Genomic DNA, 288,358 nt, shown 5'->3' with positions numbered 1-288,358 from the left:
CCTTTATATTACTGAAGAGTATTTTACTGCATGGATGGTCCATATTTTGTTTATCCATCCGTCAAATGATAGATTGTTTTCAGTTTGACGTTCATGTGAATAACAGTACTATAAACATGTGTCTACCTATCTTTGTGTAGACATAGTTTTTAATTTTCCTAGGATAAATACTAAGGAGTGAAATTACTGTTTATATTTGTTAAACTTATAAGACACCCAAACTGTTTTTTGCAATGGGATGTGCCACTTTACATTCCCACCAATAATGTGTGAAAGTTCCAATTTCTACACATCTTATCAATACTTGAATTTATCAATCTTTTTATTTTAGTCTTTCTAATGGATTAGTGGTATCTTACTATGGTTTTAATTTATATTACCCTAATTACTAATAGCATCCTTTTATGTGGCTGTTAGATATTTATGTATCTGCTTTGGTAAAATGTCTGTTCATGCATTTTATCCATTTCTAAATTGAGTTGTTTGACTTCCGTAGAATTTTAAGTGTGCTTTATAAAATCTGGATATAAATCCTTTACCATATATATGATTTGCTAATATTTTTCTTCCATCTGTGACTTATATTTTCCTTTTCTTAATGGAGCAAATTCTGAGAAGTGAAAGATTTTTAAATTTGATTAATTCCATTTTATCAATTTTTTTCCTTTTGATTATCTTTTTGATGTCTTAGCTAAGAAATCTTAGCCTAAATGAAGGTCACGAAGATTTTTCTCCCATATTTTTCCTAGAAGTTATATAGTTTTAGTTTTACCTTTTGTCTATTATTTACTTTTTGTTAATTTTGGCATATTGGAGCTGTAATGTAGCTCAGTGATAGAGTACTTGCTAGCACCCAAGAGGTCTTAGATTCAATCCTGGTATAGCCAAAAAATAAATAAATAAGGAGGAGGAGGAGGAGGACAAGAAGGAGACAATGATGACAACTGACCATTGCTGCCGAAGTCTAGCTGGGCACAAAATCACAAGCCACTCACAGCCTTGTAGATTCAAACAGCAATTCTTTATTCCCGAACTCACACCGCCACTCTACAAGCACGTTCTATTTCTTCCTATTATTTTTCTGATGAGGGTCAGTTATGAAGCATCTTGTTGTTGTTCCCTTTATATGTGAATGGTTCTATTTTGCAGTTTTCAGGATATTCTCTCTGGTTGTCAGTAGTTTGTCTATGATGTGTCAGAGTATGAATCTCTGTGTTTATTCTATTTGGAATTTATTGACTTTTTGAATATGTAGATTCATGTTTTTCATTAAATTTGTTAAGTTTCGCCCATTATTTCTTTGAATATCTTTGCCCCTAAATTTTACTTTCTTTCTGGGCATTTCATTACATCTATGTTGGCACTATTGATTTTTGTCTCACAAGTCTCCGAGCCTCTGATCATCTTCTGTCTCTTCTCTCTTTCATTTTGGTCATTTGAGAAACCAAAACACTGTTCGTTTTAGATAATATATTAGTCATGAGGGAACGATTTGCATGTCCTTGTATTCAGGGTTCTCCTTTGACTTGCAAGATCCCAAACTTCTCCCTCTAGCTTCCTTTTCCCTTCACTCTCTATGCTTGAACAGGTGCCTCTTCCTTTCCTCTTATTCTTCTCTGCCCTGAGAATGGTGCCACTCTGATGTCACCTCACTATACTTGTACCTTATGCTGCATTTTCTTTCCTAGGGGGTGATTTTGAGTCTGTGTTAGGCCTCCTTTCTTTGATTTTCCTTACAGCTTTTCCTGATCTAATCCCACTCCTGTAACTCTATGCAAAGACTTTCAGTGAGCTCAAGAGACATCTCTTATAGAACTTGGGCTTTACCTTTCTATTTACAGAAGTCTACTGTCTTCTTGTTATGTTGAGGCATTGGATTTATGTGATCTTATTTGTTGTTGATCTTATTGAATTTGTCTTAGCTTTGTGGATATATGAAGAGATTAAATTTAGGCAACAGCCATTATCTTTGGTTACCTCTCAAGTTCCCTTCCACATATATCTTGGCAAGTCATTTAGGTGAGCTTTGTGAGTCATGTTTGTGAGCTTTGTATAAGAATAGAGGATAAGAAAGAAGAGAGTTTCAGCAAGAGAAACAATAAGAGAGTTAAATAGGGAGCCTACATCCTGGGAACAAATTTTTACCCCTCACACTTCAGATAGAGCCCTAATATCCAGAATATACAAAGAACTCAAAAATTAAACAATAAGATAACAAATAACCCAATCAACAAATGGGCCAAGGACCTGAACAGACACTTCTCAGAGGAGGACATACAATCAATCAATAAGTACATGAAAAAATGCTCACCATCTCTAGCAGTCAGAGAAATGCAAATCAAAACCACCCTAAGATACCATCTCACTCCAGTAAGATTGGCAGCCATTATAAAGTCAAACAACAATAAGTGTTGGCGAGGTTGTGGGGAAAAGGGTACACTTGTACACTGCTGGTGGGACTGCAAATTGGTGAGGCCAATTTGGAAAGCAGTATGGAGATTCCTGGGAAAGCTGGGAATGGAACCACCATTTGACCCAGCTATCGCCCTTCTCAGACTATTCCCTGAGGATCTTAAAAGAGCATACTATAGGGATACTGCCACATCAATGATCATAGCGGCACAATTCACAATAGCTAGACTGTGGAACCAACCTAGATGCCCTTCAATAGATGAATGGATAAAAAAAAATGTGGCATCTATACACAATAGAGTATTACGCAGCACTAAAAAATGACAAAATCATAGAATTTGCAGGGAAATGGATGGCATTAGAGCAGATTATGCTAAGCGAAGCTAGCCAATCCTTAAAAAACAAATGCCAGATGTCTTCTTTGATATAAAGAGAGCAACTAAGAACAGAACAGGGAGGAAGAGCATGAGGAAAAGATTAACATTAAACAAAGATGAGTGAGGGGAGAGAAAGGGAGAGAGAAGGGAAAGCATATGGAAATGGTAGGAGACCCTCAATGTTACACAAAATTACATATAAGAGGTTGTGAGGAGAAAGGGCAGGGGGGAAACAAGGGAGAGAATTGAACAACAGCAGATGAGGTAGAGAGGGAAGATGGGAGGGGAGGGGAGGGGGGATAGTAGGGGATAGGAAAGGTAGCAGAATACAACAGTCACTAATATGCCATTATGTAAAAATGTGAGTGTGTAACCGATGTGATTCTGCAATTTGTATTTGGGGCAAAAATGGGAGTTCATAACCCAATTGAGTCAAATGTATGAAAGATGATATATCACAAGCTTTGAAATGTTTTGAACAACCAATAAAAAATAAATAAAAATTTAAAAATAAATAAATAAATAAAATGATACCGGTAAAAAAAAAAAAAGAGAGAGAGTTTGTTTAGAATGTACCAATTGTTAAAAAATTTATTTATTTATTTTTATGTGGTGGTGAGGATTGAACCCATTGCTTCACCTGTGCTAGGCAAGCACTCTACCACTGAGCTACATTCTAGCCCTGATCCCCTGTACCAATTTTGAGGTGATTCTGCCCATTCATGAAGAAATGTTCATCAAGTAGTAAAATAGTTAGTTGGCTTGGACCACAGGTAAGAGATTAGGAATTGCTGCTTTTAAAAACTCTTTAAAAAATAAAACCTCAGAGTCCTGGTAAGCTAGAATTAGAGCCAAAAATTCTTTTATGGAATTCCTGCCTAGGTCTAACTCTTGCTTACATTTTGAACTCATCTTCCATGTAAAGGTTTATAAAGTAAATAATATTGAGAGGTTACCAGGTGAAGTATTGTGTTCTGCAGCTTTATTTTATTGTAAATAGCAGTTTGGTTGATATGACGAAAGATCTAATTAAATTGAGGAATCAGTCCTTATGGAACCTCTTGGGGTAAAAAGGAAAAGAATAAATAGATCAAATAGCTTCCTGGAGAAGAATGAGAAAACAAAGCATATAAGCCAAGCAGGTGACACAAACCTGTAGTCCCAGTTACTCAAGAGGCTGAGGCAGAATGATCATAAATTCAAGGCCATCCTCAGCAACTTAAGACCCTGTTTCAAAATAAAAAATTAAGAGGGCTTGGGATGTAAGCTCAGGGTAGCCCAGTACCACAAATTTAAAAGAAAGAAAGAGAAGGGGGGAGGGACAAGAAAGAAAAGATTGCTACACTAAAGCTTCACAATTATCCTTGTGTCATATTCATAGTTTCCTCATATTCCATGGTAACGTCATGCTTATCAAATAGGTCAGTCATAAATTTATGAAGTTCTGTATCAATAACCAATAACTTTCTAAAGCAGATTTGTAGTTTCTCCTATTCTCTTTCGACCGCTTACTATTAGACCAAAGGCAATACATGCATATTTTTATTTAAATACCTTTAAGATAATAATATCTAAGTAAAAATATAGTATAATTAATAGGGTTTTTAGAATTTAATCCATGATGTATTTACCATGTATTTCTTATGTGTGTGTTCGCCTGAATTTTCTCCTTTCAGAGGGAATAGAATATACTTTTTAAAAAATTGTAAAATAGTATGTTAGTAATCATTTACCCAAACACTTTTCCCTACTGTATATTTTCATGGTAGCAAATGAGAGTAGATGATTGAGATAATCTATGGATAGAAAAGACAATATGATAGAATTTTAAAAAATGTATATTCATTTGAAACAGAAATTTTACAGGTGTTTAGTTCTTTAAGATGATATTAATATCAAGACCTAGATAAAATGGTGCATTTTTGTGAAGGAACTGAGAGACACAGTGTAAGTTGTGATTCAAATTGTGATCTTTGAAACCTGATTGGCTGGGCTCTAATTTTACATTAGCTTCCTGTGCTTCAGTTTTCTCATCTGCATAAGTGGATAAAATAACACTCACTTTGTAGAATGTTTGTGCAGATTATATGTAGACAGAACAATGCTTTTTCAGTGCTATTATAATAATTACTATTAGATTATATTAACAAGATTTGGCAGGATAAAGGGGTGAGATTTTTTCAGATTCACTAAGCTTTTTATATTTTTCATATTGGGGCTTATTTATTTAATGATACTGGCTTTATTTGTCATTTAAAGTTTAATTCAGTCACAAACATAATAAAAAATGGATGATGCAGGATAGAAAAATTGTTAAACACAGTGTTTCTCTAGAAATCACTATGAATACGAAAGCACTCAGAAAGAATCCGTCTACCTCCTTTTTTGTGCAATATCATTATTTTCTTTATAATCCTAAGGACTAACTAATCCTTAGTCCCCCATTCATATAAAAGCTTACAGCAATAAATAATGGATGCCCTGGAAAGATTTTGTTATTTTTTAAAGCTGCTTTGTTAGCAGCTCACATTGTCTCTTTCATTCTCTCCACCAGGTGGAAGTCTAGCACTTTGTACCGTGTCTAGTCACCTAAGTCTTCCTAGTCACTGAGGCATTCCTGTAAGTTAGGAAGGAGAAGGTAAACACCAGATTGGAGTATGAAATATTCCTTCAGCTGGATTTTACAGCATTATATTGTAATCATTTACTTGAAGACAATGAAAACGATAGACTGGACAAGTTTCCTTCCCACAAATTTATGTAATTTAACTGACCCATTATCAGAAATAATTCTCAAAATATTTGTGATAGCTGCAAGAACTACACAGGACCAAACTAACAAAACAGCATCCAGGTGCTCTCTTTAGCAGCACATGTACAAATGACATCCAAGTATTTTTAAACGGGTTTAAATTAATCAATGAAAATCTTTGGCATGCCAGGAAAATTGTTTTTTTAACTGTAGGAATGTTGTCCTTTATAACCTGATTAAGGTTAGTCAATCTTATTTTCCAGGTGCAACATTTTACTGCAGTTCCATCAATATAATAATATAAGTGACTTTGACTGTAATGGAAAAGTATGAAAAATTAGCTAAGATTGGAGAAGGGTCTTATGGAGTTGTGTTCAAGTGCAGAAACAAATCCTCTGGACAAGTAGTTGCTATTAAAAAATTCGTGGAATCTGAAGATGATCCTGTTGTTAAGAAAATAGCACTGAGAGAAATTCGCTTGTTGAAGGTAGGTTAACTCTCTCATACTATTCAAGGCATTAGGTGAAACATGTATGCTAAACATTTTAAAAGTATTATTTCTTTTCCACTGGACTCAAATTCCTTTGCATCAGCAACTTTGGGAAATAAGTAGATCATCACCTTGAACTTTAACCATTCTGATGTTTATCTGATACATATTAGCACAGCTGTAAGTGGTTAAAATATTGAAGTACTTCCATTCTAGTGGGTAAACATCCACACCACCTAAGACTCCTTATCCTACTATGACTCCTCCCCCTAGCCCTTCTCTGGACATTGCCCCCGAATACTTTCCCAACAAACCAGCCACTAAAAGAGCACCTCCTGGCACAGAGGGGCCCATGGGACTGCACTAGTGCCCCTTAGGTATCAGTGTTGCTTGGTCCCCGCCTGTATTGCCCTGGTCCTTAGATATACTAAATATCACTCCCAGCAGTACATACACTTTACATAAAGGATTTTGTCATTATTGTTTTTACTCTGATAGAATTTGACATGTAAGATTCATAAGTTTTCAGTGTTAAGATTTTTCCTATCCTAAAAATCTTCTGTTCGGGGAACTAGAAAGGCAGAACAGTGCTTCTCTGTTATGTAGAAGGAATCCCTTAGGGATCTTGTTGAAATGGGGGATAGGGATCCAGGAGGGGGCCTGAGACTGCCTTTCTAATGAGCTCCCAGACAACAGAGAGGCTGCTGGTTGGTGGGCATTGGCAATAAGACCAGTGGTTACACATTAAGTAACAAGACCCTGTGATTTCAAGAACAACTAGCCTTGACTTTTGAACTGTTTTGTTTTGAACAAAACAGAAACCCAGTTTAAAAAGGGGAGATAATAATTACATTATCCCTCCTTCCAAATATCACTTGCATCAGGTTTCCCCAACGAATTCCTCATAGTGTTTTGTTTAAAATATAATTTGAAATACACAGTTGTCAAAACAACCATGATGAAGGAAAAAAAAAAAAAAAAAAAGGTTCACTCTTGCCACTTAGCCAGCAGAGGGCAGTGGTGAGCCAGCCAGGTCTAGCACCCAATTCTGGGCCAGGCTGCAGGGTGGGTCTGAACCAGGCAGTGTTGTTTTCCATTAAAAATAATGCTTTTACTCTTCTCCCTCTTCCTCCAAAGTCTTTTTTTTTAAATTATTATTTGTTTTAATTAGTTAAACATGACAGTACAATGACCTTGATATATCATGCCCCCCAAAGTCTAAATAAGGTCAATGCTCAGCTGGTACCTTCTGAGTTACAAGTGCCCCAATTTGAGAATGTGCATTAAGGTGAAAGCCAGATTTCATCTCAGCTTGGTCTCAGAATGTGCTTTTTCCTGCCTCTGGTATGTTGCACCGAGGCATGCCTTGAACTCATTTCCATGGTAAATGAGCCTTACTTTCTTCCCATACTCCTGGTATTTAAATTTTATTTTCCTTGTTCTCCTTTCTACCTGATGTTTTTTTGCGTTTTGTTGTTGTTGTTTGTGGTGCTGGGGATTGAACCCAGGGCCTTGTGCATGCTAGGCAAGCACTCTACCAACTGAGCTATGTCCCCAGCCCTCTACCTGTTTTACTTTGGGCAAATCACTGTTTATTGGGGTTATTAACTTCCTTTGCAAAGGATATATAAATTGCTGACCTACCCAGAGACAAGAGATTTGACCAGGTTCAACTTGGCCATCGCATAAAGCCATCTCATCTGTGAACCCCTTGCCTGCCTGTCAGGGAAAGTGCTTCACTTCCATTCTGTGGTTTTACTGCAATACAAATCAGCTGGCTCATCTGTGAGGTGTGGCTCCACTGTTTTTGGACCTTCTGCTCTTTTAGGCACTGGAGCTCATAGAGAGCAAAAATATGCTCTAGGCACATTTTTAATGTCTAAGGTATTCTCATTTTGCAGATTGTTGAGCAGAAAACACACAATTGTAGGGTTATTTTATTTTATTCTATTCATTTTTAGTCAAGCCATACTTATAGATACTGACATAAAGGCTTATAATGTAAGACATACTTAGGAATCTCTACTGGGCCTGCAAAATATTAATTGAGCTTCTACTATATGCAAAATATCTTTTTCTCTTGTTCTGGGTAAATGCTATAGGGTTTGGAAAGTTGATTTGGAAGGAAGATAAATGACAAGAAAGAAAAATGACAAGGAAGATAAATGCACAAAATATTTTTTATTTTATGCTTATATTTTAACATATGCTTTATTTGCTATCACTAGAGGGGGTCAAACAGTTTAGTTTAGTTACCATCAATTACAGTTACATTAGACAAATTCTTATATTTCTTTCTACTTTAAGTTTCTGTTATTCTAAGAGCAATTTCTTTTGAAGGATCTATAATAATTTCTGAACAAGAGATGCACACAAAAATAATTAGAAAGGCCTTGTGTTCTTAACATTGAAAGGGGTCTGGAGAGAAACAGTTCCTAGAAACCCATCACTAAACTTTGTATTTCAATTCCTTTGCAGCAATTAAAACATTCAAACCTTGTGAACCTCATTGAGGTGTTCAGGAGAAAAAGGAAAATGCATTTAGTTTTTGAATACTGTGATCATACACTTTTAAATGAGCTGGAAAGAAACCCAAATGGGTAAGTACTCTAGAAATTGAAGTTCTATATGGCCATGTTTCATTCTATGTGGAATTAATTATGGCAATTTCAAATCCCAGCCACTCTTACCCCTCCTACATAAATGCATCTGGCTATCCCTCTCCACTCTCAGGATATGCTCAAAGGGCAATCAGATATCAACCTAGAGGAAATCCTCAGCACCACATAAAAATACATAAAATAATGGTATTGTGTCCATCTACAACTAAAAAAAAAAACAAAAAAAAAAAACCTAAGGTACATAAAGGATTTTATTTAAATGAACATAGTTTGTAGATAAAAATATTCATTACTTTAAAAATATTGCCTCCCCAATTTATCTATTTAAATTCTAATCAGAATTCTAATGGGATTTTTTTGAAACTTAAAGAAGTTAGACCAAATCAAGAAATATTTTAAAAAGAAGAAAAAAGAGAATATTAACAGTCTAATTAAATCACAGTTGTTTTAGAGATTTCCTTTGACAAAAAAGCGGCATAAGCAAAACCCAAAAAGAAATGCCAAATTGGTTAAACTTCCATAATTAACAAATTTCATATATGAAAAGATTAATGCCCAATTAGAAAAAAGTATATATACATTCAAAAATGATTTAGTGAATATTGTGGACCTGTCAGATAAAACTAGAAACAAACCAAAAAAGTAGCTTAATCTTGAGGAGCTTCCATTCTAGTAGACATGGAAAAGGAAATATGTTTTAAAAGGAGGAGGAGATGACCATCACATCCCCCCCCCTCAAAAAAAAAAAAAAGTTTACTCTCCCTATCAATCAAAGAAATTAAAATGTTTATGGTGAAGGATCATTTCTCACCTATTAATTTGGCAAAGATTCTTCAAAAATCATTATACTCAGTATTATCTACAATTAGGAAGGGCTGGGGTTGTGGCTCAGCGGTAGAGCACTCACCTAGCACATTAGAGGCTCTGGGTTCCATCCTCAGCCCACATATAAATAAATAAAATAAAGATATTGTGTCCAACTGCAACTAAAAAATAAATATTAACAAAAAATTAGGGAACCAGGCTTTCTCATTCACAGTTCAAGAGAGTGTAATTGGGAGAACAATTTGGCAGTGTGTATGAACATTTTTTAAACTGTTTTTATCCTTCAATCAAGAAATTCCGTTTAGAGAAAAACACAGTAAGCAAATATTCAGATAGGGACAAATAAGAATATTCAATATATCATTATGTATAATAAAAATCGGCCCTGAGTTTTCTAATAAAGAATTGATGGGGAGGGGGCCCATGGCTCAGTGGCAGAGCACATGCCCCACATGTGTGAGGCACTGGGTTCCATCCTTAGCACCACATAAAAATAAACAAAATAAAGGCATTCTATTCCATCTACAACTACAGAAAAAATTATGTTAAAGAATTGATTTGGGCTGGGGATGTGGCTCAAGTGGTAGCGCGCTCGCCTGGCATGCATGCGGCCTGGGTTCGATTCTCAGCACCATGTACAAGCAAAGATGTTGTGTCTGCTGATAACTAAAAAATAAATATTAAAAAAAAAAGAATTGATTAGGAAAAAAGACAATGGGGAGATTCCATGAAAATAGATGGGAGATCAATAGAGCAGAGGAGGCGGATTGAAGAAGAGGGAGTGGCGGGGGCAGGAAAAGGGAGGAACAATGGAATGAAATTGGCCAAATCATGCTATGTCCATGTGTAAATAGACCACAGTGAATTTCACCTTTATGTATTATCTATAGAGCACTAATTAAAGAAACCTATAAATAAATAAAAGGAAGACCACTAGAGTAAGGGAGGGGAACAGGGAGGGAAGGAAAAGGGGAAGCTGGAGGCTGCAGTGGGGCAGATCATATTCCATGCAAGTATGATTATGTCAAAATGAACCCTAATAGTATGTAGAACTATGATGCACTAATGAAGACATGGAAAAAATTGGTTATAGATGGGGGTGGAACTCAGTGGCACAGTGCTTTCCTAACATACATAAGACCCTGAGTTCAACCTCCAACACTAAAAAAAAAAAGAGTAGGGGGAATTAGTTACATGCGTTTTGGTATATTCATACAGTGGTACACTATTCATCTGGCATATGAGAAAGAATGCTGCATGCCAATCATAGTGGCACATGCTTGCAATCTCAGGAGGATTACTGTGGAGGCTGAAGCAGGAAGATCACAGGTTTGAGGCCAGCCTTAACAACATCGAAAGACCTATCTGGGGAGGGCGCTGGGGTTGTGACTCAGAGGTAGAGCGCTTGCCTGCCATGCATGAGGCACCAGGTTTGATCCTCAGCACCACATAAAAATAAAATAAAGATATTGTGTCCACCTTGAAAAAAAGAAAGAAAAAAAGAAAGAACTATCTCAAAAAAAAAAAAAAAAGGCAAAAAAGAATGATGTTGAAGAATAGTTGGTGTCTTGGGGAAATGTTCATGAGTTGGTCTATGAGAAATGAGTTAATAGAGCAGAATAGAATGGTAAGCGTAATTGGAAGTTAACTTTGAGTTTTCTCAATATTCTAGTAAATGCATTTATATTCTTTAAAATAAAATTGTAAAATAGTTAAAAGGTGAATTAATTCACAGTTCACTTTTGTTGGAGCTGGTAACAGGCCTGGCACATTCAGGAAATAGCAGAAACTAACAGGACTTGGCTGGAAAATTTGTGTGGATGTAGGCAGGAGATGAAGTTGGGGGGGTTAATAAAAGTGAAATCATCAAAAGCCCATGGACCCCTAATAACAAGATTGTCATTTATTCCAAGAGAATGGGGGTTTACTGAGAACCCAGTTCATCTTGGGTAATGATAATGAAATAAAGTTAAAAAAATTATAACAAACTAAAACAAATTCAGGGAGTTCTGAGGTGGGCATTAGATCTCTGCGGAGGGGCTAAGAGAGCCGTCTCTGGGCTGTGCAGGCTGAATTCCCGCTGCCTTTACTTACTCGTTTGGATGTTTCATTTTCACTTTAAGGCTTTCATTATTGCATTTAGTATTGTTTTCACACTCACCCAAAACATGATATTTAAACATGGAATCCATTGATTTCTTCTGGAGGTTTTATTTCTCTCCAAAACACTTTGGAAAAGGCTGTGTGTGCTGAGTGATGTCACAGCGTGGTCTTCCTGGACTGAGCGCTGTGCAGCTCAACTCCTTTGGTAACTGTCTTCTCTCTGCAAGATCAGTGTTCGTTGTGCGCAGTCGTTACTTCATAGAGATGTTGCTTTGCCAATCGTGAGGCCTACCTTCTTGGAATCTGAGCTCACTGACCACTGTGACACTTCCAGACACTTCTCTTCTTCCAGTGAGAAGCCTATAAACACCCCTGCCATAGCAACAGCGCAGGGCTTCCCTATCAAGTTCATCCATGCTTGATTCCACATAACTGACACTAGAAATGCGGATTGTAATAGCTTCTGAATGTTAGCCCCTGCCTTATTCCCCAGGTTCCCTGCTCCTGTATTCTCTTAGATCCTACCCAGCGTCCCATTCCTACACGGATAAGGCTGTGGGTTATCCTTGCCAGTCCCTCCCTAAAACTGTAATTCATTTGCCTTTGTCTCTACCACTGTCAGCCTAATGTAAGTCACCAGATCTCACCTGGATTACTGAATCAGCCTCCTAATTAATCTCCCTGTATCCACTTTGCCCCTGGAAATTCATTCACCAACCTGGATTACATTTTTGCTTGATTCCCCTCAGTGGCTTTGAATTTAGAGTAAAATACAAATTCCTTACCAAGCTCTAGGTCTGTGAGGCCTGCAGGACTTGAGAAACCTGAGCACATTCTTACTCATGCTCCAGCCAAGTTGGCCTCCTTGCTTGCCCCAGGCTCCCTCTTCTGCCTCCGAGGCCTCTTTTGTCTTCGAGCAGGAGTCTCAGCCTCATTTATTGGCCTCATCTTTCAGATTCTCATCTCCTGGGCCCATGTGAGTGTTTAAGCCCAGATATTTAGAGGAAAGACTTCTCAAATCACTTATGGAATGACATTTCCCTTTCATGTGGGAAAACCCAGAAGCAGCAATAATTTACCCAAAGTTATAAAACGAGGAGGCAGCACAGCTGGGATTTGAACTCTGGCAGCCTCTCCCAGGGCTCAAAATGGCTATACTCTCCTTTCTACCGCCTATCAAAATATTTAAATAATGTTGCTAAGGCTTGGCCATAGGTAAAGTGGGGAGAAGGATAAAGTTATATCAGAATTCATTGGAGGAAACAGCACTAGACATTTCAAGTGGAAAGGGGTTTAATACTGAGAATTCAGTGCTTTCAGAATAATAAATAGGAAAACTGGAGTCAAGGATATGCCACCATAATTGTGATCCAAGATAAGGAAATTGCTCTGAGAAAAACACCTTCCTACATTGGTTTCTCCAAATATACTTCAGCCTCATGTGAAGGTATCTTGTCATTAGTGCCGTAATTGAGGTACACACAGGCTGTCTCCTAACCCTATGAAACCAGCTACCTCTGCATAAATTCAAAAGTGACCTAAATATATGATTTAACTATCCAAATATGGGGAAATATTAAGTCTGTGTGAGGGATATAATTGAAGTATTATATAATTATGAAGGTTTTTTTAATTTAGAAAAATCCTTACAGTAGACAGTTTTCTTTTGAAACCCTTGTGTTTCCAGTTTTTTGAACTATGCAAACAACAACCCCATCTGCATCAACAGGGTTGAAAAACAGACAATACACTGAGAAAAATATGTGCTGCATATATAATAGACTTATCTACACTGGGTCTTTGTAAATGAATAAGAAAAGAGTAAACAGAGCAGTCCAAAAAGTGATAGAGGCCATGAAATGGAAATACACAAAAGAACTGTGGTATCCAATAATCATAGGAAATTTATTCATCACTAAAAATTAATGAAAGGCAAATAAAAACCAAAATGAAATATCATTTTATTTTAACCACAGATTGGCAAACATAACATTGGCAAAACTAAACGTTGGCAAGACCATGAGGCAATGGGGACTTATCTGCGCAGATGTTTGGTGGGAGTTTAAATGGGTATAACCTTCCTTAGAGAGAGGGTAGCTTGGCAGTGTGTAAATGTGAAGGCATCATCACGGGACAGGGATGTGAGTCATGGAAAGACACCAACAGAAAAGTTAAAGTGAATGCAATTGCTAGAATTTGTAGAGATGGTTACATGAAGTAGACAGGTTTCCCAGGTCCCCAAGCCCCCCATGGAAATTACGCTTGCCCGTAATATCTTCCAGTGTTTTCTACACAGAGCAATGATCACTGCCAGCCTCCCATTCTCATGGGATCTTTCCTCTCCCTGGCCTCTCTGGCTGTAAACCACCCCACTTACCAGATGCTCGGCCATTGCACCACGGATCCAGCATGTGCTTGAGTGTGTATCACCAAATGAGCTGACTGAATTCAAAGTCCCTCTTCCAAATTTACCTTTTTCCCTGCAAAGCCAGGTGTCAGGTCTGCCTGAAGTTCTTCTCTACATGTGCCTATGATTAGTTCCAGAAATGCCATATTTTGGAATTTACTTTAAGAAGATAATTGTACAACTGCAACAAGATGGATGATTACAGATGTTCATGGAAGTGCTTCTAGAAATAAAAATTGGCTCAACCTAACTGCTCATCAATGGGGAATAAGTACATTATGATACATAAAATGAGTCCTCCTCAGGCACTAAAATATATGTGCACATGTTAAGATTTGTACCTCATTTCTGAAAGAAGCCAGGCAGTGGGGGTAGAATTGCAGATGATAAATGGGTAATTAGGCAGGTGTCAGAAGACTTTGTGAATGTACTTTAAAATTTTTGAACCATTTGAATGTATTTATTTAAAATTAAAGTTAAAAAGTAAATGCAGGCTGAATATGGTGGTGTACACCTGTAATTCGAGCAACTCAGGAGGCTGAGGCAGGAGGATCACAAGTTTGAGGTCAGCCTCAGCAACTTAGCAAAGCCCTAAACAACTTAGCAAAAACCTATCTCAAGATAAAAAAATAAAACAGACTGGGGATGTAGCTTAGTGGAAAGCACCCCTGGGTTCAATTCCCAGGACCAGGAAAAAAAAAAGAGTAAATGCAGCGAGAGTCAGCCACTGTAAGTTATGGCAACTATTTTCATGTAACAGATTAGAGTTGTACATTTTCATGATAAGCATGTATCATTTGACAGATGTAAAAATTTCAAACTACAAAAGAAAATTATTCATTCCATTTCTACTTCCAGCCTTTGCTTCTGGAACCCCATGCCTGGTGTTCTCATTTCCTTTTTAATTCTTTCCCCCAGAGTTGCTGATGGAGTGATCAAAAGTGTATTATGGCAGACACTTCAAGCTCTTAATTTCTGTCATAAACATAATGTAAGTAACATTTTCTAACATATTTATTAATATCTTCTTGATGACTCTTTTCTTCTAAACATCTCAGGGATCTATCCCAAGATCTAAAGATGGAGGGAAAGAACCAAAACAGCAAAACGAGTGAAAGTTACAGATCTGAGGAAAAGGGATTCGATATTCATGGCCCTTTTCCAATTTCTCTAAGAATCATGTGACTAATTTCTCATGAATTAAAAGTTTGCATAAACTTCATGTTTCATTTTGCTGTAATACTAATGGTTCCCATGATTATTTTTAAATTGAGTTTTAAAATAATTTGTCAGGGTGTCAGCAATGTCACCCACCATGGCTCTCAATTTTGTTCTTATTATTTCTCTTAAGTCTTTCATCAACACTTCCCCATCCCCTACCTTTTTTTAAAATTTAATTTTCCATGCCATTAATTTTTTAGAACCATAGTTTTCAGACTTGAGCAGGTATCAGAATGACCTGGAAAGCTGTGGTAGGCCTGAGAATGTGCACTTGTAACATTTCCCCAGATGATACTGAAGCAGCAGGTATGAGAACCCACTTTGGATACTGCTGTGTTATAGAAATAATTTTGGCCACCTGTTTCCTACATACAATTTAATTTGTTCTTTCCCCCTGTATTTTCTATATATGGGTATTTTTATCTAGAGCCTTGTCATATTTGGGCTCTGTCTTTTTTAGACAAGAATATCACATTTGTGGTATGGTACACTTCTTTCTTTCTTTCTTTTATTATTATTATTGTTGTTGTTGTTGTTGTTGTTGTTATTTTAGTTGTAGAAGGACGCATTACCTTTATTTATTTATTTATTTTTATGTGGTGCTGAGGATCGATCCCAGTGCCTCACACATGCTAGGCAAGGGCTCTCCCACTGAGCCCCAGCCCCAGCCCGTGGTACACTTCTTATTGCATCATCATGAGGCACATAGTGGCTGGTTGTCCAGCTTCTGACAATGTTCATATTGATCAGTGGGCTCCTGAGTTATGAGTTTGATCCATTCCATTGGCATTTGCCCTGTCAGCCTTTTCACCTGATGGTTTAGCATCCAGTGAAGATTGTTGCCTGCATCTAGTATTTCATTAATGTTAAGAGATGTTAATTTTCCAATTCTGTTGTTCCTTCTGCATTATCATTGATTTATGAAAAATAACTTACCCTTATGTACTCTGGCTATTGTAAAATACAGCAAGATGGTTATGTGATGATTTCCTTTATGTGTCAATATTCAGAGTGATGAGTAAATACCTCAGCAACCTCCAATGATGGACCGTGACAGGCTTTCAGGGGAAGGTTATGGGGCATCATTATAAACATGAATTTTTATATAATTGGTGTTTGTGATCCTTTGTAGTCATTGTTCTCTTAAATGCTCAAATTTTCCCATCTCAGGCCATTGGGCCCTTACTCAAATTGGATCCTGTGCTAGAATGATAGCTTATAGAAGGTATCTCTAGATCTTTTGAGTAAATGCCTAGACAAAGAGAGTGCTAAGGCACCATATGGTCAGTTTTGATGCCAGCAGAATGTCTACCATAGTAGCCGAGGATTGCTGAAAAAGAAAATACAAGATCATGGAATTAAATGTCAGTACTTAGGGAAGCTTTCTTTAGTTTTAAGAAAATCAGTGACGTTTTCATTAGAATCAACCAAAAACCTTCTATTGGTGTAGAGAGATGTGTTCACAACATACAGAAACCTGTTTTTCATGATGCAAATTGTGCTTTCAAATTTTTCATAAACATGTCACTGAATTGCCAGGCACAGTGGGCACAGCTTTAATCCCAGCAAGTCAGGAGGCTGAGGCAAGAGGATCACAAGTTCAGAGTCAGTCTCAGCAATTTAGAGAGACCCACAATAACATAGTAAGATCCTGTTGCAAAACAAAAATTTTAAAAGGGACTGAGGATGTAGCTTAGTTGTAAAGCATCCCTGGGTTTAATCCTCAGTACAAATAAAATAAAATACTGAATTGAATCCATATTTTTGTTGCTTTCTACTGTGCTATAGGAGATATCAAGTTCACCTAAGGTTGCAGCAGGAACTTTGTGGGTAGCTAAAATGTTTTTTTTTTTTTAATAATATTCACTATAAGTGGTTGTGCTATATCCCCCTATATAACTTGACACTTTCCTGTGACCTAGAGTAATGCAACATGTGAGGCTGATTTGTCTTTGTCTCTTTAGTGCTTAGCATTGACCTTTTATATAAAAGGTACTCAATGAATACTTGTTAAATAAATGGATGGATGAATTAGTCGTTCATTCAGTCTGATTGTCACTCACTATTGCCAGAGGACCCAAACATTATTATAGCTTAATGAGACTGCCATAGTTTCTCTGCTTGGAATAATACATTCTACATCTTAAGCTTTAAACTATTGAAAACTTCCCATTGATAATCCATGATCTCTTTTAAAAATGGATAGTTTTTAGACAAAACTTTCCTCCTACAAGATGAAAATTACTTCTGAACTTATGGATTTTCTTATGCAATGGTAAGCCTTTGTGTATCTATCTTTTCCTTTTTAACTGTTAACTAAAATGCATGCAAAAGAAAAACTCTTGAAATCTAGAGTTCAAAGCCAGCCTCAGCAAAAAGCAAGGTGCTAAGCAACTCAACAAAGACCCTTTCTCTAAATAAAATACAAAATAGAAAAGAGAAAGAAAAACTCTTAAGTCATATATAAGCTGTTACCATAATACACCTAAAAACCTTTATAGTCTTTATTTTTAGAGGCACTCTAATGATGCTCTCAAAATTACAGAAAAGGCAGTTTGACCCAGTAATATTGCTTTCACTCCTAAGGAGTGCACCTTATTATCTCCAGAGTTGTGATCCTTAGCAAGACAATGGAGGTTAAAGTAGTAAGGGATTGAGGCCTTGCCACTTAATGGCTCATAGGGATTGCTGGAGAGCTTGTCAGAAATGCAGAATCTCAGGCCCACTCCAATCTTCTGACTCAGAATATGCATTTTAACAAGAGCTCCAGATGATTGGTGTGCATATTAAATTTTGAGAAGTGCTGGATTTGAGAAAATACATATTTTGTTCTGTTTTACTTTCTAATACTGCCAATGTGAGATAGCTGACGTGATGATCCATTTAACTTCATTGTGAATCCATAGATCTTATATCTAATTCACTGGTTAGAGAAGAAGAGCTTTATTTCATGATAGCAAAACCACAGTGATATCTGAGACATGGAGGTGCCCAACTGCAGCATCCATCAGCATCTTGCTGATACCCATGGTGGGTCAGCAAGGAGGCATCTGTTTTCTCTCTCATGGCTAATAACCATCCACCCCCACAGCCTGGTCATAGAGAACCACCTTCTCAGCTTATAGAAAATTATTTATTGCTCAATCTGGCATATAAGAAGTAGTTACTGGAATGGAGTTGAATGTCAGGTTTAAAATAACATTTTTTTTCCTCTTTTTTGCCAGCTTGTGAACCAACAATAATTCCACCTGAGTATATAAAGGGCTGGGGATATAGCTCAGTTGGTAGAGTGCTTGCCTCACATGCACAAGGCTGTGGGTTCAATCCTCAGCAACACACACACAAAATATGCCTATGAAACCCAAGTTTGGGCTGGGGATGTGGCTCAAGCGGTAGCGCACTTGCCTGGCATGCGTGCGGCCCGGGTTCGATCCTCAGCACCACATACAAAGAAAGATGTTGTGTCCGCCAAAAACTAAAAAATAAATATTAAAATTCTCTCTCTCTCTTAAAAAAAAAAAAAGAAACCCAAGTTTATTAAAATTCTTCCGTTAAAGAAACTTGTATGTTTCTTCTTGTTTGGTGGGAAATAAGCTGATTGCAAGAGGTACTGCACAAAAGCTGGCTGAAGAGAGCTTGTACAGTGTGGCTTTGCAGTAGAGAAGGCGAAAGCTGTGTGTCTGAATGTTTCTGTCCTCCATGCTCTGATTCTTACTGTTTCAATCATATTTATTTATTTTTCTTTCTTCAATATTCTTATCTTTTTATCAGTAGCTTCTCTTACCTATGGCTATATAAATAAATGTTTCTGTTTCTTTGGGACACACTAATATTTTGTTTGCCTTTTATATTTTTGGATTAAAAAATACTTGCTATAAATTTCAACATGGTCTGCATTAGATCCAAAAAAATATGTAAATAGGCCAACAAACAAATATCAATATAAGTACATTTACTTTGTAATGTCACACATACTCTAGAAACTCCAGAATTCTATATAAAGTCATTTGAGGGATATATCTGTTCTATAAATCACCAACTATTTTAAGTATTGCTGACTCAGAAAGTTAGTCTCGGCCTGTAATCCCAGCAACTCAGGGGCTGAGGCAGGAGGATCACAAGAGGCTAGCCTCAGCAATTTATTGAGACCTTGCCTCAAAATAAAATTTAAAAAGGCTGGGGATGTAGTTTAGAGGTAGAGCAACACTGGGTTCAATCCCCAATATCACCAATAATGTATTTTTTTTTAAGATTAATACCTAAGGTCTTAGGAGATCTAAAATGTTTCTTCTAACTTCTAGAAGTACACATTATGAAACAGTTGTCAGTAATGGAGATTACAAATAAACAAGCTTCTTTTACCACTGCCATTTTTAAAAAATTTTTTTTCAGTTGTAGATGGATACAATGCCTTTATTTTATTTATTTACTTATTTTTTTATGTGGTGCTGAGGATCGAATCCAGTGCCTCATGTGCGAGGTAGGCACTCTACCACTGAGCCACAACCTCAGGTCCACCACTGCCATTTTTGTGACCTAAGATGAATTTAAGCTTTAGCTTTTTCTCTTTCTAGGTAGTGGTTATTGAAGCAAAATGATTTCAGAATTGTCAATTTGACACAAATACCTAAAGAGACTGGCAGCATGGCAGAGAAGTGAGGCAGACACAGTTGATTGTAGCACTTATTCAGTGGACTGTCAGTGGCCACCAACAATCACAGGACTATTGCAAGGATGAAATGATTCCTGTGGAAGTGCTTTGAAAAATACAGAGCTCTGGATGGGGGCCAAGTGGTAGAAGAGTGGTATCATTTTTACCTCTTTTTTTTGGGGGGGGGGAATAAATGATCTAAAAAGATAGAAGTTCTGAAGAGTAGGGCCACAGTTGTTTCTGTTTTGCTTTGCTTTGTTTTTTTGGATCTGGAGATTGAACCCAGGGATGCTTAACCACCGAGCCATATCCCCAAAACCCCTTCCTAAAATATTTTATTTAGAGACAGGTTCTAAGTTGCTTAGGGCCTTGCTAAATTGCTGAGGCTGACCTCGAATTTGAAATCCTCCTGCCTCAGGCTCCCAAGTCACTGGGATTATAGGCGTGTGCCACAGTACCTCTGCAACGTGGAAGACCTCTCCTGGGTTCATGATGTGTGCACTCGCTTGTTTGCCCACCTCCAAGTCCCCAGCTTAGCTTTCTCATGTTCAGCAGGAAGCATCATGGTGACACAGCAAATTTGTAAGGTCGCTACATATTTAAAAATAACAGCAGAGCTTCTCCAAGGTGAGAATGACTCACAAGAGGGGTCCTCCTATCCTCCTGGGAGGGACTCCCCCTGCACTGTGCCAACATCTCATGAGGGCCGCCCCATCATTCCTGGTCAGCTCATTGCAGAGAAAGTTGGGATCTCTGATCTAAGTAGGCGGCTACATCACAGTTCACCCAGGGTAGTTCTGGTCTGCGCCTGTTCTCCTGGCATGGTTATTTACAGAGCTCCCTTTACACTTGCAAGTGTCCTGATTTGGATTAAAAACAACAACAACAACCAAAAAAAAAAAAAAAAAAACAATACTCTCACTCAAATTTTAAAAAGTGAATTTTTAAAATAATAATTTAAATGCCTTTTCATTTTCTCAAATCCACAATAATTATTCAACCTCTTTTGTGTTTCTCAAGTGGCCACAGGTCTTACTATAGGTCCATGGAATCTAGTTTCAGTTAGGGTCTTACCTAGTGCAGTTTTAATAGACGCAATAAAAAGTGAAAGAAATAATTGTATAGTATTCACTTCTTGCCCCCCCCCAAAAAAATAGATACAGTTTTCATATACAACTGTAATTTAAATTTCTTCAGTAAGGTAGCAACATTTGGATATTCTTTTTCTTTTAAATGATAAGATTTTAAGTAAAAGAATTTAAGTTCTTTTAGAAAAATGAAGGGAATCTTTGTTTTTATATCATAGGCTACTTGTTCGTCAATATACTAGTAGTGGTCATTATGATGGCCCAGAAAAATAATCAACTATTGTCTTCCAGTGTATTCACCGAGATGTAAAACCTGAAAACATTCTCATAACCAAGCAAGGAATAATCAAGATCTGTGACTTTGGGTTTGCACGAATTCTGAGTAAGTAGCGATTTTTTTTTAACCTACTTTATCCAACTCAGATGATTATAAACTGATAGAATTTAAATTCTTGCTTGAGATATTGGATGGATGCTAAGTGTGTTATGTTGTTTTTCCGAAAAGAAAAATCTCACTTTAGCCTTTTAGTCAGTATAAGATTTGGCATTTCAACTCTACTCCATTCAGCTAGAAGTTATTGGATGACTTTTACACGTGCTTTGCCCCACAGGAGTAGAAAAGAATTATAAGTGCATTTCTGCTCTTCATACTCTTATGATCTGAAGTTAAAAAAAAAAAAAAACAGAATAATACAAGATGGCTGTCAATAAAGAACTAAAATGAAGGTGCAGACAGTTCCCTGGAGGGAAATGTTAATGTGGGCTAAAGTGGTTGGAAAAAAACTTCTTGTAGCTGGTGAGAGACTGGAAGTGTCAACTGAAAAGAGAGAGGATGCAGAGACAGTGCTAAGAAAAAAGAAATCATCCCAGGCAGACAGGAAGTGAAGGGAAAGGGGACAAATAATTAATTCTCCCCAAATCTGTAATTTTGCACACACACACACACACACACACACACACAAAGTGTTAGCAACTTATACCTTGCAGTATGGGTATATGCATAATCAGAATCCTGATAGGACACAGATACAGGTGACCTGACAATGCATTTGGAAGGGTTGGGCAAAAACTGTTAAAAAGATTTTCTGAGGTTGCTGTGCTTTGTGGTATAAAATAATGGGACCCTAATGATAACTGGACAATTCATCCTTGTGCCATGTGGTTAAAAGGACGAACACTGGGAAATGGAGCTATGATCTCTGCACATAGTATATAGTACATCCAAATCATGAAATACTCGGCAGTCATTAGAAGTGATGTTTTCAGAGTAAATGAAAAAGAAAATCTAACTGATGTGTACAGTATGATTTCAACTGCACAGAAAATAATGACAGGAATACATATGACCCACAATTCAGGAAATTAAGGGAATAAGTCTTCTGATATTTCCCATAAATGCAGTGTTCGGTTTGTTTGTTTCCCTGGAAATCCATTCTATACTACAAAAATATCCAATTTGGTCACAAAAAATATATATGCCATTACAAACATTAAATACATAAAAGAGCCAGGTACAGTGGCACATGCCTGCAATCCCAGTGGCTTGGGAGGCTGGAGGCAAAAGGATCAGGAGTTCAAAGCCAGCCTCAGCAAAAGTGAGGTGCTAAGCAACTCGGTGAGACCCTGTCTCTAAATGAAATACAAAAAAATAAGCTGGGGCTGTGGCTCAGTGGATGAGGGCCCCTAAGTTCAATCCTTAGTACCAAAAACAAACAAACAAACAAAAACCATAAAAGAAATATTTCATATTAAAGTTACCTTATAAATGGTTCTTTGTGGGATTTTTTTCTTCCTAAATGGGCAGTTTTGCTGAAAATATGTACATATTTGATTTTTCTCATGAACCTGCATTCTTGCCTTTTTCTGAGTCCTCCTATAGCAAACATCCATCTCTGAATGAAGAATCTTAGAATTGAATTAAATATTAAGGTCATTTGTCTCAGAAATTTTGATTGCATGAACACATCCAAAAGTCTCTGAAAATTGCACACTGTTGACAGTCCCAACAATTATGACTTCTGGTATGTTGTTATAAACAAAGTGGTAGTATAAGACACTGCTAACTTGTTCACATTGACTAAAATTCCCATAAGATATGAGCTCAGGCACTGGTTACAGCTCAAGCTGTTATCAGTATGGGTTTGGATCACTGCTGGGGTCATTGTTGGTCATTTATAATGAGAAAGGTGAAGAAGGGTGTCCATAATATTATGTGCTAAAATACTAATACTTGACTAAATAGACTAAACCACATAAAAATTTAAGCTCTTGCCAGACTTGATGGTGCATGCCTGTAATCCCAGGGATTTGGAAGTCTGAGGCAAGAGGATCACAAGTTCATGACCAACTTCACAACTTTAGTGAGAATTCTGTCTCAAAATAAAATGGACTAGGGTTGTAACTCAGTGATAAAGCATCCCTGGGTTCAATCCCCAAGTACCTAAAAAAAAAAAAAATTTTAAGCTTTTACTGGATATATTCACATGCGAAAGAATGAAGTGGGCCCTTTACCTTAAACCATATACAAAAATCAACTCAAAATGAATCACTAACCTGTATATAAAAGCTTAAACTATAAAACTCTTAGAAGAAAACAGGGGAAAGGCTTCATGAACTCAGATTTATCTGACAGGGATTTCTTGGATGTGATACCAAAAGTATAGAAGCAAAAAATTAGATAAATAAGTTGGACTTCATCAAAATCAAAAACTTTTGTGCCTCAGAGGATGCTATAAATAGTGAAAATGCAACCCATGTAAAGGGAGAACATATTTGAAAATTTATATCTGACAATTCATATCTAGAATATGAATATGTAGAATTCCTGTAACTCAACAACAAAAAACTTATTTTAGAATGGGCAAAAGACTTGAATAGATATTTCTTCAAAGAAGATATACAAATGACTAATAAGCACTACCATTAATCATCAGGGAAATGTAACTAAAAAACACAATGAGGTATTATTTTACACTCTTTAGGGTGACTGTTATAAAACAACACACACACACACACACAACAGAGTAAGTGTGGGTGAGGATTACCTTATGATCCAACAATTCCACTTAGTTATGTAGCCAAAAGTATTGAAAATAGGAATTTGAAGAGATGCTTGTACACCAATGTTCACAGCAGCATTATTTACAGTAGTGAAAAGGTGAAGACAATCCAAATGTCCATCAAGGATGAGTGGATCAACAGATGGTGACATACACAAATAATGGAATGTTATTCAGCCCTGAATGAAATTCTGAAATAAGCTACCATGTGGATACATGTTGAAAACATTATGCTATATGAAGTAAGCTAGATGCAAAAGGACATGCGCTGTCTGAGTCTCCTCATGTGGGGTACCAACAATAGTCAAATTCATGGAGACAGAAAACAGAATAGTGGTTATCAGGGATTGGGAAGAGGTAAATGGGGAGTTATTGTTTAGGTACAGGTTTCAGATTGTGCTGATGCACGAGTTCAGGATATGGAGAGCAGTGGTGGTTACCCAACAAACTGGAAATGTACTTAATGCCACCAAACTCACTTAAAAATGGTTGAAATGGTAAATTTTATGTACATTTTACCACAAAACAAATATAAACTCCAGATAGATAAATAATAGAATATAGATATACAGAGATAAAATTTTTAACTCAAGAGAAAGAATATTTCAATATTATAGTTAAAGTTGATATAAAAAGCTTATGTTAGCTGAGATATATCTCAGTTGGTAGAGTGCTTGTCTGGTATGCACAAGACCCTGGGTTCAAAATATATATTATATATATGTAAATTGACAAAAAATAAACCACTGAATTTCTTTTTTTTTTTTAATTTATTTTTGGTACTAAGGATTGAACTCAGGGGCACTCAACCACTGAGCCACATCCCCAGCCCTATTTTTTTTTTATTTTTTATTTTGAGACAGGGTCTCACTGAGTTGCTTAGCACCTCACTGTTGCTGAGGCTGGCTTTGAACTCGAAATCCTCCTGTCTCAGCCTCCCAAGCCACTGGGATTACAGGCGTTGCCATCATAGTTGGCAAACCACTGAAGTTCTGAGAAGAAAAATTAACAAGATATTAGTAGACAATTCACAAGAGGAGGAAAAAGTTAATAAATATGAATAATCTTCCTCCACACTGATGTCAAAGGAATGCATGTTAAAATACTACTCTTCACCAATGAAGCTGATAAAGTTTTATAAACATTAACTATGAAGATTGTTGCTAGTGGGAACAGTTTGGAACAAATCGTTGGAAGAGCAATGTGTTAATATCAAAAACTTTTCACTCTGAACCTTTAATTCCACTTTTAGGAATCTCTCACAGCGCAGGATATTATCTACCCAAAGTACATCATGATGTTCATTGTAGGACTAGGTATTAACAAGAAAAAATTAAAAGGCAACTGACTTTTCAGATACAAGGAAAGGACTAAAGAATGTATCTGACTTAACACCACATATTAAAATTTATTTTGAAGAATTTTAATGACACAAGAATATGCTTTGGCTTGTGATGTGGAGCCAGGTGAAGAAGAATAATGCAAAACTACTAACATTCTCTCCCAATTGCATGTGTGTGTTTGGGTGTGCAATATCAAGACAAGACCAAAATATAATATGGTTTCTCTGGGTGGTAGGGGATTTTATTTGTTTGTTTATTTACATTTCTCAAGTGTTCTACAAAGAATATGAAATATAAATCATGTTAATATTTCTCAAGATGGTAATTCTTTAAACTAATTTTTAAAAAATAATCCTAAACTGGGCATGGTATCGCATGCCTGTGACAATCCCAATGACATGGAAGGTTTAGGCAGGAGGGTTGTAAATTCAAGGCCAAGGCTTAGGCAGGAGGATTGCAATTTAGCAAGGCCCTAAGCAACTCAGGGAGACCCAGTGTTAACTTAAAAAATAAAAAGGGTTGGGTATGTGGCTCAGTAGTTAAGCACCCCTGGGTTCAATTCCTAGTACCAAAAAACAAAGAAAAGAAATAATCCTAAATACAGAAAAAGCTTGGGAGAGATTTTTCAATCTGTGATTATTTATAATGGTAAAATATCAGAAAATTTGGGAAAGATGAAGTAAATCATGACATATGCACTTGGTAAACTATCAGGCAGTCATTGAACTCAAGTTCATAAAGTTTATCACAGCATAGTAAATATGTGGAATGGAGTGAAAAGCAGAACACAAAATTATATACATATGTAGATACACACACATACATATATATCAAAACTACTAAAAATTATGTTATCACAAAAAAGAAGGGAAAAAATAAGATACATCAAAAGATTAATACAAGGTATCTTTGTATGATAAAACTTATTTTATTTTTCTTCTTTTTGTTTATCATATTTTTCATATTCTTATATGACTTTGATAAGAGAAAGGAGTTTCAAAAATGTACAACACCTAACTTAACCTGTGAAAATAAGAATTTTCAGTGGTTGTTATTTTCTATTTCCAAATGTCCTAAATAGTATTTATTAATCATTCAGAAATTTCTATAATTTTATGAAAGAGCAATAGGTGAGTGCTGTGAGGGCTGTTCTTCAGTGACACCTGCAGCTGTCTTTTGTGGCAGTCTTGCTGGCCTGAGGCCTCTCCTAAGAGAATTGCACATGACCTCATCTCTGTAAGCTGGTCATCTTGCCAGTTTTTCCCATTATGCATTTGTAGAGTTCCTATATGAACTGATATGTGACTCTTGCCAGTTAAAGCCCATGGTATTATTTTACCAAATTCCCTTCAACCTCAAAGGAGAAAACTGGGGTTCCTGGACCTTTAGGGTCTTGTAGCAATTATGGAATTGGCTTTTACCCACTTGGGAGGCAAGTGCCTTGGCCCTAGGAAGTCCACACCTGGGGCAGTGGGACAGAACTGGCCAGTGAGATCGCACCTAGCTCTCTCTTCTGTCTGTCATATACTATGTGTGTGTCTCAGTTCAAGGAGTCAAACTGAAGTGTTTGTCACAAATTTGGATAAATATTAGTTTAATCCAGTTTTCCAGTACTGCATTAGTTACTTGTGGCCTCCATAAATAATCATAACCTGTGTGCTTAAAACAGAAATTTATTTCCTCAAAATCCTGGAGGCCCAAAGTTCAAAACCAAGTTGCCAGCAGGGCCCTGCTTTGAAGGCCCCTGCTTCTAAAGACTGCATTCTGGGTCTTGCAGCTACATCACTCTAGTATCTGCCTCTGACTCACCAGGGGCTGTCCCTGTAAGTCTGTGTGTTCTGATATGACCTCATTGTAACTTGATGACCTCTGTGTAGACCCTATTTCCAAATATAGTCACCATTCATTGCCACACATTTGGGACTTCAAATCTCTTTTGAGGGGACACAATTTTTTCAACAAGCAAAATGCTGATGATAATGTGTAAGCAAATAATTGTTGGTTTAGACTTGAAGTTACACCCTCCTCACCACCCGCCCTAGCCTCTTCAGCTATGATGTGGATATTGATCAGCAAAGCTTCTCTTGAAAGTTGAATTGACTGCCTCAGCGCACAGTGCGACTCTGACTCAGTGCCTTGATTCATTGACCATTAGCAGGATCAGGGCCTCTGAGTTATAAAACTTACTTGAATGTCCGACCTGCTTTAGGGAGGAGTTCACAGGTTCACATCTTTGGAGAATATGACTCACCTGATCTGCTTGATGCTCTTGCAGTTCCAGGAGACATCTACACTGATTATGTTGCCACTCGGTGGTACAGGGCTCCTGAGCTTCTCGTGGGAGACACCCAATATGATTCTTCCGTTGATGTGTGGGCTGTTGGTTGCGTTTTTGCAGAGCTCCTGACTGGTCAGCCACTCTGGCCTGGAAAATCAGATGTGGACCAGCTTTATCTGATAATCAGAACACTGGGTATGAATTGTATTTTATGACTCACGGTGTCCCTAAAGTGTTACAGTATTATTATGTTAGCATAATGATAAGAGTTTTATTGTTTCTCCAAAGTGCTACTCAGGATGGATGATGGTTATAGGTTCTGAGTTGTGGCCAAAGCCCAGTCCTTTTCTCAGTACATAGAGCTGTAGCTCCTCTCAGTGAGTTTTCAGATACTTTTCCAAGAAAAAACAACTAGCCATGGAATAAACTATACATTTACTTCCATGGTGGGATAAGGTAGGGATAAGTATATAGTCTGCTAAGCTTAATTAAGAGCTTAATTAAGAGATACTGAATCAAATGCAATTCTGTTCCCTGTAAGAAAGGTTTTCCCCATTTATGCAAGAGCAGAGGTCAGCAATTTTTTTTTTCTATCAGAGACCAGTGATAAGAATTTGGGGTTTTGTAGGCAATACAGTCTCTGTTGCAACTCTTCAAGTCTGCTCTGGTAGTGTAAAACAGCCTATCCCTGCCTTTTTTATGATTTTAACATGGTACAAAATACTATTCTTTTTTATTTATTTTTAATCCATTTAAAAATTACAAACCATTCTTAGATCTCAAGCACTGGTCCAGATTTGGCCTGAGGGCCTTAATTTGTAGACCCCTGCCCTAGATCTTTTTATTTTCTGTTTGAAGTGACTGCCAGAGTTTAAAACAATATTAAGATATCTCATTTATATGTATAGTAATCAAGAATTTACGAATTACTTTCATACATGTTATTTCTTGCTGAAACTTGTTGTGGAAATAAAACCATTTTTAATTGTGCCCATTTTGTTTTGTAAATGAGAAAAGTGAGACTCAGGGAGCCTCCATGATTGGCCTAAAGTCATATATCCAGTATAGAATAGGAATAGGACTGATGGGTTTTTTTCCCACAAGTTTTCAGAATGTGTTAGCATGCTCAGGAGTTTTCATCTACCTCTTCCTGGTTGGAAGAGAATATAACTCCAACATTAGCTGCAGCCTTGTTCCAGAAGCCTGGATACAAAGAAAGTGATACCTTTGCATCCAAATGAGTATGTATTGTTTACTCTTCCTAGGCTCTCCTGGTAGCATGGCTGCTGGATATTTCCCTGTTTGTTCCAATACATTCTCCTAGAGAATTCAGCCTGAAAATTTGGGGCAGAGTATGACCACAGGCCATACCTTAAGAGTGTATATTGTTTGATTGTTTTACTATATTCATTAGGTTGATATAAGACTGACCTGAGTTTGAATCCTGGGTCTGTCATTTACTTTATTATGTGACCTTGGACAAGTAATTAAACCTCTCTGAGCCTCATTTTCCTCATTGATACAGTGAAGATTAAAAATAGCAATACTGCTGTGATTGAATGAGATAGTATATGAAGCCCTTAGCTCCATCACCTCACCTGGTCTTTTGATAGAGGCGATATGGCAGGCCAAACCACATGCAGCAAAGAGCTTTATATGGGAGAATTGGCCTTAAGTACACAGATGTGCTTTTGCAGGGGACCATTCCTCCCATATCTAGAGAAAATACTTTGGCACCATATTTCCTCATACCTGGACCTTGAAAGCTAACCATTATTTACATGCTTTATGATTCTTTTTTACCAAAATTTTCAAGAGCTACATGGTTTGTGTTTTATAGGAAAACTAATTCCAAGACATCAGTCCATCTTTAAAAATAACCAGTTTTTCCATGGCATCAGTATACCTGAACCTGAAGACATGGTAAACTGCTCTATTTTGGATATTTTATTTTTTGTGTTGCTACTTTCTATAAAAAGGTAGTTATTTTTTTTAATATTTATGCTTTTGGCTTCTATTTTCTATACTAAATATGAACACAGATCAATGTTAAATTTAAGTTGAAATATATTTAGTGTCTTACATAATGCCTTGATCATTTTAGTCAAAGCACTGATGTTAATTTTCCCCAAAATAATTATTTCTTCATAAACAGCACGCCGTAGTCTTCCTTACTTTGAAGATATGCATGCTCAATTTTTTCAGCTTATGAAACAAAGTTCAAATCAATTTTAAAAAAAACAACTTTTTGGGGAGTTAGATATTTAGCTCACTTGCAGAACATTCACCTAGCATATGCAAGGAAGGCCCTGGATTTAGTCCTGGCCCTAAAAAAAAAAAAAAAATCTTTTTTATAATTTTTATTTTTCTATGTAAGGTCATTTTACAAAATAATCCTTGTTATACTCATTAAATTCCAAATTATCCATCATCTCTGTGCTCTTGCTATGGTCTCTGCCTTTATCTGGGAATGTATCAATAACCATTTGACTCTCTTGCCCTCTGTAGACATTGATTTCCTGTCTGTGTTACCCAAGTTCAGATTATGACCTTTAAAACTCCATATGGTCTAGAATCTGCCTAGGGAAGGAAAGGAATGTCAAGAGAGGCACGCATCCACACTCAAGCTGTGTTGGAATCAGAGCAGCATAGGGATGGGAAAACGTCTGAGAAAGTCTGAGAAGCCAGATCATGATTTATGGCATGAGTGAGCAACCTGAGGTTCAAATAGTCCCAACTATCACTAGACACCCTGTTCATTTAAAGTCAATTAGTTGGTATAATACCTTGATTTGCATACTGAATTTTTCATTTTATTTCTTAAAATCTTCAACAAATATAATACAGGGTTATGGGTTGAATTATAAAATTAAAGATTATCAAAGAATATTTATATAACATGTGTTTAAAAAATAAGATACAACAAACTCACATGAGTCTGCAGTCAAGTTAAAGACATAGAATATTACTATTGTCTTTGGAGCTTCCCCATCTCCTTTCTTTACTACTCTGAACCTTGTGTTTATCTCTTTGTTGATTTCTATAGTTTTATACATGTAGTTCAACATATTCTCATGAATGCTCAAAACATCCTTATAAGTAGATCAGGCACAGATACTAGAACATCATGGTAGGATTTCAGAAGCAGATATTTTTTAGCTTCAGATTTGAAGCTTTCCCATCTTCTTCTCTCCAAAATCACCAACACCAGTTTCAATACAGTCAGTGCAGCTTTCTTGAAATTAAGACAATAACTCTAGTTTAATGACTTTCAGAATTTTACAGCAGTATAAAACATGTAAAAACATGATTTTTTAAAAAAAAACTATATAAGGAATTATCTAACATATTAAGGGAAGTGTACTTAATGTCACTTGTAGTATTTAACATATATGAGAAATATATGTTACTTTGTTGTTATATAACATTGAAATTCTTTATTTTGTTTTCCAGGAAACTCTTGAGGAAAAGTTCTCAGATGCTTATCCTGTGGCTTTGAATTTCATGAAGGTACTTAGAATTAATTATAACTGGGCTAGGGGTATAGCTCAGTGGTAACATGTATACCTAGCATACTTATAGCCCTGGGTTTAATCCCCAGCACCAAAAATTTAATTAATTATAACTGTTATTGACTACAAATTGTAATGACTAAAGCCAATAATTCTGGGAGGGATGGACAAATAATTCCAAAGTGAAATATAGTCATTAAAAATGATAAGGAGGGCTGGGATTGTGGCTCAGCGGTAGAGCACTCGCCTAGCACGGGCAGGACCTGGGTTCAATTCTCAGGACCACATAAAAATAAAGGCATTGTGTTGTGTCCATCTACAAAAAAAAAAAAAAAAAAAAGATATTCTCTCTCTCTCTTTCTCTCTCTCTCTCTCTCTAAAAAAAAAAAAAAATGATAAGGAACATCATTATCATGGGGTAGCTCAGTTGTAATGTCCTTACCTAGCAAGTGTGAAGCCCTGGATTCTATCCCTAGCACCACCACCAAAAAAAAAAAAGATAAGGAACTATAAAATAATTTTAGCTAAAGGGACATCAGTGGCTTAAGCAGTAACAGTTCTAACATATCTACCAAAATTAGTAGCTAAGACCAGACAAAAGAGAACCAGGCAGACCTATCCCATAGAGGAGACCTACCCCATAGAGCAGACCTATCCCATACAGTAGGCCCAAGAGAGATTGTCAAACAAAGAACAAATTTTGATCCAAAGCTGAAGAAACTTACCAATGAATGACCTGTCTGTCATTTGTGTTTGACCAACAGAGGCCACACTAGCAGGTGCTAGTGACCCATCCATCATGGATGCTGAAAGTACTCTGAGGGATGGGCATGAAGATCCAGAAGTAATATCTGTCCTTAACAATCAGTGAAGTTCTGTCTGTAGCAGCGCTTTCTAAATGTGACTGCTCAGCAGAATGACCTGGGACCTTTGTAAAATACAGTTTATGTATCTAGCCTTAAGTTCACAGGAGAATCTCCATGAGTAGGACCTTGAAATTTGTTCTCTTTAAACATTCTCTTAGATGGCATGATATACAACTCAGTTTGCAATTCATCTGGTCTAGCTAGTGGGCCTTTTAGATGACCCAGAGTCAACTTTATAGATTAGTGTTTGTGCTAGGTGCTTGTCTGCTGTGGTGCTATCCAGGGTGCTGGACTTCTTCAGTCTGAGTCCTCCTGAGGCTCAGAGCCTGACGCCTCTAAGCTGACACTGCTCTTACCAGTGCTCTTACCACTGCTGCACCTGACTTCAGCTGCCAGTTGACCTGCCTCCACCCCACACTCTGCAGGTCCTGTCCTAGAAGCCCAATTCCCTGCCCTTGTTCTGGTGAGTGTTCTGACCCACCAGCAATTTAGCAACACCTCCAAGCAGTCAGACACTGCAAGCCCAACCCATTCTCAGGTGTAGGCCAGAGTCTGCCTGTAGTTGTTCCTCAAGTGAACCTGAAAACTCCACAGAGCACCACTCTAGGGGACATAAACGTTAAGGTATAGGACAAGCTCCTGATCTACATCTCCAAAGAGAAAGCACCCTGATGGCTTGCCTAAGAATTAGAAGAAGCTGGGTTTGTTACTCAACTCTTTGATTTAGACCCATTAAGTATTGATTAGGGATCCAAGAATTCTCTATGTGGTCAAGACTTGTGCTATTCCATGACCACACCCTATCTCCTAGACTCCTGCCCATGTTAGATAAAATAAAATTATCTTAAATTAATGATAATTAAGACATCTTTGAACACAAATCACTACTATTTGCAATAACAGGTAGTTTTCCCATGATACCAGATTATAACCTATGCAGGAAGGTGCTCAAGTTGGTGAAGTGTTGGCCAATGACAGTGCCAAGGATAATGGTGACATGTAGCAGCCAATCTGTGGCAGGTCTTTTGTGTTTTCTTCATTGAGTTTAAAATGAGTCCATGGCCATAATCTTTATTATTGATTACTCATTTGTCTCCATAGTCCTGACCATCCTACCACTGTTTCCGTTTGTATGATCATCAGGAACACTGTAAATGACTAGAGATTTTGTTAGAGAACTTTCTGCCAAATTTGAAAATCATTTTTGTTTTTGTTTTTGTTGTTGTTATTTATTTTGTTTTTTAAGAAAAGAATCCTGACTTGGACTTACAGTTCCAATTTCTCATATCCCATCTTTAGGACCTCTTCCAGATTGGAAGCACATCTATCAGGGTATACCTCTGAAAACTCACCATCTTCTTTGTGTAGAGAAAGTTATTAATCCAGGCAGGCAAGGACTCAGAAGTCATAGCTCCCACCCAATCAAAATCAGTGCTTCCAAAATTAATCAGCAGGACATTGTTCCAGTCCAAGCTTCTTCTTAGAATCAGAAAATGCACTTTGAAATAATCACTCAAAGTTATTTATTGAGGAAAAAACTAGATTTCAGTAGATCAAGAGCCCATATAAGAATGTGAATGAGTGCTGGGGATATAGCTCAGTTGGTAGAGCATGCACATGGCCCTGGGTTCAATCCTCAGCACCAAAGAAAGAAAGAAAGAGAAAAGAATGTGAATAAATTAAAGATATATTTGAAAGGAAAACTGGTAGGACTTAATTATGACTTACACATGTGGAGTAAGATAGAAGAGAATGACAAGGATGAGGTGCCTGACTCTGTTTCCCAGCTGTTGGCAGATCTACGCTCTATTTGAAGTCTCTTGGCAAGGATCCTTCCTGGCCTCTTGCAGCTTCTGGGAGACTCGGGCATTCCTTGGCTTGTGATGTTATAACTGCAATCTTCACCCCTGTTATTGCACAGAGGTTCATTCTCTATGTGTCAGTCTCTACGCTGTCTTTAATTTTCTTATAAGGATACCACTAATAACTGAATTGGGGGGTCTACTTACTAATTATGACCTCATCGAACTAATTACGACGGCAAAGACCTTTTTCCAAGCAAGGTCACATTCTGAGGTACAGCAAGTTAGAAATTCAACATGTATTTTGTGGGGGACACAGTTCAACCAGTAACAGTGCTCTCAAGACTAAGAGTATTATTAAGTAGACAGTTACATATGTGGCTCTGGAGTTCAGAGGACAGGTCTGGAATAGAATTATAGATGTGGAAAACTCTGATAAACCTTGTTAACTGAAATCATGGGCATTAATGAGATCAGTAGAAACTAAGAATAGGTAAGAAAGTGGGGAAGCTAGGACTGAGTCTGGAAGAATTCCATTCAACCATTATGGAGATAGTACACTAGCAATGGCCAGTTGAAAGAGAGTGGTCAAGAGATAGGAGGAAGGAAAGGAAAGGAAAAGCAAAGACCAAGAAGAGAGTTTTAAGAAGGACCTGAGCTGGGCACCGTGGCACATGCCTGTAATCCCAGCAACTCTGCAGACTGAGGCAGGAGGATTCCAAGTGAAAGGCCAGCCTCAGCAATTTAGTGAGACCAATAAAAAGGGCTAGGGATGTAGCTCAGTGGTTAAGTACCCCTGGGTTCAATCCCCAGTATCAAGAGGGCAGGGGAAAGGAGGAGGACCTGGTCAGTAGTATTTAATACTATTGAGATCAGAACTGAAAATAACTATTGGATTTATGATATAGAAATAGAGGTTATGGGAGTTAATAACAAAAGCCACTTGTGTGGAATGATGGAATCAGAAGTGGGAAGTGATGAAGAAATAGAGACTATCACAGTTTGTATTCAAAATAGTCTTTCTGTCTGGTTATAGCCCTGACAGTAATAGGATTTGAGAAGACTGCCTCCCCATAGCAGCTAGAAGTAATATATGCATGGATCATGACTTAGGGGTGACCTGCCTGGAGCAAGTCATAGTCACAGAGGGACAGGTGAGTCTGGTTATGCTGAGCAAGGACATTTCTTGAAGAGCAGGACTAATCAGATACTGCTCCAAGGGGCAGGTGACAGTGCTTAGAGACCTGTAACATTCACAGGGGTCTCAGAGATCTGAAATCAACTTGGGTTAGGAAGGAGCAGATGTGACAGGGCAGCCCATGGCTGGGGCAGCATCAGGCATGCAGTTTTCTGGATACCTGACTGCCTCAGAGCAATATTTGTTATGTCATTTCTCTCTTATGGGCATAGACAAGAAATTTCAGGTCATCAGTGCCCGGGTGTTGTAAAACTGCTCCAATTCTTTATGGATTGGAATCTGCCTTTATTCGATGGGGGAAAGCTTCATTCTCTGACCAGAGAATATCAGGGCTTCTCAGGGAAAATTGTGTCAGGATTGCCAGTGGCTCCTCTGTTGTCACAGTGCTCCCTGCTCCCAGAGGCAGAAGTGTCACAATACCTAGTTCCTAGGCCTTTACTTCTATGGTATGAAAAAACATTTCATTTCTCCATGTTTTGGGTTCTTTCCCATTACTGAGGTTCACCCTTCCTCAGCCATCTTATACCGGTGGTTCTCAGACTCCAGCATAGGGCATCAGAATAACCCTTGAGGGCTAGTCAAGTGCAGGTTACGAGGCCTCAGCTCTAGCACTTTTGCTACAGCAGGTGAGACCCTAGAATTTACTATTCTAACCAGCTCCTGGGGCCATGCTGATGTTGCTAGTTCAACACTCGAAAGACTCCTATGGTTTGCTTTCACCAGTGATGAAAAGATGTCTTAGTGGGAACATGTCATCTACACGTGGCCTTTCCCAGAGACATTGAGTATCCATACTTCTATCCTGAAGCAGCAAAAAAAAAAAAAAAAAAAAAAAGAGCAGCTCCATTTTTTGTTTGTTTTTGTGTTTGGTACCAGGGATTGAAGTACCATTTTACCACTGAGCTACATCCCCTGCTCTCTTTATTTTTTTATTTCAAGAAAGGGTCTCAATGAGTTTTCCAGGCTGGCCTTGAACTTGCAATCCTGCAGCCTCAGCCTCACAAGTAGCTAGAATTACAGTTTTGTGCCCTGCACCAGGCCAAAGAGCAGCTCCATTCACCAGTTCAAATATAATAAACACACTTGGTTTTCTAAACTAATGTTTACTCCATCAAGTTATTGTTCAGGGCTTGGGACACAGTAATAAAATAAGCCCCTCAAATATCTGCTTTGCTTTTCTATTCTTCCAAAGGGGTGTTTGAAGATGAATCCAGATGACAGGTTAACCTGTGCCCAACTCCTAGAGAGCTCCTACTTTGATTCCTTTCAAGAGGATCAAATGAAAAGAAAAGCACGTAATGAGGGAAGAAACAGAAAGCGTCAGCAGGTACCTCCATTCAAAAGTTAATGTGCTCTATTAACTTTTCCATTTTTCTACCTTTCAAAGTGAGACAAGATAGACACCAACACCTTTTCCTGTTCTGGTTAAGTTGCATTTGTTTATCTTAATAAATATTGATGATTGATGTAATAAAATCTAAAACTATGAAAATATTCAGATTGCTGTGAAATCTTATTCCAACTACACTTCTTTTCTCTTTGAGATGGGCTCTCACTATGTTGCCTAGGCTGGTCTCCAACTCCTAGGCTCAAGCAATCCTCCTGCCTCAGCCTTCCAAGTAACTGGGACTATGGGTGCACACCACTGTGCCAGCTTGCACTCAAATAATCACATAACTCGTTTACTACATTGGCAATGCTAGATCATGTACGTAAAATATAACTTTGTACAGTGAAACCCTGATTACAACAGGACTGAGTTTTACTTCCATTACAAAGAATCCAGTTCCCTTTCCGTTGCCTCCAGATGCACAATAAAAGAAATTTTACTCTTCCATTTTTCACCCATGAAGACAGCTAGATCTGCCTTTTTTAGGCTTTACCTTGAAATCAAGGACAAGCTTTGCAAGAAACAAAGGGATGAAACCAGACATCTGGGAATTAAATCCTATCTTAAAATGGGCTAATATTGCAAAACAAAATGGTGACTCTTATGACTAACCTTAATTTTGCAGCTTATTAGGTTTTTCACTTGGTCTCAGAATAACTTTGAAGTTAAAACAGAAACTTCATGAAAGTAAGTTTCTTTTGGTTAGAGGTTTTCTTTTTTCTTTACTTTATAAACCCAGCACCTAAAACAATATTTGACATATGGAAGGTATTTAATAAATACTAATTATGTATATATATATGCATAAATATATTAGTATTTATGCATATATACATATATACTAGTATTTATGCATATATACATATATATTAGTATTTATGCATACACACACACATATACAGTTTACTAATAAACTAAGATGATAATTTTCAGTTTATCAGAGATTGATCATTATCACATTTTGTGCTTACTTAATCTTCCATCTTCTATCTTTGATCTAGTTTTTGGTCATTTATCCTCTCATTAGCATGCCTTCCATAAAGGAAAAGATAGTCTCCTCCCCCCCCCGCAACCCCATCTCTTAGTAGTTAAAACAGAAATTTGTTGGGAGGAAAAAAAAGATCAAACTAATTAGTAAAATGAAATGTTAAATTATTTCTGTGTATGTAAAATATCTGGGTATCCAACTCTTTATTTCATGGGCCATTTACCCTTCACTATTAATCTTGCACAAATCAAGCCCAGTGCCTATTACACTTACATAACAAAAAAAAAAATAGAGTTTATTTAAATAAGTCTTAGGCAGCAATCTAAAATACAGTGTGAATTGTGTAAAAAAAGGTCATTGCTCCCTTAAAAATATCTCACCTATTCTGCACCACTGGCTTGGGAGGAACAGCAGTGTCACAGCCCACCCTGCCTCTTGCCCCCACCCTTATTTGTTTTTCTACCTGAGGAATTGTCATCACACTGGCCTTGAGGGGGCTGGGGGCTTGAGGTGCTGCTTTCCCTTTAAGGCTCTGGTGCACAGCCATGCCACCTTCTCCTTCACAGTCTGAGTCCAACTAATGCCAAGCAGAAACCTTGCAGAAGGGTTCCAAAGACTCGGGGACAACAGAAGGAAAAGGAACACAAAGGCAGCGTGCACTAGATAATCTCATTTAAAAGATGGCAATGTGTTCTGTACCCTTAGTAAACTGCATCTTATCCACCCACACACCGTGGGCCCGTTCAGCACCCACCATGAGACCACACTCAACAGCTCCCTCTGCTTAGGAAGGCCCAGAGAACAAGGTCAGGGGGTGGAAGAGGATGCCTTTCAGGTTCTGGTTTTCTTTCTGAGGACATTCCTAGAAATTACTATATCAGAAAAGAAACTAAAAATGACAGAAAGATTTTTTTCATTCAGTGTGATTACATCTTATAAGTTCAAATTTCTATCTAGAGTCTGGTTTCTACATCTCTGAGTGAATGACCAACATCTTCCTTACAAGTAAATAGTGTCTAAGAGGCAGTAGTAAAGAGGTTTGAAGCCCGTGCTATTTGACCAATATCCTAGCTTTTAAAAATGTGAAATGGGGAAATGACAACCCTTGGAATTATTGTTTTATAGCTGGTATAGAGCTATATTTTAAATATTGACTAAATATTCAGAAATAAGTGTATCAGAATAAAATAACAGTACATCCATGAAAATCCTGGAATAACTAATAGAACCTAACTTTCAGAGGATTGCCATTTTTGGAAAGGTAACTAAGCATGATTTTAAAATTGATGTTCTTTACATCTTTGTACCATACATATCCTTTTTGTTTTTACCACCTTTAACTCAAACTGTACCTGTAGGAATTGTTTTCAATTTACCTTCTTATTTTTGTCTTGTTCTGCTATTAGAATCAACTGTTGCCTCTCATACCAGGAAGCTACATCTCCCCCACACCTGATGGAAGAAAACAAGTCCTCCAGTTAAAATTTGATCATCTTCCAAACATTTAGGAAAATGTTCTTTCAAGTGCAAAGTAATTTAATATGTACATATTTTTGTACAAGCGAGATAGGAATTCTCAGTGTTTCAAATGCAAATGAGCCATATGAAAATTAAGATGCCTTCTAGAATTGTTTTGCTCTGATCATTGCTGATTCCTTTCCCTGTGCTTTTTACATGCCAACTTTATCTTTTAGAACATTTTCTTTAAATGTTATAAGGCCTGAAACTGCACATATGGAGGAGACATTTTCAATTTCATCAGAGCTGTCCCTCTTAGACAATTTATATTGAGAATTTGTGGACTTATACTTCAATTTATGAAAAAGATTTTCATTTATCATCCTGCTTCAACTGAACCCATAATATCTTAAAGCTTAACACATAATATCTTATCAAATCTCCTGCCTATATGTTGTTTAAGGAATGACATTTTGTTCCTGCATTTTAATTCACTCTCATTGTAACTATATCTGTTGAGCAAAACTGGTATTCGATGTTTATATTGGTGTAGGATGGGAAATTTGAAAGGTTATCTAGGTTTATTCCTTGATTCCAAAGCAGACTCTATATTTCCTCTGCCTCATGAGACATTGACAATTCTATTTTTAAAGCTAGCTAGAGAAAATTCCACACACATTCCATACATAGCAAATTATGGACAAACAACAAGGAATCACTATCCTCCTGATAATAATGCTCTTGAATTACTGCCTGCTGATTCTGATGGTACCTCATGATGCCCTATTCTTTTTTTCTGACTTAATCATCTCCATACCTAAACCAGTCCTCCTTAATGTGTTATCTGAACAGTTCATTGCCAGTATTTTGTTCCAAATATTGGCATCCATAGCTTCTACAAACTTGTACTGCCCCCAAACTGTTAAGGGCATCATAAACAGGTCCAGTTTGTAAATGCAAACAAGAGCAAGAAGGTTGTCTTTTAGTTAATTTCATTTTGTTTCTCTTATCAAAAAAAGAAAAAGAAAATGAGGTAAACACCTCAATAGGTAAGACAGAATTGTGCTGGAGTATTTTCCCAAGTGAACTTGACATGCAATCCCCCAATACAACACACACACATACACACACACACACACACATTTATAAGTTTTGAACTATCATAGTAGATGCCTTTATCTTGGAAATCTAAAATGAAGCAGAATGATTGAAAGAACTTTTAGTTTGCTAATATGGAACTCATGTAAAATAATAATACAGGGCTGTCTATCACTGTCTGGCAGAAGGCACAAAACAGTGATGTTCCCATCAATAAAAATTAAGAGTATTGGATTAACTCTTCCCTGCTCCTAGGCTGGCATTCTTGCCTAAATGTCGTCAAATTTTGCACATATACTACGTTGCAAAAATTCTTTGTGTCTGGCTCCAAGAATTAAGCATATAGTGTGATTAAGGAAACAGAATATCCTAGGTTCTTCTCTGAAGATCCATTGCACTTATAAACATGGCTGTGTAAACTTCCAGAAAATCTCATTCAGTTATTTAGGAGCATCCACTTTCCTAAGGAATTACAGCATCTAAATAAATCATTTCCTGCCCAGTAGAAGGACTTTGACAGGGGTAAATATAAGCTGTCAGGGTCTTATTACTTCATCTTGTTGTCAAGAGTGTACCTCTTCAGATTTGTGTTTCTTGCATTTTAAAATAGGATGATATCACAGGTTTAGGGAAAATCAGGAAGAAAAGATAAAAGGCAACTTTACTGACATTTCTTTTTAGCCATCATAGTTGTTTTTTTTTTAATTTAAGCCTTTTTATTACCAAACTCCTCATCTGCTCCAGCTCTCCCAAACATATACACATATTATGCATGCATGTCTACCTATAATGTGATACAGAAAGAGAGACAGAGAATGACTAGGGAGTATGTGGCTCCATTATCTATTTTGCTTTCAATTGTACGTTTAACGATGAAGTTTTGGCAGGGATTGGTGGGATAGCTGTCTTCTCTTATTTTTGCTTTCATGTAAGAATTAATTCAGGAGTCCTATATTCCCATGCCTGAGCAATGTAATACATTTTGTTGTGGTGGTTTTTTTCTGTTTAAAAAAATAATTAATTCAAACTATCATATCTCTCTGTCTCTTTTTTCCTTCAAATCTATCACTGGGTATCCCTGGGGAAGGGAGAGAAGAAAGCATCTAACCTTAGAAAATGTTCTGATACAGTCATATTGTTATATTACTGTGAAGAAAACTAATCTTCTGGTTACATTTGCCGGTGTGGTTGTCCCTAGGTGGCCCAGGCTACATAGCATTGCTGCCCAGGCCTGTATCACTCTGGGGCACAATCCTCAAGCTCTCTTCTGTTTCAAGTATCTCTCACCTCCAAACTTCACAAAATTTCCTTGCACTTCTCAGCCCAATGCAAGACAGTTGCACTTCAGGATCTGTGCCCAATTCAGGGATGACTCTGGTAAAACTCTTCAGCAAGCAGTGTTGCCCCAGGCTCTTCACATTAGCCCACTTGATTCTATGACCGTGTGTTTCCTTTAGAGGATTGTACAATTTCTGACTTACCTGGGTCTTGTCTCATTCCTTCCAATTTCAACCTTTTCATCTATCACTGTCCCAATCCTGTACCATCATGGTGAGTGATGCCACCTGAATGTCACTCTGAATGCCCCCTCTGCATGACCTCTTCTCACTTTGCAGGTTTCCTCAGACTTCATAACATGTGTATCTGGGAGACTCCAAACTACCTTTTTGCAGTGCTCTTTGCTGACCATTAAAGGCTTTGAGCCAGTCAAGGTGGTGCAGGCCTAAAATCCCAGCAACTCAAGAGGCTGAAGCTGGAGGATCACAAGTTTGAGACCAGCCTCAGCAACTTAGGGAAACCTTGTCTCAAAATAAAAAAATTAAAATAGCTCAGTGTTTAAGTGCCCCTGGATTCAATCTCCTGTTTAAAACAAAACAACAATAACAAAAAACAAAAACCCCATAGACTTTACTTACTCTTAGAGGAGTTTCATTTAAAAAAAAAAAAAAAAAAGGAAAGAAAGAAAGGACATTTAATTAAACTCTCTTAGCCCTGGAAGCCAAGGGGCATGGCCTGTCTTTAGTCTCTGATTCAGTCTTGGGGGTATATGAATGTAATCATTCCAACTTGCCCTGACCACTGAACCCTTTTAGCAGGTCACTTTTTGAAGATTAAGGAGACTGAATCACTAATAAGTTGTGATTTCAAATCCTTGGGATTGGGGAGATGATTGGGTAAAGAGTAAAAATAAGGACTGGAGTTATAGTGGTAGAGCACTTGCCTCGCAAGTGTGAGGCACTGGGTTTAATCCTAACACCATATAAAAACAAATAAAGGCATTGACAACAGTCTATATACAACTAAAAAAAATTTAAAAAGAGTAAAAATAAAGCCTTCAGATAGAGAATGCAGGATGGAAACAGATCTCCTTTCTTTTGAGCTAGATATATCACTGCAGATTTCCCCAACAAGAAGACATTAATAAATTAACTTGAAAAAAAAAAATTCTGAAGCTGTGTTTTGCTTCTTTCACATACTTGCCATAGAATTACAATTTTTCAAAAAGTTGGCACTTACTTTGTCATTTGTCACCACTAATGATTTCCACGCCTGGTTTTGGAACAACTTGAGTGGTACAGAATTCTGCACACCCCACCCCCTGCACAAGTTTTTAAAATTAGAATGTACTATCAGAAGAGAAATGATCCAAAAATGATCCATAAACAGTAATATCTTGAAAACACTGGGGAATTACTGTAAGGTATTAGTTCAATTGTAAAGACAGAAATTTCTTATGCATTTAGATATGAAGATAAACGTCACTCGTAAGTTCTGAATGTATGTATGTTTGTTCTGTATTGAAATTTTTAACTCAACAGCTTAATTCTTGTTTTACTAGACTAGAAGTCTATAAATGTGGTAGTTGAGTCAGGCGCGTTGTCACACCCTGTAATCCCTGCAGCTTGGGGGAGTAAGGGTAGGTGAGACAGGAGGATCAAAAGTTCAAAGCCAGCCTCAGCAACTTAGAGAGGCCCTAAGCAACTTATCAAGATCCTGTCTCAAAATAAAAATTTTAAAAAGGGTTGGGAATGTGGCTCAGTGGTTAAGCACCCCTGGGTTCACTCCCTGGTGCAAAAAAAAAAAAAAGTTAGAGACTAATACATTATTGAATCTGGGAATTTGGACAACCAGGTTCTTGGCCTGGCTGCAACTCTCTGTGTAGTCTTGACAGTGTGTGAAATTTTGGGGGACTTTATTTTATTATTCATAAAATAAGAGGGTAGAAAAACTAGATGATTTCTAGGCGCCTTGCATCATAAACTTCTATGATTCTCTGTAGCATATAGCATTTGTATTCTAGATATGACTCCTGTTAGAAGAGGCTCTTTAGAGGTTGTTTTTCAATAATAATATCAAGATAAAATTTTGGCATGTATGATCTAGCCAGGAAATCTCTCTCTCTCTCTCTCTCTCTCTCTCTCTCTCTCTCTCTCTCTCTCTCTCTCTCTCTCTCTCTCTCTCCCTGGCTTGCTTTCACATAAACATTCAGACTGCTATACCCTGTTACTTCCATCAAGTCAACAGTCGTTAGTTGATAGACAACCATTAAACATGGTAGCTTTTATAAACAAAAGTGGATTTTGAAGCTAACTTTCACTAGATTTTAATTAATGTAAATAAAATATGTGTGCTCTTAAAATTTGGGGTCAATATGCTCATCCTTTGATGTTTTAATCTAACTCCAGTTAGCTTAGAAATGACACATACGCTGTGAAGATGTCCATCCAGGCAAACAATGTTTAATAAATTTCTATTTTCAGCAAAAACTTTAGTAATTTCATTAGACAATAACTTAATGGAATTCTACACATGTATCTAAATTATCACGATTTTATTTTAGCAGTAGGGACTTGGGCTCAGTCAATAATTTATTTATACCTACAACTTAGTCAAGCTGAAAACTGGTAATCCCACCCAACAGGCATATAAATGTTTCATATTTTTAAAGTTATGTTTTCTATTGTGAGCACTACTTATTGACCATGTTACTAAATATTGTCACTTTGAAGATGCTGCGTGTCTACTTAGTATTGTAGAACATAACTGTATAGAAGCAGGAATATTGCAAATCAGTTGAAATTGTAACTATTTGTCAATTAGCATTTGATAATTAGCATAATGATAATTTAAATTATTAGAACCAATTTACTGCAAGTAGTTTTAGTTGTATTATTTAAATATACATAACATCATGCTATTTAAAAAACACAGCTTTAAATATTTAGAAAACTTACATATAGGATTAGATGCTTTGATGACTTCATGTTTGCATATATAGCCTGAATCTGTTCTTTAGCTCATTTTAATAAAAGCTAAAAATATATGTCTCCTAATTTCTGTTCAACTCAGCTCTTAGTCTATTGTCTAATTCTTTTTTTATTTTTAGATGGAAACAATACCTTTAATTTTTTCATGGTGCTGAGGGTCAAACCCAGTGCCTCACATGTGCCAGGCAAGCACTCCCACTGAGCCACATCCCCAGCCCTATTGTCTAATTCTTTATATTTAAGTGAGAAAAACTGCCATGTTCATATGTAAATTCTACAACTTGTTATTTAATTTCATATTGGTTGGAACAGCTCAAGAGCTGACATGCAAGCTATTCTTTGTGCCTTGAACTTGGAGTCTTACAAATGGGAAAACTAACAAAATGTTCTCCAGACTGATTAGCCAGATGCTTATCCCTGAGAACATCTTTACAACTTTACTTTGAGGCTGTAAGTTTGTTTTTTTAAAAAATTTCAATTTATCACAATATTTCTCTGACCCTTTACAATACTTAAGCTACAGGATGTGAAGTTTTCTTGCACCTTCTTTTGCAGCCTTTCCCAGTAGTTTCTGTTGTGGGTTTTAAAAAAGTAAAAAGGACTCAAGACCAAACTCAGATCAACGATCAAAAGAAAGGAAGACAATTGGTAAAATAACTAATGAGGTCACTATTTAAATATGCTTCATTTATTTTCTCTTGAACTAATATATCTGCTTTCATTATTTTTAATGGTTGCTATGTTTAAAAGAACAAAGTAGAAGGTTTTTCCAATGATGACTGCAACAGTTCCTCCCATCCCACATGCCCTTTGCAATGACACTTTGCCACTCTTTTTGTCAAGCAATGAAGTTTCTTCATCCCTCCTCACTTTGAATTCAGCCTGGCTTTGTGGCTTCCAGAGGCCCAGAGAATGCAGCAGAGGTGAGAGGCTGTGTGTTTCTGGGCTGAGCCCTTAAAAGACCTGGCAGCTTCTACTTCCTTTCTCTAGGGAGACAGCCACTATGCTGCAAAGGAGCATAGGCTGATTACCAAGACACCATGTGGAGAGAAAGGTCCCTGTGGAATAGGAAGGGGCCAGACACATGAATGGAGTCTTCCTGGACCTTCGGACTCAGTGTAGCCACCAGCCAATATAGCCGAATGAGTGTCCCTCCTCAGAATGAAGTAGAATAGATTACTGCCCAGTCATTGTTGTTTTGGATGATTTGCATATTAGTCAGCTTTATCACTATAATAAATAGCTCAGACAAATCAGTTTATAAAGAAAAAAGGTTTATTTTGACTCATTCCATGATTGATAGGACAGGTTGCATTGGGCCTGTGGCAAAGTCACACATGATGGGAACCCATGGAGTGTTATTTGTCCTGAAAAAGTCTTCATCTCCAGATCTCCTTTCCACTGTTCTTCCCTCCGCTTTTCTAATTACCCTCCTCTCTTGCCAACATCTACTTTTCTTGGATTTGAATCCCAACTCTACGTCATTAGTTTTCATCCTTCACCAAACACTCATCATTCCACACTCTGCTGTGACAAAGATCTGCTCCATTATCCAGTTTCTTTCTGGATTTTTCAATCTCTTCCATCTATTACCTGCAATTTTCAGATAAGGGAAAATCATCTTGTATTTAATCTTGTCTAATATAAGAACTCCCCGGGGCTGGGGATGTGGCTCAAGCAGTAGTGTGCTTGCCTGGCATGCGTGCGGCCCGAGTTCGATCCTCAGCACCACATACAAAGATGTTGTGTCCGCCGAAAACTAAAAAATAAATATTAAAAAAAAAAGAACTCCCCCAATAGTACCAGCACTATCTGATATAAACTAAATTTCCACATAATCCTAGATTAAATTTAAATAAATCATCCCCACAATATATTTTAACGATCAGCATCTCTCTGGATGCAATATACCCTCTTATTTCTTAAATGTAGTCCCATTTAGAAAATAAAAATCGATTTCATCAAACATTCCCTCTAAATTATGAGTTCCAAGTCATAAATCAGCTTCAAATGGATCTACTGGAAGTTCCTTTTTCATTTTCAAATCCAGTTTTCAATTGTAACCCAGGACTGCTACTGTGACTACTTCCAACCTAGAACAAAAGATCTCTGCCCCTGGCCCTGCTAATCCCTAGCTTGCTTTTCCCTTCCCATTGAGCTCTTTGTGGCTTGAAAATGAACAAAACCATAATTCTGCCCTCCTAGCTGACTAGTCTAGAAGAGATAAAAAAAAATCTTTCTGCATTCTGCATTAAATATTTAACACCTGAAAATTCATCTGGGTTCCAAAGTAAGCCCACCAGGAAAAGAGATTAGGGAGATTAAGCACCAGTCAGAATATTTACATGAATTTCTTTAAAGAAATAACAACCAGGAGCTATTTGTCATCAGTGTGCTGAAAAAAAATGGATGTGTGGGCTTCCTAGCATTACTAGGTGAGCCCACTGCCCCTCTCTTAGGCAGTTTACTTTTGTTTCAATAAATCCCCTTGTTCGCTGGGCACAGTGGCACAAGCCCATAAGCCCAGCAACTCAGGACATTGAGATGGGAGGATGGCAAATTCAAGGCCAGCCTCAGCAACTTTAGGAGACCCTATCTGAAAACATAAAAAGAGCTAGGGGGATGTAGCTCAGTGGTAAGGCACCTCTAGTTTCAATCCCCGGTTCAAAAAACCAACCAAACAAACAAAACCCTTATTTTGTAAAGAAAGAAAAACAAAAATGGAGGTATGAATGGGGGAGGGGGAGGGTGGTGGTGGTTAGGTTATTAGGTAGCCAGAGGATAGATAGCAAGAAGATATTGGTATTTCTTTAGGGAACTGGGAATAGAGGGCACCACAAGAAATGAGAAATTGAAGTGAAAATATGTCTACAGCAATCCTTGTCTGCTTGGAAAATTTACCAATGCCAGCCTTGGCCATCTTTTATTCCAAAGAAATCCATCAAAGCCATGTGGGGAAGGGGAAGGGGAAGGCCTTGGCTGTGTTCTAGAGCCAATTCTGCTACTAACTGCACAAAGTTGGGCATGATCTCTTCTCTCATTGGCCTCCCAGTCTGTAATGAGGAGTAATTAAGCCAGATGATTTTAAGGACCCTTCCAGGTAAGAGGTTTTGTGAAATGACATTAACAAACAGCTGTCATCTATCTATTGTCTATTCCCCTGTCCTCTTCCACCGTCTTTTCCTCAGGTCTGTTGCAGACTAAATGGAAAGGTGAGGACACAGAGAGGGCCTAGCTAGGAAGCATAGTTTGCCAGCTTCCTTCGCGTTTCTAATCTACTGTATTCTACTCCATTCTCCTGTTTGCTGTAGAGAGCTGTCTCCACACTGGCAAGAAAAAGCTCAGCTTTCATTTTTTTAAGCAAACCATAGATCTAGAAATGTTTTCTTTTATTCAACCCTGGGCTGGGTTGTTGTTTTGTTGTTGCTGTTGTTTGTTTTTCCTTAGTAAACACTCCAAATTCCTCATTGCCATCGGTGATGGCACACTATAAATCGACAATCTGGAACCCACTCTGATGAGGAAGAAAGCCTTTCTTGCCCAATGAGTGCACAACAGGCCCTTTGATTGATAAAACTGACAAAGAAAAACACACATGTAGAGAGAATAGCTATTAAATATGCGTGACATTCAAAGTTCAAATTTCAAATTGCACAACTAAAGATTAAAGTAAATCCTTGGCTATGATTCCAAGAAGCTCCATCTAGCAACACCGCCAGATTTCCCCGCACACTCGCAATATGTGAAAATCCCAGAACATTATTTACAGTATTTTGGATTTATATTTTAACTTTCTGACCACCAGTTCCCTTAAATGCACACAAACTCAAAAAAAAAAAAAAAAAAAAAAAAGAGTGGTTTTGTAATTGCTGCTGTTGTTTTTGGCTTTTTTTTTTTTTTCAGAATTTCTCTACCCATAAGCGGACAATAATGACCAATTTAGTACAATATTTTAGGGAATTTGACAGGATCAAGGCTAGGAAGAAGCATTAAATAATTATAGAAATCTCAAACCTTATGCAGTAAAAAGGAAAGAAATATTTGAAATCAATATTCTAAATATAGAGCAGCTGTCATGTTGAAATACAAATTATTAATGCATTATGGAGACAAATAATGGCTTTTTCCAATTCATTTTAATTTCCCCAATTTGTGCAAGTATTATGTATTTACATATACAAGCAATTACTATTTTATTTGATGAATAAATATATATTATAAACATCTGTATGCAATATACTGTGTTGAAATATATATAGGAATGGTAAAATCAAGCCATTCTACATAAGCATTACCTCACATACTATCTTTTGTGTATGTGGTGAGAACACATAATCTACTCTCAGCAATTTTCCAGGATATGGTACATTGTTATTAACTCTGGTCACCATTCTGTACAATAGATTTCTGGAACTTTTCCCTCTTATCCAACTGAAACATTGTATTCCATGACCAACACTTCCCCAACATGTATGTTCCATTACCTCTTTTCAGATGGGGCTGTAAGTTATTGGTAGAATAATAAACTAAATGGTAATAAGCCCTGATTAAATGCCAGATATTGTATGGGATGCTTTCTATGTAATCTCGCCTGTATTCTCTCAGACAACGTAAGTATCCCCATTTTACAAATGAGTATTCTCAGGTTCAGAGAGGTAGCAGAAAGCAGTAGAGCTAGCTTTAAAACTTTCAGAAATCTTCCACCAAATTTGTCTTTTATATTTGCATGTAAAGCTGGTAAGCATTAACTATCTAAAGTCAAATTCCTTTCTCAGGGGCACTTTTAAATTTTGATCAACCTTTACATCCTGGTATTTGTGATTTTTCTTATGGTAATCTTAATTAAAAATACTGCATCCTTAACTAAATGTATAGCCTCGATTGTAAAAGTGTTTGGTGGTTTTTTTTTTTTTTTTTTTTTTTGTGAGCATCTCATCAATTTGTAAATGAAATCATCTGCATATTCTTCTGTATGTGCAAGGCCTGGCTCTAATCAACGTGATGGTGTTAAAATTATCATGAAATATGAACAGTCACATGAATGCTATATAAAAAGATAATGTGGGGCTGAGAGTATGGATCACTATTTGCCTAGTATGTGCAAGGCTCTGGATTCAATCCTCAACATCACAAAAATAAATAAATAAATAAAAGATAATTGAAATTAGGGATCACTGGGTCTGGGAGTATACTTCAGTGTAGAGCTTGTGCTTAGCATGTGTGAGGCTCTGGGTTCAAATTCTAGCACCAAAAAAAAAAAAAAAAAAAAAAGGAAAAGGAAAAGAAAGACAGTCCTTTGTGAGATCATGCCAAATTTTTGATTTTATAGATAAGTAAGTTGAGACCTTGAAAATGTTAAAAAAAAAAAAACCAAAGAAATGTTAAAACAGATTAAGTAGGTGGAAAAAAAAACATGTTTTTTTATTTAACTATGTCTCCTTATTGGGTAGTGGATTTGATACCACTTTTATATATAATGATTATAAAATAACTGAAAAATAATTTTGAAAAGCAAGGATGATGAATATGTTCAGAAGTAGATAGGAATGATGGTTTATAATCAGTGGATATACTAAAAAGATAGACACCTACTGAATTGTATACCTTAGAGTGAATCTTATGGTACATGAATTAAATCTCAATAAAGCTGTTATTTTCTAAAAAGTACATCTATATTTATTTTTAATAGAATAGATGATAAAGTCAGAGAATGATAACTTCTGTATTCTGAAGTCAAAACATTAGACAATCATTGGTGAATCAGACAAACTTAATGAATCAAGAACATCAATCAATTGCCTCCATTTCTCTATTGTGGGGTATTAGGCCAAATTTAGAAGTTTCCATTGGGGCTCAAAAATTGGTTTCCAATAAGACTCTGGAATGGTTTTCCAAAGAGAATACATTTTCCTTCTGGGAAATTCTCTGAGTAAATTAGAAACCATAAACTACAGGGTCACGTTGATTTCTATTGAAAAACAGAAAGTAGGGCTGGGGCAATAGCTCAGTTAGCAGAGTTCTTGTCTTGCATGCACAAGACCCTGGGTTCAATCACCAGCAACACACACACACACACACACACACACACACACACACACACACCAGAAAGTTAAATCTGTTATTCTTTATGTATACAGGCATAAAATTCATGCAAAATGCTTTAAAATTAGCATACACAAATTGATCTAGGAATCCCCCTTCTTAAAATTTATCATAGAACACAATGAACTCAAGAAAGTTTTGAGAATTAAGTATACATTATAACATGTCATTATTCATAAAAACGAAGAGATAGAAATAACCTAAATGTCCCAAAATAAGAGAATTTAGAGGAATATTTAAACATTATGCAGTCCTTTAAAAATTGAAGTTTTATTTATTTTTAAATCTGCATAATTGTTTATATTGCAGAGAAAATAACAATATACACATAGTAACAAAATTCCAGATATTTCCCCCACAATCTCCTGTTTTAAGAGATAAGCAAAATTAAGTACTTGATGAATATTTTATATAATCATCCTATAATAGTTTCTTGAAGCTTGCTTTTGTATTTCCCAAATTCTCTGTGATGAATATGTTACAAATAATATTGGCTTTCTAGTTCCAAAAATAATACAGGATTTTTTGGTAGGCAATCTGGAAAATACAGATAAACCAAAATAAAATTTTCTAGTCACTTGTGACCTCACTATCTTGAGATAATAACTGTTGTTGTTAAAATAACATATATTTTAACATATATTTTAACAATCTTCTTCTGTGTATACATGTGTATTTTTTTTTACAGAAATAAAATTATACTGACCATATTTTTTAACTGCCCTTTGTCACTTAAATGCATTGTGAACATTTTGAAAATTACATTAATTTCCTATAATATGATCTTTTGGCTCTGCAGGACCATAATTCATATGTAGGCATTCAGTTGTTACCAGTTTTTGCTTTTATAATTGATAGATTGCACATCCATATAATAAATCTTTGTGCATGTATAATAGATAAGATACTCATCTGAATAAATAACTAAAAATGGAATTGCTGAGTCAGATAGCTTGCAACATGTTAATGCTTATGATACTTATTGCCAACACACTCTTCAAAAAGGATTTAGCAAGCTTTCTTCTCAGCAGTAGTATGAGGTACTGGTCATTTTCCACACTTTCAATAGTGCCAGATGTTATTAGTCTTGCAATTAACTTTTACTACTTTTCTCTTATTAAAAAATTATAAATCCTTATTATGGGCAAATTACAATGTGAAAATAAGAGAAGAAAACATAAATCACTATTAACCACTTATTTTCCTTCTCCCTTCCTCTCTCTGTATATTTTATGCATATGTACACATATTTTATTTGCTAAAATTAAGTCATGTGAGTAATAAGTAACACCTAATAGTATATATAAATATTACTGTATGCTAAATCCTGTGATATTGCTTTAAAGTAAATTACCTTGTTGACTCTTTACCTCTATATAATAATAGTATTCTTAGTGTTTAATGCTTCCAATTTTTCGTGTTAATGTCTCCACTTTTAAAATTTTTTTAGTTGTAGATGAACACTATACCTTTATTTAATTTATTTATTATTATGCATTGCTAAGAATCGAACCCAGTGCCTCACACATGCTAGGCAAGTGCTCTACCACTGAGCCACAACCCCAGCCCTAATGTCTCCATTTTTAAAAAAGGAAAATTGAGTAGAGAAATTAAGAAAGTGGCCCCCAGTAATATAGCTGATAGGAGGCACAGCTGAGATTTCCCTGTTTTTAGAGTCCTTGTTCTTGTTTCCATTTGGAGCCCTAAAGGGGTATTTGTTCAGTATCACAAAAATGGTCAACTTTGTTAAAAGCATAGGTCATGGTCTGTCCTCAGGAGGATTTATTATTTTTTATTTAAAAGGATGCTTATGTATAAATGATTGGATAAATAAACTTCTGTGGAGAGAGGGGCAAACCCTTCTTACAGAACAATTCCAAGTCCAGTCCTCTCCAAGAAGTGGAGTTCAGTTCTCTTCCCTTTGCATATGGGTTGGACTGAGTGACTCTCCCCCAAGAATAGAGCAGGGAAAGGGGAAAGCGTGGTGACTTCAGAGTGGGCAGATCCCGCCGTAGCCACGTGATCCAGGCCAATATTACCAATGATAAGTCATCCTGATGTTGTGTACTGGATCTGGTGTGATGAGAAGGGCACGTCACCTCTGGTACAGTCTACAAAATACCTGAGCAGTGCTCTTCAAACTGTCAGGTTATGAAAAGAAAGACCAAGAAACCATCCCAGATGAGAAGGGGGCTAAGGAGACATGATGGGGAAATGAAATGTGGGACCCCAGACTGGACATTAGGTCAGAAAAAGCACATTTGTGGAAGGATTGGTGAAATCTAAATAAAATGTGGAGTTGATAGTAGTTCCAATGTTTATTTCAGTGCTGTGGAAACATAGGATGTTATTAATTAGGCAAAACTTTATGAGGGATATACAAGAATTATCAGTATTATCTATGCAACTTTTTTGTAAGTTTCTAATTACTCCTAATTATATATATAATTTTATTTATTTACTTATTTATTTATTTTGAACCAGGGATTGAATCCAGGAGCACTTAACCACTGAGCCAGATTCCCAGCCTGTTTGGTTTATTTTTTTGCTTTGAGATAGGGTCTTACCAAGTTGCTCAGCATCTCACTAAGTTGCTGAGGCTGACCTTGAACTAGTAATCCTCCTGCTTCAGCCTCCCAGCCGCCAAGACTATAGACATGTGCCAACTCACCTGGAAAATGCTCATTTTTTAAAAGGTGATTGTTTCAACATGAAATTGTGCATGACAGAGATAGGTCCCAGCTGTGATAGGATTTTCAGACGATCAGGGAGAGCCTGAATTTGTCTTCCCTTTTCTGGTCATCACTTCCCAGTGTCCTGTCAACAATGCAGAAAGGCAGAACTCAGGAGCAGAAAGATCTCAAGGGCCGGATCCTGGGACTCCCAACTAGTTTTTTCTACGAGGTTGGTTCTATGGTTTCTGTTGGACTAAAAAATCTTCCGATATTGGCCCTTGGTGATATAGCTAACACGTGTCGTAGCTGAGATTTTGATATTAATCAGTCATGTCTCTGATGTGCTTCTAATTATTAGCAAGCAAAGGAAGCGATGGTGCACTTCCTCCCTGAGTTGACCTCAGCATGGAAAAGAAAAGCATGTTAAGATCACCAAGTACAGCCAGGTACGGTGGCCCACGCCTCAGGAGGCTGAGGCAGGAGGATCTCAAATTGGAAGCCAGCCTCAGTAACTTGGCAAGGCCCTAAGCAACTTAGCAAGACTCTATATTTCCAAATAAAATATAAATAATGGCTGGGGATATGGCTCAGTGGCTAAGTGCCCTCTGGGTTCAATTCCAAAAAACCAAAAGAAAAAAAATATCACCAAGTACCCAAAAAACAATATAACCCTGTGTGTTACCTTTTGCTGAACTATCTTCCCAATATCTCCTTAGCTCAAGAATGGTACTGTTTCCCTGGTTACAAAGGCCAAGTCATCAGGAAAAAGGGCACAATGATTGTATCATTCCATTATAATTATCATTATAATTGTACATAATGGTGGGATTTGTCCTTATGGAAGCTTTTAGAATTTGAAGCTCATATTAGTTGTTTTGCTGGATTATGCCGCATAATGACCTCAAAATTTACGTAGCTCGAAACAGCAAATATTTATTTCCTGCTCCCGTTACACGTCAGTGGCTGTGGCTTGGCTGCTGCAGCTATGCTCCAGGATGCAATTTGAGAGCAGGTCTATGTGTCTTCTCGTCCAGGGACTCAGGCTAAAGCAGTAACTCTATAGGGGATGTGCCCTTCTCAGGGCAGAGGCCAGAGGAACAAAGGGCCCACTGGAAACTTTCAGTGCCTCTGGAACGTGCTGTGCAGGAGTCGTGCACGTCACACCCATTTATAGTCCGTCTTCCAAAGTAAATCAACAGCAGCACAAGGCTAAGTGAAGTCTAGCCACAGGGAAGAAAAGACTGAATAAGACATTTTCTTGGCATTCTGAATCTTTTCTAGGAAGTGTACAGCCATAAATTCAGTTCCTTAATTTTTACAAAATTATGCTCAATTTATGGGTAGTAGTCTTTATCAAAGATTGGAGGAAAATAAAAGCTCTGGGTGCAGTGGCCCATGCTTGTAACCCAGCCACTCAGTAGGCAAAGGCAGGAAGATTCCAAGTTCAAGACAGGCCTCAACAATTTAGCAAGCTCCTATCTTAAAACAGAAAGGGCCAAGGATATAGTTCAGCAGTCAGCGACCCTGAGCTCAGTACCCAGTACTGGGAAAAAAATAATAATAACAGAAAGAAAGAAAAGGGACAAAGGAGACAAAGGCAAGGTGTTTTAGTAATGGCTCATGCAGGTGCACACACACACACACACACACACACCTTCAAATTTGAATGTTGATCGCTTATAAAAGTCCTTTCATTCCCCATCCACAGGGGTCTTTTTGCTCCCACTTCACCCCATGTCACAACCACACCTTTGTTGTCTTTCTTTCCTCCTCATCCCCCTATCTCTCCTCCTCACCCCATCACTGTCTGATTTCCTGGAATTTTGGGATTGATATTCTGGACTTTGAGCAGGAAGTGGGTGACCTGACAGAAGAAGATTAAACATGCCTGTTTCAGTTATCTTTGGCTACATAACAAACCACCCCAAAACTTAGTGGCTAAAAACAACAGCCATGTTATTATCTCTCACGATTCTTTGTGTTAGCTGGAGCTCAGCAGGATGAGCATTTCTGCTGGTCTCATTTGGGGGATCTCGTGCGGCTGCATCCAGATAGCAGTGGGGCTGACCACCCAAGATGGCTTCACCTGCATGTCCGACTAGAAGACAGGCCCAGCTGGGTGTTGGGGCGGCTGGACCTCTCTCTCCCTCACCCTCTCAGGCCCTTTGCTCCCTGCGATACCTCCATGTGATCCATCCACCTGATCTTTCCGTGTAATCCCTCCAGCAAGGTAGCAGGGCTTTTTACATGTTTGCTCAGGACTCTAAAGTACACCCAAGTAAAAACTGCCAGGCCTTCTTAAAGCCTAGGCTGAGAATTGACAGACTGTTACTGAGCCACTCCCAGAGCAGCCCAAGTTCAATGTGGCAGGGGGACTGTGCAGAAACATAAATAAAAGGAGGCACGCTGCGTGGGGCCATCTTTGGAGAAAGAGACCACCATGCTTTAGTGACAACAATTAGTAGTATTTGTGCCTTCATTAATTCTATTTATAAAGAATAATAAGAGCTAATATTGGCCATCTGGTAGTATCAAATATTAAAATTTTGATATTAAAGTAAATATTTTTGTTATTTGAGAATTTTGATGTTCGATACCTCTCATGCCCACCTTCCTCTCTCCCAAATAGATATAACATAATTTGGTTTCTTAGTTTGATACCTTTATACCTCAAATAATATAGTTTATCAGCTAGTCAACTACATATAGTTCGTGAGGTAGGAGATATCATTGCACCTAGCTGTCCCATGAACCCTTGTCTTTTCATGCTACCTGCTAACTTCTGTGTACTATCATTTGCTTCATCAAGGTTGTAATATTTATGTTCTATAATTAGACTTTTTTTTTTTTTGCCTCTCTATAGATTGATTCAAAAGTTCAAAACACAATAAGCAAGAGCTTGCATTTCACTTTTTCATCCCACAAATATTGCCGAGGACTTGCCTTGAGGTAAGCCCGCCCAGTGGAGGCACGGAGGTCATAACTTTGACACCAAATACCTCGCCTCTGTGGAGCTGACAGAACAATGTTAGAAAGATTAACCAGAATAAAACTTCAAGTACATACCAGGAAGAAAGATGGAGCAGGGAAAAGAGAGAAGGAAAGCCTGACAGAACTGAATCGAGTTCTGACCAGGCAGTGGGGCGCCGTGAACTTGGTTCCGAGAGGCGGTGGCGGCCTGGCTTTGTGAACCTTCTCAACACCACTGAGTCGGCCACTTTAAAATAGTTAAAGTCTACCAAAAATGAACCTCACCTCCATATTTTTAAAAACCATGGGAAAAAAGATAAAATTTGCAAAGAAATCTGAATGAGGCCGAAGCTCTCTGACTGTCTGGATGAGAAAGGATCCAAGCCCAAGAACAGCGAGAAAGCTGGACACAGGAAGGAGGAAGGCAGGTCGCCTGCAGAGAGGGCCAGGGGGAGAGTGACACCCGGTCAGAGGATGGCTGGGGGTCAGTCATGCAAGGTCGTGGGGCACCCCCTAAAAACTCAGACTTACAGACCCTGCTGTCAGTCCTCCTCACCTGGCACTTGCTCAGCCCCAGTGAAGTTGGCCACCTTCTTAGCCCCTCCAATAAGAATTTCTTAAATGAAGAGAGAGAGAGAGAAAGTAAAGGGAAAGTTGGTAGCAATTTTTAATCCATCACATCTTCTACAGGTGTGGGGGTAGGGAGCTAAACGGGGGAGGGGGGCCTAAGAGAACCATGGACTGCTTAGTATTATTTATTCATATCAAAATAGAATAGAATGATTACATTACATTCTTTTTTCTAAGTCTTACTTGTCAAAAAAAAGTAGGGTTTTTTTGTACTCTCCTTTGATTGATAGTTTAGATGTGTATAGAATTCTAAATTTGAAAACACTCCCTCATAATTTTGAAGGTATAGTCTAGCATCTACATGCTGGTAAGAAGTCTGAGGTCAATCTGAGTCTTGTTTCTTACAGATGGCCTGTTTTAACTGTAGTTTGCTAGTTTGTTCTACCTATTCTCTCAAAGCTTCTAAGACACTTTTCTTTATCCTTCATCCTCAGAATTTCTGCCATGCTGAATCTAGGTGTAAGTTTATTTCCCTCCCCCCTTCTTTCCTTCTGTCTTATTCCCCATCTCTTTTGCTTTCCTCTAAGATCATGTGTTTCTATCACATCTCTTCTGTTTTGAGTTTTCCTCATGAATCTGCCTATGTGAGCAGAGTTGTTAACTGATTACTTCCCTTGAGGGTAAGCAGAAGAGGAACTGGCTGGAGTTACAAAAGGCCAAAATGTGAGGCTTGGATGTGGCAAAGAACAGAGGTTCCTGCCAAAAGGCACTAGCTTACCAGCCATGGGAGTGGATCTTTCAGCCCCAGCCATGCCTTGAGGTGACCACAGCCTCAGCTGGCATCTTGACTACAGTCTGTGAAGGATTCCACCTAGCCAGGCCATTCCTGAATTCCTGACTCACAGAAATGGTATGAAGAAGAATGTCTATTATTGTTCTTAGCCACTACGTTTTGGGGTAATTTGTTACACAGAAATAGATAACTAGTATACTATGACATTACTTCTTAATGAGGATTAGTTAGCATCTAATAGATGATATAAGGCACAGCTGCTGGAAGGGAACTCTTAGAAGATTATATCAATGAGTCCAACATTAGCAGAAACAGTAAAATAGCCCTGGGATTTTTCATGAGGTGACCTCTCCATCTAGAAAGAAAACTGATGTCATTATCCATTTCTGATAAGTATTACCCTTTATTTTTATTTTAAAATATATTGACATGTATTAAATCTTTTTATCCATTTGGAACATAACCGCAGAGTGCTTGCAGGGAGTTGTGAGAGTGATAGTTGGATTTCTTGGTTTAAGATAGGGCTCAAGCCAAGAAAAGTGTAATGACTTCTGAAAACATGGCAAAAATTAATTAATTAATATAATATAAAATAGCACAGCATACATGATAAGCCCTCAATCCCTGTGGGTGTCTTGTATCATCCACAAAATGCAACTAAGTACTTTCAAAGTTCAGAAAAAGAAAAATGTCAATGCAAAGTGTAACAAGGTAGCTTTATGTGAGATTGTTCCTCAGGATATTTTGAACTTTTAGAGGAGAGACACTGGAAGAGAACTAGACTAGATTTGGTGGCAGTTCTTTGTGCCTCATCCAAGGTGTCATAAGACTAAAGAATTCAGAGGTCAAGAAATGTTCTGACATCTTACGATTTACTATTGGTTTCCACCTTCTGTGAGTGGGAATATAAATATGGTAAGAGAGGTGGAACCACTCCCCCCAGCCCCGCCCAGGCCTTACTCATACTCTCCTTATTGGAATGTACTCATACTTGGCATATCTGGGAGCGAGGAAGGGAGGCCCATGTCCTCTCTGACCAGGCAAGCATGCCCTGGCTACATCTCTTTTCTGTGGGAAAGTGGGTGTTCAGACATTGATGGACAGAAACTTTCTCGGCTACAGTGGTCACAGCAGAGACCAATGGTGTAGCCAATGGGGTGGTGAGCTCAGCAGGGGGCAGTGGTAGCAAAGGGGTCATGGGGTAGTGTGGCTGCTCGAGAAGTTGGCCAGAGCAGAAGATCACAAGCGAACCTACTCCAGATCTCTCCTGAGGCACCGACTTAGGGAATCTCAGGAAGAGCTGAGAACACTTTAAAGGGTGATAATTTCATGCAAGAAAGTTGGTGGAGATTCATCTTTGTAATTTTGATGACCGGTAGGGTCTTTCCCCCCACTTTGCTTTTATTAAAAGGCAGTGTGGTAGAGTGGAAGGAGTAAGGGCTTGGAATCAGAAGCCTGATTTTAAATCTTAATTCTACCTGCCACTTAGCAATTCAGAGGTCACAAGTCTCTCATCTGCAAATCAATGAGACCCTCCCTCCTTAGCTTTCCAAATTGTTGGGAGAGTAAAATGAAACCAGACTTTAAAGTCCTTTGAAAAATTTAAAATAGTATGCAAATATAAAGTTGCCCATAATAATAATAAACCTTCTTGGTTTATCTTGCTAAGAAATAACATAATGCAGGAATCTAAACAAACAAACGCCTACAAAATCCCTGGCTCTTTGGCACTGTTTTCTCTGTGAGAATGTGGGTTGCATTTAGTAGTTAGTAGTTCATGCTGCATCAGACCTATTTTGGGATGAGGCAAGATTTGTAGAAATACATTAATCAAGAACTAGAAGTCCAAAGGAATTGAGATATGAGCCTCAGTACTTTCCCAGGTTTTTGCCTTTTGATTATGTTGACAAATGGTACTCATCATTTAATTACATCATCTTTAGTTCTAAGAGCCTCTTTCTTTTTTTTTTTTTTTTTTTTTTTAGTTTGTTCTACTTAGTTATACATGATAATAGAAGACGTTTGGACACATTGTACACAAATAGAGCACAACTTTCTCCTTTCTCTGGCTGTACATGGTGCAGACTCACATTGGTAGTGGAATCATACATGTATATAGGGTAATAATGTCCATCTCATTCCACTGTCCTTTCCATCCTTATACTCCTCCCCTCTCTTCACTCCTCTCTACACAATCCAAAGATCCTTCGTTCTTTCCTACCACTCCCCATTATGGCAGCATCTGCTTATCAGAGAAAACATTTGGCCATTGGTTTGGGGAGTTTGGCTTATTTTGTTTAGCATAATTTTCTTGAGCTCCATCCATTTACCTGCAAATGCCATAATTTCATTCTTCTTTAAGGCTCAGTAATATTCCATTGTGTATATGTACCACATTTTCTTTATCCATTCATCTTTTGAAGGGCACCTAGATTGGTTCCATAGCTTAGCTATTGTGAATTAAGCTGCTATAAACATTGATGTGGCTGTGTCACTGTAGTATTCTAAGTCCTTTGAGTATTAACTGAGGAGTGGGATAGCTGGGTCAAATGGCGATTCCATTCCAAGTTTTCTGAGGAATCTCCATACTGCTTTCCAGAGCCTTCTTTCTTTACATCAAGTGTGAGGAGGGAATCATAGAAATGATCACTTCCACATTCATTTCCAACTTTGTCTTAGTCCATTTTCTGTTGCTATAACTGAATGCCACAGACTGCATAGTTTTTGGAGAATACACTTTTATTTGACTCACAGGTTTGGAGGTTGGGAAGGACAAAGCTTAAGAGGCCACATCTGATGGGGGCCTCTTGGAGGTGGGGACCCTCTACCACGTTCCAAAGCAGCATAGGGCATATTAAATTTCACGATGTGTTCTGGTGGGAACATTCAAACCATAGCAAGCTTTAAGTGACCATCTCTAAGAAACAGAACCTCTCTGTAAATTTGATTAAAAAGGCAAAATAATAAAGAATGCTCATAAATAAACTCTGAAAAAAATGTTTTTCTGGGAATTTATGTTCAAGTGATGCTGACATCCTGAACCTATCCCATCATGGATTCAAATTATGATCCCGCCAGCCATCAGCAAAACTGTGAGAAGGGCCCTTTGTCTCTTCAGCTTTCATTCAAACACATTCGTACTCACGTGTCCCAGGCCATTTTGTTTTCTCCCTTCATCTTAATGAAACCTGGTTCTCAGGAAAGGATCCCAGGTACTCATTCCTGTGTAAATATCTGGTGTAAATACTGTACTTCTTTTTTCATGTTTTAGAAGAAGAAAACTTTAAGCCAAAGAAACACATCTCTGTGAAACTTCAGGCATCAGTTGGCTGAGGACTTAAGTGCCTATTTCCCAAAAATCTCACCCACAGACTTGTTATAATTTTTATATATTTGCCAATTCATTAGGTGAAAAATGGTATGTTATGGTTTTAATTTGCATATCCTTAGCTGTAAGCTTTTTATTTATGTTTTGCCATTTATGTGTTATCTTTTGAATGTTGCTTATTAGTGACCTTTGGTAGCTTAATACGAAGAACAGTGGACAAGAAATCAAAAGCCCTGGGCATCAGTCCCAGTCCCAGGTGTGAACCAGCTTCCCATCACAGGCCTAGGTTTTTTCATCTGTAAAATGAGGAGGGCTGGTCCAGGTGACCAAGATATCCTCTAAGATCTCCAACTCACCACATAATAACCAGTTTTCTATATTTCTTGTTTGTGACCAACCAAAGGCTGGGAGCAGTGGTGCATGCTTGGATGTTGAGGCAGAAGGATTGAAAGTTCAAGGCCAGCCTCGGCAATTTAGCAAGCTCTTGTCTCAAAAAAAAAAAAAAAAGAAAGAATTTTAAAAACAGCTGGGTGTGTAGCTCAGTAGTAGAGTACTTGCCTAGCATGCATGAGAACCTGGGTTCTCTCCTGAGTAACGCAACGCGCACATGCACTCCGCGCACATGCACTCACACACACCCACACCCACACCAAAATTTTCTATTGCTCCTCCAGGCTTAATCAACAAATAACAATGATACATCTATAGCCGGATTTGCAACAATCAAGCCAATTTGCATCCCCGTGGACAGACCTATACCTCTTTTAGCTAATGAGTTCTTTCCTGAGGTCTTTATGTGACTCAGTTGCAATTATAGACATTTGCTTCAAAATTGCCTTTTTAAGATATTATCTACTATATTTTCCTTAAGTGTGAGAATAAGGGTACATTAAATTATATCTGCATTGTTTGAATACCATATACAACCCTAAGCAGTGACAGTATTAAAACCAACACCAGTCACTTACCTGATAAAATCCATGCACATCAATGAAAGTGGGGGCTGAAATACCACAATTCTGGTTAAAAATAATGCCCTAAAATCTTATTTCAGAGATGGGCAGATAGGAGTTACTATACCTGTTTTAAAAATATCATCATGGACTCTTCCCAGCTATGAAGTAGATAAGGGAATTTTAGAGGCAAATATTCCAAAACATTTAATTATTCCAATAGATGCATGTGGAGCTTCACATGTACTATTCTTGGCAGATTGTTTCTTCCTTATTTTGAAAAATTGTTGGGAAAATATACTATGCTTGTGTTACGGTTTGAAAGTAGAATGTCCCCTAAAGTCCCATATGCTCAGAGTTGGGGCTATGGGGAAGTGAGTAGATCATGAGGTCTCTGACCTCATCTGTGGATTAATCCATTGATACCTGGATGGACTCCTGGGAGTTGGGACCTAGTTGGAGGAAGTAGGTCACTGGGGGCGTCCCCTGGAAGGGTGATCTTCTCCTCTACCTGTTTCCCCTACCTTCCCAGTGGCCAAGAGCTGAGCAGCTTTCCTCTACTATGCTCTTCCACCATGATGTTTCTGCAGTGGAGCCAACTGACCATGGACTGAGACTCTGAAACTGTGAGCCAAAATATATCTTTCTATTCTAAGTTGTTCTTATCAGGGATTTCGGTCACAGTGATGAAAAGCTGACTGACACAGCTTGCCTGTTTTCAACAAACTAGTCTAAAATGAAACAACCAAATTGAGGAATGACGTTGAAAATAAGAAAGTTAAATTATAATTCACACTAAACTCTAAAGAGCTGTTATCAATACAGTAGCCACTGGCTACATGTGAACTTTTGAGATATGGCCAGTCTGAATAAAATGTGCTTAGGTGACCTGGGAGTGTAACTCAGTGGTAGAACACCTTCTTGGCATTCATGAGAAAACACACACACACAGCGCTTAGGTGTAAAATGAGCCCTGAATTTCAAAGACAAACTATGGTGGTTGGGGGGGGGGGGGATAAAGAATGTGAACTATTTCATTTGAAACTTTTTAAATAACTTACATGTTGAAAAAAGAAACAATTTTGGATTGGATTAAGAAAGTTTTGAGTATATACTCCTAATATATCCACATTAACTAAATTACATATATGTGCCAGTAAGCTGAAACATTATGTACATTAAAAAAACATTTACTTTAGTTGTTATTGATACAAAAATTTTGCTCTTATTAAAAAGGTCATTATTAACAATAGCAAAATAATTAGTGATAGCGATATAATTGAATACATCACAACTGAAATTTTTTAAAAAATTGGTAGATGAACAGCATGGCATGCCTGTATTTTATTTGTTTATTTTTATGTGGTTCTGAGGATCAAACCCTGTGACTCATATATGCTAGGCAAAGCTCTACCACTGACCCACAGCCCCAGCCCCACAACTGAAAATTTTAATTTAGTACTTTGTAATGAAACAATCAAAGGTCAGGTTTCATGTTCAGTTGTTTTCAATATGTTCTTTCTTTTTTACCTCCACTATAATGCATAATAGTGTACATAATAATGAAATCTGTTATTATAGATTCGTACATGCACAATATAACAATATAATTTGGCCAATATCACTCCACAACACCTCTCCCTCCCTTCCCTCCTCCTACCCCTAGCTTTTTTCCTGATCTTCCCTTGCTTTTCCTGAAATCATTCCCCACTTTTCTCTTCTTTTTTTCCTAACTTTCACAAATGAGAGAAAACATATGACTCTTGATCTTCTGTGTTTGACTTTCAACATATTCTTTTAAAGATTGTAAAAGCTGAAAAATAACTTCAAAAATATTTGTAGTATTGATGAAGATTACTAAATATTATGATTTAGTTTCTCACTTTTCAATCCTACCTAACAATTATATGTTTTGTTGAAATTTGATTAGTGAAATTTTTCATTTTCTATGTGGTTCTGAGGATTGAACCTAGTGTGGTGTCTCCTGCATGCTAAGCAGGTGCTCTACCACTAGCTACAACCCAGCCCTGAGCCAGTTATTCAAGTCTTAGATCTGTAACAAGTTTGTATAAAATGAAACTCTTGGTAGGAGAAATGGTGGACACCTATAATCCCAACAACTCAGGAGGCTGGGGCAGGAGGATCACAAGTTTGAGGTCAACCTCAGCAACTTAGTGAGACCTCGTCTCAAAATAAAAAAGGAGTGACGATGTAACTCAATGGTAAAGCACCCTGAGTTAAATGTTCAGTACTGCAAAATAAATGTTGGAAAATTCTGTTTGTAATTTTTTTGCCTGTGCAGATACAAGGTGTTTTTGTTTTTAAGATATAATTCTATTGTTTGAGGTTTCTAAGAGATTACAAAATAATGGAAACATGTCCAAGCATACTTTTCCAAAATAAATTCCCCAAAGTATAGCTTTCTTTCAAAAAGCAGTCATTACATCACCTACTGTTAAGATATCACCTATGTCTTAAAAACTTGGTTTGATTAGAAACAGATCTGCCAACTGGCTTACAATTACTAAAACAGAAGCAGATCTGCCAACTGGCTTATAATTACTAAAAGCCTCTTACCATTATGTAAAGGTCAACATATTTGTAATTCTTGTCCTTTTTTTAAAAGACATAATTCTTTTTTTTTTTTTTTTGGTGTGTGTGTGTGTGTATGTGTGTGTGTGTGTGTGTGTGTATGTGTGTGTGGTGCTGGAACCCAGGGCCTTGTGCATGCAAGGCAAGCCCTCTACCAACTGAGCTATATCCCCAGCCCCTATATCCCCAGCCCCTAAAAGACAGAATTCTTCATTAAGTTTGATGATTCCTTTAAGGACTTTCCCTCAAGATAACCAGGAAACATTTGTTTCCATGGCTATTGCTATGTATGAATGTTTCTACCCCACCCCAAATTCATATACTGAAACCCAATCCCCACTGCAATACTATGAATAGGTGGGACCTTTAGGAGGTTTCCCGTGATGAAGGTAGACCTCTCATAAATGTGATTAGTGCCCTTTATAAAAAGTCTTTGGGGAGGTTGTTCACCTCTTCTGCCACATGAGGATAGAAGCACAAAGGCACCATCTATGAAGCAGAGATTCAGTCCTCACTAAACATCAAATCTGCTGCTGACTTGATCTTGAACTTCACAGTCTCCAGGACTGAAAATATTAATTTCTGTTGTTTGTAAGTTACCCAGTCTAAAGTATTTTGTTATAGCATCCCAAACAGAAAATCACCTATAATTGGCAAGTTTCTTGGTTGAAAACAATGGTTTGAACAGAAACAATATCGATGACTAAAAAAATAATTAGAAAGACTATAGAAACAGATTGTTCATATATGAATACACAACCAATGTAACTCCACACTATGTACAAACACAAGAATGGGAAGTTATACCCCATGTATGTATAATATGTCAAAATGACTCTAATGTCATGTATATCTAAAAAGAAAAAAAGAAAAGAAAAGAAAGAAACAGATGATTAGGGAAACTTCTAGAGATCTAACTCAGAACTGATTCCAAGGGACCTACCACCTGTACCTGCTGGATCTAGGACTTTGCTGTTTTTGCCACCATTCTTGACAGTAAAATGGATGTTTCACATCCCGCCCCTTCACCATGATATTCAGACCCAAATTAAAGTCTCTCCCACAGGTGAGCCTCACACATGGAACCCAACTCCAAAGTGTACCCTGGCTCAAAGGAATCTGGGAAATGTAGTTTTTCACATTCTATACTGAATATAGGATTTGCATTTTAGAAAACTATTAAAATGTAGAGAGGATGTTCTAAAGAATTTGGCTAACCCAAAGGAAAGGCTGTTCCCCACGGACTTCTCACCTCATTATAAAATATTGTAAATATTCCACTAAATGTACTTTAGGTTCACCTGGACTACAGTACTCCACAAATACTCCAACATGTTCAAAGCCAAAAAAAAATAAATAAATAAAAGGAAGCCCCACTCTCAGTTATTCATGTCATGTATTCTGCTTCTTAGATGTGGCTGAGTGAGGCTACAAATATTGAGCTGCATGTTAAATATTAAGATACTTTTCTTTCTGATTTTAAAGATGCAAAAAATCAATAGAAGTTCTGATATTTTATCTCAATGAAATCTTCTTGTGTACGCTCCCTGGAACATGTTTCTCCCTTTGGAAATGGTTTTTCCAGGCTAGTGAACCTCAAAAACTATTTGGCTTTTCTGGAACATAACAAATAGGAAAAATATGGACAATAAACTTTTCTAAAATTAAGTGGACTCAAAGGCTCTCCTTCGCTGGGAATGGTGGCACACGCCTGTAATCTGAGCCGCTCAGGAGGCTGAAGCAAGGAATATCACAAGTTTAAAGCCAGTCTCAGTGATATAACAAGACCCTGTCTCAAAATAAAAACCAAAAAAGGCTGGGGATGTGACTCAGTGGTTAAGCATCCCTGGGGTCAATCCATGATACCAAAAAAAAAATTTTAAATAAAAGTCTATCCATTATTTTTGGATTATTCTTCCTTTTTAAAAAACTAAAATGTCTTTTTTTGAAATAACAGAAATAGGGCATTGTAGTTTTAATTAAGCTCTTTCGTGACAATAATAACAAAATATAATCAGTCAATCCCTCCAAACTATTTTAAAATTGAACCCCTCTGTGAAGATAAAAAATATTGTAATTTGCTGTTTCAAAGTCCTTTTGCAATGTGATCAAGGAAATGTGCTGGAATATTCTCAACATCCTTAGTTATTAGTAAAATACAAATCAAAAAGCACAATGAAGGCTGGGGTTATAGCTCAGTGGTAGAGCACTTGCCTCACATGTGTGAGGCACTGGGTTCAATCCTCGGCACCACCTAAAAATAAATAAAGAAAGATATTGTGTCCATCTACAACTAAAAAAAAATATTTTTTTTTAAAAAGCATAATAAGATATCACTTCATATATGCATTCAATGGTTAAATTCCAAAAAATGGAAAATTGGGTTGCTGGTGCTGCTCAATGGTAAGAGCACTAGCATGCAAGAGACCCTGGCTTTGATCCCCAATACTGCAATAAGTAAAATGAAAAAAAAAAAAAAAAAGTGTTGACTAAGAAATGGGAAAATTGGAATATTCATTCTTTGCAGCCATTGTGGAAAACTTTGGTGGTTCCTAAAAAAGTTAAAACATGGAGTTGTCACATGGCTATCAACTTCCCCCTAGGTATACATCCAGAAGTATTCATGGTGAGGGGCAGGGTGTGAAGGACTCCGATATGTATATTAATGTATATAGCAGTAGTATACTAATGTATATAGCATGTATACTAATGTATATAGCAGTAGTATTCACAATAGTGAAAGGTGGAAACAACCCAAATGTGCATCGAGGATGAATGGATAAACAAAAGGTAGTATATATAAATAATAGAGGTTTATTTAAAAGGAAGGCAACTGTGACATATGCTGTAACGTGAGTGGACTTTGTAAACATTATGCTAAGTGGAAAGATGCCAGATACAAAGGGACAAATAATGTGTGGTTCCACTTATATGAGGCACTTAGGATAGTCAAATTCATAGAGATTAGACAGTAGAGTAGTTGTTACTAAGGACTGGGGGGTATACACAAGGAGATGGAAAATTACTATTCGGGTACAGAGTTTCCATTTGGGACAAAAAATAAGTTCTGGGAATGGATAACAGTGATGATTGCACAACACTGTGAAAGTACTTACTGTTACAAAACTATATATTTAAAATGATTGAAGGGTAAATTTTACATATGTTTTACCACAATAAAAAGAAAAAAAAAATGAACAAACTATTGGTACATGCAATAACATGGATGAGAGATTTTCCATAGAAATTAGGTTGAATGAAATACTCCAGGACACAAAAAGAATGTATAATTTCATTTATGTAAATTCAAAATAGGTAGATCTATTATTAAATAAAATTGTAGAAGCCCACTGATTTAGACTGAGCCCCTGCACCAGTCCCCCACAGACCAAATCAAAATGGAGTCACTCATGTTAAAGTTCTGCATCACCAAACCAAAACTAATTTGTTTATCTGACTTTCCCAGAAACCAAGAGAGAAAGAAAGAATAGTCAAATCCCTGAACAGACCAGTTTTAGCAGGGTAAGGAAGTTCCATCTGTTTTAACCCAATAAAGAAAGTAACTTTGAAATAACCAGTCTGCTTTTTGTTCCTGGTTTCCGCTTTCTTCAGTCCTTTTCTGTCTACGGTGACTAATTCCTTCACTCAGCTCTTTGAAGCGTCCTTTCCAAATTTTTAGAAGAGAAGCTGAACTCGTGCATGAATTGCAAAACAAGCCAACAGGATTATTTAAATGAATTCATTGTAATTTTCATTTGACACTATCAAACCTATAGTGATAGAAATCAAAACAGGGGTTTCCTGGAGTTAGGCTGGGATGAGTAAGTTTAATTGGAAATGGGCACCAGGGAATTTTCTCAAGTGATGAAAATGTTCTGTATCTTGATTGGAGCAGTGATTATAGTTAGTGGTGTATGTGATTATCAAAATTTATGTAATTGTACACCTCATATCTGTTCATTATGTGCTATGTAAAGTATATGCCAATTAAAATCAGAGACAAAGCAATATGATGAAAAAAAAGTAAAATTTCAAAATTAAACTTATATAAAAAATTTAAAGTAGAGGTATTTTAAAAATGGTGCCATAAAATGCTGCTTCAAGAATTTAGGTTTTTCCTCCGAACTCAGGGGTTTACACCTGTAATCCTAGTAGCTCAGGAGGCTGAAGCAGGAGGATCACAAGTTCAAAGCCAGCCTCAGCAACTCATATAGACCCTGTCTCTAAATAAAATATTTTAAAAAGGGCTGGAGATTTGGCTCAAAGGTTAAGTGCCCCTGGGTTCAATCTCTGGTACCAAAAAATATAAAAATCAATTTAAGTTTTTCTGAGTAGTCAAAATTCAGCTCTTTGCTGCTCAGTGAATGTCAACATGAAAAGTCCACAACTCTAAAGAAGAATTTAAACTAATTTTTCAGAGTTGGGGATGTGGCTCAGTGAGGTAGCTATTTGCCTAGCATGCTAGATCCCTTGGGTTCAACTGCCAGTACTGGGTGGGGGGGGGGGAGCATTTTTTTCTTCTTTTGTTGTTTGTTTGCTTTTAGCTATCAAGATAGTCAACATTAGCTGGCACATGCCTGTAATCCCAGAAACCCAGGAGACTGAGACAGGAAGATTGAAAGTTCGAGGCCAGCTTCTACAATTTAGTGAGACCTTGTCTCACAGTTAAAAAAAAAAAAAAAAGAAAGAAAGAAAGAAAAAGAAAAAGGGCTGGGGGTGTAGTTCAGTGGTATAGAGCACTCTGGGGTTTAACTCCAGTACCAAAAAAAAAAAGCCCACTAAAAATGTATTAATAACAACAACATTAATCAGCTTAGAAACTGAACCAGGAAAGAGCTTTAATCAAACTCCAAAGTATTGCTTTCCCAAGTATCTCCCTTATAGATCTTGAGAATTTCCTAATTTTAGAAAAACGATCCCTCCACGCTAGTTTTTCTGCATGACATTCTGTTCAGTGAAGATTTAGTTTTGAGAAAAACAAATTTGGCAACAAAAATATCCTTGTTGGTTTTCTGGTGGAAAAAGCCCAAACAAAGGATTAAATCATCAATGCAAACTAACATGCAAATCCCAACCAAGCCTTCTGGGAACCACACCCAGCTTCCTGGATAGTGGGGCAGAGCCTGGGGAAATATGGCAGCCCCAGCCAACCCAAGGAAGGGGAAGATGGATGGGGAGGGAATTTCACATTTGTCCAACCCCTTCTCAGTGCCACACACTGTTTTAAGGAGGTTTACTATAATTGTGTCACCGAATGAATATAATGAATATGAAAAAGGGATTCAAAGAGAGGTCAGAAAGTTTCTTGCCTATCTTTACACACCAAGTACAAAACCATATCTTAGCAGACGCTGACAATGATAGATTCCAGGAAGGACTGGGTGGAGGTGGCTGCCAAGAACAGTCACCTCCTAGGAACTCTAGCACCTTCCCCTTCCCCTTCCCTAACAGGTGGCTGGGTTTTTGCAAGACTTGGCGAACTAAACAGCCAGTAAACTAAAGCATGTGTTTAAATTTGGAGAAAGGGCCTGCTGTTTCATGATTATTTTTTAATTAGCTATTTTCTGGGGTTTGATTAAATTTGGAAATAATTGCATCTTAGGAACTATTTCAGAACCTCAGATTGTAAACCTAGGGCTGCCTCAGGAATCTGGGGATGGGTTGTCACCCTGTGACCAATTGCCAGTCCTGAAAACAAGCATCCTTTGTCTACAGAAGAGGTTGTGGCCATGCAAATTTTTCTAGTTCTCTGCCTGGAAAGAGAATTCCATCTGGCTGACTTCTCTTTTTTTCTTTATTTTTTTTTGTATGAAATATGCAAAACATAAATGCACGAGCCACTAGAGCAGCAGATTATGTCGCCTGAATATTGCAGATAAAATTGAAACATGACTAGAAGTTAAAATCTGCCCCAAGGAAAAAGCATGTAAAAAGCATGATTGTTTGCATGATGATATAATGAAAGTTTTAATAAATCCAGAATGGGAAATCAAATAGTTATGGGGGGAAAGAAAACTGCCAGTTTGAAAAATACTGTCAAAAGTAAACTGTATGAAAGATAGTCTAATGATCTAGAATATTTAAAACTGGGTTGAGAACTCATTTTGTAAATCTAAGGTGGTTTCACATATATGTGTATTGTTAAGATATGTCTAACTGGGGCTGGGGATATAGCTCAGTTAGTAGAGTGCTTGCCTTGCATGTCCAAGGCCCTGGGTTCAATCCCCAGCACCACAAAAACGAAATAAAAGAGATGTCTAACGGTTTCTATTGGTCACTTTGCAATTTTCCAAGCATTTTCATACCCATTGTTCTATATGACACAATGAGGCAAGTGGGAAAGCTATTATTAGGCCTATTTTACAAATGAAACTGAAGCTTAGAACCTTTTCCCTCAAGACCCTACATGAGCTTTAGTTGGAACCCACACACAGGTCTTGACATTCAAAATTCTTGGGCTCTTTCCACAGTATCCCACTGTTTATATGCTTTTCCTGAAAATATTATGAAGCTAAATAAGTTAATCATAGAGCAAACTCCTTAGTTAATTATATTTACAAGTACAAACTTAGAAAGGTGTTACAATGTGGTGGGTAAGACCATGGAATTTACAGCCACTACTTTGTTATATGACCTGGAATAAGCTACTAAATGTAACCATGCCTCAGTTTACTTATCTGTGTGACAGAAATAATAAGAGCATTTATCTCAGAGGGGTTTTGAAAGCCAAAAATAAATTAATACATGTTAAGTACTTTTGTACAGTGCTTGGTTCATAGTAATCATTTTACAAGTGCAAAGTATCATTGTCTTCGCAAAATGATTTTTATGTTCAGGTTACTCTAATAAACATTGAGATATTTTAAGTAGTTAATGTGTGTGTTGTATTACATAGCTTCTAAAACTATACATGTTAATGACTGAAACTAAATATCTCACCACACTGTCTCTAGTTCGCTCTTGCCAATTATGAATAAGCATCTGTTATCTCTATCAGGGATCAGATCTCAGAGTTGTATTAATTAACCTAAAGTCATAACAAAACACTGCAACTCATACCAACCCTGAATCACCCTAATCTAAGAATCAAGAGGACTTCAATATAATTGTGACAGACTTTTGCTGTTGGTCAAACACATCCCTTGCTCAAATAGATTTATTCTTTATTTATTTAAGTTTTTGCAGACTTTCTTTTCACCCTCAAAAATCAGTATAAACGCAGGCAAGTAAACAGTTCAGAATCACGAAATATTCTTGTATTATAGAGCAAGGATGCTCAGCAACTCTGAGCAGCTTGAAGGGAGTTCCTTTGAATTTCCAAAGTATGAATTCATAGTGATGGAAGCCAACAGGGGGTAAAGAGAAAGGGAGGGCAAAGTGAAGGAAAGCTTCTCTGTACAGAAGAATGCCCCCCAATAATTGTTCAATAGATGATGGAAACTCACCATTTTGCAATGCCCAAGTTATAGTTAGTTCAAGCAAGGATTATTTAAACCAGTGGTTCTCAAAAATCAATGTGCATCAGAATCACCTAGAGGCTTGTTAAAAACAGATTCCTGGAGGCTGGGTTTGTGGCTCAGTGGTAGAGCGCTTGCCTAGCATGTGTGAAGCACTAGGTTCAGTTCTCAGCACCACATGTGAATAAATGAATAAAATAAAGGTCCATTAATGAGAAAAAAAAAAGATCAGATTATCAGATGCCACCCCTAGAGTTTGTAACTCAGTAGATTCAGGGTGGAGCCCATCAATTTTCTTTTCTGTTAAGTTCCCAAATGATGCCATTTCTGGACCACACTTTGAAAACCATTTATCTAAACAATGGGATAATGGATTGTTGAGGAATAAGGCATTTACACAAGGGTTTTTCAAAATAAATATTTAGAAGGGGGAAAAAATGAATCAACATAACACTGGTGGAAATTACCACCATCTTTTCTTGAGTAAGTTCATGTATGACACATATTGTTATCTTGTCCTGGGATCATGTGATCTGAAGGACCCACTTTTCCTGAAATGTCAGGCAAGATCAGATCTAAACTTGAAGAGCACTTTGGAAGTGAGGGATCTAATTCTGTTTCTACTATTAATAGATTTGTTTGACCTCTGGTAAGTGCTCGGCTTTTCTTTAGGTTCTATTCCTTTATTTAAAAAAATAATAATAATAAGGGTCTTGAATTAAAGTGTTCTCTATGAGGCTAATGGCAGAAGGTTCCAAAGCCCTAAGAAATTAGGCTGGAAATTACTGCATCCTGCAGCTTTGAAATCAGAAAATAGCAATAGAGAGGCATCATCTCTAGTGAAAATTAGTTTTATGACATTGCATCAGAGATTTCTTTTTCTAAGAAAGACGCTTGTCTTAGCAATATAGATTTTAAAAGAATGTGAAAGATGCTTCAAGACAAGTTTTTTTTTTTTTTTTTTTTTTTTTTTTTTAATCAATGCTGCTGCAGCGACTGCTTTATATGGAGGACTAGGAATTATTTTACTCTGCAGAAATAAATTAACCCAGTTCTTTAGAACTGAGCATTACTTTCTTCCTAGATGTAAAAACCACAAACTGCTATTGTAAAATTCTTTGTGTGTAGATTAAAGGAGACCTTATCAGAAAATATTTGCTTCTTTGCTACAAACTATCTGTAACAAGCATCTCATTTGCACTCATTGTGGTTAGACATGTTCCAGGCTTCTCTCCTTTGCAGACTCCCCATTCTAATTTTGAGGCCATTCCAAAGAGTTGGAATTGCAGTGGGCACAATTTGAAGGGTGCCTCAAAGACCATCTTCCAGTCTCTATCTAATTTATGTGACTCTGGCCACTAAAGAGCCCATTGGCCAGGTGAGCAGGTCAGACTGCATGGCAGAAGTGACATGCCCTCATTGGCTTCAGTCACATCAGAATCTCCAAGGAAATGGGAGTTCAGTGTTAAGCCAATGAGGGACTAGGGCAACAGGACTTGGTAAGGTACAGGGAGAAAAACCACAGAGGCAGCCAGGTGGGGAGGGAGAGGATGACCCACAGAAACAGGGCTTGCTTTCATTTTTCCTTATGTTGCAAGTAGACTATAAATATCACTTTCAGCAAAGCTGATAAGGCTGAAATGATGCCATTCTGGGCTAAACATTCTCATATATTTTTATCCTATGTCTCAATCAGCAATGCTTCCTCCTCCCCCTACTTCCCACTCTTCTATCCCAGCAAAATACCTTTTTGTCATAGCAATGGGTGTAAAGTCAGGACAGCAAAGCAGAGCCCTAAAGGTCTGCGACTGACTCTTCTCACTGCATATCCAGCACCTCAGCTATTATCTCTGAGACCCCTGGAATTCCCCTGGGGTTCCAAACTCTAGTTGGGACACGGCCTTTAATCTGAAGTCAGATGTACCAGATTGAGAACTCAGTGGGGACAGTGTGTCCAGCCTTTGGCTCTCCTGCATTCCATGATAATTACATGCAACAGAAATACATAATTAAAGACATTCCAAAGTGCCCAGATGCAAATGCACTTATTTATTTGGCTTTAAGAAAATATCCTAAGCTGGGCACAGTGATGCATGCCTATAATCCCAGTGGCTTGAGAGGCTGAGGCAGGAGGATCACAAGTTCAAATTGCGTCAGCAATTTAGCAAGGGCCTAAGCAACTCAGTGAGACCATGTCTCAAAACAACAACAACAAAAAATACAAAAGGGCTGGGGATATAGCTCAGTTATTATGTGCCCCTGGGCTCAATCCCTAGAGTAAATAAAATAAATTTTAAAAAAAGAAAAAGAGAAGAAAATGTCCTAATCTTTTATAATTTTAAAAGATATCTAAAATCGTCTTTTTATCTGATGGTGTTACTTTAGAAGGGGTCTCATTTTGTGAGACTCTGTGCTTATTTTATTTTTAGAGTAGTACCCGCATATATCACAAACAGCAACAAAAAGATGTTTTTGATTTTATGAACTTCAGTCTAGAGTCTGTTTTCCTAATACTGTTTTAAAGGTAAGAGTTGAAGAGTGACTACTCGTTGTTCTTACCTCCTAAAAACAAAATGCTGAAGAACAAGAATGGGATTGAGCAAGGGGACCTCTTCAAGTCACAGCCTGCCATCTGCCCCAGCTGGACCTGAAAAAAAAAATCTCAGAGTGTTGTCCTTCAAAAGATTAAAGAACAAAGCTGGTGGAACTTTTCTCTCTTAAATAGTCTCATTTTCCAAAAGATAAACTTGAAACAGTAGCGTACACAGTCTTTGATGTGAGGAGCCACTGGGATGAAGAGAGGCAAGCTCTGACCTTGGAGTAGGCCAAGGGCTTTGCACTGGGTCATGTGGGGCAGAGTGCACAAACCAACTTAGCCTCAGTTTTCTCTGCAGAAAAATGGGAACATTCATATCTACTTCATAAACCAAAATGCAAGGAAGTTATCTGGACCGTGGAAGATGATGAAAAACTTGTTAGTTTCCTTTCCCCCTAGCCAGAGTCAGTTCTTTGAGAGAGGCAGCGTGAGATGATAGAACGCGGCCTTTGTGTTAGGAATAAAGGAGGACAGGTTGTGTAGATCAGTGGTAGAGTACTTCCCTAGCATGCTCAAAGCCCTGGGTTTGATCCTTAACACCATAAAAATAGTAATTCTAAACATTTGGGGATTTGGGGTGTAGCTCCATGGTAGAGCACTTGCTTAGCATGTGCAAGACCCAAGGTTTAATATCCAGTTCGGGGTGGAGGTGGGGATGGTATAAATTAAGAGTTCTGAAGATTGAGAGTTTACCAGAAATTCAGTAGATTGTTGACTGATGACTAGTGCCCTTTTTAGGCTTGTAATGGGGACATTAAGGTGACACCAGCCCCTGCAATTGGATGGTTCTGTGGTAAGGCTTAGGTGCTCAGGTGCAGACACAGAACTAGTGGGTGGCTGGGGTTATCTGAGGCTGGACTTCACAAAAGGCAGGTGTGGTAAATGGAGACAAGCAAGGAAATGGAAATATTTTCAAGGGTGTAATAATAGTGGTAATCACGGAATTTAAGCTAAGTAAGGAAAGAAAAAGGACAGTGGAAGATTGTCCTAAAAGTGGAAGGAAGCAGTATGAGAGCTCATTCCACCTCTGGTGTGAATTATGTACCTTCCTCCATCAAAGGCAGGAGCAGTTAAGATCCATTTTGTTTTAAAATAATAATTTATCTCTAACACATCAGCAAACTAAATTCAGAAGTTTATGAACAAATGAATACAACATGAGCCAAGGACATTTTGTTCTAGGAATACACGAGTGCTTAAATATTACTTTAAAGATGAAAGAATAACCAGACAATCACATCACAAGATATTGTTAGTTATCTATGGCTGCGTAACAAGCCACCCCCAAATTTTGTTCCCAACAGATGTATTGTATTTGTGCATTTTGTGAATCAGTAATCAGAAGAGAACAGAGCAGAGACAATTTTATCTTTGCTTCACAATCTCTAGAGCCTCAGCTTGGGAGGCTCAAAGTCTGGAGTGACTTGATAGCTGAGGGCAGAATCATCTTGAGGTGTCATCGCTCACTTGGTTGATATTTGATGCTACTGGTCAGGACCTCAGCTGGTCTGTCAGATGGAAAACTTACACATGGCATCTTCAGGTGTCTTCTCCATGGGTTAATCTGAGCTTTCTCTTAGTATGAATTCCAAGAGTCAGCATCCCAAGAGAAGTGAAAGGTGTTTTTATGAACCAACCTCAGAAGTAACATAGTATCACTTCTGCCATACTCTACTTGTGCAGGCTGTTATGAGGATCTTCCCAAGGTTCAAGGTTAAAGGGGAGAGGGTATAGAATCCATCAAACTATAGGAGCCTGGGTTCTCCAGAGAAACAGAACCAATAGGATATATATCTAAACAACAGAGAGATAGAAAGGGATTTATTGCAAGAATTGACCTTCTCTGGTATGTTGATGACTCAAACTTTCATTCCTGAAGGGTCTGGGTCATTCCATAGTCCTACCTGTCTTGAGTTGTAGTTTTCTATTGATCTTAATCAAAGGAATGATAATGCAAAGCAACACCCTAAGGGACCTCCTATATTCCAGAAATATTTACTAGCATCCTGGAGGAATAAGCCAACTTGACAGTCCGGATCCATCGTCCTAGTCAACATTGTAAATCCCCTATTCACCTGTTGACTCAGAGTCACGAGAGGTCTAAAATGGTGGGGTGGCAGTCTTCACTTCCATTTCAATGGAATTATCATGTGTCCCCTGGTAGAAGGATTCTTCCCTGTGGAACTAAGACTTGTATGCTAACAGAGCATAAATCTGCAAACAGAAAGAAAATATTTTTCTAGTAATCACTCAGGCTTTGTATGTGATGCCAATAGCTTTGGTTCATGAACCTGTGAATTCTGGCTATAAGAGAAAGAGTATCATATACTGAATGCTGATTCAGAACATATGTAGCCTCCTGGAGAATCTAACCTCAGCCCTGCAAGCTATTGTCAACTGGCAATGTAACTGTGTCACCAGAAGGCTATTCCAGTATTCTACAAAGTTAGCAATTCAAAGTGGTGGGGAACATTTTAAGACCAGTGATAAACATAAGACCATTGCTGCATTTCCGTGAAATGAATTCACGGGTCATAAGTAATGTTATATGGAATACCATAATGGGTGGTAAGACGTTCTGCAAGTCCACAGATGGTTGTTTTGGCAGAAGCAATGGAAATAGCATTGAGCATGTGGAATGGGAAATACTGTTGTGGCCATCTTTAAAAAATACAATCTGTCAGAGATACTGAAAAATTGTTTAATGATCAGCAGCCCTTTCTTGGTCAAAGCTCTTGGATCAAAGGAAAAGGAAAGATGGATATGTATGCAAAATAAATTAAAGTGGGTTCTCAAGAGATGTATGTACAATCAAGTTCATAGTAGCATTGCTCAACTAGGTACAAGGTGGAAGTAATCCAAATATCCATCAACAGATGAATGAATAAACAAAATGTGATATTCACATAATATTATTTAGCCTTAAAATAGATTGAAATTCTGACACATGCTACAACGAATGAATTGTAAGGACATGATGCTAAGTGAAATAAGTCAGTCACAAAAGGACAAATACGATTGTGTATGCACCGTAAGACAACATTTTGGTCAATAACAGACTTCGTATGATAACGGTCCCATAAGATCATAATACCCAGTCAAGTTGTAGTGATCTTAGTTTGTATAAAATACACTCCGAGATATTTATATAATGACAAAGTTGCCTAATGACACATTTCTCCCTGTTGTTAGGTGACAAATGACTACTGGAACTTCTATTTATATAAGGTAGCTAGAGTAGTCAGATTTGTAGAACCAAAGAATGGTGGTCACCAGGGTCTAGCGGAAGGGAAATGGGGAGGGAGTTGTTCAATAGATATAGACTTTCAGGATTGCAAGAAGAGCTGGTTGTACAACATGTACTTACCACTGAACTGTACACTTAAAATTGTTAAGATATAAGTTTTATAAATAAAATTAAACATTTTTAATAAAATATGATATATTTTATTAAAAATGTTTAAGAAAGAAATGAAAGCAAGATTTCTAGATGTGCTAAAGAATGCCATAGCAGATATTGCATATTGGCATGATCTAGAAGGATGCACAGACAGAAGCTGAAAAAAAAAAAAAAAAAGTACATTTTTTCAGACTCTCTTGTGGCCAGAGCTGGAGACATGATTTGTATCCCACCAAACAGATGCACTCATGTGAGACCAGGACTTGGAACTGAGTCCTCTGTGGAGGGAGATGCTGTGGGAAGCAGCTGTTGTCTTGGTGCAGACCGTGGCAGAAGTGTCATGGTCTGGAGCCAGCTGCTGTTGCAGCCATTTCTTCATTTAGAAGGTGAGGCCAGGTGCAAAGGAACATACCTGTAATCCCAGTTACTGGGAAGGCCGAGGCAGGAGGATCACAAGTTTGGAGCTAGCCTCAGAAACTTAGCAAGACCCTTGTCTCAAAATAAAAATAAATAAAAAGGTCTGATGTGGCTCAGGGGTAAAGTGCCCTGGGTTCCATCCCTGGTAAACACCCTCCCCCCCAAAAAAAAAAAAATTGGCAGGTGACTTCTTGATTCAGCAACTTTTGGCATCAATGGTGGCTTCATTTCCAATTTGGGTCAAGGCAGAGTGGTTATGGGTCCAGAAGTTGCTCCTGAATCCTCAGCCTCAGTCCTACTTCCTCAGCCTTTATGAAAGTCTGGAGGCAGAATCCGTGGATTTGCATATAAAATGATTATATTTATGGAGAACCAGAGACTGCATTTAAGAAAAAAAAAAAACCCTACTGGAGTAAATAAAAGAGGAGCTGAATAAGGTAGCCAGATTTAAGTCAACCATACAAAAGACAATGGATGTTTTTTCTTTAACCCAACAATCATCAGGTAGAAGAGTAATTTAAAAATCCCATTCCAAAGAACAACAAAAGTTGTCAAGTGCCAGGAATAAACTTCAAGGAAATACACGAGACCTACTCAGCACTCGGCCTCCATTTGTGTCCTCTTTCCCTCTGTTTTAGCTTTGAGGTAAGTTCACCTAACTAAATAAACAATTATAAGGAAAATCATAACAAAATCCTTAATGAGACCTATTGCCAAGGAAGTCTCAATAACAGAAAAGCCTATTTTTGCCTCATCCGCTGAGCAAATTAAAATTCAGTTCCTCCTTAGCTGTTACTGTTTTCCCAACCCAAAGTTTATGTATTTTCGTTTTAATTTCTATGTTCGAGTTGAGAAAACAAAAACTACACACCCCACAAATCAAGGCAGACGTTTTCATTTTTAGACAAAGTTAAGAAGAAAACAATTCTAAGGCAATAATGTTTCTGCCTCAGGGAGAGAAAACTTGAATGTGATCCTTATGGAACTGAGTCCCTGGCATCCTCTTCAAAATCATGCATGCATAAGTAATTTTCAAAGATTCAGGGAAATGAGCTGTTGCACAAGGGATGATGGGATATGTTATGTTGTTTTTTGTATTTGTTTTCTTCTTCTTTCTTTTTTAAGAATTACTGGTAGTTTGTTGGAAAAAAAAAATTTAGACTGTGCCTCTGTCAGAAACAGTCAAGAATAGAAATGATGAAATATGGATGTCTAAGTCGTATTTATCATAAACTCTGGTTAAGAAACGTACAGACCTGGCACAGTGGTGCACATCTGTGATCCCAGCAATCCAGGAGGCTGAGGCAGGAGGAACACAAATTTGAGGCCAGTCTGGGGAACTTAGCAAGACCCTGTCTCAAAATAAAAAAAGCTGGGGAGGGGCTGGGGCTGTAGCTCAGTGGTAGAGCGCTTGCCTCCCATGTAAGGCTCTGGGTTCCATCCTCAGCAGCACCTAAATAAAGATATTGTATCTATCTACAACTAAAAAAAATATTTTAGAAAGGTGTGTAGGGGGGTGCTGGGATGTGGCTCAATGGTAAAGCACCCCTGAGTGCAATCCCCAGAATGAAAAAACAAAACACAGGCAAAAACCAGAAGCCCACACTGAGATTCCATCTGATTCCCGGTCAGAATGGCCATCATCAAGAATATAAACGTCAGCTGGGCATGGCGACACATGCCTGTAATCTCAGCGGCTCCGGAGGCTGAGGCAGGAGTATGGAGAGTTCAAAGGAGCCTCAACAAATAAATGCTGGTGAGGATAGGGGTATATGCCATTGGTGGGAATGTAAATTAGTGAAGCCCTTGTAGAAGTCAGCACTGACATTTCTTAAAAAACTAAAAATAGAACAACCATGGGACCCAGCTGTGCCACTTTCTGGGCATATGCCTGAAGGAATTAAAGTAAGCATACTATAGAAATACCTGCTTAGGGCTGGGGCTGTGGCGCAGTGGCAGAGCGCTTGCCTTGAATGTGTGAGGCACTGGGTTCAATCCTCAGCACCACATAAAAATAAATAAAATAAAGACATTGTGTCCATGTATAACTAAAAAATAAATTCTAAAAAAGAAACACCTGCTTATCCATATTGATTGCAGCAAAATTTACAATAGCCAGGCTATGGAATCATCCAACACTGGATGAATGGGTAAAGAAAATGTGATAATACATAATGGAATATTATTCACCCATAAAGAAGAACAAAATCACATCATTTTCAGGGAAATGGAACCGAAGATCATCATGTTAAACAAAACAAGCCAGACACAGAAAGACAAGTGTTGCATATTTTCTCTCAGATGTGGGGTTTATCAGGAGGGAAGGACAACATAAAATTAAAGGGAGACTATTAGACAAGAGGAAGGGGATCTGGGAGTAGGGAACCAGGAGAAAAGGGAGGGGAGAAAGAGGTGGAGGGCAGAAATGATAAAAATATGTTAAATGTATGTAAGAATATGCTACAATGAAACCATCATTCTGTATAATGAATTCTGTACAAGTAACAAGCACACATACACACACACACAAAAAAAAAAAAAAAAAAGGAAAGAAAAGAAAAAACATGGCCTAAGGGAGAATACACTGTAAGTTCTTTACTTACCTAGCCATACCAGTTTCTGTACATATTTTGAGAAAGAAATCAGTTTCCTTTCAGATTTTTTTCCCCCTTTGGTCCTGGACAGTCTAACACTGAACCACTTCCCTAGCCCCTTTTTATTTTTATTTTTTGGTACCGAGGAATAAATCCAGGGGTGCTTTATCCATGTGCTACATCCCTAGCCCTTTCACACTTTTTGAGACAGGATCTTGCTAGGCTGCCCAGGCAGGCCTTGAACTTGGAATCCTCCTGTCTCAGCCTCCCAAGTAACTGGGATCATAGGCATGCACTGTTGCTTGCATTGCTGAGAAAAAAACATTTGTGAGAGGAAAGGTGAAACAGGAAGCCAAAAAGAGCAAGGGATCTTGATGCAGATCTGCCAAAGACAGTCCAAAAGGCAGCTCCAGAACAAAGAATGTGCATTTGAGGATGAAAAAGAATAACACATTTAGAAGTATATCTAACAAAGGAAAGGCAAACCTTATACTGTGAAAACTACAAGACACTATTAAAAGAAATTAAAGAAGACCTACATAAATGGAAAGACAGCCCATGTTTATAGAAAAATAGATTTAATATTGCTAAGAAGGTAATATTCACACACTGATCTACGGATTCAATGCAGTCTCTATCAAAATCTCAGCTGTCTTTTTTGAAGAAGTGGACAATCTCAAAATTCACATGAAATTGCAAGGGACTCAGTCAAAATATGCCTCCCTCCCCCCTCCCCTTTTCAGTACTGTGGTTGAACTCAGAGCTTTGCACATGCTAGGAAAACACTTCTCTACTAAGCCACATCTCCAGCCCTTATTAAAAAAAAAAAAAAAATTGAGACTGGATCTCACTGCGTTGTCCAGGCTGGCGTTAAATTTGCCTCCAGAGTAACTGGCATTAGAGAGACCTGTGCCACTGCACCCAGTTCCATAATATTCTGGAAAAAAAAAATCAAAGTTTGGAGGATTCATATTTTTTATTTCAAAATATTCTAAAAGCTATAGTAAAAATGGTATAGGAACAGATATAGAACAATGGAGTACAACCGAGAGTCTAGAAATAAACCTTGATATTTATAGTCAACTAATTTTCAATATTGATTCTAAGGCAATTCAATTGGAAAAGGATAATCTTTTCAATAAGTGGTGCTGGTACAACTATATATCTTTGTGCAAAAGGATAAAGTTGGGGCTGGGAATGTAGCTCAGTGGCAGAGCACTTTCCTCGAAAGTATGAGGCACTTGAAATGAAAATAAATAAATAAATAAAATAAAGGTATTGTGTCCATCTACGATTAAAAACTTTTTTAAAAAAGGATGTCTGCACCACCCACAAAAGTTAGCTCAAAATGAATCATAGACCTAATTATAGAGTTGAACTTACAAATTCTTAGAAGAAAATATGGGAAGGAGGCTGTATAAATCTTCATGACCTTCTTAGATGTGACACCAAAAGCACAAGTGACCACCACAAAAAATAGACAAATCAGACGTCATCAAAATTAAAGATTTTGGGGGGCTGGGGTTGTGGCTCAGTGGTAGGGTGCTTGCTTACCATGTATGAGGCAGTGGGTTCAATCCTTAGCACCACATAAATGTAAAATAAAGATATTGTGTCCACCTAAAACTAAAAAATAAATATTGTTTTAAAAAATTAAAAACTTTTTTCTTCAAATGGCACTATCAAAAAAGCAAACAAACAAAAACTTCAGAATGAAAGAAAATATTTGCAAATCATATCTCTGATAAGAGACCTGTATCCAGAATATGTAGAAATATATACAATTCAATAACAGAAAGATAAACAATCTAATAAAGAAAAAGTGGTACATATATACAATGGAATATTACTGAGCCTCAAAGAAGAATGAAATTATGGTATTTGCAGGTAAATGGATGGAACTAGAGAATATCATACTAAGTGAAACAAACCAGTCCCCAAAAACCAAAAGCCAAATGTTTTCTCTGATAAGCAGATACTGATCCATAGTGAGACAGGGGGTGGAGTGGGGAGATAGGGAAGGATATAGGAACTTTGGTTTGTGTAGAGGGGAGTCAGGGGACGGGTGGGGTTGTGGGAATGGGAAGGACAGCAGAAAGAGACAGACATTATTACCGTGTATACATGTATGACTACACTAGTGGAGTGACTCTGAACCATGTACAGCCAAAAGAATGAGAAGTTGTGCTCCATTTGTGTACTATATGTCAAAATGCATTCTACTGTAAAATTAATTAATTAATTAATTAAAAAATAAAGATAAAGATGGCAATCCAATTAAAGAGGGGACCAAATGATCTTAATAGATATTTCTCCAAAGAAGACATACAAATTTTACCACTTACAGTATATGTCCGATAAAAGTATTAGTATTCTGATGCTACACATATTTACTACCTCAGAGTTTCTGTAAGTAAAAAAATTTAGAAGTGGGCCAGGCAGGGTGGCACATGTCTTTATTCCCAGTGGCTCAGGAGGATCACAAGTTCAAAGTCGGCTTCAGCAACTTAGGGAGGCCCTAAGCAACTTAGCGAGACCCTGTCACAAAATAAAAACTAAAAAGAATTTGGGGATGTGGCTCAGTAGTTATGCATCCCTGGGTTCAATCCCTGTACCAAAAAAAAAAAAAAAAATTAAAAATTTGGAAATGGATTATGGTGTTTCTGATGCAGGATCTTACTTGGGATTGAACCCAGGGACACTTAACCACTCAGCCACATCCCCAGCCCTTTTTATTATTTGTTTGTTTGTTTATTTATTTAGTTGAGATAGGGTCTCACTAAGTTGCTTAGAGCCTTGCTAAGTTGCTGAGGCTGGCCTTTGAACTTTTGAGCCTCTTGCTTCAGTCTCCCTAGCCGCTGGGATTACAGGCATGTGCTCCCACACCCAGCCAGGATCTCTTACAAGGTTTCAGTCATCTAAAGACTGGACTGGGGCTGGAGGATCTACATCTAAGTTGGTTCGTTAACATGGTTGGAGACAGTAGGTCTCCCTTCCATTTCACATGGCCTTCTGCATAAAGTTGCTGAGTGTCCTTAAAACAAGGCCATGGGCTTTCCCAAGAATGCAGGATCCAATAAAAAAGGACTAAAGCCACATCTTCTTTGAAGACTGCTTCAGTCATCACACACACAATTTATGCCAAATGGGACTTTGGCTTGAATAGGGTTATTTATTCATTTTGGGAGTGGGGTAGATACCAGGCATGGATACCAGGGGGCAAGGCTCACTGGACAATCTTGGAGGCTGGATTCCACACTAAGTAGCATACAATTTAATTCTACTTGTTTTTTGAACTTTACTACAGAGGGCAGTTGCCTGTGTTTTACTTTATGTTCCTGTATATAGGTGTGGTTTATTAATTTTTGCTACTCTATCCCACAATCTAGTTATTCATTTTACTGCTTATGCTATTACAAACAATACAGTGAGAAACTTTCTCGTCCAAATGTGAAAGAATTTCTTTGGGATATATATGTTGTGTGAATATATCCTATGTTAGTTTATATAGGACATATCCATGTTTACCTTTTAAGAAAAGATAAATAGTTACCAAAAATGGTTGCACTTGTTTATTTTGCTAATAGCAATGGATAAGAATTTCAGTTGCTTCACATCCTTGCCAAAGCTTAGTTTTGTTTAATTTCAATTTTTTTTGTCAATTACATAGGCACAAAATCATATTTCATTGGGGTCTTTTTGTTTGTTTTCTTTTGTATTGTGAGACCAGGTGTCCCTTATGTTGCCCAGGTTTGTCTTGAACTCCTGGTCTGGAGTGATCCTCCAACGCAGTCCCCTGAGTAGCTGGGATTACAAGGGTGTGCCATCAAGTCTGACTTCATTGCATTCCCTGATTATTAATATTATTATTTTGGCTTGCATTTCCCTGGTCTTTTTTAATTGATTCTTTTAGGTTATGCATGACAGTAGAATCCATTTTGATATAATTATACAGCATGGAATGTATCTTATTCTATTTAGGATCCCATTCTTGTGGATGTACACCATGGTGGGATTCATTGTGAGATATATATATATATATATATATATATATATATATATATATATATATATATATGAATCTGACATACATTTCATATATATATATATGAAAATTATGTCAGATTCATTCCACTGTCTTTCCTTTTCCTATTCTCCTTCCCTTCCCTTCATTCCCTTTGGTCTAATCCATTGAATTTCTACCCCCTCCCCACACTGTGGGTTAGTTTCCATATATCTGCTAAGACATTTGACCTTTGGATTTTGGGGACTGGCTTATTTCACTTCAAATAATACCTTGATTATTGAGATAAATTCCTAATCATCATTTTCTCCAAGTAAACTATCTATTCTCTATATTAATTCTGTTTTGGTTATGTGAGTTGCAATGACTTGTTCTTATTTTGTCTTATCCTTTCACTTTTCTACTTTGGGCTCATAAAGGTATTCTTTATTTCTTTCTCATAGTTTTATAATTTTGTCTTTTGCATTTAAAACCTTTAATCCAAAGGGATTTTTTTTGTGTAGGGTGGGAGTTAAGGATGTTATTTCATCTTTTTCTACATGTATTTATCAATTGTCTGTGAACAGTATATCCTTTCCCAAGTCATTGGCTACATCTCCTCTGCCATAAATTATGTTTCTAGCTGAGCTTGGTGACACTTGCTGATTGAGATCCTCAGTAACTTAGTAAGACCCTGTTTCAAAAAGAAAAGGGGGGTGTAGGGGATGTAGGTCATTGGTAACATATCCTTGGTTTCAATCCCTAGTACTGAAAAAAATAAAAAAGAAGAAAGCCCCCCCCCCCCAAATAAATGAATCACAGGTTTCTGTATATTTGGCTCACTAGTGATCCATTGGTTTATTTATCAGTTCCTGTGTTGATGCCACATCGTTTTGTAATGCTGGGGATTGAATTTAGGACCTTGTGCATACTAGGTAAACACTCTAGCACTGAGCTACATCCCCAGCCCACCATATTGTTTTAATTTCTCTAGCTATGCGATCAATATTCATATCTATTATGTCAAATTCTCCTACCATGTCGTTTTAAATGGTAATTAGCAAATTAGCTTCATGCTCTTCCATGTACTTTTTAGATTTAGTTTATCACATTTAATGAAGAAACATCTAGGGAATAAAAGTTGCCTTTTGAGAATTTATTACACTTTCAATCAGTTGGAGAGGCTTTTGCAAAAAGCTGGACTCTGTAGGGATCCTGAAGAAGATGTGCACAGAATAGTTCCATGTATCTTAAAGATCCCTTGATCATCACTCCTAATTGTACCTACCCTGCTTCGTACTATCTTCGTGAGGGACAGGGGAGTAAAGGAGGCACGAGGGTAAGAGACTCAAGTATCAGCTAAAGGTAAATAAAAGGTTGGCATTCATCCGGTTTTCTCAGCCACTATTTTATCTCAAGAATATTCTGGAGACATGCTATTGTATTTGGACAACTGGAATTGAAGGTAGAGATCTAAATGAAGGAAAAGAATGAAGGGTGGATATTGCCCTAGAGGAGGGAATACATTAACTTGGCTAATGGTTGAAAGTTGTTGGTGATGCCTGTCAGGCCCTAAATCCTAAGGAAGGAATCCTGCATGAAAGCTTGGAAGGAGTTCAAAGAGACGGTGGCACTGGAGCTGAGAGCCCGCAGCATGGGTGCCAGTTCCACCAAGAGCAAGAACCTGGGTTCTGGGTTGGGGCTGTGTTGCTGGAATTGGAGAAAAAGGTTATTGGCCTTCCAGGCACACAGAGCAGCACATACTGGAAACATTTAAGTGATGGGTTTGTAGGAGGCACGGTAAGTTCATTTTGAGTGGGAGAGTTCGCTGGAAAGAGCAGTGGCTCGATTGTGCAAGGCCATGAGTATCAGGTTAAGGACTCTGGACTTTATCCTGGGGCTCCAGTGGAAGCTTTTGAACAAAAGTTTGCTTCAGGTAGATAATTCTGACAGCGGGGAGGCAGCGGAATCAGGCGACACAGTCCTGGCCAGCGACACCAAGAAAAGCACGAGCGCTGCACTTCCACCTGCAGAGGGCCCACCTAAGGGCTGAACGTCCTCCCCGCCCCCTCCCTCGCCGCCCCAGCTCCGACGCACTCGGAACTCGGCTACCCAGCCTGGACGCGCCCCGCCTCGGGCTTCGGCTACAGCGTCTGGACGCGCCCCCGTGCGTCACGTCCGCTAGGGCTCGAGGCTCGTTAGATCTGAGGAGGGGCGTCAAAATTGAAGTATCTGCGCATGCGCGACGGGACCTCAATCCGCGGTTCAAGTTGAGCGGACCCGGGGAGTTTTGCATCTAAACTCACAAGCTTCTGAGTCTGGCGTAGCAGTCTTCTCTTGTTGCGTGCCGATAGGAGTATTGTTTTGTCCCAAGAGATATAGGCAAGCAGTTGAGAGGGGCTTGAGTGCTCCGTGACCTTAGCTGTGCCAGCCCCGACACTCCCCCTAGATTACTGGGCTGAGAAGCTTGGAGTCTTCGCTATAACTTTCCTCCAGCGCTTGCTCTCTTTGCTTCCCGGACTTCCCTAGTAGTGAAAACTTGCTTCGGCCGTTAAGTGTAACCAGCCCGTTCTGTACTTCATGTTTCTAGGACTTGATTTCCTCGGCAATTAAAACAGGTTTCCTAATTGAAGGGGAGCTTGTAGATTAACAATTCCAACCACTGAACGCTCCTAACGTCCTGGAGTGAGTGAAAGTAGTTTTTACTTGCACACCCTCGAAGATTGCGTGATTTGGGGGGCGATAAGTTTGATGATAGAGTCTCTGAAAGTTTCATCCATGCAACTTTCATTCTTTCGGAAATATTTGTTACCATCGATTGTGCAGGCACCGTAGGTCTTGGGGATACCATGATGAACAAGATACTGTTCTCTAAGAGTTTACGTTTTAGTGCGAGGGGGGCCAAAGACAAAAATAGAGAGGCCTGTGCTAGCAGGGAAATATGCAAGGCTTATGGTAGAAAGATATAGATGGGAACTACTTGGACTGATCAGAGGGAGGTCGTGATGTTTATAACCAGCGAAGTGAATAGCTAGGAACTCCAGAGAGAAACTCCAGTCCTTTGAAACAGGAAAGAGATTAGTGTTTTCTAGGAATATCAGGCCAGGGTAACTGGAGAGTAGTGAGCCAAGGTTTAGAATGGTGAGAAAACGTTGAGAATGTAAATAGGAGCCAGATGCTATGGTAAGAAGTTTGAAATGTATTTAAAGAGAAATGTGAAGCCAAGGAATAGTTTCCCACAGAGAACTGATCTTGGGTCAGTCATGTAGAACCACACAAACCATATCACAGCTCTTTAAACATTTGGATATGACTGACATGTTCTTTGAACCCCCCTTTCATTTGCCAACACCCCTCCAAGCTATGGTTCCTCTACTGTCTTAACCAGAGGATTTGTGAACACTTTAAAAGTGTGGGGAATTAAAAAATGTAAATTATGTGTGCACATTTTAAAATGAAAGAATCTAAGACTTTATACAGATTCTCAGAGTAAAGAGTAATAACTATGGCTTAAACATTTCTCATCTATGTTATAGCAGAACACAGTGTCAACTTTAACCCAGACTAGTTCTCACCTGTGAAGTGAAAACAATAGGTAATTATGATTAAATGAGATGATTTTCAGAAAGTGTTTAATGATAAACTGTGAGGTGTTAAGGTTGCGGCACTGTGCCACACAGTACCACTATTATTAACAAACATCTGCATCCCTGGGATGGAAGGACAATATATAGATGCTCTTTCTTTAGCATTTCATAAGCACTAAGTGCCTATCCTGGGTAGAGCGTTGATGGAAAAATCTGCCTCCCAGAAGCTTATCATCTAGTTCCAAGAGGAGGAGGGGGGCGGGCGGGAGATGTGTCTGTGTGTATCCTGAGGGGGGCATAAGTAAAATGCTCTGGGATCTGGAACTGTAAAAGAGGTCTCAACCTCCATTGGAAGTAAGTGCTTATTGGAATTCACATTTGAAGTGGGTTTGAACAGATCGAGTCTAATCACAAAATCAATACTACACGTACATTTATTCTCGATGATATGGTAAGACCAATTGAAAACACTGCAATCACTTACACTACCCGGTAAATATTGAGCAGTAGCTTTCGTGAGAGGGAACCTATTTTTTGTGCAGTCTGTTTACTATACATTGCTTGTTCTGGGCAGTCCTTATCTTCATGCTCGGGAACAAAGTACACACACACACACACACACACACACACACACACACACACACGGCCTTCTCCGAAACGAAAGGCCCCGCGCCTTCAGGAGTGGGGTGGGATTCGACGAGGCCGGACCATACAATGGGGGACGTTTTGCCTTAGCTCTCACATCCCCATCCCCCGTGGGCCGCGCTCGGCCGGGCTTCGCCTTCAAGGATCCTTTCGCCCCTCCCCTGCAGCCCGGGGAGCGCAGCCACTGCCCGGCCGGGCGCCCTCCCTTTCTCGCGCGTCCCTCCTCCTCCACCGGGAGCCGGAAAACCCGGAGCGAACCGGCCCAGCCCGGCGGCGCATGCTCAGTAGTGAGCAGGTTCAGTGTTCTAGTAGGAAGCTCCAGCGCTACACCGGCGTCGGCGGCGGCCGCTCGGGGCAGCCAGATTCCCCAACAACGACCTCGGGCTCGTCCCCTCCCCCTCTAGACCCCAGCCCCAGTCCCGCCGCGCCGGGAGGGTCTGGCGTTCGGGAATCTGCTGGGCAGAGCGGGCGCCGCGGTCGGAGCGTCCCTCCACACGCCCTCCCCCAGCCGCCCGCTCCTCGGCGGGCCAGGCCGGGCCCGGGAGCGCGGCCCCGGCAGGCGGGCGGCGTCCGCGGCGGAGGGCAGCCCGGGGCGGCGCCGGCGGGCCGGGGAGGGGCGGGGGGCCTGGCCCCGGGGCGGTGGTGAGGGATGCCGCCGCCGCCGGCGGGCTGCTTTCGCTCTCCGCGGCTGGTGCTGGTGTCGGGTGGGTGGCCGGGTGCGGGCCTCGCCCCCCAGCCGCCTCGCCAGGGCTAGCCCGGCCGCGCGGCGCCGGGAGGGGGCCGGGCCGTCCGGAGGAGCCCCGGCCCTATTCCGCGCTGCGAGCTCGCCCTCTCGCGGCTCCCCGGCCCGGCCGCCGCCGCAGCCGCCCCTCTCCCCGCCCAGAGGCGCCCTGGGGGCACCATGCAGGCGCAGCAGCTGCCCTACGAGTTTTTCAGCGAGGAGAACGCGCCCAAGTGGCGGGGGCTGCTGGTGCCTGCGCTGAAAAAGGTGAGGAGCGCGCGGAACCCCGCTTCCCGGCTGCAGCCCCCAGCGCGGGCGCCAGGCTGGGCGAGGGCTGGGGAGGCGGGGCGCACAGGGCAGTCTTTCTTCCCTGTCTCATCATCTCTCCTGGAAGGACCGCGCACACTAGGTTTCCCTACTCTAGGCTGGCTCTCGGTGTTGACATTCACCCGATGAGTGGGAAGGCCGCAGGAAGCCAGTTTGTCCGAATAATCCAACCACCGTTGCCTTGCCCCTTGATTCAGACAATTGGAGGAGCTTCAGTTTTCAGTGGAGGTCAAAGCAGGACACTTTTCCGCCTTCTGGGTCTTATGGCAGAGCTGCTGTCAGCCTCCGGTTTTAGGTGTCCAGTACTCTCGGTTTGCTGGCTCAAGAATGCTCTGGCCATAATGCGTGCTCTAAGTAATTGCGAGCTTGCCTGCCAACGAGAAGGAGGCCTGCTTTGCTTTGCTCTGCTCGTCCTCAGTAATAACTCTACAGTCTACTGACACCCCCGCTCCCCCATTAACAGGGGCCGTTGCCCTTGCCACTATTTTCAGATTTTGCTGGGGTTTGGGTGGTTTGAAAATCTTAGTATGGTCATTTGGTTTATTAAGAATTTTTAACCTATGTATGTTACTTTCAGCTTGCCTCTTTGTTAAGTAAAGTTACGCTGCAAGTGTAAAAACTTCTAAAGCAATATTGTGACAGTAAATACAGTATTAAAACATCTGAAATCGGTGTGTTTGAATGAATTTAAAAACATTATTTTTGTTTCCTTTTCTTCATTTACCTTTTCAATAGACATTGTTTTTATATTGTTTCTTCTTTTTGCTCAAAGAATGGTCAGGCTCTCTAGTTAAAATATCATTTTGCTCCTCCTGAGAATTGAGATAATGGTGTACCTTTGATGCAAAACATTTTTACTTTACCATAAATATCTTAAAAGGTATGATATTTTTCCAAGGCTAGCAACTTTTACTTTCCTTTTGACCTGTTGTCCCCCTCTCCCTCTTGGTGTATGACAATGGAAACGATTTGGTTTGTTAGTAGAATTTGCTCTTTCAAATTTATGTTATGACTTTCCCTCTCAAGTGTTTCACTAGTTACAAACACCTCTGTGATAATTTCTAAGAAAATCAAAGAGATGTTATATATCTTATATTTGATTCATTAAGCATTCCATCAGATTTTATTCTATTTACTTTTGCTTTACCTGAAAACTTATTAGCTTGTAACAGAAGGGGAGACATGTGTCAGTGACACTAGAAGCTGGTATCCTGACAGGGTAAGGGGACAATGAAAATTTGTTTCAAGATGTGTTTAAAACAAAACAAAACCTCTAAAGCATTACCAGTTTGGGGCCATTTTGTTGGAAGCAAGCAGCTCCTATCTTGAGGGAATCACCAAGATACAAGATGAGGATCTTTGTAGGAATGGAAAGAGCACTGTAGGGGCTAAGCAAACGTGATCTAATTCCCACATGGGTGGCCCTTGTTAAATCTGTCCATAGATACATTTTATTTTACTGGCACAGTGTTGTTTTATTTTTAAATGTAATTATTTGCCAATATTTAAAAATGGGAATACTACACAAAATCTCAATTTTCAGTTTTTTTTTTGAATAGGAATATCTCTCCACTTAGAGTCCCCAGTCTAGCAAGGCAGTATAAACTGCTGGAGTTGAGTAAATGTTTTCCCTGTTTAGACAGGACATGTATTCCAGTTTTCCACATTCCTACTTGTGGTGTTTGATGTTTGCTTATTTACATAACCCAAGTTTTGACTTTAAGCAGAGTACCATTGAAGAATTAATGGGAGGAGAGGAAATGTACACCATCTACTTGATATATGTAAGATTCTTCCAGTAATTTAAATGTCCACTGGCAACAATTCTGAGATATCAAAGACAAAGTTAAAAATATATTTCTTGGTCAAATATGTAGCTCAAAAGCTGCATTTTTCACATACCTGCTGGACATTTCATGTGGATATGTCCATATCTTGAACTCTTCCTTCAGACTATTAGACTACTGTGCCCCATTTGTGTTCTCTCACCTGAGGTCTCTGGATAGGCTGTTTCCTTCACCTGGGATGTCCTGATTTGCTGGACTTGACATTTCTCATCCTCTGGGACTCAACCCTACAGCTTTCTTAAATCCCCAGGGCAGAATTGGATGTTACTCCTTTGTTTTGTTTTCGCCCCCATCCTAACTCTTAGCAGTGAATTTTGGGTTCCAATTTACTGTGTGTTCCCCTTGCCCCAACTGTATTGAATGCTTTCAGAGAACAGGGATGATATCGTATCCTCATTTTATTCCCCTTACATACATTGCCTGACATCTGTTAGGCATTCAATTTTAATAAACCGAGTCAGGGAATACCCAAACTAAAACTATCACCTTCTCCTCCATCTGCCAGTTTTTAAATTTCTTTTTTGATTAATAGCTTTAGTATTTTATTTGACTGGTTCAAGACTTTGAAGAAATCTCTGACTTTTCTCTGTGCATTACCACATTCGGACTAAGGTTGCATGTTTTTTCCCCTTTGATATTGTTCTATTCCTTCCTCTAACTGCTCTAATTGAACCTCCTTTCTTAGATTAATGTGGTAGCCTCTTAGTTCACTGCCTCCTCACTTGCCCTTTATCTATTTTCCAAAATTCAGAAATTATAGGATAGTTCTGAACATGTCACACTCTTGTTCAGAACCTTTGATGTCTTTTGAGCTTAATGTAGGATAAAGTGCAGTTTTTTAGCATGGAATTGTTGGTGATTTATGATCTGGCTTCATTCTGATCTTCTGACTGGATTACCTCCCATAATCTTTCCTGTTCTTTATGATTTAGCCAGATAGTACTGCCACTTTTCCTGAAATGTTCAGAATGTCCCACTATATCTCTTTCCATCTATCAGCTTAAGTCCTGTCTTATCCCACAGATATATCATGCCTACCTCAGACTATTTCCTTTGGCACTAAGGATATTGAGGTAAACAATATAATCAGAAAGACTAAGTTAGAACATGATGAGGTGAGTCTGGAGAGAGAATTGGTTATACACTTTTTTGTTAAGATGGAGTTTGAAGAGATAGAAGCCATAGGAGGATTATTGTCATTTGTTTGTTTAGGGGTAGGACTTATTTCTTTTTTGTACTGGGAGTTGAATCCTTAGGTGAATTCCATGAACTAATCCCCAGCACTTTTAATTGGTCCTTTCTAAATTACCCAGGCTAGCCTCAAACTTGTGATCCTCCTGCCTCTGCCTCCAGAAGTTGCTAGTATTACAACAGAACTGATGGCACACTGGCTACTGAGAAGTTTTAAATAGAAAAGTAATACCAAATTTGAATTTTAGAAAATTCACTTTCACACATAATAGACAATGGGCTGGAGGGCTGGGGTTGTGGCTCAGTGGTAGAGTGCTTGCCTAGCATGTGTGAGGCACTGGGTTCAATTCAGCTCCACATATAAATAAATGAATAAAATAAAAGTTCATTGACATTTAAAAAATTAAAAAAAAAAGAAAGAAAATGGGTTGAAAAAGAATGACACTTGAATCAAGGAGAAAAGTTAGAAAGCTAGTTTGTTAGTCCAAATAAGAGATGATATACATTTGAATTAAGGCTACATTTGAACTAGAATGGAAATGTGATAGATTCTGTTTTGTTGAGAGATGTTTAAAAGGCAGTATTGATGGGGGAAATAAAGGAACCAGGAAGAGTTGTTTCTGAATTGAGTGCCTTTGATCTGGATAGAGAATTGTAGAGGACTTTGGGATGGAGAGAAGAGTGGCATAAAATGATTTTTGGATATGTTGATTTAAAAGTCCCTTTGGGTTATCCAGCTGTACTTTTCAAACTGGTAATTGGCTATTGATATCTAATGAAGCAGCGTTGAAACTTCTAGGTATGTAAGTAAAGCTATAAGTATAGTCAGGTATAGTGGTGCACACCTGTAACCCCAGTGACTCAGAAGCCAAGGTAAGAGAATGGCATTATTAAGTTACCCAAGATGAAGGTCATTTTGGGCAACTTAATAAGACCCTGTCTGAAAATATGTAGGGCTGAGGGTATAACTCAGTGAAGAGGACTCCTGGGTTCATTTCTCAGTATTGGTGGTGGCTTGGGGAGGGAGGAGGAATAAAGCTATAGATTAAATCTGTATCTATAGAAAGACTTATACATGAATGTTTCATGGCAGCTGTTTTCAGCCAAAAACTAGAAATAATTCAAATGTCCATCTATAAGAATGAATAAACAAATTATGATATAGCCATATAGTGGAATAAGAAGAAATGAACTAGGGCTGGTGGTAGAGTACTTGTCCAACATATTCAAGGTCCTGGGTTCATTTCCCAACATTGTAAATGAAAATAAAAGAAAAAACTACCAATACACCTGACAACATGGCTGAGTCTTACTTTAGCTGAAAAAGCCAAACCAAAAGCATATATTCTGTAAAATTTGATTTATATGAAATTCTAGAAAATGCAAATAATATAGATCATTGTTTGTTTTAAAGAGAGGATTATGTGTTCACTTATCTTGATTGTGTTGATGGTTTCAGGGAATATTTGTTTATTTTGAGACTAGATCTCACTAAGTTTTTTAGAGCCTTGCTAAGTTGCTGAGGCTGGCCTTGAACTTATCCTCCTGCCTCAACCTCCTGAGCCGCTATGCTAAAATTTTTCATATTGACCAGTTTTAGATATCTACAGTTTATTGTATGTCAGTTGTAACTCAGTGCCTAAAAAGTGTTAGACTTCACAGCTAAGGGGTCATTGATCATTTGTATCAGAACAGTTTTATTTAAAGGGTAGAAGATGAACAAATGCATGAAAAAAGAATGCAGATGACCTGCTCCCACCTCCAATTTTTTAAAAAATATTTTTTAGTTATAGATGAACACAATATCTTTATTTTGTTTATTTATTTTTATGTGATGCTGAGGATTGAACCCAGTGCCTCACATGTGCAAGGCAGGTGCTCTGCCACTGAGCAACAGCCCCAGCCCTCCCACCTTCAAATTTTAAATGAGGAGAAGTGAGATACTGCTTAGGCAAGAAGGGAATTCAAATTCAAGGTTGGAAAGACATTTTTGCTTCTTACTAGATGGTGACAAAATTGTTAAGAGTCTTTGGGGAAGGAACTGAACAAGGAAAGAGTACAGTAACACAAGCAATAGAATTTGCCCTGAACTGTTTGTCAGGTCCTATCTTTAAACACTTCACATATACTCCAATTTAATTCTCATAGATACTGTTATTCGTCCATTGCAAAGGGAAGAAAAGTGAGATTTGGAAAAGCTGATTTGCCCAGGTAATTTGGTTACAGAGTCTGCTTTCTTTTCCTCCTTCTTCTTCTTCTTTTAGTGGAAATACCCTTTTATTTCAAGACAAAAAAAATTGTGTTTTATAAATTTCCAATTTTCATTCAAATAAATCCAGGAATATAATGTAACTCCAAAAGGTTGTTATGCTTTTTATACAATTCACAATTTTTTTTTTTTTTTTTATATTTTATTTCTTAGTTTTTTTTTGGCAGACACAACATCTTTGTTTGTATGTGGTGCTGAGGATCAAACCCGGGCCGCAAGCATGCCAGACGGGCGCGCTACCGCTTGAGCCACATCCCCAGCCCCAATTCACAATTTTTTTCTAAAATGAATTAGTAAAAGCAATATGCAATAATAAAAATCATTTTCAAAAGAATTTTATGCTTTTTAATTTTATTTTATTAGGGCATATTAATTATACAGAATAATGGGTTTCATTATAGCATACTACTATATGCATTTAGCATACCTTGATCATTTCACCCCCTACTCTTCCCCTTTCCTCTCCTGATTCTCCCCCTGATGCCCTTTCTCCTTTTTAATAGTCTTCATTTACTTTCATGTTGCTCCCCTACTCTTTTTTTAACCCCCTAGATTTTATGTATGAGAAAAAAAATGCAATAGTTGTTTTTCTGAGTCTGGCTTATTTTGCTTAACATGATGATCTCCAGTTCCATTTTTCTGCAAATGACACAATTTTGTTCTTTTTGGATGAATAATACTCTATTGTGTATATATACTCCATGTTCTTTATCTATTCATCCATTGATGGGTCCCTAGATTCCATAACTTGGCTTTGTGAATTTTGCTTCAGTAAATATGGGTAAGCAGGTATTTCTATATTATGCTGTCTTTCCTTCTTTCTTTTCTGTTCTTTTTTTTAAATTTTATTTTATCTATTTATTTTTTTAACTGGGGATCCTAACTCAGGGGCCCTTTACCACTGAGCTACATTCTCAGCCCTTTTTTATTTTGAAATGGTCTCACTATGATGCTGAGGGTCTCACTAAGTTGCTGAGGCTGACCTTGAAATTGTGATCCTCTGTCTCAGCCTCCCCAGTCACTGGGGATATAGGCATGCATCACTGTGCCTGGTTTTTGCTGACTATAATTCCTTCAGGTATATGTTCAGGTGTGGTATAACTGGATCACATGGTTATTTTTACTTTTTTAAGGAACTTCCATACTGACTTCTCTAATGACTGTACTAATTACATTTCCACCAAATCCCATCCTCACCAGCATTTATTGATTTTTGTATTTTGTTTTTTTTGTAAAATCAGAACCTCCGTCTCCAGTCTGCACATTATTGCAGAATTTTTAAAATATTTTTTTCTAGTTGTAGATGGACACAGTACCTTTCTTTTATTTATTTATTTTTATGTGATGTAGAGGATCAAACCCAGTGCCTCACATGTGCTAGGCAAGTGCTCTACCAGCCCCCTGATTTTTGTTGTCTTAATGATACCCATTCTGACTGGAAATCAGAAGGAATCTCAGTATTGTTGTTATTGCTGTTGTTTTTTTAGTACCAGGGATTGAACCCAAGGGCACTTAATCACTGAGCCACATCCTTAGCTCTTTTTTATATTTTAGAGACAGAGTCTTACTGAGAGTTGCTTAGGGCTTTGCTAAGGTGCTAAGGCTGGTTTTGAATTCACCATCTTCTTGCCTCTGCCTCCTGAGCGGCTGATTACAGGCATGTGCCACCAACCCCAGCCTCAGTGTACTTTTGATTTGCATTTGTCAGATGGCCAAAGATGTTGAATATTTTTTTTGTGTAATTATTGGCCATTTGTAACTTCTTTTGAGAAGTTGTCTATTTGGTTCATTTATTGATTTGCCCATTTATTGATCAGGTTATTTGGGGGGTTGAGGTTTTTGAGTTCTTTGTATATTCTGGATATTAATCTTCTGTCAGAAGATTTGCTGGCAAGGATTTTATCCCATTCTGCAGGTTGTCTTCTCATTGTTAATTGTTTCCTTTGCTGTGCAGAAGCTTTTTAATTTGATGCAATCCCATTTGTCAATTCTTACTATTACTTCCTGAGCTGTTGGAGTTCTATTCAGGCTGTTGTTATGTGTATCTTTATCTCAAGTGTTTCTCCCATTTTCTTCTAGCAGTTTCCAAGTTTCAGGTCTTTTACTTAGAGCTTTGGTCCATTTTGGATTTATTTTTCTACAGGGTGAGAGAGAGTGATGTAGTATGAATCTTCTACATATGGATATCCAATTTTCCTGGCCCCATTTTTTTTTTTATTTGTATCAAGGATTAAGCCCAGAGGTGCTGAACATTGAACCACATCCCCAGCCCTTTTTATTTTTTTATCTTGATGCAGGATCTCACTAAGTTGTTTAGGGCTTCACCAAGTTGCTGAAGCTGGCCTCAAACTTGTGATCCTCCTGTCTTAGCCTCCTGAGCCCCTGGGACTACAGGTGTTCTTTTATACTTTTTTTTTTTTTTTTTTTTTTTTAATGAATTTTAGGTTTTTTTAGTTCTTGGAAGAATGTCAAAGGTATTTTGATGCACTGCATTTCTAGATCATTTTCTATAATATGGCCATTTTAACAATATTAATTCTGCTGATCAATGTACATGGGAACTCTTTCATTTAGTGGCTTCTTTAATTTCTTCAGTGTTCAGGGTTTGCATTTATTTATTTATTTGTTTATTTGTTTGTTTGTTTGTGCTGAGGATTGAACCCAGGGCCTTGTGCATGTGAGACAAGCACTTTACCAACTGAGCTATATCCCCAGTCCTGCATTCTAATTTTTTCTTTTATTGGTTTGGTTCCAGAGATTGAACCCAGGGATGGTTTACCACTGGGATACATCCTCAACTCTTTAAAAAAATTCATATAATATACATGGGTGTATATATGTATGCATATATACTTACATATGTGTATAGGTATATATATGTATACATATATGTATATATGTTTTTTAAGACAGGGTCTTGCTAAATGTCTTAGGATTTTGCTAAGTTGCTGAAGCTGGCCTTGATTTTATAATCCTCTTGCCTCAGCCTTCTGGGCCTCTGGGATTTCAGGCATGCACTACCATGCCCTAGAGACTGTATTTTAAACACTATGGTATACTACCTCTGGCAGGGTGGTGATTTCATTCTGAGATGGTAGCAAAAGAGGTAAAAATGGGTTTGTATGTTGGGGAGTAGAGAGTTCGTGCTTAGTAGTCTCTGTTTTCATTATGAAATAAAGGGTAAGATTTTTTTATAAGATATTTTTAGTTGTTAGTGGACAATTAATTATTTTTTAGCAATGATATATGAGCAGTGGAATACACAAATGTGAATTGTACTATTTAATGAGTTTTGACAAATGTATGCAATCTAAGACTCTACTAAGATACAGAATATTACCATTATTCTTGAAATTTTCTTCATGCTCCTTCTCAGTCAATCCCTGCCCCATCCCCCAGATGCAACTACTGTTCTGATCTTTTAGCATCCCAACATAGATTAATTTTTTCTCTTCTAGAACATCATATAAATGGAATAATGGTATGTATTTTGGGTGAGGCTTTTGAGATTGTGTTTTTAAGAATTCAGTCTTTTTTCCATAATATGAACATTGTAGTTTATCCATCCAGTGGATACTTGGAATACATGTTTTAAGTTTGGGCTTCTATGAATAAAGTTACCATAATGTTCTTACACAAGTCCTTTTGTAAACCTATACTGTCATTTCTCTTGTATAAATACCAAGGGAAATGGCTTGTAGGGTAGATATCTAGTTTATAAGAAAGTGCTAGACATTTTCCCAAAGAAGTTGCACCATTTATATTCCCATCATCAATATATGAGAGTTCTAGTTGCCTCACATCTTTGGTAGTATGTGGTGTTACCAGTCTTTAATTTTGTAATTTTGCTGAGTATGTAGTGGATGTCTCAGTATGGCTTGTGTTGTCCTGATAACTTATCCTGAGCATTTTTCATATTCTTGTTGACCACTCATCTTTTGAGTGGTGTCTGCCCAGATCTTTCATCAATTAAAAAAATTGAATTTTCCATTTAGCATTGAATTTTAAGAGTTCTTTATATATTCTGGTAACTGTCCCAATTTTTCAGATACAAGTTTTATGAATATTTTCTTCTAGCCTGTGGTTTGCCTGTTAATATTGTTGGAGTCAAATTTATCAGGTTTTTAAAGCTTATTGCCCTCTAGAATTTTTTTTTGCCTGCTACCAAATCATGAAGATATTCTAATGTTGTATTCTAAAAGCTTTATTTACATAATTTGTAGTCTATTTCAAGTTAATTATTGGGTATGATATAGGGAATTGATTCACTTTTATTTCATGCTGATATTTATCAAAACTATTTGTTGAAGAGATCTTCTTTCCCCAATTGAATTGTTAGTGTTTCATAAAAATTAAGTTATTTCATTTTCATGTGAATAAACATATCTATATTTATGTTTACATATCTTTTAGTTTATTTCCAGGATTTCCATCCCATTTCATTGATCTCTTTGTTGATTACTGTAGATTTGTATTTAATGTTAAAACTACCTTATATTACTTAATAATGAAACATGGCAGATAATATTTTATTGGGTTTTTGCTTATGTGCCTAGGTACCATGTTTGCATACTTCTCACTGACCCATTCATTGACTTACTTTTCAAGATGGTAATATCCTAGTTTTATAGATGAGGAAATGGATCTTGAAAGGCACGTTGCTCAAGATCTAACAATAAGGAGTAGAATCAGAATTTGAACCTAAGTTTAAAGTTTCTAAGACAGCTCTATCCACTATACTGTATTGCCTTCTTTGAATAGGCAGTATTGTACAGCACAATGGTTTTCTAATTCTAAATCTTAGATATTAAAGAAGGAAGTGCTTTATGCCTTATAAGAGAGGGAGATGAATGAAGAGGGTTTTGAAACTCCCCACTATAAGTTGAGGTGCTCAACCCTTTAGTGTATTGGTCTTCTGCATAGGATTTCATTTGGAAAGAAGGTGTGTGTGTGTTGGCGGGGGGGTTCTGATGCATTAAAATGTAAGGTTGTGTGTTTTTTTCTTTTTTTTTTTTCCCCATCCCTTTGATGCTGGGGATTGAACCTAGGGCTTATGTATGCTAAACACATGCTTTACTGCTTAACTATACCCCCAGCCCCCAAAGTAAGAATTTTGAAGTTATTAGTTAATGGGAAAATAGCATATACCATAAAGAAATGGGCTGGGGAGTAAATAGTCTTGGGGTGACAATGGGAAGCTAGGAGACTTCCATACACTTATGTTTGGGCATGATGGAAGTGATATTTTAAATGAAAGTGGGAGTTAACTAGCTAAGGATTAGCAGGAAATGAGTTTGAAGAATTTGTAGTAGCTTGGAAGGCCAAAAGAAACTCAGCTTTTTAGGAGTTCTGAGTACCTGGAGTTTGGAGTGCAGGGCCAGATCTTGTAAATCAGGGGGCCACTGAAAGGTTTAAGCAGGATCCTGACAGATGAATTTTGAAGGATCACTGTTCTGTGGGGCATGAATTAAATTAAAGGAGACAGAACTATAGCTAGGAAGGCCAGTTAGATTTTTACAGCAATTTGTGGAAGGGATGATGGTGGTCTTAACTAGGATAATAGCTTGGGGATAGAGAAAAGTAGATACATTTTAGGGAGATTTTAGAGGTAGATTGGTGAATGATGGGCAGGACATTGAGGAAGGAGTCAAAAGAGGGTTCCTGGGTTTCTTAGGAGTCTAAGTAATGTTGGTTTTGAAAGAGAAAAGATAGGAAATGAGCGCATTGGGAGGGAAATTAAAAAACTATCAGCAATCTGAGGTTGAAAGTATGTGAGAGAACTGTGGTAGGGATTTATCACCAAAGACAAACATGCAAAGACTTCTTTGTTGAACTGTCCTTGGTAATTTTATGCAGGTACAACCTGAAGGCTCCAATGATGTTTTTCAAAGTACATTTCAAATACTACCTCCACAAAGCCTTTCTACTACAATCACATTCTCTCAGTGTATGGATCTCTTCATATCCTTGGTACCTTATATCTCAGTTTTAGCATATCATGACAGTCTGACTTATAAGGATCGTTTGAATCTGTGGCTTCTTTCCTTTTGTAGGTTGGAAGTACCTTTGTATTCCCTGTAATGCTTACCATAGTTCTCACATATAGTAGGTGTTTATGTATATTTTTTGATTGCATGTCATTCTGAATCTGTCCCCTCATAAATATACTTAATGAGTTAGACAGGTCTTAGATGAAATCTGTCCGTCAAAAGGCATTGAAATTGTCAAGTTCATTGCATTCTGATAGCAAATAGGGAAGCATAAACTGTATTTTAGAAATAGTTCACTTAAAATGGCTAGATTAAAAATAAAGTGATGCTTCAAAGGGAGCTTTTATCTTTATTATTAGTCCAGGCCCTTTTAAAAGCAGGTGTTAGGATGAGATTAAGTGTGTAAGAAATTGATTAAATGAAATGCTTGTGAGGGGGAAAGGAGAAGGAGTCAGGGGGATTTGTCAGACTGTGATGCCAGTCTGACTCCATGTGAAGGAGAGAGGTAAGGAAAGAAGGAACTTTAGGTAAAAGTGTCGGATTGCAGTGCAACACTAAGGAAAGTTTGCCAAGGCCTCAGGAAGTATTTGAGTGAAAGTTGCCTATCACAGGAAATCCACATCTCTCAGGAATAGGTCTGCCTTAGTATGCCTGCCATGCTCTATCCATTGGCTGGGAGGAGCCAGTTAGAAGCGTGGCCACTGCACAAACACAGTGATGGATTTCAGAGTGCAGCAGCTGGGGCCCTTAGTCAATTATGCTTCCTGTAGTCAGATCTGAGAGGCTCATTCTCATGACCAGCCAGGGTCAACTCTGTAGCTTTGAATTGCCTGATTTGAGATAATTGAATTATAGTCCCCGCCCTCTGCTGTACCTCACTGCCTAAAGTGGGTAATTTGTTCCCCAAAACTTTTCATATTAGTTTAAAAAGAAGTCTTAAGGTGAATTCTTAAAAGTTTAATTTTTATTAAAATTAATGGTATATAATTTACTTCAGTAGCTAATAAATTGTGCATTTCATAATTCAGTGTTTATGTAATTAAATCTGTAATGAACAAAAACACAAAACACTAAGATGAAAGAAACACTGTGAGATCCATATTATTATGTATAAGCTAGTGAGCCAATATTTCAAGCATCCCTGCAGTAAGTACTCTGAGTAGTCCAACCATACAGCCACAGAGATTACTCCTGTTGGCTTTCCTTTCCAGGTTGGGCTGCTTCAGAAGCATACAAATGAAATCCCTCTCAAGTCAAATTTTGGTGACCCCCTATTAGAGTTGGGGGTGGGGATGAATAAACATGGGAGAAAAGAAAGTTTTAGATCCTGAATTATTCAGATGTTATTTTTTAAATAGATACTTTCAAACTGTAATACTAAGATGATTTTGAGAGTTTCTTTAATGATATCTTTATGATGATTTTTACCTGTTTAGTTTTATTCATCAAATTAGTTGAATACGTATTGTATGGCAAGCATTATGGATATAAAATTAAAAAATAAAATGTTATCGCTTTGATGAAACTTACATCTGTAATTTAAAAGGTCTATAATCTGCCCATAATGTGTTAAAGCAGCTTTTGCAAATTAGGTCAATCCTAGTATATAGAAAGTAGCTTGGTTCAGGGTTAAAAGAAAATCAAAGAATAAAACAAGTATTGAGATTAAAAAAAAGTTGAGATTTTAATCAATATAGATGTTTTGTAATAAGTTAATGTAAATTTTAATTATTCTTTTATAATTCCTGAAACAATTATTTTCTATGTAGTGCTTAATAATTTGTAACGGAGTGCAGTTATTGATAAATACATTTTGTTTTAACACAGAGATGGAATTCTGATCTCTGTACATAGATTTAATAACTTTTTCTATGTTTTTTTTTTTTTTTTTTGTACTGGGGATTGAATTCAGGGGCAATGGACCACTGAGCCACATCCTCAGCCCTATTTTATATTTTGTTTAGAGACAGGGTCTCACTGAGTTGCTTAGTGCCTCGTTCTTGGCTGAAGCTGGCTTTGACCTCGAAATTCTCCTGTCTCAGTCTCCTTAGCTGCTGGGATTACAGGTGTCCCTGGCATTTCTTTGAATTTTTTTGTAAAATATGTAGGACACTAAATTTTCCATTTTAACCATTTTTGAATATGTAATTCGGTATGATTAATTACATTCACAATGTTGTGCTGGGCTCAGTGGTGCACACCTGTAATCCCAGTGGCTTGGGAAATTGAGGCTAGAGGATTCAAGGCGGCCTCAGCAACTTTGTAAGGCCCTAAGCAATTTAGTAAGACCCTGTCTCAAAGGAAAAAGAAAAAGAAAGAAAAGGGCTGGGAATGTGGCTTATTGGTAAAACACCTCTGGGTTCAATCTGTGGTGTACACACACACACACACACACACACACACACACGAAAAGAAGACCAAAAATAATGTTATATAAACATTACTACATTTTAATCACTCCAAATAGAAACTATTCATTAGCAGTAACTTCTCACTTCCCCCTCTTCCAGACCCTGGTAGTCTCTAATGTACTTTCTGTCTCTGTTGATTTGCCTATTCTAGATAGTAAAATATTTATCTACTTGTGTCTGACTTCTTTCATTAGCATAGTGTTTTCAAGACCCATCTATGCTGTAGCATGTGCTAGAATTTCATTCCTTTTTAAGGCTGAATAATAATCTGTTGTATGTATATAGGCCACATTTTGCTTATGAGTTCATCTGTTGATTGACATTTGGGTACTTTCTACCTTTTGGCTAATGTGATTAATGCTTTAATGAACATTGGCATATAAGTATTGATTTGAATCCCTGTTTTCAGTTCTTTGGGGGATGTACTTTAGAATTTCTGGATCATTAGTAACTTTGGTTAACTTTTAGAGGAACTGCATGTTGTTTTCCACAGAGGCTTTACTCTTTTATATTCCTATCAGCAATGCACAAAGGTCAGTTTCTCTACATCTTTGCCTACACTCCCCTACCCCGCCTTTGGTTTCACTCTGGTTGGTGTGAAATGGTATCTCATTGTGCTGATTTGTATTTTCCTAATAGCTAAATGATATTTGATGTTTTTTCATGTACTTGTGGGCCATTTGTATGTCTTCTTTAGAGAAATGTCTGTTTGGATTCATTGCCCCCCATTTTTTTTTTTTACATTTAAAAAAATTTTTATTTGTTATTTTTAGTTATACCTAACAGTAGAATGTAGTTTGACATACCAAACATACATGGAGTATAACTACCCATTTTTGTCATATTTTTTTTTACATGATGTGGAGTTACCCTGGTCTTGTATTCATATATGAACACAGGAAGATTATATCTGCTTCATTCTGCTGTCTTTCCTATTCCCATCTCCCTCCTTTCCCTTCATTCCCCTTTGTCTAATCCAGTGAAATTCTATTCCCCACCCCCAGCTTACTGTGAGTTGCCATCTGTGTATCTGAGAGAATATCAGAGAGAACATTTGACCTTTGGTTTTTTGGGATTGGCTTATTTCACTTAGCATGATGCCATAATTTCATTCTTCTTATGGCTGAGTAATATTCCATTGTAAATTTGATTATGTGTAGTTTTCATTGTTTATGTCTTTAGAGAAATGTCTACTCAAGTTCACTGCCCATGTTTTATTTTGGTTATTTATAGTTTTTAGGAAATCCTTATATATATATTCTTGATAATAGATTTTTATTAAACATGATTTGCAAATATTTTCTCTTAAATGCCACCAAAATATTGGCTTTTAGTTTCTTATAATGTCCTCTGGTGAACAAAAGTTTAGTTTTGATGAAATCCATTTTATCAATTTTTTCATTCATTGCTTGACTTTTAGTGTCAGAGGTAGGAATCCATGGCCAAATTCGAGGCCATGAAGATGTACCTGTGTTTTCTCCTAAGTGGTTTATGGTTTTAGTTTTTGTATTTAGGTTGTTGATGCATTTTGAGTTAATTTTTGTGTTTAGTATGAGTTAGGGGCCTGTGCCACTGAACTACATTCCCAGTCCTTAACCACTTTTAAAATTTTGAGACCAAGTCTTAATATGTTGCCCCCCCGGCCTCAAAATTGCAATCCTTATTCTTCAGCCTCTTGAGTAGCTGGGATAATAGGCCTCACTGTGCCTGGCCTCACTCCATTCTTTTGAAGGTGGAAATCCAGTTATCCTAGCACCATTTATTGAAGAGTCGGTTCTTTTCCCACTGAATGGACTTGGTTCTCTTGTTAAAGATCAATTGGCATAACTTAATAAAGCTTAATAGATTTCAAAAATAAAGAACTCTTAAAGTAACCTTGTTAAAAATAAAAGATCAATTGATCATAGATGTATGAGTTTATTTCTGGACTCTGTCTTCTCTTTAATTGGTCTTGTCTTCTCTTAGGATAATACTACACTGTTTTGATTACTGTAAATTGTAAGTTTTAAAATCAAAAAGTTTGAATCTTCCAAGTTTATTTGTCTTGATTATTTTATTTAAATTAATTAATTAAATTTTTTTGGCTCTTTCAATTTCATATGAATTTGAGGATTGGGATTGCCATTTCTCAAAAAAAAAGGCTATGGAATTTTGTTAGGGATTGTATTGAACCCATAGATTGTTTTGGGTAATAGTAACATCTAACCAACATTAGGTCCTCCTACCCATGAGTGCAGGTCATGTTAATTTTTTTCAGCAACATTTTGAAATATTAGGATACAATTCACCTCCTTGGTTAAATCTATTACTAGGTATTTTATTCTTTTAGATAATAAATAGAATTGGATTCCTAGTTCCCTTTTCAGATTGTTCTTTGCAGGTGCTTAGAAATACAGCAGTTTTTTATGTGTTGATCTTGTACCCTGAAACTTTGCTGAATTCATTTTTTAGCTGTAGTAACTTTCTTGTGGATCCTTTAGGCTTTACATAGATATATAGGATTTTATTATTGGCAAATAGAAATAGTTTTACTTTTCAATGTGAGTGCTTTTCCTTCTTTGGGCTAGAACTTTTAATGCAATGTTGACTAGAAATGGTAAAAGTAATTATCCTTATCTTATTCTTGATCTTAGTGGGAAAGTTTTCAATCTTTTACCATTGAATTTGATTTGAGATATGGGATTTTTATATATGCCCTTTATCATGTTGAGGGAATTCCCTTTTATTCTGTTTCTGCATGTTTTCTCATGAAAGGTGTTGGATTTTGTCAAATGTCTTTTCTTTGTCAAGTGAGAAATTAATCATTAATGTAGTATATTACACTTTTTAAAATGTTGAACTGTTGTTTCATTCCTAGAATAAACCCCACTTGGTCAAAGTGTATAATCCTTTTGATGAGTTTTGGATTTGATTTGCTAGTTTTTTGGTGAGGATTTTTACAAATATGTTCACAAAGGATATTAGTCGTAATTTTCTTGATGCCTTTATCTGGCTTTTGTATTAGGGTACTACTGACCTCACAGAAAGAGTTTGGGAAGTGTTTCTTCCTCTTCTGTTGGAGGAGTTTGAGAGGATTCCTGTTAATTATTTAGTAGAATTCACCAATGAAGCCATCTGGCTCTGAGCTTTTGTTTGTTGGGAGGTTTTTTTTTTTTTTTTAACTGATTCAGTTATTTATTTTTCCTCTTCCTCTTCCATGCTGGGGATTGAACCCAAGGCTTTGCAAATGCTAGGGTTTTTTTTTTTTTTTTTTTTTTTGTACCAGGAATTGAACCCAGGGGCACTTAGTTACTGAGCGACATCCCAGCCCTTTTTTATACTTTTATTTTTAAATATTTATTTTTAGTTTTTAGGTTGACACAATATCATTTTACATCTATGTGGTGCGGAGGATAGAACCCAGTGCCTCAACTAGGCGAGCACTCTACCACTAAGCCACAACCCCATCCCCATTTCCCCCCCCCCCCATACTTTTATTTTGAGACAGGGTCTCAGCAACTTCATTAAGTTGCTGAGACTGGCTTTGAACCTGTGATCTTCCTGTTTCAACCTCCCAGCTTCTGGGATTACAGGTATGTGGCACTGTGTCTGGCTACTTTTGTTTTTTCTTGAAACCACTTAGCTAATTTGTATTTTTCCAGGAATTTATCTACTTATTCTAGGTTATCTAGTTTGTTGATATACAGTATATAGTACTTCTTTATAATCTATTATTCTGCTTTTAGTTATTTATGCTTTTCTCTTTTTTCCTTAGGCAGTCTATCTAAACATTTGCTAATTTTGTTGATTTTCTTCAAAGAGCCAACTTTTTGTTTCATTGATTCTATTTTTTAATTTTTATTTTGTTTATTTCAACTCTAATTTTGATTATTTCCTTCCTTCTCTAACTTGGGGTTTAGTTTACTTTTTTGTAGAACCCTGTGGTATAAAATTAGCTATTGATTCGAGATAATTTTCTTTTTAAAAGTAAATATATCTATAAATTTACATCTGAGCCCTACTTATGTGCTTCCTATAAGTTGTGGCATATTGTCAGTTTTCTGTAAGTATTGGTCTCTAGTTATTTGCTCATTTTCCTTGTGACTTCTTCCATTGGATGTTTAAGCAATTTCTACATATTTATGTTTAAGTTAATTTCTGCATATTTATGAACTTATTAGTTTTTCTTTTGTTAATGACTTCTAATTTCATTTTATTATGGCCCGAAAAGGCCTTTAATTTTAATCTTTTTGAATTTATTGATATTTTATTTTGTGTTATGATTTATCATGGAAAAATGTCCCATGTGCATCCGAGAAGTATGCATATTCTGTTAGGTATAGTTGGTTTATAATATTCAGATCTATTTCCTTATTGATCTTCTGTCTGGATGGTTGATCTATTATTAAAATTGATATAGTCAAGTCTCTAGCCATTATTATAGAACTATTTCTCCCTTTTTGGTCAATGTTCACTTTATATATTTTAGGGCTCTGTTATTTTTGCCTGTATATTTATTTGGTTATATTTCCTGATGAATTAACACTTTTATGAACATGTAATGCTCTTCTTGTTCTGGTAACAGTGTTTGACTAATAGCCTATTTTGTCTCACACTAATAGAGCCATTCCAGTTCTCTTTTGCATGGTATGCTAGCTTTTTCTGTCCCTTTGATTTTTTTTTTTTTTTTGGTATGGGGAATTGAACCCCAGAGGCTCTTTACCACTGAGCCACATCCCCAGCCCTTTTTATTTTTTATTTTGAGTCAGGGTCTCACTGGTTTGGGGCAGTGAGTCTCACTTGCTGAGGCTGACCTTGAACTCCTTATCTTCCTGCCTCAGCCTCAGTTACTGGGATTACAGGCATGTACAACCATGCCTGATTGTCCCCTTATTCCACTTGTATCTTTAGGTAAAAAGTGAGTCTTTTATAAATAGCATGTGCTCAAATCATGTATTTTAATCTATTCTACCAATTGCTGCCTTTGATTAGAATGTTTGATTTAATTAAAATAATAACTGCTAAGGAAAAACAAATGTTATTTTTTCTGTATGTTTTGTATCTTTTTTGCTCCTCACTTTGTCCATTATATTTTGCCTTAAAAAAAAAAAAAATTGGGGCCAGGCACAGTTGTATACACCTGTAAGCCCTGTGACTCTGGAGCTGAGGCAGGAGGATCTTGAGTTCAAAGTCAGCCTTAGCAGCTTAATGACACCCTAAGCAACTCAGTGAGACCCTGTCTCTAAATAAAATACAAAATAGGGCTGGGGATGTGACTCAGTGGTCGAGTGCCCCTGGGTTCAATCCCCAGTACCCCCCCCCCAAAAAAAAAGTTGGCTTATGTAGTGAACTGTTTTGATTCCAGTCTCATTTCCTTTTGTGCATATGTTTAAAGATATTTTCTTTATTGCTATAATGGTGGGGGTTACATTTAATATTCTAAACTTAAAGCAATCTAGTTCAAATTGGTACTGACTTAGCTTCAATAGCATGTGAAACTGCCATTCATAACAGCTTGGTTCTCCTCTTCTTTGTGTTATTGTTGTCATAAAGTATATCTTTTTATGCAGTCCCTCCATACTCACAGGAGATGTGTTCCAAGGCTCCCAGTGATGCCCCAAACCATAGATATTCCCAACCCTGTGTATATTTTATTTTCCCCTAAATGGTAGATTCTGTAAGGGATTAACAACAACTAGTTATAAAATAGAACAGTTTTAATAATATTCTGTAATAAAAGCTTAAGTAATTGTGATCTCTGAAATATAGTGTTGTACTTTCTTATGATGATGTGAGATGGTACAATGTCTCCGTGGTGAGATGGAGTGAAGTGAATGCCATAGAAATCTTGGCATGGAATTGATTCAATAACTGAGAAGGCTGTTAAGTGTCTAACAGTTGGGTGGCACATATGGATAGTATGGACATGGTTATTCAGGTCCTGGGGTTGGGGGGGCAGCCTAAAATGTTATCATGTTTGTCAGAACAGTGCCAGTACAGAATTTTATGAGGTTTTTGTTTGTTAATTTCTAGAAATTTTCCATGAAATATTTGTGGACTGAGGTGTTGGTGGGCAAATGAAACTGCAGAAAGTGAAACCACATTGTGTGATGAGTAAAAGGAATTTGTAATTGTTTCTTGTACATTTGCTTTTAAATCCTGTAGGCAAAAAATAAATAAATAAATAAATGGGGGGGGATAAAAGCCAAATATATAATCATACTAGCTTTTAGTTTTGCCAAAGTATTTACCTTACTGGAGTCCCTTTTTCTTTGTATGGATTAGAATTATTACTGTTCAGTCTTCTTTAATTTCAGCCTACTCTCTCTAGCATTTCTTGTTGGGTAATTGTAATGTGCTGTCTCAACTTTTGTTGATCTGAGAATGTCTTTAAAGTACTTCATTTTGAAGGACAGTTTTGCCAGATTTGAAGTATTGTCTTGGTTGGCAGAGTTTTTGTTGTCGTTGTGGTCGTTCTCTTGGCATTTCATGTATGTGACTCGACTGTGCTCTAGCATTGATGGTTTCTAATAAGAAATCAGCTGTTAATTTATTGAGAATCCTTTATACATGAAGAGGTGCTTTTCCTTTGGTTTTAATATTCTCTCTTTGTCTTTAGTTTTCAAGTTTGACTATAATGTATCTCAGTGTAGGTCTCTTTTAACATTTATTTTATGAGGATTTCAGTGAATTTCTTATATTTGTATCTTTCATCAAATTTGAGATATTTTCAGGCATTATTTTTTCAAAAATTTTTTATTCCTTTTTTTCTTTTTCTTTCTGGGATTATTATAATGTGTATTTGTCCATTTGTTGTTTTTCCACTCTGTTCACTCTTCTTCATTCTTCTGTTCTTAAGACTCAACAATTTCAGTTATCCTATCTTTCAAGTCCAGTGGTTCTTTCTTATGCCTTCTCAAATCTGCTGTTGAACCCTTCTTGTGATTTTTTTCATTTCATTTACTGTACTTTTTAGTTCTAGAATTTTTGTTTCATTTCTTTTTGTAATTCCAATTTATTTATTGATATTCTCATTTTGTTTATATGTCATTTTCCTGATTTATTCATTTCTACATTGAACTACATCTCCAGTCATATTTATTTATTTGTTTGTTTTTGAAATGGGTCTCACTAAGTGGCTTAGAGCCTCACTGAATCCTGAGGCTGGCCTTGAATTTGTGATCCTCCTGCCTCAGCCTCCTAAATTACTGGGATTACAGGTGTGCACCACCATGCTTGGATCCTGATTTCTTTTAATAATTTGTTTATGTTTTCTTATTTAGTTTTGTGGTTTTTCTCTTAGCTCCTCAAACATATTCAAGATTTTTTAAAAAGTTTCTGTCTAGTGATATATAGAATTCCTCAGGAACAGTTTCTGTTAATTAAATTTGTTCATTTGAATGGGAATATCCCTGCTTCTTTGTATGCCTTGAGATTTGTTGTTACTATTGTTGAAAACTGGATATTTGAATATTATAATGTGGCAACTCTTAAAATCAGAATTTTTACTTTTCTAAGAGTTCACTAATTTTAATTGCCCTAGCACATTTGTTAAATGACTTTTCTTTTTTTCCTTGTTGCATATGTAGTCATTGAAATCTCTGTTCTTTAGCTTGTGTTCCATCAGAGTTTTTGACATAAATTTCCTTGAACACACAGAGCTAAAAAAAAAAAAAAAAAAAAAAAGAAAACTCAAATGTCAAGACCCTCTTACAGTCTATACTGTGCTGGGATATTCCTCCAGCACTTTATGAAAACTGTAATGCTAATAATTAAGAGTAAAATTCAGATCTGTGTCCTGAGATTTGTTTGTTGTACTCTGAGATAAAGTTCTTTCATATCAAGTCTAAGACTCTTTTCATAAGAAAATAGCTTATATCTTAGTTTAAATTAATCATGCCTTGGTATTTGAATTTTAAAATTCTTAGATAATAAACAGTTCTTTTTCCCCTAAAAGACAGGGTCTCACTATGTTGCCCAAGTTGGCTTTGAACCAACAACCCTCCTGTTTCAGCCTCTTGACAGCTGGGACTATAGCCTTGCACTACCACACCAGACACAAGTAGTTCCTGACTTACCAAGCACAAGGTGCTCTCAGAACCCCTGATACCTGAATTCCACTAGAGAACTCGGTTAAATTCAAAAGGTGTTTATTGAGAAGCTGCTATATACAAAATCTTGTGCTTGGCTTCATAGAGAAGTAGGGGGATTAAGAGGTTTTACATAAGAGGAGTTTATAATCTAGTAAAGGTTAAGTCAGTTCCAAAAATTGTTATCATTTAAAGGACTAATATGGTACATGTTTTGAGAAATACAAATGTAAAAATGTGTAAGTCTTTTTTTTTTTTTGGTTTTGCTTTGTGTTTTGGGATGGGGTTCTTGCTATGTTGTTGCCCAAGCTGAACTCAAATGATCCTCCCACCTCAGCCTCCCAGGTATCTGGGACTGAAGCCATGCACCATGGAGACTGGCTTGTAAATCTTTTTAATCATTAGATGAATGGTTGAGTTAGCAGTGTACTACACTCACACACTCATACATAGGTTACTTGGGGGCACAAAGGCTAGGGAAAAAAAGAACTTCTGAACAGAAACAGAATATTTTTACCTTCTGTATTTCTTAAACATTTTTACTTTATTTGTATTCTCCAAAATTCTACCAATTACACTTTCATATAAAATAATAAATATACTTTTGTGAAACCACAGTTACTTCTAGGGAAATTTAAGCTACATATTTTATGTATATCAGTGTATTCATAATGCCTATCTCTTAGTTGTTATAAATTGAGATCATACCTGTTTGTGAAAGACTTAAGAGTCTTAGTGGGTGGAAAGAGGGACAGAGGGTGACTTAAACACATGCAAAAACATGTAATTTGGAAGGGGTAGGGTTTTGTGGGGATGTTGCAGCAGGGGCATTCAGGGAATCCCCAAAATAGAGACTTAAAGGGGAAGGTGATACATTGGTGTCGAAGATTAAATTTATGTGGTTATAAATTTTGACTGAGGACATGTATATATTGGTAAGGGGAATCAAATGTTTTCTAAGTCTCAATTTCTAGAATTTAGACTGCTGCCTTAGAACTGAGATCAAATGTGTGTGCCTGTGAGACTGAACTCATATGTAGGTATGTATGTGTACTAGAAATGGAACCCAGGGTTTTTCCACTGAGCTACATCCCCAGCCCTTTTTATTTATTTTTTTTATTTTGAGACAGGATCTTGCTAAATTGCACCCAGGCTGGGCCTCAAACTTGTGGTTCTTCTGCCTTAACCTCCCAAGTAACATGGGATTAAAGGTGTGTGCCACATGCCTGGCCAAACTGAGATTATATTATATAATTTTATTAAATAGACTTTTGAAATCCTGGGGATTTAATCTCTATTTATAACATTATTTCTATTGGAAAATATTTATTGAGCAAATAATAATCTCTTGAAGTAGCAATTAGTTTATAAATCTGAAATTATTTTGAAAAGATAACTTCCAAAATGAGTGAAATTAGAAAAACAAATTTAAATTAGGCCTTTTCTACCTTAAAGTAAGCATTTTTAACAATTTACTTAATTAGCAAATTTACATCTTTGTTTCATATTGTGTACTAATCTGTTTCTAATTGTATTGCTACTTTATATTATTTCACTTATGTATTTGCTGTTAAACTCTTATTTTTTCCCTTTTATTAAAGCAAAAATTCAAGCTTATTCTCTAGTTAAAAAAATATGTTTCAAATGGCCAATGTTTAATTGTCAATATTCTGATAACTATGGACATATTCCTAATGGCTTTATGGCTTTCTTAAGGGGAAAAAAAGGAGCTTACAAATTTGAGATTTCTTTTATAACTTACTTTGGGAGAATTTATTTCCTTTTAAATAGTAATAAACATTTAATATTTAAATGATATATATGCATATAAATTAAAAGTGGAAGTATCTTCCTTCCTGCATTCTACCAGTCTCACTCCTCAGAATCTATATAGCCTAAATTTCCTCTCAATTTTGAGGGCTCTCCGCCCTTTAAAAAAATTGGGTAATATTTTCTCTATTAAAAAAAAAAATCTTACATGAAAGCCAGTGTGGATAACAGATGGATAACAACAACAACAAAATGTTTCTTTTTCTTCCTCTTTTTTTGACACAGGCAATGAGTAGAATTGGGCTGCCTCCTCACATTTATGCAGTAGTACCTGAAGTATCTCTGGGAAGTCCTTAGCTCTGAACTTGTCATTTGAAAACCCTTTTTCTCTTAGTGTTGCTGGTAATTAAGAGCAAGAATTACTTTGAATTTTTTTTGGATATCATGTGGAAGTCTCAAAACAAATTTCTAGATTCTTTTTAATGTATATTTTAAAAAATAGCCTTATATTCCTAAGATGAATAATGCTTTGTCAGAAGTTTCAACATTTGGAACAAATTTTAGTAGTTTGTTATAAATAAATGTAGTTCAAACATGCTTAGGGTGGGTGCCTGTCAGGATGGACATAATGCTATATATAAAGCTTATTTTCTGAATCATCTAATGTTCAACAGTTGACTTAGACATAGTAATAAAAATACTTTTTCAACCAATACATAATTATTTCTTCATGTCTCTTTAGTGTATCAATCTCTCTCTTTCTGGCAGGAGCTTTATTGAGGAATATGTCATACATTCTATTTCCTTTTTTATTGTATATGATTAAAGTTTACAACATAGCATTTTGGTGTACATACACATATAGTGAAATGACTGGTCAGCAAATTAACATATCTATCTTAGTTTTGTGTATGTATGTGGTAAGAGCATCTAAAATCTACTTTATTTGCAGATTTTCCATATGCAATATAATGATATGAACTATAGTCCTCATTTTAACATCAAGCCTCTATAGACTTACTCATTCTATATTACTACAAGATTGTAGCCTATGGACTCAACCTCCTCATTTCCTACTCCTCTCTGTCTATGTTAACCTGTACTATTATTTGTTTTTATGTATTTAGTTAGCTTTTTAAAGATTTCACATGTAGGTAATACTGTACCAAAGTTTTTTTTTTCTTTCTGGCTTTTTTTTTCACTTAGTGTAATGTTCTCCAGATTCATCATATTATTGCAAAAGACAGCATCTACTCTTTAAGGCCAAGTAATATCACCCCCTCTGTGTGTGTAAGCTGTTGGGAGGGGAGAGGGAGAGAGAGAAAAAAAGAGGGAAAGGAGGGAGGGAGAGATATTTTGGCTATTGTGAACAATTCTGAAAGGAAAACAGGAGCACAGATATTCTTGGACCTGCTTTTGGGCTCATTTGTTGTGATATGTTATTTTTAGTTGAAATATATGTGTGAATTAGTCTAGCCTCATGCAAATAAATATTTGAAAAGGGAGAAGATATTTAACTAGCTTTTTAAGATTTTTTTTTTAAACATCATACCCAAGTTTAAAAGGTTAGCTGCAATGTAGAATCTAAAACCATAGCAATGAACTTTTTGTTCACCGCAGTAAAAGTAGCAATGTATCTTGTAGTCTAGAAATGCCTTCTCATTGGCTTTTTATAATTGCCACTCCATTCTACTGAAGATTCAAAGTCCTTAAGTGATCTGACCTTCTGCTATCTTTCTGACCTCTTCTCCAACTCTCAGCTGTCTATGGTAGTCACACTGACTGCCTTGCTGTTTGTACCTGTGGACAGTCTGCCTCTGTGCTTTTGTGCTTGTTGTACCTCTGACACCTACCCCTATCACACACCCAGTGCAGGAATAGAACCCAGTGTCTGGCACATTCGAGGCAGGCACTCTACACCTCCAGCTTCCCCCAATTCCTTCCCTCTCTCTTGCTGGAGATTCAGCCTAAGTCTTCCAGTATGTTAGGTGCACACTCTACCACTGTGCAACATTCCTGAACTCCCTCTGACTTCATAAATTAGATAGTGTGTTAAGTCATTTTTATTTAGTAAAATCCTGCTAGCAAAACATCTTTTTTTCCCCAATTTTTTTTCTTTAGTTGTAGATGGATACAATGCCTTTATTTATTTTTTAATGTGGTGCTGAGGATTGAACCCAGTGCTTACACGTGCTAGGCAAGTGCTCTACCACTGAGCCACAATCCCAGCCCCAGAACATGTTTTTGAATGTGAATATAGGAATCTTGAGTAGAACTGCATATACTTGGCAATGACATCACCTTGATGTTAGACCCTGACCCTGTCCTCTTTTGGGAAAGTGACATGGCATCAAGCTATTTGGATTGCTAGTACTTTGCTAGAGAGCACAGAAATGTACATCCTTCTATTAGTTTTTTATTGCTCTGGCTCATGACTTTAATTTGAGAATTTAAGGGATATAAAGTTTCTATAAATGTCCAGTTTGAAGAGATAATTTGGCCTAATTTGAAGAGACTGTTTTTATAATTACAGACTATTTTATATTACAAGTTTTCAAGTAAAACTTGAAAAATTTTACTCTTAAATTTCAATTTCAATTTGACTTGCTTTTATTTTTAATTTTATTATTTATTTATTTACTAATTTTGGTACTGGGGATTGAACCCCCAGCTGCTCTACCACTGAGCTGTATGCCTGGCTCTTTTTACTTTTAATTTTGAGACAGGTTCTCACTAAATTGCCTGGGCTGGCCTCGAACTTGAAATCCTCCTGCTTCAGCCTTCTGTGTACCTGGGATTATTGCATGTACCACCCTACCAGGCTCGATTTGTTTTTAAAGAGATTTTATTTGAAATATTCTCTAAATCTTCTCTATTGAGGCATATTTTGATTGATTTTTTTTTAAAATTTTTATTTCAATTTAAAATGTCACCTACTTCTCTTCAAAAAGGTATGATTTACATGTCAATTGATATGTGAGGTGCAAAAGTATGTACACTTAGCTATTTTTAAATATTGAGATATAATAAATTTTGAATTCATGTGAAAATACAAGGAAGAGAATATTGTAAGACAGGATACATGAAGTTTTAGAGCAGTGGGGTCTGCTAGGCCTAGGTTTGTTGGAGAGTTATGAAGGGTTAAAGATTATATATTTATTTTAAAAAATATAATAGGGGAGGGAATCCAGTTACACATGATTGAGTGTAAAGAGGTAAGGAAATATATCTTTTAGATCAGTGGTTCTCTCCTAGCTGTAATTTTGGTCCTCCAGGGTATATTTGGCATTTATTGTTGTCACAACTAGTAGGAAGGTACTAATAGCATCTACTGGTTAGAGGCCAGGTATGCTGCTGAATATCCAACAGTGCATAGGAAAACCTCCATAAAAGACAGTGATTTTGTTCAAAATGTCAGTAGTGCTGAGGTTAAAACCCTCTTTGAATCTTGAATGGCTGGTGTGAAATGAAGGAATAGGAATGCTGAAGCCATATTAATTTCAGAAAACTAAAAAAAGGTACAGAAACAATATAGAAAGTTTTTGATATACAGAAAAAAAATTGAGTTGGCTGTTCATTTCACGTTACCTCCTCTCACCCCACTCCCACCCGCATGTTTTCATAAATGCAGCTTTTATATTGTGATACAAGGACCATATTCAAAGTATCTAGTGACTTAGGTATTGACAGTCTGATCTGAACAGGCATCTTGCTCTGTTAGGTGTTAACCCTTCAGTTGCAGGGGGAGAGATTCTAGGATATCAGACTAAGGGCCTGGTTAGCTGGGAGAGAGTGTGTCAGGAGAGGAAACATTTGCAGTATTTGGGCAACAGCTCAATATCAGACTTGGTGTTACTCCCAGCTCTGCATAAGCATGCTAACCCCTCATGCAGAAGAAGAACTGAATACTTTACAAGATAGGAAAATGGTAGGAAATTACATTAGTAATTAGGAGAGATAATAAATAAGGATAGGTTTTTCAAACTTATTAGTAATATTCAAGAAAAAAATAGGTTTAATTGTAGAAAGATATAAAGATGTTTTGTGTTCAGAGTATGACGGGAATTTTTGGTGACTTGTGAGGAGTTTTGGACTAATGACAATGATTTTGCATTGCCAAGTTTTATATCAAACTTTTGTTTTTCTTTAATTTCTCAACATTTTGACTTGATTTTAATTACAAATTTACTTAGTGGTTTTTTTTCATTCATTTATTCATTCAACCATCCAAGAGAAATGTCAAGAAGTATTTTAGATACCAGAGATAGCAGGTGATAGCATAAAGTCTCTATCTTCATGGAGTTTAAGTTCTAGTAGGAGAAAGCAGAGAAATAGATAAATACAGTGGTTGTAGATAAGAATACACAAAGAAGATAAAGCACACTGAGATAGGGTCTGAGAGACAAGGAAGTGGGAGTTTGCTCTTTTAAAAATAGTGGTGAAGGATGGCCTCTCAGAGGAGGTGACATTTGAGAAGAGATCAGAATGTTCAGAAGTAGTCAGCCTTGTAAAAAGTCTGGTAGAGGAGCATTCTAGAAGAGAGCAATTAGTGAAAAACTTGGAGTGTACAAGAAACATCAAGAACCATTATGAGTATCACATATAGGAAGAAGAGTGAAAGAAGGTAAGTTATGAGAAAAAAGAAGGACCCATTTTATGTAAGGATTTATAGGCCTAATGATGGAAAATAATTAGAGGACTTTAAGCAAAGGTGGGGGGACATACTCAAATATGTTTTATAAATTTAGTTCTGGTTACTATATGAGAAAAAGGACTTTGGTGGGGGTAAGAATGAAACAAAATACAAAAAACATATGGTAGTAGCTTACTATGTGTAGATATTGCTATTCTTGTGCTGTATGTCATTAGAAATGGTCAGAATTGGGATATATTTTTGAGTAAAAGAAATAGATTTGTTGAATGTACAGGAATAAATGGAGAGGATTTGAGGTTGACTGTTATATTTTTGGCCTGTGCTGATTGAGTGGAGGTCCCACTTAGTGAATAGGAAAAACTTAAGGAGAAGACAGTTAATTTTGAGGGTTGGGTGGGACGCAAGAGTTCAGTTTTCATTGTGGAATTGGAAAGAGTTACAGACATTCAAGTGAAAATGTTATATAAGATGTTGGATATCTGAGTTCATGGGAGAGGTGAAGACTTGGAATAAAAATTGAACAACTGTCAGTGGACAGTGAGTAAAGTCATGGACTGAATTACATAGGGAAGGAGTACATGAGATAAAAAATAGTGCCAATGACAAGTTTTGGAGAACTCACAACATTTCAGAGATGGAGAACTAAGAGTGTCCATTTGAAAAGGACCATTAAGAGAGAGTGGTGACTTAGGAAACTAAATAAGAATATATTTCAAGCAAATGAGAGTGGTCATGTGTGCTGTGTTGCCAAGATGTCAGATGAAATGAGGACAGATTACAGAGTCTGCTACATTATAGAATGTCAGTGCTTGGAGACCATCAGAGAACTGGGTGGAGAAGCCTAGTATAGAGAAAGTGACTGTGAAGAGCTCTTCTTTGGAAAATCTTTGTCTGAAAGGCTAAGAAAATGAATTTGAGACTCCATGACTGGAGGAAAGAAAACTGTTATTGTTGTTATTACTGTTTTATGTGTTTATTTACCAATGGGGATGATCCAGTTGTGACAAAGTTCAGTTTTTTGTAATGAGTGAAGATTTTCTCAGGTAAAACAATAGAAAACAGGAGTCAGATTTAAGCAGTTTATAAGGAATTACTTATACCTGTGGGAAAGTTGACTCTTCATTTGAATTCACAGGTGAAACAGAAAAAAAAAAAGTTGAGCACAGTGCAGCATGTAATATAATTTCATTCACTTGCTGAAAGTGCAGTACTTGAGCTCCTACTCAGGGACCCAAAATTAGAATAACAAAAGTAAGATGTGGTCCTGTCCTCAAGGAGCTAAAATAACTAGCAAAATAGATAGTTGTGACCTTTGCAGTACAAAATATATTCCTCAGACTAGTAGCGTCATCCTACCTGATAGCTTGATAAAACCCCAAATCTTCTGAATCCAAATCTGTGTTTTAAGCAAAATTTCTACGCATATTGAAGTATGAAAAGCACTGGTGTACATGACCAAACAAAATGAGATGTGACACGCAATATAAATTGTTGTAAAGAAAATACTGTGAGAGCTCAGTCACTGCCCCAAACCTCTAAAAGAGGAAAAATAGTAGCAGAGGGAAAAAAGTAGGATCAGACATTTCCTTGGATTAGTTTATTAAAAAGTGTTACTTGAGCTGAAATAAACTAGCCCCAGGCACTTCTATGTTGTTGTTTGCTCTTTATAGTCTGCAGTTAGTGTTTATGCACACAATATTTATAAATAAATTATTTCAATAAAAAGAATGAGACTCGGATCATAGAAAACAGGGAAAACAAAAGCCAGAATTTATCAGTTGATTGCAAATTACTATTTGCTAGTGCCATACACATGAGAAATGCTGGGATATAAAGATAAGTGAGATGGTTACTCTTCTCTAATAGGAGACTCAAGGACGTTTATTCTTTGGGTTGTATTCTAATACTATTTATTGCCCTTTTTGGCACTCAGATTGTGGCAGCTTTGGTCATGAGGAGCTCTTTTAGGTTGTTTCCTGTTGAAAACTACCTTTTAAGTGAACCTTTTGCCCCCTCTCTTTTGAGGCCTGCCTGATATTGGATCAATGTTTTATGAAAAATACAGTCTTAAGACCAGCCATTTATATTACTATTACATAAGACTTTGTTGTTGTTTTTTTTAAAGTACACTCAATATCAATAATCATTAGGGAAATTAAAATGAAAATCATTGTGAGATACCACCTCATACCCATTGGGGTGGTTATTGTCAAAATAAAGAACAACAAGTATTGGCATTGACATAGAGAAACTGGAACCCTTGTGTGTTGCATGTGGAAGTGTAAAATGGTGCAGCCTCTGTAGAAAACAATATGGCAGTTCCTCAAAAAACATCATATAGAATTACCATATGATACAGAAATTTCAGTTATTTTCCAAAATAATTGAAAGCAGGGACTTGAACAGATATTTGTACAATAGTGTTCATAGAAATACTATTCACAATAGCCACCAGGTGGAAACAACTCACATGTCCATTGCCAGATGAATGGATAAACAAACATATGGTATGTACATACAGTGGAATAGTATTTGGCTTCAAAAACAAATGTAATTCTAGAGTATGCTATAAAGTGAATGAACCTTGAAAACATTTTGTTAAAGGAATGAAGCCAGATGCCATATGATTCCACTTATTTGTGGTAACTAGAATAATTAAAATGATAGGCACAGAAAGTAGAATGGTGGTTACCAGGGCCCCACCTAGGAGTGGGGAGTTATTGTTTCATGGATAGAGTTCTGGACTGGGATGCTGAAAAAGTATATATGGAAATGGATAATGGTGATAGTCGCACAACAGTGTAAATGTATGTAATGCCACTGAATTGTATACTTCAAAGTTATTACGTGGTAGGTTTTATGTTATAAATTATTTACTATAGTTGAAAGAAAAAAACGCAAATTTATTGGTTCCATCCCAGTCCTACTAAATCAGAATCTGAAGTAGTGGGGCTCCATAAGCTGCATTTAAAAAAAATTACTTTTAAGGTGATTGTTATGTATGGTTTAGGTTAAGAACCACTGACATATGGGATTATATAACACATAGTGGAGTGAACTGCATTCTGTTATTTTGAAGAAAAACTTATTATATTGATGCATTCAAGCAGTCTTCATCTAGGTTTTATGATTAACCGAACTGTTCTCATTTGTCCAAACTTTGCATATGGCAATGTGAATAATAATTGTCAACATTTCTACCATTTAAAACACTTAAAAAAGAAAAACCACAAAAATTCATTACTATTTTTTTTCCCTTAACAAAAATGTGTTGTTAGATATATGATCTCATTTTATCATCATAGTGTCATGAGGAGTGATATTGCCACTGTCAGGTGAGAAACTTTAATGAGGTGTCTATGATTGTACAAGTAAAGTCAGACCTCCAACATAAGTCTTATAACTACAACTCTGTTGTATTTCCCTCTTAGCAGTCTCCAAGAGAACATCAGGTATTATTGATGCTAATATAAATATTCCATAGGTTTAATTGTTTTGTAAACTGAAACAAAAAAAGGTGAAATTATGAACCATAAGATCTAATATCACTTTATTTTTGCAAATATTTATTTACAGTTTTACAGGTCTACTAATCTTGCCATGTTAGCATTGATTAATGTTTATAAAACTAAAATATACTTATTCTCTATACTTAACATATTTATTCCTACTTCTATAGGAAGTATTTTTAGAAAATATAACCATGTGAATATTTAATAAATATTAATTAATGCCAGTTATCATAAAATCTAAAGCAAATCTATCATTGGAACTGTGCATAATTCAATTTTCATAAATATGACTCTTCATTTAAGGCTCCCCTGTTGAGTCAGTAAAGTCCCCCTTTTTTGGTGAAGGGGAAGTACTAGGGATTTAATCTGGTACACTCAACCCCTGAGCCATATCCACAGCCCTTTTTATTTTTTATTTTGAGATAGGATCTTGCTAAGTTGCTGAGGACCTCACTAGGTTGCTGAGATTGGGCAATCCTCTTGCCTCAACCTCCTGAACCACTGGGATTACAGGTCGTGCCACTGTGCCCAGCTAGTAAATTTCCTTCTTTGCCAGGGACATCAAAGTGAAGTTCAAAGATATGGGGAGAGAAAAGCATTTTTAATATTGATTTTTCACACTAATTTCTCTCAATCCTTACTGTTTACTCTCATGGAATTAGTGGGATATTGGGCATTTTCGTTTAACAGTGATTTTAAGTATTTCCTATTATTTTGATAGAATGTAGGCATTATATGATAAAATTATTAAAAATAAAATCCAGGCTTATTTATTAGCATATTAAGCTATTTGTTTGCTAATTTCATGTCTCAAAGGTTTCTCAAGCATAAAGTCTAGAACTGAACATTTAATTTCTTTGTTCTCTTTCCCACCTATTCAAAAACTGCTCATTTTTCAGTATTCCTCCTCTTAGTAAACATGCCTACATCTGGCCAGTGATCTATGCCCTACCTAACCCACTCTGTAAGAAAGGATTTTAAATATTGTCTTTTCCTTGGGTGTACACATGAAAAAAATCAATCATGTACCAGTGAAAATCTTTAATTTGTACCTGATTTTATATACACACACATACAAAATGTCATAAAAGTGTATAAATATCATTCAATAATTATTACAGTTTGGGGCAGTTGATTGCTTCTTTCTTTGCTGTAATTTTCTTCCCTTCTTTCCATATCCCTACTCTGCTAGGACACTTTAACCCATGTTAAGAACTTAGGTTATATTATTTCATGTTTTTCCATGCTGTCATGTTCATGTACATATATATATATATACATACATATATATATATATATATATATATATATATATATATATAATACTTTATATACATGTGTGTTGCCTTTTTGAGCATTCACTGTATTTTAATTTTTTTCCTGTATCTTTCCTTTTTCATGAATATCTTGTAGAAATCTGCCAAATGGCATAATTAAAAAAATTTTTTTCTGTGATATTCTATCACAAAACTACATCCCAAAATTTCAAAACAAAACAAAACAAAACAAAACAAAAAAACACAAAAAACATTTTTATTTTGACAGAGGTTTTCTTTAAGTTGTTGAGGTTGTCCTGGAACTTGGAATCCTCCTGCCTCAGCTTCCCAAGTTGCTTGGATTATAGGCATGCACCATCACGTGTGGCTCTAATTTATCCTTTTTAAATAACAACATATATACTTGTATTTATTTGCTAGGGATAAAGTACCACTAACTGAGTAGCTTAACCAAGAGAAACTTATTTTCTTGCAGTTCTGGAGGCCAGAAGCCTAAAGTCAAGTTTCTCTTCTTGGTGTTTAGGTGTCTGGCTTCATTCTGTGTCTTTACATCGTCTTCCCTCTGTGTATATCTGTGTCCAAATTTCTTCTTCTTTATAAGCCTAAATTAAGACCTCATCACCCTATCTCAAAATACATTTATATAAAGAGTACTGGGTTTAGGACTTCAACATATGAATTTTGAAGGGACACAATTTAGCCCGTAACAGTAGTAGCCCAGAATATATTCTACTATTCCTTTACTGATGGATATTTATAATAATGAACTATATAATGATTTTTAAATATATTTATTTTATTTATTTAATTTTATGTGGTGCTGAGACTTGAACCCAGTGCCTCATGTGTACGAGGCAAGCACTTTACTCTGAACCACAACCTCAGCTCCTGTGATGATGTTTTGATAAATGAAGGACATATGTGCATTTGACAGTAGTCCCAAAGATTTATGGTGGAGTTGAAAAATTCCTATTGCCTGGTGAATGCATATCTAAAAAATAGGCAAGAGGAAAGAAAACTGCAGAAGATAAAAGAAGAACTCTAAGAAAATTCACAGTAAAGTGTTTAGTAGAGGGCTGGGGCTGTGGATCGAATGGTAGAATGCTCGTCTAGCATGTGTGAGACACTGGGTTCAATCCTCAGCACCACATAAAAATAAAATAAAGATACTGGGTCCACCTAAAACTAAAAAATAAATATATTTTTAAAAAGTGCTTAGCAGAAGCTTTGCCTTTCTCAGCAAGCTCCTTAAAATCATGAGAACATGTTTTTTCTACTACCATAATGTTTTCATTAATAGAAAGTAATGTTCATGATACGTTATCTTCTTAGTGCAAATCTGTGATGAATTAAAAAACCACCGTGAGCGTATTTCTGAAAAGAGTGACACTTCCTCAAGAGGAGCCTCAAGTAGATCCTTCAGGAGGGATTCCAGAGAAGGCAATGCTCTGCTCTCATAGAAGATGACAGCTTCATGCTTGTGATACTGAAGATCTTGCCCATGTGTAGGCCTAGGCTAATGGGTATATTTGTGTCTTAGTTTTTAACAACAACAAAGTTTTAAAAAATAACACTAAAAATTGGAAAAAGTCTAGAATAAGGATATAAAGAAAAAATATTTTGGTGTAGCTTTGCAGTATGTTTGTGTTTTAAGCTGAGTGCTGTTAGAAAAGAATAAAAACATTAAAAGTTTAAAAAATTACCAAAAATTATAGAAGGCTGAGGTTCTTTTATTATTGAAGAAAAACCATTTTTTTACACTTATTGTAGCCTAAGTGTATGGTGTTTATAAGTCTACAGTAATGTAATGTTCTAGGCTTTCACATTTACTCCCCTCCACTGACACAAGAGCAGCTTCAGTACTGAAAGCTCCATATGCATGTACCACTTTAAAAAATCTTTTATACCATATTTTCACTGTGCCTTTTCTGTTTAGTTACACAAATACTCACCTGTGTGTTATAATTGCCTACAGTATTCAGTACAGTAACATGTTGCCCAGGCTTATAACCTAGGAACAAATTTTGTACCATATAGTTTTGGTGTGTGTAAGGTTATACCAGATTTGTGTAAGTATACTATGATGTTCCCACAACAAAGAAATCACTTAATGTGGGTTTCTCAGAACATATCGCCACCATTAAGTGATGCACAACTATAATTTATTTATAAATTTTTATAAGTTTTTTGACACTGTGTCACTATGAACAGTGGTGAAATGAAATCTTCATGTGTATATTTTTTAAAATATTTTTTAAGGTGATGATGGACTTTATTTATTTGCTTATTCATTCATTCATTCATTTATATGCAGTGCTGAGAATTGAATCCAATGCCTTTCACGTGCTAGGCAAGTGCTTTACCACTGAGCCACAACCCCAGCCCCTGTATTTTTAGGATAAGTTCCCAAAAGTGGTTTAGCTGATCAGTGGTGTGTGTTTATTTGTAATTTTGATAGTAAAAGTAGTTTCCAGACTTTTCAAAAAATTCACACTCAGATTTCTAATAGCAAGGTAGGACAATAATGTTTTCCTAGCAGTTTCGTCAACCATACATGTTACTAATCATCTTAATTTTTGCTAATCTTATATTAATAGAAGTAAAATTATCAGTATATTTCATTTTACATTTTATATTTTATGTTTGCATTTTTTTATTTTTATTTTTATTTTTTGAATCTGAGGATCATATATGTTTGTATTGGGAAATTTTAAAATGTGAAGCTTTAGTGAATTATCAAAAGTTATTTTAATAAGAAAAGTTTAAGTTATCATCTAGATGTATTGGAAAGCCCCACTTATTAGTTGAGTTTCAAAAATTGATTTATAAATTGTTTGGGAATTGAATACACTCTCCTAAGAGGTAGTTTATAGTGATTATGTTTCAACCCACCCTATGCATGTTTAACTCATAGTGATAAAACTGATGCTATTTAACTGCATGCTTTTCATTCATTCTCTTCATAAACATTCGGTGAACAGAACTCTTCCTCCTTGGGCTTTTCCTAATGTAGTTAGGGACTGTGTCTTCTGAAAAGGGTGTAAGGAGTGAGCTGAACAGGTAACATGGCTCTGTGTGTGTGTGTGTGTGTGTGTGTGTGTGAGAGAGAGAGAGAGAGAGAGAGAGAGAGAGGGAGAGAGAGAGAGAGAGATTGGGAGTGAACCCAGGTGCTCTCTACCACTGAGTCGAATTCCAACCGTTTATTTTTTCTTTTGAGACAATCTCAGTAAGTTGTCAAGCCTGGCCTCAAACTTTGAGAACCTCCTGCCTTAGCATTTGAGTAACTGGAATTATAGGCAGCGTCACTGCATCCAGCATGACCTTGCATTTATAATGAAGTATAGATATGATACAAACCTGGCTTTTACTTAAATAGCAGTCAAGATTTTATTCACAGAGGAAAAACTAGAAACATGAATGGATCAAGCAAACCATCTTTGTAGTATCTTATTAAAACATAGACAACTACTGTAATGCAGTTCTTGTCAAAGTGATAGGGAGTAGCAGGAACTCGCATATGGTTCTCCAAAATTATGCCAATTCCTTCTTAAGTTTATTTTCCTATCCCTTCCCTCCTTGGGGTTCTAATTACATATATGATAGACTGCTTAATGTTGAGCTGCAGGTCACTGAGACCCTTTTTACTTTTTGAGTCCTTTTCCTGTCTATGTTTCATTATGGATAGTTGATACTGCTTTGTCTCCAAATTCACCTATCTTTTCTGCTGTTAACTCAATCCATTCTATCTTTAATTTTATATATATATACTCAAGCATATAAATACAAAGCATATCTATGCGGTGCATTTTAATGTCTTTGCTTAGTTCAAAGTATCTTGTCTTTTCTAGGTCTTTTTTAGGTATTTACTTTTCTTCTTTTGGGTTGTATTTTCCTGCCTTTCATGTGCCTGGTAGTTTTTGATTGTTGGAAACTGAATTTTATATTCTTGGGTGATGGATTTTGTTATAATTCTGTAAATAGTGTTGTACTTTGTTCTGGTAAGTAGTTAAATTACTTGGGATAAATGTGAACCCTTTGAGGCTTGTTTTAAGTTTTGTTAGAGCTTGTCCAAAACATCTTTAGTCTTATATTAAAGCAGTGTTTTCCTGAGATCTTTGCTTGATTTCTCATGTGTTGAGAGGGTTTTCCCTCTGATTGGTAGGAACATGAACTAATTCCAGCCCTTTTATTAGAAATAAAACCAAGTAATAAAAGATCCATTAGATGCCAGTATATATGCAGCATGGACAAAAATTTGTGGAAAAGGCACAGTTCCTGTCTCCGCAGACCTTTTTCCTTTCCTTTAGGTAAACAATGTTCAACTATTACCAAAAAAAATACAGGACTAGGGGTGTAGCTCAGTGGTGGAATGCTTTCCTAGCACGTGTGAGTACCTGGGTGATGGAGTGAATTGCTGATGTGTAATATCTTAAAATGACCATTAGGATTTCAGTTGGCAGACATGAGGGGGAAGGACAAAGGCAGGGAGGACAAGCATGAGAAGGTATGGCAGTGTGAAAGTTGTGTTCAGGATCTTAATCAAATCAAAACAAGTTAACTTTGCTTCCTAACAAGCATTAACATTAGAAATAGGATGCTTCTGGGTGAAAATTTCAAACTCAGTTTTGGGAACATGTCTTTTCAACATGTTTATACATGAATATAGAGTCAAGAATTTCATTATAATACTCATTGGCAGAAGCTTGTATTTAAAATATGACAAGACTAATAGTATTTAATAAGCTACTTATGGATAAAGAAACCAGGCAGCTGTGCTTGAATAGTCAATGCTCATTGCTGTTAGTACTCTGTTTTCTCAGTCTTTTCAAGTTTTTCAACTGTTTAAAATTAATGGGGCATTAATTTTATTATAATTAAGTATAATACATTGTATTTTCAAGGCATTTTTGTAATACATCCTCCTTACATTGGAGAAAATACTTAAAACTTTCAAAACTAGAAAAGTAATATTTTTAAAAATATGTATTATTCATAGTATTCTCTTAATATTTTGGTGTTTTGTATATTGCACATTTAAAACAGTGCACATAGCATATGTATGTTTGGTTTCAATAATAATAAATGATTATCTATGTACCTAACACACAGTTTGAGAAATAAAATATTTCTAATACTTAAAAGTCCCCGATGTTTTTCTAACTGGTTGCGTCTTTTCTCCCATCCCCTGGAGGTAACAACTTAGAATTTTGGGTTAATCAGCGCTTTTTTTTCCCCCCTGTAGTTTCATCACGTGTATAAATTCCTAAATAATGAATAGTTTAGTTTTATCTTTTTTTCTAAATTTATTGAATATAAATGGAATAATTATTTATATAGTTTGGTGACTTATTTTTGTTCAATATTATATTTTTGAGATTTATTTATGTTATGTTCAGCTTATAGGTCTTTCATTTTCACTAACATTCCATTTTATTAATTGACTACAATGTATTAATCCATTGTTGAAGTGTTGGTGGACATTTGGGTCAGTTCCAAGTTTTGCTTTTCAAACATTGCTATTACTATCTTTTGTGCTTACTCATCTGTTGTACATGGCTAAGTTCTTCTATAATGTATTTGGAAATGGAATTGCTGTGTGTGTGTGTGTGTGTGTGTGTGTGTGTGTGTGTTAGTTATGTGTTCAACTTTCTAGTAACCCAAACTTTTATCCAAAGAGATTATGTTATTTTATGTTCCTACCAGTCATGGATGAAAATTCTCATTTCTTTGTATCTTACAGACACTTAATATTCTCAAATATCACTTGATTTATTTTTGTTAAAATAGGTATAAAATAATATCTTTTTTTTTCAGTTGTTGATAGACCTTTATTTATTTATACGTAGTGCTGAGAATTGAACCCAGTTCCTCACACATGCCAGGCAAGTGCACTACTGCTGAGCCCCAGCCCCAGCCCTAAAACAATATCTTGTAGTTTTTATTTGTACTGACTTGAGTACAATGTGTTTAATGTGATTGAAGGTGAGGACTTTGGTAATATTATGGGGCAGTTGTGTGAACATGACTTCTGCCCTTTATAAAAAATTGAGGTATTTAGTGGCCGGGGTTGTGGCTCAGTGGTGGAGAACTTGCCTAGCATACACAAATACATGAAAAGAAGCAAACATAAAATAATAAATTTATATATTTATACAAACAATTATAAATATACATTCATAAACATTATATATATAAAAGTCATCCTCCTCAAACTTTTTCACATTCTCTGGAAGCAAGCTGGTGGGAGAGTTAGTTAATGGACCATAGCTGAAAGGGGTAATATCTACATAACTAAGTGACCAAGGTTATTGCTGTATGTTAACTCTTACCATTCTTTTCTCAAAAATTTCATGAAATTGTTTTTATCATTTTGTGAATATGTTTTTTTTAACATATGTAGTCCAAAGCTTCTTGTACAGTGTGCCTGCATTTTTTATTTATATTTTGCTCACAGCTAAGAATGTGATAGGTACTCTTAAAAAATTTTTACTTATTTCAATCAATTTATGTTTTTGTACTGGGGATTAAACCCAGGGGCACTTTACCATCGAGCTACATTCCTAACCCTTCTTATTTTGAGACAGACTATAGCTATATTGCTTAGGGTGTCACTAAATTGTTGAGGCTAGCCTGAAACTTGTGATTAAGGTGTGCACTTTAATGCGTGGCCCCTCTTTTTGTAGTTACATTAGCTTATAGGTAATTAAGTAAGTTTATTTCTATTTTTAAACTAGGAAAAATGAGCACCTAAAACATCAAAGAGTGAGTAAACAATCCTAACAGTGAAAGAGTTTTGAATCATCAAATCTTTATTATTTGGTATGGAAAAGTTTTTGAGAATACCAGTTTCATTTGAGATTCTTCCATTTATAAGTAAAGTGGCAGATCTAGGCTTAAGACATGATAAAATACAATCTAAAAGCCTTTCTAATTCTTCAGAGAGCCATTAGCTAGAAAAGGCTATTAAAGATTCATCAGAATTCAACACAGTGTTTTCTGACAGTTTACCCAAGGGGTTCCTGAATACACTTGGAGGACTTATGTATCAAACAACTAGGAATTGATATAGACCAAATCCCTTTGCTTTTTGATTCCACAAAATCTGGCAATAATAGTCAATAAAGTTCCTTCAGAGTCTGCTAGGAATTACAAGAGACAAAATGAACTGTTAAGGTAGAAGCCAAAAGGGCCCAATGAAGGTTTGAAATTCAAGAGTGACATTTTTAATTGAACATGGTGATTATATCTTAAAAGAAGAATTGCTGTCATCATCACATTAAATTCTTATTTGTGACTATCATTAGTTCTTTAGTGAAGTATTTGCATTTATTATACTTAAATTACTTTAGTTACATTTAAAGAACTATAATGAAGTTTTCTTTGTCAATAAACCTAAATATAAAAGGTAATGTTTTTGCAAACTACATTTGAGGGAAAACCCACATCTAGTTTATACCCAGTTCTAAGTGCTTATTGTAATTGCTGATAAACACACACATGCACACACCTCAGTAAATGATCAGCTATAGATGACTTCTGGAGGTTGTCATAAGATTTGGCAGGGTGATCTATTCTGTGTAGTCTTGAACAGTTTGGGTCATTTGATCCATTAAATGACTGAATACCAATTTAGATGGGATGGGGCACTTTAGCTGTCTCATTGTTTTTGTTCTATCTGTATGTGAAATATAATACTAGTTTTGTTTGCTCTTTAAAGAAATAGCATTTTCCTTGAAAGAACAAAGATCAGTTTATGAATTTTTAGAAATTAATATTCTGCTTGACTTTTAAACATTACCATTGCCTGTGTTTTCCAGTTTTATTTTTAAGGAAGTAAAACAATTTATTGGTCTTGTATGAATTATAATCCTAATTTGATAGATTTAATGTTTGACAAATATTAATGTTCAGAATTTATAAGCTTTTAATGTTAAATTTAAGATGTTGGTAGAATATGTGGAAATATTTAGCATGTATTTAGAAGTATGGATTTTAAGAATCAGGAAGTTAGGACTTAGGGATAAATATGGAGTCATCTGTGCATAGTATTAGTTCAAAATGTAAAAGTAAATGAGATTACTTGGGGAAAGGAATAGAAGGGAGCAGATAGATGAGAGTCCACATTTGAGGGGTGAAGGAACATATGGAACTCTATAAGAAAATTTTAAAAGGAGCAAAGAAATCAGAGAACTAGAATAGACTGAGTCACTAATATTAAGAAAAGAGTTTCAGAAAAGAAAGGAACTTGACCAAGCACCAGATAGAAATAATCCTACATGTGGTGTTAGTTTTTACAGCTAGATGAAGATAAAGAGTATCAGAGAAGACAGTATAGCCTTTGGGGGCATACAATTCAACAAATAAGAGTAAAACTTCTGTCTGTCCGGCACAGTGGCACATGCCTGTTATCCCATCTGCTCAGGAGATTGAGGCAGGAGTTGTTTGAGGAAGGACTGGGTATGTAGCTCAGTGATAGTGTACCTCTGGGTTCAATTCCCAGTACTTTAAGAAACTTTTGTCAAGGTCCGGGTGTTTTTTGTTTGTTTTTAAAGAGTAATTCAATCATGCTAAGTTTATGAGATTTAGTACCTGTCACATTAGTCAGAATGTGTTGTCATGGTGAATGAAAAGGACTGAACTCAGAATCTCGAATCCCAAGCTCTTCATTATTTTAACTGAGTAACCATTCAGTCATCGAATAGGATAGAGAGATTTGTAAACGGATAAATTATAATCAGATTGGTAGCTGTTATATTGAATATGATTAAAAGTGTTTGAGCAAATCAGTTAAGTCTTTTGGGGCTCAGTTTCTTCACCTGTAAAAATATTTAAAAAAATAGTTTAAAACCTCATTCTCTATATAGTAGTACCCCCTCATGCAATTCTGAATTGTTAGATTGCTATTTGCCTACAAAATATTTGCTTTAAAAAAGTATGTGCAGTGCATATGTATATATTTTAACATGTTTTTAAAAATTCTTTATATGGTACACTTCTTATAACTATTATCCCTTACCCATGGTTGTCATCCTTTCAGCTAATGAAGTACAGACAGCAGACCATCTTCAATGCCCTTGACCAGTGTGTATTGTGCACTTTCTTCTATTAAGTCCTCTACCACCCTCTGAAGTATTAAGCATGTCTTAAAACATGTATTATTTATCTCAGGGACTGTTTTTTCTTGCCATTTATTTATTTTGGCTCACAGTGAGTGATAAAGAAAAGGCGGCCTTTGTACTAGCTATTAAAATGCAAGCTTTATAAAAAGAAGGTGAAGATTATTAGGCCACCAGTCTTCCTACATGGAATGGACAAAGTCCGAAATTGTCAAAGTGTACATTTTGTGTCTTTGATAGAGGGTGACTCTGTGTTCACAAATATTTATCAAAGGTGTACTGTGTGAGCTCTGTGTAGTGTTAAATACTGGAGATAAATTAGTAGATGTGATTATACACACACAAACACACACACACACACACACATATACATAATATATATCTCCTCTTGGATTCTATTGTTTAGTAGGAAAGATAAAGTTAAATAAGGGACAGAGACCCGCAGGAGGCCAATTTTGCTCAAGCAGAATGTTGAATAAATGCTCTGGTTCCGACAAAAAAAAAAAAGAAATCACAAACAGCAGCTTTTATCATCACCTCAGTCTCTCCTTCATCTCATTCCTGCATCTCATTGCAACTGTGGTGTAAGAAAAAACATTGATATTATACAGTTAGGTAGCAGGATTTCCAAAGCATGTTATTGGCATATATGGTAAATGTGGCTAGGGAGAATGAAGGTTGAGCATGCCTGACTTTTGGGTCAGTAATATCCAGTTTGTCTTTGTAGGCTAGTTCACATTTAAATTAAATTATATATAATTTTTTTTCTTTTGTTTTAATTAGATAAACCAAACCCACATCTTAATTACTTTGCTTTTTGTTTAATAGGTCCAGGGACAAGTTCATCCGACTCTTGAGTCTAATGATGATGCTCTCCAGTATGTTGAAGAATTAATCTTGCAATTATTAAATATGCTATGCCAAGCTCAGCCCCGAAGTGCTTCAGATGTAGAGGTATGACAAAATTAGCCTCATATTTACTTTAGATATATCTAATGTATATGCCTTTTGTAATATCAGTGAAGGCAAAAAGAATGTGCTCTTCAATTCCAGAAAATATACATTCAATATATATGAAAATCAAGACTGGATATCTTTAAACTTTGTGTTGGGTATATGATAGCTTTTATATTTTAGCTGTGATACTATTCCATATTTTACTTTTCAACTAAAACAGTTTTGTGATGCCAGAATGATATATGCTTATAACTTAAAGAGTAGTGTTTCTTTTGTTTGGTAAAGCTAGCTAGCTAGCATTTCAAAAACATTTCCATTAGTTTCAGTAATGAGCTCAGAGAATTGGTAACACTAAAATATCTGAACAAGAGTAGTAGAATAGATTGGAAACAGAGTTGTATGAATTTATGATTTCATGGTAACATAGTTACAAAACAGAATATGGTCACTTGGTGGTGGCTGTACTAAAGGTGAAGATGAGTTGTTTAAAAGAATTAAGAGTTCATGCCCCACACAGTGGTGCACGCCTGTAATCCCAACGGCTTGGGAGGCTGAGGCAGGAGGTTAACGAGTTCAAAGCCACCCTCCACAAAAGTGAGACCCTAAGCAACTCGGTGACACCCTGTCTCTAAATAAAATACAAAATAGGGCTGGGGATGTGGCTCAAAGGTCGGGTGCCCCTGAGTTAAATCCCTGGTATAACCTCTCACCCTCCTGCCCCTGCCAAAAAAAAAAAAGAGAGAGAGAGAGGGTCAGAAGAGTATTTTCTGTGACCTTAATGTAAGCAATAAAGCTGCACAGGATGCTGGTACAAGAGTGTGAAAGAATGATGTTTCAGAAGCAGTTTATGAAATCTTGCATGTAGGCTGTGGGGCTAAGGGCAGTTCCTGCTCTAGAAATCTTCCTAGGGGATCCAGATTTCAACTGGGACAAAGTATCAAGGAACATTGAATTACAGATGTTGTGGATATAGTGAAGGTAGTGTACTGCAGTATAGTAATTCACTTTAATTTTTAGGGAATCCAGGGTAGGATTCTTACATTAAATTTATACCCTTTTTAATTGAAATCAAATCAAATTATGTATATCTTTTATTTATAATTGGCTTTGGATAAGTGTTTACATTGGGGTTCACAAAATGGATCTTAAATAGAACTGGTTCCCTGACTCTGCTTCTCGTTAACAATTCCAACTGCTCTTTTGGATTCTAGTTAGGTTCCCCCACAGTGTTTATAAAATGCAGCTTCCAACCAAATGTCTAATGTATTAGAATGGAGGTACAAATCTCATCTTGTTTATTATTCTGATGTTTATTATCTTGTTTATTATCCTGATGTATATTCCAGGCATTTGATAGTCTGTTGACATTGTATTTATACTTATCAATTTTATCCTTTTAATTAACATAGAAACTAATACATTATTTGCCAATATTGAAGGAAATCTCTGTGGGTTTTCAGAAGTAACTAAAAGTCTCTCAATCTTCCACTTGTATAGATTTAATCAATATGTAGATTCAAGATTGAATAAAAGATATTTCATAGATTTTTAATATTCTTAGAGATTCTGAGACATCAAAGATATTTATCCTTTTCCTTGCCTTTTTATTTTTAAATACTTTGCCTGAGCCTTTAAAATAGAGGTAGCCATATGGAATTCCAGCAAGTTGGCTTTAGGGCTAGGGATGGTTTTCTTTTCTTTCTTTCTTTCCTTTCCTTTTCTTTTTTTTTTTTTAAGTGTTTGTAACAGTGTAACAGTAATAGAAACACCAATCAGTTATCTATTGGGCTTGATAATTTCAAAGTACTGTCAAATAAATTTTTTGTCCTTACAATAACCTTGTGGGCTATTTACTGTTCTCCTCATACTATGTTTGGGAAAACTGACCCTCAGAATAGATAGAAATGATTGATTTTTTTTTTATATTAATTGTATAATACCCTGTACCAGCCTTGGAAGGGTATTTAGGTAACAATAAAGAATGTGGAGATGAGAGCTGGGGATGTAGCTCAGTTGGTAAAGTGCTTGTCTCCCACGCACAAGGCCCTAGGTGTGATCTCTAGCACAACTCCAAAAAAAAAAAAAAAATGTGGAGATGAGATAGAGAAATGAGTAAATGCTGTCTGAGTATGTTGAGGTTGCTGTAGCAATATACCTTAGACTGGCTAATTTATAAACAGCATATGTTTTCTTATTTTGTTTATTTTTAAAAATAGCATAAGTTTATTACTCATAGTTCTGGAGGTTGAGAAGTTCAAAATCAAGGCACCAGATGATATGGTCTTCTTGTTTTCTACATATGTGTCCTTACATGGGTAAATGGGTGAATGGGGCAGGGGCTGGGGGCAATTCCTCAAGTCTCTTTTATGAAGGAACTAATTCCATTCACAAGGACAGAGTCCTTAAAACCAAGTCACCTTATAAAGGCCTCACCTTTTAATACCACCACAGTGGGTATTAGGATTTCAACATGAATTTGTTAGGGACAAGACATTCAAAACTAGCAAATTGTGTCTTAGATTCTTTTGTTAAGAAGTAATCTTCCATTTTCCTTATTCAAAGTAGTAAGGTCCCTAAACTTAGCAAACTCTTCAAATATATTTAAGGTGACTCCCCCCCCCCCCAAATATTAAATCTATTCAGAATTGCGAGCTGGAGTTCAACTTCTGTTGTTTTCTACTGCTTTTCTACCTCCAGCTCATGACCCATTAATAAGTCATAAAATCACTTTAGAGTATTTCCCAATCAACATTTTAAAAAATAGAAAAGACCAGTGTACTTTATATAAAAAGGGCAGATTTTGTTTATGAAACTTTGTTTCAGTTGAGTAAATATGTATAACATATAAGGGCATTTTGTAAAATATGTTAAGAATTTATTTCTTACACTGAATTAATTTTTTTAAAAAAAAGTGTTAGAAAGCCACATGGTCACACACAATTATTAGGTTTCTACCATAGATACACCTAGTTGGTTTAACCATGGGATAAACCTTTCAATGTAAACATCTCAATAGAAATCCATGGTCTGGGAATGTAGCTCAGTGGCAGAATACTTGCCTACCCTGGGTTGAATACCTAGTAACAAAAAATGGGAAACAAAAACAAAAAACCTGGTCTTGTCATTTTGAGATTCAACAAATCCATAGAATTAACTTGGACAAAGGAAATCATTTATTTATTTAACAAAATAGAATGCATTTTGACACAATATATACAAATGAGGTAATTTTTGTTTTGCATGTTCCTTTCTACCATAGTCTCTCCTTTATCATCTGCCCTTGCTCCACCAGAATTTTGAACCTTTGAATGGCCTTTACTACATGAGGCTAGTATCTTGGCAAACAGGTTTTCAACTAGGTGGTTGGAAAATTTGTTAACTCCATTTTTAACTACAGTGATTTCTTTAGATACATTTCTGATTTCATTAATTAGAATATAAATAATCATTTTGCAATTCAGCAACTGATTTAGCCTAAGGCTGGCTGTGAACTCGAACAAAGATTTGCTTATGTCCTGTCATCATTGTATTTCTTCCAGCCCCTTCCCCACCTCCCAGACTATCACATGGCAAGCTTTCTTTTATTTTCCATTTAACAGCAACTGATAAGACTTTTTTTCAGGTTTATAATCATAGTTGTTTTGTCATTTCATCCAGCAGTTTTCACACACTACCAATACTAGTTGAGTACTAGGAATTTAAAATGTTAAAAGTTGTATAATAGTGACCTCTACTGGTTATAATCATGGTATCCTGCAAGTGGGTTTTAAAAACTTGCTAGAATGAAAGTACTTTCTGTTTAAAGTGAAGTATGAATCACATTGTCTCTTAAGGTAAGGGAATTCAGCCATTATAGTATTTTGAGTTCTTATATTTTCAGTGAAATTGTAACTGAATAACTGCTGGAAATTAAATTGAAGTTTGTTTGTTCATTTATCTCAGAGATTGAACTCCGGAGTGCTTAACCATTGAGCCATATCCTTAGCTGTTTTTGCTTTTTATTCTGAGACAGGGCCTCACTAAGTTTCTGAGGCTGGCTTTGAACTAGAAATTCTTCTGCCTCAGTCTCCTGAGCCACTGGGATTACAGGCATGTGCCCAGCTTAAATTGAAGTATTTTGCTAAAAGTCAATAACCTATGGAGGACCTTACTCTAAAGATAAACTGCCATGTATTAAAATTGTAGATACCAATGTAAATCATTGATTTCTTTGATTTGTAAATAATTTGAGGGTTGAGTACTTTAAACGATGGATAAAGAAAAAAATTTTTGAGGCTTCAATTGCAAAATGCTATTTGAGCTTGTAATTGGTGTTGAAAAGTAAGGACAAGTAAATGAGAATTGAATTTAAGATATTTGCTTTTTGAGCTTAGGTCTTGTTCTTGCTTGAAATTATAAAAGTTATGTTTAAAGCAGTTTCTACTCATTCTGGTAATTAACTTTATCAAAATTAAGTTGGGATTCAGAATATTATTATCTTCCTTAGATAAAAGAAAGAATGTTCCATTTTTTAGTCAACAAAGAAACTAATATATTGACAATTATATTTTTTTCTTAGCTTAAGTGTGTTTGTAATATAAATTACACAACATGTGGAAAATTCTTTGATATTATTTGATTTTAAAAGTAAATTTTAATTGAAGGTCACTGTTTGGTTTATTTGATGCTTAGTCATTATTTTCCTATTTTCTAAGGAACGTGTTCAAAAAAGTTTTCCTCATCCAATTGATAAATGGGCAATAGCTGATGCTCAATCAGCTATAGAAAAGAGGAAGCGAAGAAACCCTTTATCTCTCCCAGTAGAAAAAATTCATCCTTTATTAAAGGTAAAGATGAAACACTGCCTTCTTCCCTTTGAAAAGCAAAATAAAAACCACCATTTTCAAACACTAAGAATGTTTAACTGAAGAGTAAAATTCTCTCATTTTAAGTCTTCCAGGGATTCATGTGATGGGGAGGGATGCTATGATAAGTCTAAATTGAACAACATGATTTAAGGTAATTTCATACCTTAAAGTAATTATCAAGCAAATTGAAAGACTAAGAAAAGTTATTATTGTGGATTTTGTTTCCAGGTGTTATAAGAACTGCAAAGAAAATTTATAAAATTCCACCTTTCTTGTTGTTTAGAGCTAAGTTTCCATATAAATAATTTAGAAATTAATATTTTGTACAGGAAATTTTGTGAGACTTCAATAAGACTCTGTCTAATCTTTGAACAACAACAACAAAAAAATCCTGAGTATCACCTAAACTAGCCAATTCAACTTGCTGTTTACGTCAGTTTAATCTCTCCAGAACTAATGGAAAGAATGACTGCTACAAACCCTAATAATTCCTTTTCTGTTCTGTTTAATGCAATGAACAAACTATTGACTAACTTATAAAAAAAAGTATAAGAATTAAAACCTTAATACTTTTAAATATCAATAATTTTGCATACACTATAATACAGGCAAAATGCTAATGCTTACTTATATTGTCTCTGAGTTTTATTACTCAAGAAAGCTATTGTCATTATTTCCAGTTTGTAATGAGAGAAAGTATCTAATTTTCTAACAGAAAGTATCTAACTCCTTGGTTCAAATCCATAAGACTCAAAGTGATAGCGTTAAATAGATCTTCTTAATATTATACATAAATGTAAGGCTTACTACTTTGATAATGTTTAAGACTGTCAAGGCATTTTTTTTGGTGGCTGAATAGAAATAGCTGCCTTTGTCTTATTGATTGTTTTGACTGAGGAAATGTGCATGGAAAATTACTAAATTATTAATAATTGCATATTTCTTTGTAATTCCTTTTTTAAGATTTTCATCAACCATACATTGACTTATAGTCAGAAAGAATCAACAAATTGAGATATGTACATACTGTTAATAATCATAAATTTTGAGTTTTGTAATCTAATTGTGGATATTATTTCAAGTTACTGGTAAATCTTTACCATGATACATTTAATAGTTTTTATATATTCCAAACGGTAAATGCAGCCTGCCTACAACTTACAGTAGACTTATTTCAAAGTTTTTCTCCCCCTTAAATGGATTGTTTGGAATTTGCTCTCCTACAAGGAGAACAAAAGACCTATAAAAGACCATACTCTTTGAAGTCTAATAATAGAACTATTTAATGTGCTCTTAGTAACTACCGTTGTGCAGTGGGACAGAGCACATTTTTTTTTTTTTCATAGGAACAGCCAGAGAAATGTGCCATTAAGATTTGGGGGAGCCTAGGTTCCTTAGGAAAGAATAGAGGTATATGATATTTCTAGATGCCAATAATGTATTTACTCTTGTATAAAAGAGAAAACTCTGTTGTTGTAGTTACTTACAAGTATTCTTACTTGGGTAATGAAGAACATAACTGAAGAGTAAAATATACCAAACTTGATCTTTGCTTCCTAAGTTAGGGATTATATATTTAATAATGTATGCTCTTAAGTATTTTACATGACCAGGATGATTTTGCCTTGCCTTGTCTTAGTTTACATTTTTCAGTTGTAATACATATATTTTTCATAATTGGACCATTTAAATTATAAAATAAAACATTGATAATCACAGGCCTCAAAGTTAAGCTAAAGTGCATGATTTTTAAAAATTTGTAATCAGTGTGTTAAATTTTTAGTATATGGTGTCTAAACACGTTTTTCTTTTAATTTTGCAGGAGGTCCTAGGTTATAAAATTGACCATCAGGTTTCTGTTTACATAGTAGCAGTATTAGAATACATTTCTGCAGACATTTTAAAGCTGGTGGGGAATTATGTAAGAAACATACGGCATTATGAAATTACAAAACAAGATATTAAAGTGGCAATGTGTGCTGATAAGGTAGGAAACTGAGCTTCTATATGTTTTATTTCTTAAACTTGTGTACTATATTTTGGGGAATACTTCTAGTAAATCTAGTAGCAAGAATTAGGATATCACTTTCTAGAAATATATTAGATATATAATATTAAGATGTTTTTAAACATGTAGCAATTTTTATATATTGCTGCAATTAGGGTTTATTAGAGTAATAATATCCCACAGTGAATTTCTGAAAATTTAATTTGAATTGGAAGATTTAAAAGTCTATAGATTTACTTGAAAACAGTTTTTTAAAATTTGAAAGTACTAAAAGTTTTATTTCAACACTTAGTTTTCTTTAAATACTACTTGTGCAGTGTTTTAATAATATTAAGACCAAACATTTATTGAAAGTTGAGCATATACATGATTTATCTCATCTGGTCATTAGGATACTCTATAATGTAGGTAATCTTATCTGTATGACACTGTAGAAGTTCACAAGAAGGGAAAGATAAGTTTCAGGAAAACTAACAATGGTAGACTTCTTGGAGAAAACAAGGCTTGTTTTTATTCATCCCTACCAAATGTAGGAAAATAAGCCAAATATGAGAGATTGAGGCCATGGAATAAGGTGAGAATGGCAAGAGTATAGAACCGAAGACACCAAATCAGAGAAATTCGAAGTAGTATTTGGGAACAAACCAGAAGTGATAGGTTAACATAGCTACTTGTGTTGATAAAGAACTTGGAGGAGGCATGTGTAATATTAGTAGAATTCTATTTTAGAGAAGTTTTGAGGGGTTATAGCAATATATCCATAAAGATGCAGTTATATACCAGATTGGTTTTTTTAGTCATTTAAGAACTTTATTCACAGAACCTTTAGGGCATTTACCTTCAAATTTGACTGTAGATTCACATTTATACTTTATATATCTCTAACTATATAGGTATTGATGGATATGTTTCATCAAGATGTAGAAGATATAAATGTATTATCTTTAACTGATGAAGAGCCTTCCACTTCAGGAGAACAAACTTACTATGATTTGGTAAAAGCATTTATGGCAGAAATTCGACAATATATAAGGGAACTAAATCTAATTATAAAAGTTTTTAGAGAGCCCTTTGTCTCCAATTCCAAATTATTTTCAGCTAATGTAAGTATATTGTGTATATATATATGTCTATCGTTATATAACAACTTTGAATTTGAATTTGTCTAGTTCACACTAATTTGCCAATATTTTTAAGCTGTTGGACTTAATTTATGATCACAAATAAAATGCTACAAGTTTTAAGAGATCACATATCACATATTAAAAGAAAATACAAAAAGCAGACTGATTATATAAGTTAAAATGAATTCAGAATCTTTGATACACACCAAACAATAAAGTCTCTTGTCTATGTAGAAGATATTTTTGCTTTATTTGGCCAACTTGAGTCATTTAATAAATATTTCATCGATACCAATTGTGTTGTCAGGTACCATACTTAGCAGTGGAGATTCAAAGATAAATAAGAAACAGTTGTTCCCTCAAGTTAAGACAGAGATGTAAATTTAAAATTAAATTGCAATACAGTGTGTAGTAACTATGATAGAAGTGTGACAGCAGTATTATTGAGAGCACAAAAAATGGAACCAGTAACATTGACACTCAGATAAAGCATTGCTTGTGTTATAATAATAGTCAAACTAACCTAATTGGGACCTAAGGAAATGCTGATTGACAACAAGTGAAGTTGTCTAAGGGAGTTACATACTAGTAATTCCTAAAGCTACTCAGCCATAGGTGACTGATGGAGAAACAATGCTTACTATGGAAACTGTGAGTAAACATTAAAAAAAAAAAAAAAAGGAACAGGGGTGGGGGTGTAGCTTAGTGGTAGAGTGCTTGCTTAGTATGTGTGAGGTCCTGGGTTTAATCTTGAGCAACACACACAAAGTAAAAAATAATAAGGAATAGGTTATAGTGTTAGTTGTGCAAATCTGTAGATTATTAAAAAAAAAAGCACATTGAATTACCCACTTTAGATGGATGAATTACATGGTATTCAAATTATCTTTCAATAAAGTTGCTTTTAAAAATGAGTAAAGGTGCTGGAATGCAATAGCACACACCTGTAATTCCAGCTATTTGAGAAGCTGAGGCAGGAGGATTACAAGGTCAAAGCCAACCTCAGCAACATAGTGAGTCCCTATTTAAAAATAAAAAACAAAAAGGGCCCAGGATATAGTTCAGTGGAATGCCCTTGGGCTCAATCCCTAGTACTGTAAGTAAAAAATAAATAAATAGTTTTAAAAAATAACAGTAAAGGAAAGGCAAAGATGTTTTAGGACACAAACATTAAGAACTAGAAATGGTCAATATCAATAATCATTTAAGAAATACACATTAAAACCACAGTGAGGGGCTGGGGTTGTGGCTCAGTGGTAGAGCGCTTGCCTTGCACGTGAGAGACCCTGGGTTCGATCCTCAGCACCACATAAAAATAAATAAACAAAATAAAGATATTAAAAAAAAAACACAATGAGCTGCCACTATACATTCATTAGAAAGACTTAAAAAAAAAGACAATATCAAATACTGAAAAGGATGTGGCACACCTATTTGTGGGAACATAAAGTTCCCATATTACTTGTGAGATGTAAATAAGTACAAATATTTTGGAAAAAAGTTTGGCAGTTTTGTATAATAATAAGCATAAACCACCCATATTATCTAGTAATTCTACTTCTAAGTTTTGTCCTGAAAAAATAAAAACATGTTCATATAACACTGTTCACAAATGTTCCTAGAAGTTTTGTTTTTGCCCCAAACTAGAAACAACCCAAGTGTCAATCAGAGTTAAATGGAGTGGACTGTCATTGTTGCTAAGGAGTAGAGTGCTTGCCTAGCATGTATGGAGCCCTGGGTTCGATCCTTAGTATCACATAAAAATAAAAACAAAATAAAGGCATGCTGTCCATCCACAACTACAAAATAAAAAATGAATAAATATATAAATAAGTTGAGTAGATATACAAAGTGTGACATGTCCATATGGTGGAATGATGCTCAGTAATGAAAAGGTATGAAGTACTTATACACATAGCAGTGTGGAACAAAGAAATTAGACATAAGGGCTGGGGTTGTAGCTCAGTGGTAAAGCACTTGCCTAACATGTGTGAGGCACTCGGTTTGATTCTCAGCACCACATATAAATAAATGAAATAAAGGTCCAAAACAACTAAAAAAAAAAAAAAAAGAAACTAGACATAAAAGACTAGATATGATTCCATTTATTTCATATCCTAGAAAAGGTACTTTTCTAGTGATGAATAGAAGATTATGGGTTCCCTGGGAGTGAGAATAGTGAAAATTGATGGGAATGAGGAATACAGAAACTTCTTAAGGCAATGAAAATGTTACACATCTTGAATAAGATGGTAGTTATAAGAATGAATTCATAAATCTCACCAAAAAGTACATTAAAAATAGGTATATCTTACTGTATATAAATCATATCTCAAAGTTAATTTGACAAAATATAGTCACTGATAAAAATAATCAAAAAACAGTAACCAGTGGATTTTAGTGTAATCATACAAAATTGATTCCACATTGCATCTAACCTTTAAGAAACTATTATTCGGGGCCTGGGGCTGTAGTTCAGTGGTAGAGCATTTGCCTAGCATGTGTGAGGCGCTGGGTTTGATCCTCAGTACCACATAAAAATAAATAAATAAAATAAAGGTCCATCTACAACTAAAACAAAACAAAACAAAACTTCCACTCATTAAATTTTGGTGTAGGGCCATAAAAGGATGTTCACTTTATTTATGGGAAATGTCTAGAATAGGCAAATCCATAGAGATAGAAAGTAGAATAGAGGTTGACAAGGACTGGGAAAAGAGCAGAATGGAGAATAATTGTTAATAGGTTTACAGTGTCTCTCTGAGGTAATGAAATGTTCCAGGATTTGATAGTGTGATTATACAACTCTGTAAATACATTGAAAACTGTCAGTATCATAAGCATGTTTCATAAGGGTAAATTTTGTGGTATATGAGGTACATCTCAATAAAAAAATTATGAAGAATCTTTACAAAAGAATACCTAACAGTTATTTGAGTAGACTATTATTCTCCCTTTCCTAATTTATGTATCTGTATAGCTAGATTTTCTTCATGTATTTCAACCAAAATAATGTATCCCAACAGATTGAATGGCAAGAAATGATAGAAAAATCCTGCTCTCTTCTATTAAACTACTTGTTAGATTTGCAAAAATGTAATGTGATACCATTTTATACTAAATATTTCCTTTTTGTTATTTTAGAAAAACAGTTGCTTTTCACAAAAATGTTACTTATGTTATCATGTAGTGAGTTCATTTTTATAAGTGAATTAAATGTTTAAACATTGTTGGTTTTAATTTCTAATATGGTAAATATTTATAGATAGAAAAAAGTCTATAAAAGTGTGGTAATTTATTAGATAATTTATGAGAGTGTGAAAGAGTCCTAAGACAAAGTTTGAGAACCGTTTTTCAAGAGAAATATATTTATTACCTGTAAATTGCAAAACAAATTATTGAATATTTTTAATTTATGAGTCATTAGTATTTGTCAGTATATTTTCCATGTTAAGTTCTGTGATTATAAAATGACTTATAAACTCAAAATTTATCTATTGTTACACAGCCTAATTGAATTAATATATTTCTCTCCTCCCCAATAGGATGTAGAAAATATATTTAGCCGTATAGTAGATATACATGAACTTAGTGTAAAGTTATTGGGCCATATAGAAGACACTGTAGAAATGACAGATGAAGGCAGTCCCCATCCTTTAGTAGGAAGCTGCTTTGAAGACTTGGCAGAGGTAAGTACTTCAATTTTATATATATAATCTTAAAATTGTGTATATAAGCCTACTTTTGCATTAAAATTGGAAATTTTAATTCTATGTCTAGCTAAAGTCCTAGATACTAACTGTTAGGACTACTTACCTGTTATTGCCCCTTCTTCATAGTGTTTTTGTCAACATTTGTTTCTGTTATTTCAACAAACATAGAAAAAATGGTCTCCCATTATAGAAAAGCAGATTCCATAGACGAGAGGTGCCAACGCTGACACCCAGTGGCCTATTATGAAATCTTTCAAAGCAAGAAAAGTCAATGAATCAATGAAGAACTTGGATCTGGGGTTAAACGACTTGTGTTCCACTCCAAGTTCTGCTGTTTATTAGTTGTGTAACCGTGAGCAAGTTATTTTGCTTCTTTAAACCTCTGTATATTTGTAAAGTATGGATGATGATAATATAAGAACTTGAAATTTTTGTGGAAATTGAGTATAACACAGTCAGCTACTCAATGTGTGGTAACTACATTATTATTTTGAAGAGCAGGAATGAAACTTGGGTCCAGGGCCTAGATGATTCAGAGATGATGAGGCAGAAAATTTGGTAGCCTTTTCCTGGACTATTTCAAATGCTAAAATATATGAGTTCTAACAAATGAGCATTTGATAGTCATTCATTCTTGGTTTTCTATCTCTTGCTCTGTCCTCACTTTAAAATCTACTCTCTTTTACTGTAACAGTGTTGAACTTATGGGGGGAAACTTTTAAAAAGAGATATAATAGTTAATGGCTAGATTAAAGAATTCAGGTCAGATGCAGTAGTGCAAACCTGTAATCCCAGCAACTTGGGGGCTGAAGTGGGAGGATTGCAAGTTCAAAGCCAGCCTTAGTAACTTAGCAAGGCCCTAAGCAATTCAGTGGGACCCTGTCTCTAAATAAAATACAAAATAAGGCTGGGGATGTGGCTCAGTGGTCAAGTACCCCTGAATTCAATCCAAGGTACACCCCCCTCTCCTCCCACGAAAAAAGAATTCAGAAACTAGAAAAGAACACTACTACTACTTCTATTCAACATTCTCTTAGCAGTGCTACCAATGTAAGAAATAGACAAGACAAAGTTGTCCTATATGTAGTCACTATAATTGTCTACAGAACAAGTCCAAAAAATTTATATATTATTAGAACTAGTTAGGAAAGTTCAGTGTAGTAGCTAGAGAAAAAAATCAGCATATAACAATTGGTGGCATCACTGTGCTCAGTCACAATACATTGAATATATAATATTAAGGCAAAATATTTCACTTATTAAATGATCTAAGGTACTCAGTTAAAAACCTAACTACATATATGCAGCAACATTGTTTAAAAAAATAATTAGGTTCATAAGGAATATCTGAATAAATGGAAACACATATCATATGTATGGATGGAAAGACTCAATTTGTAATGATGCTCATTATTTCTCAAATAAGCTATAAATTCTGTAAATTGATATAATGAAGGGATAAAAAAAATTAATTTGGAGGAACAACAAGTTGAAGGGACTTGCCCTGTCACTTATTAAGATTTGTTACAAAGCCATAGTAAATAAGAGTGTAATATTGGTGCTGATATAGATAGTGGGACAACAGAATAAAGAGTCCTAGAAAAAAAAATGCACATTATATGTGCCAGAGATAACATTAATTGGTAGAGAAAGAACAAACAAATAACAGATGCTGTGTCAGAATTGCTTATCCTTAAGGAAAAATATTCACTTTTTATCTTACATCATTCTCAAAAAAGTTCTCAATAGATTAAAGGTCCCTATGTTTATGAATTGGAAGAATCAATATTGTTAAAATGTCCATAGTACCCAAAGCAATCTAATGATTCAATGCAATCTCTATCAAAATGATAATGACATTCTTCACAAACCTAGAAGAAACCAAGCTAAAATTTATATAGACCCTCCCCCCACTTACAACCCCAAATAGTCAAAGCAGTCTTGAACAGAAAGAATAAAGCAGGAGGCATTACATTACCTGATTTCAAGACATACACAGAGGGCTGGGGATACAGCTCAGTGTTAGAGCACTTTTGAGTAGTGTGTGCAAAGTCCCTGATTCAGTCCCATCACTGGGTCCACTGGTAGGGGACCCCCTAAAACTATAGTAATCAAAACAGCATGGTATTGGTATAAAAACAGACACATTCACCAGTGAAACAGAATAGAGAGCCTAGAAGTAAACCCACACATCTATAACTAATTGATCTTCAACAAAGGTGCTAAGAATATATATGGGAGAAACAGTCTTTTCAATAAGTGGTGCTGGGAAAATTGGGTGTCCATATGCAGAAGAATGAAACTGGATCCCTACTTCTTAACATATACAAAATTGAACTAAAAATGGATTAAAGGCTTACATGTAAGACCTGAAACTATGAAAGTGCCAGAAAGAAATGCAGGGAACAGCTTCAGGACATTGAAACAGGCAAGGATTTTTTGGATAAGACCTCAAAAGTGCAGGAAACAAAAGTAAAAATAGGCAAATGGGAGAAAATATTTCTAGCTATACATTTGAAATGGACTTAATATCCAAAATACGTAAGGAACTCAAACAACTCAGTAACCACCACCATCCCCAAAAAAGTCAAAAAACTGTTTTAAAAATTGACACTTGACAAATAGACTTTTCTCAGAAGACACACGAATGGCCAACAAGTCATGTGAAAAAATGTTGAACATGACTAATTATCATGGAAATGCAAATCAAAACCACAAAGAGATATCATCTCATTCCAGTTAGAATGGCTGCTACCAAAAAGACAAAATATAACAAGTGCTAGGAGAAGGTAGAAAAAAGGGAATCCTAATACACTGTTGGTGGGAATGTAAATTAGTACTCTTCATTAGGGTGAAAAAAATATGGAGGTTCCTCAGAAAATTAAAAATAGAACTATATGATCCAGCAATTCCATTCCTGGATAAATATCTAAAGGAAATGAAATCAGCATGTTGAAGGACATCTACACTATCATGTTTATTTAAGCACTGTTTGGTAGTGCCAAATATTCGCAATGAAGTGGTCAATTGTCAAGTCACTACAGATGAGTGTATAAGTTGATACTACTAGTTAGAAAGCAACTTCCCCCTCTAGTTATATGCTTTAAAAATATGCGTATGAGCATAATAAGACATATCTAAAGTATTTATTACAGAACTAGAGTTTTAAAATAAAGTAATTAGAAGGAACTACATGAATTAGAATGGATAAATCCTGATAATAACTTTGAGTATAGAAAGCAGCTTGCTGAAGAACATATATTATGATATGTATGTGAAGTTTGAAAGCTTGAAGAATAATTCATTGCTTTTGTTCTTAATATATATGTAATTGTAATTCCTTTCGTTCTTGATACATATGTAATTGTAATATAAAAACCTATATGGGAAGGTTTATCAAATCCAGGATAGTGAATACTTGTGGGGATCAGCAAAGAAGGATGTAGACTTGTGAAAGGGAGCCTAAGGGATTTACAAATTTATCTCTAAGAATGAATATATGTGATGAGAGTTTGGATTCCCAGTGAATCGTCCATTTTTTTCTCTCTTGAGCTTAGTTAGCTGTTTTAGAATAATACTGGCTGCCGTTAGTTCAGAGCTTATTTTGTGCAAGACTGTATAAGTGCTTTACATAGATGTCTCATTTAAGTCTTAAAACAACCCTGTGAAGTTGGTATTATCCACATCTTCCAATGAGGAATCATTCTTACAGTAAATAGTTTGTTGAAGGACACACAGCTAGTAAGTAATCAGAATTGGAACCTAGGTCATTATGACTCCAAAGCTTATGTTTTTAAACCACTACACTATGTAAAATCTTTCTTTTGTTTATAAAGTTACTGTAAATTTTTGTAATACCATGGGTCTTTATTGAGAGAGAAGGAAGGCAAACATATCTATTGTATACCATAATTTCTAGCAGTTCAAAGAAACCCAAGGTCTAAACAGAACTTCATTTCTTGTTCCTATTCACTCTATTCATTTCTAACTCCTTTCTGTTAATGTTGACACCTTACTAAACATTTCTATAAAATATATAATGAACTGCAGTTTCTGGTATTTTTACAGAAATGTTTAGTTGAAGGAATTAAGAAGTGAACTTAAGATGCTGCTGTAGGAATCCAGAATGACTTGGAACTTTATATGTTATATTGCATTTCACAGATCTTCTGATTTCTGATCTGGTGTTATTCTGGTACTTACTGGTATTACTATCTTTCCTTAAAAAGCAATTTGAGCTGGGTGCAGGAGTGCATGCCTATAATTCCAGTGGCTTGGGAAACTGAGGCAGGAGGATCATGAGTTCAAATCCACCCTCAGCGACTTAGCAAGGCCCTGACAACTAAGTGAGATTCTGTTCTAAATAAAATATAAAAAAGGGCAGGGGATATGTCACAGTGGTTAAGCACCCTGGGTTCAATCCCTGGTACAAAAAAAAAAAAAAAAAGCAATCTGGAAAACAACATTAAGGATGATTAATACATAAACACATTGCTTGTTTTGCCATTTCCTCCTACCTCCTTCGACTACATTGCTCCACTTATTTCTTCTTCCTCTTTCTATAATTGCCCTTTGTGGAAATGAGCTCTTATGAGAATCTAGAGCACCATTTTCATAGTAGATTTGGAAGATGGAAATCTGCTGCTAAAATCAAGTTTCTTACTCTCTTTTTTCCTCAGGAAACATTGATACTCTTTAGACCTAACTGTTAGAATTTAGTTTATTGATGACTAGCAATTTAGAAATAATGGTAAAATTTTTTTGGCAGTGGGTTAAATTGTTTAATTGTTTTATGAAAGCTATAACAGTATATTTTAGGTAATAGAAACTGTTTTCTTTGTGTCTAACACACAAAAAAAAACTATGAAAAAATAAGTTTTTGGCATCGGTAAACATTTATGCCTTATCTAGTTATTGTTATCTATATTCTTTGTTGTTCAAGCTAAGCTTTCTTTGTTTTCCAGAGAACCAAGTCCTACTTTTTGCCCCTCTTAATACTGTAAGGAATCCTTTAATGAGGGGTGCCACAACATATGAGGGACCTCTTTGCTCATCAGAAATACTATATTTATTTTATTAAAATTATAATAGTCATAATTTTTATTTAGAGGTTTAAAAAATATATACGTATAATGTACTGGCATAGATAAGCACATAATTTAATATTTTCTATTTATAGTGGTAGGGTATTTATGTTTTACCTTGGAAAAAGATTATTTATGTTTTAATTTCTTTATTTTCTAAGGAACTGGCATTTGATCCATACGAATCATATGCTCGAGATATTTTACGGCCTGGTTTTCATGATCGTTTCCTTAGTCAGTTATCAAAGCCTGGGGCAGCACTTTATTTGCAGGTACAGTAATTTTTAAATCAAGATGTATAATGTCTGAAAAGTAAACTTAGAAAAAAAAAATTAAATCACTTTCTTTTCTAGTCAATAGGCGAAGGTTTCAAAGAAGCTGTTCAATATGTTTTACCCAGGCTACTTCTGGCCCCTGTTTACCACTGTCTACATTACTTTGAACTTCTGAAGGTAAGAAAATTCTAATTGATATTTATAAACTCTTCAAATGTGATGAAAAAGCTTCACATATGCTAGGCAAGCACTCTACTAAGCCACAGTCTCCATCCTGTCATATAAATTCTTTACCATTCTATTTGTAGATATTATATGATCATCCATGTACATTGGTGTGTACCCATTTTCTTTTTCCAGTTAAGTAAATCTGCAAAAGAGTAGCATATTTCCTCCAATTTCTATAGTAAATTTTAAAGCAATTGTTAGATATTTTTATCTTGTGCACTTTTTGCTTCTGTGGCTGATTCTTTGAAAATAACCTTGGATTTATGCTTCCAAATCTCCATTTGGTGACCTCAGCAGATTCAGGAACTTAGATAAAGGAATATTCTCAGATGTGAATAAGGCTGAAATAATGGTGATGACTAATTCACCAAATTTTCTCAGTTCAAGTTTGTAACTCTCTCTCTAAACTGCTTATCAATACTTTAGAAGCAGTGAATTTGTATAATCCCAGTAAAAATTACCGATTTGATTACAGTTCAAAATATTAAGAAGCACTGCTCAAAAGGAAAGGGTCTGTTTTCTTTTTTCTTTTCCTGTTATGCCCTGAAATTAAGGAAAATAAAAACCTTAGTCTGTAAAATTTAAAATTTATAGCCCAAAGTCATATTCTGTTTACTTTTAATGACCTAACCCTCAAAAGACAAAACAAGATATGCATTAATACTATTATTCCCTTAAATTGGGATATAGGTATTTGCTTTCTGAACTGATGAGTTATCAGTTGCTTTCAAAGTATCTTAACACTACTATTTGTGGATAGCCCCAACTGATAGACACTTAGGAATTCCTAAGATTGATAGGTTCAGGCAGGGTAGTACCATGTCTTTAACTCCAGCTACTCAGGAGGCTGAGGCAGGAGGATCACAGGAGACTAGTCTGGGTAACTTAGATATATAGACTCTGTTTCAAAATTAAACATTTTTAAAGAGGACTGGGGGTGTAGCTAAAGGTAGAGCATTTCTCTAGCATGTGGGAGGCCCTAGGTTCATTCCCCAGGACTGCAAAAAGAAAAGAAAAAGACTGATAGGAACGAAGTCAATCATTTATTTACCCTGTAGCGTCTTTTGTCCCCATCACTTGGTAAACTCTAAAAGAGCTTAGTTTTGACATTCACAAAGTATTTATATTTGATTTTCAAAATTTAAGTTGAAATGTAACTGGAGTTCCTGTGAATGCCTTCATTAACTGTACTAGTAATGAGAAATGAGGATGTAATCAATTTTATTTGCTTGTATAATGCTTTATACAATGTTTGAAGTGGGTAGGCCTACACTTATATAGGTAGTATTTCTGTTTCATTATGACTGCATTGAGGGAAGGAGAATCTGATCCACAATAAAATCTATCATGAATCATTTAGAGTTGATTGTTATCACATGCTTACTGAAACATTTTTAAAGAAATGCACTTTTATCAGAAATAAAAAAAATAAGAAAAAGACATTATTAGTTCTTTATCTTTTAAACAAATATTTCTTTCGTCAAAGAAAACCCATATATTATAATTCTGTTGTTGAGAATGTACTACTAGAAATTTATAATTTGCTGGAACAGATGATATGGGCTTTCTGTAATGAATCATTAAATGAATAGAAGATCTCTGAATTTAGTAAACTGGAGGAGCTCTCATCCTTACCTTTTGTTTCCATTTTCTAGGTTTCTTTGCCTTGTAGTAATTTGGACTTAATCCACTTAAATTTCAAGTAGGAATGTTTGAACTTGGAAAGAGTTAAGGGAGCAATAAAGTAATATTTAATCACCAGGTACAATTATAAAGCTCTTAGTACTCTGTTTGAGATTGCAAACGCTTACCATTTGTAATACAGGGTGGTTATTCTAAGAAGGTAATCAAGCTTTTGGTATGAGATAATTTTTATAAAGAATTCATTATGAAAACCAGAGTCATGATGAGACACTTGTAGTTTTATTACCTAGAATCCTTCCTTGCAATGATTTCTCTGGTAGCAATTTTTACCTGAGCCTGTAATGGTGTTCTTAATGGTGTTCTGAAGGTTGCAAAGTCCATATGAAACTTCAAGGCAGTTATAATTTATAAATAAAAACAAGATGCTTCGATGAAGGTTCAGAAGTCTATAAAACCCAATCTTTTTGTTTCTTGTTTTTTGTTGAACTCAGGGGTGCTTAACCACTGAACCACATGCTCCTTTTTTTTTTTTTTTTTTTAATTTTTTAGTTGTCAATGGACTTACTTATATCCAGTGCTGAGAATTGAACCCAGTACCTCATACATGTTAGGCAAACACTCTACCACTGAGCCACAACCCCAGCCCCTCCTGCCCCTTTTTATTTTTTATTTTGAGACAGGGTCTCACTAAGTTCCTTAGGGCCTCCCTAAATTGTCCAGGCTGGCTTTGAATCCGTAATCCTCCTGCCTCAACTTCCTGAGGGCTGGGGTTACAAGTATGCACCACATGCCCTGCTGAAACCCAATCATTTTAATAAGATATTACTTACTCCCCAAATACAGGCAGTTAATTGTAACTTGTGTCAACTTGCAAGATTTCTATTAGCTTAGGGGTTTACATTCCTAATTCATATCAGTGCCTAAAGTTATATTGCAAAATTAGCAGCATATAGGGCAGGAAACTTTGTCTAATCCAGACGCTGATCATTTTTTAAAATTTTTGATACCAGAGATTGAATCAGCGGTGCTTAACCACTGAGCCACATCCTCAGCCCATTTTTTATTTTGAGATAGGTTCTTGCTAAGTTACTTGGGGCCTAGCTAAGTTGCTGAGGCTTTGAATTTATGATCCTTTTGCCTCAGCCTCCTGAGCTGCTGGGATTACAGGTATGTGCCACTGTGCCTGGCTCTGATCATTCTTTTTTATGATGAATTCTCTCAGCATTATTGTGCAGCTTATACTTTTCTTTAATTTATTTTTGTTTTTTAATTAAATATTTTCATTTAGCAGTATTTTTAAAGTGTATTCTCTAGGATGCTAGTGTCATGAGATATTCTTTTTCCCACTTTTTCTTTGTGGTACTATGAATTGAACCCAGGCCTTGTATATGCTAGGCAAGTGCTCTACTACCAAGCCATATCCCAGCCCTCTCATGAGATATTCTAAAGTGGGGGAGGGGGTGTTCAGTGGTAAAATATTTGGGGACTACTGCATCCTTAATTATGCTCCTGGAAATGTTCAGTGTATGTTAGAATAGTAAAAGCTTTGTAAAATTGCACAGTAAAGCAATCTAATTGTTTTTCAGCATTTCCCAAGTCAGTTACACTTGCAATCCCTTTAGAATGTGATGTACTTATGGATGTTACTTAGGGAAACTATCATGGGGATTTTTCCATCAAATGAACTTAAAGGCCTTTCAGCTCTAAGATTTTTTTCCAACTACCTGATTCTTCCTGGTTCTCCCCCTGTCCCTTTTTGGGACTTGCCATTCTGCAGGTGTCAGTCTGAGCTTGGTAATTCTAGACTTAGTAATAATAGCATAAAATTGAGGCAACTAGAGGGAGGAAAAGCCTACAATATAAGTGACAGAAACTAGACACGATTTATCTATGAGTGACATGGTTTTTGAATGCTTATTAGACTATATAGAGGTCTGATATTTCTTCTTGTATTCTAGCTCAGTAGCTTACTAGCTATGTGGCTTGACTCAGGTTACTTCATTGTGTGTGTGTGTGTGTGTGTGTGTGTGTGTCCTGCTTTCCTTATTTATGAAATGCTTATTTCATTGTCAAACACAATAATATACATAAAAATACTTCAGGGTAATTTCATCACTAGTGCTATTTCTTCTTATGCTGAAGATATGTTAAACTTAACATTTTTCTTTCACCATGTCTGTTCTTTCCTGTCTTCCCAAATCTATACTTTTTCCTTTATTTCCTATCTTTGTTGATCAGCTCAGGCCCCTTCATCAGAAGCCAACACAACATCCTTGGTTTTTCTCTTTTCCTTATTAGCAGATCCTCATAATTTGACTTCAGAAATGACCCTGGAATCCAGCCTGTTGTGTACCTTCTCACTGACAATGCCTTTTTAAGCCCTCAGCATGTCTTGCCTAGACCAAGGTGGTACCTTCCTTATGTGGACTTTGTACCTCCTGGAACTCCCAGATTGAAACATGCTATTGGTTCTCTTGTCACCTGTAACAAAGTCTAAATTATTTAGCTTTGTTGCAGCTATCTCTCCAACTTCATCTCTCAGTACTCTATTCTACCCACCTTCTGCTTTAACCATAAAGAATCACTTAGCAGCTGTAAATATGCCAAATCTGTTCAGGGTTCCATTCATTTGCATGTCCTTTCCCCCTCATTTACTTGTAATTCATCTTCTTCTAACCTTCTTTTTCATCTGGGAAATTCAAACAGTTCTAGAGTTGGTTCCTCTGTCAAGTTTCCCTTGGTTCCCTAGGCTGATCCTTTCACTGAACTCCTTACTCTGTTCACAACTCTTTGTAGAACTTGTTCCATGTTTGTTATCTAACTGTGTTCTGTGAGGAATGAAACCACACTGTATTATCTTTGAATTCTCATGCCTAGTACAGGGTCTGGTATTTATGCTTTCAGTAAATTCTTGTTAAAAAATGAATGCAAATATATATGTTTTTCTTATAAATGTATTATATTTTAAAAGAAGGTTAACTGTAAAATTTATCTAATTACCTTTACTTGGGGAAGTGAATTTTACAAGTTCAAAAGATAAAGTCTAGCTGTTAACAGTATAAGACTTTTGAACTTCATATAAACAGTAAAACAGTTCTGAGGCTGGGTGGTAAGAGGATTCAGATGTTTGTCAAGGACAAGAAATTTTAGTTCAAGGAATAAATTTAAAAGATCTGTTGTATATCGTGATGACTGAATTTAATAGCAGTTTTCAACAGTATACAATATATTGTTAAGAGAGGAAAGTGGGTTTAGGTATTCCCTTCACAAATAAAAGTATATTTGGTAATGCATATGTTAAATATCTTGCTTTTGCCATTCTAAATGTATATGCATATCAAAGCTTCACATTGTTCCTCATAAGTATATACAATTTTCCTTATTAAAAATAAATTAAGAAAATTAGTATAAGACTTTAATGTTACTGAAACTGAAAAAGAAAATACTCTTTCTTTCAGTGGTTAAAATTAGCAGTCAAGACTTTGGACTCATTCTTTGATTAGTTTGAAAGAATTAAAGTTAATATTTTATGAAGCAGAAAACTTCTTTAATGAATTTTTGAAAACTACATTGTATTTTGAAGGTTAGGAAATCAGTAGAATTTGGTTCAACAAAATTATTTTTTGTTGTTGTTTCTTTTATCTCCCCAAGATATACCAAGGCAAACATTAGAAAAAACTGTCCAAGATGACTTTGAACTAATTAATTTCCTAGAGAATTACCCTATTCTTTTCTAATATGCTGAGTCCATATAACCTAGGAAAAAGTAGGTTTTCTTTATTTTGAGAATCAGGTTGAAATCTATATTGCTGTATATACTTTAATGTCTTAGTTTCTTAAGGCTGCCGTAGAAAAATATCACAGAGTGGCTTAAAGACAACAGAAATTTATTCTTTCACAGTTTTGGAGGCTGTATGTCTGAAATCAGAGTGTGGGCAAGGCCTAGTTCTAAAGGGACTAGGGAAGAATCCATGCTGTTTCTTCCTAGCTTCTGGTGAATTCCAGAAATCCACAGTATTCCTTGGCTTATAGATAACAATCAATCTCTGTCTCCATCTTTATAACAAGTTCTTTACAACCTCACATTCTCTGATTCTCCTTGTCAGCATCCAAATTTCCCTTTCCTTTCTTTTATCAAGAACAGGATTTAGAGCTTACCCTATTCCAGCGTGACTTCATTGATTACATCTGCAAAGATCCTATTTTCTAAATACGTTTTTCAAAATCATTTCAGTTATTTGACTACTATAGTGAAAAGGTCTTTGGACTGAAAATTAAGAATCTTGGGTTCTAATTTTGCCTGTCTATGTCATCAAGTAAATGGTGTCGTTTTATATAATGTCATGTTGAAACTAATTTAGAACTAATTTCTAGAAACTAACTTTCTAGAAATAAAAGCATGAATTTGTATATTTTTTAAACAAAGGGAAGCCATCCTGTGTTTGTTGATGAATTTAATTCATAATATACATCAGGTACAATTTGGGGAGGGGGTGGGAGGGATTGAACCCAGGGGTGCTTAACCACTGAGTTACATCCCAGCTCATTTTTATTTTTTATTTAGAGACAGGGTTTCACTAAGTTACTTAGGCCTCACCAAATTGCTGAGGCTTACTTTGAACCTGTGATCCTCCTGCCTCAGCCTCCTGAGCTTCTGCAATTACAAGCATGTGCCACCTCACCCAGCTACAACAATTTATTTTATGTCTGAAACAGTCTTGAGTATTATTCTTCTCCTGAATACCATTGCTAATATTTTTTTTTCCTTTAACAGCTCCTTAAGTTTGATAACATTTATCTTCCAGGGTTTCCTGGGACATAGACTGTGCATATTGAATATGCTTATTCTACATACACTGTACCATATTGATTACTGCTCCCAATTTTTTTTTTCCTGGATATGCACTTTTTCCCCCCACATTTTTTATTGGTGCATTATAGTTTATATTGTACACAATCCTCTACTTATTTCTAAGGAGCCAAAAAAAGTAGTCACTGGTAAAAAGTGTCTCCTATCCTGTGAAAAGATAATTTTTATTATCTCTGTAGAACATATTAATTCATAGTACTTTAGAATATGATTCCGCAGATGAGATTAAATACAATCTCATGTATGGCAATATAATCTTAGAATTTGGATTTTTAAAAAATATCTAAATAAACTGTATTTGTAAATAGGCACCCATGGAAAGCATGGCATTGAGTATCACTTTGGTAAAAGAGGATGTTGCCTTATTGAGCCTCATTTACATACTAATTGTATTGCTTTGTTTCTGTAGTGACAATAAGCTACCCCTTTGATGGAAGTTAGTTTGAATTCTGCATGAGTGGCCAGTTCAAATTAGCTGTCAAATAAAAGAAGTAACATGCTTAAAGAAAGGTCATTTATTACACCAAAATTTATTTTAGATGTTTGTCTAATGTTATGAAAGTAAAAATGATATTTAAAAATTATTCATAGAAAGGTTTTATGAATATATACTTTGGGGTTAACAATATTTTTGAGATACCACTGTAGTTAAATGGCTGAGAAACTTGAGACTTTTTAGAAAACAATGTACATGTCTAAATGGATTTTTCTTTCATAATTCTTTTCATTTGTATTAGGATTCTGCATGACATTAGACACGTCTGCCCAAATGAGTAATATAAAAACATCAAAGACTAAATATCAAAGGCTCAGTATTTTGCTATTAATGCCAAATCTTTAAGGCTGAAAAATTGTCTTATATCTTATTGACTTGAATATCTCTAGCCTTTACTGCATAAATTCCTAATTCAATAATATAATTCATTCTTTAGTAGTGCCTTTATTAAATTGCCTTTTTTTACATTACCTACTGTGTTTGAAGCCTATACTTGATAATGTGGATGCTAACATTTTGTTTCCAAAAATTCTGCCATGTTAATAGGCAAATAGATTAGAATGATAGGGATGGAAAGTATTTTGAGAGATAACACAGAATCCAACCTTCAGCCTACTAGTAATGTCCACTAAGTAAAAACCTAGAATCTTTCTTTATGTATGTCTGGCCACAAGCTTTCTTTAACTGGCCATAGTGAAGAGCAGTAGTAAAAGTAAAAGATACCTGATTTTGGAAAATATATTTTTATTATCCCTTTTCTATTGGGAAACATCATGTATAGATTTTTCTTTAACATGACTGAATATGTTTTTAAATGCAGATTATGCCTCTGGTGGAAAGTATGGCAAATTTTAAATGAATATAAGAAATTTGGATAATAAAAGTTCAGTATTACATAGATACTACATTCTCTTTATAATAAAATTATTATATTGTAATAGATGAACATTATTATGTAACATTACTTGTGAATAACATTAAAACATTTTAAGCTTCTATAAAAATGATTTGGGACATTAAGATATCTGTTTACTTTTCACGAGTCATTAGTGTGAGTGTGTGTGTATGTGTATATTACCTAATTTTTATCAATTGAAGCAAAAAGGAATGTGTTGACCTTGTGACAATAATTCTTCAAGTGCTGATGTAGTAATGATGATGAAGCTCATTGAAAAGTAAAATTCTTTATAACTACTTTGAATAGTTTTTGGTTTTATTTCTCAAGTCTTTCCCTTTATGATAGAAATTAGATTTTCTTAAATGGTTGCATTAAAGCTCCATTGACAAATGTTATTTCTTAAGTCTTCCTTTTTTGGTAGCCAGAAACTGGTTTAGAAGTTTACTAAACTACTATCACTTATTGTCACTCATATTTCTGTTAATTGCTTGCTTAAGTTAAAACTACCTTATTGTATTGATAATTAGTTATTTAAGAAGTAAAGGTTTCTCTCTGGCATACATAGATATTTGCCACTAGCAGAGTTTCATAAATATTCCTAGCTTTACTCAATATCTTAATGTTGATACTAATGATTTTTTATGACAATGAAGTTGTTGCTAATTCTGTAGTAGAACTGCAAAGAAATCAACTTACACTTAAGTGTTACTGTTTGCAAAGTGCTTTGATTTTTTAATATTATCCCCATAAAGGAGGCACAGCAGGCCTTATATAAGTCTCATTTGGGAGAAGAAAAATGAGGCTCAAGGATCAAGAACCATGCCCCAAGTCACACAGAAATAGAGTCAAAATCTGATCCTAGGAGCTGGATGTGGTGTGTACCTGTAGTCCAGTCCTGCTTAGAGGGAGGATTGCTTGAGCCCAGGAGTTCAAGGCCAGCCTGGGCACCTCCTCCAAAAAAATTTTTTTTTGGTTTTGATTCTAGGTTTTGTGTTTGAAATTCCTCTCCACTATACTGCATCCTTCTGTGTATTCATCTTCATTATCATTGTAATACTCTACAACAGTAACATAGGAATAGAACCTAAGTCCAAATTCCACACTTAATGTGCCGGGTGCTGTGCTGTCCTGCAGTAGTTAAAAAGACAGTTTATGCCCCTTATTTGTTCAGTAATGGGCAATAAAAAAAAAAAACCAAAAAACATTGCTTATCCCAGGAATAATCCATTTTTTAGCACTGGTCCTCTTGTTTTATGCTTTAATATGGAAAACTTGGTTGCATGTTAATTCTGATACTAATACACAGTGAAGAAGATCACTTCTTAAAAATATATATGTGGTAGGAAGCATTGAATGAATGTTATTTTTAATTCTTTTTGTGTGTGTGTGTGTGTGTGTGTGGTGGTGGGGATTGAACCCAGGGCCTTATGCATGGGAGGCAAGCACTCTACCAACTGAGCTATATCCCCAGCCATTGTTATTTTTAATTCTTAAATGGCTTTATTATTCTGTCTAAAACTGTTCTGGTTCAGATTTATCTTTTTGTCTTTACAGCAGTTAGAAGAAAAGAGTGAAGATCAAGAAGACAAAGAATGTTTGAAACAAGCAATAACAGCTTTGCTTAATGTTCAAAGTGGTATGGAAAAAATATGTTCTAAAAGTCTTGCAAAACGAAGGCTGAGGTGAATATTCTCACTTTTTAAAGTATCCTCCTTTTCACCCTGAATATTGTGGTGTAAATTCAGGGATCCCAGTTCCCTCCTCAAGTAAACAATGAAGAAAATAGTTTTAGTGACAAGCTTGGTCTTTCAGAGGAAGTGACATCAAAGCCAGGAGAATTTGTTATTGTTTGAAAAACCTTTCATATTTGTGCATTTTCCTTTCATACTCCCAGACAAGACCTCCTGAGAATCAACTGGTAAGCTAAAGGAGAGATAGAGCAAAATGTATCGGGTAGATTTATGTCAGCATCATTGTTCTGTCAAAGTAAAATTAGTAATGCCCTTTATTTTAGGGATTATATAACTCAAAGCATTAATTCAGATAACATTACTTCCACTTTCCTAATTATAATATGTGCTATGTGTTTCTAACTTTGGGTCTTGTCCATTTAAACACTTGTAAATAATTTATTTTAATCTCTTAAATTACTTTTTTTTCACTATGTTGGGCTACTTTTTAATGTTTGCATTCTAAATATTTAGTAGCCAAGATAGAAATAATCATACTGTAGCTGAATCTGTATGATTGAATTTTGTCAGTAGTCATTGTTCTTTTTATAGCACTGAAAATTTTTTCTGTGTTGTTTTAGTTTCCAAAATTGTGTAGTTGTGTACCACTAATATATTTGAGGAATTAGTAAACACCTTATCAGTGTGACTTTTGAAAATGTACTTTTACCCTAGCCCTTATTTACATGAACTATAGATTCTTTGTCATCTGTGCACTAATAATGTCTTTTCCTTTATCCCAGTGAATCTGCATGTCGGTTTTATAGTCAGCAAATGAAGGGAAAACAACTAGCAATCAAGAAAATGAACGAGATTCAGAAGAATATTGATGGTTGGGAGGGAAAAGACATCGGACAGTGTTGCAATGAGTTTATAATGGAAGGAACTCTTACACGTGTAGGAGCCAAACATGAGAGACACATATTTCTCTTTGATGGTTTAATGATTTGCTGTAAATCAAATCATGGGCAGCCAAGACTTCCTGGTGCTAGCAATGCAGAATATCGTCTGAAAGAAAAGTTTTTTATGCGAAAGGTACAAATTAATGATAAAGATGACACCAGTGAATACAAGCATGCTTTTGAAATAATTCTAAAAGATGAAAATAGTGTTATATTTTCTGCCAAGTCAGCTGAAGAGAAAAACAATTGGATGGCAGCATTGATATCTTTGCAGTACCGGAGTACACTGGAAAGGATGCTTGATGTAACAATGCTACAAGAAGAAAAGGAAGAGCAGATGAGGCTGCCTAGCGCTGATGTGTATAGATTTGCAGAGCCTGACTCTGAAGAGAATATTATATTTGAAGAGAACATGCAACCTAAGGCTGGAATTCCAATTATTAAAGCAGGAACTGTTATTAAACTTATAGAGAGACTTACATACCATATGTATGCAGGTAAGAAATGTGAAGTTGTTTGTTATTTTGTTTTACTGCTTCTAGCTGACTGTCTGCTGTGTAGGTTATTGTGGCTAAAATAGAAAACAAACTAACGATCTAAAATCTCTGCATTCTCAGATCATTTTCTTTGACTAAAACCACCACTTACATTTCCTTGAATTTTTATATTTTCTATCACATTTATATACATTATTTTAAACCTTACAGAGAGTTACAGATGAGAAAATGAGTCCCTTAATTAAATTTATCCAGTTAGAAAGCAGAAGAAACATTAAACTTAATAATAAATTATCATTGGAGTCTAAAAGATATATATTCCTTTATCTCTTTTTTCTTTCTTTCTATTACTTCTATTGCTGAGCGTAAAATAAGTAGAAATTATAATATGCATATATCACCAGAACTGTGCTAGTAGTAAAAATGTCCCCAGCATTGCTTTTTCATAATTCCCATTCCTAAATCTATTAAATTTAGCAATTCCATTTAAGTATTTTCAGCATTTTTCCCCCTTTTTAAAAAATAACTAATGCTATTTTTAGAAAACATTTTTATCTTAACAGGGAAATTTTTAGAGATAAACCTGCCCAGATAACAATAGGAAGATTAGTATAGGCAGAATCAAATATATATGGCTGAGAGGTAAGGAATAAATATATAATGATTGTTTGTAATTTCATTTCTTCTAATGAAACAACATGATCATCTGTTCTTCAGCCTTCAATTTCTCCACATACTAAGAAGTTTTATAATTGTAAAATTTTGAATGTTGTTATTAGAGCACTGAACTGCGACTTGGAAACTTGACTTTTTCATAGTCCCTTAATGTCACAGAAACTTGATTTTTTTTCATCTCAAAAATCAACATCAAATAGCTACTTTGGTATGTTGGTGGGAATAGTAAATGAAATAATACCACATGTGGAAAACTCTTTGCAAAAATATAAATGTAACCTGTTTTCAAAAGCTTTTTATTATAAAGTGATTATTATAAATTATAAATGACTTAAAATCAAATGTAACTCAATAACATAAATGCTATTCTTAAATTGTTAAATGTTAAAGTTAACTTCTGTCCCCATTTCTTCTTGTAATGGGGTTGGGGATGGAGACTAGAGATTGAACCTAGGGCCTGGCACATGCTAAGCAAGTGCTCTAACTTCTTTTTCCTATTTCTAGATGTATGTTTCTAGGGAAATTTTTCTTCCATTTTTAAAGTCCTGTTGGATTCTCAGTTCTCTTTGGAAATTATTATAATACCAGTTAAATTAAGCGTTTAAATATATCCATTATATTTATCAAATGAATGAAGAGCATTTAACAATGTTAATCTGTTCAATTTATTAACTACAATCAGAACCACATTACAAGGAGTGAAATTAAGTTAAAATAATATTTTTATCAGTGGTCAAAACCACTTTATTTATAAATACAATCTGTTCATTATCTCCATATCTCTCTGGGATAAATTAGCCAATGTTTGCTTGATTTGGTTTCAGTTTTTATTTGGCCTCTCACTGATAGTCCTTTAGCTAATTTTTTCCATAGTAAAATAATAGTATTTTCCATAGGTTAGTTTTATAAGCAGTTTGGGTTCTCTGAACACATACCATTTGGTAGTAGTAGGCAGTAGCTGAGACATATGTTGAATGTAGTAAGAGAAAAATAGTCTGGGATTTCAGTTTTTTGGGTAATTTTTCTCCTAAAAATTTTTGTAGTCATTGGATCATTTTGCTGATCCAAAAATTTTATTAAAAATTTTAATAGCACAGGAAATTAAACAAGCTTCCTAATGTTTATATTAAAAATAAGTTATGAGGTAACAATTTTCAGTAGTTATTATGATCTACCTAATTAGTTAATGTTCATTAACCTTTTATATTATACTTTATGATCCAGAATAACATTTTTAAACTAAATATTCATTTTATCCTAAATATTTTTTGGGGGGGAGTGGGATTCTTAGACTATTTAGAGTAAAATTAATACTTAATATTTTTTCTCTGTAAGGACAGAATTTTTAATTTGTTTTCCTATCAAGCAATATAAGTGGAAACAGCTAAAGCATTCCTGGTGTTTCTTATCACAAGTCAGTGGTTGGGATTGTGGTTGGAAAATGCTTTTAAATTCCAAATTTTCGTATCTAATTGTTTCTATAAAACTTGATTGTTAATTATAAAAATTGTTCTTTAAACTGATTTTTTTCACAGAATTAATTTCTGATATTTCATAAGCAGTTGCAGAACTGCAATTAAATATTTCTTTTATGGGGAACTGTGCTTTATTTATTTTTTGAATGAGCATACTATAAAGCAAACTTAACTTGAACAAGCTGATAGTTTTTCTGTCAGTCTTCATTCCTGAATGTGTACAATGCTAGCCAAAGTTGGTGGTTATAGCACTTTTGTCATGGTGTTATTAGTTACTTTATTAATTTTTAGCTTTTGAATAGAATATTTTGCATAGTTTTGCTTATTATTATTATTATTATATTTAAATTTCTAAATTTGTAGAACTTTGCCAAAGTATTGAAGTTTAAAACAGTTAAATTAAAAAAAAAGAGAGAGAGATTCCTCTCAGCAATTTCTTGAAAAATCAAATGTCAGCTAGTTTTAGAAGTGTTGGGGCTAAATTTTGACATTTTTTTTCATTCTTATTTTGAAATGTAATTGAAAGCTTTATGTCATAAATGTTATTACTAATGTAACTGGAATCCACCAGCAGCTTTCATGAGTTGTAGTATACACAATTATTGTTAATTATTAGCTTTTTTGAGTATTCTGTAAGACTTGTTTACTGATCTTATTACTGGTGATACAGAATGTACTTCTTCTTCTTCTTTTTTTTTTTAAAATGTTTTATTTATTTATTTACTGTTGTGTGCTGGGGATTGAACCCAGGGCCTTGTGCATGTGAGGCAAGTACTCTACCAACTGAGCTATATCCCTAGCCCCCAGAATGTACTTCTAAGAGAGTTAACTTGTAAAATAAGAAAGCAGTTATTTTCAAGATCCCTTCTAGCTGAAATGGACTTTGAGTCCTCCCTACTGTGATAACAGATCCAGTTATTTGTCTTAAGAACAACTGGTCTACTTCTCTTTTACTTTTCTTCGGCTTCCCCAAAGAAAAAAACGAATTTTTGGTTTGGTTAGTTGGCTAATAGATATTTTTATTGGTGAACACACAGTACAGATTGTGGCTTACACTGAAGGACAGCTAAAATTTAATTTGCACATTTTTATTATATAGAATTATTTTAAAAGACATTGAATTATTCAATAACTAATTCTCTAAGATACCACCTACAGACATCTTTTAGATTATTATAGTTTAGTCAGACATTGTCATAAAAAACAGAAGAGAAATTGATTTAACCTTGCTTAATTCAGACTTAACTATAGCTTTAGCTAACTTGATTCCTCAAGTGTTTAACAATAATTTACAAAAGGGAGCTATAGATTACTAATGTAAGGAGTGTTGTCCAAGCCCTCATTTTATAGACAAAAACTCATGGCTCCTGAAGGTTATATGGTTTTCTAGAAACCATATTATCAGGTAATTGCATAACAAGGTCTAAAAATTAGGTTTCTTGACTCAACATACTTTCTACCTATTACAAAGATTCATACAAGGTTAAGTTTTTCTTTATTAGATTGTGTTAGTAAAAATAAAGGGAATTGCTTGGTTTGAAATGCTAATGATATAAATGCTTGTTCATTTCTGGGCAAACATGGGTCTACTATGGAGATACAGTCAGTGTAACTTTTTTTCTGATTGAAATAGGTAAAGATAGGTTCTAACTATAGGCAAACTGCCATTGTAAAGCATAGTTGTATAGTTAGATCATTATCATCACTCTGTTTTTTCAAAAAATCCAGTCAGACTTTAGTCTATTGGTATAGCTTGTTCTATAAAAGGAAACTTTTCTAAAAAAAAAAAAAAAAAACTTTAGGAGAATTAGAAAATGTATAATTCATGGAAAGGATTACAACAGGATCTGATACAGAATCTAATTTATAGCTTGTCTCTCATCTCAGTGTTTCTGGACATACAGTAAATCATTAACTATATCAGAGCTTTGAGATTCAGTCCAAATACAGGCAGGGTGGGATAGGAGTAAGAATTACCCAGTGGGGTGAATCATTCTCAATCTGACAATGGTATGAAGAGACTATTTTCTTACCTAGAATAAGCAAACACAAAAGGAAACTAGGAAGAGTCACTTCACAGAGTTGTTGTGGACAGTAAAATATGAATTAATTATTGAGACCTAAAACAATATGGGTAGAGAAAAGGATGGTGGTGGAATATCCAGTTTAGTAGTCTATTTTAGAAAAATGAGATGACCTTCAGGTAAGGATTGTGATTCAGAACTGACATTATATGGAAAATAAAAGTTTTTCATATTGAAGTGTGAGAAAAGGGTGTTTCTCTTGCATTGTGAACTTCACTTTTACAGAAGATAGGATTTAAAAAACTTAATATTTACTGCTATATTATGCATTCATATATAAAGTGCTAAACATAAAAATCTAATGAAGATTTTTGAGTTTGTGTCTTATGTAAGCTCAGTTTGGGTGCTTAACTTTTTAAAAATCTTTTGAATGATTTTTGATCTATAGGGCAGTGGTGTTCTATTTTTAAGCCCTCTGATTTTTTTTTTAAGTGTTTGTGCGTCAGCATAGCGTCTGTTTCCTTTTTTAAGGAATTCAAGAGTGATTGTTTATAAATCCTTGCTGAGAAGCTTATTGTTTCTTGTAGCTTTTAAATGGCTGTATTAAAGGGAGTATTATCACATGAACAGACATCCTGATTAACAGTGTTGAGCTATGGTGGATGGGGGAGGGGTATTCTTCATATAAATAGCTTTTAATGTAATAAATATTTCATAAATCACATTGACCTTGCCAAATAAAAGTCAAATATCAATCAAAATAAGTACACAAGAAGAATTGGATTTATCACCTCAAATCTCATGTGTATGTTCTGAACACTAATGTAGGTATATTCTAAGTTTGTAGGATTTTAAAGAATTGTGCAGTAAAATAAAACAAAGACAGCTAGAAGGCCAGCAGAAAATAACAACCGCAGCTTTTGTTTGAAATTATCTAGATATAGACCAGGGATTTCAAAGTGGAATTGGCAGGTATGTATAGAGAGGTTATACTGAGAGGGGAAAGCAGAGAAACTAGTGAACATGATAGAAATCTCAATGCAAGGTTTGAAAGTCAAGTGGAAGAGTAGTATTACTGATGTTGAGGCAGGAAAAAAATGGACAAATTTATTTTTTGTTGTGTTTGAGCATGAAATTTGTGGAATTGTCTCTACTGAGTGATAATCAGAAAGAGGAAAATATCAGAATAGGCTGCTTTTTATTTCCTCTGTGAATATTTGTTCATACTTGTGTTTCAAAGCCAAATGCAGGTTGTATTTTTATGTATTTGCCTTCCATCAGTATCTGAAATATCATTTTAGAATATAAGTAGATAACTGCTACCCCACAACCAACTAGCAGTATGCCTTAACTTTTATCATTGCCTGATAAATGGAAGTAGGTACTTTGTTTTCTTCAAAAATTATATAATCTGTCCTTATTGATGGATATTTTTTGATCTTTACATCATCACTAAGATAAAGGTCTTTAGTAGTTAATGTGGCATGGTATATGATGCAATCACTGAAATAGAGAAGTAAGTGCAATAGAAATAAAAATAGTTTCTGGAATATGTATGCTTTTTCGTGTAGAGTTTCAAATATAGGCCATGGCCTCTCAAATAAATTTTTCATTCATTAGACTTTTTATTGCTTTAGACTAAAAATAGAGTCTAAATTACACAAGCCTGGGAATATAGGTAGCATTTAAAGTACTTAAATTTTTTGCTAATTTTTTTTGTTTATTTTTGGTTTCTGCTATTTTTTTCTGATTCACAAGATTGCTCTTACTTCCAATCAAGCTAAAAACAACTTAAACTTGAGTCACTTAACCTACTACAACAGTGATGATTGTGGAAGTATTTATTTCACTGTCAGCCCCAGAAACTCCTCTTCTGAATGCAGTGTACAGGAAGGTACAGCTGCTGCTTCCTAAAATCTAGAAGAAGGCTTATAGTTATAGTTTACATAATTATGGTAGAAAAGAACACCAAATCAGGAATCAATCAGGAATCACATAACCGAGGTTCTGGTTTCAGTTTTGCCACTCTACTGTGTGACTTTGTATAAATCCTAGTTACTTCTCTCACCTGTCTTACTGAGCTTATAGAAATCATATGAAATAAATTAGGTGAAAACTCTTTGAGAACATTACATAACAGTCATTAGGAATTGCCATGATCCCATCTGAGTGGTGTGGCACTGAGGCATATCATCAGTTACTAAAGTAACTGGTTTAAGATGAAAAGTCTGTTTTTAAATGGTTTGGGTTAAGAGGATGAAAAATCTATTTTAAATTTGTTTGCCTTTAAAAATAGTCATTGTTTTCTTATTATAAAAATCTACTTTAAGGGCTGAGGCTGGGACTCAGTGGTAGAGCACTTGCCTAGCATGTGTGAGGCACTGGGTACAATCCTTAGCACCACATATAAGTAAATAAAAAATAAAGGTTCATCAACAACTAAAATAAATATATGTATATATATGTACGCACACACTTTAATTCACTTAGATCTTGCTTTTTTTCTGTTTTCAACTTACAAGTACCTTTGATAATCCCACAACATTTTAGCCTGATTTTGGTTGGCATTTGAGAAGAAATAGATCTGGGTGTTGATTTTAAATCTTTATATTAAAATAAACTTTTAAAGCAGGAGCGGGGGACACTCTAAATTTGGAACACAGCTCAGGGATACTTGGGACCTCTGTGTTGAGGATATGGGCTCTCTCTCCAATAGTGACAGCTCAAAGTCCCTATTGTGGCCACTGCTGTTGCTTCCTAAATACATGCTTTTTAAAAGTAGCCTCACCTTACAAATAGATTTGCAGAACAGGAAGAAGATTCTTGAAAGGGAGGGTTGTGATGAAACCGATAAAAATCTCTGTTTTAAAATCTTGTACAGCCTTCTGTTTTAAAATCTTTTCTTCTGGATGAGACATTAGTCTTTAACTGAGGAACTCTGTAACTGAAGACAATAAAATACCAACAGAAATGAAATTATTAAAGGATTATATGTATTTAAATTACTTTTATCAGTAACCCATTCTAGCCTCAGAAGCTAAAGGAAAATGGAGCATTTAAAACCAATGTACTTTGAGTCTGTGAACTTTTCTTTAACTTAAAAGTATTGTAATTTTAAATCCAGGATTATCTGATATTTAACTCAATTCATTATCTTTTTGACCATATATACCAATAGATTAGAAATAGATTTCTGCTTTATAATGAATCTGTGACTTTGCAAGAGTAAAATGGTAATAGTGTTATGAATATTTAAATTTAGAGTGGTTCTTAATCAGATAGAATCAGCTTAAATAAAAATTTTCCAAATACCTTCTGATTTTGCTAAGTCCTGTGCTAATAAAAGACAATGTATTTGTTTTAAGTTTTGATCCACAATGTGTGGCCTAACAAAAATAAAGGTATTTGTTATCCTCAGTGAATTTACCATAAATTAGACTTTACCAGTCCATAATGTAAATAGGAGACTGCTTCCAGAAAAAGACTCAAGTCAATGAACTTTCCCCTCCTTCTTTATAAGGACTCTTATAACTAAATGTAGACTTTGATGGAATTTGAGTTATAGAAGTGAGTGGGGTTCTCTTTATGCAAAAGACCATAGCCCAGTTCTCTTTTGCTGATGACAGCATCCTTTCTCTACAACTTGGGAGAATACTATCAAGGAGAAGCAGGAGTAGGTCAGGTCTGGGGAAGTTATCTCAGTCGATGGGCCTCCTGTTCTACTTCATGGAGGTATGAATGAAAAGTAGAACCTTTCATTAAGAGGGTTGGAGACTCTTCTTATGATTGATTTGTACAATTCTAGTCTCTGTGTTAGTTTTAACAGCTTTAACAGATAAAATTTGTGTTTGAGTTCCCATGTAATTCACAGTAACAGCTTACAGTTGTTTCAGCAGCTCTAGGTAAGGCCTCTGACAATTAAAAACAGTATTTAATCTACTTTATAAGATTCAATTTCTAGTTGTATGCTGTGTTAACATGATTTTTAAAAAATCTAAATAACTGATCCTAGATGCCAAGATAAACTAATCTGTATGCCAAGAAATTAATAGGTTATTGTTGCTACTTCTTTACCAAAGAGATAAACCAACTGGTGATAGGCAGAGATCCTGGTAGCAATATGCCTTTGCCTTTTTCCCTTATACATTCCTGTGGCCAATGATAAGTGTAAGACCATCTGGCCAGTTGCAGAGAGCAAGAAATAAGCTGACAAAAATTTTTAATATCAATTTTTTTACCACTGATTTAGAAAGCACTAAAGCTAGTAGTACATTACAAAATCCAAAACATTTTCTGTGCTGAAACATTTGGGATTTTAAAAATTTACTTTTGATCTCTTTTAAAAAATGTAAATAGTAGTTTTAAACATTCTGAATCAAATACTTTAATATTTTTCCTTTTTCTTTTTAGATCCCAATTTTGTTCGGACATTTCTTACAACATACAGATCCTTTTGCAAACCTCAAGAACTACTGAGTCTTATAATAGAAAGGTCTGTTTTTTAAAATGTTTAAGTTATTTTAAAAGAGATTGAGCAATAATCTATATGTTTTTCAGAAATATATTGGATGAGCTTTAAATTGTAGTTCATGAGCACTTTTAAAATAAATCCATTTATTTTTACATCATGTTACCTTTGATTATTTAAATAAAAAATAGGTGCCATTTTTAAATGGAAATTTAGCATTTGAAAATTCACATTTATAGAATTAATCACTTTAAAATATTACATAGAAGTGTATAATTTAAACTCTGAGTTTTTTGGTTTCTGTTTAATTTTTTTTTCCTTGGTACCAAGGATTAAACCAGGGGCGCTTAACCACTGTCCCATATCCCCAACCTGTTTTTATTTTTTATTTAGAGATGGGGTCATCTAAGTTGCTAACCAGTTAAGTTGCTGAGGCTGGCTTTTAACTTGCAATCCTCCTGCTCAACCTCTGGAGCCGCTGGAATTATAGGTGTGCATTACCACACCTAGCTATATAATTTAGACTCTGGATATTCAATTCTTTATGATTTAGATATTCAAACAAAAGTTTTCAAATATTCCACAAATTGAGTAAACCATAACTTGTCAGTAAATATGTTTAATACTATCATTCAGGAATGTGTTTTTGTCTACCCAAAGAGCAATCTACTTTTCAAACATTGGTTGCCCTTAAAAGTTATCAGTTGATTTAGAGTAATTCTACAAACCAAGATTGAACATCAATTCCATAACTATATAGTCATTTATTTTTTAGATTTTTGCATGCATTTATTATGTTTCTAGTTAGTTTTACCTATATTGTCAAGTATTAACCTCTTTTTAAAAATATTATCATTTGCCTTTACATTATAGAAGCCTCACTAATTTTCACAGATGTTTACATCCTTAAGTAATTTTGAATAGTATTCTTTTTTCTTTTATAATTTTTATAATTTTATAATTGTACATATTAATGAAGTACCATGTAATGTTTCAGTATATGTATATATTGTGTAATAACAGTAATCTCTTAGTTGTGCTGACTAAAAGCTTTATGGATTTCTATTGCATAATTTGAAATAAATATTTTCATTAAATTTTTTCTGTGTTATGACAGGTTTGAAATTCCAGAGCCTGAGCCAACAGAAGCTGATCGTATAGCTATAGAGAATGGAGATCAACCCTTGAGTGCAGAACTAAAAAGATTTAGAAAAGAATATATACAGCCTGTACAACTACGGTAAGCATTAAATAATAACTAAAGTAAATAAGTCTTCATCAGATTTTTGTTTCAAAGTTGGAATATATAAAGACCAAAGGAAGACGTAATAAATAAAATAAATGAATTAAATTTATTATATCTTAATAATGTAGAATTTTGAAAGTCACTGGTAAGATTATTTAAATTGATGAGTCTGTTTTATTGGTATCTTTCATTTTGATAAAATTTTTATTTGAGTTCCCATGTAATTCAATTCTGTGTTAATACCACAGAGTATTAAATGTATGTCGGCACTGGGTAGAGCACCACTTTTATGATTTTGAAAGAGATGCAGATCTTTTACAACGAATGGAGGAATTTATTGGAACAGTAAGAGGTATGTTTTCCCTAAAGGCCTTGTTTTATATGTAATAAAACTACAATATGGTGACTGTCAATTAATGCCATAATTGCTCAATGTTGTTAGAGATTTGGTTTTTTTTTTTTTTTTTTTTTTTTTTCTGTGATGGTGGGGATTGAATCCAGGGCCTCACACATGCTAAGCAAATGCTCTACCACTGAGCTACATCCCTTGTCCCCAAGATGTTTATAATAGTAAGAGCACAAGCATTTTAAAAGTTAAAATTTTCTCATCAAACAACATTTAGACCTACAGATTGCTCAGTAATCACTCTGTTGAGTCAAATGTATTTTCATTTGGTGAGTCAACTTACTGATTCTTTTAGAAATGATTAGAAAACCCTCAATGAAGCTAAGTTACTTATTTAAAAGTAAGTGTACCTGAGGTATGTAGCAACTATTCTATAATTGTAATACCTCTTAATGGAAGTCTGATAGGCTACAGGTGAATAGAGATAATCAGAGAGGAATGGAAGTCTGATAGAGCCTGAGGTGGCAGAAGGTATTATTCTTAGAGTCTATGTTTAACATCATCACTTTGAGTCTTTAGATTTTACTTTCCTTGTGAGAAACATGAGGAGCTAGGTTTGATGATCTCCATTGTTTTCCTATTTTAAAAATCTGGTACTATATGACTCCAGGATGTCCTAGTAAACTTATTTTTATTTCTATTGTATAGCATCAAAATTCATACTTAATGATGTGTGGACTCAATCCTCTGAGACTGTTTGGTTTATAAAAATGTGATGTTAATTAGATCAGTGCATGTATATAATCTATCAATCTTGTAATTTGTATAATACCTTTTTGAGAGAATATTCTAAAATAATATTTTGAACTAAAGTTGAGAACAATAGAGGTGAAAAATCTCTCAAATAAATTACTTCCTAATTTTATTTAGAAAGGATCTAGAATAATACATATCAATCTATGAATAGTTTATTCATGTGGAGAAGAATGAGATTGGAATGGGGGACTGAGAGGAGGGAACTTGTAGTTTTTATTTTTATCATTTGAACTTTTAATAGCAAAGATGTATTCAGGTATCATTTGTGAGATTTTATACCTTTTTAAAAGATAAAATATCAAATAAGGAGTATGTAAATGTTATTTTAAAATATAATGTATTTCAGGTAAAGCAATGAAAAAATGGGTTGAATCCATCACTAAAATAATCCAAAGGAAAAAAATTGCAAGAGACAATGGTCCAGGTCACAATATTACATTTCAGAGTTCACCTCCCACAGTTGAGTGGCATATAAGCAGACCCGGGCACATAGAGACTTTTGACCTGCTCACCTTACACCCAATAGAAATTGCTCGACAACTCACTTTACTTGAATCAGATTTATACCGGTATGTAATTTGACATTCAGCTGAAAAATCATTTCAAAAGAGTTAATTATTAAAATGCAATACTAATTCCTATCTTATAGCATTGTCATAAAATGTAAATGAGGTAGTACATGAAATGTTTAGTAGTGATAAGACTTGGCAGGCAGTTCTGATCCTTTTACTCTCTTGGTGTCTCCCCTGCTCTATTTGAATTTATACCATCTGTCTTTCTGCAGTCACCCTATGTAGTGAAGCTAGGTTCAAATCCTGACTTTCAATTGAATACTTGGTATTCTTAGGCAACTTTAACCTCCTTAGGTAACCTTTATCCTTCTGCTTCTTAGTTTCCTCCAGAGTGAAATGAGGCTAACGATAGTACTACTTCTGAGGCTGTTTTAAGGTTTTTAATATATGGTCAATATATGTACGGTGCTTATTAGCACATTGTCTAACGTCAAGTGAAAGCTCAATAATTATAGCTTCTCCTCTGGTAAACTTAAAGTCATGGCCAGTTATAGCTTTCTTCAGTTTCTTGTTCAACATTGACATAACTACAATCTCAAAAAATGTTAATGGTTTTAAATTCTATTTAGAATATAAAGTAATTGTTGTTGTTGTACCAAGGATTGAATCCAGATTATTTGCTTTTTAATAACTAAATTAAAAAAGGAGATAAACTTATCTCCTGCCAAAGATCATCATATTTCCCAAATGATAATGTTAGAATCTATTTTCAAGGACTTTTTTTGTGGTAGGTTTCTCTCTCCGTTCCTTTATAAAGAATGAAAGAAAGAAAAGATTTATAGATTTTAGTGACTACTGTACCCTCTTTGCACTAATTATTATATATCATTATTTATTAAACAATGTTTATAATTGCTGGAAAAGATTATGCAAAAATATCAACCTTGTCTGAAACAATAATACAGATATCTATAGAGAAAAATGTATAATTATAACTTTTTGTTAGACCTTGTTTTTATAAACCTTTTTGTTTGTGACAGAGAAAAGTTTATATAGCAAGAGTTTAGTTTTTATTTATTTTGTTTACTTAATAAAACACTGTCTATGTTAGAGGGAAAAGTATCATGTAGCATTTTTGTGATGATTTTAGAGCTGTACAGCCATCAGAATTAGTTGGAAGTGTGTGGACAAAAGAAGACAAAGAAATTAATTCTCCCAATCTTCTGAAAATGATCCGACATACCACTAATCTCACTCTGTGGTTTGAGAAGTAAGTATTCTTGACATTCTTATGTTGTATTGCAGTTGGCTGTGTTAGGAATTTTAGTGCCATTTTATTTGTATATGTTGCATGTCTGTTCTTTCCTTCTTCCTTTATTTTGCATTAAGTGAATATTTTTCTAATGTAGCATTTTAATTTTAGGAATGATTTTAATTTTTTTAGTTTCTTTTAGTGTTGTCTTATGATTTACTGTATACATCTTATCATTGGCTTTAGATTTATAGTAGCTTATTCCTATATAGCTTTATTCCTTTTCTCCCCTTTTCGTGGTATTATAATGCATATAACATCTAATTAATTATGTAAATCCAACAATACATTGATACAATTATTACTTCACCATTTGCCTTTATCCTCTTAACCTACTACAACTTTACTCTTACCTACCTTCTTTGTGCTGTTTTATTTTACACATATATGTGCAATACATTACACATATATTTCTGTGTTATAAACACAATATATTCATATACATTATTTTATATAGTTCCTTTTTAAGTCAGGTAAGACAAAAAAATGAATAAAAATATGCATGTATAGTATCTCTTATAATTACACAGTTATCTTTACTGGGGCTCTTTATATGGACTTGAATTACCATCTGGGATTACTTGTTTTGAGCCTGAGAACAACTTCCTTTAGTGTTTCTTGTGCAGTGGATCAGCTATCAATAAATTCTCAGTTTTTGTTTATCTGAGAAAATAGTTCGTCTTCATTTTTTAACAATAGCTCTATCTTCATGTTAATTGATTTTTCCTTCTGTCCAAATCTTCTACTGAGCCCTTCCAATTTTGTACTGTACTTTCCAATTCCAGAATTTCTTTTTATATATATATATATATATATATATATATAATTTCTACCTCCAATATTCTGTCTTGATGCACATTCTAATCATACCTTCCTTTACTACTTTATAATGTTGTCCTTTAGTTCTGCAAACATACTCAAGAATAGCTATTTTGAAATCTTTCTAAATCTAACATCTGGTCCATCTCACAGGCAACTTCTATTCCCTACTTTCATTCTAGTGTACGGGTCATATTTTCCTATTGTATGCTTTGTAATTTTTTATTTTATTTTTTTGTTTACTTGAATTTTTTAGATAATAGATTGTAGCAACTCTGAGTACTGTCCCCTCCCTTTCAGAGCTTGGAACTGCTGCTGCTTGCTTGTTTGCTTATTCAGTGACTAGAATCCAGTCAGATTGTGGCTTCTTGGAAGGATAGTTTCTGAGGTCCCTGTTCCATATTTCTGCTAACCTGAGGAGGGCTCCTCTTAGTTCTTATTTCCTGGTTCTCTCTTGCATACTAGCTGGCCTACAGTGGAGGCTGTTCCTTCATTATATTTTATATATTGTGAATCTCCTTCCCATTGCCTTTCATCACAGCTTCTACTATTGAGACCACATTTGGGTTTAAACTTTCCACATTTTGTTTGCAAATGAACTATCTGTTTGAAACTGGTCTGTGGAACAGATGACAAGCTTCTGAGTGACCTTTTTACTCTGGCAGCTTAGAGCTAAGTCACAGGTGGAGGAGGATTGAGGAGCAGGATGCTACCTTAGGTCCTTTTACTTCCCTATTTTGATATGGAGCCACTGTTTTAGGAACCAGACTAATGGCTCTTTTCTCAGTGTTCCCTCCATAAGTCAGAGCTGGGCAAAAGCATGTAATCCCTACTTAACTGCACTTAACCTGGACTTAACCTCAGTAGTAGGCAGCTGGAGGCAGCATGAAAATGTTGAAGTCCTGTTCCTTCCAGGAGCAAAGGTCCCTAGCTTGAGCCTCGTACTCTTGGCTGGAGCAATTTAGAGTGGATATTCTAGAAGGAAGGAGGGAGGGAGCAGTCTTTGTTAAAATAAATACCACAGACCCTCCTTTCTCTTACCTAACTTTTGTAGATTTTTCTGAATAAATATTTCTTCATTTGCCATTTACTGTTAGAGCCATTTCCAGAGACTGCTGTGAGGTATTTTGTTGGTCCCATTTTGGTTTTTTGAATGGGGCAGGAGGTGTTTTGGTTTAGTAAGTTTCATTGAATTAGTTCAGTGAAGCTCCTTGCATTATCATTCTGTAAGTCCAGAATTCATTGCAATTTTATAATTGGGAGGCAGAGATTAGAGTTTTGTATATTGACTGTATTTATTCTGAGTGAAGACAATATTACTATTTTGTAAATAGTAATCTTTGTAAAGACATTATGATATTTCCACAAATTATATTGGGAATATCAGAACAAGTAGCCAATAACATAAGGGAAAGAATGGATAAAGACTTACAAAACAATTTCTGTAAAGAAATAAGCATTGCAATTCATCTGAAAATTAGAACTGCCATCTACTTATTGTATTAAACATAACTTGTTTCTAAAAACGTAAAACTTTGGAATTCGCTCTCTAAATGTTGCTTAACTTCTTGTCAATTTAAATACTACACTTCAGTAAGCAGAACCCCTTTCCCATCATAATTAAAATGTCATATCTGAAAGGGGGGTTGTAATTAATAAGAGTAGAGACCACTTTCATTTCTGTCCTATTTTTAAATAGGTTATTTTGAGGAAGGCCATTTCCTGCCCTTTCAATGTTGAGAGGTTCTTATTCATTTTCCACAGTGGTCCTTAGCCAGGGGTATGCATTAGAATTGGAATCAAAAGCTCCACAGGTGATCTTGGTTGAAATGGTAAAATGAAAGCTATATTTAAAAAGATATAAATAAATTGTACCTGTGTACAATTGTAATTGTCCAGCCCACTAGTTAGCCAGAATATATTTTCAGAAATCTAGCTAAAGCTTTAAATGTTTTTAAACATGTTATTTTTAATTTGATGATAAGCCAAGTTTATTTTGATAATTTCATGTACAACCATTTAAATAGAGAATAATGTAATCTGCAACTTGATATTTTAAAAAATGTTTAATACTGATTTATATTTAGTTTTCCCATTTATATAATCAATTTCTTTTTGATTAGAAACTATTAATATTATATTATTGAAATCTAAACTTAAAAATGTTTTTTCTTTACCTTTGATTAATAAGTTAGAAATTCTCTCAAGCACTAAACAGAGTTAAATGCTAAGTAATTTTCTTTTATTGAACATGGCACACTTCTTTTTACTATATGCTGGGAGGGGTGTGTATATATAAAATATAGTAAATTTACTAGATATATATTAATATTGAATACATATTATTATATAATAAGCATATAGATAACTTACTAAGGATTCTCAGTATTTTAATGTAAAATACTTTTCAGGGGTGGTACCAGAGATCGAACCTACGGGTGCATAACCACTGAGCCATATCCCAGCCCTTTTTATTTTTAATTTTGAGACAGGGTCTCACTAGGTTGCTTATAGCCTCGCTAATAGGTTGGGACTGGCTTCGAATCTGTGATCCTCCTGTTTCAGCCTCCTGATCTGCTGGGATTATAGGAATGCACCACCACACCTAACTAATGTAAAATACTTTTGTTTTCATAGTTTTTCTTTCACTATTTTCTTTCTAAGTAACTTTTATTTTATTTTTAGTAAGAAAGAAATTAAGCAATAATCACTAATATCTTACAATTAAAGATTTATGAGGCAACAGAATTCTTGAATTTTACATTACCCTAGGACACACCTAAATTACTAAGATTTGTATACATTTAACAAGATACTATATTCGTCAGTTCATTTGAATGCTGATAGAGGATGCACACTAGAAAAATGTTTGGCTGACAGTAGCAGTCTAAAGAACAGAAAAGCTCAGTGAGACTGGCTAGAAGGACTGCCTTATCTTCCAGTCTCCTTCTGCCTTTCACTTTAAACCTGTTTTCTCTGAAGTCATACAATAGCCACTCACCACCACACTCTAGATTTTTGTATTCACTAAACTTTTTTAAAGCATATCATTTTTGGAAAAACTCTAAATATTTAATTCTTAATTTTTTTGTTGTTGATTTTGACTCATAGATGTATTGTAGAAACTGAAAATTTAGAAGAAAGAGTAGCTGTGGTGAGTCGAATAATTGAGATTCTCCAAGTCTTTCAAGAACTGAATAACTTCAATGGTGTCCTTGAGGTTGTCAGTGCTATGAACTCATCACCTGTTTACAGACTAGACCACACATTTGAGGTAGGTTTATACATGTGTTTTTAAATGAACTTTTGTTGCCTGGGGATTATCTATAAATTTTGTAATGAATTGGTTACTCTTTCAAAATGAGGCATTCTCATTAAAATATATTTGCAAGTCCCAGCTTAGAAGGGGTAAAAAAATTCTCTTAATTTTTAAATGCACACAAAATTGTGTGAGAAATAGCCAAGAAACCCTTTCCCCTCTAAGTTTGTACTAGCATCTGTAGAGATAGTTGTAAAATCAATATTGTTGTGTTTGGGCTTTATTGTTATCCTGACATCTTTTTTGGCAAGGCCAGTAATTCTATTTATAAACTTAAGCTTTCTCGTTTTTTTTTTTTTTTTCCTTATAGCAAATACCAAGTCGCCAAAAGAAAATTTTAGAAGAAGCTCATGAATTGAGTGAAGATCACTATAAGAAATATTTGGCAAAACTCAGGTCTATTAATCCACCATGTGTGCCTTTCTTTGGTAAGTATTTCTTCCTGAGTTTTTATTGTGTGTGTGTGTGTGTGTGTGTGTGTGTGTGTGTATAATACTTATTTCATTAAATGTCTTATAGACATGTATACTATGCCAGCAGAAAATATTTACTTAACAAATATTCAGCACTGAATCCCTTGAGATTTTTTTTTCATTAGGACTTTTAAAGATGAAGCCCAGTATCTTCTGAGATAACACAAGGGGAAAATTCCAAATGTGACCTCATACAAGGGGTCACAATCAAAATGTGACTTTAGAAATATTGTATATATTACTTTCAGGCTATGTTATAAAGGAATATATGAAATATAAATGATTTTATGTTTTTACCTAGGTCCTATACCCAAGATATCTTATTATATGCAAATATTCCAAATCCAAAATCAAACATTTCTGATCCCAAACATTTTATATATATAAGGAATACTTAATACTTTCTTTTTGTGTTCATCTTGGACACTCAATATTATATAATATTTACTTATTTTTTATATTCATAGAAACCTTTTCCATTGAATTTAATAAACTATGCTACAGAAAAGGCATGACCAAATTCATCCATATTTATAACTGATTTTTTTTAAAGTAGTTTCACATGACTAAAAATCATAGTGCATGTGCCTCTGAACCCATACCTTCAGCACACTAAAATTTTATTTTCTTCACTGACTCTTTTCCCCACTTTTGAACCAAAGGAAAGATATGCCTTTTTCTTCCTTTTAAGACTGTATATCCTTTTGTAATCAACTTCCTTTCTGTAGGTCTCTCTGTCTTCATGAATTCCCTGTATTTCACATCTTCAATTGAAGATATTGATATTGACGTCTTTTCTCTGCCTGTGTGTGTACTCTGTGACCCTTCTTCTGAATCCTTAGAGAAACTATGATCTCTATCACACCTCTTATATTTAGTCTATTTAATATGTGGAAAATTTTCTTCTAGTCTTTTCTTCATCTGTAATTTTTTCTGTATAGTTTTAAGTTACACCACACATAAACAGTTTTATGTCCTGATATTTTATTTAATTAATGTATCATATTTCTCATATTTTGTTGCTTAGGCTTTAGAACCAACCACTTTTATATTGGCTTAACTTTTTGCTTTGCACATTGTATATAATTGTAATTATATGACGTGTGTGTGTGTGTGTGTGTGTGTATAGATACATAACGTGTATATCTATATATATATACACACACTCATACACACATATATATAATGGTTTACTTCTTATATCCTAGGTATATTATATTTTATTAAATATTCTTCATAATAATCATTTATAATGGTCACATAATCTATTAAGTTAATATAACAATTAATTTAACCACTACCTCATGATCAGACACATTGTTTTCAGCTTTTCTCTTTCCTAAATAATGTTATATTTTCATTTATTCCTGTATGTGAAAATATCCTCTTGAGATAGGTAACCAAAAGAAAATTCACATGCATTAAGAGGCATCAGTTTTTAATTCTTGATATGTATTGCCAAGCTGCTTTCTAAGAGGCTTATGCTCATTTACTTAATGCTATATCAGAAGTGCAAAACAAAGCAAATATCATTCCATAATTCCCCAACTTTAAGTACTTCTTTTTTTTAAAGTTATTTTCACAGATTAAAAACTACTACCTAATTGTTGTGATACTTTCCATTCTTGTTTACTATGGACATTTTTTCATACATTTGCTTAATATTTGTGTTCCTTCTTGTCTGTGTCCTTTTTCATATCTGCTGAAAATATTCTTACCAGTCTGCCTTTTAGTTTGTATTAGCTGACATATATTAGTTTCAAAATAATACATCCATCTTTCTCATTATGATTTCCCACCCTAAGGATAGAAACCTTAGAAAGTTCCTCTAATCTAGTAATTTAATATTCAATCATATTTTCACCTAGCTTTTTTATCATTTAGCTTTTTAAATTATTGTTAATCCTTTTATGAAATTGAAGTCTCTTTTAGATGTCATATTAAGTACTTAAATTTATTTCTCTACCAAATTGTTATTTGTTCACCCTGGTATACTGAATAATTCTTATTTTTTCCTATTTATATATGGCCTTCTTTAATACATACTGTCTTGCACTGATTTCTCTTTTTTCTTTTTTGTCTTAATCCATTTAGGTTTCTTTTGTTGTTGTTGTTGCACTGATTTCTTATACTAGTGCCATAATTGTAATGATTATCATTTTATAATTATTGATTCTAAGGAAATATTTAGCAACATCTAGAGACATTTTATATTGTTCTAATTGGGAAGGTGCTGCAGGAATCTAGTGAGTAAAGAAAGGACAAGAATGTTGCTAATATCCAACAGCACACAGGATAATCTCCCATAATAAAAAAGTATCTGCTCCAAAAGGTGATGCCAAGGCAGAGAAACCCTGCTTTATAGTGTTCTTATATATGATCAAGTTGGTTCTTTAATGTTACATCAGTATTTTCTTTGCCAATTTTGTCTTTCTACATTTCCAAATTAACTTTTTATAAATTTTGTGGGGTGGGGCAGGGCAGAGCAAATGCCCCCAAATTTAATTGAAACAATCAATTTGGAAAGAATACTTTTCTAAATATTTAATATGTCAACAACTAATGATCCAGTATCTTTTCCTTTAATCTTCTTTCTCTGTTATGCATTATAGAATTGGTCATTAATTTCCCAAAGGTTAAAAAATGTTTTTGAAAAAAACAGCTGTTTTAAACTTAGTTTCATCAAGAAAAGATCTAATTTTGCTTAATTGGATGCTTTTTGTTATTTTAAGAAAAGATCTTTCTTGTTACAGGATTGTTACATTATTTTAAAACTACTAGCAGGTTGGGGGTATAGCTCAGTAGTAGTGTTTGCCTAGCATGTGTGAGGACCTGGATTTGATACCCAGAATCAAGAGGAAAAAAGTAAAAATACGAGCATTCACTTATATTTGCAACAAATTGTTTTTGTTTCTATTTGCAATGTGTATTTTCCATTTCTATTTTTACTTACTTTTTTTACTTGGATTTGCTTTTTTTCCCCAACAACTTATTATTTTATATCACTTAAAAACAAAAACAAAAACAAAAAAAAAACAGTGATTCTACTGTTTTTTCAAGGACGTTCTGCCACCCTCAATTCTGGATAAAAATATTGACCCACTTGCCAAATTTTTACGCTTTCTGCTCATTTTCCTGGTTATTGAGACTTTGCTCTGTTAGCTAGTTTATCTGAAAGCATCCCCAGTCAGTCCTGCTGCTCTAAGAAGATGTTTGCTATTTTCATACTGAAGGTTATCAGTCTCAGAAACTATCCAGGCAGGCTTTTATGGTTTTGATCTGGTAGGTAGAGCCAGATGTTAACGCTGTTTCTGAATTCCATTTTCTATATAAAAATTTATAGAAACTTCTTCCAGGTTTTAATATGTAATTCTGGATACAGTTTTTCCCCTTCTAGGGGGAAAATAGGGGTAGTAGTAACACTCCCACCACCTCTATCATCTTACCAAAATTCTTACTCTTATGCTGGAACTGCCACTATTTACAGAAAAATCACAGGGCAATTTTTCCTTAAAAAGCTCTGGCAGACTTCTGGTCTATTTCTCAATTTCTAGTCTATCTAAATACATGAGCAAACATTTCCTCTGAGGAAAAAGGCCATACCTTAATCAAGTTTCTTATCTGTGTACCAATATCCAAGCCTGTAACATTTGGCTTTGCTCTTTATTTTTACCCAGCTTTGATCCTGTGTCCTCCTGTTTTGTTTTGTTTTTTTTTAATAAATGTGTTTCATCTCCACTGTTGCTTTCTTGCTATTTTACAATCAACTGTATGTCTATCACATACTAGTCTAAGTCTCCAAATGCTCTGTCTTCTGTTCTGAAATAATATGCTTCTTTCATTCACTCAGGAACATTTGTTGAATGCCTGTATGTGTGAGGCTCAGGGCTAAGTGCTGAGAATGGACCAATAAGACATAGCCCCCAGAGTTTCTATTCCCTTTAAAGAGCAGAAAAAATAAATTTATAGTATTGTGTTGTAAGTATAACATTGTATTGTAGAAATATAGAAATTGAAGTGTAGACAAAGTGCTGTGGGAAGTCTGAGCAGCCACTTTTTCCTGGGAAGGCTGGGAAAGGCATTAGCAAAAAAGCAAAAACCTCAGCCCTCTTCATTATTTATGTCAAAACTCTTCTTTCCCTCTCGAAGAACAATGCTAGAGCAGTCTTCAGAGTAGGGTATGCAAAATGATCTGTTGAAACACAGGACTAAACTAGACCCTCTCTCTATATATATTTTTAAAAGAAGAAAAAATTAAGCTTCCTTATATGTAATATTCAGGTCTGTATTATACATACATACAGGTTTTATATTTTTAATTCAAAAATTATGTATAAGTTTATATATATGATTTTTTTACACACTGATGATCATTAACATCTTTTAATGAGTCACCAATTAGGCATAAAATAATTTCCAAATTTTATCTTGAAGTCTTCCCCAAGTGCTACTTGTAAGCATATTCACAACTTCATTCAAGTATACTTTTAACACCTGTGACATTCCATACACTTATTTTGCCCTCCTGCATTCCCAGTGGTAGTCATTGTATCACCCATTCAGTCAACCAAGTACAAAGCTCAGACAATTTTTTCCTGCTGCTCCACCCCTTACCAAAACCAGTTAATAAGTGCAGGGGGCAGGGGCTACTTATGAAATATTTATCCCCTCTATTATATCTTCTTAGACCCTACGGCAGCCCTCATCGTCTCACAAACACTGTTGATAGCTTGCAAACTTCTCTTCCTTGGCTTTCAGTGCAGCTCATGTTAGCTAGAATGTAAAGATGCTAATAGTTCCCTATTTATCTCCTAAGTGAAGCTTTTTAAATGAAAGTCCAGATTCTACTATGCACAAACTCTTCATGGGTGGGCCATAGTTTGTGACTAAAATGAAAAGTTAATTTTGGCTGCCATTGCATATGCATGTTTTGTCAGAATGAGCATTGAGCTAAATGGATCATTTAGTTTATATAAAGACTATAACTGGCTGAAAGTTAAAGAGCCTTTTCTTACTAGAACACACAGTAACTTTGTCTTATAAATGAATGTATCATGAAGAATGAACTAGGTACTCAAAAAGACAAAAAAAAAAACCCTAATTTATTCAATAACTGCTTCTTTTTTGATACCAGGGATTGAACCCAGGGAGCGCTTAACCATTAAACTACATCCCCAGCCCTTTTTTTATATTTTATTTAAAGACAGAGTCTCACTGAGTTGCTTAGGGCCTCACTAAGTTGCCGAGGTTGGCTTTGAACTCAGGATCCCCTTATCTGAGCCTCTCGAGCTGAGAGGATTACAGGTGTGTGCTACTATGCCTGGTAAACTAAATGCTTTTTAAAACTAAATAAAGCTGGGTATGGAGGCACATGCCTGTAATCCCAGCTACCAGAAAGACTGATTGCAAATTCAGGACCACCCTGGACAACTTAGTGAGACTCTGTCTCAAATAAAAAGGGTGGGGGCTGTAGCTCAGCGCCACAGACACACACACACACACACACACACACACACACAAAAAGACATCTATGTCAATCATTATTATTGCTGACTTATTCTGAATTGATTTGCATCATTTAATCTTTTCAAGGATGTGGCCAAAAATTCTAATATTTAAATTGTGCCTCTACCACAGATGCATTTACAGCCACTGCCCTCATATCCTGCCAGTCTTCTTACACTCCACACACCAAATCCCTGTGTTCTAGCCATACCGTACAACACGCTGTCTCTTAAGTATGTCTTCCAAGCTTCATCGCAAATCATTGTACACATTACTAGTTTGTTTTAGAATGCCCTCTATCTTATTCTACTTATTAAACTTCTCTTCAGCTTTTGAGACTTATTCTAAGCATCACCTCATCTCTAATGCTTTTTCTAATTCCACTAACTCAAGGCAGGATAAGGCATGCGCCTCCTTAATTCTCTTGTAGCATCTTATGCATTAATATTAATATACTTACCAAATTGCATCTTAGTGGTCCACATTCAAAGCTCTGGACTCTCTTGGGATCAGGGACTGTTTTTTTTTTTTTTTTTTTTTTTCCATCTTTGTATCTGTAATACCTAATGCAGTACTTGACATACAGCCAAAACTCGATGCATTTTATTTGAGTGAATGAATTCAGATATCCAGACCCTTGTCTTCTGCCCAAAGCAGCAGTCAGTACTTTGGGAGGAGAGGGCAGAAACATACGAAAATAGGGCAAGATACAATAATGGCATCAACAGTCACAACTGAAGCTAATTAATGCTTTTATCAGGCCCTATTCTAAACCATATAAAAATTCTCTTGATTTATTTCCCACAGTAGCCTTCTTACCTTCATTTTACAGATGAGATAACTGAGTTACAAAGAGACTAAGCAGTTTGCATAATATCACACAAGTAGAAAGCAGAAGAGCTGGCTCCAGAACCTTTGTACTAGACAGGAAAGGAACTAAAGTGCTCCTGGTGCCAGAGGACTGGATAAAACAGCTAAAGTGCCTGTTATTTTGTTCATTCTCCTCCCCACCCAGTGCACAACCTGCAGTGATGGGGAAACAGGAGCTCAACTACCAGATTGACACTAAATCTGGAAATACTGAAGACCAGAATATACATAAGTTATATCAGTCCTATGTTTGATAGGCTTGCAGATCCTTCCACATTTCCATGAAGTAAGCCTACCCAAACAGGATTACCTCTGAATTGCAAATCCTAACAAGCTCTTATGGGACCTCAAGAATTGAGTAAGCAGAAAATGTGATCCTCTGAGTTTAGCATTTTGCCAAAAATATGTGCCATTAATGACATAGTTATTCTTAAAGTTCCTTTAGCCAAACTGTGATTTAATCAAATAACAATGATTTGAGGAGTGTGAAAAATTAGTTATTCTTCCTGAAAAATCTATTGATTTTTATTAAACTTGAACTTGGTCTCCCCATTTCCGAGGACATTATAAAATTTAAGTCTTTCATAGAAGAATTTGATACTTACAAAACTCTCTTGATACTTCCTGAACTTGTTATTTTTCTTAGCATGGAAATCTGAGCCTTGATTCTTTAGTTATGATGACTGAGTACAGTGTATATGCCCACAATTAATGTGGGAAAAAAGAAACAACTTGCTTTTTTCCTTCTTTATCCTTGAAACAATTTCATTATATCTTCTAGGAATTTATCTCACTAATATCTTGAAAACAGAAGAAGGCAACCCTGAGGTCCTAAAAAGACATGGAAAAGAACTTATAAACTTTAGCAAAAGAAGGAAAGTAGCAGAAATAACAGGAGAGATCCAGCAGTACCAAAATCAGCCTTATTGTTTACGAGTAGAATCAGATATCAAAGTAAGTTGAATTATGAGGATATATAATTCTTATTAAATTTATAAAATGCCTGATAAAATAGCCAAGTTTATTTTGTAGAGGAGAAATAGGGAAATAAAAGCTAAAAAAAAATTCAAATTTTCTTAAGTTATAGTCCTAAATTATATTCATGAATTTCAAACTTAATATATTGAATATTAATTCTTTTTGCATTCATTTTAGAGATTCTTTGAAAACTTGAATCCAATGGGAAATAGCATGGAGAAAGAATTTACTGATTATCTCTTCAACAAATCCCTAGAGATAGAACCACGGAACCCTAAGCCTCTTCCAAGATTTGTAAGCATTCATCTATCTACATTTCTTTTATATCTATATACTTTTTGCAATTGTCATCTACATCTAGTGATGTCATCACTACCATATGTTATGTAGATTAGTTTACCATAAAATTATTCAGAGGTGAAATGAACATGTGATAGTGAAAAGTAATGAAATCCTTACTAAATACACCCAGGAATATTCCCCTTGGTTCCAAATAAATGGATGTTAATATTAATTTGAATACATTCTGATATGATAAATGATGAAATTGAGCATAATATGTAAGTTTTTTTCCTTATTCTTGGATTTAACCAAAAACAATGTTATTTATTTTAAATGCCAGAAATTTAATGAATTTATACTAATTCACTTATAAGAAAGATATTTACTTGGGACTTTAAAATAAGGAATAATTAGAACTTTTAACCATGAGTCATTAGCACATAGAAATTTCAGGTTTAGCTAAAGACACCTTCCAGTAGTTCCACTGTTTTGTATTACTATCAGTGACTAGCCAAGTTAATGTACATTATCATCACCTCACTGATCTGAATATGTTCTCCCAATAATAAGAAAGTCAAGAATCAGGAAATAAACATAAGTGATCAAGATAAATCTCATAGTGTTTATGAACTAAAGCATATGCAGTTGCCCATAGGCAAATTTGTCAAGCCCTAAAATAGTTTTTAATAAAATGAATTAAAAACAGCAAATTGGAAATATATATCTAGACTGCTTCACTGAGGCACAGTGATATCACTAAGAAATGATCACTCTGCAAGCAAAATGCCTTAAAATTGACATATACACAGATAAAAACTCAAGCAACTTTATGCATTTATAAATAGCCCAAATTGTTTTAATGTCATCACGGTATTATAGCATGTAGTAAGGTACTATAGTTCATGATGGTGATCCTCACTTTTTCAACAAGATTCAATTTGTTCAAAACAGTCTGTTTTTAAAACCAGGAAATAGGAAAAGCTGGGTGTGGTGGTGCGTACCTGTAATCCCAGCAACTCGGGAGGTTAAGACAGGAGGATTGTAAGTTTGAGGCCAGCCTAAGTAACTCAGCAAGACCTTGTCTCGAAATTAAAAAAAAAAAAAAAAAAAATTCAATGGGGGGAGTGGAGATAGATGTAGCTCAGTGGTAAGCACCCCTGGGTTCAATCCCCAGTACTTTCCCCACCTCAAAATAACCATGAAAATATACAATATATTTTTGAAAAATTTGTAACAAATATTCTGGTATTTATAGGACTAACTCAGTTAAAGAAACTCATTTCCTAACAATTTAGTTAACCAAAGTTTCAGCAAAATGGAATAATGCTTTAACTTGGATTCTTTGATTTGAATCATTATGTAATTTCCGTAATGGTGATTTATGGCTTTCAAAGCTATTTCATTGAATTTTACCAGGTACAAAAATTTTCCTTTCTACCACACTGTTTTAAGTATTATTTCTTTTCATATGTCTACAGCCAAAAAAATACAGCTACCCCCTAAAATCTCCTGGTGTTCGTCCATCAAACCCAAGACCAGGTACCATGAGGCATCCCACACCTCTACAGCAGGAGCCAAGAAAAATCAGTTATAGTAGGATCCCTGAAAGTGAAACAGAAAGTACAGCATCTGCACCAAATTCTCCAAGAACACCACTAACACCTCCTCCTGCTTCTGGTGCTTCTAGTACCACAGATGTTTGCAGCGTGTTTGATTCTGAACATTCGAGCCCTTTTCATTCAAGTAGGTGCTAAAATTATAAGTGTTTTAAAGCAGTTGTTAGTATTATGATGCTAGTTGTAAAAAAGAATCTGTGATTTTGTGTGTATGTGTATGTGTTTGTGTGTGTGAACTTGTACACAAGTCAAATACTGTTTCAAGATAATTAGTATAAAAATAAACAAATTCCAAACTCCAGCAACTTAAATTTTTTTTAAACCCTGCTGAAATAGTCCTCTTTAAATTTATTATACTTTACTTTATTTGAGGATTCCAAATGCATCTCTTTTATCAAGAGGAAACAAAATTCACTTCAAAAATCTGTAAGGAATGTTAGTACCTACAAAATTATTATAGTTGAGTATTATTCAAAGTATACCATTCCCTCTCCAGATTCTGCAGTAGCTTCGAATTTTGCAGTGTATCAAATTTAAAGTCCTACCTACCCTTTCCTTTCCTTAGCCTATTGATGGTTCCCTGATGGCATGCAGTGCCTGCTGGTATGCTACCTGTGCTTTTTGGCACAGCTATACAAACCTCAACAGCTGCATACTGTTGCTTATCCCTCTTATTTGTAGACCAGCCTTGTGCAACAGAAACATGAGAGCATGTGTAATAAGTGAAACTAATTTTAACCATAAATTTGACCCAGTGTATCAAAAATATTGTCATTCCAATATGAAATAAATATAAAAATTTATTACTAAGACATTTTACATTCCTCCCCACCCCACCCCCTAATCTTTAAAATTCAGTAATATTTACACTTAGAACACATCTCTGTTTGGACAAGCCACAATCAGATGTTCATTAATCACTTGTGGCTACAAAACTGTACAGCTCAGTTCTAGCCCTTAGATGAGGCTATCTTTTAAATCTAGATTGCCACTAATTTTCTCATTTAAAGAACACATCATCTTTTTTTATTTGTTCATTATTAAATTAAAACTTGAATCCAGTCACTTCCAACCCACTCTTGACTACTTCCACAAGCTCTTCTCATTGGCTGTCTTGATGTGCTAATCAGACTCCACACTAGTTTTTAACATAACAAGATCTAATACTGGGGGCAGCATGACATTATTATGGAGGCAGAAATCAAGAAGTACTGACCCTGATTTGTCACTCTAGTCTGCTAGTAAGCTTTCTGATTTTAGATAAAATACTTTCTCTGCACCTTTAAGGGCAAAACTAGATTTTTTTATGGTTTCTTCAGCTCAGAGAATCTAACTAAAAAATCAACTTTAAGTAATTCTTTGGAGGTATGTTATTTTTGAGATTTGATCCAGAATGCTATTTGTTTTTTTTCCTGTGGTGTACTTGCATTTGTAACTACCCAGCAGTCTGTCTTGTCTTTGTACCACCTAAAGTGTATTTGTCTTGAGAATACTGTGTCTTGACTTTATTGGACAACTGAGGATCATGGGGTCATGTTATATACATAGGAATATCAGGTATATATATTTTATAAGTTCTAATAGACCCTAGGTTTAAAAAAAAATCCCATTTATTCTCATCAACTCAACATATCCCTGAATTAAGTAATAAAATGAAACCAGCACTTTCAATATACTTGATCAAAAATCATTGTTTGTTGGACTCATCAGCTATTTGCAGAATATTTTTTTTCCTAAAGCAAACAGCTCTAAGTCCATATTGTAAGGATCCCCAAACTAATGAATTATTGAAGCCATAAGAAAGCTATCAACTGCAAATTCTACTTCTCTTAGTTTCTCTTAGTTTAAGTCACTAAAAATGGAAGAGGTTGGGGGGGGGGGGGAGATAGGCACATTAAATTGCTCTGCTAGCATTAAATCATTAGTCAGAGAAGAAGTCATTCCAGAATGCAGTACTCTGGATCAATGCTTTGTTGTATGTGGCAGTGGAACAATGTTGACTTAAACAGCTAAACAAGTAGAGAAAACATTGTTCCAGGAATTAGACTTTGTAACCTGAGCTTTGAGGGTTTTCTCAATTTCTCTATGATAAAGAAAACCCCTCTTACTACTCCCTTTGCTCTTAGTAAAAATTGAAAATAAGTGATTTTGATATCAAATAATCCAACATAATATGAAACTGGTCATGTGCTTCGTTTATCCCTTAGTTAAAACTTATCAGTAGCCTATGTGGAATAAAGGTACTCACCTGGTTTTGACTCAACTTCTGCTAAGAGATCTACTGCTGTGGGATCATCAGAGTCTCAACTTGCTACCCACTGTGTTGCCACTAGACAGCATCTTCCTTCTTTTTTCCCTTGGCCTCGAAGGAAAGAGCTGCTTGCCTGCAGTCTTATGTCATCTGAACACATTCCACTCAATACAAAGTAGCAGAAAGTCCCATTGCTAAAGTTTTCAAAAGTCAGAAAGGCAAAGTTTGACTAGAATTTGTTATGTTATAATACTACTACTTTTTTTTCCTCTTAAAGATTTTTCTCCAAATAATCTACTTTTAAGCTATACTTAATTCTTTCTGCAGTGTTTTGCATATCTTACTCCTTGCTAAGCACTTACACGTCTTCTCTAGGAAAGCTTACAGTCATACTGAAAAATGACTTCAGAATGGGCAAAAATGGTCATTGAAAGCTTTGTGGTAAAGGCAGACAGGGAAGGGAACTGGTAACCTATTTTGTGCTGCCACAGCTATTCTTGACACCTGGAGCCCTACGCCACACCTTGCCCTGACCAAGTCCACCTTTGAGGTGATTCTGACAGTGGCTGGGAAAAGAAGAAAAACCACTCACATACTGCTTTGTTTCTGCTGCAAAGGGGAGAATGGTAAAATACCCTTGGTATCTTCCTGTTTAAAGACTGCCTGGTACTGAAAGGGATCCAGAGGTCTGACCTGGTCTGTGTGCTGGAGATGAACTTTATTACCATCCCTTAGTAGGGGAAGCTTCGACAAGAAAAAGAGCTATTGAAAACATTCCAAGCTGAAATGCAAGACTCTTCTTCACAAAGATGGTTGTAGGTGATGAGTTTTTAACCTCAAACACATTTGCAATTACCAGGCTTTGATGAATTTAAGAAGTTAGCCATCATTTATACCATGCTTTTTCCTTAAAGGCTTGTTTCTTTTTCAAGGAATGATTCCTTTATAAATTGGGGAGTATCTTCAACAGTGGTTTCAACCTGACTATACAATACAGTCCCTTGGGGAGCTTAAAAAAATACCTAGACTCAACCCATGCTAGACTGGCATTTTGGGCAACTGGGCATCAGTTTTTTTTTTTAAAACTTCCCGTTGGATTCTAATGTGCGGCCAAAATTGAGTACTTAAAAAAAATTAATTTGTATTTAAAAAATTTAATAATACTACTTTTTAAAAATTAATTAGATTTAATTTCTAAGTCATCATCAACAAATTTGTTCAGTATACGGCCAGTAAGAATGTCTAGCATATATTTCTTGATTATAGCATGTAAAATTTGAAAAGAATTTTTAATAGCATTTTTTTATAGCCCTTTTTGCTTGAGTTTTATTTTATTTTATTTTTTTAATTTTTATTGTTGGTTGTTCAAAACATTACATAGTTCTTGATATATCATATTACATACTTTGATTCAAGTGGGTTATGAACTCCCATTTTTACCCCGTATACAGATTGCAGAATCACATCGGTTACACATCCACTGATTTACTTATTGCCATACTAGTGTCTGTTGTATTCTGCTGCCTTTCCTATCCTCTGCTATTCCCCCTCCCCTCCCCTCCCTTCTTCTCTCTCTTTAATAGCATTTTCCAGGCAGTGAAACCAAGCAGTTAAAGTTAGAAATCAGATAAGTGCTCCAAATTTACCAAAAATGTGAAACTATGCCTGTGCTATATATAAATATGATCAAAGACAAGTTTACATCTATATACATGTTGTGTGCATATATATAATTATTGTTTCAAAAACACTACAGTTTGTAGCAGTCATGAGCTTTGTATTTTTTTTTAATATACCTATATTGTACTAGGTGTACTACCACGTTCTTGAAGCTTATCTCCAGGAAGTATATTATTCTTTTTCAGGAAAAGAATTATAAGTAGGCAAACACTGGAACTGGATATCCCCTCAGTCCCTATTTTGTCATAGGTGCATAATTATGAAGAGAGTCATTGATAAAACAACTGTTTCTTATAATTTCAGAGCAAAAATATTTATTTATTTATCTATCTATCTATTATTTATTTATTTATTTGTTTGTTTGTTTATTTATTTATTTATGCAGTGCTGGGCATTGGGCCCAGGGGCCTTGCACATGCTAGGCAAGTGCTCTACACTGAGTTACATCCCTGGTCCAAAAATGAATTAATCTTTTGAAAGAGAACTTATTAAAATAAGCTGGGTTGCTATTCTTAGTCCCAAATAAATATAAGTACATATGGAAAAGAAATAATGAGACAGAGTATTTAAATCTGGGACTTCCTGGGAAATAAAACCACAATTTCGATGTAAGCAACCAGGAGTCATCCAGTTAGCTGAACCTGGAATGTAAAATTGGCCTCCTTCTGAACAAATAAGCTTGAATAAACAGTGGGGAACTACTTGAGTCATTGCATATTATGCAAAAATAAAAAACAAGAGAAAGGAAAATCTGAGTTTTAAAAAAACCATTTCAGTCTAGTTCTACAAGAATTGTTTAAGGGTCTTGGATATTATCTAGTCCATGTGTTGGTAATATAAAGCATTATAACAAAAACTATTCTGGTGAAGAACCATTACAAGTCATCTAAGCTTTCTGTCTCAATTTTCCTACTTTAATGATTTTTGAGCTCTGACTTTTGCTTTTCAATTCTTGTTAAAATAATTGTTGAAATTAGACATTCTAAATTTATCAGGGAGTTTCCTATATAAAATGTATCCAAGCACCAAAGGTTTATTGAACTTTTAAAAAAGTGTTTATGAAAACAGAGCAACAACAACAAAACAGAACAAAAAAGACTCTTCTCAAGCTTGTTTTAATATCCAAAGCTGTAGAGATTCTGTAAGGAGAATATATGCCCCAAGAACAGTTTTTAGAGGCCTATAATAAGTAAGAAGCTCCCTTTTCTTTTTTAATTTACATAAATAAGTTTGTTACTTATTACTTGTTTCACAAATTTGAATTTACAAACTAATCTTTAGTAAAGGACATATTTTCTAAGTCCAGCTAAATTCTTCACTTGAATTGGGTTTATACATTTTAAAAAGTCTTGGTAGTTTAGTTCTCTCATTAATGTTTCTTATTTAATTATTATGACATCAAGTAGTAAGTCTAAAAGGAATATTCAAAATTCTCAGTATATTAATTCAATTTGCCTATTTTTCCTTTCAAAAGTAAATATGAATGAGCTTTTACTAAAACTGTTACAGCATTCTTTGAAATTAGTATGACAAGAATAACATTTTCATCATGAATAAATTTTTACAGATGAGCTGAATATATCAATGGAAGAAAAAAAATCTACCTTTTCTTGTTTCCTTTCACAGGCAGCGATACCGTCTTTATCCAAGTTACACTGCCCCATGGCCCAAGTTAGTATATTTGGCTTAAGACTCGTAATTCTCGCTTTGGCTTTAAAAATCAAAACAAGTCTCATCTTCCTGCTAACACTCTCCTTGGGTCTGGCAGCACTGGTACCTGCTTGCACTGTCTTGGAAGTGAGGCCTTCACTTGTGCTATCCTTTGATCATAAATGATTTACTTAAGTTTATATACTTTTCATGCTTTTTGTAAAACCACTATTTTCTTTTAGAAGAATATATTAAATAAGTGGCTTCCATATTTAACAATTCTTCTTTTCCAACTATAGAATTCTAAATATATTTTAATGCTCAGCTTTGGAAAAAAAAAAAAAAGCAAGAGCATGCATGCGCATATGGGAATGCTGGCAGCTACATGTAGTGTCTCGATTATAAAATACACTTAGCCTTGTGACAGTATACCCTGTAGGCAAATAACTGCTTTTGATTTTAGAAGAACTATCTTATATTGTAACTATTTAAATTATAAGGCCTAAATATTCACAGATAAAATAAATTTCCATTGTAGCTATTTGGTTTAATTTTAAAGCAAATTAACAGTTCACTGAATTCCAATATTGTAATTAGTTTAAGCTAACAGGTTAATATTTTTGCCCTTTCATATAATTTCAAAATGTATACAATAAAACATTAATTATAATCTAAATTACCTCTTATAAAGTAGGTGATCAAAATGTTGATCATGTGAATAATACCGGTACATAAAGTAATCTTTAAGTTCTATAATTGAAAAAATAAAAGCTTTAGTACTTGAAGGAATAAAAAGAACCTGCCAAGTATAGTTTTGAATGATTGTCTCTTTAAGTATTTATTCATATCTTTTTTAATAGTGTTTATAAATTAGCTAACAATTCGTCTAAGTGTTGTCTTTCAAAGGGTAATTACTTATGATGACACTATGCCCTGTCACCATATATGTCTATAAGATAGGTTCCAATTAGAAGCTTTACTTACCTCTTTTGTGCCAGTTCACCAACTTATTCTTAAATTGGGTTCATTAGATTTCATGTAAGTCCTGTTTGTATTATCAGATCTGCCCTAGTTATCCTGAGTAGTTCCATCACAGTTAAAATTTTTTGGATTATATATGATGAGCCTGATTTTGTTCACACACTAAGGAGAGCCTATACCCAAGCAAAATGAGAGGGATCCTCCCCAGATTTTTTTCCTATGCAACCTGTAAAAGAACTGCTGGGGAGAGACATTTGGGGAAAATGGTTAAGATCAGAAACTCTTTTTCTGAGGACTACCCAGTAAGGGGAGGAAATTTGTATACTAAAAAGGTAAAAAAAAAAAAAAAATGAGCTCATCATACAGTTGACAAAATTACCATTTCAAAGGTTTTCAAATTACCATTCCAACAGAAATCTGAGAATCAGACCCTATTAAATATTCCAATAATAAATTAATAGTGGGAATGTTATTTTGTTCAAGAAGCAAAATAACCAGGTTTTTTTTCTAAAAGTACTGCTAAGAAATTTCTGCATGCTTTTGTTATAGCAGTCTGCTTTATTAGTAAATGTAATACTACTAGGTATTGGTTTATGAAGCTGCTTTTGATACTTCTACACATTTATTTTAATAAATATAAGCAGTTTCCAGCTAAGCCTATTCCAAGAACAAGTGAAATAAAGTTCCCATAAATTTTCTTTAAAATGTAACATCCTACAGGATCTGCTTCAGTATCATCTATAAGTTTAACCAAGGGCACTGATGAAGTGCCCATCCCCCCTCCTGTTCCTCCACGAAGACGACCAGAATCTGCCCCAGCAGAATCTTCGCCATCTAAGGTAAAGTAGAAAATCTTGTTATCCAGACATTGGAATCGTTAATTACATTATAGTCCATTGGTTATGTCTAGTTTATTTCTCACTCAGATAGGTTAACATTTCAGAGTGTTTGGGCTTACTAGCCAAAGATTAACTATGGATTCAGCATATGAAATGTTTATTTCTTTTCTTCTAAAGATAGGTATTTGGTATGTTTGTAAAACCCTTATAAACCTAAAACTATGAGTATTATCAAGGAAAAAAAAACAAGTTTTAGTTTATAAAGAAAGAGTAATTTAATCTGAAGCAGTTCTTTAAAAATACACATACACGGGGGAAAAAAAAGAGAATTTTGAGTTTTGTGTAAAGAAACATAAGTGAGATCTGAGCCTTTTGTTATGCTTCTAAATGGGGGTTTCATGAAAATTCTGGATTGGAAGAGACCCAAAGGCTGTCCAGAGAGTAAAGCACCTGGATTAGTTAAGACACTGTGCAGAATTTCATGAAATTTTAATATAGCAAAAGTTAAACCTGAAAAGTAAATGAGTAATTTATGCTAAATCAGAAATTATGATACATTGCATGATAGGCAAATAGTATGCATGCTAGGCAAGTAGTAGCAAACAAAATTTTGAGAACAAATTCAGGTAAAAACATCAGCAAAATTAATTTTCTTCCTATTAATTGATAGAACATCTCATTTAAACATGGCAAAATTCCCTGTTCCTCATATAATATTCTGCCAATAGCATGTTTGAAAGCCCCAACTTATATAATTTTTGTGGTACTTATAAATTATTAATAAAAGTGTTTTATTCTTTTTTCATAGATTATGTCTAAGCACTTGGACAGTCCCCCAGCCATTCCTCCTAGGCAACCCACATCAAAAGCCTATTCACCTCGATATTCAATATCAGACCGGACCTCTGTGTCAGACCCTCCAGAAAGCCCTCCTTTATTACCGCCACGAGAACCTGTGAGGACACCTGATGTTTTCTCAAGCTCACCACTACATCTTCAGCCTCCCCCTTTGGGCAAAAAGAGTGACCATGGCAATGCCTTCTTCCCAAACAGCCCTTCTCCTTTTACACCACCACCTCCTCCTCAAACCCCTTCTCCTCATGGCACAAGAAGGCATCTGCCATCACCACCATTGACACAAGATGTGGACCTCCATTCCATTGCTGGGCCACCTGTTCCTCCACGACAAAGCACTTCTCAACATATCCCTAAACTCCCTCCAAAAACTTATAAAAGGGAGCATACACACCCATCCATGCACAGAGATGGACCACCACTGTTGGAGAATGCCCATTCTTCCTGAGTTTCTCTATACTGGGATGTACAGTTTCTTAGCCCCAAATCCATTGCTGGCAATGGATGCACTGAAGGTGCCAGCACTGAGGAGTTAAAATGAGAACTCCAAACACTAATGACTCTACTTCAAGATGCAGTATAAGACAATTTTAACCTAGACGTAATTATAAAACAAAATGGTATTCCAGTTTAGAATATGGAAGGACCGAATGAGAGAAACTGGACAATTGATTGCACCTGAAAATTGAGTGAAGGGACTTTTCCCAGCATGAGTCCTCACTTTGTGAAGTGATCTTTATCATTAAAGGGATGGAAAAAACAGCCTAGTGTCCAGCAGGCCCACAAGATGACAGTTTTTGTAATTCAAAATGTTATGCACTTTTAAAAAAAAAAATCTTAAACAGGGATCTTACTATCCTCCTTTGTTTTCCTTTGCTTTACTATTCTACTTTAGAATATTTTCTTAGAAATCATTCAAAGGACTGTGAGGAAAGGCTGTGGTACCTGACCTTGTTAAAATCAAGGCCCAGCACTGTACCACAGTCCTGTTTACAGATTATTACAGTGAAATGAATGGGTACCGAGGCTTCACCAAAGAGGTACTTTTTTGTTGTTGTTGTTGTTTTAAGAATAATTATTCCAATTTTAAGAACATTCCCCACCTCCCCTCCATATATACACATACATACACACACACACACACACACACATACAAAATGTGGTGGTGTTGCCTTGAAACATGAGAAGTTTTGTCATTAACATGACAGAAGAACTTTTTAAAAAATGTAACTGTCAAGAATACTATTTACAGTTAGGAGACTGTTAATCTATGCTAGATTGTCATTCCCCCACCCTTCCCCCACAAAAGTTTACTGGTAATCCATTTCCTGGCTCGTGGCTGTCCCTCTAATCATAACTGTGGAAATGCAGGCACTCAATGTGAAATGGAGCACTTGCTGGGCATCACTGACACCATTCATGTTTTACTAATAGTCGAGTAATCAGCATACCTAGAATTACCTTGCATTGCCTAAATCGTGTGTATATAGTGAATGTTATATAATATACCTGGCAGGTCTGTTTTAATTTAATTGAATAAAGATACAAATACTTTGTTTGGCTGGCATATATTAAATTATTATATGGAGAAAATGGTCGATTCTTATTTCTTTCAGTTGAAACACACATGAACACTAAGCATAAAAGCAAGTATTGTGGTACGTCTTGGTTTCAAGTTCTGGATATATGTATAGATCTTAAAGAATGACCTAAAGTTGCAGTTTGGCATGTAGGAAAATATTTGGTTAGAATAGAATGAATATCTTTTAAGCAGAACTTTGGTAGGTTTTTAAATTTCCTAAACAACATGTATACAGTTTGTTAAGGTTTATATTGAACATTCTGGCTTGCTTGAGGTCTTCTGCTTTGTCTGAACTATTCATAATAGAACATCTACCTGCACCATTACTATGGATTATTCATTAAGCATATGTACTGCTCTTCTGAGTCCAATACTTGACTGAAATGCATGCAACTGTTTGAAGAGAAAAAGTTTTTATTTATTAATCTCCACTGTAAGGTCTATGAGATGTGCAGTATTCCATCCTTAGAGTCATCGATTCATTAGTATCTGCATGTGTCCTCTGAATAATGAAGCAGCATTTCAGCAGTTCTGTTAACCACACCATTAGACATTTTTAAGAAATGCTACACCCCAGTGGAAATCTAGTACTTTAATAATTTCCTGTGATATTTATTAGAGCATTAAACATATGTCATGATAGTACAGTATATAGTCCTTTAAGACCAGAAAGTATGTTAATTGCATCACCATTAAGCAGTCCATCCAGTCATGTCCTTTCTTATTTATTTGAAAGGGTTGAATCTTTTTGGTTAATATCTGTACCATTTCCATTATGGTAGCCATTTTTCTCTTTGCAAAATGTTTCCTCTTTTAAATGTCTTAAAAATTAAAAATTAACTTCATATTCCCTCTTGGATGCAAAGTGTCCATAAAACCATTAATTCAACAAATCTTTACCTAAGCCTACTTACTAGTGCTGCTATAATTAATTGTGATACACATTCCAGAATCTATGAGTTTTTATTGGGCCAGCCTAATTGTCCTTAGGATTTCCATTTTTGTGGCTTATTGGTCACTTCTCTTTTTAGTTATCCTATTTCTATTCCAAATGAGAACCGGAGAAAAGTCACAGTAGAACCCATTCGTATCTCCCTGGCCAGTGTGTTAACCTCCAATAACATGAATGGCCCCTTTTTGACCTGCCCAATGCTACAAAAAGAAAAAACTCAGATTTGAAGTTCTAATCATATTTCTCCCCAAAGGAGACCACTTCACTGTGCAACAGTTTTATATGCATTGTGGATAGAGGATATTTTTATTCTGAAATATAACATTTGAGTAAAAATATTTTCTGCAGTGGTAACTGATTAGAAAAATTCCAATTAGATGTCCTTAGGTGTACATGAGAAAACTATCCTTACCACCTTATGTGAAACATTAACTAGCTGACAAATTTATCCTTAATAGTAACTAAAACATATTTAATCAGGGACAAGAAGTGGCGGAAGAAGATAAATGCATCACAAAATTCTACTTTTAAAAATGCAAGACATTACAAGGCAGTCAATGCAGCATGACTTTTTTTTAACCATGTTCCAAATTTTCCACTAAGTGTTTTGTTATTTGGGGAATCACAACATGAAGGGAATAGATCAAGGTTGAATTTACTTAGTAGGCTGATAACCAGTATAATAGGAAGGGAAACTTCTCACATCTGAATTAGAAGTATATCTTTCTAAATTTATTGAAAGACAGGTTATTTATTCTTCCCAGTTCTCAAAATGTACTTTTAAGACTACAAATGATCAGGAAATATACAAATATTGAAGTTTGTGTGACTTCAGTTTGCTTAATTAAAGATTGTCAGGCATCAAATAATGTGTTTAGTAGGTTACTGTTCTCTTAACTCAAGGATATTTTAATGGATCTGAGTTAAGAAAAGGGCAAGCCACCTAACAATCAAATAAACAGTCAAGTACTATTTCAGTTGAGAGTTATATTATGGTTCTGAATTCTTCCTTAATGTTGTTTTCTTCATAAGCCAAAATTACCTTATACAAACCAAAAATTAACTGGTATTATGAACGTGATCTTGTCATATAATTCTCAAGTCTAGCTTCAATATTTTATTTCATAGTTTTCGAATATGACAATTTAAATTGCTTTTTTAGCACTCAGCAAAACAAAAGTGGGGGGAGTTGTCCTGATTAATTACTGCTATACATATTGAAAACCTTTTTTTCCTTCAGATTCAGAAACAATTTAACAGTTAATTTCTTGGTATTCTGCTGCTGTGGATAGGTTTACTTACTGTTTTCAACTATATTGTGTGACTGTTGTACAAGTGTGTAGGTCCTGTTGTATTGCACATTAATCTTTACCAGTAAAAACACATCACAATGTTCATATCAGTTTGGCTGAGAGAATTAAGCAGTAAAATTATTTATAAGGGAAAATGATGACTTTATTTGACATTTTTTCTCTTGAAACATCTCATTACTTTTTAAAAATCATTTCCTAATCATTTATACATGAGCCAGTGAAAATATGCTGAGCTCTAGTTAAGAAGCATGAAGTCTACATAACAGATCTAAAGAACAAAAGCACTTGTAACTTCTTTTGTAAATTTCATGCCTTATTTCCCATTTTTGACACCGTAAAGTGCATTTTTTTGTCAACTGTGAGCAAATTTCCCTTTTGCCTTTAATGAAAATAGTGCATTAAGTAGCCAATTGCTGCAAAATTGTAAAGCAAGTTAGCTAAAGGTGGGTCACGTTGGATTACCACTGAAAGAGTCAAGATGCGAAAGAGATGGAAGTTAAATGTGGTGTGGCTTAGAGCGCACCTATGCCAGATGCATGCCACTTTCAGTAGCTGCCAAATGTGCCTTTAATTAAGAACATCTCTAATTTTTTTCTTCAGATCAAGTCAGCATTTGGGGGTGGGATTAGGGCAGGGGTCTTTGGGGTACAAATATCTGGTGAAACAACCAGAGAATTTGTTTGTCAAAGTGACATGTATAATTTTAGTTGAGATGTGTCTGTGTATATATATGTGTATTTACCTTTGTTTAGTAGCACGGTTATTTGCTAAAATATTTGTCAAAAATGCTCTGTCAGTCTTACTACGATGTAAGAACAAATTGTGGTCTATATATCTAATATGGCCTTTGTACCTAACTATGTTCGTAGGTAATCTTTGTACTCTTGTGTGCAGCAGTATTTGGTTTGCGTTTAAAGTGAAAATAATGGCTGTTATTTTTTCTGGCATTACTAAGATAAACCGAAAAATAATAAAGAAAAATGCCTTACATAGCCCACAAGCGTATTGTTTTTGCACATATTTATTTTAGAGGAAAGAATGTTTAAAGTTATTGGCAATGCTCATTTAGTTTATTATACTTTCCACATAGAAATATTTTGTATTTTATCATGTTGGGGACACCTTTAGGTTCCATGTTTCATTCTGTGTCAAGTCCTACGATATAGAGTGGGAGGGCTTTGGGATGAAAATTAGTAAAGTGAACTTGGTATACCTAGGTGAAGTTTCACAGGACTAAGGCAATTGTACTCCTAAAAGAAGTTTAAAACCAGCACAATTCCCTGACAGGCAGCTTTAGCTGGGATCTGTTGGAATGAGGCAGCTTGACTTCTCAGAATTCTTTCTAGGTTTGGCATGAAAAGATAGGATTTAAGGTTTTAACTAAAAAATTGTGCAAATATGAGATCATTCAAGGTGGACTACATAATATAAAAAAATAATGAATTCTTAGAGATCCAGACTACTTATTTAAAAATTGGGATAAATTTGCCCTGGTGAAATGTTCATGGGGCAATTAGTATTTGAGATCATTTGACTTGATGTTGATTCCTGGTATTTGGATGGCTGCTTTTTCAAGAATACTTAAAATTAATTGATTACCCCTCCTCCGTTTAAAGGCACAAAATCATTTAACAGATTCATTTGTTAAAATAAATTGAAATTCAGGCATGTACTAAATATAGGTAATCAACATAATAACCATAGGCAAATGTTAACATTGATATTAGTCAAACTAGGTTCTGAATTTGCTCCTGAAATGTTACTTTTGAGCTTTAATCAGGTGATTTGCTTTTTTACTTATTTTAGTCATGTTAACCTATCACAGATTAAGGGCACCCAAGTTTCAAGAAAAGCCAGCACCATAGCTGAGCCTGTCTTTTCGCAGATTTCCTAAGAGTTCAATTCCAAAACAATTCCATTTTATGGCCATTCTAACATTTTATTGGTTTTTTCTTAATTTTTTTATAGTTGTAAATAGACAGCATGCCTTTATTTTAATTGTTTATTTTTATGTGGTGCTAAGGATCGAACCCATGCCTCACATGTGCTAGGTAAGTGTTCTGGCACTGAGCTACAGCCCCAGCTCCCAGTTCTAACATTTTAGCTTGATACTTACTGAGGGCAAAAAAAATGATAGACTATTTAGAAGCTAGTGTCTCTAATAACTCAATAAAGGTAAAAATCGATGTGGTAGAGTAAGCAGGTAACTTTGAAATCCTACCTTCTGACACTGTTTCCATTACTTACTATATGATTGACTTTGAAGACCTTATTTAATCTATTTTGTTAATAGGGTGGGTGGGGGTTTTGGTAAAGTGCTTGCCTGGCATGTATAAAGCCCTGGGTTTGATCCTCAGCACCAAAAAAAGGGGGCAGGTGGGCTGGGGAAGGTGATAGACTTATTTAGGACTTTTATGAGGTAACTTGTAAACACAATGCTTTTCACATAGCAGGTGCTTAATAAATAGTAACTAAAGTTATGACACTTTTTTAAAAGTTTGTCTGCTTAGGCTGGGGATGTGGCTCAAGCGGTATGCGTGGGGTCCGGGTTCGATCCTCAACACCACATACAAACAAAGATGTTGTGTCCGCCGATAACTAAAAAATAAATATTAAAATTCTCTCTCTCTCTCTCTCTCTCTCTCTCTCTCTCTCTCTCTCTCTCTTTCTCTCTGTTTAAAAAAAAAGTTTGTCTGCTTTTAAATAACTTTTAAAAGGTTGATGGTGTATCCTAAAGTGTCTATGCTTTGACTCTTTATAGCTTCCTTTGCTGTTTGTCTTCATTTAAATGGGTTTTGAATGACCTTAATAAGTATTTGATAAGGGATCATGTAACTATTCAATAGTCAACAAACATTTATTGTTCCAGGTACAGTTCAGATGTTAAGAATACAGCCATGAACAAAAATCCATTTCACCATGGGATTTATAATCTAATGAGAAGATACAGATAATAAGCATAATAAATAGGTTATATTACATATTAGAATGTTATAACTGCTATCAACAACAAGAAGGAGGAGGAATAAGGTGACTGGGAATGTGGGAGACAAGGAAGGTGAAATTTAAATGGGATGGTCAGAGTCTGCCTCACAGAGAACATGACATATACATAAGACTTGAAGGAGGTAAAGGAATGAGTATCTGAGAGAAGAATATACACAAGGATCAGCCAGTTCAAGAGGCCAGAGGCAGAAGCATACTTGATATATCTTGAGAATCAGTGAGGCTGCTTTTGTCAGGAGAGAAATGACTATGGATGGTCTAGAAGAAGTTGCCATCAGAGGTTTAAGCAGGTCCCAGTCACTTAAAGCTTTAAAAGCCCTTATTATGACTTCGACTTCTGTTTAGAGAAACAAAGTCCTTATGGGATTTGAGCAAAAGAGTAATGTGATTTGATTTACTCTGGATGTTGTGTTGAGAATAATTAGAGATTAAAAGCGGGAATAGGGAGTCCAGCTCAACAGAGCATGATTTGGAACAGTGACAGCAGTGGAGGTGGTAAGAAGAGGTCAGAGTTTGGTTATATTTGGAAAACGGCCAGTTTGCTGCTAGACTGATTGTGGGATAACAGAACTGTCAAGGATAACTTCAAGGTTTTTGGCCAGAACAACTGGAAGGATAAAGTTATTATTAACTGAGGTGAAAAAGATATAGTTAAACAAAAAGTATTGGACACATTAAGTTCAATGAAGATCAGAAATCTTAAGTCAAGAAGGCACTTAGAGATGTTACCATGGAGCTTGGAAAAGAGGTCTAGGCTAAAGATAAAACTGGCAGTGACTTTAATAAAGACCATTTTTTAAAGCAAGCAGATTGTATAAGATCACAAAGCAAGAGAGAATAAACTGGCAAAGGAAGAGCACTAAGCAAAAGAGAGCCCTGGGGGTACCCTTGCATCAAAGGGGAAGAGGAAGCAGCACCAAAGAATGAAGATGAAAATCAAGAGTATGTTGTATCTTTAGGACCTAATAAAGAAATTACTTCAGAAGGAAAAAGTGATCAAATGTTACTTGCTAAGGAAAGTAAGATGACTGAGGATGGACAGTGTTTAGCCATGTAGAAGTTGTCAGTGATCTTGACATAAGGAGCTGGCCCAATGATGTGGGCAAAAGCCTGGGCCTAGAAAGTTTAATAGCACACAACTTAAGTAGCTGCTGCTTTCAAGTTTTACAATAAAGAAAAGCAGTGAAGTGGAATGAAGCTAGAATAGTCCAGAGAAAACAGGTTTGTATGCAAATGGGCTTGCCCCAAGTAGAGAGGAAAACGTGATAATGAGGCTAGGAAATGGAAACAACTCAAAAGCACAGATGGTATCCTCCAACAGTGCTTTACAGTAGATCCTACTGTCTTCAGGTGCATAGGTTTATGTACATGAGAAAGAAACACAACACATTGTTTTCCTGCTAGAATTAAGAGTATTTAATATTACTGTGTCTGAAGGGAATGAAGGCAAGATGATAAAAATATCTCTGTTTTACAGATAAGGAACAAGTTTAGATGACTTAAGGATTATGCACTAAGCTCTATAGAAAAAAAAGTTATGTGATTTGAGGATTAAAATATTAACTATTTTAGCCCGGCATGGTGGCACCCGCCTGTAATCCCAACCACTTGGGAGGCTGAAGCAGGAGGATCTCAAATTCAAAGCCACCTCAGCAACTGCGAGGCGCTAAGCAACTTGATGAGACCCTGTCTCTAAATAAAATACAAAACATAGGGCTGGGGATGTGGCTCAGTGGTGGAGTGCCCCTGACTTTGGTCCCTGATACCCCACCCCCCAAAATTGACTATTTTGAACATCTAACAACTTCGCAAAAAGTTATTTTTAGCATTATCTAAATTCATATCTTTTCTATATTTTCAAAACACAAGTGTAGTATCATGACACATTAATTTCTATTTTTCCCCCTTAAAACATATAGGTCTCCATCAGTTTTCTCTATCTAATTTTAACCCATGTCTCTTTTGCTATCTCATCCTTCCTTTTCTCTCAGTCCCTCCCCACCATGTGACTTGCTGGCCTATATGCCATAAATATCAAAATGCTTAGTGGCCAAGAGTGCTGCATTCACATCTTTAAATCATCTTTCAGGATATAAGAATTCCAACTGTCCTGAAAGCCATGGGTTTTTTTAATGCTCAGGAGGGAAGTTATTAATGGTGATGTTTCAAGAAAAGTTTGGTCTGAAAACTAGACAATTTTATTATACAACTCAAAGACATTTGTCATTTTAAGTGCGTGCAATCAGTTCTCTGTAATATGCCACTTCATAAAATATACTTCAATTTTACCACTTCATAAAATACACTCACCGTGTGTGTGTGTGTGTGTGTGTGTGTGTGTGTGTGTGTGTGTGTATATATATATATATATATATATATATATTTTTTTTTTTTTTTTTTAATAAAAATCTTGCTGTATAGGATGGTAAAGGTTACAGCTGATGGGGCTGGGGTTGGGCTCGGTGGTAGAGCATTTGCCTAGCATGTGTGAGGCCCTGGGTTCAATCCTCAGCACCACATAAAAATAAATAAATAGTATTATGTCCATCTATAGCTAAAATACTAAAAAAAAGTGGGGGGGCTACAGCTGATAAATTTAAGAATGCAAAAAAACTCACCTGGGTTTCAACAAACTTATTAGTTTTTTGTGCCTCAGGTCTAACCAACCTCCTGTCCTAAAATTCAATCTATGACAAATGTCATAGAATCCTGACATTTGCATATCAGATCATTCAATTTACTGGCCTAAGAGGTAGTGGCTCTAAAATTTCAGTGGACCAAAGAAAATAACATGAGTTCATTTAAAATGCAGATTCCTGGGACTGAGACTAGGTCAGTGGTACAGCACTTGCCTAATGTTGATGAAGCCCTGGGTTTGATTCCCAGCACCACAAAAATAAATAAAGTGCAGATTCCTGGGCTGGTCCTCAAATGTTCCTAGTAAAATGGGACTAAAATAGTGCCCAGGTGTCTATATTTTACAAGGGCTCTCGTGGAGAAGGTAACATGAGTAAAGACTTGAAGGAGGTGAAGGGATGAAACATGGGATATTACAGAAAATGCCCTTCAAAGTGCTACCCTGACATTCTAGTTTCAAGTCTTAGATTAGTTTAAAATATCTGTTATATACAGAATACCCACTAGAGAGAACCTTAGGAGTACACAAATCCGTGCTTCTCAAAGGTTCTAATTCTGAAGTCAGAGAAACAAGCTGGTCTTGCTTGGATCTGCATGTAGATCCTGCAAGGTTACAGAAGACACCTATCATAACTCCCTTGCCTGTGCAAAAATCTCCATCTTTTGGTGGAGTGCTTCTTTCTCTTCATCAACCCAAACACTTCCCAAAGATATCTGTGGTCTCATGTGTAAACTGCATTTCTCCGGAGGACTGAAGTTCACAGATTAACAACTGTCAAACTCCCATACTGACTTTCATCCCTAATGCCATATTACATTATATATCATTACTATCACTAATCATCCTGTCTCCTCAATTTATAATACTACCTAGAAAGATTATATAAAATAAGTTGGAACAACAAAAAAAAAAGCAAAGTTTTTTTTTTTTTTAAATTGCAGAGTTGTTTTCTAATGCTAGGTGCTGTGAAAACAGCAGCAGTGTCTTTAACTGCTTCTGAAGACAACTGTATTTTATTTGTGACTTTTTTTCCTTTAAAAAAGTAAAAGGCCAAAGATAAAGTATGAACCCTGAGGCTCTTTGTCAAATCAAGAGTACTATTTATTTTCTGTATCACTCTACCTATTATAGTACCACCGTGAAAGTTGGCATCAAGCATTTATTGAGCACCTACTATGTACTTTTCTAGGAGTGGAGGAGAATTAAAAAAAAAAAAAAAGATATGGCATAGTGCCTTGAAAGAACTTGCATTCCTAATGGGAAGATAATACAAGTACATCAAAAGATAAACTTGTCACACCACAAGAGGTCACAAAAAGATGAGGGGGCTTAAATTGGATTTTAAGATTAACAGAGAAACAGCAGCTAGAGAAAAGGTATGAAGCAAGAGTGAACCTGGGAAAGGTACATGGTTTACTGAAAACAATAGAAGCCCAGTTAAGATAACTTAGTTTACCCAGAACAGCAAAGTATGAGATGACAGTGAGAAAGAAAACTAGCAGCCATACTATAGAGAGACAAACTTAAATGTCAAGTCAAGGAGTTTAGTTGATAATACAAGAACAGTCAAAGAGTTTCACATTGAGCAGTATTTCAGAATATTTAGTGTGTTAGAAACATATAGGAGTGGGGGCAGAGTGCTTGTAGGCAATTAGAAAACTACCCCCCAAAATGCAAATTTCAGGAGACAGAGACCCAAAATAGCATAATTATTACTAGTTTCATTGGTTGACTTCATGAAATACAACTAAATTGAGCTGTGCTATAAATGTAAATCAAGATTTTTCAGAGGATTCTATCAAATGAAATTTGAGATGGGTGTGATTTTTTTTTAAAACCTTCCTAGTAACTGACCATTTTGATGAGAAAACACGATATGAAAGGGAAAGGCATTTTACTGTTGATTACATTTTATTTAAGAGGTCATGACTTCTATTTTATGTCCAGTTGATCTGGCATTGTGCTTTTCAAGCACTTCCTCAAAACAGTTTGGCCTAATAATTTCAAATTAATCCATTAATTTCTTTTTTTCTTCGGCTATGCTGGGGATCAAACCCAGGGCCTCACACATTTTAGTCATGTGCTCTACCACTGCTACATCTCCAGCCCTTTTTAATTTTAGACAAGAACTCACTAAGTTGCCCAGACTGGCCTTGAACTTGATATCTTCCTGCCTCAACCTCCTGAGTAGTTAGAATTACAGGTGTATGCCTTAATGACCAGGTTGACTTAAATTTAATATTGCAAACTTCAAAAACTTGGCAGTGATTCTTAACATGTTCCAGAAACCTACTGTTCAAGCTACTAATGTTGCTAATTAATTGCCAAAGAGAAGTAAAGTTGTAATACTTAGAAATAAAACATCCCCTATTTTATCAAACAGTGCATTCACAGAGGAACATGGTCTGAAGAAGTCAGGTTGAGTACTAAGATTCTGAATGTACATAAGTCAAATACTCCTAATTTTTTATAGGTAACTGACTAGGAATGGAGACAAATATTTTAAATCTATTTTTTTATTATCATGGGTATATCAAGGACACCAGTCATTTGGGCCATGTCCATAAGGAAACAGCACATTTTACTACCCCAGAACCAGGAAGACATTCATTGCATTATGATTCCTTTATCTGACCTATAAGAGCTTTGTGTCTTTATAGCTTCTGCAAAAATTAGGTACTGCATCCCTGAGTTTTCATTATGACCTGGTGTTTGTAGTAACCACTATGTGTCTACTGTTAAAGTACTATTGCTGTTGCCACCTTCTGTCCAGACTGAAGAAAGTCTTTTTTTAAGGATGTGGCTAAATCAGTGCTTTTTTCCTAATCCATCTGATCATGAGTGTGTGCGACACTTAGGATCACAGGTGGATCTGGAATACTGAGTACTCAACAATACAAAGACTCTGGATTATTCCCAACCTCAGTACAATCCATACAAGGGAAAAATGTGGGGCTTTTTTTTTTTGTTCCCCAGCTACCCAGTGTCTACAGAAATCATTGTTCCCATTACTGTTTTCCATTGCCACCAAACAAGTTTGAAGATCAAGTGTCTTTAACCTTTGAACTATTTTGTATCATGGCTTAAGCACAAATTCTTCATAACTCAGATTTGCAACATGTAAAATACAGTTGTGTTAATTAACCTGCTTTGTTTTAAGGGATGTTACCTATTGCCTTAGGGGTTCTGAAGACATATGGCAAGACACAGTTGGCCCCTAGCAGTGTATATTAATCTAAGCACACTAGGATGCATTAATAAGCTAAATGCCTAGGAAACACAAAATTCACATCCCTGTGAAATATGAACATGCTCAATGTTATACTTGGGGAATGACTTCAAGGTGCAAGGTTTTGTTCTTACAAACATTTATTTTCCTCCAAATTGATTGTGTTTTTCTGTAATGATATGAAAAATCTTCATTCCTTTTCCCAAGTATTGAGTTTCAAAAAGCCAGGTCTTAACCATACACTAATCTTCATCTCTTCAATGTCTTGTATGTTGTTAGTTTCATATGTAAGTATTTATATTGGTTTTCCTCAGGGATTTATACATTGATATATATATTTTATGTATATATATATATATATTCCTACACAGATATATACAAGCTTTTTATCCTCATCTTACCACTTGACAATACAACTTTAAATATGTTTTACACAGCTGTTCCTTGGTCAAGGTCATTTGCAAGAGCAAGTCGGTTTCTGAAGAAATCTTGTTTGGTGGGTGAAGGATCCATTGAGGGATTCTCATTAGTTTTTTCCCTGTATTCTGATCCACTGGACCTAAAATCTCAGCACACAGATAAAGTACAGGTTGATTTGGTTTAAATTGTTTTCAAATATTTTATCTATCCAAATTGTTTTGCATTTGTAAAACAATTGTCTCCTAGATCTGGAAAAATTTTTACTCCACTGAATTTCAAGACTCAGGATATGTGATCTAAAATTTGCAGCAAACATAAAAAAGATAATATCTTTCTAATGGCTTTAGGGAACAATTGTGACATCTGTATATGTCCATGTAAGATACCATGTAATAACATTATAATAGGGCTCAGAGAATTGAAAAAAAATCCTATTTTTGATTCATCGAGGTAACTACTCCACAAATTACCAAGGCCTTGAAATTAAAATGGACAGAACTCATCGTTCTCAACAAAGTTTATCAAGGGCCTTTACTGAGTCTGGGCATTACATTACAAACTCTTGCTTTTGCTGGTTTTCATTTTTAAATAAAAGATTTATTGAAGCCAACCACACATATATGCTACATTTGGTAGAATCCATAAATAAGTACAGTAATCAAATTAAGAAAATACTATAATCTCAACCACCACAAAGGAGACCAAAGCCAATCAATAGTCAACAACTCAAATCAGTCCATTTGAGTCCCCAGTCGAGGGTGCATTCTTCCTTTTATCTTGGGTAAGCCAGTTGGGCAATCCATTCCAGCTCTGTACCTTCTCCAGTTTGTTCATGTCAGAAGTCCCTGCAGGGAGGAGGCTTTCTGGAAATAACCTCTGATAAGATAGATGGGGCCCTCTCACTAGCTTAAACTCTGATGGGTGACACTAGTCCAGTAACAAAGAGCTAATACCAAAGACAATAAGCAGGATGCATGAAAGTGATGCTAGACGTGAAGTTCTTTGTGCAAAGCGCCTATACAACTGAACAAGTTCTCCATATGCTGATGCTCAGTCAGGTTGCTTCCACTATCCACTAAGAAGGACAACTGGCCTCCAAGCTCTTTCACTATCATTGGTATGTTATTGTTTGGTCCTTATTGTTGTTATTAGGTAAGTTAATTATGACTCTATTATTATTTCCTGAATTGGGCAGAATTCTATTCCTTTACATTATTCAAGGAAAGAAGTTAGATTGACACAGACTAAAATCCTGATGCCTAGAAACCTGATGACTGACTAGATATTTTCACCTTGATATTTGGTATCACAGATGAAGCCACAGCTCCTCTTACTTCTATCTGGTAAGGAACACTTTTCCACTGCATCCCAGAAAAGAAAGAAAAAAACTATTCTATCAATTCCAGTATATCTGGATGTTTATCAAATAAAATGATTCTTACTGGGTGAAGTTCTCTTTTTCAGGCATCCCCACTGAACTCTCCCATAAAACAGACGTCACATGCCTTTCCCTAAAACTCCAGTCCTTATCAGAACTCCTGCCTATGCCCAGTCAAATCATCCCTGATTAGTATAGGTAGACCCCAAAAGTTAAGAAAATATGTTTTTAACCTTTTCATTATTTCCTTATATATCTTCTGTTGTTTAGAACACTAGGAATTCAGTGGGTAGGAAGATGGGATTTGAATTGGGCTGTTGTTTCTTTTTTTGGTATCAGGGATTGAACTCAGGAGCATTTAACCACTGAGCTACAACCTGAGCCTACAAGTTTTTTATTTAAAGACAGTGTCTCACTAAGTTGCTTAAGGCCTTGTTATGTTGCTTAGGGCCTCACTAAGTGGCTGAGGCTGGTTTTGAACTTGTGATCCTCCTGCCTTAGCCTCCTGAGCTGCTGGGATTATAGGCAGGTGTGTGCTGCTGTTTCTTCTAAATTGTTCCCACCTCCCCCATCACACTTTCTCAGCAGAAAGTTATTAATCAAAACAAAATCTTCACCTCACATTTCCCCTTATCTATATCTGATCTCTCCAAAACCCAACATGTCACACTTTGATGTTCCAACATGCAACTGTTTAGTGTTTACCTGGAAATGGGAAAGCTTTGATGTCACCACCAGCCCCAAGGACCACAGAAATCTTCACCAGTTGAGTTCCCATTTCTGAAACAAATGCCAAAATCGCCCTGTCTAGTTTTTAAAGTCCACAAACTCTGTTTTTTTTTTGTTTGTTTGTTTTTAACTACTCTTCTCACAAATTATAGCTTCCCTCAGTCTCTAGTACCTGAATGTCTCTGCATTTCTTATATTAACTAACTATTCATTAACTAAAGGCTAACTTACTAATTCTTTTCAAAATCTGATATTCTAATATAGCCATGACTAGAAACTCATTTTCATCTTTTTTACAGATAATTTTAACTGCCCTCTTAATGATGCTTAATATGTGCTATAAGAACACCTGTACTCTTCCAAAGGCTTCACTATTAGACTCTGAAGTAATGTACACCTAAAGTACTAGGAAATGACCTTCAGAGTTTAGGAGAAAGAGTCAATATATCTACTTTTCTTTCTCTGTAAAACATAGAAATGGCTTTTGAGCTTCTGGAGCTGTCTTGGCTAACAGCAGAACAGATCTGAGCAAAGACTTGCTAGGGAAGGGAAATGGCTCCCAATACATCACATAGCCAATTCAAGCATTTGGTAGAAAGAGGAAACAGAAGAGATTCATTGGTAGCTTTCATTCCATTCAAGTTACAGAGACAAAGAAAAGCACAAGTCAGGTAGATCAGTAAGTATAGATTTGCTACAGGTAAATCTGGAAAGCTTATGTGGTTTGGGGAAGGGAGAGGAGTGGTTCTATGACTTAGAACCTCAGACTTTAGAAGAGATTGATTCTCTGATTGGAAAGACTATCCTTCCTAAAAGTTTCAGGAGACATGTATAGGGAGAAGAATGCAGGGGGACTGGTGGGGGAGCACCTATCCTCTTGGACAAATCAGTCAGCCCTGATAATCAAGAAGGTATCAAATGAGCATTCATGTAACAAGTTGTTGTTGTTGTTTTCCCCACTATGCAACCTTCTTCAGTGCCAACAGTCTACAGGTACAGAGGGCCAGAAATGGTTCAGGGCACAGTTTGTTCTGGCATGGGACACTATGAGAGTAATGAATATTTTTGAGTGCTTATTAAGTGCCAATAACACTTATTAACTTGAAGCTAGATTACCTTTATAGTGAACTTTAAGTTCCTAATGGGTAGGAACTATTTCTTTTACTTCTTTTGTACTGGACAAAACCTAGTATACTTAAGATCCTTAATTTAATAATGGATTTCAAATGACTTATTGAAAAAATATTTATTATCAGGATTAAGTAGTATCAAATGTCTATCCCTTCAACCGTCCCCTTCAATTTTAAAATTATATAGGAGATGAAATGAGATATGAAAATCTTGAAGTGGGTAACAATGGGTGTGGGAATTGTGGTGAGCTTTAAGGAGGTAGAGAAGAAAGTGAAGATAAAATGATAAATTGATTCTTTGACAGTCCTGATTTCTGTTACATGATCCTTTCCTCAGCTAAAGCTGAGCATATATAAAAACAGTTGAAAAGATGACAGAAGAAAAGAATTCACTGATATTCAGTTATATAGGACCCTGTAGAAGTTCTCTCCCAGTGTGTGATTAAGAAAATAGAGGGCTGGGGATATATCTCAGTGATAGAGCACTTGCTTAGCATGTACAAGGCCCCAGATTTGGTCCCCAGTACTGGGTAGGGTGGGGGAAGAAAGAAAAAGAGGGAAAAATAGATTTTTGATGTGATTGATAGAAAAATAGTAATGACTCTAAAGCATGTAAGTTATAAAGTGCTAAAAAGGAAGAGAATAGGGGAGGAAATAGAATTAATTATTTGGATGCTGTATTCCATTTTCCCACCCACATTTGAAGATAAAAAGATAAAGTACCATCTACATTTCTTACCCCTGAACTGTCTTACATAATTCTCTTCCCACTGCCACACTCCCAACCAAGAATACTGTTTACCTAACTGCAAGATTTACATATAAAGATGAAGTAGCATTTGCCTCAGCCTTCACAATAAACTAGGTTAAAGTCTTTGACAGTCTTCATTTAGATCCTTCTAGAAGTGATAGTTTGCCTTCTGTCCTGCTTAAAGGCAGGGGAAGAAGTGTTCAGTCCAGCATCAGCCTTTCACATTAGGCTTCTAAGAATCTTCATTTTAAAATGTTTAAAGTCACTTAATATTTTCAAACTTTAAGATATGTAGATTTATTTTGATCAATTCTGGACAGCTTTCAGGGACATGTGACCTGGTATCTACCCAGGACAAATATGTCTGAGATGGAAACAATCAGAGGGTCATCCTTTTCCCCAGTTATCATGGGCATTTTTCAAGATTTTTTTTTATGATGTCAACTTGACTTTCCCTTTTGAATCCTTGTGGGTATGAGTCTCAGAGGGAAGAGAACCCTTTCTCAGGTTTTCTGCTGCATCTGGCTCCATGCCTAGCTTCATCCCGAAGCAGCATTCTGGGTGTGTGGGGCCACCAGCCAAACAAGCCCCTATGGAACAAAAAGTGTGTCAGTGTAGACAAGAATGAGCCTCCAAAGGGCTGTAGGAGAGGAAGGCAATGAGCCCCAGAAATGACACAGCAGCTTCACTGGCCCTGGCCCATGTGGACCTATGAGACCAAACTCTGGAGTGGTTCCAGTACCAGGCTTAGCTACCTTCTTAAAGTCACTGGGCTTGCTGCCAGTCTGACTTCCTGACACATTAGTGGTGACTGGGCTAAATGTCTCTTCCTAGTCCCTTCCAGTACCTGTCCACATGCCTAAGTTCAGAGTAAAAGTTCCTATGCAATTGGCTGGGATCATGTCATTCAAGATCCTATACAAATGTCTGGAATAGTGCAGGCATAGAAGATGCTGTGTTCTCATCTGAGTTAAAAGGTACTAGCACTTCTGTGCTATGCTGGGGTCTCCCTGCCCCTTCTTTCTATAGTATCATATTTTAGCATGGTCCATAATGGACATTCCATGGTTCTCAGATGAAAACACTCAGGAGAAGCTACTTAAGTTGTTTCTTTATCCCATGCCAAGTCACCAAAGTGCCCACCATGGCACCCTAAGCACAAGGCCATGCCGGCATCACCTGATGGTGCTGACTGTCCTAGGCCAGAGCTACCAAGCCAGTAAAGCCTGCCAGAAGAGTTATCTGTATGGCTCCACCTTTACTTCCTCTCATATAACACTCAAGATTTAAATATAAATGACAGTTCCAGTATTGTTGACAGTAATATGACTGATACAGGCTGATCTATGAGAAAGGGAAAGAAGATTAAGGGAATATATTGGCCATATCTAAAGAGAATCCCAAAAAACTGCAAGAGAACTAAAAGCAATTAGCTAACATGAATTTGGAGAGCCCAAAGCAAGTCCTCAACATTATATAAAGTTCTATCAGGGAGGAGCTACAAAAAGATAAAACCTGGCCTTCTATGTGATGGATCTTTAAAATTAAAGTTTTAAGATTAGAATTATAAGTTCAAGGCCACATTCACTTCTTGTTTCTGGTGACAAAATGATGTGATTACTCAGACTGAGCTACACCAAAGTCAAACCAAACTAGAAAGGACTGGTGATTTCCTGAGCAATCTCCTACCCAGTGCAGGGAGTCCTTTCATAGTATCCCTGAGCAGTCACCCTGCTTCTACTTCAGAGAACCCACTCTCTCATGAGGTCACCAGCTCCAGTTATAGGTACATTTTAGGGATCTCTCCTTTTCACCCACGGCTGCTATTCCTGCCCTCTGGATACAAAGAGGACAAGTCCACTCCCTCTGTCTCATGTAACCAGAAGAGCATATTTTTATATTTCTCTGATAAACAGAAATTTGAAAAGGAACCAGTGGTGAATCTATTTCTCATTGTTTTCCAAGACAGTAACCAGTCAGTATAAATGGTAGTGAGCAAAAAGTCACTGTTTCAGGAATACCATGGTTTGAAAAAAAAGAAAAAGAATAGGCTCAAGAAGTGCCTTTAGGAATCTGGAGTCCCTTAATCCCAAGTTCAGACTGGAAAGCTATCAAACTTGACAGAAGCAGGCATTAGGCCAAGAAAGATCTAAGTCTATTATCCTAGAAAGAATATACAATTCTTGACGTTTCAACCCTTCAATAAAGTGTCTTGAGGATCCAGCAGCAGTCATGCACACATTGGGTTGCCTTAACAAAACTGAAAGGGGACTGTAGGGCTGTGGTTAACTGCAGAACTGTTCTTCCTCTTCCTCTTTCATCTAGTAACGATAGGCAAAGACCAACAATTGGAGACCCACTGATCTTAGTACCACCCTCCCTTTGTGAAATTAAGCAAACCATAAAAAAAATCCATACTCAATGTCTGCCCCTCTTCTCCATCTAAGACCATGATCTAAATCAGCGAATAACCTCTATCTTCAAGGAAAAAATGATTTTCCAGCAATTCTCCAAAGGCAACAACAACACCTCTGTTTAACTTTTCAAACAACAAAATATGAAGACTTGCTATTAAAAGTGAATGCAAAAAATTTCTACCAAGAGAAAATAAATAGCAGGGAGATCTCCCTAAAGGAAAGAGAGGCAGACCTCAGTGGAGATACAAACAGCAGTTACTCAGGCAGGCAATGGCTGGACAGGCAAATCTCTCAGTATTCAAATGTTAATGTTCATCTCCCCCTTATATTTATGCTAGGGTTTGGCCCTGTCTCCTAGACTGTAGCTGAGTGCTGGACAAAATGCCTGGTAGGTGGTGTTTCATACAACAACAAAGACCTAGAATATTAGAAGAACCACAGAGGGAAATGCTTTGTTGCCTTGTGAGGAGCATGGACACTTCGTTAAAGTGATTTTTAACTAGAACCCAGGCCAAATCCATCCATTCATGGAAAACACTAGCAGAAGTCCCAATAAACATGTAGTACCCCAGACAACTATAGGCCCATAAAAGCAGAAGTGCTGTGATGCCCTTAGAAAACCTCCCAGTAGCATGTGTGAGGCCCTGGATTTGATACCCCATCCAACAACAATATTTAAAAAAAAAAAAAAAAAAGGAAAGGAAAAAAAAAACTTTCCCCAATTAAACTCAACTTCAAAAGAGGATCCCACTCCCAGAGAAACATCCTCTGCTCACTCCTCTCAGGGCAGGTGACTTTGGGAACAAGAAAGAAGGGATAAAAGAAGTAGCAGGAGAGAGAGTTGAGTGTGCTTCTACTCTGGGAGATTACAATGAGAAACATCTTCACCCTGCAGAAATTGTGGCCACTGGGAGCAAGCACTAAACTTGAAGCTATGCGAGACCAGACTACTTGATAATTATTAATGTTAAAACCTCGAGACTTAGCCCAAAGGGAAATGAGTTACAATGCTGTCTTGTCTAAGGCTACTCACTTCTTTTTAAAGAGCTTGCGGAAGGAGCTGCGAAAGCCCCCTTTCTGGTCTTGCCTGGGATTTTGATCGCTGAAAGATGTTTGTTCACTTTCTCTTTCTTCCTTTGGACAGAATCGGGTGGTGTCTTCTAAATGCATCTCCTGAAAACACAAAAGAGGTACTGTTTTTTTACTCTTTTCCAAAAATATCTATCCTGACTATGGGTCAGTTTTTTTTATTTTGTCACTTTCCTCACCTACCCCAAAAGACTATCAGTGAATACCCAATCCCAACTAAAGCACACTTAGGCTAATAAAGAAATCATGAAGTGGAAAGGAGAAAATTTTCTGCTGAGTGTAGTATTTCCCATATATCAAGGTAAATAATCTAGAATAGGAACATAGCGAATGCTTAAAAAGTATAGAAAGTAAATGCTTATTCTGGCACTGACACTATCTTGCTGGAAACCCAGTACTAAGCCCCTTCATAACTCTGAATATATTTCTTTCTAAAAAATAAGAAATCTCCTTAATTGTAATATGAGTTTTAAACTCATGTTTCTAATTCTTCATTTTAGGCATAAATGAGGGAAGGAGTTTCTGAGAGGTCAGAACTGTTTAGAAGTAAGATCATTCTATCTCCAAACTGAAAATAAGACTTTAACACAGTTTTTACAATTCAGAATCCATGATATTGGAATATAAAATAAACTAGAAATAAGGATGTATGTTTTGTGAACTCTAATTTTTTAAATGTGAAATGTGTCAACTAATAGATGTGCATATGTATTCATCTGTATATAAGCTAGATGTGCATATACATATATATATCTTGAGTTAACTAATTTAAAATTAATCTAAAAATAGTTTCTGGATTTTGAATAACCTTAAAAGTATCCAAGAAGTCAAGGCAAAGAAACATTGAGAATGCCCTGTAAGTCATATGAATTGGATGGGTGACTGCTGATAGAAGAGCAAAACATGAGGATGATTTTTTTTTTTTTCAGGAAACATACAGGTTTGACTTAGAGAAATTAAGTTGGGGTTGTAGTCACAGATCTGAAATTATCTGAGATTCTGCTAAGATTCATAACTAGACTATGGAGATCAATATCCTGATAGCTTAGTAGAGTGTTTCTCAGATGTGTGGTCCTGGGACTATAAGATCAGCTGAGGCCTCTATTTAAAATGTAGATTTTTGCCTTTCATGGTGGCACACACTGGTATTACCAGTAACTCAGAGGTGGAGACAGGAGGATTGTTTGTGTCAGGAGTTTGAGACAAGCTTAGATAACATAGCAAGACCCCATCTCAAAAACACCTGAGCCCCACCCAACTTTCTTAATCAGAATCTCTGAAGTGAAGCCTGGATAACCCTTAAGCACACTTGCACATGAAAATCAGTGATTTAAGGCATGTTTCTTCTCATCTTCTCTTCATGTTTACATGAATCACCTAGGTATGAATCTTAAATTGCAGTTTCTAACTCAGAAGCTCAGGCTATAAATTCTGGATATAACAAATTCCTAGGCAATGCACTCACCACTAGCTTGACAATTATATTTTGAGAAATGGGCTTTTAGGGACTACAACCAGGCCACAGTGTTGGCGAAAATGCCTGGAGGTTGATGTTTCACACAAGGACTTGGAATTCAGGACTACAGAAGGAAATAGCTTATTTTTGCCTCCAGTTGAGTATGGAAACTCTATTAAAGTGATTTTTAACTAGGACCCTCACCAAATCATTTATTTGGGGAAACTAAATCTATTAACTGTTTAAGGAAAAAAATCTTTCTGTAGAACCATAAGCTTAATAACATTTTATATCTGTATAGCATCCCATACTTTACAAAGCATATTGACAAATTTTATCTTTTTTGGCCTGATCTTCACAACAAACCTGTGACATAAGTAAGGTAAATATTGCCTTGTTTTTATAGGTAAGAAAGCTGAAAACATAGAGAAGCCAAGTGAATTGTCTAAAAGCACACAGCTATTTAGCATAGAGCCAGAATTAGAACCTAGAGCTCCTGACACCCAATCAGATGCTCTTTGCACTAAAACACACTGTCTTCTTTCTTGACTTTGAGAGAGGACACTAAGGACTAGGCTTCAGTTGGCTCTCCTGGGCAGACGTAGGAGATGCAGACTATATAGAGATAGAACAGAAGTTTTCCACATCTCAATAGCCAAGTAAGATAAGGTGAGGTATGGTGGCACATGCCTGTAATCCCAGCAACTCAGGAGTCTGAGACAGAAGGACTTCAAGTTCCAGGCCAGCCTGGGCAACTTAATGAGACTCTGTCTCAAAATAAAAAATTAAAAGGGCTGGGGATGTACCTCAGGGTTAAAGGACCCCTGAATCCAATCCCCAGTACCACCAAAAGGGGGGAGAGTTGTAGGGTTATCTTTTGCAACAAAATTCCCCATCCTGCCCCCACCTCATATACACTTATTCATATATACATGCACTCACCAATATACACATACAAACATGCATGCATGCACATACACATTTGCACCAACTTTAATACTCATACACAACCTCTGTTCACCTGCTCTCTGCACCCAACTCTCTCTAAGAATTCTAGTAATCTAGGCCTTCTGAGTTTTTACAAAGAAAAATTTGTCCAAAACCAGAAATAAGCAATGGGAACTTTTGCATATTTGAAAATTTTACTGATATGTACTGCTAGAGAAAAGATCTTTTAAAAACAGATTTCATTTGATACTTCTTTGGTGTCTCTTCTTAAACTGACTTGACTTCTGTCTTACAATGTTAGGGGAGGAAATTTGTTGCCCAATTTGTGTGATTAACAGTTTCTAACATATTGTTCTATCATATGTCTGTTAAACAGTCACAAATATATTATTCATTGTTTCTCAGATATATTACTTGTTATTTCTGATTAATGGTTTTTACCTGGCAATTGTTGAACCCCTAAATTTTCACACATCAATTAGGGAAAAACATTTTTATGAACATGTGAAATGAAAGCATTTTTAACAGTATAAACTATACTAATTACACTTTTTTCATGCCTGACTACCTCAGATTTCCCTCAGCTAACTTCTAGGCAACTTTTCAAATCTAATTCAGACACCCAATACTTCCTAAATACTTTCTGTATTTAGGAAGGCTTTTCTGACTACCATCATACCAAGAAATTTTAGATAATCCTCTTGTGGGCTCCTACAGTTTATCATAGTTCTGTGTTTTTGTGCCTTACTCCTATACTAAGTTAGTAATCCTGGAGGACAGAAATTAGATGTTGTTTATTTCTAAATCCTCAGCAATGATCATAGAAATTAGAACAAGGCAGGCACTTAATTTTGTTTGTTGGAAAATTAATTAAAGGAATCAGCAATCATCAATCTGTCCCCACTCGGAGATGAGAATAAGTGGAATGGAAGGGTTGTGGTACAGGTGAAAGTTGGGTTACTTTCTGCCTAATCAGAAATTGTCTTGTTTCAATCACATTAAGAACTTAAGTATTTGCTTAGGAACTACTGGCCCTTTCATGGACATGTGTTTAATCACTCTTTTTAAGGCCCCAAGGCTTGAAAACACTAAGGATAGGCATCAAAATGCATCAACGTTCACTGAGTCCAAAGAAGGTGTTTTTTGAGTCAATTCTTCTCTATCATGGGATGTCCTTGTCCCATCCAATATAAATTAATGTGACATCCTTTTCTAATCAAAAAGAAAGCAAGCAGAAATGAAAGTTAGCTTTGCAGCCAACTTCTCAAAGCCCACACTAAAAACAGGGCAACTTGCCTCATCCCTAGCTACAAGCAAGGACAGTGGGGGCAGGGAGTAGGGTAGCTGTCACACAGTCTTCAACGTTTAAACAAGGAGGGGTTCCTAACAGGCAATGGGGGGAAGCCAAGCCAGGGAGTTGCGTGCAACGCTTTGAAACAAGTTCAACTCTAAGGTGCCACGAGCTGAAGGAGAATGACATCACTCCTAATCCTATCACAGAGAGGAGAGAAGGGAGAGATTGGAGAGGAGGGGCGAGGGAGAGAGAATGAGTATGAACATGGAGACAACGCAGATCTAAATGAGTTGAGGTCTTCTCTGCCCTCACACATGTACTTTTGTGACCTGCTCTGTGTCCTGTACGGGAGCTGCCACTCGCCTTCAAGGTCACAGAGGCACGAGCCTTTTACTGGGGCAGGCGACTTCTGGGTCCCTAGCCTGGCCTCACCCCACTCCCCTCCTCGCTAGGGGGCGTCGGGCTGGCCCTGCAGCTCTAGGCCCGGGGCCGCCGGCGTTGTGGGTTTCGGCTCGGTTTTACTTTACCCTCCTTACTTCCAAATAGGTCTGTTTTTCGCTTTGGGACCTCTGTTGGGGGAAGAAGGTCCGCGGCGCGCCGCGGGGTACAGCGGCGCCGCCGGCCGGGCCGTGGGGCTGCGCAGCGCGCTCCGCGCGCTCCGCGCGCTCGGCCTTGAGCGGCGCGCGGCCGCCGCTGCTGCTGCGCGTGCTGTAGAGGCGCGGGGCCACGCCCTCGGCGGGCGGCGTGCGCGGAAACTCCTTGAGCGAGCGGCTCAGCGGCTTGGTCTTGCCGTGCGCCTGCGCCTGCGCCGCTGCCTCTAGCTTGTAGGCGCCGCTGCTGCTCGCTGGTGACGTGGCGCTCTTAGGCAGCGGCTGCAGCGCGTGCTCGGGCCGCTCGGCCTCCATGGCGAAGCTGACGGGCCGCAGGAAACAGATGTCCAGGCTGGACTCGGAAGAGGCCGGCGAGCAGTTCTCGAAGAGGGCCGGGGCCTGGAAGGGCTCCTCGTCGTAAGGCGCAGGCAGCGCGAAGATCTCGCCGCCGTATTCGAACTCCTCGTAGCCCGCCGGCACGAAGCCGCGGGCGTCGGGCAGCAGCTCGGCCGGGGCGCGCAAGGAGCGCTCCACGTTGCCCAGCTGCTCGGCGGGAGAGGGCTCGAAGTCCATCTCAGGGATGGCCTGCAGGGGCCCGGCGAGCGCCTTCACGTCCTGCTCGGCGGCACAGAACTGTGCCGGCGCCAGCAGGCTCTCGGGCCTCTCGTGCTTTCTGCCCTCCATCTCCCAGTCACTGGGCTTCCCGGGCTGCATGCTCTCCATCATGCTTTGCTGCTGTTGGCCTTTCTTCACTGGGGGCATCAGGTGTCTTTAAAGGGGAAACAATACAGAAGAGGTGTGCTTATTGTTTATTAGTGCTAACCTCTTAATGATAATGGCTCGCCCTTCCCGTCCCAGGTGCCTGCCAAGCTCCACAAACTTCTACTGAATAGTTCCCAGGAACCTCTGTCCCCAAGTGGAAGAGTAGAAATGGCCGGGAGGAAGTGGATGCCTGAGCCCCTCAATGGCACCAAGGACCATTTTCATTCCCCTTTGTGTAAGCTCTGACCCTCCCACCATCAGTCACAGTGTCCCAAGGCATCTCTTAAAACTGCTCTTTCTTGCCCTGGTTGACACAAAATAATGGAAATTCAACTTCTGTACCACCCATGGATCTTCACACTTAAAAACAAGTATATTCCTAGATGAAATAAATGTGCATGTCTTGATAACTGTTGAATCTGAATGGTGGCATGTGGGGTTCATTGTACTTGGGTAAATTTAAATTTTTCATAATTAAAAACTATGGCTATAATGATGCTAAGTAACCCCAAACTTCCACCCACGAAGCATTAATACTATTTTAAGAGTTTCCGCTCTGAATATGCCCAATATCATGGAAGGTTTTGTTCGTTTGTTTGGGGAGGGATCATGAATAGTGAATAATTTACATAGGTTACAATGTAGTATAGCATACCCATCAGATGGGACTTTCCAGTTTTGCTTTAGCTGCCAGACAGATGTAAATGGACAACTCCACACTGATTCAAAGTAGTGTTCTAATTTATTCATATTTAAATTCTTACCTCAGAAATATATAAAAATGTAAAAGCTAACACCAGCGTATCTTACTTTGGTGATCCTAAAATGAAAATTAGGTCTTACATTTATAGATGTGAAAAGAAATAGTGAAATGAAATCTTGATCTGACTCTTCTACCTTTGAAGATTGTTATTGAATTTTATTTTCTTTGCACGGAGTGTTATGATAGCCATGCTGTTCAGTCTGGGATAAAATGCTAGAGATTGCATTTTGGAGCTCTGTTTGTTGCACTTCAAGGAAGATAAAAGGCTTTATTACTGACTCAAGAGTTGGAGTAATCCACAACTTCCACTTTCTGCCTCTATTCCCACTGTAGGCCAGTCCCTCAAAATTAGTGTCCTTCTCTTGGATCAAAGCAACTGGTCACCTGCTTAGCTGTCACAGATAGGCCTGATGGGGTAAAGAGGAAGAGTTCTGTAGATCATACTCCTTTCCAGATCAGCCTACTAACCCACACAAACTGCCTGGGATTAAGGGCATTGCCATCAGCCTTTCCATAGCAATAGGTGCTTACGTGACAGTGGGGCCAGAACTGGGAGCAGATGGGTAGGGTTGCAGAATCTCTTCTGAGTGGATCCCACCGTCTCGGACAGCCTCAGGGCCTGCAGTGGGGGAAGCATCTTGGCCAGCATTTGCACACTGGGAAGCCAGCCCTTTGTATAGCTTTGCCATTGATGACCTAACAGGATAGAAGTAAAGATTCTCAGGTTGTACATGGGGAAAGTGGCTCTCTAAATGCACAGATTCTGCTAAGAAAGAATTATCTCTCAGATGACCCTTGTTGTGAGCTTTTCTCTTTCTCCAGGGCGGTCTAAAATCAGGTTACGAGTATGGATGCTGATTAACTGGCTGACAAGAGATTAGGGGTAGGGGATAGTATTGAGAGATGCATGCTATTAGAAGAGCCCTGACTTGAGAGAGCATCTTTTCTGGTCTGAAGCCATGACAGAAATAATTCTATTTTCCATCAAGTGGGTTGGGATAAGGTTGAAGGAAATCCAGGTCATCAGGAAGCTCTGCTATGGGTTGCGTCTGTTCCCTTTGGAGCTCAGAAGTTTCCTAACCTTCTCTTTCTTCAAACTCTTCCCTACATCATTTGTTTTACTTTTATACATAGCACTTATTAACATCTAACTTATTTGTTCACTGTCCAACTATGAAAAATAAACTCCATGTGGCAGGGGTTTCTGACCATTTTGTTCATTGCAATGTATTCAGTGTATAGAATAATAGAACAGGGGCTCAATAAATGTTCATTAGATTGATGAAGGAAATGATCTTCTGGCCCTTAAACTGATTTTGTACCTGATAAGTTTAGGGAAACTGAACTATTTTTGAGGTAGTTAACATGAGAGGGCATTAGAGTGAAAATGCTTTCTCTAAAGTAATTTCACCAGGTTATAGTTGTCTCCCTCCTGTACTGTCTGGTCACCTCTCCTACTCTCTCCTACCTCCCACTACTGCATCTCAGCCACATAACCACAATGTGGTTACTTGTGACAGATACCTACATTTACTGTTCTGTGTAACCTATTCTCATAAACCTTTGACAGACCTTCCTGATTGAATCATCAGAAACTTACTTCTTGAGCTTTTTTCGTTTCTGAATAAGCAAATCCTCATTGCACTGAAACAGCAAGGTATAGTGTGAGATAAATACTCGGAGACGCTGAACGCACACCAGTAGTAGGTAATAGTCAGGATGTTCTTGCTCTGTGAACTTCAGGACATTCTGCATAGAGGGAAAAAGGAAGCATTATATAAGAAGAAGGAAAAGTTGTTTTGTCTCTTCTGCATCTTACCTGGATCTGTTTTAAGTTTGATAGCCTTTTAGTCAAAACAACAATACATATGACCCATCTAATAAGCTGGAATGTCAAATTTGCTGTTCTCTTTCCACCATTCCAAGGGACAATAAGTCATTACAGTTCCAACTAGAAAGTTAGAAGGATCTATGAATTAGATCTCTGAATAGTAGAGGCATTCTAACAATTACTATGATTAATATCTTAATTCAAATGAGTCAGACTACTGATGAGAATGTTAGGCATCAAGGCAGGCAGGTAGGGGTGGTTGGTGGATGGGTGATTATCATCAAACCTGGTCTGGTGACCCCTCCTATTACATTTGGTTTGGATATGGTTTGTTCCCTATGGGTTCATGTGCTCGAAGCTTGCATACAATATAGTGGTATTGAAAGTTGGTAGGACCTTTGAGAGGTGGGGCTTAGTGAGATATGATTAGGTGACTGACCACACTCTTGAAGGGATTAATGCTGGTCTTATGAAGGTGGTTAGTTCTCATGAGCGTGAGTTGTTATAAATAAGTAAGCCTGGACCCTCCCTCCATCTTGCCTCCTCTCACATATCATGGGACCCATCATTCTTGTATGTGCTCCCACCATGTGACACTATCTGCTGTGAGGCCCACATCAGAAGGTAATGTCAGCACAGTGCTCTTGGGCCTCCAGAACCATGAGCCCAAATAAACCTCTTTCCTTTATAAAGTTCCTAGCCTCAGATATTTTGGTATAGTAACACCAAAATGGACTAATATCTACTGTACTACAGTAGATGTATGTGACTGGACTTTGGTAAAGCTAACATTGCTTTATTCTTGTCAGGAACTGAGCCATTTACATATATTACCTCATTTAATTTTTACCACCACCTAGTTAGACAGGTATAATTATTATCTCTCTTTAGCAAATAAGAAAATTGGGGGTACAGAGAAATTAAGAGATCTTTACTAAATCACATATCTAGTAAGTAATGGAGGAAGGCTTTGAACTTAAATCACAAGGTAGAACCAGGGCTTATTTACCATATTCTAATACTTGCAAGACCTGGACTTCAGTCCTAGTTTTTCACCACTAGATAAGAACTTAGGCATATTACTTGCTTCTTTGGCCCTTCATATTCTCATCTAAAAAGTGGTAACAATGATTCCTATCTTATGGGATTTTTGAAAGGAATTATATTAAGTAATAATATAATTATTATGAGAAAATGCTATTAGGCCTTAAAGCCATACAAAATTTAGAAAACCTCAATATTGACATTGGACTGCCTCCATCTAAGATTAATCACAAGTATTCCTAAGATTTTTTGCTGAATTACTTCAAAGACCAGTCAGTAGTTAAAGCAGAACAGGTGGGTGATTGGAAGAAGAGGGACTAGTAAGAGATTGATGAATCTCTCGGCTCTACTTCCTTCAATATGCCTCAAACCCTGTGGGAAAATGGTGTGAAGAGATCTGCTCATCAGCTTCTTCATGACTCTTCTGTGACACAAAGTATAAGCATTGTAAAGTAAAAACTTTGACTTAAGCCAAGTGAAATAGCAATTAAGTGGGCAGGTTAAATAGAAATTTAGACACCAAGAGCTGACATTTAGATGACTGTAGAGCCAAAGTAGATGGCATTAAATAAAGTGCTTCAATCCTGGACCACCAGAGGGGGACATGGCTCGTAAATAAAGATAAAACTCAAAGTCAGGCATCATAAATCAAGATATTTTTGGAGCCAGGCACTTGGTACACACCTGTAATACCAGTGACTCCAGAGGCTGAAGCAGGAAGATCGCGAGTTGAAAGCCAACCTCAGCTAAAGCGGGGTGCTAAGCAACTCAGTGAGGCCCTGTCTCTGAATAAATTACAAAATAGGGCTGGGGATGTGACTCAGTGGTCAACTGCCCATAAGTTCAATCCTTGGTACAAAAAAAAAAAAGATTTTTGGAGATAAGAGATTTTTAGCTTATCCCACAGAGTATGATGAGGTATGGGGTAGTCATAATAATATAAGCCATGTAAACACTTAGAAATATTAGTGATTCCTTGAACCTTTACAGTAAAAGTTGGAAGCCAAAAATAATATTTCAATATGAGAATAAGTTTGATGGCTTGCCTCGCCATGCTTACCTGCAGATGTATCAGATATTCAGGGATCCGCTGGACTATGTGAAAAAACAGTGTATAGATGTCAGATTTAATCTCTTCATCACCCTGAATGAAAGAAAGGTGGAGTCACTTTTCAGTGTTCCTCCAGCTCTGGCAGCAGAACCCTGGAGTCAGTTGCACCAGAGAAGAAAGGATTTATGCCCAGAGCATTCTCTTTCCAAAGATCACCATGAAGCATTGATCTTTCACATGTGCAGGGACATGACCAAGGAGGTAACTCTTCTTTAGCAAGGAGCGTATCATATATGTCTTTTGAATCCACTTAAATTTCCAGACTACACTTTCCTTCCCCACTTGCATCTTAGTACAGAGCTAAATAGAGATGGGCATTTAAGTTATGGCTCAGTGGTAGAGCGCTTGCCTAGCATGTGTGAGGCACTGGGTTTGATTCTCAGCACCACATATAAATAAATAAAATAAAGATCCATTGACAACCAAACAATATTTTTAAAAAAGAAAAATGGGCACTTAAATTATATTTGAGTTCAATTAATTAATTAGTAATCATTATGATGGTTTACTAACAGGCTCTAAGGATGGCTTAGAGTTTCATCAGAGTTGGAGAGAAATGTCATTAGAAATTGGTTGTTTGGCCTGGAAGCAGAAAATATGTTGGGCTTTCTCTATGTGCCTTTCCTTTCCTCCATTTCCCCTTCCTGCTTCCCAAACATTTGCTGAATGCTAACTTAGAGTAGGCATTATACTATTGGGAGTAGGGGTGAGAGTTTGCAGTAGAAAGCAAGACAGAGCCTCTTATCTCTTATGAGACTTGATTAATTTGCAGCTTTGGGGCTTCTGACACTGTTTTTTCCTACTGACCTAAAATAAATAGAAGTGTTATATATGTATACATACTTTTGATCACCTAATATATCACCACAGCAGTAGCTCTTAAAGCAACATGACTACAGCCACTTTATGATCGTATAAACTGACAAAAGATTATTTGAATATTGAGATTCATATCTTCCAAACCTGAAACACACACACACACACACACACACACACACACAGCATAAAAGCTACAACCTGAAGAGTTCTGGTTAGAACACCTATTTACTTTGCCTATAATTTCATTGAAGTAGAACAGAGGACCAAGAAGGCAGGGCAAGGATCAAAGCAACAGAAGTGATCTTGAGTAGGCTCCTAAAGCCCTAGGAAAGGTGTCAGTGGCTCTATTCAGGCAATCCCTTAACCTGAAAACAGGCTCAGAGTGTACATGCTATACTGACTGGGTAGATCAGCAACATGGCATAAATGATATGCCAATAAAAGACAGCACACACATAGAATTAACTTACCTCCTTCAGAACAACAACATGAACCAATGAGATGCATTCTGGCAAATCCCTCAAATAGGCAACATAATAATCCAAGAAGTTATTCTTTAAAAGAAACACAAAAAATGCAAGGTAAGAACCTGGAAACAGGAACGACAATATATTTATAAAGCTATGTATATTGAAAAGGAATGCTTGGCAGATATTATCTTAATCATTCAATTAATGTGTTATTTAATGTATTTTGGAGGTTTGTGTTATCTTTTTAATAAATGTTTTTGGTTTTAATGTAAACATCACTACAATTTGGAAACCAAAACTCAATGGCCCTACCTCAATGACATGAAATAATAAACTAAGGGCAGAATGAAAATCTTAAAGTTGAAAAAGTATTTTTAAATTGTTAAATGATAAAGATGCTTATTTTGTTTTTGTAATTAATTTTCATTTTAATTATCTACATCCAAATAAAAACTCTGGCCAACCCTTCTTGTATTATCTGGACCAGTGGTTCTCAGTGTTTTCAACTACCTGCATCTTTGAACTAAATGCATATTCACCTATGCAATTTCCCCTTAGAAAAACATAGTTTCCAAAGTGATATCCTCACAGATATAACAATTCTTAGCCCCAGAAATCACAGTGACTACAAACAAGTGAAAGGGATATTAGAGAGGTAGCGTTATACTTACTTTTCTCTACAACTAATTTGTAAACTTTGTGTTGTTACCTGCATTTGAGAATCATTATACAGAGGTTGATTACAGGCAAAAACTGATTTTCAGACCAATTGTAAGTAGCCCACACAGTATTTTAAAAATAAGAAAAAATTACACAAAATTGTGGATTGTTCATTTCTCTTAAAATAGAAGTATGGCAACTCTAGTACATTTTCCTGAATAATAACTGGATAAAACTGTGAGCTATTTTTATAGTAAAATATATGTGTAATTCAGTGTAATTCCCACCAGTCCATGTTGTATTACATTTAACCCACATCTTTCATTTATGTCACTATCTGGCCCTGCAGACATTTGAATTTGTAGCCTTGGTCTGGATCATATTTTCTATGTAAAACATTATATAGATTTTCAAAACTTAGCACCCTTTCCTTTCTCCAAGGAAGTGAAAACAAAAGATATTCAGGACAAATAGCCATACTTTAAAAAATCTCTAAAGAATGAAAATCATGTGTGAAAATACACACATGTATACTTATACGCTTATTTTACAGGTATGTATGCATATTTATGAGCATGAGTATATGATCATAAACACATATAATCATATATACTTGCATTTTCAGTGAAGTCAGTTATAGTTCTATATAAAGTTATGAACCAGAAGTTAAAAGACCTACCATGTTTCCAGTCACACAGATATCTCACTACCCAGCAAGCTGGGTGATTTCAGAAAAGCCTTTAAAAATCTCTCTGAATCTTATTCAATAATTGTAGAGTAAGGAAGTTAGTAGTAGTTCCTCTGAAAATCACTCTTTTTAGATTCTCCGTTAAGAGAAGCAGATGAGGGAAACACAGATCAATATAATTAAAGTTGTAGAGGAGGATTTAAAAATGGCTTACCTCATCATTTGTTAGTTTAAGGAATAAATCTCCAAGAACCCCTTGGCGTGGCCATTTCAGGACCCTTTCCTGCAGTGCATGAAGCAAATCCAGGTGCTGCTGGACAATGTACCGTAAAGACCCAGGGAAGAGGCTTTAAACAGAGCACAGAAAGAAACACTTGCCAGGTGTAGAGAAGAAAAGATCCTACAAGCATAAATGCAGGGCCTGGGGATGTGGCTCCGTGGTAAGTGGTCCCCTGGCATGCATGAGGCCCTAGATGAAACCCCTAGCATGGGGGCAGGGGTAGGGATAAATATAGCAGGTCACATTTTCACCATCCTCTGAAATACTGTGAGTTACAGGTCTGCATTTAAGATTAAAAAAAAAAATTGTCATAGACCTTAGCTGATACCTTCACACTGTAAAAAGACCCCATTACTGATGGCCTCTATACAAATGTGTATTGATCAAATAGTAAGAGCCCATCACTCAATTGATCTTTTTAAAGTTCACCTGGTACACTCTTATTTATCATACCTAAGAGTGGAAATTCTAAGGGAAGCCTTTTTAAAAATATTTTATACTTATTCCAATTTAATATGCAAATAATCTATTCTAATTTGTGCTGTAGATGACAGCATCTAATGTGGCACTTAGTTATTCTTGGCTAGCAGACTGCTATTTAGGTAAGTAGGAAAATTTGTTTAAAGCTAGTAACTAAAAGCTCGGAGTTCGGGGGCAATGAGAGGGTCTCTTTTCCCCTTTCTTTCAGTTCCTAAGAGGCAAACTAGGCAAAGACAAAGTCTTGCCTGCAGAGGCTAGAGACCAGGGCTGTCCTGGTACTCCCTGGAGTTTCACAGAATCTCTTTCCCATCCTCAAATCTCTTTCCTCTTCCTCTTAATATGAATCATTTTTCCCCCAGAGGAAATGAAGGGAGGAAGAGAGAAGTCAGAGAAGGGTGCAGTGGAAAAGAGAGATAGAAGTAAATTGAAAGTAGGTTCCCTGTGCTTTCAACACAACAAATTTAAGAAAGATGAAAGCGATGGCCTACTTGTCATTGAGTGCTAAACTTATTTAAATACTTCCTCAGGTTCTAATGGGAGCAAATTAGTGGACAACTGGGGTAATTTGCCAACAAGCAGAACTCTGCTGAAAAAGTAGAAAGGACATCAAATTGAGAAGAATGGTTGGATTTTTCGACCCATTTCCAAAGACTTCCCTGTGATTGTAACTCAGCGAAGACAAACAAACCAGAATAAGGTACCAAGCTCCCCTATGAAAGATACAAACTATGATGGTTAACTGGGATTACCAATTTGATTGGATTAAGAAATGCATAAAGTTAAGAGACTTTTGGGTACATTGACGAGGGTGTTTCCAGAGATAATTATTATGTGGAAGAGCAAACCAAAGGGTGAGACCTGCCCTGAATGTAGATGGTTTAGTCCAAAAGGCTGGGGACCTGGATGAAAAGATGGGAGAAGGAGAAAATCAATGTAGATTAAAACTCATTCTTCTTGAGCAGCTGCTTAGACAGCTGCTGAGATCACCTGAGGACACTGGATTTCAGCTCCTTCCCTCTTTCAAAGCAGACTCTGACCAGTCTCCAGGGAGTGTCCAGCCTCTAGTCGTGAACTGGGACTGAATCATAGGTGTCTCCTCTTCTTAGACTCCGGCTTGTTGGACTGAGCAGCTACTAGTTTCTCCAGTCCTCCACTCAACAGTTGACCAGAGGGGACTATTTGGCTTCTGATCCTGTAAGCCAATCTAATAAATCCTCTTTTCATAATAAGATAGATAGATCCTGTTGATTGTTCCTCTAGAGAATCCTGACTAATATACAAGGAAACCTTCCATTCCATTCCCTCCACATATGCAAAGGTTGCTGATCCTAAATATCAGATGAGAGACCTCTCGATCTGAGCTGTACAGATAGAATGGTGGACTTGGAAGGTCTTAGTAATCCCTGTCTAGACCAGAGAGGAATTTAGAGGGGTTGCTAGAAGCCATGCAGAAAGACTGGGAAAAGACCATAAACCTGTCGGAAGAAAGCACAACTGATGGTGCTGACAGAGTAAAACAATTGTATCATCAAAAGTCTAGATGCAAAAACATTTTTGCCTACCCAGAGGCTATAATTTTAAGTTAATAAATTTTCTCTTGCCAGTCCAGTAGTAGGCTAAAATAACTTCTGGGCTTCAGGTGCAGAACACTACAACCATATTGGATGGGCAGGGATAATTAAATATGTGCCACCTGGCGGCTATCTATAGCACAGAGCTGGTTCAGTTCTGGGTGGATGTGGCACTGGAGTTTAGCTTATCAGGCTAAATTAAATGGCAGTCCTCCCCATAAGTATTCAGACAGGTGTTTAATGTTAAGGTCGTGGCCCTATCTAGGTGAGTCAGACCAAAAAGGAGCCCAGAACTCCAACTTTTGTGATCTTCCAACAAGATCTGCCCAAGCTTCAGTTGGGAGCATGTGCTTGCAGCTTCCAGCCCATTCCGTCAGGCACAGGCTGCCTCGAGACAGGCTAAGGCAGCTCTTGAGCAATTCACTTCTTTTCCCTCCCAGGGAAAATCTAAAGCTTTATTTTAGTTTGAGATGTGGCAATGTCAGGTTTGAGTGTCAAGTTGCAGTTGTCGTGGTTTTTATTTTCAACCCAGGTTACTTTCCAATAGGGTAGAAAGTGCCAAAGGCTTGCAATTTGTGATGGAAAAGGCAGTAAATGTTAATACATTTATTTTCACCTTTGCATGGAGAATACCAATTAGTCCATTTAAAGTACTCAGAGGTTTCAGAAAAGCTTAGGAAAAAGAAGAAGGATAATGAAAATCTAATTCTAGGGTAGATAAATGGCAACACTGCCACACTCAGAACCAGAGATTCTTTTTTTTTTTTTTTTTTTTTTGGTACCAGGGATTGAATTCAGAGACACTTGACCACTAAGCCACATCCCCAAACCCTCTTTGGTATTTTATTAGAGACAGGGTCTCACTGAGTTGCTTAGCACCTCGCTTTTTGCTGAGGCTGGCTTTGAACTCATGATCCTCCTGTCTCAGCTTCCCAAGCCACTGGGATTACAGGTGTGCGCCAACACGGCCGGCTCAGAGATTCATTTTGAGTATCAAGAATATGGAATTGATGCTTTTTCTCTGCTTTGTTTACAAAAAGAAAAGAGGGCTACCTTGGTAAATAACTAATATGAATAGCATTATCATGGATATATGAAATAACTATCTTTTGTTGAGGATTATATGCAGCTTTAATTTTTTTAATCTCAAAGTTTGGGAGAGGGATCTACTTCTTCTTACTCAGTGATAGAGAGTAATGTCAGAATGAGAGAATGTCAGAAAAATAGGAAGTGACAGCAAGTAAAAAGGACTCTACTATTTTGACAGCTTCAAATATATTTAGCATCTCTATTTGGCAGGTCAATTGAGAGCCAAAATAAGAACTTTTGGGTTGTTCAAGAGAAAAGCCTGAGTTTTGAAATAGGAAGAGATAAATTTGTGCCTCTTGCTTTTGGAGAAATGTTTCCTATTCCTGTTAGTTGAAGTGGTGTCCTTGAAACCACAAGGTCCTTAGAGAGAAACTGTGTGACATGGAAAGAGTACAAGGTTCCAGGTCATACAGGCCTGCTTTTGAATTCTGGCACTAATTGTCTATGTGGCTTTAAACTTCTCTAGATCTTAGTTTCTTCATCCATAAGGTAGAAATCACAGCATTTGTGTTTTATTAATTGTTTGTTTTTGTGGTCCTGGGAATGGAACCCAGAGCCTCACACATGCTACTGACATCACCAGCCCCAAGTCTGGTGAAGATTTCATGAAGTTAAAATCAAGTGCCTTGACTTCCACTACGTATCAATAAAGTGGGATGGTTTATTCTTAAAAAAAAAAAAAAAAATCAAGTGCCTAGCATAGGACCTGCAAACAACTCTCTTTTTCTCTTTTCCCATTCTTGTCCTAGTTTCCCAAATTGACAGAAACTAGGAAGAGACTCTGCTGGTTAGGATTCTCAGACATGGAAGCAAAGCCACACCAAAAGGTAGACTCACCTTTAGATTTGATTAATGTAAACTGAGCAGGTATTTAGCAATAGCAAAACAAAACAAAACCCTAGAGGCTAGAAACTTCCCAGAACCGTGAATGAGAGGTGGAAGGGTTAGATAAGCTGTATTGGTATCTAGAAGGGAAAAATCAATGGTCAGAGGGGATAGGAAGGAACTGTGAGAATCCAGGTGGCCACTGAGAGAAGGTGAAGCCCAGCCCAGAACCTCTATTGCTCACAGCTTTAAATGTGTTACATTATCCTTTCTGTTCATTACTACTTTAAATTTTGTTCACCTCAGTTTTTCAGAAATATGATCCTTGAAAATAGTCAAGGCACTTGTGAGTTTATCGGGGAATATTTCCTCACTTTAGTCATTTAGATAGGAGGAGCACTGTGTTCTGGTGACATGGTGTATTGCTGGGAGCTGCAAAGTCAAGCAAAATTAGGGGCATGGTAGGGAGCAGAAAAATATAATTAGGGGCTCCCCATCCATTTATTTGGATTGGCCTTTGCCTGCCTCAATTGTTCTGGATCATTTCATCTTTATTACATTAGTCTTCTTCACCAATTCTTATTTTTTTTCCTTCCTGCTTTCTCTGAACAGAGAGTAAACGAGAAAATCTACACTATGAACAGGTATAGATTGAGGTGTGTAACATTAGGGATAGTAGCTGTTACGATACTTTACCTACACTTTAGAGCACTGCCCCACAACACAGGTGTGTGAGCGTGCATGCACGCGCGCACGCGCGCACACACACGCAATCTTAGAAGTGACCTGGTACTGTGGGAGCACCTGAAGAGTTATATCATTCCAGTGTCATTTATCCAATGGATACTTAATGCTTTAGACCCACCATATCCATTTCCTTGTACTTCTTTGAGACCTGTGATCCATGGCAACAGGGAGCAATGCCTCTCTTTAAGTTCTTTTTTTTTTTTAATTCGTTCTTCTAGATATATGTGACAGTAGAGTATATTTTGACACTGTATACACACATAGAATAAATATAACTTGTTCCAGTTAGGATCCCATTATTGTGGCTGTACATGATGTGGAGCTATATTGCTCACGTATTCATATATAAGGACAGGAATGTTATGTCCGATTCATTCCACAGTCTTTCCTATTTCATGCCCACTCTCTTCCCTTTTTTCCCCTTTGTCTAATCCAATGAACTTCTATTCTTCCCCTCCCTTGTTGTGGGTTAGCATCTGCATATCAGAGAGAACATTCTGCCTTTGGCTTTTTAGGACTGGCTTATTCCACTTAGCACGATATTCTCCAGTTCCATCCATTTACCAGCAAATGCCATAATTTCATTCTTCTTTATGGCTGAGTAATATTCTACTGTGTATATATACCATATTTTCTTTATCCATTCATCTGTTATAAGGCAACCTAGATTGATTCTATAGCTTGGCTATTATCAATTGAGCTTCTCTAAACATTGACATGGCTGTGTCACTGTAATATGCCCTTTAAGTTCTTAGCCACCATATCAGAGACACTGCAGGTCCTGGAGACTATACTCATTTTCTTACCTGCTGAGAATCTAAGTTTGAGATTTTCCAGGAGTTACCTGCTATCATTGCTTATTCTTTTTTCAAAGATTATTTCCAGAACTCATTGAAGGCCCCAGAATTCCCAAGGTGGAAATGATGAACAACTTACCTTAAATTCTAATCAATCTGAAAAGCAAAGGCAATGAATACATGGATACCTTCTCTCTTTGGAATTCCTCTTTCCATCTGACCCCTGGAATGTTGCCTTTATCTTCAGGATCAGAGAGATGTTAATAACATATTTTCTTTCAGATTCAAGCAGTTCTAGAGCCACAGTTTGTCTTTTGGCTTTAAAAACAAACCAGAGGGAATTTTTGTTAATCATTCTTTCCCAAATCCTACAAAATGACAGAAAGCAATAAAAAGATATCAAAAGCAGAAAAAAGACAGCAAATTTTTGGAAGATGGAAAACAGAAAGGAGATATAATATAAGATATAATTCATTCAGCAGAGCAAAGGACACATAATCTTCTTGCTCCTGTCTGCAGATAGAGAATCCACTGAGAAGCAGCAGAAAGACTCAAGGACTGTATACACCAAGAAAGTGCAAGTAAGGGCCACTGCTAACAAGTGAAATGGTCAAAAGTCTACGTAGGTGCGTTGAACACACAGATTCTCACTGGCTTCCTCACTTCCATCCCTTGGGAAATGGGAAAAGTGAAACTAGAGAAGCCCTTTCTCTGGGATCTGGGCTAACAACTCCAGACGTAGAGGGCAGGGTTGAGATGCTAACATGAAAACAAGGGCACTCACAGAAGGCCCCCTGCATTCTGAACAGTGAGATTCCCCTGGGTCCCCTTCCCCTGCAGGACCCAGAATGCCACTAGCCAGGCTTTATCACTCCAGGCAAGGGGGAGAGTCTTCCACTTGATAAGCTGAACTTCCCAAGGAAAAAAAGGCCCTCAGAAATTGATATGAAGAGGCCACCTGCCAAAAAGTTCATTTGCTACCTGATTCACCATCTGTAATGAAGCCCATTTATTGACAAGCTTAGATAACACAAAATTTCCAGTTGTTTTTTTTTAAGGATCTCTTGAAGATACTCAGGCATTTGAATAAGTGTATACCATAAAAGAGAGAAAAATGTATATGTGCATTTATTTAAGGTGGGGGAGACTGAAGAAGCAGAGACAATGTAAGATATAATGAAAACTTTTTAAAACTATATAGTTAATATTATCAAAGAGATATGAGAAAAATATTCCAGCCATTTAACAATTATAAGATGCTATTTTTAAAAAGACAGAACGCTTTTAAAAAGAAACTTTTTTGGCATTTTTTTAAACAGCAGAAATAAAAAGGGTAGAAGATAAAGTCAATGAAATCTCCCCCAGATAAAAACAAGAAGAAAGAGGACATTGAAGAAAAATAGGAGAGAAAATATGACAGTTGAACAATTCAGTCTAAGAGATTCAAATTCAAATTATTAGAAGCTTCAGAGAAAATGAAAAAAAAATGGGTAGAAGGATATTACCAAAGTAATAGTAGAAAAAAAAATCCAGGCCATGTATTCCCAAAGGAAAGGGACCATTGTATTCTGTGTAATTAAACAAAAAGACTCTCACATCATTGGAAGGCACAGCACATCACCATGGAAACTTAAGCACACCAAGGATAAAGAGAAGGAGACTCATCGTTACCAGGTAGAAAAATAGGGTAACATTCAAGGGACTGGGGTTCACAATGGTATTGAACTTTCCAATAGCAACATTAGAAACTAGAAGACAATAGAACAATTGCTTCAAACTGATGAGGGAAAATGGTTTTATGTTAAGCCAAATTATCAGTCATGTATGTGAAAACTACTAGATGATGTGTTTCATCAAAATAAGGAGTAAACCAAGATACCAAGAATATTCAAGATGAAAACCCATAATAAGTGACCATAAATTTATGGTTTGGATCTGGGATGTCCCCTGAATCTCATGTTTTGAAGACATGATCCCCAATGCAACAAGGTTCAGAAGTGGGGCTTTTAGGTAATGATTAGGGTTCTGACCTCATCAGTGAATTAATCCAGCAAATAGATTAATTCATTGATAGCTGAATAGACTACTAGATGGTAATTGTTGACTGGTAAGTATGGCTGGAAAAAGTAGGTCACTGGGGGAGTGGCCTTGGGGACTATATCTGTCCCCAGCTCCTTGCGCTTGAGCTCTCTCTCTCCTCCCCTCCTTTTTTTCCTGTCTCTCTCCTGCCTGGCTGCCATGCGCTGAGCAACTTTCATTTTCACCACAATTTCTACCAAGACCTTCTGCCTCCCTTTGGGCCAAAAGCAAGAGTTGGCTAACCATGGACTGAACCTCTGAAACTTTGAGCAAAATAAACTTTTCTCCACTAAGTTGTTTTTGTCAGGTATTTTGGTCACAGCAACAAAAAGCTGGCTAACACAGTAACCATGCAGGAATCTAGCATGGGAGAAATATGAAGGAAATTCCTAGGAAGACTGAAGTCCCAGGATAATACAGTGTAATGGGCCATAGTAGACTAGGATGACAGCGGTCCCTTGGGCAAATGCTTTAAAGGAAAAAAAAAAAAAAAAAGGTAGAGTTTCTCTTAATATTGCTAAGAAAAATTCAAGAAGATCTTTATAAATTGAAAAATATAAGAAGATAGGAAGAACATAAATACCCTTTTATTCAAATAGAAGACTTTATACCACCAAGGTATCATTTCTCTGATAATTTGAATAAAAATATAAATTCTAGAATTAAACTCACCCATATAAGATCACTTGACTTTCCCTTGTGTAAATTAATGGGGGTATTTTCAGTAACTAGCACTGAAGTAACTCTATAATCATCTGGGGGGAAAAATGATTTTGGACCCCTTTCTCACACCATATGTCAAAATTTATTCTAAATAAGTGATAGGCCTAAATGTGAAAGCTAAAATTATAAATATTTTAGAAGAAACACATGAGAATAACTTTGCAACCTTGAGATAGGCAGAGACTTCTTGGAAGCACAAAAAAGTCACAAGCTATTAAAAGAATTTAAAATTGGCAAATAGGATTTCATCAAAATTTAAAACTTTTATTCATCAAAAAATGACTAAAAGTGAAAAGGCAGACCATAGACTGGAATAAAGTATTCTCATCACATATATCTGATAAAGGCCTCATAGCCAGATATAATTTAAATTTCTAGACAAAAAAATAATCCTAAAAAGGACTTAAACAGGTACTTTGTAAAAGAAGATTTATGGAGAATCAATAAGCATATGAGGAAAAGATGTTCAATATCAATATCATCAGAGACATACAAATTTAAAGTATAGTATGGTACTACAAGTACCAACTCATGAGAATGGCTAAAATTAAAAAGACTGTTCATGCTGACTATTGGCAAGGATGTGAAGCAACTGGAGTTCTCATTAATTGCTGGTGGGAGTATAAAATTATCCAACCACTTCAGAAAACTGTTTGACATTTCTCTTAAATATAACCTTAGCCTCTACAACAGAGATTCCACTTCTAGGTGTAAACCCAAGATAAATAGGGTATGTACTTAAAACATTTGTATGAGAATATTCATAGCAGTTTAATTAGTAATAGTCCCAAACTGGTAGCAGTAGAAATGCTCATCATCGAAGAATGAATTTTTAAAAAAATGTAGTATATTCATTTAGTGTGATTAATAAAATGGAATTAATAACTCCATAATATAAGTGAATCTCAAAAAAACATTATATTGAGAGAAAGAAGCCAGACACAAAAAAAGCACATACCATACAGTTCCATTCATGTGAAGTTTGAAAACTGACAAAAGTAATTTATGGTAGTAGAAGACATAGTAGAAGTTTTTTGGTTAGATATTGATTGGAAGGTTATGAGAACTTTCTGGGGTAGTAAAAATATTGTATATGTTGATCTGAGTGATGATCACTGTGGATACACATACATAAAAAGTCAAGAATCTTAAATATACACTCTGTGAATTTTATCTCTAGCTATAAATTAACCTTTAATAAAGTACCGTTTGCAAAATAGTAGCACAGACATTTTTTAAAAAGCTGGGAACAAGTACCAGAAGAAACTGCCAAAAGAGCTCAAAGTGGTTGCTGCTGTTTTTTTTATAACAAACCTTTTAGTACTATTTAATTTTTAATGTATTTGATAATAAAAATAAAATTTAGTTTAAAAAATTACCCTCCATTGTAGGAAATGCCATTGTTTGAACATAGATAAGTGTTCAGTAATGATCATGGCAGGAAGGAAAGAGGGAGGGAGGAGAGAACCTGTTCTAGTGATTGGTATTTCGGTAGAGAACTATTAATAAAAGGTTTATATTTTGAAGATTCCACATCACTAAATAGTTCATGAAGTTTTGCCTTCTTCTCCACCAACCTTATGTTGGTTTTTATTTCCAAAGCACTATATTGCTAAATGTCATGGACATGCAAAATCTAGGCTAATACCCAACAGGCCATGTGACCTCTGGTGAGTCCCTTTACCTCTGTGGCCTTTGATTGCTTCATCTGAAAAAGAACCCAGAGACTAGGTGTCACATTTGTCCACTGGATCTACATTGCCAGGATTCTAGCCCTTTGGTTCCAAGCCCTGGTATACCTTATACTTTAAAATTTTAACCTGCATTACCTGTGAAACTTACCAGCTAAAGAGGTTTCACATAAAACATTCTCCAGGGAGCTGTGTCTACCCTGGCCAGTTTCCTTGAGTTTATCTGGGTGGTCTTTTGTGACATATTCTTCGCCCCATTCTTTGCCATCCTTTGGCTGCCTCCATACACCAGATGAGAGGTGGCCTTTGGGCTGGATATCAGCTGAGAGACAAGACTTGAGGTTTTCATCTGCTTCTGGAGTTGTTGGGTTCACTCCTGTAAAATAACACCTGCTGTCAAGATCTTTCTTAAAAAAAAAAAACAAAAAAAAAAAAACAGTATCTGGAGCCTATCATGCTAAGTGAAATAAGCCAATTCCCCAAAACCAAAGATCAAACGTTTCCTCTGATATGTGGAAGCTAACCCACAATAAAGGGGAAAGGAGAATAGAAGCTCAGAGGATTAGACAAAGGGGAATGAAGGGAAGGAAAAGGAGATAGGAAAAGGAAAGACACAAAAATGAATCTGACATAACTTTCCATGCTTGTATATTTATATTTAAATGAACTCTACTGTCAGGTATAACTAAAAACAACCAATAAAATGTCCTAACAAAAGAAATGAAAAAAAACAGTGTTCATTACTAACTCTCAGCTAATATGCCCCTGTATGTGAACAACTGTCCTTCAAGGATTAAATATGACAATTAAGGATCAAAAGTTTCACCAACTGCAAGGTGTTACCTCTCTCTGCCTCTAGACAAACCCTCTACTCTTTTTACATAGGCTCTACAAATAGAGTTTTTAAAATAAAGGTATGGGGCTAGGAGTTTTTCTCAGTGGTAGAATATGCAAAGTTCCAGGTTCAATCTCCAGCACCACACATATAATAATAATAATAATAATAATAATAATAATAACAATAATAATAATAATAATAAAAAAGAAGTAAATAAATAAACTTGTAGCTAATTTAGAGTAGCATGTACTGACTCCTCATGTTAGCCTCCTCTCAGGTGAGCACACCAGGTGCCAGCAACATTGTGGGGAAGGAAGAACAGAACGAGGAGGAAGAAGGATGCCAAAGACAATGTCTTCTTTTGCTATCCCCTTCACCTTGATGATGTACATTGGAAAAAGGAAGGGAAAGGGAAGATGCAATAATACATGAAATTCTGGTAAATTGTCAATTCAGTAAATAACTTGAATTAAACCATACAGATGTGTGGTCCATGGGAAACTTACATCATGAAACAGTCACCTGTGAGATTTCAGTAGATGTTAATTCATTAGTAATTGAAAGGAGCCAGGAAAAAAAAACAAAGATTATTCCCCAGGCCTTCACCCATTCCTGGGTTTAAACAAGTCACTGACCCACTAGCACACATCCTAGGATCTTAGCAACAGCAACGCTTTACCTTGCCTGAATTCTTTCATGCTTGTTTTGGGACTGAGGGAGTAGAGGCAGAAAAGATGTAAGAGGGAAAGAGTGGAATTGATGGAAGAAAAAAGAACCAACAGAAGAGCCACTTACCAGGACCCATCATTCCCTTCACATTACTCTCTCCTACATGAACAGATCTGGACTCTTGGGCTGCAGAGAAAGGAAAGTTCTTACTCAGCATTCATTCCACCAATGTACTAAGAACCTTCTATGAACCAGGCACTGAAAGACTCATAGATTTTATACTTTGTTGGGAAAGACACAGCAGCCAAAAGGAAGAAAATTATAGTATGGTGTGGCAAGTGCTGTTTCTCAGCTGCAAAATATATATGACAGTGGTACTTACCTCAAATGATTGCCATAAGAATTAAGTAGGTAGAACTACTTAAAGTAGTACCTGGAATACTGTAAGAGCAAAATTATTGTTTAACCATGATGATAATAAAAATGAGAGGTGAATGATACTGTTAAAATGTAAGTCAGACTCCTCTGCTTAGCCTTTCAATGGCTTCCCATTTCAGCGTAAGAAGACCAAGTCCTCATAATCATCACACAGCCCTAGAATATTTGCTCTCTCTGCTGCTTGTTTGATTTCTTTTCTCTGTCTCTCCCTCCTTTCTCCCTCCCTCCCTCTCTTTCTTTCTTTCTTCTTATCATATTTCCAATTCTCTCCCTCGTCCACTCTGCTTTAGCTTCAATACTCTTCTTGCTATTCTTTGGGCCCGTCAGTTCTGTTCCCACCAAGACCTTGGCACTAGCTGTGCCCTTTCTTCCCCTTCATATTCATAGGTCAATTTTCTTCCTTCCTTCAGATTTTACCAAGCACTCTATCTAAAATTGCAATCCTACTCTACTTACTTTCTCCTTAACTTACCATCATCTAATACACTACATATTTACTTAGTATTTCTATTATTATTATTTGGTACTGAGAATTTAACACATGGACACTCTACCACTGAGCTGCATTTCCAGCCTTTTAAACTTTTTATTTTGAGACAGGGTCTTGCTCAATTGCTTAGGGTCTCTCACAGTTGTTGAGGGTGGCTTCGAGCTTGTGATCATCCTACGTCCTGAGTCACTGGGATTACAGGCAGGCACCACTGTGCAAGGTTTAATTTTACTGATCTTGTTCATTGTCTGCTTCCCTCACCACAAAGGCTCTGTGAATTCTTGTTGTTTTTCTCATCACTATGTCCACCATCTAGAAAGTGCCTGGGATGGATGGTTGGATGTGGGTAGAGGAATTACAGGTGCGATGAAAGTTTATTAGAGGTGCACTTGACCTGGATTTGGTGGGGAGGAGAACTGGACACCAGAAAGGATGGTGCCTGGAGTATTTTCTTGTATTTTATGACTTAAAAAGCAGCATTGATGTGACATGGGTGATTATTGTAAATGCAGAAGCTCAGTCCACCCCAAACCTGCTGAATTCAAATCTCATTTTAAAGAATGAACATTAAAGGTCTAGAAAACTTGGAGGATGAATAGGAGTTGGCTTAGAAAAGTTAAAGAGAGATAGAGCAAGACAAGTAGAGAGAATCAGCAAATGTAAAGGGTCACAGGCCACCAGATATATACGGCATTGAAGGACTTAAAGGTGTATCAGGGTGGCTTGACTATAGAGATAGAAATAGACAGTAACAGAAGATAAATCTGAGGAGAAAAGCAGAGGCCAGCCAATACACTGCTTGGTAAACTGTGTTAAGGAGTTTGGACCTATTCTGAGAGAAATTAAGAACTCAAAAGAATTTAAGAAGGAGAAATCAGAGAATAGGAGGAAAATCAGAAAAACAGTGTCAGCCAAAAGAAGAAAGCATTTCAATAGAAACCCAAAACTATCAGGAAATCTAGAGAACCAGTTTAATGGAGTATTAAATTTAATTTCCTTTATTTACAAATATTTATTATAGTAATATTCTTTGAATAGTAAATTTCTTAAAAATTTTATTATCTTTGGGGCTGGGGATGTGGCTCAAGTGGTAGCGAGCTCGCCTGGCATGCGTGCGGCCCGGGTTCGATCCTCAGCACCACATACAAAACAAAGATGTTGTGTCCGCTGATAACTAAAAAAATATATATATTAAAATTCTCTCTCTCTCTCTCCCTCTCTCTTAAAAAAATTTATTATCTTTAAATAAATTAAAGAAACCTTCAGAAATTTGGAAATTGTTTTTCAAAGTTGATTGTACTACTTCCTACCATCAGTGTGTGAGTTCCAGTTGTTCCACATGCTCACCAGCACATTATATGATCACTTTAAGAAACTGATTATGGTTTTAATAGACATTTTCTTTCTTAAAGTTCTTTTTAGTAAATAGTTTTGCTAGGTTTTGTCAAGGGTACAAAAATGTAGTAAATGGTTTTTGTTTTATGTATTTTTTTTTCCTGAATTGAATACAGGTCAGTAACCACATCCCTTGGAAAGCTGGTATTGCCAGTGTACCATTTTGTAATATCTGTTCTCACATCCCTAAGAGCAGATATGTAGTTGGTGACCATTTCAGTCTATAGACAGCACTAGCTCTCATTTTCCAGACAAAGATGGATACTGAGTTACACCACCAACAAAATGATTTTATCGAGTGAATTTTTTTTAAAGCATTTATCTCATATGGTTGGTACAGTATTGATTGTGCAATAAATTATTCTTAATCCAATTGGAATTTAGAAGAATCCAGATTAGTATTTTCTCAAAAAATAAAATCTTTAAAGTTGGATAGACTCTCAGGATCTCTTAGGTTCTCTAGAATCTTCTAAATTCCAGAAAAGAGGAAAAATTCTGAGCAATGCATGATTTCCCTCTAATAAAAAAGGAGGACTTGTGAGCCTCCTTTTTTATTAGAGGGAAATTTTTACTTTTGCTATTATTTAAGACCTAGAAATAAGGGGGGAAATACTTGTTTTGTTCACCGTGGTCTGCAAACTATACCTTTTTCATAGGCCTGAGATGGCAAAATATTTGTGAATTCTTCACTTGGCAGAACAGGTTCAGGGATATTGATGGAGCGGAAGGGGCTTCCTTGGGCTTGTTGTGCAGGCGCAGCCTGTGTGCCATGTTCTTCTTTTTGAGTTTTTCTAGGAAAGGGAAACAACCCCAAGGTCACTTTGGTTCTTAGTACTTGATAGATTAGGAGGAAATTCAGTCCAGAACAGCTTAAGAAAATATCCAAATTATTAAGTTGAATTGTATAAATTGCTATTTTTGTAAATTAAAAAGTCCAATACTAGTAATTTGTACAGTTTAACTTAATTCATCACCTAAAACCAAGAAAGACTTCAGATAACTACAAATCACTTCTAAATGTAATTCCTTCACTCTTATTTTTCTGTTACTGGTTCCCTGTCACCAGGATCTATAAAGTTAGCAGTAGTGACTATTTGCTTGGGATGATTCACGTTTGCTTAAGCAAGCAATTCAAAGGTACCTGAAAGCTGTAGATCTTCAACTGAACACCATAATCTATTCTACCTGGTCACACAAATATTATCCCCATATTTCTGTCTTAAATTCAATAACATCAAAAACTTAACAATGAAGATTATGTATGCATAATGGTGAAACTTTACTTGATTCAATTTAGTTGAGACAGTGTTGAATGTCAATTTGCTTTCAATCATATGAGTCAAATAATAGCAGCATTAGAGAAATTTTAGAAAATTAATTTAAAAAGAAAAAAGAAAATCACTGGTGGCCCCACCGTCTTAGCACAACAATTATTATTTAAAAAAAATATCTTTCTGGTTATTTCACATATTTTTACTGTTGTAATCAACATATACATGCCATTTCATATCATTTTCATTTCATATCATATTATATTAAATGAATTTTTATATTTAATAGTTATCATTCATTTTTATATTAACCAACTTTTCTGGCTGTATACCTGCCATCATATGCTGACTGGCAGAGCTCAGTGGTCAGCTAGCTTTATTATTAATAGAGGGCAAGGTACTCTCAATGCCTTTCTATAAGCTCTTGCTATGAGTTTGCCTTTAGTAAATATTTTTTTAATATTTTTATTTTATTTTTATGTGGTGCTGAGGATTGAACCCAGTGCTTCATGCAGGGTAGGTGAGCGTTCTACCTCTGAGCCACAACCCCAGCTCCTGGTAAATATTTTTAAAGAAGAATTTAATTTCCTTTATTTACAAATATTTATTTTAGTAATATTCTTTGTATAGTAAATTTCTTAAAAATTTTATTATCTTTAAATAAATTAAAGAAACCTTCAGAAATTTGGAAATTGTTTTCCAAAGATGATTGTACTACTTCCTACCATCAGTGTGTGAGTTCCAGTTGTTCTACATGCTCACCAGCACATTATATGATCACTTTAAGAAACTGATTGTGGTTTTAATAGGCATTTTCTTTCTTAAAGTTCTTTTTAGTAAATAGCTTAAAAATACTCACTTGGCTTTAACTTTTCGAGATTCTCTTCTCTTCTCCTGTTGAAGCTGTTCAATTTTCTGTTGCATTTCTTCTTGTTTGGAAGTGATAGCCTGGATCATTGACATGGCATTGCTCAGCTCTTCCTAAAAAATAAGCATTGCTATATTTCAAACTGGTATGTAGGGTAAAAGCATAGAACATAATATGTAGCACTCCATAAGTTTTTAGTACATACTTATTGAATGAATGAATATAAGATAAAAAATTTTACTTCTATTGTGGCCCCTGATTTTGACACAGAGCTCCAAAAAGAAAAACAGGAAATAGATATTTTTTTCATGATAACTAGTGAGTGGCTCAGAAAGAAAATCTTTTTTGTTTGTTTGTTTTGGTTTAGGTTGTTTGTTTATTTGTTTGTTTTTGGTACCAAGGATTGAACCCATATGTGCTTAACAATTGAGCCACATCCCCAAACCTTTTTATTTTGAGACAGGGTCTTGTCAGGTAGCTTAGGGCCTCATTGAGTTGCTGAGGCTGGCTTTGTATTCACAATCCTCCTGCCTCAGTCTCCCCGGTTGATGGGATCACAGATATGCGCCACCATGCACCAGGAGGAAAATTCTTATATCTGGCTGCTATGGGAAAAGCACCAACATCCTCTTTTCAGCTGGAAAACAAAAGATGCACCTACCTTGAAATAGTTTAATGAATTCTTCATCTCAGTAACTTTTTCTTCCATGGAACACCTACAGCTCTTAACCTTTTCTTCCAAAGCATATTCTCCATGTTGGATTCTTGACAGTTCCTGCATTGCTTCTGTGAATCCAGTTTTCAGTTCAGAGGCTAAGGCCTGCAACTAAATAATGCATGAAAAATAAACTCAATTTGCTGTAAATTATTATAAATGGCACCACTGGCTCCTTGAATTCTTCCTCTTCTTGTTCTTTTTTTTTTTTTTTTTTCTTTTCTCAAGAAACCAGGCTCTTGATCTAGTGATATTGCTCAGTTGGTAGAGTGCTTGCCTGGCATGTACAAGGCCCTTGGTTCAATCCCAAGCACTACACAAAAGAGAGAGAGAGAGAGAGAGAGAGAGAGAGAGAGAGAGAGAGAGAAACCAGGCTCTTGACAATCTACAGACTTCATTTACTAAATTTGGACAACTTAAGGGAAACTTGGCCCCATTTGTCTTCTTTATACAGAATATGTTGAAGCTTGGCAATAAAACAATCAATTAAATTTATGCATGCCCCTGCAAACTACTTTCATTTCACAGCTTTTGATTAAAATGCAGTCTACTTAAAAAGCCATGTAAGTATGTGAAAAAGACAATCTTAATACAGCAACTCTGAATTCTGTGAAAGAACGGATAGGTCACATTCCTCTTGGTTATTAAGAGATGATAAAGAAATTCAGGGTTGTTTTTTTTTTCCTTAAAAAGTTAAATAATAAGAACAATAATACCTAGAAATAATGATAATTTCTTTGAAAGAGAAAAAGAAGTGTCTGTCTTTCTTTCTTTCTTTCTTTCTTTCTTTCTTTCTTTCTTTCTTTCTTTCTTTCTTTCTTTCTTATCTTGGGCATTTTCCATGACAACAGGCTTTAATCCGTAAGGAAGGCATAGAAGTATCTGTAATGGCAGAAGTGTGGCATGTTGATGGTGATGTGAATCATCTTCAGCAGTCCAGTCTGTCGAAGGACTGCCCACATTGGACTTCTATTTTCAAGTTCCCCACCGTGGTGAGGTAATAATTTCAGAATTAGGTTGGGTACAAATCCTAGCTCTCTCCTAGAGAGCTCTTTTGCAGCAGTTTCCTTATCTTTAAGATAATTATAATAATGTTTATTTCACAGGGATATTTTGAAAATTAAATGAGTAAATGTGGGTAAGGCACCTACTATGTCATATGCTTAGTACACAGGTATTTTTAAAAATTAATTATTTCCTCTTTATGTGACAAATCAAAAAGTTAAATACAAACAGAAAAGTGGAGAAAATGGAGCACTTCTAAAGGTCCGGTTTTATTTTCTGAACAATGAAAAATGAATTTTCAACAAACAATAAATTAAGATAATATAGGATAGCAAGACAACAACATTACTTTCTTGATACATATGACCTTATACCCAGCTAGGTAGAGGAGTTCTTAACTTCACATCTTTCTTCAAGACATAATGGTCTGGAAGGTTTTTTCTATAATTTAAAATATCCACCAAGAAAGTGTCTTCATATGTGTACTTCTATATATTTTCAGAATCAAGTCATCCAAATGGTTTCAATTTGAATCAACACATTCTACTATAAAACGAATCAGTATCCTACCCTGTGTTTTAAAAACCAGTATTTGTTGTTATTGTTGTTGTTTAAATGTGTTTCACAAATGGTCTCTTTCTAGGACTGGAAATAGGGAAAAATAAGAAGAAAAGAAATCATTTTTAGAAAAAAAAATCAGAACTTATTAAGTGTTTAGGGCTCAAAGACTTAGAAACAACATGAGCAATCTGAGTCTGATTCCAAAAATTTTTAATTAAAACTAATCTTTATGATTGATCTTAGCATGTGTACTAAACCATTATGATGGATTAAATCAACTACTTTCTGATCTGTTAATTTTTATCATATAAACTCATCTTCTGTGAGTAAAATAAAATTGATTGCTATATAAACGTCAGAGCAAAAAGTATGCAAGTTTTAAAACTGAAAGAAGAAAATCTTAGGTTTCCTACTTGAATCAAACAAAAGGGGGGAACCACTATCCCAATAGAAATAGGTTTCATTATCACTGCTCCTATAAGTGGATATGTGGAGTTTTTCTGGAAGCCAAAAGGCAACAGCAGAGTCTTAGGGAAAAAGATTTTTCTCACTTGTAGAAACTCAGCTCTAAAGTAATGTAAAACCATTGGAAGGTTCCTAACAACCAGATCATAAAGGGACTCTGGGAATGCTAAAACTGTTCTGAGTGTCAGTCTACTTCCTCCCTTTATTTCTTCCAGAAAAGTAACACTACTACTTTATAAACAGCTTCACAACCAGTGACAAGCCAAGAAGGGGATGCCATTGTGGGCATAATCACACACCTGAGACAGCACAGGGCTCTTACTATCTTTAGCTGGGACAGATTGGTTGTTCATACCAACCTGACCATTCACAGGCTTGGGAATAAAAAGGAACCAGAAGATGAGTGTCTGAACATCTTTTCTCTGCTCTCTCTTCAACATTCTCATCTGACAGCCCACTGCCCACCCCAAGGATTAGAAACAGGTGTCTACCTTGTTCTCCAGCGAATTGAACACGGTCCTCATCCCGTTGATTTTTTCATGAAGCTGCTCTAGAGAGGTTATGATCCCTCCATTCTGCCGCTGGGGGCGGGCTCCCACTGGAGGTAGGTTCAGGGAAGACTTGAACTTCAAAGCCTAGGGTTCCACAGAGGGCAGCTTAGGCTCAAAGAAATGGGGGAGAGGAGTCGGAATTCCTCCTATTTCCTGCTGTTAATTTCTGCTCCTCAATTTTCTTTCCCTTCTTGGCTTCTGAACTCTTCTGAAGATGATTTTTAATCAGTGTCTTCCAATTTGGTTTCCACCAAAGATCTGTCAGGCCTCAAACTAAATTCCTCATGAATTCCAGCTTGTTTTGTTTTGTTTTTACATAAACTTCCCATTCCTTTCTGCCACATGACCAAGGTCAGGAGGCTACCAAGAGGTAAATTCAAGAGACTGTGCCTATGCCTTGGGAACTCTGCAAAGTCCTAACGTCAAGGTTTAGGAAAACTCCACAAGGCATGTCAAATTCCTACCACACTGGACTTCACAAGGGCAAAAGGTCATGTGTTTTGGAGTAGCACATAATGGCAAGGATGCTGGGGTGGTTGCTTTGGTTTCCCCCTGAACCAGAGTCACTGCAGAAGAAACTTGTTCTCTCTGCCAACTTCCATCTTCCAATTTTATTTAGGCCTCTTTATTGATCCCCCAGAAATGCAATGATTTAAAGCACTAAGTGGATAGTAAGTAATTTGAACATCAACAGCAATTTCCTAGTCTATGGCTCTACTCTCCTGCAGAAATCATCCTTTCATGACGACGCTGATGCTGAGGCGAAGGCTGCTGTGTTAGAAAGTTGTCTTATTCATCCCTGGGTACACTACAGGCCTAGAAGAGTTTAACTTCTCTGGGGTTAGAACATTCCTCAATGGCAAAAACAAAAACATCAACAACAAAAAAAAACCCTGAGGCTCAGCCAAGACTTACAAATCCTAGAAAAAGTTCAATGGCAGTTTGGATGATGAAACCTATTACTGTAGGACTGGTTCCCATAATTTTTCAGTTAGAGGTCCTTTCGGTACCTAAGTTATTTTCTTCAATTATTTTAATTATAGAGAAAAAGAAGAAAAATAAGAATCACCCTAAATCTCATCATTTCAATTTATTCATTTTTTTCCATTTCATTATATGTATAGAAATACAGACATTTATATGGTTGAGATCACACTAGAGATATCTTCCCCTCTTTTTTTTTGCCCTTTGATTCTCATATGCCCTCTCCCATAGCCTTCAAAATGTTTTCTATATGTCTAGTTTTTAATGGCTACATCCTATTTTATCATATAAAATATGCCAGAGTTTACCTATTCATTTACTCTTGGTAAAAATTTATTTGTTATTTTTTAAGATTATAAATAATGCTGTCATATCCTGCTTTTTATTTAAAGCTTTGCATATATTTTGTTTATATTGCCAATAGGATAAATTCTGAAATATGAAATTACTATGAGTCAAAGATAGTAAGATCTGACCCAAAGGGAAAAATCTACTACATTATAGGGAGGCAAATATTCAATTAATTAATAGTTCTATAAAATATATTTGGCCAGTGGGTTTGAAAATTTATAATATTATGGTTGCATATTCTTGGAAGCAATCGTATGGGACATAAGGTCCTAAATTTGTGGATTTAGGAAACTGTGTCTTGTATAATAAGATATATGAAGTGTAAACAATAGAATTGGAGGAAGCCACAATGTTTACATTCCTAAAACTACAAGTGAGCCAAAAAAACCAAAAAAACACCCTTGGAGTACCAGTCATTGGTGTGAGGGTTGGCTGGAATTAAATTTTGCAGTTACCACACCAACCCCCTTTTTGTTTTAATGAACTATAATTTGAAAAAATCCATATGCAAAATGAAGTCATCAGGGATGAAACACCATCACCTGAATCTGGAGAAGAGATCTCATTCAATGACTTTGAAAGGTATATGTGCCAGGAATTCAGGATGAGAGAAAAAATACAGTTGGGATGGAATAAAGGAGAATATCCTGAGCCTAAAAACCCAACGGGTAATTGTATATTCACACTGATTGATGTTCTGGAGGTAATTCTACCTGGAATGCACTGGGAGACAGTAGTACTCATTTTCCTTTTGACTTCTGGGACCTGATGTGGATTACTGTATCTTACTGTCACCAAGGAGGTCAAATCTATCCAATAGTTATAGGACAGGGAGCCAGTGATGGATTGAACATTTGAACACATTTCCTGCATTTTAACTAATAATTTTTCTTAAAGTTTCTACCAATTTATACACGAGAACTAAATATTATCTTATTATTTGCTAAAGTAGATAATCAAAAAATAATGCTTCTTATTTTAATCATTACTTTTTTGAGCGTCAACTTTTTCTTGTTTATTAACTAAGCTATCTATAACTTTACTTTGGAAAATTATTTGTTTTCTTTGCCCATTTTCTATTTGGGTCTTGGAATAATCCATTTTCATGAGCTATTTCTATATCATTAAGCTTTTGCAATAGTTGTTGAAAGCATTTAGTTATTTGTTTTTTAATTTGTTTAAGATGTTTTTATGTTGACAAAGTTGTAAATTAAGATGTGAATAAACTCTCAAACCCTTTTTTTGTGATTTCTGTCAACTTTTTTTAACATAAAAAGACACTTACATACAGAAACAAAATACTTATTTTAAAACTTTTGATTTGGTTTTTATACTTAAACTTTTTGACAAACCTTTTGGAGATTGTTTTGATTAGAGTATGAAGTGAGGATCTCTTCTTTTTTTCCCCAAAGAATCAGGTTTCCCAACACTGACACCAGACAATGACTACATCAGATCTTTTGTCTCAAAGCAATATACACATCTTGCATATATTCATTAATTCATTTATTCAACTAATATTTATCGAATATGCATTATATCCCAAGCACTGTGCTTTATGCTGAGAATACACAAAGAGCAAAATGGACTAAATCCCTGCCCTTAGAGCTTACATTCTAGATGAGGAGACAGACAATTTTTAAAAAGAAAGTTACTACATCCGATAATGTCAAGAAGGGAAGAGATCTATCAAGAAAATAAAATATGGAGATACAGAATTGCTGAAATTTCATATTTTGCTTCAGATAGTTTCCCTTGTAATAAGTATTCTCTTATAGATAACTCCTTCCCACATCCCTCTTTCCTCTTCTTCTTTACTTCTTTTTGGTTAAAAGTTGCTTGTAGTAAACAGACTTAGGAAAAGTTCTTTTAAAACAAGGATGGGATTATAATAGTGTCACAGGGGTCACCTAGACCAACTTCACTTTTACTGCTTTGTATATTCCACTGTGAACAGATGTATTTGGGTTTGTGATATGATAAGCTAATGAGGCCACCCCCATCGCAGCTATATTTAGCCAATATCCAGGGAATGACCTACATAAAATCTATAATAGACTTTAAATCATACCTGAGTTTAAAGAGGTACTCACACTGATTCAAATGCCATACACAGGTCAGATGAGAAGTGGGCAAGGAAAGCATTTAGAGAGAGGCCTTGGATCAGTGAGGCACCAAATCAACACCAAGTGAAGACCAACTCTGCTTCTTGGCCTTCGTTTGAACTGGTCTCGCTGCCTACTTAGCCTTCTCATATCCACTTGTCAAATGACCAACTTGTCCTTAAATGCCTACCTCAAATCATTTAGTCTACACTAATTCATCTCTCCCTGTAGTTTTAATCAGTGCCTCCACTGTAATCTTTTCAAAAACTTTCCTTGCAAGAACTATCTAGCATATGTGTTTTCTAGGTTGTAGACACTTAAAAATCAATGAGAATGTTTTATCTGTTTAACCTCCCATTAGACTAAATAGTAGACTTTGCACATAGTAACTACTCAGTAAATATAAATTAAATTAAAGGCTGCTTTCTCTACAATTTCCCAGGACTGATTTAAGTCTAGAAACAATATGTTTAAAAATATTTTCATAATCCTGTTCTGGTTTGCCTCAGTGGTCCCATACCATTTGAACTCTTGCATGATATTTCTGGGTACTAGTTGCTATTTTCACTCTTGCTGTCACTTAAACTCAACCAATTTAAAACTATTTCTCCTAAACTATCTGTTCCTCTGGACTCCAATTCTTCATCTTGAAAGACAACTCCTTTTCCTGGTTACCAGGGCTTAAAACCAGCTTAAAAAGGACTTTTCTCTCAACCTCTGCTAAGATCTGTCAATACCTAGTCTTTCTCATGTATTCCAGATAATACTGTCTTAAGCCTAGAGAGGAACATGGATTTCCCTAGCCTTATATATTCTAAATTATGTCAGAATAAATTTCCGTGATTTTTAAAGATAGAAATTTTCTTCAATTTTACAGTTTGAAAGATAGAAGCCAAATAAATTCCGTTGACAGAGCCAAAGCACCTGATGTCACTCTTGCTGAAAAGATGTTTTGCAGACTTTTTTTTCTAGTTGTTAATGGACTTTATTTTATATACAGTGCTGAGAATCAAACCCAGTGCCTCACACCTACTAGGCAAGCACTCTACCACTGAGTTACAACCCCAGTTCTCTTTTGCAGATTTTTTATCTTCTTTGTAAATCAAATTGTTCCCATTGTTTTAAAAAAAGCTTAAAATTTTTCTACCACCATATTTGAACACTTGCAATGATAGCTCCTTTCAATTCTCAGTTCTTTCTGCTAAAATAGGGAACTATTTAGCAGAAAAGAACTTAGGGAGCTTGCTTGTTCCTCCTCTCTGATGAAACTGTTATATTGTATGATGTAAGGGCCAATGTGACTGTAGCATCAGGTGAGAAAAGCAGAGCTGAGATGGGATAGTAGTGCTACATTTTATAAACTGAATAATTTGTCCTACAATAATTGCTTCTCTCAAATGTACAATGTGAGAGGCCCTCTGCCCTGTCTATCTCAATCTTGTGAAGAGAACAAATGTACGTGGAAGCACTTGTGAGTGCCAAAAATCTCTGCATGCAACCGACAGTCACCACTGTCACATGTGGGAGCATTTAAAACAATCTATTTGTCTTTACCTGGTAAATCTGTGTGGAAGGACTATTCACCGGCATATGTTCATTCTCTCCTGTAGAAAGAAAAAGCTTTGTTTAATCAAAACAACTTGTTTTGTCCTTATCCTATCTCATAAATATATACAGGGAATAGAGATCCTACAGAATTCTCTATATATAACTCCATAACATTGATTCGAGAACAAAAAATAAGCTGGATATAACTGGTTTTTCTGTTTACATCCCAACAAACAAACCAAATCTATTTAATAGAAATCTTGTAGAAGAAAACCATATTCTACCACAGTGGGGAAGTTTTTGGCCAAACTGAATATTTAGTGATCTTTAAATAGAAAAGAAGGAATGCACAAGAAGTGTCTCCCTCATATTCTTGAGCTGACTGAAGTTTACTTGAGGGGGTGGTTCTAATGCCAAGAAGGCTGTTCTTCCTGTCCATGAAGGTACCAGTCCAGTTGTCATTTACTAGTTTCAGGACAACTATATAAATGTCCCTTGCTTCTCCTACCTCTGATCCTTGCCATACTTCTGAACTCTGCCCTCCTATCATTGCCAAAATTAGCAAAGAGAATCTCACTCTCTTGCATGGTAAGAGGGCTAATAGAAGGAAATTGTCAATGAAAAGGTCTGTGAAGAATATAGGTGGAAATAGAACAGTATTATCAATAGTGGAGACTGGGAAATACAGGGCAAAAAAAAAAATAGAGGGGGAAGGCATGAGTTGCAAAAATAATTTACAACCTACAGAGGATAAACATTGGCCTACATTGTACCTTCCAGAACCACATGGGTTCTCCCTGAAGATAAGGCAAGACAACCCATGTGACACATTTAGCTCCTTGATCATCTGTTTGGCTAATGTTCTGTTGTGTTAAATATATATATGAATTGAGCAGTTGATAGATGAAACCTCTGGTTGCAGACATTTGGTTGCCTGAATATGCATATTGTTCTCCCGAGATGTGCAAAACATTAAGTTCATAAATAATATGTAACTCAATACACAGTTCATGTGAAATCCAGATATTTTAAGATTACCAAAAACTCCCAATATAATCTTGAGTAAGAATTTTTTAGTCCATTTTATACTATGACCCAACAGCCTGGCATAACAGCAAGAATCAAGACTTGGGAACACAGACCAGAATCCCAGACCTAGCCTCGACATTTTGTAGTTGCAGCCTGACTTCTCCATGACTGTTTCCTCATCCATAAATTGGAGATTGTAACAGAAACTTCTGTGTGGTTGCTCCTAAATGGTAAAGATGAAAAGGGAAAACTCAAGCTGGACACCACAAGTGTCTGTAATCCCAGCAACTCAGGAGACTGAGGCAAGAAGATCACAAGTTTGAGGCCAGCCTCAGCAACTTAGCTAGACCCTGTCTCAAAATAAAAAAAAAAAAAAAAATGAAAAAGGGCTGGGATGAAGCTCGATGATAGAGTGCTCTTGGGTTCAATCATCAGTACTAAGAAAAAGAAAAAGAAAAGAGAAAGTTCTTGTGCTTCCAGGCTAGCTAAGAAGGGGTTGGATTATCTGTATGTTGTCCTCACTGAGCATGTTGTTCTGAGGCAGTCCTAAGGGTACTACTGAAAAAAATAATAATAAGATAACAAATTAAGCCAAATTTTATATAGATGACATTTCCTATTTGCCAGCAAGTCTACAATCTTCATGGTCATTATATGATGACAGGGAAATGATGTTTGGTTTTTAGGGTTTTTTTTTTTTTTTCAGTTCTGGGGATTGAACTCAGGGATGCTTTACCTCTGAGTCATATCCCCAGACCTTTTGATTATTCTTAAATTTTGAGACAGGGTGTTTCTTAGTTGCTAAAGGTCTTAATAAATCACTGAGATTGCTCTTGAACTTGAAATTCTCCTGCCTCAGGCTTCTAAGTCCCTGGGAGTACAGGTGTGTGCCACCGCGCCCAACTGGGAAACAAGGTTTTGAGAGAGTAGTAAGACAAGACTAAAACCTACATTTATTGAATCCTGAGCTCTAAAGCAAGACGTGGGGAAATCTGACCTTGCTTTGTTTTGGTTTTTTCCATGGTGCCTGTTACTTCTCTCCTCCAGCTTATTCTTCAACATTGCATCATCATTGTCCTGATCAGGCCACCTCCCCTTCCCTGCACCTGTGGATTGAAATAAAGAATAGGGATAGCAGGAAGAACTAATGAAGAAACCCAACTCGCTTTATGTGTTAACATGAAAAAAAAATTGAACACATCTTGAGGTTTACATAATTTTAGAAGAATAAAAATATTAAATTGAATAAATATGTAGCTTAAAACTTAAAGGGAGATAATCATTTTTAAGTATGAAATTCATTGCTCAAAAATTATGGTGGCTTTTAATTTGCTACATTCTTTTTTGGATCAAATAAACTAATGTTAGGCCCACTGATTCTATTAACAAGGTATAGTTCAGAGAAATTATCTTAAGAAGAAAAGCCTTTGGCAAGTGTGAAGGCTGGTGCACATATTTCTATTTCTTTAAATAGCTAAGTTTTCTGATGGTCTTATCCCCATTTCCAGTATCTGGTAGGTTCCCTTGAACCCAGTGTGATCATGGGACCTCTTTTAGACCTCCAGGATTTTAACCCTTTCCTATGTTTGAGGAATCCTCACCCACTTATGTACCTATTAAGGCTGAAAGTGCCAGGTTCTCCTATTCTCCCTTGCAGCTAAGGGGAGGGACACATGACATAGGACCTGCCACTCAGATGTCCCTACCCCAACGGACACTGACAGATTTCCTAAGGCAGATTGACTGGATATACTTTTTACTTTCTAAGAAATAGGAGGAGTTGTAAAGACAGCAATGGCAGCAAGATATAGAAAGCAATAACCATTCTCTGGTACAGACAGCTTAGGAATCTTGAGCCACCTCTTATGGTGTTTTCCTCACCAAAATGGCTTTATCATATGATGTGGGGCACTGTTGCTGGACACTTGATCCCAGACTTGGTTCTCCAGTCTCCCAGAGATTCTATTCTTTCAACAGATTCTTTCACTGTTTAAATCAGTCAGTTCTTTTCTGTTGCTTGCTACTTGGAATATTGATGGAAATAATCAAAATATGTGAACACTACCAAAGATTGAGAAAATACCAACTTAAACTTTGTTCATCACTCAAGAAAGACAACTCCACAGTGACAAGATATAGATCAATAGTCACCTACATCAGGAGGTCAAAAGATGGCTGAGAAGAGGTACAGGAGAATTTTGAGGGTGATGGAAATATTCTATTGCTTAATCATGGTAGTGGTATAATAGGTTCAGAAATTTGACAAAATTCATGCTTATTCCATGAATTTTGTCAAATTCCATGAATTTCTCTGAACGATACCTTATTTTAATTAGATGCATTTTATTCTGTATAAATCACACCTCATGAAAGTTGATTTAATTTTTTTTTCACATACTGAGGCCTGTAAAGCAAAATAATAAGTTGGAAAGAGGGTACACATAGGTGAAAAAGCACTATTAACAGTTACATATGAGAAGTAGCTCCAAATCAAGGCCCGGCTCTTTGGAATCCTGTACATTTTTCATGTGAACATGAAAGTTATGTCCCTAGCTATCCTGAACTTCTTTGCATAGTCAATTCAGCATTATTAAGAAAAAAAACCTTTATTCTCTTTAGCAATTATTCATTTATCATATATTAAACCATTCCATGATGAATATATTTAAAATTAAAGAATATTAGAGCAAACAGGCCCTAAGAAAATTATTTCATCCAATTTCTTCATTTGTTTTATATATATATATATATATATATATATATATATATATATATATATATAGTTGCTAATGGGCCTTTATTTTATTAATATGCCGTGCCGAGAATCGAACCCTGTACCTCCCACATGCTACGCAAGCGCTCTACCACTGAGCTACAACCCCAGCCCCAACCTCTTCATTTATAAGAGAAGCAACTGGTGCCAGGAAAGGGGAAGAGAAGCTATCTGCCAAAAGCCACGGAGCTTCGAAAATCATTGTTAGAAGTAATTTCTGTTCATATTTGGGAAAAAAAAAAAACTTGAAATATATAAAGACCTATTCTTGTTGGATATTTCAGAATAATTTATTCCTAGTGATTTAGTTGTCCAATCTATAAGTAACTGAAAACAAACAAGCCAAAAAATCATATATCCTGGATAGAATGAAAATGTAAAAAAAAAAAAAAAAAAAAAATTTAAAGAAAAACAATGTCCACGTTTTCAGAGCTAGACATCATCCAGCTCACATATGGACAAATGGCTGCTGGTTTCAAGACATAATAAAAGTTGTGTGACTGATAGCAGTTAAGTTAGAAATCTTATTTTATTTAGTTAATTACAAAAGCAAAAACCTATATTAGAGAAAACTTGGAAAGTGTGGAGGGGGAAAGCTTGTATGATGCCTCTCCTGAAGCAACTACCATGATCATTGTTTGTACTGCCTCACAATCTTCTTTCTCTGAAATGTTTTGCAACATTGTTAATGGAGCAAACTTGTTAATGAAGCCTACCTACTTTTCCATTTATGCTGTAGCATGTACATTTTACTTTACTTAAAAAAACTGTATCATTATTATTCATGCTGTTTTTATTGTGCCCATTTGTTCCTCCCCAATTGATTAACATCAATTAACTGATGTTAATCTCTGCTATTCTTTTCCATTCTTCATCCTTATATAATTACATACAAAAATAAATGTAGAAGATGTATGTATGGGTGAGACTATCATTGTAGGTTCATACTATACCCTTTTGCATCTTACCTTTCTCATTTAATACATCATGGCAGTCTCTCCAAATTAATTAACATCTAAGAAAATATTTTTTCCATATCATTGTTGGTGGCATTATAATTATGTGTAATGGTGGGATTCAACAGTACATACTAAGAAATCATTCTTAATGGCTGCATAATACTTCTTGCTTTTAATGAAATGTGTTAATCATTCCTGTACTGATAGGCATTCCCTTTATTTCCATTATTTTGTCACTGAAAATAATGCTACAACAAATACCTTGGTACCTATTTACCTTACATCATATCAACCTTATATATTCCATTTTATTTATGTGGGGTTTGAAGAGGCATGGTTAGCATTGAATGAACACCTCAGGAGCATTGAATGAACACCTTTTCTCCTGTACCCCAGACAAGAGTGTAAATTAACATTTTTTTAGTTCTTGTTCATCGCTCAGGTGACAAGTGACATTTCATATTTACTTTTGCCGATTGCTAGTGCCACTGAGTATCTCTACATGTACTTACTAAACATGAAGATTTGTTCTTCTGTAAATTATCTATTCCCCTAACTTATCCATTTTTATATTTGTTGTTCACCTTTTCCTTATCAATTAGTAAGAGATATTAATGCTTTGCCACATATTATATTGTACCCATCTTTTTTTTTCTTTTGACTTTGTGACCACTTTTGCTATTGAACATTTTTAAATGTATGAAGTCAAATAAATGTTTTTCCTTAATCGCTGCTAGATTTCTTGGATTGATTTTAAAGTTGTCTGCAATACCAAGATTATATATATTTTTCTCCCTAAATTTTCTTCCAAGGTTTTTCTAATTTTTAAAAGTGTTTAATTCATTTAAAAATTTTTTTTATATGGGAAAAGATAATGTTCCCCTTCTGTACTATCCAGAGAGATAGCCACTTGGCTCTGCACAGGTTATTAAGTAAACTATGTTTTTCCTTAATGGAACAGCAGTATTGATTTTTGAAACATACTAAATTCTTTGATACACTAAAATATATTATGGGCTCTTTGTTCCATTCTTATCTATCTATCTACCCCTATTCCAAGATTAGAATATATTATATATAGATGTTCTTAAATATATTTGGTGGGGCTGGGGTTGTGGCTCAGTGATAGAACGCTCACCTAGCATGTGCGAGGTCCTGGATTCTATCCTCAGCACCACACAAAAATAAATAAATAAAATAAAGATATTGTGTCCAACTACAACTAAAAAATAAGTATTAAAAAAATTGGTGATGCAAGCCAACTATTATTCGTTTTTATACTTTCCTTTTCCTGACATTTATTTTTCCATATGAACAAATGAACTCCAAAAAAATTTTACCTAATACAAAAAAATTGGAATGCTCATTGGAATTGCATTAGATTTACATATTAATTTGGGAAAAAGCAATTTTTTTCATACATTAAATCTTATCTAAGAGCAATATAGTTCTTTCCATTATTTGAATCTTTTTAGTGCTTTTCTTCTCTCTTTGTTTCTTTTTTCTTTTCTTCTCTGGGTGTGTGTGCTGCTGGGAATTAAACCCACTCCCTTGTTCATGCTAGGCAATAGGCAAGCACTCCACCGCTGAGCTTCATCCCCAGCCCTAGTTTAGGTCTTTTAATCAGATTTTAAGGGAGGATGAAGATCCTGCACTTTTAAATGAAACATATTAAGTTTTGTTTTTTTTTTTTTTTTAGCTTTTATTGCTATTGTGAATAGCACTTGTCCCCATTTCCTTTTCTAGCTGGTTTTTGGATTCTCCATTTTGTATTCACCGCCATACTAAATTACTGTATTATGGAAATTTTTAAATGAATATTTTTGTATTTCCTAGGTGATTTTTATCTTTATTTTATGTGTGTGTGTGTCACTCGGGATCAAACCCAGTGTCTCACACATGCTAGGCAAGTGCTCTACCACTGAGCCACACCTCTTGTCCCATCCTTATTTTCACACCTTTATATGAGTTTCAGAATAATTTTTGCTTACAATGGCAACAATAAACAACATTATCCATTTTCCTTTTGTGTGTGTGTGTGTGTGTGTGTGTGTGGTTTTGGGGATTGAACCCAGGGCCTTGTGCATGCGAGACAAGCATTCTACCAACGGAGCTATTTCCCCAGCCCCATTTTCTGATTTTAATGTAAATGGCTTTAGTGCATTTACACTATTTGCTATTCTTGATTAATAATCTATATCACACTTCAGTAGTTTCCTTCTAGTTCTATTTTATTAACACTTGTTAGAAATGGATATTGGATTTTATCAGAGCTTTCAGTAGCTATGGATAGAACTGTTTTTCTCTCACTGGGCACAGTGGTACACTCAGGAGGCTGAGGCAGGAGAATCAGAAGTTGGAGGCCAGCCTGGACAACTTAGTGAGACCCTGTCTCAAAATAAAATTTTTAAAAGGGCTGGGGTGTAGCTCAATGGTAGAACACCTCAGGGTTCAATCCCCAATGCTGGGGGAAAAAGATGCTTTTCTCTCTTTTACTGTTGTAATGAGTTGCGCTGATCCTGTGGTGCTGAATCACTCATCCAGGCCTGGAATGGGCGCTTGTTCATGGATTATAGTTCATTTAATACGCTACTGGATTCTATTTTTTAATATTTAGATATTTTTTCTTCTATATTCATAAGTGATTTTGATCTGTAATTTTTGGTTTTCTATTTTATTTTGTCATTAAGGGTATGCTAGCTTCAATAAATTAGAGTGTTCCATACTTTTCTATAATCTAGAAAATTTTCAATTACATGGGAATTATTTGTTCTTTAAATGATAATATCACATAGCTTTGAAACCATTGGTCTGGATTCCTTTTTTAAAAAGAAGATAGATCTTTAAAGCCATTTCAATTTCTTCAAAAGCAATTGGTCTACTGGACTTTTTCAGTTAATTTTGTCATTTATATTTTCCTAGGAAATTATGTATTTCCTTAAGTTTGTCAAATCTGTTGACAAGGCATAAGCATTTTTCCATGTGCTATAAAATAAATGGTGGAGAGACAATTTAACACTCATTGAACTTCTGCCATGTGCCAAATGCTGTGCTTCATGTTTTATTTCATTGTCACATTAAACTGAATCACGTTGAGCCTATATAGCATTTGTCATTCCCATTTTATAGATTAGAATATCAAGACTTGGGAAAACCAAGTAATAATATGCCCAGGATCACAGACTAAGAAATGGCAGAGGGAGCCAAAATTGTTGAATTCAAGTCAGTATAATTTCCGAACTGGTACTTTTATTACTCTTGGGTTTTTCCAGATAGTTTCACAATAATTATATTTAATTACTGAAAAATAGTTGCTTGAGGAAGTGTGTCATTGTTTTCTTTTCCTCCCCCAGTTAGTTTTAGGATAGTTTCTGGTTTTCATTGTAACAAATGAATATTAAGAGAAATATAGCCCTCTGTTTTTCATATTTAGGACATTTTTCCTTAGGCTGGGTTTTTAGAGGAAATTTCTAGATTGAAGAGTATGACCATCTTAATGAGTGACATATATCTAAAAGTACATTTTTAAAGGGGAGAATAATAACCAGATGATGTAGAAAAGTAATATGACTTTTTCTAGAAAAGCCTTGCTACAATTGTGAAACTTCAACATCTTATGTACAGTCTGATTTTCATTCTGGACTGGGAATCTCTCATTCTGAGCCCAGGAATTTTTTACTCTGCCCTTGATAGCCCTCAAATCACTGCCTACCTTTGAATAAATACCTTTAAATGCTGCCAGATGCCTCTCCTCAAGTCAGTATGGCTCCAGCTCCTCCCTAAGCTTCCTGCTTTCTTTCCATCTCTGTAACTACAAGTGCTGGCCTCTAAGAACATCCACCTGGACCATGGCAGATGCTGGGGAAAACAGTTTTTAGAAAGAGCCAGTTGGTCTCTAAATCAAGCCTGATCATTATATAGAGCAATGATTTTCAATTTGTACTCTTTGAAGCCTCCAGGCTTTCTTGAATCTGCCTTGGGGGTTGTTGGGCCCCCTACTCATCCCGTTCAATCAGAATCTCTCGGTGCTTTGTCTGATTCACATACTATAGTATTGGAGAAGAATTTTCTTTTGAAACCCATTTCTGCTGTTTAAAAAAAATGGCTCTAAATATATATGCATATATACACATTTAGTTCACACACATATATACAATGGGGATTGAACTAGGGGTGCTTTACCACGGAACTATACCCACAGCCCTTTAAAAAGTTATTGTTGTTGTTATTGTTGTTGTTGTTATTATTATTTTAATTTTAAGACAGGGTGTCTAGCTAAGTTGCTGAATCTGGCCTCAAACTTGTGATCCTCCTGCCTCAGGCTCCCAAGTTGCTAAAAATAATAATATAGATAAATAGAAATATTGAGACACTTACCTAAAATGTTAAATTTTTATGAAACTACATTAAACATTTGAAATAATAAAGTTAATAGAAACCTAAAAAAATACTGAAAAAAATCTCCTGGCCTCCCCCAGAATGACCCAGAATGTGTACCCTCCTCCCCGCATACACACATAAGATCACAAAACTTAGAGTTGTCTATTACTTTCCAATTACTGCTGTGATAAAAAAAGGAAAGTTTGGCACTTCAGGGAATTGAAATTAATTGAAAGCAGACTTGAGTTAATTTCCATTCCAGTGGCCTTTATTGAATGGGTCTTTAGTGCCTATTTCTAATTTAACACAATGAGAACTTTTTATGTTGGGGGAAGGTTGATGAGGAAATATTTTCCCCTGGAACTGAAGTAATTCAGCAAGACAAATTTTGCAATCATTTTCAGAGAGGAGAATATATAATATTTGTAGAAAAAAATGTTTAAAACAACCACGAAAGGGGCTATCATGTTTGTTTTCTTTTTCCTAGATAGTCTAAAGGGAACATTATTTTGTGACAGTAATACCTACTTTATACATTCTTCATAGTTTCTAAAGCACTCTTGTAGACATTTTCTTACTTAATAATTGCAGCCATGCTGGGCAGTGGGCAGATTATATGTTCCATTTATTTTATTCAGAAGGAAACCATAGCTCAGAACAATTAAGTATTTGCCTAAAGTTGCACAGGAAGTAGTTCCAAGCAAAACCATTGGTCTTTCTATTAGTCTGCATCTTTAAATAAACTGCTTCATGCCACAATATTTCAAAACAGTGTAATATAAACTGATATATAAAAATATATCAGTTCCTGATAGCTATCTGAATAAATACTGTATAGACCAACAAAATGTAAAAAGTTCTGGCAAGTGTGATGAGAGAGATTGAGAGAAAGGGAAAGAATATAGAATAGGACCAAAAAGAGAAACATAACCACCAATTCAGAAGGTATAAAATATTATTCGTAAAATTCTATGTGTAACTTATTGCCAGTAATTTTAAAAGTTAGACAAGATGAGCAAATATAGGAAAATAGATTGCTGGAATTTATTTTTAAAACTGTAGAAAAAAACTGTAGAAAAGTCTACTAGAACAGCTAACTATAGAAGGGCAAATAGCTACCCTCCCCAATAAGTTATGACTCAGGATAATATCCCAGGAAAATTTTACAAATAACAATGCCTCCTTTTTTGCAAGAAAATACGTTTCTATGCAAGAAAATAGGATGTATGTAAATCACAAAGTTCATTTTATGAGGTTCTGATACAAAATCTACTTCAAGATGGATAAATAAATATACACAAATTCTAAAAAAAAAAAAAAATCAGAAAGCAAATCTACAACACTATGTCCAGTAGAGTTTGTTCTAGAATATTAAAATGGTTTCATACCCGAGCATGGTGGTGCACACCTGTTATCCAGCAGTTTGGGAGGCTAAGATAGAAGGATCACGAGTTCAAAGCCAGCCTCAGCAACAGCAAGGCACTAAGCAACTCAGAGACCCTGTCTCTAAATAATATACAAAGAATAGGGCTGGGGATGTGGCTCAGTGGTTAAGTGCTCCTGAGTTCAATTCCTGGTACCAGAAGAAAAAAAAAAAGAATGGCTTCATGCTTATAAATCTATTAACATAACTCATTGATCAACAATGAGTACAAAAAGACAGAATATCATGTGACTCATAGAAGCCAAATGATCCGGAGACGAGACAAATTTCACCATACATAGGTGCATAAGTGTTAAAAATGAGGTTATCTTAAAAAAAAATGATGTAACTTTTTATGCCCATTTCCAAAAAATTATCCTTGAATACTTTGCAATTTAAAGTGGCAGACGAAAAATGGAAGAATTAAAATAGGACTCTGCCATCAGACATCCCAACTGATAAATAGCCTCATTTTTAACATGGACTTTGGTCTCCAAGTCAGCTTCTTACTTGACCTTTTCTCAAACATGGGTGTTGCTAGAAACAGGGTGGCCCCTGCCACCGAGCCAGGTCATAAGTCCATCAGTACACTCTTAGTTAACTACCTGGTTGCGAGTTCCCTCACAGTCTGTAAGCAAACCAGGAACAGAGAGGATGTCATTCATCTGTCCCAGATTCTGTTTTCAACAAATGCTCTCAACAAATGTTTGTAGAAGTAACCTGAATTCTCCTCCAATACACTACTATAGAAATATGCTACTTTGACTAGCTTTAAATTAACAACAAAGAATTAGTAGGTAAATATAGAAAAAGTTTGACCTTGAAATGATATTTGTTAGAGGAAAAAAGAGCCCTTACTTTATTCTATCAGGCAAAGTTCTTTGGGCAGAAATCTATCCACTATGCCCACCACTGGACTTGAAGAATTTCCCAATAACTGCTCTCACTCCAAAACTAATCTAATGATGCTCCATCACAGCCAGCAACCAATGGACTCATAGTCAGTGAGAACAGGGGCAAAACACATAGAACATGCAGTTCAGAAGAACACAGAAGGTTCTTTATACGGCAGATGAAAAAACACTGAATCTCTTACCCTCACTCCATTGGTATGTTAATTTTTGTTGTTCCAGTTAATATCAGTCAGGATAATTTGGCTGAGTTAATATGTGTCAACATCAATCAGAAAAAAAATGTCAGTATACTATCACACACAAGAGACAACTGGCTTGAAATAATTATTTTGAGTGTAAGAATGCCTTATTTTACATATCAAAACTTATCAAAAGCTGTATGCAGTGTCCCACGCCACTAGTCATCCCAGCTACTCTAAAGGCTGAGGCAGGAGGATTGCAAGTTCAAGGGCAGCTTCAGCAACTTAGTGTGACCCTCAACAGCATAAGGAAGACCCTGTCTCAAAAAAATTTTAAAAATTAAAGAAATGACTTGGGATGTAGCTCCGTAAATACCCCTGGGTTCAATCTCTTGTACCCTCCACAACAAAAACAGTGTATCATAAATTTCAGACTACATTTCTTCCAGGGGCTCCTCTGCCTCATTTTATTGGTTGGCAGGGATAAATGTATCAGAACCAGATTTTGTGAGCCTGAGTGTTTTATGGACTATGGGTCTGGACAGGAAAAAATGTGTTCATCTTTTTTCCTATCTTGGTTTGACTTTTCTCTACTCTTTATCTTTTAAGCATGTTATCTTCCTAGAGTCATCTGAGATGAGAGACATTCTGTAAGAGGCAGAGCACCCCCGTACAAGGTTAAGTACCCACTTACAAAGAAAATAAAGTAGATTTCACTATGCTATCACTAGGTTAGTCCCAATTAGAAAAGAGGGATAGTGAAGAACAAGACAGAACCTAGGAGATTTTGTTGGGGGAAGAGGCCTGGGCTCCACAGAAAGTACTCTGTAGCCTGAGAGATGGTCCTAACTTACAGAGGGGGGTTTCAGTGTGGAAACACCTAACTAGTCCTGGGGAAATATTCCTTCTCTGAAGCAGAGGCAGTTACAAGACTCACAAGATGAACCAGGCAGCTGAGTTAGTAGTACTTTGTGAAATAGCTCATCAGTTACTAAAGCCTATTTTAGGTGAGAGGGAAAATCAGGTTACTGATGTCTCTCCTGGGAGAAATTTTTTCACAGTTCAGATAAAATGACATCCAATTTGGATCTGCCTTTGGCACTTTTAGAACTGCTAGAAAGGAAAATAGAGTAAAATCCAATTTTCAGAATGTCTACAATTTTCCACTACTTCTCAGTGAACAAAGACTCCAGAAGTTAGAAATTACAAACTTTGAGAATCTATGACCTCAGTTGGAAAAGTAGCCCTCAGCCTGTGCGCGCTTACAGTGGTCAGTGATTTCTCTTGACGCTAGCACTACAGCATTCTCCCTTTGAACCAATAGGACCCATGAATCCTGGGCATCCCTACTGGAGGAGCTCAGTTCTTATAGGTCTCAGGCCTAAAACCTTCTGCTCTCTGGCAGGCCAAGTCCTGCTTAACCTTCAAAGTGCAGTTCGTGCCTCCTATCCTTCAGGAAGCCCATCTTGCTGTTCTCTTCAACCGTCATCTATTCTCACTAGGGCAGTCATCATGTTCCAAACCATTATTATTATTTTTTAAATGTTTTTAATATTTATTTTTTAGTTTTAGGTGGACACAATATCTTTTTTATTTTTATGTGGTGCTGAGCATCGAATCCAGTGCCTCACGCATACTATGCGAGCGCGCTACCACTTGAGCCACATCCCCAGCCCCCCAACCCATTATTACTATAGAGTTCAGCAGCATAAACCTAAATATAGGAGTTACTCAATGTTTTTATTGATCAATTAAAAGTATAAATTCATCATTAGTTGGTGTCTTTTATAATTTCAGCTAATTTCACACATGCCCTCCTTAGAGGTAAGGCATACTGAATTCAACCAATCAGTAAAATTTAACCACATCTGATGAATTTTAACAAAAAGAAAGGGAAGAGACACTCCATTAAGAATCTAGAACACATTGGGACTAGACTTTATTTTATTCAGACAGGAATAAGTTAATTTAAGAACAGAATAGCTAGGCATGGTGCCATATATCTGTAGCCCCAGTTACTTGGGAGACTGAGGCAGGGGAATCTCTTGGGCCCAGGAGTTTGAGGCCAGTCTGGGTAACACAGCAAGACCCCCTTCTCAAAAACAAAAACAAAACAACAACAACAAAATCCTCCATCCTTCTATCTCCAAACTGAATTACACACTTCTCCCATTCCAAATAGTTGGATAAAAATTATATTCTTCAGAACTCTTAAAGAAAAAATGGAAAGACACTCAACAACTTCACTTGAAATCTATTCTAGGGTTTTAAAGCATGCTGTAAGAAAATCATTCCCTGTGTAGATTGTGCTCATTTTATCTTGTTCTGATATCTTGGAAAATGGCTTCTCTATCTGAAGGCAAGTCAATCTAACAGGACACACAAAGGCTACACTTTCCATTTTGCTTTTTTTTTTTTTTCCTGGTACTGGGGACTAAGCCTAGGAGCACTCTACCTCTGTGCTATATATCCTCAGCCTCTTTCATGTTATTTTTGATACAGGGTTCCATCAAATTGCTGAGGTTGGCCTCTAACTTGTGATCCTCCTGCTTCAGCCTTCAAAGTCACTGGGATTGCAGATATTCGCCTCCACATCCAGTCCATTTTGCTTTTTGATAATGCGATCTATCCACGTTTTCATGAGAATTCTAGAACTAAGTAAAAATGTTCCAAAAGAGTCAAGAAGGTAGCATACCTGCTGACCCACCCCCACCCCCCACCCCGTGTTAGGGAAAGGGAAGCACACTAGACTGAGGTCTGACCTGTACTTTGCGTTCACTGTGGGGCCATGGCAAAACCAAGCACTCTGTCTGGCCTTTTATTTCCTCATCTACAGAATGAGACTCTCAAAGTCCTTGCAGCTCTAAAATTTTGAGGCTAACATTTAACAAGTATCTTCAAATATTACTCAGCAACATGGTAACAGGTAACATAATAACCATTGCCTCCCTTCCCAGTCCCCAGAACCTTCCTCAACTGTTCTTTTAATCTTATAAAAAACAATCCAACACTGAGCCCCAAAATGAAATTAGGCTAAATAGTTCACAATTTCCTTAGTGCTTTCCCTATGCACTTTTTAGCTGTTTCTTAGTATATAAGGCTTTAAGAGTAAGAAACGAAACTGGTTTCTCTTATGACCCTTTTTCTCCCCTGCTAACTGAACGTCCCTGGTTGCACTTGTGTTTCTTTCCAATGAATATTTTCACTTGACCCCATGGTCACCTCAAACTCAACCTATTTAAATTACATTGATCATCTTTAGCCTATTTGGTCTTCCCTAGCTCTGTCACTAACGCCACCATTGACCAGGTTCAGGATGATCTTCCATTCACCCCACAATCCATCCGTCATGAAATATCTGTGAACCTTCCTTTATAAGGTTTCTGTAGTTTTTTTTCCTTCCCTTTTTATTGTCACCTCTTTGGTTCAACCCTGCTGCCCTGTGCCTAAGTGTAGGTTGGAGCATCCTAATTGGTTTATCAACACTCCTTGAAGCTACTAGATGACTTTTATTTAAATATCACTTTGATAATCTCTTGTCCTGCTCAAAAACTTCAATAGGTCTTTTCTTCCTTATAAACTAAGGTAAAACTTCAAGGTCCTCCACAATACCCCTGACCTTCCTTCCCCACCTTATTTCCAGCACATAATAGATCTTCTGGCCTCCCCATTCACCATGTGCCCTCCTGCTTTGTCTTGCCCTTTGCCTGCTGCGGGATCTGCCTGCCTCACCCTTCTTCAATTTTCAAATCCTTAGTCATTCCCCAAAGTCTGTTCTCTCTCTACAATGTTCTGCCTTCAATTCAATAGAAAATCTTTTCTTTCCTGCAATAGCTATAAAACTCAATTGCGGGCTAGGTTTGTGACTCAGTGGTAGAGCACTTGCCTAGCACATATGAGGCCCTGAGTTTGATCCTTAGCACCATAAATAAATAATAAAGGTATTGTGTAAATAAATAAATAAAAATAAATAAATAGGGCTGGGGATGTGGCTCAAGCAGTAGCGCGCTCGCCTGGCACGCGTGCGGCCCGGGTTCGATCCTCAGCACCACATACAAAGAAAGATGTTGTGTCCACTGAAAACTAAAAAATAAACATTAAAAAATTCTCTCTCTCTCTCTCTCTCTCTCTCTCTCTCTCTCTCAAAATAAATAAATAAATAGTAAAGGTATTGTGTTAATCTACAACTAAAAATGTATTCTAAAAACTCAATTTCAACCAAAACTACAACTTTTTTACCATTACTTATCTGATGTGCATAATCTCATTTTCTAAATTGATGATGAATTTTTTGAGGGGGGGAAGCAATTTTTCCCACCATCTAGTATCTCTGGTACCCATTCTATGTTCTTACATAGAGTAGAAGCTCCATGAAAGTTTATTGATAAAGACAATAAACCTGCCCAAACATATAATCCTTCCACTTTAATAAGTTATTAATTGATTAGGTATTCTCTCATCATGGACAAGAGACTAAGGGAGGAAGAACTGGCCAAAGGAAATCCAGACTGGGAAAGTAGACCAAAGGGATTTAATATTCTATTAAGGTTTTTGAGTTCATTTTTAGTTACAAAATCATAAAATAGGGTGATGTGCAATAGCTTAGCCCTTGCAAATACTAAAATTTTGTACTCAGAGGAAAAGTCAATGTTCTTCTTCCTTCACCCATGTGGAATGCACCCTAGAAACCTCACTACCTGACGCTTGCTCATTTGTTTCCTCTTAACACCTAGATGACTTGCCTTAGGACCCCTGGTTTCATCTGTGTGGGGGTCCATGCTCCTGGCCTGCTCCTGGTCTTCAAAACAAATTATGTAACAAGCAGTGAAGAAGCCGGTAGATGCAGAATGGATCTAAGAAAATAAAAAATACAAAATTCCCATCCTTTTGAAAGCAGTATTTCCACCCTAGTCCTTGAATTTTTTTTAACTCCTTTCTATACATGGTATAGATATGTCTTTCCTCTTGCCTGTGGTGTAGAGAGAGAATTACTGTAAATGTGGATGTGATGTTCATATAAAAAAAAACAACAGATACCTCTGTTTAGAGAATTTTAATATCCCCTAAATTAAGTTATCATGGCTTTTGAATTTACTATTAATAGCCATAATTCTAATTAGTGAAAATTAAACAAATACATAGATGCAATACATTTGGAAAGTCACTAAAATGTTAAAATAGAATGTTTAGAATCATAGAAGAAGAGAGAATCTCATTTATGAGAATCCTGTGACATAAAGCATGTGGGGAGGAAGAGTCAGGTTGAAGTTCAAGCTGTTATTCATCTCCACCAGGACCCATTTCTTTCCTCTCTTAGCAACTTCAAAATATTCTCAAATTTATGGTATCCTACTACCACACATTAAGGGTAAAAAAATTAAGGGCTCTGCTTAAATATCACTTCATTAGGAAAGTTTTCCCTGACCCCCACATATAAAATAGGGGTTCCAGCCTTTACTCTATGTCTCTCTTTCATTGTTTTGTTTTTCTCTATAGCATTTACTATTGAATGATAATGCTATCGTCAAGAGCTTTGTAATGTTTTTAACAACTGATAATAATTTTAAAAAATGATAATGCTATCTATTTATTTGCTCATTGGCCATCTTTGCCACCAGCTTTATCTCTTGATCCCTTGGACATTTTTGTTTATTCTGCATTCTGCAAAGTCTAAACCAGAGTCTAGCACATATTCTGAATAAATAGGTGTGGAACAAATGAATGAACCAATCTTACAGTTTGGAAAGACCAAAGGAAACAAAATGGCACCTACCAGAACTATTTGAAATATAAACTAAGGACTCAGCATAGAGTGTTAAGAACGTCAAACTGAAAGAGTACACAGAGATCAGGCAGCCAAACCCCGTCACTTTACAAATAAAGACAATGAGAGGTTAAGTGACTTGACTAAATCATAAGCTCTTGTTTTGACAGAAAAAAACACAATGGTTCACCAGCGTGCCAAATTCTCCTATAAATATGGTCATTAGAGAACCTGCAAACCCAGTGAGGTGGGCCTCATAAATAAGCAAAATAAAAGGGTTGTGAGGTCAGGCCACTTGTCCAGATACATCAACCTCACTGCTTGTCATTAACTCTGTAACTTTATTCCTTTGGATCTTGAAAGTTTTGTTTGTTTGTTTTGTGGTGCTGAACCCAGGGCCTTGTATGGGCCTTGTATGCAAGTGCTCTGCAAACTGAGCTACATCCCCAGCCCCTTGCCTGTGTGTGTGTGTGTGTGTGTGTGTGTGTGTGTGTGTGTGTCTTAACACATTACTCTGTTCTCAGCTAACACTTAGCCAGTTATAAGGAACACTGAAGGTCACAGCAGGTGTTAATAGGGGGGTGCTGTTGGAGAGTCTGAAGGGATGCTTTACAACCAAGCTACATCCTCAGTCCTTTTTATTTTTTATTTTGAGACAGGGTCTCTCGAAGTTGCTGCAATTCTACTAAATTGCTGAGGCTGGCCTCAAACTTGTAATCTTCCTGTCTCAGCATCCCTAACTGTTGGAATTACAGATGTACACTATAATACCCAGTGAGAATCTAAGTTGTGAAATATGGAAAATCTGGATTCAAATCCCAGGTCCATGATTTAAATAACTGTTTAAGGAATGGGAATGTAGCTCTATGGTAGAACACTTGCCTAGTACATATGAGGCCCTGTGTCCCACCCCCAGCACCACAAAAATAAATAAACGAACAAATAAATAACTGGGGAAATTACTTAACCTAAAAATCTTATTAGCTAGATTTTTACTATGATTATAAGATTCCAATAGTGATTATCATTTCTGTTTGCAGTTTTTTCTAGAACAAAGCTGGAAATTCAACCCTAGCCTGAGATCAATAGTGATAAAAGAAAAAGCAAACATTGGATTCCCCTGAGGTTCTAGCAGTAAATACCTTCGAGGGTAGGAACTACATGGTGAACTTCTTCTGTCATTCAGAGCATCTAGCTTAGAAGTGATCCCTGCTCAGGAGACAGCCACCATTGCAGGAGGAAGATTGGGAGGCTTGGCCTCATCATCCCAGCTGAGATAGGAAAGGAATCTACCAGTAACCGGGCACTTGGCAATGGTGGACCTAAACATGAGGTTAGAGCTGGATTAAAGAGCTGCCCAGCACCAATCTATCAGGGGTATTACAACATCCCTGAAGATGTGATATGGAAGAAACTGTATTATCAGGATTTCTCTCAAGGAACAATGTGGCATGAGATTGAAAAGGATGTTTCAATAAGCTTCCGAGGGTGTGTGTGTGTGTGTGTGTGTTTGGGGTAGGTTTGGGGTCTCCTAGATACAGGTTTGAGCAGCAACATATAGTCACTGAAAAATCTTCTAAGAGGACTGAGACTGATTTTATTGTAGGATTCTTGTGTTGCTGAGTGATGGAGCCTGTGCAAGGCCAGAATTGAACTACTATTGATTCTGGACAGAAACAGTACTGCCCTTGACAGGATGGTTCTTTTCCATCCCTCTTCCATGGAAGGATCAGTCCCTCTTCATTCAAATGTTGAATATTGAAAGAAATTCTGTTTGAATAGATGTCAGGGGTTTAGCCTTTGTTGGTTATTTTGATCCTGTTCTGTCTGTGGGACCTTAATTTTAAATCTCAGGAGCTCCATTTCACTAACCCCAGCTCAACAGCTCTTCAAATTGCTCTCTCACCATGTCATCTGGGGCTGCTCTTCTAGTCAGAACCTTGGAGAGGCTACCTGGATGGGGCTCCCCAAGTGTCCCTGTAGCCAAGTAGACCTTAGTTGATTTGTGATTTGCTGCCTGTGACAGCTAGTAAAAGGACTACCTGAACTTAATTGATTTCATTGTTTCATAGCATTTCAAATAAAATTTTATAGTAGTTAACATGTGTGATGCTAACACAGTAGTTAGGCTGTGTGGATGATCACAGTGCCTTTCACCAAACATGTGCATGCTTATGTATCTTTGTTCCTCCATCCTCTATCCCTCAAACATTTTTCCTTACAAAATAAAATGTTTCTCATCCTTCAAGACTCAATTTGAACACACCCTTGTTTATGAAAACTGCCCTGATCCTCCAAGTCAAAATTAGTCAATCTCTCCTGCATTCTCAGACCATATTATTAGTATCTCTTCCTGCTGGGAATTATAGACAATGGTCTCTATGTCTGTTTCTCACACCACAGTATAAGGTCTACTGGTGGGGACCATTTCTTATTCATGTCTGTTGTAATAGGGAGGGAATTTGTTCCTTTTTTTAAATTCTTTTTTATTTTTGACAAATTATAATTCGTTATGATGTATGTATAACAATTTGGAAAGGTTAAATCAAGTTAAATAATATATCCTTCATTCATATACTTGTCACTTCTATGGTGAAAACATTTGAAATATATTCCCTTAACAATCAAGGAATATATAATAGATTATTAACTACAGTCATCTGCTATGCAACAGATCTCAAAAAACCTACTCCTTCTATTGGAAGCTTATACCTTCTAACCATGACTCCACTCCACCCAACCTTGGGTAACCAGCACTCTACTCTCTATGTCTATGAGTCTGACTTTTTTAGATTCATACAAGAGAGAGATCTTACAGTATTGCCCTTATTTCTGGCTTATTTCACTTAGCAGAATGTCTTGCTATTCCAGAGTGCTAAGCTTGAAGCCACAGGACAAACATAGCACATCTCCTTATAGTAGCAATTTCATTCAATTTTTTAAAAGTCATTTGTCTCAATTGCTCTGATACTTTTTAGAGATAAGTTCAGAATTAGCTTGAATTTTAAACATAATGACATTATATCATTTGTTCTCTCTGATGTGAATAGTTTAAGAGGTTTTTATATTGGCCCTCAACACATATTTTCATTTAGTTCTAGGGATTGTTTGTGGCTAATGATTTCTTTCCCTAAAGAAAACAACAAAGAACTTTATTTGTTCATATTGATAGCAAAGAAATCCATTCTACTATTTAATGAGTTAGAAAAGAGCAAACTGGAAAAATCAATGATATTTCACTTAAATTGTAAATTTTGCATTAACAAAAGTTTACTATCCAAACATGAAGATTGAAAAATCTTTTAGAGCATTACCTTTTGACAAAACAGCAAATGCTTCTTTGTATTAAAAAAAAAAAAATGTGTGTGTGTGGAGAGTAGGGTGGGTATGTGCGTCTGGAGATTTTAACTCAGGGGTGCTCTACCACTGAGCTACACTCCCAGCCCTTTTTTATTTTTATTTTTTTGAGACAAGGTTTCACTAAGTTGCCCAGGTTTACTTCAAACTTAGGCTCTTCCTGCTTCAGTCTCCCAAGTCGCTGGGATTATAGGCATGTGCCACTATACCTAGCTCTTTAAAAAAAAAATGTTTATTAAGATGCCTCATAACATAATGCAACATAGGCAACATATGCATAATTTACTCTTTACAGCCTTTATAACATCTAAGTAAAAATATAAATGGTTAATGATTAATGAATACTTACCAAGTGAAACATCCCTGAGACTTCATGAAGCCTCTGTCAAGAACTAAGAAGTGAGACTAATATTGCAGTCTTGGCTAAGTATATGAGGCTAAGTAAAGCCGAACACATATGAAATAGTGAGGCTATTATTTGTAAGTCTTGCTTTAAATCCTTAATTACAAAAATAATTATAAAAACAGCACATGCTCAGTATAGAAATGTTGAGAACCTGACCCATTGTACTCTTCCTTCTTGCTCATTATAGGTAGAAGTGTCAATGAAAAACCAAATGACCCATTTGGACCTGCTGGAAGAGGGTGGGGTAGGGGACAGAATCAGGGGTGAGCGATTCACCCTGAGGCACTGACACTAACTGGAATTGGCACAGGTCTCACCACAGCAAAGGGCTAATGTGCCACCTGAATATGAGTTTTACCTATATCTCTTTTAACTTGTAAATACTTTCAGAAATTTATTATCCAAAAGACCATTATGGACACTCAGGGTATCCATAAACGCTTTGATTTATAGGTAAAAATTAATGTATGTTCATTTGTTATCTGGCAAAAACAGAGATCACATCAGTCTCTCAACGAAGTTCATAATTACTCTCTCAAAAATAAAAGACTCACTGCACTTCTTTGAGACTCTACAATAAGATATGTAATGTTCCCTGAGTGAGCATTTCAGTTATTAGGGAGGGTTTTTTTTTGCTTTTGTTCTTGAGAGAAGGTTAAATCTTGTTGCCTAGGTCAGGAATTCCTGGGTTCACCCAATCCTCCTACCTCAGCCTCCAGAGTAACTGGGACTACAGATACATACCACCATGCCCAGCTTCAGTTATTATTTAAAGGTAGATAATTATTCTAGTAAAGACATTCAATTAATTCAACCTCCTCTATACATTGTTTTTTTTTTTTTAAGTAGACAGGAAATGTTTCAGTGACAAACACACTGGACAACAGAAAAGATACGGAAGGATTGATACCAAAATACTAATGGGGATCATTTAGAAAGAGAGATGTAGTTAAGGGTGGGATGGGTTTTCAAATTTTACTACACTCTTCTACCTTAATCAAGTTTGTTTATTTTACAGTGAGCACTTTTTAGTTTTGAAATGTGAAAATAATGTTTTAAACTATGGGATGTTTTTTCTTAAGTATGTCAAACATCTAACTTCTAATCCCAGCTCAGGAACCTGGTTAGTTGTGAGGTCCTGAGTAAGTGCAACTTTGTCATCTTTACGGTTTCCTTAATTGTAAAATGGGCATGAATTACCTACTCCATAAAGTTACGTAATAAAGCCCATCTTAAAGTAGGACCTGTTAATCCAAAGCAAAGTAAATGTCACCTCTCCTAAGACTTTTTTGCAATCCCCAAAGACAGCCAAAATAGAAATCAACTAAAACATAGTTCATTCATGTCCAATGTTGTAAGCACTCATACGTGCAGTAAAAGTCTGACGTAATATGGCTGGTTTGTAAGATGGCTATCAGCCCTTGCTGTTAACTAAGGAAATTCCTAATTTGTTTATTTGATGGTTTTTAAACAAAGAAGTTTGCAAAATTCTTCAAAGCAATTCAATAGTTCTACTTCAAGAATGATCACTGGTGGAAACTAAGATCTCAGTTCTTCTGTGTTCCTACTAGAAACAAGTTCTCTGAGATTTCCACTCACCTCATGCCCTGCCTCCAGCAGGACATATCACATCATGTTTTTTGAAGTCTTCTTCCAGATTTCTCTAGAGGTTCTGTAAAAAACAAAATGTCATAGACATGACAACTACCTTACGTTTTATACCATCCTTTTGCCAAACAAATTTGTAATTAAAAGTTGTTACTACGTATGCAATTCATTGTTGAAAATTTGTGATTGTTCAAAACTATATAAAGTAAAAAAGCAAAAGTCCTTGTTTCTCATAGCCTTTTAATTTTTATTCGGTATTGAGTAGGCATAACTACCTCAATATTGGTATCTTTGGAGTGACTAGTGAAAATAAATTTATATGCATTTAAAAACAGAATTCATCAACGTGGCTTATGGTGCTTTGCTCAATCAGAAGAGTTCAAAGCAGTTGACCTGACCCTAAAATATTGAAAACCCCAAATCTAGAGGGTTTTTTTCTCTTAAGTACCCCACGCTAAATTCAATCACCTACTTCAAGTGTCAAGTGAAATATGTTTATAATAGGTTTTTCTGTAGGGGCTAATTGAGGTGATCTACAATCAAAATTCCCTACAAATCTATTTGGAAAACATTCTGTAGTGTGTGTGTGTGTGTGTGTGTGTGTGTGTGTGTGTGTGTGTGTGAGCATTATAGCAGATCCCAAAACAGCTGTAACTTTATTTTTTTGCATTCTTGGAAGCATGTGGGGGCAGTCTTGCCAACTCCCTGAATCTTTCTGGACTTTGCTTTTATAGGCAGTCTGATTGGCATAGTAATAATATACTCACCTCAGTGCAGATGTAAGGGTTAAGGGAGAAGAGGGTTGGGAGGATAGGGATAGGAAGAGTAAAGGCTGATTTAGTCACCTTTGTCATTTTGTCAAGGGCCCCATTCTTGTCTAAGTGAATCTATGCTTATTTCCAGCTTGGCTTTTTCTTTTTTGTTTGTTTTGTTTTCTTTAACTACTGAAATTTTTTTCTTAAAAGATTGCTTTTGTGCATAATGCTATGCTTTGTCCTAAAGGAATTTAAGAAGCAACGGAAAGCATGATATTTGGGTCTGTCTGAACACTGCTAAATGACACCCAGTATTGAGTCTCCTTTTTTCTTTAGAACCCCTGTTAAAGGAGTATATTTCCTCTTTGTTCCTCATAGTTAGGTGTAACCACGAGACTAGATTTCTACCCATGTGATGTTAAGAAGAAATAGTGTGGGTGGCCTCTGAGAAATTTCCTTAAAAGTGAGAACACATCTTTACTTCCCATTCCATCTTCTTGATGGCTGAACACCAGGGAGGCAGATGGAGCCCTAGAAATGCTCTTTGGCTAGAAGTGATGGCCGAAGAGCCAGACACAAAGAACCTGAGCCCCACACACCAAGGAACTGCAGACCTGGACTGCTTGCCTCTAAAGTTTGATTTTTGTTTTGTTTTTCTTTTTAGTGGAAGGGGAAAAAAAGTAAACTTCTAGCTTGTTTAATATTATTTTGTGGGTTATTTTCCCCATCATACAGATGAACTCAGTCCTTACTGATACGCTGACCCTTTAAGAAGTGATCCAGAAACAAGAACCATTCTATATTCTGAAAAGTTTTCTTACGTTTCCTTTCAGCCCACGTGTGCTCTCTACTTACTAACAAGTGTCCCACTCTTCAAAAGCCTACAATGTGTCATGTCAGCCCTTTTTCCCTCCCTTTCCTCCTTTCATCGCCCATATTTTATTATTCACTCATATGAGTTCTTTATCCGGGAACTTGGAAAATGGAGCCACTTTACTGGGGGGGGGGGGAATAAAAGGAAAGTTTAGCTTAAATTAAGTTTTTAGTTTTTTTGTGGGTTATAGGAAAATCAGTTCATTTGAATTCAATGAGTATTCAATGAGTATTATGCACACACCTAGTGAAAGGTGTTGTGCTGGGTGCTGAGAGAAATATAAAGATGACATTGTTCCTGCTACAAGAAGCTTCCAGTCTAGCAGGAAAGACGAGTCACCACAAATAATTATAATACACAATTGGTTGTGAGAAATGAAATAAGAAAAGTATAAAGTGCATAAAACTTTCAGAGGAGAAAAGATGAGTTCCAGCTGTGGAGAGTCGAGAAAGGATTGGAGCTGGGCTTCACAGGAAATGGTAAAAACAGAATCAGCAACAGAACATAATACAACGCATAGTGGATTTAGGGACCCTAGGGAGCCTGGAGGGTGGGGGAGAAGGTAAGTAGAGACAAGCAGATTGGGGACAGATGGAGAGCCATAAATATCTTCTTTGGAACTTTCTCTGTAAGTGGAAAGAATAAAGAGTCACTGAAAGTTTCTAAGCAGTGGAGTAACAAGAAGATTACTCTTGTGGCGCTGTGGAGAAAAGACAAGCAGCAGAGGCCAGCAAGTAGGCCCCATAATAAACCAAGTACAAAATAATTATGCCCTGAATTAGAAAACGACTCATTAGAAAGGAAAGGAGGACACAAGCAGAAGCAGCATTTCAAAGGTTACTGCGTGAGCTAAATGGATGCTCTGCCTAAGAAAAAGATTTGGATTGTAATTCTCAGATTCAGAAGTGAAAAATATGTCCATAAAAGAATTTTCAGTTGGGTGCTGTGGTGCACACCTCTAATCCCAGAGATCTGAGAGGTTGAATCAGGTTGATTGTGAGTTTGAGGTCAGCCTTGGCAACTTAGTGAGATCCAGCCTCAATTTTTAAAAACTTAAAAAGGGACTGGGGAGGTAATTTCGTGGTAGAATGTCCCTGAATTTAATCCCCAGTACCACCAAAAAAAAAAAAAAAAAAAATCAAAATTCCTCTAAACTTAGGCTGAATATACCCTCATAATAAACTTGTTGGTCTATAATAGTAACAGGGCCTTAACTTTATTTTCCCCAGATGTCAACTGGAGATGCACTAACCCCCCTAGGAGATGGAGAAAGAGTATTGAAATGAATTTCAGTAAAGCCAGGCATGGTGGCACACACCTGTAATCCCAATAGTTTGAGAGGCTGAGACAGGAGGATCCTGTGTTCAAAGCCAGCCTCAGCAAATTAGTGAGGCCCTAAGCAACTCAGTGAGATACCGACTCTAAATAAAATACAAAAAAAAGGGGGGGGGGGGCTGGGATGTAGCTCAGTGGTTGAGTACCCCAGGGTTTCAAACCCAGTACCAAAAAAAGAATTTCAGTAAATAAATATATCCAGGGTTGGAGATGTAGGTTGGTGGTAGAGCACTTGTCAAGAATGTTCAATTCTGGGTTATACAAAAAAAGAAACATAAAAAGGGAATCCAAATAAATATAACCTTCCCTTCTTTCTCATCATTCATCCTTTGCCCAGGTGTAGGCACCTCACACAGTAAGGTTCCTTACGCTTTTTACAAATCATTTCTTTAACCCATTTCTATATACCATCTCTAACCACCCCACCCACCCACATATTTTATGAGAAATCCAATGAAAATGTAAGAAGAAGAGACTTTTTAGAGAACATAAGATTTTCTAATATTTGCCTCTTCGTTACTTACTAAACCCAGGCCAGCATAGCCTGAAGAAAATGGAAAGGTCTGGTGTAGACCCACATAAAGGCAGTATCCTCAAATAGCTCTGAGATAAGTAGGTCCCAAAGACTGATCCCAGTCAGCTACTCCCTCGTAGTTGTCTGAGAATGAATTCTGGAGATTTCCTCAAATGGATAAATTTGACCATCTGACCATCTGCTGCTTTCTTTATTTTTCTGATTACTTAAAAAATATATAAAGATAGAAACAGGTGTTGATACCTACTAACCTCTTTTTATCAATAAGGCAGGAACAAACAAAATCTAAATCATATACCTACTGATCAGAAGAGCATCCTGTGTAATATTTAGCAATTTATGATTTGTTTAGTTCATCTTATCTGGGGCACTGAAAGTGCCTTGCGAATAATCAGCAAGGAATTTTTTTTTCCTTTGGTGACATCCAAGGTGGTTCGTGGCACTGTCTACAGAGGCACAAGTGATTAATCAAGTCCTTGGAGACTATCAGCAGTAATGTGTGAAGAATGCTGGTTAAACTGTGTTTCTCTCGTATGCAGATTAAAGGGGATCAGCATTTCAACTCTGTTTCTGAGAGATTATTAACTTAAAGATTCTTTCATTTTATAAAAATTCAGAAACTAAGAAAAATTTTGAAGAACTCATACTACAGTCCTAAAGTCAAAATCAAAATAAAATGTTCTTTACCTGGAGAGAAGGGTGGGGGGTTCATAAATTGAGTTTCAGGTCACCTGTAAATCTCCTGAAAATATATGGAAATCTTTGTAAGATTTCACCTTTTTTTTTTTTTTTTTTACTGGAAGGGTTGACTGATTTCTGAAGATTCTCAAAACAAACCTTGACACCCCCAAATGAACTACTGTCATTAAAAGGAAAGAAGGAAAGAAGTGGAGGAGAAGGAGGGAAGTCTCTGACTATGCTTAAAGTTTACTAGTGGCTTTCTTTGGTGACGTACACTCATATATGGATAGGAGGAAAGGACAGAGAGGAAACAAAGAGAATCCAGGCATCTCACCAATTCTGGCCCAAATTGAATTGATCTATGCATGGCAGTTCACTTCTCCATTAACTTTAGCTTCAAAACATATCATTTATATTTGTATTAAAAGTTCACAATAGTGTTATCTTCCTTTCAAAAGCCTCTGTGTTTTCAAACAGGTTTAGATTATGTCTTCAGAGTCCATAGTATTAATAAAAATGTAGACATTGATTAAATTTGTGGAAACTGCTTAGAATAAATAAATATGTGGCAGAACATTTTCTCTGCCACATAAATTTCTGATCATTTATGTTGAATTCTTCAGAAGTAGCATTTAATGAAATAGGTATAGTTTTATGGTTATTTGATTTTGTATTGAAAAAAACTAATAAAAAGATAAAAGGGTGGTACAAAGACATTTCTATTCATTCAGAACACTGCTATTTCAGCATACAAAAAACTCATATTAATTTTAACAGAACCTTTTTGTCACTTAAGAATAGAAAGCCCTTAAGTGAAACCCAATTCTTCTCATCATGTCCCCAAAACCCCATAAAGTGTTTCACAAATAAATGCCCCTGTGTAATTAATCTGCACACATTTTCAATCAGCATACTTTTTTTTCTGAACATAGAGGGATGAATTCTAACAGAATCCAGTATCCTATTTCTTTGTTACAAAAGTATAAATCAATCTCCCACCATCTTTAATCTTTTTCATTCTTTAATTATTTTTATTCCCAAAGAGGCATGTACATGTTGGAATTATGTTGCTTTGTAAGTCAAGAATCCTGTCATTCTTTCTTTAAGGATGCTCTGAAATTTTAACTCAACTTTTACTAAATTTGTAAATATGCAGAACAACTTCAATCCCCAAAACATATTATTAGTTGATAACATGCAAAGATAGATTAAGACATAATATAAAAATTAGGCAAGGAAATGAATGAATGTTTTACAAATAATTATAACTGTTGAATAAAAAGTTATTTAGTTATTCATTTACCAAAGTGCCTTAAATAAATGTTAGTCTATCTTGAAATTAAATTACAACACCATATGGTAGGAATGGATGGGTTTTCTTATAAAAATATTTTCCCTTCCAATACCTCTTAAAGTACCTAAAAGCATACACTTACCCCATGTTGCTTGCTGTGGTTATAGCATCCTCAGATCAAGGCTGATCTGAATTCTGAATTAACTTAAAGGTTATAAAAAGAAGCAGTAGAGAGATTTGACTTCCCCTGAAACGAGACTGTCATAAGCTAACAGGCTTTTAAATGAGGAAAACTAGTGTCTCTTCTAATTATATAAGCTCCAGGTCAAGTTCTAGCATCAACTAATCAAATAACTGAACTACCTTTAGTTTCAAGGAGTAAAAGGAAAAAAACCATTTAACAGGAATGACTTTGGTATCTTATAAAACAGAAATTTTGTACACTGAAAAATTAGTAATATAGCAATACAAATTAAAGATATTAACAGTAAAAATATATCTTGCTCCTTCAAATAATTTGAAGAAAAATATAAGGGAAAAATTAATTTGTATCAAACATCAGATGCTTTTCTGAAAAATATTTTCCAGAAGTTTTGAATTTGTATTATATGTCCTGGATCTGGAAAATATCTTCTCACGTTATTTTAACTTGTCTAGTATTTATCCCCTTATAAATTCTTGTACAATAATAATATTTCATCTAAAACCATATTGACTAATGATAAACAGTACATCCAAAAATGTCCAATTTTTTAAAATGTATCTTTGAACACTTATAGTCTTTTGAAATTAAAAACAAAACTTTTATGAGAAACCAATAAAATGTGATTTTTATTCTAACATTTTAAAAGACATTTAACCTAAATTTATACTAGTACAACAAAAAATAAAAATATCATTTTTGTCAATGATATATTAAGAAATGTAAATATTTACAAGATTTTGAATAAAAAAATGACACAGAAGCTCTCTATTACATGCAAACACTATTTTTTAAAGTTTGGAATAAAGTTTAAATACAAACAAATCTTCAGTGTAATTTTTAAAATTATAATTTTTTCATTCAAAATTATTTTTAAAAATTGTACATATTTATGGAGCACAGTATAACTGTGATACTTTTAAAATTATTTTTAAGTGGTTTTTTTTTAGTTGTAGGTGGACACAATACATAATTTTATTATTATGTGTGCTGAGGATCCAACCCAGTGCCTCACGCATGCTTGGTGAGTGATCTATCTCTGAGCCACAATCCCGGCCTAAAATTATTTTTATCTAAATAAAGAAGTTTTCTGGTCATAGAATATGTGATGACATACAGTCTTACTTTTTTAAGAAATATAGTTCACATACCACACATAAAATTCATCCCTTGAAGCAAACACTTCAGCAGTTTTAAGTATATTTACAAGATTTTCACCACTAATTCTAGAACATTTCCATCATCCCACAAAAGAAACCCATGACTCTCTATGCCTCCCTCCAGTTTTGAGCTATTATGAATGTCTTAGTCTGTTCAGCAGCTACAACAAAATGCCTTACAATAATTTATAAACAATAGAAATTTATTGCTCACAGTTCTGGAAGCTGAGAAGTCCCATATTATATGAGGGACTGCTCTCTTCTTCAAAGATAGCACCTTCTTGCTACATCTTCACATGGCAGAAGGAGCAAGCAAGTTCCCTTGCACCTTGTATGTAAGGTCATTAGTCTGCCCTCATAACCTAATCACCTAAAGACCTCAGCTCTTAATACCCTGGGATTTAGGCTATTAGGTTTCAATGTGAATTTTGAAGGAACAAAAACATTCAGACCTCAGCAATGAGTAATGTCTATCAACATTCACATAAAACCCAATTCTCTTAGGTATATACCTAGGAATTGCTGAGTCATACAGTAAATTTTTGAGGAAGTAAAAAAAACCTGTCCACGGGTAGCTACTCTATTTTACATTCCTGCAGATATACTTGAGGATTCCAATTGTTATAGTCAGTTTTGTTTTGCTTTTTAAATGTAACCATCTGATTTGATTTGAATTTCTCTAAAGAGTAATGAGCATTGTTTTGTTTACTTATTGGTCATTTATATATCTTTGAAGAAATGTATATTCAAATCCTTTGCCCATTTTTTAACTGGGTTGACTTGTATTTGTGTGTGTAGTGAAGGTGGGGATGATGATGGGTGTGAGGATGGCCTTAGGCCTGAGCCTAAGCAATTCTATTTTAAAAACTGCAGTTTGAAACCTGCAGTCTCACCAGGCACACCCACAGAGCCCTCCAGTATGGCCACAAACAAGTTATTGATAAACACAGAGAAGCCCCTGGCAGGCTGTCCTCACCTGGTAAGAGGGAAAGGAGAAGATCAGAGTGGAGATCACCAGACCAGCTGTTTCTGACCCCAGGGTAAATGATATCACTGAGAAATTCAGTGGTAGCTGATAAGGATTGAAGGGGGGTGGGTCAAAAATCCCCCAAATTTAGTATAAATAATAAAGCAAATGAACAAGGATTCAGCCAGCTGAAAGAAGGATGTACTTGAGCAGGAGAGCCTGATGAGGACCTGACATCCCATCACTTGTCTTTGTTTCCTGAGCCTCTGTGTGATCCTCACCACTCTCAAACTCTACCGCCTCATCTGGACCTTGGTGAGAGCCACAACTCCTCCCTACCACCCTCTCCTCAACCATTCATCCACTCCACGCCAGGAAAAGCCTGCCTTGGTTCCGGACCTGGTCACCACGGTCTGAGTGAGTGTGCATCTGCTGGACATAAAGCCTAAGGCTTAAGACTTTTGAACTAGCATGCAGAGGGAAGGTCTGTCATTAGCCTGGCATGATTAAGTATGTTTTGCAGTGCTTAGAATTAATCTGGAATTGTTTGCTATGAATTAATTAATCTAGAATTGTTTGCTGTGAATTGATTATGTCTATTGCAGTGCCTAGCATTAAGGATTGTCATTTTCTTGATTAAGAACCTATAGAGTGAAATTGTATTGAGTAATTTGAATGAATAAAGTATTGAAAGGGGCAGAAGCACAGGACATTCTTTATTTCTCCCTCGACCGCATACATTGCAATTTTACCCCCTTGTGACAATGGGTAATCAAACTCAAGACTTTAAGCACTCTTCCACGGAGTGATACCCCCAACTCTGGGTTGTCTTTTTACTTTGGAGTTTTAAGAGTTCTTACTATATTCTGGAGACTATAATTTATCAGTGTTATGATTTTATTGTAATGATTTTTTTCTAATTTGGTTCTGACATCTGTTAAGAGGGGCCATAAGCCAAAATGGACAATGTCAAGGAGAAAACTGAAAGAATGAAATTCAGATTTAAGTGTGTCAGTCAGGTGAAACACAATGAGGAGGCAAAATAAAAATAAGGAACTTATCTAACAGGTCCCAGAGACTTTAGGGAAACCCAGGGGTGACAGGGAACCTGGCTAGCAGGTGGGGAGTGGGAGGAAAAAGGACCTGTGGGGCTATGCCTTTGTTAAGGTGCATGGGTATTACCACTTAGGCTTTACCTTGGTGGTGGTTGACTGGCTCATTTAAAGAGAACGTGGGAAGTAGGAAAACTTAAGTGACTCTTGTTGGTGATCAGATTTTATTGGGTCCACCAGCTATGGGATGTGTTGGGTTTTGGGTCAGTAGGATGAGGAGCAAGTATGCTACATCATAACAAATCACAAAGAAAGAGAAAAGGATGGGATATGGCTGTGTTTCAACCAACCCATGTCAGGACTAAAAATGAATGCTGAGGCAGAAACTGATTTTTTTTTTTTATCAGACATTGAACCCAGTGGTGTTTAGCCACTGAGCCACACCCTCAGCCTTTTTCATTTTTTATTTTGAGACAGGATCTTACTAGGTTGCTTACTGTCTCATTAAATTACTGAGTCTGTGCTCGCTTCGGCAGCACATATACTAAAATTGGAACGATACAGAGAAGATTAGCATGGCCCCTGCGCAAGGATGACACGCAAATTCGTGAAGCGTTCCATATTTTTCTGTATATGGGGTAAAAATGGGAGTTCATATCCCACTTGAATCAAAGTGTGAATTATGATATATCAAAAACTATGTAATGTTTTGAACAACCTACAATAAAAATTAATTAAAAAAAATAAAAAATAAAAATAAATCTATAATCCATGTGAAAAAAAAAAAAAAAAAAATTACTGAGTCTGGCTTTGAAGTTGTGATCCTCCTGACTCAGCCTCCTGAGCCACTGGGATTATGGGTATATGCCATGGCGCCTAGACTATGTCAAATTTATGACAATCATATATATGATTTACAAATATGTTCTACCATTCTGTGGTATTTTCATTTTATTGATAGTGTCCTTTAACAAATAGATACACTTTTTAAAGATAGAAGTGGCAAGATCTTAGAGTAGATGTTTCCAGTTTTTAGTTGTTGAATATCATGTTAGCTGTGGGTTTTTTATATAAAACCTATATTATATTGAAATAGTTTCCCAGTTTGTTGAGAATTTATATCATGAAAGGATACAGAACTCCATAAAATGCTTTTTCTGCATTTATTGAAATAATCATGTGATTTTTTTATCCAATGTACTGTAATATGGTTTATCATATTGATTGATTTTCATAGGTTGAACCATCCTTGGTTACCAGAGAATTGCATTAGCGTTCTTGTCTCTTGTGTTCTTGAAAGAGATAATTTCAAGCAAGACACAAAACATAATGAAAGTATAGCAACGTTTATTAAGATAAAAGCCATCCCCAAGGAAGACAGTGGGTTGTCTCAAAGAGATCTACAATTCATTTCTTTATGAGCTTAATTTTATTGGAGTAGAGGAGAAGTTGTTAGAATATTCTGCTTAAGTATCACCTCTTTGCTCTGGATTGACAGATTACATTCCTAAATCTCTACTGCACATGCTTTTATCTGTAGGTATCTAAGTGAAATCCAGGGAAGAAAAACTACAGTTACAATGATATCATAAAGCTATGTTAACAATCTTAGAGCAACTCTCAGTCATCCTGGCCCTGCTGGCAAGTGCTAATTGGAACTTTTTATATAGAATTTATGGTCCATGGGCTCCGGTCTTAATCATCCTGCTTTCCTAGATCTGGGTATCTCTGTGTAGTTTGTGCAGAGTCTTAAGATGATTTTAGCAGTTAGGCCCTTCTGAGAAAACATATCCTCGTTATCCTCTGGTTCTTAACCCCTGAGTCCATCTATCTTCCTCCTGTTGTAAAAGGGGGTAATTTACAGAGCTGAGATTAGGCAAGGGTCCTGAAGTAGCTATCATGTCAGAACTTGTGGTGCCACTCAGAGCTATAGATTAACTGATTTACCCTGTACTAAGTATTTTCTTAAACCCCTGACCCACTGCTCATGTGTAACCACTACTTAACATTTGCCTTCCAGTGATAAATCCCACTTGATCATGGTATATGACCCTTTTAATGTGATGCTCAAACACAATGGAAAATCTTTATGACATTGATCTTAGCAATGATTTCATGCATATAACACCAAAATCATAGGCAACAAAAACAAAAAATGAACAAGTGGTACTACATCAAACAAAAATCTTCTGTATAGCAAAGCAAACAATCAACAGATTGAAAAGGCAACCTATGAAATTGAGAAAATATTCACAAACCCAATATCTGATAAGGAGTTAATCTGCAAAATATATAAGGAACTCTGAACAACTCAAGTAAAAAAATTAACAACTCAATTTTAAGATGGTCTAAGAAGTTTTTTTTTTGATAACAGTATTGAACCCAGGATGCTTAACAACTAAGCCACATCACCAGCTCTTTTTTATATTTTATTTAGAGACAGGGTCTCACTAAGTTGCTGAGGCTGGTTTTGACTTGTGATCCTCCTGCCTTAGAGCCTGTTAGGATGGCTACTCTCAAAGACAAAAGACAACAAACCAGGAACGGTGAACTATGCCTATAATCACAGTTACCTAGAAGACTGAGACAGGAGAATTGCTTGTTCAAGGCCACTTTGGGCAACTGAATTGAATCACATAATGTATTCAAAACTATATGATAATGAAAATAAAATTCAAAAAGGCATAAGTGAGTGATAGTTTTATTGGCAATTTTGTGGAGGTTGTGTATGAAGTCATTTCAGATAACAAATTTAGCTGTATCAAAATTTAGACTGGGGAAATAGCTCAGTGGTAGA

At 36.1% G+C, this 288,358-nt stretch overlaps 3 protein-coding genes and 1 non-coding gene across 6 annotated transcripts; 3 read left to right on the top strand and 1 right to left on the bottom strand.

Annotated features, from left to right (window-relative positions):
* Positions 1 to 5,860: 5,860 nt before the first annotated feature.
* On the top strand, positions 5,861 to 38,891 carry Cdkl4 (cyclin dependent kinase like 4). The gene is made up of 9 exons (XM_076833498.2): positions 5,861 to 6,028; positions 8,510 to 8,631; positions 14,906 to 14,978; positions 21,239 to 21,329; positions 27,625 to 27,822; positions 29,468 to 29,550; positions 31,081 to 31,137; positions 36,198 to 36,332; positions 38,790 to 38,891. Exons 1-9 carry the CDS (start codon positions 5,861 to 5,863, stop codon positions 38,889 to 38,891), a joined length of 1,029 nt encoding a protein of 342 aa, XP_076689613.1.
* Positions 38,892 to 89,565: 50,674 nt separating this feature from the next.
* Positions 89,566 to 201,133, top strand: Sos1 (SOS Ras/Rac guanine nucleotide exchange factor 1). 3 transcript variants are annotated; one of them, XM_076832525.2, is made up of 23 exons: positions 89,566 to 89,877; positions 132,872 to 132,997; positions 137,695 to 137,826; positions 139,670 to 139,834; positions 140,749 to 140,958; positions 144,525 to 144,668; positions 149,938 to 150,048; positions 150,130 to 150,228; positions 159,745 to 159,869; positions 160,661 to 161,316; positions 169,901 to 169,982; positions 171,076 to 171,198; positions 171,453 to 171,556; positions 172,713 to 172,935; positions 174,029 to 174,148; positions 178,121 to 178,283; positions 178,639 to 178,756; positions 185,958 to 186,130; positions 186,332 to 186,448; positions 187,915 to 188,179; positions 193,610 to 193,654; positions 195,335 to 195,453; positions 196,262 to 201,133. In XM_076832525.2, the coding sequence occupies exons 1-23, from the start codon at positions 89,791 to 89,793 to the stop codon at positions 196,754 to 196,756; spliced, it is 4,002 nt and encodes a 1,333-aa protein (XP_076688640.1). In that variant the 5' UTR covers positions 89,566 to 89,790; the 3' UTR covers positions 196,757 to 201,133. The 3 variants fall into 3 exon arrangements, with proteins under 3 accessions (XP_076688640.1, XP_076688638.1, XP_076688641.1); XM_076832523.2 differs by having other exon boundaries at positions 159,742 to 159,869; XM_076832526.2 differs by lacking the exons at positions 137,695 to 137,826; positions 139,670 to 139,834; positions 140,749 to 140,958 and having other exon boundaries at positions 159,742 to 159,869.
* An 8,308-nt stretch (positions 201,134 to 209,441) lies between these two features.
* Positions 209,442 to 255,965, bottom strand: Arhgef33 (Rho guanine nucleotide exchange factor 33). The gene is made up of 16 exons (XM_076833519.2): positions 255,941 to 255,965; positions 253,921 to 253,970; positions 246,291 to 246,455; positions 245,621 to 245,742; positions 244,136 to 244,281; positions 241,294 to 241,353; positions 239,812 to 240,036; positions 235,356 to 235,485; positions 229,593 to 229,725; positions 228,031 to 228,114; positions 226,691 to 226,774; positions 224,356 to 224,504; positions 223,287 to 223,451; positions 221,168 to 221,999; positions 216,887 to 217,026; positions 209,442 to 209,587 (listed from the first exon to the last, which is right to left on the bottom strand). Exons 1-16 carry the CDS (start codon positions 255,963 to 255,965, stop codon positions 209,458 to 209,460), a joined length of 2,640 nt encoding a protein of 879 aa, XP_076689634.1. The 3' UTR covers positions 209,442 to 209,457.
* Positions 255,966 to 286,081: 30,116 nt separating this feature from the next.
* LOC143380879 (U6 spliceosomal RNA) lies at positions 286,082 to 286,188 on the top strand. Its single transcript, XR_013088748.1, has one exon. It is a non-coding gene; the product is annotated as a U6 spliceosomal RNA (small nuclear RNA).
* The last annotated feature ends 2,170 nt before the right edge of the window (positions 286,189 to 288,358 follow it).

Source organism: Callospermophilus lateralis, chromosome 14 (genome assembly GCF_048772815.1).
Source record: "Callospermophilus lateralis isolate mCalLat2 chromosome 14, mCalLat2.hap1, whole genome shotgun sequence".
Taxonomy (NCBI): Eukaryota; Metazoa; Chordata; class Mammalia; order Rodentia; family Sciuridae; genus Callospermophilus; species Callospermophilus lateralis.
Note: the sequence above shows the minus strand (reverse complement) of the source record. Positions and strands in the feature narration are given on the sequence as shown.

Bases quoted from the DNA above. Each gene is read 5' to 3' on its own strand.
- Cdkl4 (XM_076833498.2), top strand. From the start codon at position 5,861: ATGGAAAAGTATGAAAAATTAGCTAAGATTGGAGAAGGGTCTTATGGA. The intron at 6,029-8,509 runs GTAGGTTAACTC...ATTCCTTTGCAG, and splicing joins GAGAAATTCGCTTGTTGAAG to CAATTAAAACATTCAAACCT. The intron at 27,823-29,467 runs GTATGAATTGTA...TGTGTTTTATAG, and splicing joins TCTGATAATCAGAACACTGG to GAAAACTAATTCCAAGACAT.
- Sos1 (XM_076832523.2), top strand. From the start codon at position 89,791: ATGCAGGCGCAGCAGCTGCCCTACGAGTTTTTCAGCGAGGAGAACGCG. The intron at 137,827-139,669 runs GTAAAGATGAAA...TTAATTTTGCAG, and splicing joins AAATTCATCCTTTATTAAAG to GAGGTCCTAGGTTATAAAAT. The intron at 178,284-178,638 runs GTAGGTTTATAC...TTTTCCTTATAG, and splicing joins GACTAGACCACACATTTGAG to CAAATACCAAGTCGCCAAAA.
- Arhgef33 (XM_076833519.2), bottom strand. From the start codon at position 255,965: ATGGAAAAAACCAAAACAAAGCAAG. The intron at 253,971-255,940 runs GTCAGATTTCCC...TTCTTTCTACAG, and splicing joins AAAAACCAAAACAAAGCAAG to GAGAGAATGAACATATGCCG. The intron at 244,282-245,620 runs GTGAGTATTTTT...TCCCTTTCCTAG, and splicing joins TCTCGAAAAGTTAAAGCCAA to AAAAACTCAAAAAGAAGAAC.